The sequence below is a fragment of the Ciconia boyciana genome, chromosome 6, assembly GCF_034638445.1.
Source record: "Ciconia boyciana chromosome 6, ASM3463844v1, whole genome shotgun sequence".
Classification (NCBI taxonomy): domain Eukaryota; kingdom Metazoa; phylum Chordata; class Aves; order Ciconiiformes; family Ciconiidae; genus Ciconia; species Ciconia boyciana.
The window spans coordinates 3,985,764-4,274,121 of record NC_132939.1 but is presented as its reverse complement, the minus strand read 5'-3'; the positions used below and the strand labels follow the sequence as shown (position 1 = coordinate 4,274,121).

The 288,358-nt window shown below is 40.2% G+C and overlaps 3 long non-coding RNA genes across 11 annotated transcripts; 1 reads left to right on the top strand and 2 right to left on the bottom strand.

The window, feature by feature from the left end:
• Nucleotides 1–12,950: 12,950 nt before the first annotated feature.
• Nucleotides 12,951–20,067, bottom strand: LOC140652615 (uncharacterized). Its single transcript, XR_012042886.1, has 3 exons — nucleotides 19,694–20,067; nucleotides 17,159–18,028; nucleotides 12,951–13,289 (listed from the first exon to the last, which is right to left on the bottom strand). It is a non-coding gene; the product is annotated as an uncharacterized lncRNA (long non-coding RNA).
• Nucleotides 20,068–61,789: 41,722 nt separating this feature from the next.
• On the top strand, nucleotides 61,790–244,145 carry LOC140652614 (uncharacterized). Of its 4 annotated transcripts, none has more exons than XR_012042882.1 (8): nucleotides 61,790–61,847; nucleotides 148,248–148,303; nucleotides 223,736–223,951; nucleotides 230,714–230,773; nucleotides 235,413–235,595; nucleotides 236,646–236,690; nucleotides 242,343–242,471; nucleotides 243,104–244,145. It is a non-coding gene; the product is annotated as an uncharacterized lncRNA (long non-coding RNA). The 4 variants fall into 4 exon arrangements; XR_012042884.1 differs by lacking the exon at nucleotides 61,790–61,847 and adding an exon at nucleotides 125,674–125,762; XR_012042885.1 differs by lacking the exon at nucleotides 230,714–230,773.
• LOC140652613 (uncharacterized) lies at nucleotides 229,253–286,595 on the bottom strand. 6 transcript variants are annotated; one of them, XR_012042879.1, is made up of 6 exons: nucleotides 285,580–286,594; nucleotides 285,347–285,469; nucleotides 271,672–271,842; nucleotides 270,656–270,806; nucleotides 258,578–258,814; nucleotides 229,253–229,894 (listed from the first exon to the last, which is right to left on the bottom strand). It is a non-coding gene; the product is annotated as an uncharacterized lncRNA (long non-coding RNA). The 6 variants fall into 6 exon arrangements; XR_012042876.1 differs by lacking the exon at nucleotides 229,253–229,894 and adding an exon at nucleotides 248,790–253,961 and having other exon boundaries at nucleotides 285,580–286,591; XR_012042880.1 differs by lacking the exons at nucleotides 229,253–229,894; nucleotides 270,656–270,806 and adding an exon at nucleotides 248,790–253,961 and having other exon boundaries at nucleotides 258,578–258,891; nucleotides 285,580–286,595.
• Between the last annotated feature and the right edge of the window lie 1,763 nt (nucleotides 286,596–288,358).

Here is a 288,358-nt window from a genome sequence, read left to right as displayed (position 1 = left end):
TCCAATTGTGCGGCTGCATAGCCTCCACACATAATACTTGGTCTGTCAGCTGCTCGTGAGTGATATATTGCAACAACTCAGTGAGCAGTTTTGCCGGTTAGAGTCATGGCTCTCCTGGCATGGTTCTGGGCTGTCAGTAGAAAAGCAAAATATTAGTGTCTAGTATCCAGAAATATTCTTCAAGGAGAATAAGCACCATTATTAAAGCTCGCTTTCTATGAGAATAACCAAGCTATTGCATTCTGCTGGTTACATGGTCATGGAAATTTTCCTGGAAAACAAAGGCTAGAGGCACTATTCTAGCATAAGCAGAGCTTTTCTAAGAAGCGGACTCTGATAGTTTGTAGCCTTCTTTCAATCCTGGTACTATTGTGTGTGCTCTCTGCTTTTTCAAAGTATGTTGCTACTTCTTGCCTTATTCTTGTAACAGAGCGGTGTCAAGGTTTTCTGACATTAAATGGAAATATTTGTCTGAGAGAAGAACAGTAGAAAGTAAGGCCAGACTTTTCAAGAGTGGCCAACTTCATCAGACCACCAAAAAAATCTTGAAGTCTTGGGATTTTGGTAGTGGTGAAGAAAGTCCTCTTCCATGATTTCCATCAGCAGAAGCAGCAAGGTGTGAACTTCAGAAGGATGAAACAAAGGGCGAAAAAGGTCCACAGGGGTTTCTATATTTCACTTCTGGATACTTTATATTTCACAGTTACCAAATATAACGTGCAGAAGGGAAAACGAGCCCTACAACTCACATTTTAAGTAAGATTGCCTTCCTTAAAAATAGCTTGTCTTAATATTTGGTATAAGTCGATTACACAATGTCATGCTTCCTGATCATTAAACTTCCAAATAGCAGCATGTACAGCTTCAGGGATGCGGAAAAGTACTATAATACTAAGGCAGGCACTATTATTCCACAATTCTCTCGTAGCTTTTTCTTCTATTGTCCTTCCATAGACCAGACAAGTTCACCTATTATACAATCTTTCTGTGAAATAAATAGATAAAATGAGTAGAAACAGCGAAGGAAGAAAAGGAGAGGCATATAAACCAGATAATAGGAGAAGCTTTTGCTTTTTTATGTTTATATTTTCTGTTTATATTCAATTTGTGTTTGTCCACTTACTGTTTAGGCCTCTTTCTTGTCTCTTAGAAGGTAATTAACTTTTTTCACCTTGGTTTTCTGATTCTCCTTATGGAGACAGTTCCATGTGCTGGATATTTTTTACATTAACTAAGATGCCTGAATTCACTTTCTGCTCTCAACTTCCACCACTTAAAAATGACAAAAACTTAGCTGTTTCCTGTGTTTTCCTGAAGTAACAGCAGCTGGGACAAAGAATCCCTAACCCATCCCCAGTTTGATTCGTCACCTATTCCCCCTGCGTGTCACTCTCTGTTCTCTCACCCAACGTAAGTGTAGAGTACAGACTCCAATGAATTGCTTAAAATCATAAATTCTATGTGATTGCCCCTCTTAAAATATATACTCTTTTTGTTAAGAGGCTTTTAACAGCTGCTAATAATTTCTTATGGACACTTTTAAAGTAGAACATTAAATGGAAAATTTAAAGTGAAGATGTGCCCACTTTTAGCTTAATATTTTGCTTATAAAGTGCTCATAAAAATTAGGAAATTGTCTGAAAAATTATCAAATAGTAAAAAGTGATTCAATCATTTGCATATGGCAATAGAAAATTATTTGCATAAGCTGTTTTGAACAGAAAATGCTGTAATGCTGATAATTCTGGATACATTAGGAGAATTGGCTGGATCTGAGCTCGTTTTAAATTTGATATGTGCCTCGGATTAGGGTCAGAAGGAAGTTGGAGGAAATTGCTCCCTTTAAATGTCCTGTTCCTTAAGGAGTTGGGTGGGTCCAACATCTAACAGTCTAAGCTATAAAGTAAAACCATGTAATGGATTTGCAGCAAATCCTAAGCTTCATTGAAAAGCTGTGGCTCATCAAACTCATAAGTGCAATAATCAGGGAAATATGATGTCGCAAAGCCCATTACATCAGTACTGCAGATACAGTACACTTGGTACTGCTGCTGCTTGAAATTGCTGACTTGTAATTTTTCTTCTGGATCAACTGAGTCAGCAAGTTCAGTGTATTTGGAGTTGTTTTATTTCCACAGCAATTCTGCTTTCAAGTGGTTGCAATGAAAATACATCACAACATTTCCTGCATTCCTTAGCGAAAGTCATTGTTTTTAATTTTACTTTTTACTTTGTGTACAGCTGCGACCCCTGGAAAAGGAGGAATCCTCTTTATTCATATTTGACATGCACTAGAGCCTAAATGTTAACAAACTCCAGGGCAGTACTTGACTGGACTAAATATGATAAACTGAAGTAGTTGCAGGGACCTTCCTATCCATTCTTCTGGGATGTGGGATTTTGTATGGGATTGACATCCTGCAATTGAGCAACACCTGGTCTTGCTTCATCTCCTTTCAGACTTGAGCTGTGTTATCAACTGTTGTTACTTAAAGCCAGAGAGGAGGGCCTGCGTTTCACCCTACCCAGTCATTTGTAATGTAAAGGATGAGGAGTAATGAGGTGAGGGCATGGAAGAAGACCAAAAGAACGTTAGGGTTATGTACTGCTGACAGAGTTGCTATCTTTATTGAGGCACTCGCAGATTCAAGCTGGTTGCGTGCCCTGGCCCTGTCATCAGGTTATTGGGGGCTAATGCCACCTTTTCCCGTGGAGAGCAGGAGCTGCACCGCAGCACACGCTTGCCTTGTGCTCTAGGCATAGCCTGGAGTAGCATGGATTGAGGAGGTGTGGCTAGAGCACATGAACATTTGCGGTTTGGGTATAGAGCTAAAACTGGGAGGAACAACCACAGTTAGGAAAGTCTACTTCTGCAGGGGAGCGGTTGCAGAAGAAGAGAGGTCTTGCAAGACCTAGGAAAATGTGAAGGAATGATGTATGACATTAAAAGGATTACAGCAGAGAGAACAGGCCAGGCTTATGAAAGTCACTGCTATTGAAGACACAGACAAAACGCGGCAGCTATGTGGGAGGAGAAGGGGTCACACCAGACATGGTGTGGAGGCAGAGGAGAGCAGAGAAACAACTAATTGCAGAGACATGCAGTACAGCTGAATAGTGTGCCAGTCTGCAGAGCTAATACACCACTGATCACTGAAGCATTTTTAAGCAATTTTGTTGGTCTTTTTGTAAAGCATATGTGCAAAGTAAATATGCAAATAATACTTGTTTTGTTAGAATAAGAAAGTATTTAAGTTTGGTGTACGTCACAGAAATATTTGAGAATATTCAAGAGTAATTACAGCCTCAGAAGTCATGAAGTTAGTAAGAACAACTGTAGATACCAACGTGAGGGAAAAAGACTGTATATTCACTTGGCAAAAGATGGGAACATATTTGTAAAGATGGTTTAAAAGCTTCTGGCATACAGCAGAGCATAGACTCAGAGCAAATATATTCCATACATCACTGGAGCCTAACTTGCAGGTTGGCAAAAGTCCTGCAGGCTTGAGTTGGAGTTTTAAATTTGATCTTTTGCTTGCATATTACCTGTGATTATACAGTTGTCGTCTCACTGCTTTCAAGCATTTCCTGGCTTGTGTGAATTCAGCCTGCGTTCTCTCTGCTTTGGGGCTACAAGCAGATCCCCATGTCTTATAATTTTTAGTGAAAGCCATGGAGGTCTTCCTATTTAGCAAACAGGCTCAAAGGCTGAGAGCCTGGTGACTGAAGAATATTCAGACAGAAGAAATAGACAGCCTTCAGATATTGCTTCCTTATATGAAATGAGTCTGAATTCTCATATTTCTGAAATCTGCCAATCATTTGAAATATTTTAGATGGAAAATGCTTGGCTTGACCATGGTGGATATCACTAGAAAAAAATTAGATTACATATGCTACATGTGTTCTATGTAATTAGTGGAAATCAAATCTTTGTTGCAGTGATTTTTGTCTTTGCTTTCATAGTGTCAACTTTCTTGCACATTCCTCTGAAACAGCTGGTGCCGGCCATTGCCCTTCGCAAAACGGTGGCCCAGAGCTGCAACACAGGCTGCAGAGACAGAGGCTGAGAGGTACTTGAGGAAGAAAGGGTAGGGGGAGCTTACGTACCTAAAATGGTTTTCTGCCCACCTTTGGGTCAAGCCACCAGCCATTCCCGGGGAAAGAAAAGAAGATCCACCAAGAGGTACAGGAGGGACTGCAAGGTGATTTGCCACGCTTCAGTTCTCTTGGATCCCAGGAGGTCAAGGAGTGAGAAAAACAATAGTCATTTTTCCTCATTCTTATCATCTTCTGTGTTTCTGTGTGAAATATTAGATAAGGTTTGAGTCATAATAATGAGGGAAAAGAGCTATTGAAAATATTCCTTTTGTGGGAGCTAGATGGCGCCGTGGATTAATGCTCCGGCCTTTTATCTGGGGATGTTCTGGGGCAAACCCAGTTTGGTCAGGTAACAACTTGGCAATGAGTTTGCCCGTGGGAATTTAAGTCTAGATCAATGGAAGTATTCAGATTCTTAAATCGTCCTGGGTGCCCAGCCTTTCCTAGACATCAGCAAGGACTCGTAGCTGGAATCGTACCACTACAAATGGGGCCACGGTCTTCGGCGGACACCAGTACCTGCGGCAACAGGAGCCACTCGCTCGCCCAGACGGTGGCCTCTACAAAGAGAGGTGGCTCAGATAGCAGAAGTCCTGCACTTGCATTAATATACCCAGGTGGAGAAAAGTACAGCTGCTGGTGCCACACCTGAGTTTAATCTCTGTTTATCAGCCATAAAAGTCTTCTATATTTTTTTTGAGACCACTTACATTGAAAAAAAGCAAAAGTAAGAAACCAACAACCCATAATTCCTCTGGCAACACTGAGATGTATTTCCGGTTTTTCAGGCTATTTCTGTGGTGGTGTTAAAGGATACTCGCCTGGAATCATCCAAACTTTCCACTGAACTATTTAAAAAAAACAAAACAAGTAAAGCACAATAGAATAAACTGGAAAGCACATCTCTGTGCACAAATGTCAGCACACTGTTGGGCATGGGATTTGTATTCAGACAAAGTCTTGCTCTTTTTGTGGGAAAAAGAGTCTTACTTAAAAACTCTTTGTGGCTTATAAAATGGCTTATAAAACAATGCAAAGAGACCGGGGAAGACCATTTTATTGTGAAAAACTGAAAACTCAAAGAGCACCATGTGAGAACTTCACCAGCAGTCAGTGATGGGAGCAGCCACAGGACAATTTGGAGGAGGATCAGTGGGGACTGGAAACCATTTAATGGGGGTTAAATATCCAGCTCAAGCAGATACACTGAATTGTTCTGTGGCTGGTATGAAGTAAATTCAGCGATAACCAGCTTCAAACTCTCCACCCTCCAGCCCCTCATCATCATCACTGGCCCCAGCTGTTAGCAGAAAGACGGCAGAATAACTGGCCTAGGAAACGAGTTATCCTTTGGCCTCTAGAAGGTCGAAACACTGTGATGTTGTCACCAGTCTCCGCTGTGTGGGTATGCGAAAGGCCTCGATATTCGGTTGAAATGGCAGGCAGGGTTCAGAGCTGCACAGGGGTGTCCAGGCCGGAGGTTTTTTCAGCCTTCCTCTCTGGGCATCTGGTACCGTTTACAACTAGAAATGCCACCGGCGGCACAAGGGCGGTGAGGTGGGAGACCTGGGCCCCGCTGCTGCTGGGGCCGGGCTGCTCTGCCCCTGCGCCACCCTGGGTCCCTTCCCGCCCTTTCTCTTTTGCCGATTTCAAATGCAAGCTCCTTTGCTCAGCAGTCAGTAAACAAGGGCTCTCCTCCACCGTGTGCTGTCCTGACACAAATAACTGCTTTCAAGCTTCTAAAAAAAAAAAAACCAAAAAAACCAGACAGAAAAATAATATAGCTTAGACAACGTACCTTGGGAAGAAGCTCCCAAGATTTGTTCCAGCAAAGAAAGAAGGTGCATATGTCTATTTACTGACCATGTGAGGGGCGGTACTGAGGGGGCAGACGTTCATTATGGGGCACATTCTTAAAGCTTTACTTCTTCCTATTTTTTTCCTGACATTTGCTGTTTTATACTCTCTGGCAACCAGCAGAGCTCCACTGATGCTGACTTGCAGAGCCCATAGAGATACTAAGGAAATATTTTTCCTAGCAACAAGCGGCACACGAAAACACGAAGAAACGCTTCCCCTGCTCATATTTCCCTTCAGTTTTTTCGGTCATCTGGTGCTGAGATAAGAGCTGCGTGGTGAAACCTGCTGCTAGCTTGAGTTTCGTAAGGCAATCTGGAATAGAGGAACACGTAAAAACTTTGTGCCTGCCGTTAACGCAGCGCAGAGGCCTGTCAGAAATCACGCTGGCGTGGTGCCGAGCGGGCACGCTGCCCGCCATGCCACCTGGCCTCGATGCTGCTGGGTCACTCCCATGCTGCTCAACACCAGCTGGTGCTGAGGTACCCTCAAGTGGCTCTTCAGCCAGTGAAGACAAAGCAGTGTATGGCATTGCCTTAAGATGGCGGCCACGTCCAGGCCTGGTAGTACAGTGGATAAACAGAGTGATGCCATCTGAGGCAGGTCTCTCATGAGTGCTGCCTGAGGCACCTATTCCCACAGACCCCAGCTCAGGTGAGGCTCTTAAACGTTGGTCTAATGAAAAAGCAGCAATTAATGAGGCAGCAATTAATGAGGGCTAAAGGCAAGCAATGAGGGCTAAAAAGCAGCAATTAATGAGGGCTAAAGGCAAGCACTCCCAGGTGTCAGAGATGGGCAGCCCCCCTCAGGGAGACCACAGGTGGGAGCTGTCATTGCCATGAGGCTGCATAGGCGGGAACTCCGCCAGTGCCTTTCTGAGGTAAAGAGAAGAGGGGTGATGGTGGCCTGTGCCCGCAGAGCTCCCAAGGAGGCCCCTGCTGGTTCGTGTCCCCCCTGGCCAATGGGCAGGTGTCCACCAGGCACACAGCAGGTGCCCAGCACACGGGTATGTGCCATGGTGTGCTGCTCGATGGCGAGAGGTACTGCTGTGCGGCCGCACTCCTGAGGCATTTCTCCTGGCTGGGCCTGGGTAGGCAGAGGGATGGCCGCTGCTGAGAGGTGAGAAGAAGGGGCTGGCAGTGGACAAGTGGTGTCTGGTTGTGGCTCTCCTAACTGAATGTTGTCACTGGAAGCAGGTTTGAGTCCCAGAGCAAATGTGTGAAGCACGGACACCATTTCCTTTTCTTTTATGTCTTTGAAAACCTGAGAGGGAAACTGGGGAGGGTTCTCCATCCTGACATGGCGGTATTTTCTATTTTCTGCCTGCTAGTGGGACAGAGCTAAAATGTTAATGTTATTTTAACTAAAGTGTAGTTTTCTGGGATTGAATTATTAGCTATGTGGAAGCAAAGACTGGTACTTGTGTCTGCTTGTGAGTAACTCCCCCTTCTTTTCTGTCCTTGCTCAGCCATGCTGAAACAGCATTCACAGATGTAAGGGCAGCGGCCGCGGCAGAAAGGCTTTGTCAACACCAGCAAATCACTGTTTCTGCCTCTGCAAGGTCAGCTTCTGAAGGCAAAGTGTCTGAGACCACGGCTCCACAACCGGTGAGGAACATGAATTGTCAGGAAGCGTTTAGAAATTACACAGTATTAGTAGGTAGACATAAAGCATTCTCATGGTAGAGCCAACCTCTGAATTTAAGGCCAGCCTTGCACCCATAGGCTGAATATTTTGTGAGTAACTTCAGTGGGGTTAGGATGAAGCCCAGGAGGTTCTTACTCATCACTTGATGGGTTACTGACAAGAAGAACATCTGCAAAACATGTTCCTGTGTCATCAGTGTATTTCCTGAATTTGTCCTCTAGTATCTTAGAAGAATTTGTCATTTGGAAAAGCTCAATATAGCAAACTGAAAAGCTTTGTCTGCAGTGGAACACTTACTTCTGTAGTTGTTTAGAAATAGTTTGCATAAAGATAGGAGCAGATTTGTAAAACTGGTTTGAAAGCTGCATGTAGGCAACAGAATACACACTTGAGGCAGACATACATGTCCCAAGATAAGAAACTATCCTGTAGGCTTAAATTGGAGATCAAAATCTCGTATTTTACCTGAACATATATCTACGTTACAATGTGATTCCTACAAACTCTGCTTACTACTTCCATGGCTCCTGTGTGTCAAGCTGGAGCCTTTTTTTTGCAGTGAAACTGCAAGCAATCCCCAATTACAATGATTTAGCAAACCTTAAAAAAACCTGAACTGTGAAGGATAAAGTTTTAAAAATAATCCCTCAGGGTTTTTTTTAGCTGAACTTGAACTCTTAACAGGTTTCAAATTTGCCAGTCACTAGTTATAATTTATCCGGGAATTGTATTACAGTGAACATCCTAACATGTAGGGACCAGATAGAAGACCTAAAGACTCTATTGTGTAAGGAAGGCCATATTTTCTGCTTTATCCTTCACTTTGGAAAGGAAAACAATGTGAGGAAGTGGTGTGTTGATCAGTATGTTGTACACATCATGCTCTATAGAATGAGAGATATAGGGCAATTGCCTTCTATTGGTTCAAATAATGTACTATGGGTATGTTGATAAGGTACGTACCCTGCTCCATACAGTGCTGAAAGGCTTTTTTATTATCTATTTTCTGAGCTGTTGCTGAAAGATTCTAAATATAAGTCAGAGTAAATGCAAAAGCATGTATTTATTTCAAGATAGAAGTGGAAACTCCCCCTCCTTGCAGCTAATAATAGGGTCGACATTGTTAAACAATTAAATTGAAAAATATTAATAATAGGTGCTTCATGCATGTTAAACAAAACTTCAATAAGCACTCTGTTTTATTGTTTAGCTGTATGTGTGAGTCATAAGGAAAGTGTTAATGTTCAGGATCGGATATGAATCATGTATTTGTGAACAATCTTCCAAGGCCAGCACTGAAACCCCAAACACATTTATTCTTTGCAGTTAGTCAGCTCTGCACTTGGAAACTGAAAGTGTAATCAAAGTGAGAGTTTGTTTATTAACCAGCGGATGCTGTGCATCTTACTTACAGGGATTGATAACAGGGGGTGAAAAAGCTGGTAATGCATGGAGCTCTGTGTCCCTCGGGTACGAATCACAAAAGGAACCTGAGCAGCAGTAGCACTAGCTATTAAATGCTGAAAGCATTCTGTGACTTTAAAAGGAAATCCCATATTCATGAAGGGAATCCATATGGCACCCTATTTGTGAGGTGAGGCGCCCCATTCTCTTAAAAGCTGACTTGCAGCATTTATTGTTTTGACTGCTTTAGCATTAGGGTGAGAGAATTAACTTCAAGAGGAACAAACAAAACAAGTGAAATGCTCAGGAGTAACTTGGGTGTTATTATATATTGCACTGATTTCTATTACAGATAGAAAACTGGAATTACTGAACGACAAGCTCTTTGTGCTGGCCGTATTTGGACGTGCTAAGGAAATCAGGTTCTTAGTAGAAAGTAACCTTACCTGGTAATTATTTCCAATCATTGGTAATAAGTATGTTCCTAATTGCCTCCTCTCTGGAAAAGCACAGAGTGAAAGGAAGATTGAGTTGCCTGTTCTGGAGGAGGGACAGAGGTAACTGCCAGGACTCATGCCTAGTGTTATAGGCTAAGAAAAGTTTCTGAGTGCTGGCTGTGGGTTAGGGGAGACCTCTGGAAATCTAGTTCAGCCTCTGATACTGCCTGACCTTGAAAAAACTGTTTTTCTTGTCTGCTCCCAACTGTGAAATGGATCCTGAAAAGCATTCGGTCAAGCTGCCTATAGTCCTATGCACAATCCCTCCTTTACCCGGCGAATTGCTATTGAATTTTAGTTATGCTGGGAGTGTATGATTTATGCCATTATGGCATACAGCGGTGAACTGCTTTGGGATATGACTGAACCAGCGTGGCTTTTGCAGCGGTATGTTTGTGTTTATCTAGCTCCATGGTGGCATTCTCATAATTTTAAAATATACTTAACTTTTAGCAATAACAAAAGTTTTCATGTTTGTGTGTACCTGAGGCTAATGTAACATTACCAGTCTAATCTTGCAAGATCATAAAAATCTGAGTATTAATGATAATATTAAAAAGAAGCAAAAAGTAGTTTAAATAGCTTGGCAAGGCTTTGACTGAGCCTGCATTTGAGTGGAGAATTCCTGGCCCTATACTCCTACCGCTAAACCTCACTTACAGGTAAGAAATGACCATATATTCACAAAATGTGTTCAGACGCAAACTATTCTGCTTCAGAGCCTGAATAACTGGTTTTGCCACACACTGAAATGTGCTCTCAGGTGACAGGATGCTTTAAGTCACAGCTGGCACGCTCCCGGCCGTCTTTGGAGGCTACTGCAGCCACCTCCATGTTGCCCCATGGCTTGGGACATGCCTTCGAGATTTTGTGGAGAGAACCATGGGATTTTTTAACTTTTAACTTTAAAGGAGGGAATGGTTAGTGTGCTACTCAAAGGAGATTTAATTGAAGTGAGATTTGGTGGTGCCTGACCAGCCAGAAACACATCTAAAGTACAAATCAACAGTGATTTTATGTGTAAACTTCATTTCCCAGCAACTTCCCAGTCTGTCCAGTTCCCCAAATATAAAATTTGCTTTCTAATGTGTTAACATTCACATGTTTAAAGCTAGGCAGTTGCACAAGGTTTACAGTGACAGAACCATATAAAGAATTGAAAGCACTTCTTTTAGCTATTTGGGTCTGTATTAACTTTCTGATTAAACAGCTGTGTCTTTTTTGACTAGGGCCAGACCTAACTATCACTGCTACTTTCTTCTGTTGCAGAAACATAAATTGACATTTGATTAGGACCTATTCCGCCCTCAGCCTGTGTTGATTTCTTTGTATTTCTAAGTGGTATGCCCCATCTGCTCTGTTTAAGCAGAAGTAGGGAACTTCTACTTTTAAAATAAAAGCAAATCAAACCCTTTGCGCATTATCGAATTTAGCCTTTTTAATTTTGTGACACTGTATAGGTCTCATCTTCCTTGTGCAATTTCTGTTAGAGTACAAATACAACTGTACAAACCAGTGGCCTCTTGTTGCTTTATGACAAAGTACTTTCTGGAGCCTGAAATAAAAATTGTACATTCAAATGTATTAGAATTTAAACATCCTATTGCAGACACTTGGATCAGTCTGTCTTGCTGTTCTGGCAACATTTATTTTATTGTTCGGTGTCAAATAGTGCCTCTGACAATATCTGTGGATGTATCTATATCTCCAACTAAAAACTTGCAGTTATGTGCTGTAGCAGGGATCAGGAAGATGTGTTCAAAGAGCACTTCCATTGCAACCTGGTGTGAACTGATACCTCTCTCTCGCTCGCTTTTATGTGTGGTACCGTCTGGTGTGAGAACTGCCCAAAATAAAGGAACCTCCCTGCAGTGCAGAGCTGTTTGAGTTACTCTTCTCTTAACGCCCATCCTTGTCATTGATGGTGAAGCATGGCCAGAAAAAGGGATGGAGCTGATGCACTATTGCTCTGTTGGTGTTGTAGTTTATCTCTGTTAGCCTGGAGGAGTTTAAAGATGTCTTATAACCTTTCCTGCTATCTCTCTTCTGAGTAATGCTGTGCAGTCCATATCCATAATTTAGGATGCAGTCTAGTGGTTTTCCTTATTTGTGGCTTCACCAGTAGGTCAAATTTATGGAATTTTTTTCTCATTAGAAGATTAAGTTTGTCTGTCATTTTTTGTCTACAAAGAGCCTTTCTGATTTCTGTCTGCCTTCAGCAGGGTCAGCTAGCAAAGCTTGCCGCCTTCTCAAGGTTGAAAATTTAAACTTTGCTGCCATACGTTGTCTGCGGGTTAAATAATGACTGTGCTGAGCTGATTAATAGTGAACATTCAGTTTCCTTATTGCTGATGAAAGGGCTGGAATACGTGTCCAAATCCCATTAGTGGAAATCTAGTCACTACTGAACTATGCAAGATTTTCAGAACTTGTGTAGTAAAAATGTACAAATATGAGGTACGAAAGAGGAAAAAAGAACTAATTTTATAAGCTGTTTCTGCACTATTACAGTGTTTTAAACAAAACAAAAAAAGGCCATAATCTTTGCTGGTGCAAGGTTAGATAATTGTTACTTAACTTCTTGTAGTTTGAAGGCACACGTAGTATCTATATAACATAGTAGTTACACATCTCACCTTAACAGTATCAAGGCTCTTAGAACCAATATACCTGCAAAAAACCAGACCTGCCACCAAGCTCTCAGTGATGGGACTGTGAATGGAGGCAAAATAAAAATGGTCCCTTCTCAGCTGCACTTCTTAGATGCTTGTATTCAGTGGTGCTCAGCTTGCTTATAGGAGGTGTTGGGTGCTTGACTTTATCAGACCCTGTGCTGTTGAGACAACAGAATGAGCTGTTCTTTTTTTTCTCCTGTACCTATTGAAAGGTCCCATGTGAATAATTCATTCAGTCCTAAAGGAGTGCTGAACCCTTGTGCTTCACAGTGGTTACCCAGGAAGAGGAGGAAGGATTGTCCTGTTGTGAATGTTCTTAAGGATGCTCCAGCCAGTTCGTAACATCTTCATTGCTGTATCAAGAGCTCAGGGCTGGGGGCCTAGATTAGCAATGTGTGGGTTTTTTCCCCCAGAAATATAAACATTACTGTTAAATGCAATTATTAGGGGATATTTAATATACAATTACAAAGAAACTAGTTGAATTCCCTTAGTCTGAGGAAAAAAAATAGAGGACAGAATTAGATACAAATTAGCAGTAATGGAAAAGATACTTGGTTGAGTTTAAGCTTTTGTATGCTGTTCTCAGTATACAGTAAGGAAAAAGTGCACATCAGAGGCATTTATTGTTTAGTTAATTTAAAAGCTGGCCACAATGTGCTGATTACAAAGTCCGCTTTACTGAATAAGTATTGGCAATGGCTTGTAGGTATGAAAAAAAAGTATATTAATAACTCCATGTTCTACTTTTTAACACGACCTTTATTCTGATGGTAACATTTTACAGATCGCATTCATTTGCAAAAGAAACTTCTTCCTAGCAATAAGACTATGATAACTTTACTCTTATATGACTCAATTGCTACTGTGTTCTAATACGGCAGCTTGAAGAGTTGTGCATTGTAGATCAACGGCTCTTTCAGAAAACATCTTATTCTGCAGGAAGAGATGTACAATAGGAGAAAACAATGCATCCACCAAAAGTTACTGAACTCCGTATCGAATAGGGAGGGTGGGGCCAAAGACAGACCAGAAGGCAGATTTCGTACAGCTCCTTTGTTCCATGAGGAGTCTTCCTCAACAATGGGAGTGTTTCAGTCAGACTCTAAACAGTGACAACAGTGACAACATTGAGAAATATGAGTAGGATGGAAAGTTGGTCATATTTTTTTTTTTTTATTCCTCTCCCCCAGCAAAGCCCATTTTGCTAGCAACAAAAAAACCTAACTGGCATTCAGCCCAGGTATTTTAAATATTGGGATTAGCACACTGGGTTCACATTCCCATAGTTCCCTGCAGTTGATACCTTTCACTGGGCTATTGGTAATCACTGTTTTTTGTTTGCTTCTTCCACTTTAGCAGCTTTGTGGTTTGAGTGGCTGTTTTTATAGTATTAGTAACACATATGCCACTAGCCTGTCATTGTGGACGATTATTTCATGTTCCTGTATGCTTACTATCACCCCTTTACAGCCTGCTTGTCAATTTTTAGGCAGGTAAATGTACTGTGCTGAATTGCAGAGAAAGGTACTGATACTAGGAAACAGCTCATGGAGACTTAATAGCTTAGAATAGTTTATAGTGGCAGGTGTAAGAGATGAAAGAAGAGTGTCATATTTACTGGTATATGAAATTCTAGTGAGGGCCATAAAATCTGACCCAGGGCATCAGAACAGAAAGTAAGTTATTTTATCTTTTTTTTTTTTAAGCTTGGTATACCAAACATGGTAATATTTTGAAGTATGCTCATCTGCCTTCTGCTTTTATTGTCTTCAGATTCAGCCAGTCATAACATTCTTTCCATTAAAACTAGAAACACAAACTGCTGATTACTCTGAGTAGGAAGTAGGAAAAAAAAAAAAGCATACAAATATTGTGAGAACAGTTTAGAATACATTTGAATCCAGCTTGTTTTTTCTTAAACACTGAAACATCTCTGGATAAGGTTTATGATAAATTAAGGGATTCAAAACTATTCCAGGGTAGGGGGTTGAGTTCCAAATTGGAGAACTGGAAGCATCTGACAGTCCTTATTAGAGCTGGGGAAATCTGATGTGCTCGAAAAAACCTCAGGTAGTCAAATTCGGGACAACTGTATTGCCTTTGACTGAAATTAGGGCCTGCATTAGGTACTTATAATGATAGATTCAGTTCCTGAACGGCAATTCCATTTGTGCTTTCCCAAAATTGAAAGGGATTTTTAACAAATACTCTGGTTTTGGCTCATTTCTGTTGGAAAGGGCCCCTTACAAGATTTGTTGTCTTTGAGATCTCTCTGGTTGCGTTGGAAAACGTTTACAAACCATACTTCCTCACATTGGTACTTGAAAATGCAAAGGCAAGAGTTTTACTCTGCAAATAGGTATGTGTCCAACCCTCATTCCCCAGGTTAGGTAGGTGTTATTTGTCATGACTCTTTAGAAATTTTTAGGCAACCAGGCACCTGTACGTTTGGAAGGAGCAGAGCAGATGCCTCTACTTTTTGTGGCTGTTCCATTCAGGCTATTTCCTCGTTACGCCAAGACTGTGCTGGCTCAACCTACCATTGTGTTAAACAGAACCTGTAATAATCCATTTAAAATATTACACATTTATTGCTTGGCTCAGATCAAAGGTGCATGGCTTCAAAGGCTCTAATTAAATTGTGACAATGTGGAATGCTGGCTTTATCTATATAGGTTACAGGCTGATGGTTGTGTGTTTTGTTTTGTTTTTTAAAAACCTATTGAGTTCAAGATTGCAAAACTCTTGTAAGAAGTTTCCCATCATTGCTGTTGATCAAAGTGTTAAAATAAATCCAGCTTTTCCCATTAGATTCTTTCCTTTTTGCTAGCTAGAAACACTTAGTATATAAATTGTTCTGTTTAGCTATCTCATGGTATTGCTGTTCTTCCTTGCTGCCTCAGTCTTCCATCTCCCTCATTTGCTGTCTAAATTCCCATAGCTTCCTTTCTCCGACTTTACCAATGCTGCAGTTTGTAAACCCCTTACGGAGATGCCACAGATGGGAAGTATGTCTGTTTCTAGTTCAACTTTGGATGTGAACTTCAAGCCATACTTAAAAGTCTGGAAACCATTTAAGTCAAAATGTGATGGTGTGCTGGAGTCCATAGGATAACTTGAGCATTACCTTGAACCATGGCTTCTTCAAGGATCTGGACTGAAATTAAACCTGGTTTAATGGTTTGCAAGGCTTCAATTGGTGATTTTTTTTTTAGAGATGGTTAGGAACAGTGTGAGCTGGACCAACTTCCCTAACGCTTAAGGAATAACAAAACTCTGAGTAGAACCTATTGATTTTACACAGCTCTGTTTAAATGCAACCAAAACCACTTTGTTCAGGAAAGTAGAGTTAATTATCATGTATCATCATAAGCTGTCTCTATAGATTGTCTATGAATTATCTTCCTAAGTACTGTTAATTTAGAGGGATGAGTAGTAAGGTTGTTTCACTTGGGAAAAGGTAGATAGGCAGTGGAGTGGCACCCAATTAAGGCGGGTATAATTTTTATTTTGTAACAGGAATATCAGCAAAACAGAGGAATTAGTTGCAGCCAAATCCATGGCAAACTGCTTTGCTATAAATGACCCTACTTCATTGAAAGGAACATGCTGAAGAATGAGGTCATTTGTGGCATTTTGACTCAGTCAAGCATGTTCTGCAAGAGAGAACAGTTCTGGGACAGTAGAGGTGTTTCCAGAAAGTAAGGTACCCAAGACTTCAGCTCTATAGTCTAATAATAATTGATAATAAGCTCAGTATTGGGTGTTTTTTATGGTCAGCAATTTAGAAACAATGGTGAGGATAAGATGAGGATGGAAATACTGATTTCTGTAAACAAAATATCATTTTTCTACTTGATTTTATACTCTGCTATTTTCTCAGGGTCAGTGAAACTCTCCTGAATATAAAGGGACAAGAACTCTTTCCCCTATTCTTTTTTTCCTTATGAGTAGTGAGGACCATATGTTCCACTTGTCTATGATCAATGAATCACCATTTGCTTCAGATTCCCTTGTAAAATGACATATTCATTTAAATCTTGACTGTAAAAACTTAAAGTTCCAGTCTTGCAAGCTTGCATGAGCAAGTAGTCAAGTGAACGGTCTTGTTTAATTCAGTGGAAATGCTCACATGCATTTTTTTGCGAGATCAGGCACACCAGATTATAAACTGTTTTTTATTACAGTATACTCTATGCTTTGGCCTGTATAAATGTTTTGGTCGTATATATGTTTTGCAATTTTAAAATATACTCTTTTTTTTTCAAAAAAAAAAAAAATTATATATAAATATATATATTTTTTTTTTTCAAAAAGCTTCACTGATATTCAGAAATCTGGAAAGCAGATACTGCATAAATCACTGTTTTAGTATAAAGAGGGGGGAAGCAGATTTATTATAATTTTCCTCACAACGCGTTTAAATTTGGTATGTATGGTCTTAAAAAGAGGATAAGTGAGAGCCAACTGCCTACAGAGAGCTTTCTCTTTTTTTTTTTTTCCCCCCAGTCTTTTCTTTCAGTGCAGCCAAGTCATCTCTTGTAGTAAACTGCCGAGTCAATACATTTAAAAACTCACCAACTGTTTCTTATTTCTATATAGTTAACTGATAAAGACCTGTTTAAGGGTTACACCCTTTCATATTTACAGTGCAAAGGCAAACATGGTTATAGGAAGCAATTACATGTAAAATTTACAGTGCGTATTATACAGTATCACAATATTCTTTTGGCATATTTAATTTGTGTGTGCGTGCAAATGTAGTGCTAGAAGCTGGAGAGCTGAGTTCACAATGACGGATACAGCAGGCTGCTGCCAAGCAGCTTCCTCATAGAACCTTCTCTCGGGCTTTCAATTGACCTAATCCTCGGTGCTCTTAGAATTAGGCAAGTCCTTTGGTCCCCTCTACTATTTCTAATTCTGGCTGCAGCAAGAAGCTGCTGTTTATTAACATGAAGAGATAAATCATACCAGAAATGGCACTCCCAGCCATGGGAAATAGCTCCTTTTCCCCCTTTATATATTAGTGTCCCCTTTATCTCTCTGTGGGAATTCAGGAGATTCTTAGATGACTGCAGAGGAACACGGAGGGGTGCTGCAAGTTCCAGGTGCAGCGTGAGCTCTGAGCAGTCATGGGGGAGTTCTGCTGAAATAACAAGAACGAGCATCTGTAAAGTTTATAAAAAATACTCCATAAATGTATGTGATGGAATGGAAATGGTGTTTCTTCCAGCAGTTTTTAAAACATTCTGCAGAATTTAATAGATTTTAGATAGAACTGTCAGCGCAAATAAATTTAGAGTAAGGTGATTTTTCTTTTTAGATCAAAATTATATCCATAATTCAGTGGCATATAAAAAGGTCTTTGAAAGCTCTATTTTGGATTCCTAAAATCTGCATGTCAAAGATGAAATAATAAATATCTTGTGGTTTGGGTGTTTAATTGTAAACAGTCAAGAACCTTCACCCCATCGCGTCTCCTCGTTTCCTACTCTCTCATGGATGATGTTTGGCCAAAGCCAAAAGACAGTTCTAAATAGCGCTGTTTCCACGCTCCCTCTGTCTCCTCCTTTCACCTTTTGGATAACTTAAGAAAAAGCAGCTGTTGTAAAGGGTGACAAAACTCAAGAACTATCTCTGAGACAGGGCAGGATTAAACAATGTGGAAACATACAATTTCTGTTTAGGATGAATTGCTAAAGGGAGAACAGGGACCAGGATTACAGTTAAGGAAGAGATGTTTTGGGTTTTTTCCAATGGAAAAAATAGAAGATTGAATTTCAGGTCTTCTGCTGTCTTCTACCTTCTCATTTTTCTGTCTGGTTTCTTCTATCTTCTTACCTTTAAGATAAATATTACAGCAAATAAACTCATTTATAAAATATATCCAGGTCAATCGTTCTTTAGTTTCTCTTCCTATTGTTTTAAAACTAAATGGTAACCAATGCATATGAATTTTGAGACATGATCTTGCAGTGTATCTTAGGAACAATCTGAGGAAACCCACTAAATGGAAGTTTCTCAATCCAGATGGGCAAAAAAAGACATAATGTCTGGACTCAGGCTAGGCTTGGCCATGACACATGGGCTGAATTCTTCAGCCCTGTCAAGACTGAGGTCTTTGGTGAGTGTTGGTGCAGAACAGGATTTTGGATGATGGCATATGTCATATCCAAAGCTGAGGCATGAGTGACATTCAGGCACCAGCAGTAAGGTGACAGCTCAGGTAAGGGTTTCCAAGATTCCCACTCTGCTCTCATAAATTCACTCAAGGTCTGCTTGCAGTAATTACCTCTTTCCTGTGCTTGACTCCCTTCTTTCCACTGGATTTCATGGGGAGCTGGTTACTCTAATAACCTTTATGCCTTTGAAGATCTCCCCCAACAATATTTATCTGATGTACGATCCATTCCAAGGGCATTATAAAATTTAACTTGACTGTCTTTAGGGCTTTTGAAACCCCTGGATTACAGAAAAGCTGGTAATTATCAATTGTTTTATTGTTAGCCCATTTGCAATTTTTTGCCTGGGCAAAGAGCAATATGTTTTTGCATTGCCTGTGGTTTCTGTTTGGAATAACAACCTTAGGCTGATTTTTAGGGATGTTACAGTAAGGGTCCAGATGTTTCTTAGAATGAGAACAAAATTACATTTGGTCGCCCACGTCAAAAATACTCTGATCATCTTATTTTGGTTCATTAAGTGTGCTGTAGCTTGAAGCTTGGATTGAATTTAGTATCTAAAATTTGGCAGGATTGCGGACTTTCTGTGAAAGATTCCCTCCCTCCCCTCCCCCCATTCCTGTGAATGGAACATGTTTTTAAGTCTTGGGCAAAAAAAAATCCCAAGTCATAATTTGGATGTGCTTATTAAAGATTTGTGATACTGCCATTAGTTTATTCCTTGAAGTATGCAAAATGTATTTGGACTCTTCAAGTCCAGAGCTGAATGGGACCTTCCTAGATCTAATTGCAGTCCTAGATTGCTGTGTCCCATGTTAAACATAGACAACTGTACAGGGAGATGTTATTTTCTTTGCTCTTAAAGAGTTGTTCCTGCACATTATAAAGGAACAAACTGATTGGACTGCAAATGGGACATAGAGACTGGGAATACAGGTGAAAACCAGAATCTGGATGTTAGTTTAACGGATTAGAGTTGCTACTAAGGAAAAGGAGCAATGTTTAATGGTAGGGCGTTGAAGGCTAAAACAATGTAGGCAAGAACAATATGATGAGAAACCAATGGGTTAGCTGATAAGAAAGGTCTGAGGAAGGATGTGGGCTTGAAGAGAGAAGTAGGATTGCAATAGGGAGCCTGGTATCTGGGGACACTTGGATACAAAGGCTAAAGAGGAGCTAGGAGATGACACAAGGGGAAACGAGAAAGGGCATTGTGAGTGCGAAGAGAATTGAAATTTTGCCAGGGTGAGGCTTCTGCATGTCTAAGTAAAAAGACTGGGACATGGATAAGGAGGAGAGGCAGAATGGAACTGGGGTACGATACCATTAGATGAGCTGATAAGTTTTGCGTTGAGCAACGCTCGGCAGTTGTTCCCTTGATTGAGGAGCATCAAGATTTCGTTTTCATGTCTTCAGTTTGCACTGGGTGTAGTTCTGCAGAAGGATCAAGCCCAGCCTTCCAAAAGCAGGAGCAACAGCAGGTGTAGGTAGGGACAGCCCTATTGCCGCTGGAACTGTGCTCATCTCTTTGAAACCAAAAGTTTCCTATTCAGCTGCAAATTGCATCTCAGTTGCAGAAACTTGCTTTGGCGAGAGAAGGTGATGATTTGCGTAATGGCTCGAGCTTGAAATGGATGAAGGGGGATCTTTCCATTCGGTTAACAATTGTAGGGGATACTCCCAGCATCTCTGGCTACTGCTCGCAAATGCAGAATGAAACTCCAGTGAGCCTGGCTGTTTGTGTGCCACTTCTGAGCTGAATCATCAGCATTAAAAACCACATTCAATGCTTTACTCAGAGTGCGCGTGGTATTTCTATAAGGGAAGTTACAGTCACACTGGGTGGAGGAACCTCCCTGTCTAGCTATGGGGATAGTGAATACAAGGAAATGCTTGCGGTTCTGGACATGATGGCATCTTTTGGTATTTCTCTGCTATTCTTTGCACTGATGCATTTCATTTGGCAGTTGAGAATTTAATAGCAAACACTCTGTAAGATGCAAACACTCTGTTCCAATGTTTTATGTTTTGGAATGTTAATCAATATATACTTCCCCCCCTTCTCCCCCCCCGAATGTTTCTTTTTCTTGTGGAGGTAGAGCTGTATGTGAACTGCATACTGAGGGGGGCTGCTGCCCAACTGAGGCAGGCACACAGATGCTTTTAGTGTTCCTGAGCATCATGAGTGGGCTTTAGAAGTCACTCACAACCCCTCCTGTCCAAGATTAGAGTGCACTTTCCTTTCCCCTCTCTTTAAACGTTGTGCGACATGCATGTGATGCCCAAAGTGTTTCTTAAGATTCAGATGAGGAAAATCGTTATTTATTCTGATCAGCAGCCACATAGCTCTGGAGAACGGACAGTGCTCTACTTTACATTCTGCTACAATTGCCATCTCCTTTTTTCCCCATCCCAGCAGTTTCAGCTGAGGGTGAGAAATACTTGATGCCCACAGTCGCTCTTCATATTCTCTCTTTAATGAGACTTTTGGGATCTGCAAGGAATATTTTGTGGGACTCGGTAAGTGTAAGTTCCCATGTATTGTGATGAGAAGTGCATATTACTCAAATTTTTGTGGGCTTCATTGTATTGGCCTAAACTTTGACCCTGTACCACTGTGACCTAGCTTCCTGGCAACTTCTGAATCGAGGCCCTTTCATCCCAGCTGTGTGATAGATCCCAAGCAGGAGCGTGGAGTAAATGTGGTTTCTTATTCATGAATTAAGTCTTAAATGAATTGAGCAACACTGGTGTATTGTAAAGGGCAAGGAAAGATTGAAAAGGTCTCTTTAGAGGACCAGTGCTGAAGGTATTTGGATTGAGACAGAATAACTTGGAAGAGTTACAGCTGGGCGGGTCAGTTTATTATTTCTTCAGATTTTTAAGGCCTCCTTTCACTTATTAATAAATTCTAGTCCGCTATCTTTACCTATCTAATTTTGAAGAAAAATAAAAATGATCTGTGGCATAATTCTCCTTTCTTTAGTCTTTGTTGATGAAAGGAGTGCTTACATGCAAATTAAATAATGAAGGCTTCCAATGTGCACTATTTATATTCCCTCTTGTCTATACTTATGCTTTCATGAAAATGAAACTTGACCAAATATACTTTTCATTTCCTCTTCAGTATTTTGTTAATGGACAACCACAGTTTATTGAATTTTGCACAGAACAAAATGCAGCCCTATAATGAAATTAGTCTCTTTTGAATGTGGAATATTAAGATATAATCCCTTTTGCTTTCTGTGTCACTGAGTCTGAGAACAGGCAGTAAATTTGACGTCTAAGATATTTCTGTGAAGTCTGAGAAGTCCTCAATTTATCTTTCAGAAATAATGAAGAGCTGCCATTGTTCTTGCTTACTTCAGTTGAAATTTTGGAGTGTCTGTTGCTTAGGAAAACCAGGGCGCTCTCATGAGAAAGACATTTATCTAAGATAGAGTGGTATTCTGTAGCCCACGCATAAGCTGGAGAAGCCTTTGACAGTTAAGAGACAAGTGGAAATACAAGAGCAAATGAACATCCGTTGTCATTCAAGTGCCTGTTGATGGTTGTAAGCACCACACGTCACTGCGTAGCTGGAACGCCTTCAAACACGGCTTGTCTCCAGCGTTTTGGGTTGGTCTTGGTTACTGCTCTGCTGCTAAGAGCTCTTAAAATGCTAGCCAATATTTGAATTAAACCCAGCCTGTCTGTTCCAGGTAACTATTGTTCTCATCACATATTTACTGTCACATTTTCAGTTGATTTTAAGCTGCATCTGATATGTGCACTTGAATAAACAGGACTCCTTCCCACCTCCCAATGAACTTCTGTGCACTGGAATGGGTCCTTTTTAATTCATTTGTGGCTTTAAATGTGTTGGTTTAAATTTACGTAGATAAGACGTGTATTTACGTGTTTAAGAAGGCTCTGGATGTATTTCAGTTACTGTTTCAGCACTGGCAAATGGATACCTTTTTAAAAATATATTCCCCCCCCGCCCTTGTAGCTAGTAATTTTGTGCGGGTGATCAATGGGTCCTGTATGTGTGGGTCTGTGGTACTTTCACAGGGAAGTGAATGAAGTGAACGCAGGGGTAAGACTAGATGATCTCAAGAGGTCCCTTCCAACCTAAATGATCCTGTGATCCTGTGACAGCAGGAGTTGCTGGAGCGTATGCATAGCACTGCTGGGACACAAGCTGTTTCCGAAGCAGTACAGGAAACTCTGCCTCTTGCCTTTTTCAAAGCTAAGATGGGGAACAGCTGTTTGGAGAGTGAACGGCGCCCCAGCAGCCAACCACCCCCTCCTGTGCATGGCCTGCAGAGAGCGTGGAGCTGCCGTGGCTGTGTCTGGCTCCGCATGGGCAGGGAGCAGGGCTGGGGCACTCCCCCACGTGTGTGGGGCCCGGTGCTCACGGGGGGCTGGTGGGATAGTGCGGTTGTTTCTCTCCAACAGGACTGTCTGTGCAGGCCGAGCAGGGCCCCTGCACTTGAGCTGTTGTACCTGACTTCTCTCCCCTCTGAATGCATCGAACCCTACATATGCAAACGTGAGGGCCAGGGCTCATACAGGGAGCTTTGGCTTTAGGGTTTAACTGCTGAGGGGCTTTAATCAAAATGTCTTCTCTCTTTTCAACTATCTGCTATTTTATAACAAATAGTTAAATAATGTGAGAATTCTTCTCTTGGTTCAGTGTCTCACGCAATACCTTGGGGAACCCTGAGTTTAAAATATGCTATTACTGTCATTATAGCCTTATAGTCCATGTATTTTCACGCTATTCTCAATCCGTGCCTTTCCAGCCATTAATGCCACACAAAGCTTTCCCTTGGGAAAATGACCAGAAGCAGCCTGTAGTTGACCTTAGGGACCTCTGGGGAGAAAAACAGAGAAATGGAAACTGACTGTGCCATGAACAATGTCTTGATGAAACAGATATCTTGTGGAAAGGGGATTATTTTTTCTCCCAAGCAGACTTTCCCCTCTATTGCTACTGCTGTAGCAAATCTATTTTAGTGGTAGAAAGAAAAAAATTTGGTTTAATTCACACAGACTTGACTCTCAGAGCCTCATAGGCCTTACTGCGGCTTTTGTTTTTGCCGAGTAAAGACATAAACATCTAAAGATTTGACTCCGTGAAAACATATGATGGTAATAGACCAATCAAATTCATTATATTGACAGCAATAACTCTTCTAAGTGGACTTTGAAGGGACTATTATTTTACCAGACACTAATCCCACCTGCATCACCTTTACTTTTATTAAGCAAAGTATCTTTGCCTTTGCCTGCGTGTACACTGACCACTTCACTTGGTGGTAATCATACATACATACATACAGGGAAGGAATGTTTCCTGTGCAGTTTATTTCAATAAACTATTGTGTATCAGAATAGATGCCTGCATTCCATTGCAATTTAGTTTTCAGCAGTTTGTCCTAAGAAAAATAGAAGATGAAATAGCGGAAATATCTAACTTCCATGTATCAGGAAATCATATGTAAAAGTGTTGTTATTGCTGGCTTAGCCCAATCTGCTGTTAGCCCTGGATCCTTGTTAGTGACCTGATGAGACCGGATTTCATCCCGTCTACCTGCTGGGTGGAAATGCATGTCACAGCAGCAAAAGCATCTGCTTCCTCTAGTTCAAAGCTTTGGCAGTGGTGTGTTTGATTCTTAAATTGGTCTTAGAAGTTGTTTGGCAAGTGCGTGCTTAGTCATCTGTATTTTTATTTTTGGTTCATGTCACTCAGCAGCAGCTCCTGGTTACATTCTTCCATTAAAAATGCACAGGTTTGCTTTCTTTTATAGTTTTGAATATGTCTGAGTTTGAATGGTTAACACCCTGAACATTGGGGTGGCAATAAGAAGTGAAGAAGCTTTTAATTCATAAAACTATAATGATTGATATGTGCACCCATAACTCCCCTGCCTTCTCCAAGAAAAGAAAGTTTATGAATGGGTGAGTCATATTGGTGCAGGTGGTAATATCAAAAATAATATCTAACTGAGAACAAATATTTAAAGTGATTTTCACCTGTGTACAAATATACAAGGTGCCTTTCAGCAAAACGAACCTGGCGACAGGCAGAAAGATGTGCAACTTGCTGGTTATTTGATTGAGTGATATCTGGCACATAAAGTACTTTCTCAGTCTCTCCAAGTTTCAGAGCTGTGTACAAACAAGATACCTCACCATCCTTCTGCTTGTGTTGAGGATATAGTCTCTATGTCTTTAATATTTGGGCTGTACATTCTGGCTGATAGGTAAGCCTCCCTCTAGTAGTGTGTCTGTGACTCTAGAAGCAGCTCTTTCCATTACATCTAATTAAATTAGACTGTCTTGCATATAAGTCTTGCAAGAATGTTATTGGTAGAAGGCAAAGTTTTTCTACATTGCAAGAGAATGTGATAAGATTTTGAAATAGCACAGATGAGTCAAGTAATGTCGTTCCTGCTCAAGAAAGAAAAATGCAACTGAGGTTTTACCTGAACTTAAATCATTTTACGTGAACTTGACTTCAGTCAAAATTTAGTAGGGAAAGAAGGATGCTCATTGCTTTGCCCAGCCAAAACATACCAGTCCTCTTATAGAGTTTAAGAGTGGGGATTAGACCTAATGCCAAATCTATTCTAGACTTTTACAGTGCAGGCTGGCCACCAGACTGGCCACTGGGGAGTAAATTTCTGTCTTTCTATCCAAATGAAAGCTCATAACCTGGGCAATGTTGAGTGGAGGAGCCAAATTTCCCAGGTACTTCTGAGAGGAGGAAGGATTCTAGAATTGTGCCCAGCATAAACTCTGTTTTAGAACTACACGTGGTTATAGAAAAGTACATGAATGTAATAGTATATCTGCTAAACAAAAAATGCACTAAGGGGCTATGGTTTTGGTTGCAGATGGAAAACTCTTCAGGGTAAAGACCTTTTGTTTGTGCAGAGCAAAACAGAATGGGAACCTCGCTACCCTGAAGATGTTGAGTGCTATAGCAGCACTGGTAAATACACTAGTAAACTCTTTATTTTGCTTCTTTTATAGCTTTGTAATAAACATTCTTAATATTCACGCTTAAACAGATATGCATGCTGTCAGATAGGAACTAAAATACTTCAAAGGACCCTGCAAATGTAGTTTGTTTTGCCCGTCATGTAACTGGGGAAATAAAGACAGAAAGATTAAGTTATAAAATCTATGTCATTGCAAGCAAGCAATGCCTAGAATGAGTCTCTTTCTTCTGGTTTCTAGGCTTATGGCAGTTCTCTTGCCCCCAAGTGTACTTGCGTAGTACGCTAATAAGGATTTACAGGTAACTTTGTTTTATAAAATAATACGTGATCATTTTGAAGAAAGACATGAAAACTCACTAAGTCAGTAATGGAAAAGTGATTGGTCACCTAGCCCAAACCTACCACGTGTTAGTCACCTAATGTACTCTTTTGTGGGCACAGGTAAAATTAAGAATTCAATGGAAGAGCTGCTTCTGAAATTTGGTATTTTGTAGCTGGGAAGCATAGGACACTAATGTGGCTAGCTTGACACGTACACTGCAAAAATATTTGCAATAGTTTAGAAGGTCTAATACCTTTTGTGGCAAGATTATTTGTCCTCCCTTTTACCTCCATCATCACCCCATTCCCCTGACTTGCCCTCAAAAAAAAAAAAAAAAAAAAAGTGAGGGGGTGAACCTACTGGATGTAGATAACTGACCTCTTTTTGATCCTGCTGTCATATCATGCACATGGTTAATCATGAGAAGCTTCATCTTGCTTTGAGATATAATAGGGGCCATTGAACTCTAAAAATGTAATGTCACAAAAAGATAATGTGTTTGTACTAATTCCTGTTAGCTGTGATGCCGGCACTATAAAAGCTTCTGTACATGTTGCACTGTTTTATGTTTTAGTTGCGAACACGAGACACTGCTCATTAGAGAAATGGGAATATCAAAACAGCATTTTGAAATAATTTTGGTGAAAACATTCATGGAATGTATTATCCATACATAAATAACACTGGTATCATTATTCATTCTGGCCTTATTTCTTAGCAAGAAATTATCTCTTGAACTCTGTAACTAGGCAGGACTGAAATGCAAAAGGGTAGAAATGGCTGAACTGCAAAAGAAAAGAGAATTCTTTAAAAATAAACTTGCAGCAGTGGGCACTGTGAGAAATGGTAACACAGTTTACAGTGACCCTGAGTATAATACTTATGAATCAATAACTGGCATGTAAATCTTCTGAAGCATTTTATTATGGCAGCTACAGCTGTTTGGGCTTGGGTCCTCTTAGCTCTTGTATCAACCTGGCTCCATTCTAACACAAGAGATTGCTGAAGGACCTGCGATGCTGTGAACAGCCACACCAGTTCTTCGGTAAAATAGTACGAACTGAGGTTTCCTTACAGATTTTGGCTGTTGTGCTATTGGAATCCCTGGTTCTGAGCAAGATATAAAATGGATATCCTGAGCAGTTTTTGATCATACTGCAAGGCTGGGGAAGAAATCCTGCTGCCTTTCTCTGGGACAGCAAGTAAATTACCCTCTATGATTTTGATAATTTGGAGCTGTCTGGGAAGATCCAGCAGGTCAGGTGCTTTGGTATGTACCTCACAGAAGTAGGTACCCGATAGCTGGACCTAGTCACTAAATCAGTTTTCTAAGAACTCTTCAGTTCTTAGAAAAAAAAATTAGCAGGGTTACTGGGTGGGCAGGGGGAATGAAGAAAATGTAATCAGTATGACACTCACAAATACAAACTGTTAATCTGGATCTTGGAATCTGCATTAGTGGAACGCTGTGTGACTGCACAGCTATAGATGCTGATTCTGCATATGGATGCTTTCTTTGCGTGTTTTTGTACAATTATGTCGATACAATACACTTTATAAAATTAGGTCAATATATTAACCTCATTAACTTATCCACATGAGGCTTTGTTGTTTGTGCATTAGGGCTGTGATTTTATACTGTTTTCCATTACTGGAGTACCTTCCTTACGTGAACCCTAGTATTCCCTTAAAGTTCTGCCTATGACGACTCCAGCAACCTGCTTTCTTTCTGACTTGTGGCTAGCCTTCTTCAGTTTGTCACTTTTGATCCGACTAGCTGCTAATGGCAATTGTCAGGGAGCAGCTGACAGCTTAAACCGAGATCAGCTTGGAAGAAATGAATCGCCTTTTTCTTACTATTCAGGTAAGATTCTCCATTTTCATGAGTTGAAAAAAGAGGGAAATAAGCCAAATTGCAGCTCTTGTAATTCTCTCAGGTTTAGCTGAGCTCATTTTTAAGGAGTTACAGGTGCTGAAATAGCCAGACAGCAGGAAACAAAGTACCAAAAAGGGTGTTATTTAAGTTGTCCTGCGGTTACATAACTTACAAGTTAATCAATGTTTCCAAGTTCAAAAGAGAGGAAGGTCAACATGGATTCTGATAAAGTTTATCTCACATCAGTAAGTTCAGAGGCTGGAGAGGGAAGATGAATTGGACACTTTTAATTGTATAGTAATTCCCCAAAAAATCAGCTAAGGGGATGCAGATAATGTGGACCTGGGGCTAAGAACATGCAGCGGGTTACTTTGAGAAAAGACGAGGTATACAGGGCTGTAGTACAGAGAGTACATTTTTATAGCTCCTTGTTTTCATTTTCAGTACCTCTGCCTTATTCATTCTTGTGGAAGGCTCCAAAAGGTAAAACACGCGTGGCCACACACACGATACTGTTACAATTGTGAAAGCAAATCTTTTGAGTTAAAAATTCAAAACTCTTGATTACTTTTGAACTTAAGTGGGCTTGTTTAATTCAGATGAACTAAGCACCATGCTAGAAACAAAAACTGGTGAAATTCAAGGCCCATTAAAGCCAGAGGAATTTTCCCAGGCTTTTGCTAAAGGCCTTCGCCACTTGTAAGTAGTCCACCTTACTTGATTTATAGTGTTGAGATTCTGTGGCTGATTTGCTCTTGGTTCAGAGTGTGGTACTGAGCAGGGCAAAAAGGTTCTATCCTAGCAGAGAAGCAAAGTTTATTTCAGCATCAGAAGAGAACATGACTGAGAAGAGTTTTTTAGATGAAGTAGGAAATGTATAACTACATGCATGGCAGCATTTTGCAAAGAGATGCGTCTGGAGGTGTTGCAAGCAACCTCTTCCATTACTCAGAAAAGAGAACTTCAGAAAAATCTGATCTTTTGCAGTTTGGGCATTCAGTACTGAAAGTTGTCTTAACAACAAATGCATTTCCCAGATGATTTTTTTTTTTTTTTCTAGCAGGAAATATAGTTGATACAAAAGTCAGAATCATGTCAGAAAACATGGAATGTTTGCTAGTTAACCCAGAGTTCAGCGATTTACTTAGAGACCTGCTTGGGCTGGGGAGGGGGGGGGATGAGTCTAGGAGACTGATTTTTTGGGACATAAACTGGTTCCAATACATTTTTTTTTTGGCCACGTGTGGAAGCATATGGGGAAAATGCAGTTCATTAAGAATATTGATATTGGCACGTAATGTTGGAGGTACTGGCAAGTCTCTCTTCATGATTATACTGTACATCTCCAGGTTTCTCCTCGTATTTTTTCAGAGCTGTATATTTTCCAGCTGAATATGACATGATCGTCTAGTTGCTGAAATAAACTGAAGCAGATTTGGTAAGGCAAACACATTAGTTAGGATTTTAAATGCACTTACTCATTAGTAAATAACTGTCCCATACAAAAACATAGGCTTTAGTTTAATAACTAGAGATGGATTTATTTCACTTAAGGCTGGAATCTCTATTGTTCAGCTTGCTGTTCTGGAGACATAATGATAAAAAATAGGATATTTTTTAATGTTTAGTGGAAAAATTGTTGACTTTTCATTATAATAAAAAAATTTGTCTAACTCTAGTTGAACTCATTCTCTGTAGTTCCTTGGAAATTTGTCTAAATATGAAAAACAATTTTCTCAACTATTAATTTCAGCTTGCTGTCAGCATTATAGATAACATTTGCTTTGAGGCTTGTTTTAGCTGTTGTAATCTGAAATTGCTGGACTGCTTTTGTACAACTACCTTCAGAAGGTGCTATCTCCAAAGCTGCACGTCTTGTTCATTTGTGTAGTAGAGGGAGGTTGATCTGCTTATAAGTGAGTGGATCTAGTTTAATGCTGCTCTCCTTCCACACCACGCTGTGAAACAGATAGATCTTTGGACCAATTTATTGGGCATTTTTTCCTGCAGAATTCCTTAAATAACTATACTCCCTGCCCAGAAGCAACCATTGTGTGTTAAGCCAGAAGGAGTTAAGATCCTCCAGGTTTCTCACTGGCCTCCCCTTGCAGAGAGCTCTCCCTGTGTAGAGTATCACTGCTTCAGCCTGGGAGCGGGTGATGAAGCAGCGTGAGGAAGCTCCAGGGCCCCTCTGCCTGTTCTCCCCAGGTAGCAGCTGGGCTGGGCCAAGCCAGGGGCTGGGCTCCATCTTCTGCGGTCTTCTGCTCTCAGGGATGATCAGGCAGCGGCCGTGCTTCTAACACTGCTTGTGCCAGCACCTCTTCTGCAGCAGGATGAAGTTCCTTGAGCTGTGTCTTAGCTGAATTTGTCTGCGTTGGCAGTTGGGAAATAAACCTCGGATGGATGTCTGTGCTCAGGAGGATCTCAAAGGATTTAAAAGAGGATCCCGGTTCCAAAATAGTTTCCTGGCTTCTCTCCTGTATAGCTTCAGCCTGCCATAGCCTCCAGAGAAGGCTTTTCTACCAGTGAAGCATTTTCTGCCTGGCTTTCAAATTCCTTATAGCTTCTTCTTGACATTCCTAAAGCCATAAAGTCTATTTTCCCCTCTATTTCCTTCTGCACGCAGAAACCAAGAGGCCAGCCCTGCCAGTAGGGGTCAGGGAAGGCCTGAGCTAATCCTGCCTCCAGCACAGGAAGGGTTGGTGGTGTAACAGAACTGAGACACCTGAGCCTGGAACCTCTACCAGGTTTTGCACAGAAATGGACAGTTTTGTTAAACTGTCATATAAATGGACGCTTATACAGACTAAGCACAGAATATTTAAATTCCTTTCTGCCTGTAAGACAGGTGTTTAAAAAAGACACAGCTCCAGGGTTTATAAGGTGTAAACCTGTGCTTAGTTTTCTTTAAGAATGATTATGAAAGAAAGCCTGTATCTAGGTTAATTCCACATGTTGCATGGCTATGGAAGACATATACAAGATGTGAGTATATGTCACACCCCTGACCTGAAACGCCTTTCTCTAAATGTCGACTTCTTTCATGTCTCCCCAGTAAAGAAACAGATTTTCCTCTGCCCCTCTAATTTTTAAGAGAGAATTAAATTATGCAAACAAGTCCACCTTTCAAAATCAGTCTTGAAACTCAAACTATTTCACTGTTTGATGTTGAGCAGTACGCCTAGGACATGCAGTAATAGCATTCCATGGCTGCCACGTCATCAGCTCGTGTTCCCTTTTGGAATAGGAACTGTGTTGCATACAGATCTGTCTCTTTAACCTGCACTAGAGTCTCAGGTAGAATACAGATTTCCTGTGGGTTACGCAGTCCTGTGCAGAAGAACGATAAATCTTTAAACATCATTAAACTTGAATGTATGTGCACACACATACAAGTTTACACAGTATAACTGTTTATCAATCAGCATCTCTTTGCTAGGCTGCTTTTTTCTTTTTTCTGTCCTTTTTTCTTTTTTCCTTTTTTTTTTTTTTCCTAGTCTTCCCTTAGGAATTGCTTTTGAAGGTATTTTGATTAGTTATGTAATTAGCCACTTCTACAGTTAAAAGCAAACTTTCAGGTCACATACTGTATGTTTACTCTTTGGCTTTAGGAGAGCTTTATTCAGAAGAAATTGCTATTGTTTCTTTGCCTTCCCATGGGAAAGCTTTAGTTTTGGAAACCATTCAACAAATGTAAGGTATGCAAAGAATACTGTAAAGACAGTTCTTGAGTTTGCCAAACTTTTTTTATAGTCAGTAGTTACCAATTACTTTCTTCTGTATAAAGCAGAGATTTTTCTTGTGCATGTTGCCGTGGACTGAGCTTTGATTTCTTGATGACCCACGAAATTGATAAACTGTTGGTGTCCTCTGCTCCCTCTCCTTCCTACCCCAACTGCCCTGACTGCAGCAGCTTTTAAAAAGGATAAAATGGCTTACCTGAGCTGATTCTGAGTGATTACCTCAACTGTTCTTGAGAAAAAGTTAACATCCAGAAATACAGTGATATGATTATCTGAGCTGTTACATTTTTACACTCAAGTCTGTCATATTTAGTTTACTTCCAGAGAAATGGATGTATATTTCAACCTTAGAGAACTTTTTAAGATTGAGAATTCACTGGAGAGCTGAAGATGCTCACGAAGAGCTTAAAATTGTTTTTCATCAGGAAAATGCTCTTTTGATTTCTTGCCCACAGTGATCAATACATTCAGTACTTCAGGAATAATTTTCCTGTCATATCGTAATGATCCCATCCCTTTTTGATTATAGATTTAATACACAGATGCACCAAGTTCAAAATATGTTCAATATATCCCCATCCTAAAATAGACTCAAGATCTGGTGCTGAAATTAGTGGCTTCCACAAGAGGATTTGGAAGGGCTGAAGATCTGGTGATGGACCATTTTCACAGTCCCAGTTCTTACAGACCTGCCCTCACAGAATGAGCAAGATCATGTGCAACACAAAGCCAGCAATTATAATTTTAGGCAACCTGAGGATTATGCTGTATGTGGGCAACCTCTGGCCAGCTGCTTAGAGCCACTGTCCCGTTATTTTTGGTGCATCTGAAATGGCGATATCAGTTTTGGCAAATAGTTTCATGTGTTTGGTCTTTCTCAAGTGATGTCTTTAGTGGTATGGATGGAATATTCTCTGCAAAGACTATGAAATGTATAGTACAGTTTGCAGCTAGGATAGCAATGTTTGCACATACTAGGCATGACTGAGAGCCACCATGCTCTGGGTGGGTAGTAGACATAGGCGTGCATTCATGATTTTACTGGAGCAGCGGGTATGTGAACAGCTCTGAGAAAAGAGCTGTTGTACTGAACCCACTAGTCAGTGTAAGGCCTATCTGGTTATTCATTTGTACAGCAACAAAGTTTTTAACGGTGACTGAAGGGTTCATCTAGTTTGTGAAATGTATTCAGTTCAAGTGGATAAGTAAACTCTCTGGTTTGCCTTGGTTCTAGGGTGAATTTCTCAATTATTTAATCCTATGTTGTTATAGTGATAAGGTACTTCCTAATTTAAATTCTGAACATAGCTCCTGAAGATAATTTTTGAACACTTAAACAATGGGGATATGCACTTCTCATCTGAACATAGTAGGGTTTTTTTAGGCATCTGTTATGTTAGGTTTGTGAGGAGAGGAGCTTGATTTTTAACTGACAAAAAGCAGAATTCCCTGTAAAATACAATGAATTATTATACAGTTATATGAAATGAATGAATTAGTGCTATCACCTTATCTTTTTGGTAAATTTCAATCTTGTAAAATCCAGTAAAGCTGTCTTCTAAATGGCACAGTGGAAAATCAACAGAAACTTCAAATTGCTGTATTGGTTGGTAGAATGAAAATTTCTCAGTTATACTATTGCTATAGTATAAACCATAGCATGAAAATAAATTGGGTGATTACATCTCCTGTTATAAAACATAAAAATTCCATTAAAGGCTACACCTTATACCTTGCCTGTTGATATAATTGCAATGCAAATAAAAGAACCCCTTAAACGTTAACAGGTAACGCTTCCTAACTGCACCATGATGGTTTGGCTGTGAGAGACTGTCATGAGGAAGCACTTGGGCACCAGGGTTACATAAACTCTTTTCTATTTAAAGTCTTGAAGCTCTGCATAACTGTCATACATGTGATGACCTTTCCTTCTATTGCTCTGTCCCAGCAACTGAACTTTGACAGACTGCATGGGACACCTCTGCTTGCTTGTTAATACACCTTTTCTTCTTCTATGCACTAAAAAAAACCTCTCTGAGTAGAACTGCCCAGATTCTCAGGAAGAAAATTTGTTCCTGGGTGATCACAATTCATGTCTTCTGTATTTGAGTTGTTGGAGGTGACTGAAATACAGCATCTAGCTTGTGCTGCAATTCATGTTCTCTTTGGCATACTGTCACTGAACACATGATTTTCATGGACTATCTTGCCAGAGATCATTCTATTCTGTGTTTAAAACTAATAGCACTTTGAAGTTTGCAGGGAAAACTTTCAGCAGTATTGAAAGCAGTGTTCTGGACTTTGGCTAATCTGACCTGATTTAGCACAGAAGGAAGTCTAATAGTTGCTGATCTTCTCCTGGGAATGCATGGCCATTGCGTCCGTTGTTGTCTTGAAAGCTTTTGGCTATGTTGAGTAAAAGACTTAATAGCACTTTGGCTAACGGGCTCAGAAAGAGCAGGATAGGGTTAGCTGGGGGCAGCTAATCCCCTGAGTTGGGTAAGGACTTCTCCAGTCAGGCTATGGTATCTCTGTTTTATAAGGTGCATATGGCCCAAGGGAAGGTTCATGGGTAAGGATGCGTTACAGTGCTACTAGGGGGCTGGATGACTTAGTTATCCAACACCTCTGCTCACAACTGGATTTTGCATTGCTCCTGGTCTGAACTGACCAGGTCATACTGAAGCATCTTATGCCTTGTCCTTATCACTAGGACAGAATGAACTGCAAGCCTAGGAGGAAAATAAAGCAGAAGTATAATGAAGGTGTGGGTATTTGTATATATAAAGCAGGGACTCCATATCAAATGACCCTGAGGGAAAGCTAACCATTCCCAGGCAGAGGTGTGGTGGGAACTCAGATAAAGGTTTGTACATAGCCTGCAGGAAGAAAAGCTTAGAGTAAAATCTAGTCTATTTAAATTCATTGCAGTCTTGCAGCCTGTAGTGCAGTGGCAGACTCCCGGCTCCATAAGCCAGGACTGAGACCTGCTTCCAGGTAAACTCCAGTGGAGTTATCAGGGAAGGGGTGCTCCATGCAACAGAGGCTATAGCATCATGCGAGCATGTATGTGTCACCTTTTCAAGAATACGGTGGTTACGCTCATTTCCTTAACTATTTGTGTATGCTGGCCTTTCCCCAGCTTGTGTGTGCGTTTCAATGAGACCAGAGGAATCGCATCTCCTTACCTTTAAAGCCCATGCTTTGGGATTTGCTTGCAATATATTGATCTTCCCTATCAGAGTCTGTGCCCAAAAAGAGGGGAATAGAAAATGGAGCCTTGCAGTGAATTTCTGTGAATGTCCATTTTACGCATTGATTAAGGATATTCAGTTATTCTGAGGATATCCATACTCTGAGGAAAAGAGAACAGGCTGCCTCTTCTCACCCGCTGTTATAGTTTTACAGAATGCTTTGCTTTAATCATGACTTAAATAAATAATATATCTGTGAAACACTCCAGATACTGAGAACCACATTGTAATGCAGTAGTTTAGGAGGTGGAGCAATAGCAATTGTTTCTCCTGCTTCCTATTAAACTAATTGTTACCAGTCCTCACAGGATCTTATTATCTGTAGGTGGGGCAGGGACAGAAGTATCTGAAAAGACTTCTTTGGGTATTCCTTTTCCATTTTGTCAAGTATAGAAACTGCTCACGCAGATCTGACCAGAGTTCTTTTAATCAGTATCTTATCATGAGGCCCCAAGTTATTGACCAGTATGAAGTACAGCAGGGTTTTATGAATGGAGCCTCATAACGAATTTGGTTGTTTGAGTCTGAGAAATCACGTGAAGCTGCTGAACTGGAATTGCAATAATCCAGAACATGCATAGAGTTTCCTGGTCTCATTAACACTGAGGTTCATTGTATTAGGATGCACGAAGCGTAGGTCAACAATTTTTCTCTCTAACATAGTAGAAGAGACTCAGCAATCTGTTTGCCTAACAAAAAAGTCATTTATAAATGAAATCAAATACCAATGGTTAGTGTTTAGGAAATGTTTTTGGCAAATGGGAGGTCATGGTTCAATTCACTGGAATAAAGCAGGGAGGGGGAAAAGAATTTGATCTTCAGCATTGCAGGTGACCACCAAATAGGGGGTATTTGGGGTTGAGGCACACTTGATCCTTCCTTTTAAGTCTGTTTCATTGTAAATAATAAATTATCAAGGAAACAGTGCAGATTTTTAAGAAGGAATATGTGTCCTTTTACAATGATGCTCTTCAAGAAGTTGCAAATTCTTTTATCCCATAACCTAAATATTTAAAGTAGACTAGTATCAACATGGAAAAGTGGAATTTCTTTCCTTCTCACTGTCCGTCATCCTCGCTTCCAGAGTGCTATGGAGCAGCAGTTCCTAAACTGTTGTCCCAAGCAGAGTCGTCATTGTTCTGAAGGTTAAAAAGTACAACCTGTGAAAATTTAGTGGGGGTTGGGGTTTGCTGCGAGACAGACATAGAACACCTACCGCAGTTGCTGCTAGTAGAGTTGCAATGGGAAAACATAGGAAGTGAAGGCATTTGGCTGGGACACAGGTCCCATAAGTTTAGGATCTGATGGGTTAGAGGAGATACTTGAAAGTGGATTTCCTCAGACCTGAGTGAGCATTTTCATCACAGAATTGATGAATGCACTGAGCAGATCCATTGTTTAGTAGCTTTGCCACTCAAACCCTTAATTTTCTTTGGTTTCTTTACAATGGACTGAAAATAATATCTTTTGTGGAATGTGACATTTGAAGCACAAATATTTTGGTCTTTGTTTTACCAGAATAAAGTAATAAATGTAAAATTTTCTTTGAATGGAACTGATTTTATTTATTTATTTATTGGGTCATCAACCATACCAAAATACCAACATTTCATGAAGCCCCATTCATTATATCATTGCGCTGTATAAAAGAATCAACTTTTTTTTTTAAAATTAGACGCATTCCCATAATACCTCCTAGAAAGGCCTTGATGCATTAGTTGAAACTTATAGGAGTTAAAGAAGCTCCAAGCTTTGGTTTTAGTCTATTCAAATGCTCCAGCATGTGAAAAAAAAAAGTGTTGAAATTCAAATGTCTAAATTTCAGAGTTCTATGACATACAAGTGGATGTACAGAGTTGGAGCAGAGTTGCACCTAGTGAAGTACACCGAATCTGATAGTGAATGCTTAGGGAAGAGAAAAAGAACATCGTAAGTGTAACAGTGATACTCTCGGAACACTCTCCGGAGCCAGAGAAACAAGAAGTATTTGAATATTTCTTTTGCAAATGTTTCCACTCTTTTTTTTTTTTTTTTAACACATGCAAACCCTTAGCTTCAGTTCTGTCCTGTGGTAAGGAATTCCCCAGCTTAAACACACTGGATGAAGAAATATCTGCTTTTGTTCATCTTAAATTTGTCACCTGCAAGTTTCATTCGTTGTTCTTAGTTCTCGTATTGGTAGCTACAGGCAGTAATTTTTTGCTGTTCACCTTTTCCATGCTAGTCATGATTTTAGAGATCTGAACCACATGTCCCTCATAATTACACATTTTCCAGGCTGAGGACTCCTGGACTGTGATGTTATTCATTGTGTGGAAGCTGTTCCATACCCTTGATCATGATTGTTACTTTTCTTTTTACATTCTACATTTTATAAGATGAGGAAACCAAAATTGCAGTATTTGACCTGTGGGCACATCATGGACTGTTTAGTGGGGAATGTTGTTTGTTTCCTAGTATCTGCTGTCTATTTCTTTTCTGACTATATTGTTAGACTTCTAGTGCCTGCATTATGGCTGATGTGCTGGAATGAATTCATTACCATTTGGTGAGTTATTCAATAGGTTCTTCCTACTGTTTACCCTAAATAACCTTGTTCATCTCTGTTTCCTACTCCAGTTTCCTCTGCTAATAACGCACACACATGCACTTGGCCAGGCTACTTAGAAAAAGCACTAGTGCCATTGTGAACTTTGGTGTTTCCTGTACTGAGGTGTTTACCTACAGCTAAAACAAATGCCTAAACCCGTGGGACTAACCTGTCATGTATCAAACATTGCACTGCTTTTTTAGCTTTCCTTTCCTAGCTATATTATACATGCGAGTTCCCTAGAGCATGAGCCCTGCGGCCACAAAATAATCAAATAAAATGTAAAGTAAAAGGATAATTAAGATGGGCTAATGTAATTCTGACACAAGGTACTAAATAAATGTTTTTTAACTAAAAATTATTAAATGAACACTGTATATGTCCCATGCCCTTTGCTTGCCAGCATTGGTATTAGTTTTTGCACTTGCCAGTGTTGTTCAGCATATTGTGAGTAGAAGAATGGTCAATCATTATCACCTTGGTTTTTTTGCCAAGGTTGATACCAAAAGCCACTTGTGCTGTCAAGGTGGATGATTGCCAATGGGAATTGGCTTAAACCCGCAAACTTAAACCCTCATAACCCATTGAATATTTATGCCAACTACTAAGATCTCGACGTTAGCTTAGAGATTAAAGGATCTATTGTCCATGCAAATCTCATGGTGAAAAATTATTTCTTAATGATATAATATCTGGCAATTGCTCTTGCAAACTATACCAGATGTACTTATTTGTTGCTCTTTAAGAAATGTGTCTTGCAAGACACATTCTTATATATGAACTTACAAATGTGCCTTGCAGAAACAATTCTGCTATATAATTGCATTTTATTAGTAACTATTAGATTTACATCTCTTTGAGGGCAGACTTAGCCTAAAATGAAGAACTGCATGAGATTCAAATCTATGCATTCAGCCAGCAAGAATGTTTTGAGACCACAAGGAGGGGAGAGAGTGTTACCTTAGTGCACGATTGCTCACTTGCTCTCTCCTGATCGCCATCTCTCGCCGCCCCCCCCCCGCCATAAAACCAGATTGTTCTCCGAAATGTAGTTATGTGATTTTGCTGCAGGCAGCTGGTTGAGTTACAAGTAAATTGCTGCTTTCTTCCATACCTGTCTTTCAGATGAGTTCACGTATTAGAGTAGATTAAGATAAACAATGGAGGCTATTAATGAAAGACAGGAAGGATGGTGAGGGGAAATCACACACAAAAACTTTGCTGTTTTTTTTTCCCCCTTATCTCTGTTACATTTTGCTGTGGCACAAAGATATGCAAAGAGCATAGCACTAGTAAGTGGTGAGAATCTTTACTTGATATCAGGTGGACAGTAGTTAGTTTGTTATTAAAAGTACTCACCGCAATGAATAATATTCTTTCCACATAAAAGGGTAATCATTTGACCATCTTACTAGTAGAGATCTCCATGAACTTGCATGCTTTTCAACTTCCTTTCAGTCTTTTGGGAGTAGACTTGTTTGGAATAATTTTTAGGGGGGGGGGGGGGAGGGGGGAAGTAAAAAAATAGCCCACCTATTTCAGACACTAGCCTGGAGTATTCTTTAATGTTCTTCACCTTTTCTTTGGATAAACATCACATGTATATTGGTGAATTTAACTTTCTTACAATATTAACTTAAACCCCCAACTTATTCCTTTGTTTCATTCTTCTGTCTGTAGCTGAGTTAGTCTGTATTAAGAATTTAATGTAGGTAACAATTTTAATTGATGTAGGAATTGCCATTAAAATAGAATCTGAGACCTGGCAGTGCTCTCTTGCAATGTGAGAAAACAATGCATCTCAAGTACTGTAACATTTAAAAAAAAATTGACTTAAAAATGTCAACTGTTTTATAGCAGCTTCCTACTTAGGACAAAAGATTTTTTTCAAATGTTAGTGAATTCTCACAAGGGTTCTGTAGGAGGGAAGTTATATGAATTGTTGAAGATGACACAGGAAATCTCTGGCACAAACTGGGAACACTCTCTGACTCCCAGTTTTGTGTAGTAAGATCTTCTTTAACCCAGCAGTTCCTTTCCTAACATGGAGAATTTGAGATGATGAAAAAAGTTATCTAAATATTAAGTAGATAAGAAATAATAATAATAAGCTGCCAATTAAGGCTGATGGCAATTTTTCTGAATTCAGAGTGAACGATAGCTATGTGCTCTATTAAGAAAAGGCAACTGAAAACCTGTAATGATGTTGCAGAACATTTTACTGACACTATCTCGAGCAAACTTGCTTGCAGGATTGAATTGCAATGGACCAGCTGGTAGCTTTGCTTGCTAAGCAGAAATATTTGTACTGGTATCCCAGCCTCAGAGCACTACCTTTGAAAATGTCTTTGTCAGTGTGAAAACTGCATGGCATCAACCTGCTCAGACTAATTATGATCATGTGGAGCTGGAGAGAGTGACACAGTTTTCACTGACAAATAAGATATGTGCTCTTAGCTTGAGAGGATTATCACTGTTCACTTATGGAGTTCTTTGAATTTTAAAACGTTCTGTGAAGGAGGAAAGTAGATGAATCAAATACCATAGCCTAAACCCAACCAAATCTAACATTCATCCAAAAAATCCTACTGATCTAAAAGTACTAATTGGCAAAAGAATTGCTGTTTGATTTTAATAAGTATTGTGCCAATGAAATCTCCAGAAACAAGGCTTGATTGCAATTATAAACTGAGACGTCAGCTTTTGTCCTTATTTCCGTCTCACTACTACACCTCCGTGACTAAAACTGATGTGATTTGTAATTTCCCTGCTACCTGTCTGGCTAGCATTTGTATTGCAGGGGTGCAGCAGTAGGGTTCATGAATATAGACTTGCACATGGACTCTCCTATGCTGAAGCTCATAGTCCTATTTATTTTAGTTTATTATTTTTGAAGCAGCATGAAAACCTTGACAATGTGTCTGCTTACAAATGCCTGTTGGAGAGAGAAGGGGTGTCTAGCAAAATCAACTGCAACTTCATAAGCCCGACACAGGCCAATGGCAAACTGGCAAGTGTCCCTTCTCCCCAGTATCCAGGAGGAAGTACTTTGTCATATGTGGCAGGCTGCACTAAACGGTCAGTCCAGTTAGCCTTTGTCCAATGAAGTCCGTACATATGGAAACGGCCTTTTGCTTGCCTTTAGGGACCCATTTAAATGAAACCTAGAGGTAATAGTTTCCAGTCATAAAGGAGCCTTACATTCAAATTCATTTTTCTACTCTGTGTTACAGTAGCTGAAGTTTATTCCTGCTGTTCTTCGGGCACCCAGAGGAATGAGCTATACATAGCCAATATTTTACTGCAGTTAGATATCTGTTATTCACGTTTTTTGTTTTGATGAATTTTTCCATGAATATACTGAAAAAAATCCTGAAGCAATTTTTTTTCTACTGTGCAGCCTTCTTTTTCTGGCTAATTAAAAAAAAACAAACAAAAAAAAGAAAAACTTCAATACTTTGATGCTAACTTTCAAAAAATGTGACTAATTTTGACAACTGTTTTCAAAGAAACACTCCAAATACAAAAGACTGAAGAAGCTTCATTTTCATCTGTTTAAAAAAAAAAACGGGGGGGGGGGGTATGATGTGTAAATGAAAAATAAACCAAACATTTTACATCCAACAGGGGCAACAGTGATAATTGGCTAGTTGTGAGTAAATTTATGTGCATGTATGTTAATAAATGCAGAGAATAGGTAATATACACTATAGAAGAAGGGATACTCTGCAAGTATCCCTAAACTCACAATTGGTTTTTTTGAATAATCATTTGCTCTTTGAGTTTTTCAATTTTCAGTCTCAAAATGCTGATTCCAGATATCGTATTGTTGTTTGTGGGTAGATTCTGAATACTCTGAACTACATGCCTCTTACTTCAAGAGTTCACCATCTAGAACACCAAAAGTCAGTGACAGCTGAGAAGGGCATAGCAGAAAGGATTCACTCCAGTTTTGAACAGTAAAAATTTGTCTTGCAAGGTAATAAAGCATGAGTAGCACAGCAGTTACATTCCTTGCTCAGAAATGCCTTGCTCATACATAACACACAACTTATGTGACTGGCAGTTTATTTTAAAGGAAACGTAGATGCTTGTTCGGTTCTTCAGTGTAAATTTGGAGATATTCATACTGTTAATAAGAATTCAGTATTTTGAAAGTTTTTTTCCTAAGATGAGCCTTTTATATACATCCCTTTTCCCCTCAAATTAATGAGTTTCTTGTAAAGTTGTGTGATATGATGTACTAGGTCTTGACTTCACTATCGGCAGTCTAGTAACTCAAGCAGCCAGTGTAGGCAATTTTATTCTACATTCTCCTTCCAAAACTCGCTGCATCCAGGGCTAAGTGTCACGTAGGCTCTTGTAAGCAGTCATTTGGGTTATGAGTGGACATAACAGCAGGTCTCAGCCTGCGCTTTGTTTACTGAGAAGTATGGCCACAGCCACCTTTAGTTACACCAAAGGTTTTGAGAGGATGCACCAATGATGATTTGTGTCAGGGTTTAAGAGATTTTAGCTCCCTGAAATGTGGTATCCTGAACTGTATATGTATTTGGCACCCCATAGTTCTTTCTGAAAAATGCAGAAGCTTAGAACTAACATTTGGCCCTAATATATGGTGGTGAAAATGAAAACGATGATGAAATTCAAGACGACGGCTATTAGAGACTTACGTAGAATTTTTATTAACTGAATGCTAGTTAACTGAGGTTAGGCCTGTAAACCTATACAAAGATATGTTCTGGAGCATGAATTGAAGCACAGAGATGATTGGCTGGCTTTTCAGGCTGAATGTGAACCACTTCTCAGCATTTCAGGCCTGGGAAGCTTGGGGAAGAGAGTAGTGTAGACGTGCATCAAGATGCACAAGCATCTCTTGTGGCTGGTTGTCTGCAGTTGCATTTAACTGGAAGTGTTGCATAGCCATAGTGGGGCTTTAGTAATAGTAGCGAAGTGTCCTCGTTACTCAAGGAAAACAAATTAGAAAAAGCCTGTCACTGTTAACTTCATTCCCATTCACTGACTGTTTATTTTGTTATATACACAATGAATCCCATTTAGCTTTCTGGTTATTAGGGATATGGGAAAAAGTTTGAATCTGAGGTATATTTGTATTCCTTGGATCAAGTTCACACCTTCAGTAGATCTTAAAGAAGGCATAAAGCCTGTTCTGGGTTCTCAATCAGGATTTAAGTGGGACTTAAATGGACCGTAGGTTGGCATAGATATAGTAGTGAATTGCAGACACAGAAGTACCTTGTATGCAAGTACCGATAATTCTTTACACGCCAAGTACCATCTGAGATGCTAATGGCAGTGACAACTATGGTATGTTTACCTGAAAGTCATGGGGGCGTATGATACAAATAGCTGCCTGAAGGGTGGAAGGATGTGCATCCCATGGGGCTTTCTACGAAATCCTTAACACCAAAACTATTCTTAAGTGATTTTATTTCACTATGAAAAAAAGTAAAGCCCACAGATTCTATTTAGCCAACCATTTTTTTTAGACAACTGTACAACAGTGTGTGAAGCACAAAGACACAAGGCAGTAATTAAAGGAAAAGGTTACACCCTTTTAAGTTGTGTGTGTTTTGTTGGGTTTTTTTAACTACAAACTCTTTCCGTAGTAAATGTAAGCATTGTAAAGAATGATAATGGTTGTTCTCTTCCCTTTAAACTCCTTCCTACAAGGAGGAAAGCATGAGTGTCTTACAAAGGCCTCTTCCTTCCCTGCCTCTCTGGGTTACTGACAAAGACGAAATTCATCCTTGTTTGAGAGGATTTAGAAACATGGCAGGTCTTGTGCTATTAGCATGCATCAAGGTGAAATCACCTCGGATATCTCACCACTTCAGCACGTGGTATAGAGTTATGGACATTGTTGGCCCATATGACATAAGACCAATGCTATATAGAAATGGGAGACCACAGTCGTGAAGTTCTCTGAAACTACTTTTGAGTTCCACGCTTTCCAATGGATTAAGTGAGTAGTTACCATGAGGCTATTGCACAACCCTCTGAAATATTTTTGGTAGCTGAGTATCTGGCACCAGTATAGAATTCAGCTCATTTTTTCGACGTGCCGGCTCATGTGACAGTGAAACTGAGTATAAAATATTTATCTGTCCTTGCTTTTATTTTACAAACCCTAAACTATTTAGCTTGCCCATCCATTGTGGTCCAAATCATTGTGTGTTTTGGATTGTTTAAATTTATATTTTGTCTTTTTTAAAGGTACACTATTTATATGACTTAGGATGCTTAGTGACATGCATACTAATTGTAAAAAAAAAAAAAAAAAAAAAAATCCATCAGATATTACCCAGTAGACTAGACAGGCTCCTTCAGGGGTGTTATGGTCCATCAGGTAAATACATACTTTGGAATGCGTACTAATGTCAAAAAACATGAGTTATTTACCCAAGAGATGCTGTTCCAGTATACTAGGAAAATGTGTATCTAGGGTTTTTTTTAACAGCTGATTTTTCATTTTTTCAAACTGAGAAGGCTATATAAATTTTGAGAAAGCTGCCATGGCCGTTTATTGGAAAAATATACACATTTTCAAAGCTAACACGTGTGCCAAACTGCTAAACTATATGCTGTTATTAATATGCATTTATAGAGCACCGTAATGTTGCATATAACAACCTCTGGAACCAGGTTCCTAATAAGCCTATATATTACTGTAGTCTTATGTAATGCTGGCTTTGTTTTGCTGGTAATTGAACAGATGGATTGTTGTTGCTCACTCCCAAGCATTTTGGGTAGTCAGACTAGTGCCAGGTCCCCATGTTAATCCCTCAGTGTTGCTGAAGCCCTTATGAGAGATCAGAAACAATATAAATGCATAGCATACATAATATAAACAGTGTGTTTTCTGCACATTAACCGCTTCATCTCTGCATTCGAGGTAGCTGTATACTCTTAGCTTTGTTTTACAGCTGAGTAATCTGTGGTATCGAGACATTTAATGACTTGTCCAAGTTCGACCAGCCGGTCCTGATGTGGGGATGCAACATGTCGTTTTCTCAGAGTAAAACTTTCTGGGCTTTCTGTACATTTTGTCTCACCCCTTCCTTTTTTAAAAATAAACATGCATGCAAACAGACAACCTTCTGTTCATGTTACTGAGCAGGGTCTCAAAAAGCATTTTCTGAAAACATCTGAAACACAAGTGTATAGATTGATGCATTTGAATATGCCCTCTGAATTTGGCTGTCTTTTATTTGAATATTTTCAGCCTATCTTTTAAGACCAGATCTGTGGTGATGCACTCACTGACATGTATTCGAATGTGGGTGCCGTAAACTTTTTCCTCATTGATTTTACTCCCATCTCAACGGCCATCCCCCTACTCTGATTTCTCAACAAAACGCATCCTAACTTGGCACCTTATTTGCAAAGTTCTAGCATGCAGCTACATTTTAATGGCCAAGCTGCAATGCCAGCTATGGCAGTGCAGGGAGGGGAAGAGGGTCCATGGCAAGTGTGCTGATGCAGCTTTTTCCATAGGAGTGCCAGCATGGCTATATTAAATTATACAGCACTAAAGCCGGAAGGTCATTAAAATGGTTTGAAAATTCTTCTGTTATACGATTATCTTTATAACTTAGTCCTATCTATAGATGGCGGAACTATGACTTTCATTCATGTGCCAACCATACACTACAATAATTATAATACTACACTCATAAAACCCAATTGCTGTGAGTGTGTACGGCTCAACTAAAGCTCAGCAGATGGGATTGTGATTATAGCCCCAGCCGCAAATGGAAAAAAACTGTGATATTTGGCGTAAAAACTGACGCTGATGGTGTTGTTATGCTACATGTTCAAAGTGTCATTACAAGCTGGTAATTTATGTTTTGCATGCTAACTGAGCGGCCTTTCTTGTGTGTGTTAGTTTGAACGACAATGCATTTTTTCATATGGGAGGAAGCAACAAAATAATAGAGTGAAATTAACCAATCAAAATCATGGTAAATAAAAGTCTCTCTCTCTTTCTTTCTTTTTAAGGCTCAAGAGGCAGCTGGCACTCTCAGGCTTTGTTATATTGAGGAAAGAGAACAGCAAACTGCATGCAGTATAGAGTCAGTCTCATTGAAACTAATGGCATGAATGATCTCACACTATTGTAGTAAGACGGAGATTTACTGTGCTTAGTAGAGAACCCATATTATGGAGAAAAGCATCGATCTACTTCCACATTTTATTCACATGAACGACAAACAAGTTATTCACTACTATGCAGTCACATTCAATCCTTAGTGTCTAAGTCACAATGCCTTCCAAGTCCCTCACACTTTACAGCTGTGCAGAGCACCTAGCCAATAACTACTTGTCTCCACTTTACAACCAACAGAAAAGGTTTATTAGCCCCTCTTACTTGACCAGTTTACAGTTTAGACTTCTGTTTGCTGGACAATTTTAGACACAACGTTTGATTCCTACAATAACATATCCATTAATACAACGTCCTCTCTCTTCCCCCTATTTTTCATGTTAGGCATTAGGCAGGTGGAGAGAGAAGCTGTGACTACACTGCTGATTTCACTTTTTTGGTCAGATTATGAAATTTCTGTGGCCTAGACGTTCTTCTTTCAAAATCCCAGTGCCTGTTTTCTATGTAAACAGCGTGCATAGCAGGGACAGGCTAAAATAAATGAAGATAGGAAAGGTAAGGAGAGATATTCAGTGCAGTATGGATGCTTTGTTCTTGGCCTTTCTGTATTTATTGACTAATGCCACCTGATAGAGTTAAAAAGAAAGGAAAAATCTATAACTTTGCCATCGTAATGGAGGTATCCTAGTGGTAGCTGTTTCAAAAGAAGGAAAATGCTGGCAAGTTGTTTTACTTCTGTTTGTATTTCCTTGTTGTTGGAGAGGGACTAGATAATGATGAAGAAAAGTTGAAAAGTGCATGGAAAAACCACATGCAGAACATATTTGTGCTTCAATTCCTTGATTCTCTACTTTACATTGCAGCATCTGTGCAAGTCCTTCTTAACCATAAGAGGATGCTCTTGGTACATGAACTTTGGATGATTCAGAGTTCCTGCCACTGTCGTCCTCATCGCTTTCAGTGTAGCCTTTGGGGCAGCAGATTAAGATCTGACTGGGAAATCTGTGTACTGTACTACCATTCCGGACTATTTTAATGGTCTTTTGGGAAATGTGAAGTTGATCTATAGGGCACCTTTAAATAGGACATCTCAAAGTCACCCTTGAGCCCTTCTTCTCAGTCGTGCGTACCTGTATTTCAGTCGGTATCATTGTAGCTCCACTTGTATAAGACTCTGCATAGTTGCCTTGTCTTCATAAACTGTTGCACATTCCTTAATTGCACACATTTTCTATAATCTCTAAATACGACACACAAAAAGACTGCAGAACACCATTGTTTTCTAACAATTACATCACACCAAATCTATAGCTACTGGTTATCATATAATTTATGTTTATTCTTCACTCTTCACTTTCAGGTCAGCCATGCTTCTTAGGGAGTACAAGCACAACAGTTTTCAAAATGTTAATGTTTCATAACATTAAATGATTTGTCCCAAAGGAACTAGTGGCCGAGTCAGGAATGGAATCTGTCTTCTAAACTCCTGCTCTCATTCTCAAAGGGCATTCCCTCGAGCTTCTGCATCCCCTTGATACAAACTCTGAATAGAGTATGGAATAGATGGAAAAAATATCTTAGTATCCCCAGCGCTCTAAGTTAACAATATGTGCTGCATTTCTGAGTTTGCCTTTTTAATGTATATTTCTGCTTGGTTCTTACATCCCTCTTCTTAAAATGGCATCAAATAACTGCAAGATCTTGATTATAAGAATAAGAAACTTTTCGTTTTAAAACTGGCTCTCTGCTGGGAGCTGAGTGCAGTAATCTCAGCAAAAGCAAGACAGGCTGTTGAAATTCTTACTCTTAAAAAAACCCATGAGTTTGGCTGATTTGAATTACAAGCAGCACAATTTCATGATTTGGAAACCCTTGAGATACATTGGGACTGCAAATGGAGATAAAGTATTTCCAGTCCCAGGAAATAAAGGTTGATTGCACAATGATCTTATCAAATCATTTAATAAAGGAAAATAAACCAAAAAGAATTCCTGGGAAGTCAGCTTTAGACACACGAAGTGCTTCATGCTTGTCCTTCCTGAGGGAAAGGTGGCTTTGTCCTTTTTGCTCTGCAGGAAAGCAATAGAGTTGGTGCTGAATAGGTTTAAGAATCTAATTTTCAAAACGATGCCTTCATGCCTTTCCTCTATGATTAAGAAAATATGTGGGAGCATAGGCTACTGCAAAAGGAGCTGATTAGTGCATGGTATAGCCTCAGTTTTCAGACCTGGCTTTTATGCTCGGGCCTGTACTTGAATATAATCTATCATTTGTGCCTGGGATTATGCCCACTTTGAAGGTTTAGCTATAAAATTCATGACTTGTTTATTCTTTTCCTGAGGCTGGACACACTCAAGAAAATCCAAGCTGATTTTCAAAACAAAACAAAGCTAAGCTGTGCACAGGCTTCTGGGAGGTGATGTACAAGGCATGTATGGCAAACAAACATTTGCCTTCAGTTCCACAACAGGTTTCTGAATTCTGGTTACCCTTGCTTTTTTTGTCTTTCTCTTGTCTCTGTTATTCTGCACTATTATATGTTACTAATTCTAACCCAAACGTTACATGGATGTTGCAATCAGTTAAGAGTTTGGTCTCAATTACACAATTACTTTTCCTCCTGTTGTTCAGACATTTTCTGTGATTCTTTGTTTTCCCTTTTCCACACCTTGGAATTGGAGAAAAATAGGATTGGAAGAAACCTCAAAAGATCTTCTAATCCATCCCTCTGCCCCAAGGCAGGATCAATTATACGTCTGTCATTCCTGGCAGATGTTTGTCTCCTTTGCTTTTAAAATCTTCCAGTGATGGTTATTCCACCATTTTTCAAAGCATTACATTAACTCTTTAAGTTAAAATGAAAAGTTGGGTGTCTGGTTTAATTTTAAACCAGCATTGCAAAGGACTGGATATAAATGTGCTGTGGAATATGACTTAAATGGCATAAATTGCCTGTAACCTTTGGGCATATAAGTAAAATTAATCTTCGCAGGGGGCTCTACATAGGACTTAAATTCATTTTTAATGAACTCTGCTATCATGAATCTTTCACAGCTTTTGCTATCCTTTTAAACATGATGGTTCTTGCCATTTGATTACAAAAATTTGTTTAATTATAGATTGATGCCAAATGTATGATGAAACACAAATATACATTCAGAAAATTTAAATACAAATTCTTACCCACTCAACACAAACAGATTCCTATTAGATAAATGCTTGTTTATAGGAACTGCCAATTTTATAATTCTAGTCTTATTGAGAAAACTAGCATACCTGTATGCCAAGGGTGGAATACTCTTAGTTTCTGCGTACTTTGTATGTCTTCCATTTATAAGGAATTTGTTATTAGAAATATGCTGTTGCTATTGCACTTACAATATAGCTATGGTGACATAAAGAAAACAACAGTTTTCATATTTTAAGACCTGTGGGGTGGACTGTCAATCTTCTGCAGCTGGCATATGATACTTCTGATGTTGAGGGTCTTGGGTGTAAATAGTATAGTGTTAATCTCTGAACATGCTGAAATTTTATTAGTAGAAGTGTATTAAATTTGTAGCAGATCAGAAATCAGTCACCCTTTAAAGGGGAAGTTCCTGGGTTATTTTAATGCTGAAGAATTAAAGAAACCCTACATTCTGTGAAACCCTCAGACTTGGTAAGGAAGATAACCAGAATTCAGGGCTTTATTTACGGTTTAATGTTATCCAAGATACCTCTAAAGAGATGCCTAAATGCCTAAGATTTGTACATATTGTTAAAATTTTACAAAGATGTGACATTTATTGTCTATCAGTTGCAAAAACTGGAAAACTAACAACCACTTTATCCTGTGAATTTGCATGTTTGATTATTGGTTTTCTTTTGTAGGTTGCTACAGTTAGTTAGAGATGGTTCCAAGTTTTCCATACCCATTTCTCTTACCTTTGCTTTCTTTTACATGGTGTTTTCTGTTTTCCTAAAATTATATTCCTGCTCATTCTTTTATTTTCAGAAACTGTTTATTCTTATTCTGTGCTTGGAAATGAGTGTATGTGCTTGCCCCGGGACTGCCTTCCATTCACAATCTTGCTAATACTGGCGTTACCCAAGACAGGTGAAGAATGGGAAGTCTCCTCTGGAGAAATGGGTATGCGTAGGCTGGGTCAGCCAGTGGCTATGAAGCTGCTCTTGGCTAACAAGGTAGGTTTACTCTAGTGTCTCCTAATCATCAGCTGGGGGAGTCCAGGAGGTCACCTGAAATCCATATACTCCTTTGGTGTTGCTCTCCCTCTAAGAGCTCTGAGTGTGTTAATGGTTTCTCAGCAGTAGACGAAAGGAGGAGGAGAGATAAGAAGAGCACATGGGTTTTACTCAGTATGGCAGTACACGTGTGACTTGTTTTCTCAGGCTATCACTTAGCACTCATGCTATGATACTGTGCAGGAGGGTTCTTTGGATGGACAGTAACCAAGCAGCACTAGCTTGGAAAGCAGTGGATACCTCAATGCCTCTTGCATTTTTTTGGTTCATGAACCAGAACAGGCTCCTTTGGCTACGCAGTGAGAATGGACTCTCAAAGCATGGCTCTCCTGTCATTCTTCTCTCTCATGATACAGTCCTGTGTTTAATTCCACTTCCAGGTAACCTTCATAAAAATGTATCTGTGTTTGCAGAGGAGTAGGAGGAAGAGATTTTGCTAAGATATAAAATGCATTTGATGTGCTAAAAGAGTGAAAAACTCTACAAGCAAAGAGTGTTGACATATCTTATCTCAGTTGTCAGAAGTGGCTTGTGAAATACAGTGAGATGAAATCCATGCTGTACATATGGACAGTACAGGCATTTCTTGAGCTTATTCTAACTTCATTAGGCAGCCTTCAGACTCACAAAAGGTGCTTGCCGTGACAAATCTAAGTAGGTTCTTCCTTGTCTTTCAACTTTTTAACTGTTATTTCTTTCCTCTCAACCTCCCTATTCTCCTGTTCTACCCTGCTTTCTGACAGCCTGATTTTGTTGCCTTTCCGTACCTGTAATGGTTATAAGCTAACAGGGAAATGAAGTGGTATCTTACAACATCCATGTTTTGTTGTTATTTCTGACTTTTTCCCTTAGAGAGTTAGGGAGTATCTGAACACAGAACACAATACCCTTTCCAAGTACTATCTAAGGATGGAAAAGCAGTCAAAAGGACAGTGAATTGAAGGGAAGTGACACAGAAACTAACAAAGTGTTAGACAGGCATGCAAATGTAAAGCTGAAGTTACACCAGTGCCAGTTAATGAGTTTCTAATAAGGCATGCAGATGGTATCCAGGAGGGCCGTGCCTACAGGGAGTGTAGGTCCTAATATGCATCAGCAGCTTCATGAAAGAAGATGCAGAAATATTTGTGCAACAAATGGATTGTTGAACCTGGTGCCACTGGTGGAGAAAGAGTTCCTTTACCTTCATCATTTAATTAAAAATGTTCTGCTTGGGTAGTTTGTTCTACCTAGGAAGTTTGTTCTACATAGGTAGTTTTTGCTGTGGGCTTTGAGATGTAAGATATTGGCCCCACTGCATGTGACAACATTGCATCAACAATGAGCCTGTTCTCCAGTGTGCCCAGGCAGATCTTTCATTCAGGACAAAGGAAGTGTGGTTGGTGTTAAAGATATAGTTCAACTTTCATAATAAAGCAAGTTGTGAATGATGAATGAAAGCACTTATTGAGCTGAAAGTACACACACCAGATTGAGCAATGTTGATCTTTGTGCAACAATCAGCTGAGTAAGAGAAAGCAGGGACTGAATTTTCAACTGTCTGAGTTTGACCTTCATTTTGTACTGTTTTTAGCTGCAAATTAACGCATCCAATTGTTAGGCAAATGACTGCTGAAATTTTGCCTGTTACTTACTTGACAGTGCAAAAAAAAGTAGATACACAAATTGCTCTCATGAAAGGGAAGGCCAGTCTTCTGACGACATAAGCAATAAAGTCCAGTTGTATAAATGGTTATGCAGTCAACATATGCAATTATTCAAGTTGTTAATTTAGAGGGATAAGATTCCATACTCCCTGGCTGACTCTGAGCCATTTCTCCTCCCTCTTCCACCACCCCTCCCTTAATTTTTTTTTTTCCTACAAAATCAAACACTGTCTTTTTAGTAGATTATTTACCATGAAGAAATACCTTGACTGGAATTAAAGCTGAATCAGATTTTAATTTACAAAGAGTGTTTGAAACAGATTTTCAAATGGCATAGCAACACAAAGGTAATTCACAGAGGCGTGTGTTTAAAATAAGGGGCTAGTTTATAGGAAAATCCGGAATGTGGGCTGGAACGTGTTCCAGAATTCCACCCTCTTGTCCTGGCTACACAAACAATGTGACCAAGGCCTGCCAAGAGTTGTCATGTTTAAATAGAGAGAGAGAGAAGGAAAGTGGCAAGAATTCCCTCGGCACCATAATCCCCGCAGCCTTGCTACTTAACACTTTTAAGAGAAAGGCGGATACAGGAAGAAAGAATAAGACATAGCACACTCCATCTCTTCTCTCCAATAAACACTGCTTAGAATTCCATCTAATCTGGGAGAATAAACATTTTCAAGGCTTTTCTCTGCACATATGATCTCAGTGACTACAGCAGTTCATTTTAATTTTATTTTTTTTTTTTTAGCCCTCTCCACTTTTCCACTGAATGCTGCAGTGTCAGCTTTGCACATCTTGTACTCCAAGACATAACTTGAAAACTAAATCCTGGGGTCTTTAGTCAGGCTAAATTCTACAAACTTTAACAGGATATCGGCTTTAGAAAAACTACTAGGCTTGGCATTGTAACTGCTGCTGAGTTGACAATTATGGAACGAGTTAAAGAACCTATCACTAAGGCGATGACTGTTGCATAAGGGAATCTTAACCTATGTTGAGCTAAGTTCCTCACAAGGCAATTTGAATTGATGGGCTTTTATAACCACTCAGTCAGAAATGAATACATAATGCACTGGCACAAAAATGTTCATCCCACCCGGAGGCTAGCAGGTATCCCTGTGTTTTGAGGTAACCAATTTTTAATGAACTGTCTGCCTCATTTTTAATTGAAATGAAAGGAATGGTTTTATGGTCCCCTTTAAAAGTTTTTGTAGGTTGATTGGCTGCCCTTTAGCATTACGAAAACCATGTTTGGGGGATGTAGCAGCAATTCTTTTTATGGGCTGTGGCAGTGAATGGCTGAAGTTTTAGAAGGTTTGACGTTTTCCTTTTAATGCTCTCCAAAAAGATGCACACCACACCACAACTACCCCCTGTTTTCCCACCTATAAGGTAGGTTCACCCACCCACCATGTCCTTCACAAAATTTGCATCTGCTTTTTCCATTAATAATGTCAAGTTCCTCTTCAGACAGGGATGTACTGAAGGGTCAGAATACTTACATAGGCAGAAGGTATTAATACAGAGTCTCTCTTGAGATTGAGCACAGAGCTTCAAATTCACACAGGAAACAGCAGATCTTTCTCTCTTGTTTGTATGTGCCTCAATTATGTGTGTCTTCGGTCTTGCCCGGGGCCTTGAGGTTGTTGCTATCTTGTAAATACTTGCCTTTCTACTGCTGGTTTTTAATGGAAATAGAGCAGACTGGGGAAATCTGGGTCTGTGATAGCTTTATTCTAGACTTATTGTTAGAACAGGTATTTTTGCCTTTGTTTTTCCATCTATAAAGTGGGAAAACTAGTGGCCAGCTTCCCAAAAGCTATTGCTAGACTTAAGCAACTAATGCTGTAAATTACGAGAGATGCTGAGTATGCTAAGCGTTGCATAGCTATTAATCTCCAGGCCAGGTTTTTCAAGGAGCTGAGCACTCAGCAGTTGTTGTTGACTTCCAGTTCACCTCCTAAAGGAAATGCCAAAATAATCAAAACTTCTGCTGGAGGCCTAGTGCTTCAGGAAATCTAGTCATCTGATTTGGAGATGCACGTGGGCAATTGAGTTCTTCTGAATATCTGGCCCCTAATGTCTATGTTTAAGGTTGGCACATCCTTCTTATAAAACTGGCATATTAAATATTTTGAAAGGCTCTGCTTTCATTTAATTCTGAAAAACAGTGTTTAAAATACAAGCCTTGAAATATACTTACTTCTCATTTTGCTTTCTGGGAGACCAAAGTCTCCTATTTATGAACTGAACAGGCAATTACAGCCTGCAGTTTCCCCACCCAGTTCTACCAATATGCCTGCATCCTGACCTGGAGGGTAGGAAGTAGTTTGTTCTTTATGCCTGATCAGTCCTTGGCCTCTCTCCTCAGCTATCAAGAAGCAGTTTTTCTCATGCAATATTACCAACGAGTAACCAAATTGAAGCAATTAAACGGCTTTGCACATGTATCGTATGGTAATGACTTCAGATTGTCAAGTGAAAGTCTCCAGAACCCACTAACAACATTTTGAACTAGTCCACACCCCTCAAAATAACTTTACAGTCTTTTGTTGGGCAATTGATTGTGTCTTAGTCTTCCCCTTTTAAAACCAAAGCACAGAAGAGTGTTGCATGGCCACTGTCATAAACATTTGAAAATGAGTTGCCATGCATAACTCTCTCTACCTCTGGTATATTTATAAACAAACACGGTTTCAAAGGAGCAGATTTTTTTCTTCTCAGTGTTGCCGTTGTAAATTAAACAATTCAGATGAATATATAACATGGAACTGTAACCACTAGTAGACTGTTGCTTGTATTAGCTTTGAAGTAGTTTGCATTTGTTTTGTTTTGGAAAAATGTACATTCCAACTGATCAAACCCTCAAATATTTGTTAGGAAGAGCCTTTGTTACGCCTGTCCTCAGTTGTGAAAGCACTTCATGCTTTCACAAAAATGATCTACAAGAATGAACTATGAAAGCTATGACTGATGCTGAGAAAGGAGAACAAGTTAAACTTGTTCTTAAAAACTCCCCCACTCCTCTGGGAACTTAGGACCATTGCATAACATATAGTAAGATATATAGTAGTATATATACTGCTGTATTACCTAGATACAACGGAATGAAAGGATCTCCTATCCCTTTTTTCTTTTAATTTCTTGTATTCTAACACACATTTTTTTTGTAGGAGAGTTATATGGATTGTATTGACTTGCCATTTCGTTGGCAAGAGTGTTTCTTCCTATATTTAATCTTCCTTAAAACTGCTCAAATTGTTATATTAGGCATGCCTGTTACATTCGTTTTGAGTGCAGAGAAAAGGGCAGCTGCTTTAACAGTTGTCTTTTCTGTTACAGTCTTATCAGAGGAGCTATAAAAATATGGATGTCTTTTTCTGTATGCATGGTTTTATAATCATGAATAAGCTTTGTGCTGCACTGATTCCTGAGAAAATGAAAATTGCCACTATAGGGCTCAGTGTTGCCAAAAGCACATGTGTGTACACGCGCACACAGGCACATGGTAGACGGGAGAGGGTTGCTGCAAATGCATGGGATGTCTTCCTATATACATAATATGTCCTTTAGGTGGTGCCATTGTGTTTTTTTAAGATAAGATTGCACACTCAAGAAAGTGTGAGACAGTAACAGAAAGGATGAAGTGCACAATACATCCTTATACGCTAGGTGACTCGGAAACATCTGAGTGTACAGAGCCATCCTCACATACAGGATGTAATGTCGCTAGAGTAAATATAGAGCGGCTGGTGTCAACAATGAAGAAAGCGAAAGCTAAAAGAACGGTGGCAACTTGAATAGCCACGAATCTCTTTTTTTTTAAAAAAGCTTTCTGGGACATGGTTCAGCCTTTAAATGTTAATGTCAGTGAGGAAGGACGAGTGAAAAAGTGGAGAGAAACATATGTAGTTATTAGCAATGAGTGTGAGCTGTGGAGGCTGGATTTGAACTGCCAGGCAATGCTAAACCTATCCAAAAAGTAAAGTGTTTGGATATGTCAATTGGGTTCACATGGCTCTTGGTTGATGACGAGTCATGAGGAATCTTAGAAATATGCACAGAGAAATGACTAGGGTGGGTCTCAAAGCAAAAGTGAAATATATTTTGTCCATATTTTGTTGCTAAGCAGGCAAGCAGTGTTGCCTCGTAGCAGGGGAAGGAGCAGGGGAAAGTAGGTGACCAAATGCCTGGTTTCATGGCCCTGGCTGGCCAGTTGCTCTCTGTGCTTTTTTAATACATCTTCTAAATTCTCTGTGCTTCAGTCTGAAGCAGTGTAGTTGGGCTTAATGATTTAATGTGTTTTCGATGCTTTGAGAATGTTGGATTAATGGGATCACATACATACAAAGCATTGCTGTTGTTGTTTATGTATTGTTTAGATGATGTTTTCTTAAAAATCAAGGCACCCTCTGTCCCATGTTTTCTCACTACATACAGGTCAGAAAAGCACAAAAGTACTGTATGTCTGAAACATTTCCAGCAGCTTCCCTGGACCTGCTTCCAAAGCTCATTGAAATCTTGTTAAGAGAACACTCTACCTCCCTCTGATACCTCACACTGCAAAACAGCTTTGAAGGCCTAGACTGAATAATGAAGGAAACAAGGGCATCTGGGGTCCATTATTTACCCCATTTCATAAGGCGCTTCTACAAAGTCTGCTGCCTGCCTTTTCAGATCCATGACAGAAATAAATACAAAGCCTGGAAAGAGCGAGCAAGTCAGAGTTGTCTGCTGCCCTCTCCACTGCCCCCCTCCCCTTTTCTTCCTGTTTCACAGAACACATTTGTTTCACCTCGGCTAAATGTAGTTCACTTTCTGCCCAAGACACTTGTTCCTTCCCCTTCACAGATAGTTTATTCCAAGGAACTCCTTTTTGCTTGGGAAGACGTCTAAAACACCTTTGGGTGTTTCTAAAGGAGACGGGTGTGAAGCTACTCGGAGATTTTTTTTTTATTTTTTTTTTCTTGTCAAACTGACAAGGACTTGAAGACTTGAATTGCGACTATAGCTGTGTTAGGAAAACACATGTGAAATGTCAGTAAAGTGATTCCCATCTCAGTGGGCTAATTCACAGGAAGGTATTTTAAAGGAATGGGAGTAATCTGAAATGTTAATGCATCCAAAAGGCTGGAGCCATCGCAGAGGGAAAAAGTTGTGGAAATTTTTGTAAATTCTAGAGTGCCTGAGCATTTTTAAAAGGGCTGGCCCAAAATGCCTCTACATTTCTTGTGAAAATAAACCCCCTGCAAAGCTGGCTTTCCAGTGAAAACCTTTCAGAATGCTCAGTCAACACTAGAGCACTTTCTCTAGGCACTTAGCATGGCTAGTATAGGCAAAGTATCTGGGTGGCTACGCGGTCACAGAGGAACTGTACGTTGCAACCAATTAATTTCACATTTTTTTTCTATGATTTTTTTCTGACTAGATGATAATTTATATGAATTTGTTAGCTGCCACAGTTTGATGTAGTCGTCTGTATAAATATTTGCACCTGTGGCTTCTATCCACAAACTTTCAAGGGATTATTGAGGGGGGGCAATTATTTGCGAGGTAAACCCTACCCTTATTAAAATCCTTTGCAAGAACTATCACTAAAGCTCCATAGATTTTTTTTTTAATTTTTTTTTTTTTATTTACCTGGACAGGACATCTTTCTACATGGCTTCCACTTTGAATTAGTTGAACTGATAGTTCCAAATTAAGTTCATTTCTTAAGTAAATGAATGCCTGCAATCCATCTGAAATGGATTTTTCCTTTTGCAACAATTTGGAAATTGCAATAACGTTATTAATGTGTCAAAAGAGAATGAAAAAAATAAGAGAGCTTAGGATAAGTAGTTATTTAGTAAGCTCCTAAAACTAGTTTTAGTAATAATTTATTTGTTCTAAATGAGGGTTCAGGTCTAAAAAAGAAGCTGAGACAGTGCACATCCTGAATTTTAGGGCTGCTACAGCCTCCGCTGTTTAGTCCCAGCCATTCAAGCCCTTTTCAAAATGAGATAAGGTTTGTGTTTCAATCTCCCTGCCTATTGTTCAAGGAGTAAATGATCTTGTGTTCTTTAGGTTGGGATCAACTTTACTGGACCTTCTGTGCCTGAAACGTCATCCAGAATTGATCTCTGAGGTGCAGAGGCTGTTGCTGATTTCTTTTAAGTGCACAAAGCTGCTTCCTGGTTATATTTATAAAACTAATGGGTGACTTTTTTTCCTCTCAGAGAAAATGATAAATCTCAGAGTTCAGCAGCATGTGTTTCACGGGCAGTTACCAACCTGTGATCATGTGCGTATCATCTAAATAAGAGACAGAAAAAATCTCCCAGAAACAGCATGAGTACCATTTATCTTTCTACCATAATAATTTTAGGTTTAGCCAACAAAGTATCTCACAGGATATTTAGCTGACAGCCCACACCATCAGCCTCTGCTGAATCATCGTCATATTACATATTACATGTGCTATTCCTTTTTTTTTTTTTTTTAAGTATTAGAGAGCATGTTACTTTGCCACTAAAGCAACTGCCAGGCAAAATAATGAGTCATGCCTTTTAAAAAGCAAACTGAAAATTTATGTTTAATTCAACCGTAACATCTCTAGTTGGCTCTCAAACCTCTGAGGTGCTACATAAAGATTTACCTGTTTTCAGCAACATGCTACCCACCAGTCACTGTTTCTTTATAATAGCAAGCCCCAAAAAGAACCCAAAAAAGGTAACGCTTTCTGCCAAACAGTACTCCACATTCTGCTGCCTAGGTTTCTTGCACAGAAAAGAGAGAAGTGGAAGATTACCAAATACCTGGTCTTAATCAGAAGCTTTTTGTTGTACCTTTGCTGTACCTATTTTGGAGGTACGCGTGAAGGCTATTCATGTGAGCAATGTGAGGTGGATTTAAGGTGCTGTTAGTCCATTTCTCACCACAGAAGTTAGAAGAATGCCACAGGCAAAAAATGGGCACTTACAGGTTAGCAAGGTTGACTTGGACAGGGTACAGGGGACTATAATATTCTGTGTTCTGACTGCAACTTCCCTTCATATTTGCAGGGAAATTTGCCTGATTTTCACCACACATCTTACGGTGTAAGAAGGTTATATAAAACCAGTTAATGATTATATGCAAAGCTCTGTGGAAATACCAGGCATCATCCCCTTGATCAAAACCTGGTGGATAGCACAGACAGTTAAATCAAGAAGGTGGTTGCAGTCTAGCTGTAATTACATACTTCTTGCTGGTCTGATTTCTCTACGTACCTCCTCGGGTACAGCACTTGTTTGTTAGGCTGAAACTATGAGGTAGTGAGTACTGCATACTATTATGTGCGCTGCAGGCATTACTGTGTTATTGCCTGGTAACTGCAGTTGCTAGACTTGGAAACCAGTAGTTTAACTAACTCTCAAGGGATCTAAGGGTATGTGGTATCCTGCTGCCTCACAGCTTTGGAGCTGTTAAGCATACCTGTGCTACGTTGTCTATTATGCTTGGATTTCCCTGCAGCTCACAGCCTTAGTTTGCTCTTCATTGCGTGGTTCCTCTCACATTAGTTCCGTACAATTTTTCTCCATTTAATCTGTTTCCGAAATAACTTGGTCTTTCTTGCTGGATTTCAGTATGATCCTTGCTTGTTTCCTTATACTTGCTATTGTCCTTCTTGTCCACTGTCCATTTGTTTCTTTCTTTCTGCTCTATTCATTTTAAATGAACTTCATAGTTTTTGCAGTTTGCCTGCTTTTCAGAAAAGAGAGTAATGGGCTACTGACAAAGGCCCTGAGAGTTGTACAGTTTTCAGTTGTGTCAATAATTTGTTCCGATTAACCATGGGGTATAAAATTAATGACGAATAAGTACAGCCCTAAAATGTTATGATGGTTACCTATCTTTCTTTGAGGTACTTCGGTAGGAACAGCAATACTATCGATTTCTATGGTCAGAGAACACTGCTAAGAACTCATCTTGTCTAAATCCCTGCTTTGGGAATTAACTCTCCCTGTGGTGTAGTTAAATTGTTCAATCTATTAGTCTCAATTTTCTTCCATGTTAAATGGAGGTAATACTAATTGCTTGGTTATCTCATGGAGTGTTGCGGGGGCTAATTAGTGCTTGGAAATGAAAAGATGTTGTTTAACCACCACAGGGACCAAGAGAGGAAACAGTGAAATTGGCTGGATTAATCCCCAAAGTGATGTCTCCATCCCATTTACCTACATGTTTTTCTGTGTCCTTTCTTCTTGGGAGACACTTGACTTGTCAGCTTGCTTACAAATCTCGGTATGCACCAATACAGGTGGATGGATGGTAGGGGGGAGAACTGGGGAAGAATTTAGCGGAGCAGGCAGAAGAAGAAAGGAAGAGTTTAGTCATCTGACAAATTAGTAAAACCCAGTGTGGTCTGAACTGTTGTATGTTCTCCTTTCACAGCACACCTGATTTGGCCCTGCCATGGTGATATGTGGTTTTAAAAAAAAAATAAAAATTAGAAGCTGCAACAACGACACAAGCCGTTACTGGAGGTATTTTTAAACTTTCTCTTGTCCTTCTCCATCATGATCTGCCTGCCTCTCCCCTTTTATCTCAGCCTTCTGCATCTTTCCTAACCACATGTACATTACCCTGTCCTTACAGTTTCCCTACCCTCTTGTCCATGTCCTATTCTTCATCCTCCTTCTAGCATTTTCCACTTCCAACCTACAGGTTTATCTTATGACTCCAATCATCCTACATGTCCTTATGCCTCTGTCTCCTGTTTTCCTTGCAGAGTTATATAGTGTGATGTATTCATCATGCATCTGCTGATCTGCTGTTTGCCCAGTGGTTCAAGCTTGCCAAGATAGCATCTGATTATTGCAGACTTTGAAATATTGGACGCAGGATTAGCTAGATGGCTGAATGATTAATGATCCATGCTCACAAACACATCTTGTTAAGACTGAGTTTATCAAATCCATAAGGAAGTTGCTCAAATCCACTATTGTGGATAATTTTTCCTTCCTTAACCCCACCCCCCCCTTGTTGCAAAAATATTTATTACCTGGTCATATCCTACCTGGTTTCTTGTATCTTCTTCATCTGCTTTAATGGCCAATTTCGTCATCATGCCTGTGTGTCCCTCTTGAAATATTGTGAATTTTTTGCTCATTTTTACCACAGAAAGACCTACAATATCTTGGTCTAGTTATGGTCATTTCTAGTTACCCTTCAGATCTTCTCAGGCCTCTTTCTTTGCTTTCCCTTTTGCTGTCGTCTCCCTCTCTTCTTTCCATCCTCCTTCTAGTGCCTGTCATGGCTTGTAGCTGCCTTGTCCCTTCTCTGTAAAATTTATCTTTTTCTTAGTACTGCCTTGGAACCAATACCTTTTTCAATTTTTTCCTCCCATTTCATTACTCACCAGTAATCTCCACAGGCTTCTTTCTCTGAATTCCTGTGGCGTAATCTGTCTTTTATTCTGTAATAAACTCTTGCTCATGTAAGTGGTTCTAGTAAATGTCATCTCCACAGCCTGCAAAGTCCTGATGCAAAGAACTGATTTTGCAACATGTGTGCGCATATAAAGTGACTATGTACATCATTTGCAGGTCCTGACCTGTATAATATTGTTAAATACATGGGCCTAAGCATAGCCTTATGCCTGCCCATCAGCTATGATTCCTGTGGGCATTTAGTAATGGTTTGAATTCATCACATGTGAAAGTGCCCTTTAGTTCTAAGGTCTTCGTCCTGGTTGTCTATGCTTAAGGTCACATACTCTTAACTGTGTGAAAGGAACCATAAACTCAACTGTGTTACCATCATAAAACTTTTAAATTCCTCAGTATATTTGTATAAAGATGGTATGCATAATAAAGAGAGGCTATAGGATAATTATGGACCAGAAATAATGGTAGCACCAACGCGCACAGGTCAGGGTCCCTGTAAATCCATGGGGGTAATCGTGTAGATGCTCAGCAGTATGAGGAAGATTGTGCAAAGCAACCAAATATCATAACGTGAAACAATACCTGTATGTGCAAGCTGTGAAGTGTTGCAAATAATTGTATTATAGCTAACAGCAGTTACCTGCAGCAAGTAGGAATCTTGTGTCCATAATGAGTTTAAGCAGGTACGTGTAGTAAGCAGGTGTTTTCCTATAGGCACATCTCACATGCAAGCATGTGTTACTAGATGTACCACAGATCTGACATTCTTCTTAGTGAACTTGGGAGAAGAATGAGGTGGAAAAGGGAGGGGGAGCAGAAACCAATCAAAGAAAGCAATACTTTTTATCAATCATATTTGATGCTATTCTTTCTCTCTCTTTCATCACTTTGATCTCTCAAATAAAACTGATACTTTGGCCACTTTCCAAACTCTTAGCTTTGCAGTCTGAGAGGGCTCTGGGTTAGCTGCTGAGGGTATGTGTTTGCAATTATGCATTTGAAAGTATTTTCCCCTCCGCTGAGATAACATTCTTTTTGTGTTACCACACACTTCTGCTGTCTCGTTTTTCTTCTCCCATGGCACTGCAGGCTGAAAGGCCTCATTGCGTTCCCCCTCCTCCCCCGATCTTTGCAACTGATATCTGAATAAAATACTTTACTCTGCTGGTATTTAACCTGCTGAGCCTTTCACTTTCTAGCTGTGAAACAGACAAAAAGGGTATCGTGCAGAAACATCCTGGCAGTTTCATTTCTTAATATGCCTCCAAGGTAAGGCGAGATTGAACAGGGGTGGGAAAATTTATAGTGATGTTAAGGATCTTCAGCGTTTTATTTATAGATTAACATTCACTGAGAATAGCTTTACATTTAATTTTCCAACCAATATTTTTCCATACAAGAGAACAAATTTGAAAGCTCTTTTATTGTTTATCTGGCTGTAGTTCAGTGGATAAAGTTTGTAGGAATAACGATCTGTCTTTTATAAGGTAGATAGATTTACCTTTTTTTAGCTGATAAATTTTGGCGTCACCGTAATGAATCTATGGAATTATGTCAATTATTAGCATAAGAAGATAGGCTCTTTTGTATTCCCTGACAAATAGCCAAGTTTCTTGAGTTGAATAGCAAAATTCTATGTGACCCTATGAGCCCTTTACACTGCAACCTGTCCTACCACACTTGATTTGTCTGACCCTGGACTTGCTCATTGTGGTCCAAGAAGGAAATACTATTTCTTCAAAAAACATATTGCATTCAGTATCAACAAGACACATTCTACAAGTGGAATTTAAACCTCATATATGGAGTACAGCTTTCAATAGGCTAAAAGTGATTGGGGTCAATAAGAATTTGAACACTACTATCTTAGGCCTGATGTAGCATATTTCATTCTAAGTCTCTGTGAAAATTAAACATGTGGGGTCCAATCCTGTGGTAATCCTTCCCTCCCACTGACTTAGAAAGTTGGTTATATGCACTCTCTCCCTTTCATACATGTGTGTGTGCTTGCAGCCACATGCACCCACACACGGGATTTTAAGAGAGTAGCTGCCTCAGTGAGAGACGTGTCCTGTTTGTTTCTGTCTCGCAAAAAGGAATCCTGTAGGATGGCACTTGGAGAGCGGAATTGTTCCAGGTGCTTACCACTGAAACGCCTGAGCACTTCCTAGTTAGGCTAAAGCTGAAACCTTTTGGAAATCTTTCTAGTTTTTAACAAGAAGCAAGGAAGATTTTTGCAGGCCTGAAGATACCTGGGATGGGATATAGACTTCTCCTCCATTCTTTGATTTTGTGAAGAACTGGTGGGGGAGCTTAAAGTACTGGGTGACATAAAACTACTAGTCCAAATGAAGTACCGAGCTAAATATCCCTGATATTAGTGGCAATGTATATGCTAAGTGAGGGCAGGATTCTATAAAACTAAGACCTAATGTCAAAACCTTATGCTAATGATTCTCAAGTTTGTTTTTTATCATGATCAACTCCTAACGTTTTTCAGAGATCCACATATACCCTTACATCAAACTTTACGCTGAAATGTTATAAAGGAAACATAAATCTTGTTGGTTTAATGCAGGTCTGCAGACCAGCTTGGCACAAAGATTGTTCACGTAATAGTCTTCATGACTCGGACCCAAACTTAGTAATTTAGGGTAGAAAAAATATATTTTTTAAAAAAATCTAAATAAATGGCAAAGTTAAATCTGAAATATTTGTAGGACATGGAAATGGCAGTTAATTAAAGCGTAAACTTTTTCTTGGTCATCTTTCTTCTACTGTTTCACCCAACTTGTGACATGCTTCATTATTACTAACATCTTATAATTCTTGTCTAGCTGAGTAAGACGAATCTCTCTCTAGTCAAAAAGGTGGTTCAGAGAACTAAGGACAGGCTGACTGGGGCCTTAGTGCCTGATCTTTGTGAGGCGCAGAATGTGTTCAGCAGCCACTGACACTCACAGGAATGTATCCTGTTTCTACTGAAGTCCAGAGTTGGTCTTAATTGCCTTAAGGAAGGCACAAGTGGCTGAAAGGGAATCAACAGTGCTGAGTACTTGGCAGCACCTGATCTTAAAAGGTAAGCTTTTTGTGGACGAGTATCTCTTGTTTTCCACATCAGTCTTGAGTGAAAATGCAATACTGGACGAGTAAATAGCTCTACAAGTACCAGCCATTTTGAATTCATATTTCACAGGCCTGGTTAGTCACATCTGCTAAAAGGCTTAGACTTGCTTTGCTGTAAATTGGTGTAGTCAAAGGAGTTACGCTGACTTACATGAATGAAGGATCTGTCCTCTTGCATGAACCTGCAGCCTATTTCTGCTTGATCTCGGCACTGCTGCAGTCACATTTACGGTATGCCACATGATAAAGGACACGATGCTGGGTATCACTGAGCCTCCCCTCCCCCTGTTTCTGACTAATGTCTTTTCAGTGTGGGAGCAGAATCCTGATACGCGTGACACAAGCAGAGTACGTGGGAATTAGTTCCATTAAAGCCATGCCATATGGCTCGCAGGGTGCTCTGTGATATCACTATGCTGCTTGACAGTCTTTCCCTATGGATGGGATCAGCACATATTCCCTGATTTGCACTCTTTTTTAGCGTATCAAACAGGGACAGACTTTTAATTAAAAATGACATCATCACACTGCTGCTAGCTTGTTGCAGGCAGTCCACATATTAATGCTGCTTGTTTCAGTTTTCAATGATCCTATTATGAATTGTAACCTCATTACACAAACCTTGCTATACAGTGGAATTTCAAATGGGGTTTTGTGGTTTTTAGAACTTAAACAGCTAGAATAAGCACAAAGGCAGTTGCGGTCAGGCAGCTTCCTCTCTTACCGCAGCAGTTGTGGAGATGCCATTCCAGTGACCACTGTTTCTACAATGAGTCAGTTTCATTTTTAACAATCTGACTCAGTTCTCTTCAAAGGGGGCAGCATGTTATTTCTGCATGATTTTTGTGTGCATGACTCTGTGCAAAGGGGTCAGTGCCAACTTAACCCTTTGGGATCCAGCCTCCAGGAGCAGCCTGGATTCTCCTGGTTGCGGGGAGGTGTGCTCCTTACGCACCGCAGAATTTGGTCTGCTGGCCGTACATCTGTTTTGCTAAACGTGCCCTGTGTTTTCAGCCATCAGAAAACATGGTGTTAAGCACAGCTACTTCCACTGGTGAGCCAATGCTCTAGGTAAGCGCCACTGCACCCTGCAGCCTTTGCTAAAAGCTCTTGCAAGGAAACTGAGGTTAAACCGTTGCCTTTTTGAAACAAAAGCATGAAATACAAGTGCAGAGATCCCCAAAAAAAGAAAAAAAAAAGGAAAACAAAAAGAAAAAAGTTTAAATAGGCTAGCCAGTGGCAAGAAGGAGTCCAGTTGTTTCTGTGCACAGTGCGTTATGAATCTGCAAAGCCCTGCGAATAACTGCCAGTCACCTTCTAGAATCAATGATTAAGTAAATACAAGTTTATGGAAGCTCAAGCTTTACCCAGCATTCAGCTGCAAGCTCTTAAAGCTCATTCATGTAAATTTTACAAACAAGGAATGCAGCAGTTTTCAACCTTAATGAAATATAAGAATGTCTTTTTCGTTCCATATGACTCACAGTTTCGTTTTGAAGTTTTTGAGCTTCTCTTAAGGTTATGGAGTGGTCAAGCGAAGCGGAACAGGGTTTTTGAAATCAGGAAGCCTGGGCACTGTTTCATTCAGAAAAAAAAAGGAGAGAGCAAGAGAGGGAGGGAGGAAAAAAAGCCCTATTCCTGTGTTTGATTGAAAAATAAAACTGCTGCTCTCAGTGAACCTTTGAAGTCCCCCAGCCCAGTAATTGTTTCACGACATTTGCAGCTTGAGGCAGCAAGAATGTTTGTGGTTGTTTTAAAGGCATCTGAGTGTGGATTCCATATGGTTTATTTTTATTTTGGTTTTTTCTAATTTTTTTCTTCCCCACTTGGAGCCTCAAGTTCTTGCGCACTGCCCAATACCCGGTCCCAGCCTACTCTATTTCTGCATGAACTGTCTGTGAAAGAACTGAGTGGATGCATTGTAGCCCAAAGATTCAAGCGTGCTTAATTCGGACAAATCTGTGAATGCCTGTTGAGGCAATAGTTGATTTTAGTCGTGCTTTATCGATACTATATTTGGAGTGTGGCTTACTAAACAGCGTACAGTTTGCTTTCCTGAACAAAAGACCTCTTCATATGGCCTATACTTAGAGCATGATACTCCAAATGCTCACTATAGAGCATAGTGCTTGCTGTCATGCTTTCAATAGGTAGTTTGCACTAGGCCTGATAGTAAGCCATTGGAGTCAAATAAAGGGTCTGATTCACCACTGTGTTCCTCCAGTCTTAAAGCAGTGAAACTGTTTTGTTCAGTGGAACAAGCTGAGTCAGATCCAAAAATTCTGAAAATATGTTCTATAGAAACCAAAGAAATCTAAAGTCAATTTAAGACATACAAACTTGGAAGTGTCAAGCATACTTGCAACTCCCCCTTGCCTCCTCCCACAAAAGACTGCCCGTTATATGCAATATCATAAGTAACACTATATGCATTGATTATGTGTATTGGTAGGGTCCAGTCCTGAGCTTATTTATAAATGACTGTTTGCAAGTTGTCTTTTTTACTTTGCAAGACAAAATGCAGGGGTAAGTTATAATCAGCCAAATGCAGAGTTTGTAGCTTGGGTGGCAGTTGCCTCTGATAACACTGGAATTCACTCATTTACAATCAGGAGAAGTTATACCGAAGACCAGCATTAACCTTTTAGTCCAGCGTGGAACCAGTTGTAGCAACAGAGGAATTGAACCTAGTCTCTTCTCAAGAGGGAGTCAAACTAGAGGGCACTACAGGCTTTATCCAGAGTGGTCCTCCACTTCCCTGAAGTGACTAAATGACTTCCAGCTCTTAGAGTCTGATCCGCTTATCTGTGCAGTTAGTGTTCTCACTGTGGTGATACCAGTCCATGGGGCCTGAGAGCAGTTAGTACACAGGCTTTAATGCAAGAGACCTGCAAACGAAGGCTATGTCTATGTTAGCATGTAGTGCAACATGATAGGAGCAGATCTACAGAGCAAAACGCCCGGTGCTGAAGACCAAGCTGTCCATGTTGCATGCGTTTGACTTTGGACTGGCTATGGATGGGACCAGTTTCATGGCCTGAATGTCCACTATTGGTTGGAGAGCATTAGTGACCTTCCAGTTTTGTTTTGGCCAAAAGGAAGTGAGTCCCTGCTCTTAGTCTGACGTGTGATGGGAATTGAAATGTAGTAACTGGGGACATGTGAAGGAGAAGGTTCCTTCAAAAGCACACCTCTGACCTGAACTTGAACACTAATGCACATACACTTGAAAAGGCTGATACAAGTAATTTTTACTAACGACATTTTTCCTGTGTATTTTCTCTAATGGAACAATTTGAGTGAATAAAGAATATGCATTTGCTAAGGGGGGAGGGTGTCACAGAGCTTAAGTCTACTAGGAAGTAGCACAGCGCCAGTCAATATCCCTGTTCTCCTGTGGTGTTATATTGTTGGAATGGCCCCTGCCATGGTTTGGGCCAACTTATGCTCTAGGCAATTCCTGAGCAAGCCAGAGAGATATGAAGAGCCATGGGCTATCCCTAGTAGGCAACTGGAAGTGGCCAGCCTGTTTTGGAGAGTAAAAAGGTTTAATGGTATGGGAGTGGCCAATCTGTGCTAGTTGATGTAAAGGCCAGGGAAGGAGTCCTGGTACTGTTTAGTGTGCAACTGTAGATGTAGCCTGAGTGACCATAAATATAATAAGAATGATTGCCTACCATAATGGATATCAGATGAATAAAGTAGTTGGATATGTGTTAACTAAAGAGACATGAACATGAAAGTTCCTCAAACAAAAATGTTGTAAAAGCAAACTAATGTTTAATATGATTAATGTCCTTTATTCATGGCTGGCTGTTAGAGGGGACTCTGCTGTTGTTTTATGCTTTCACAATACATATGCTGTGTATTACCTTCATTCTAGTCATGTTGTACTATTTAGTGAGGCCTGGAAAATTTAATTAAGAAATAGTGGAGGAGCCTTTTAGAGGGAATCGGATGATCCTCAGAATCAATAGCAATGGCTGGTCTCAAACGACACGCGTCCGCTGCAGTTAATGGTGTTTGGATGACTTTGGTCAATGAGCTAATTTCTAAATGCAACCATGTCACCTGCAGGCCTAAGCTGAAAAGAAAGGAAACTTTTAAAGGACAGCTTTTTTCCCCCTCATTTTAGTTCCGCATTTGCCAAAATTAAAATCTACAATAGTTAAAGTATGACAGTGTTTCCCATACCAAGCATGATCCTTTCCATCAACAGATCTCAGAATACTCGATAAATATCAGTTAATTAAGCTTCACCTCACTGACTGGACAAGTTGGCTACAGTGTTAGCTTACCTGTACAACTGGGCAGAGAAAATGTCAAGATTACATAGGAGAACTCTGACAGAGTCTAGAAATACCGCTGGCTTGAAAGACAGTCACTAGAACCCGTAAACCTGAGCACAAGCAGCGTGGCTATGTTATGAGAAGAAATACACAGCTGACTAAAAGCATGATACCGGAACCAATGCCTATTTTGTCATTGCACCTCATTGGGACAAATCTGAGTAAGTGCTAAACAGCTCTAAGACCTTATATGCCGTTTGAGCAGGGCCCATTTTTTATCCAATGTCTTACATGTATGAAGCACATCATCCCTTCACAGAGAACTAATTGTTTGATCAGTTAATCAGGGAGTTATCAATGGAATACAAAACTAAAAATCCATTGCCACTTGGGCTGGAGATTCCATGTTTGGTAATCCATAATGTACGAGTGCTTAACAAGCATGAGGGCAGCTGTGCATCTCCACTGAGTACTGGAAAGGGGGATATAATGCCCTAATGTGGTATGGATTAAGATAGAGTAAGGCAGACACAACTTCTGTATAACGTATATGTGGTCCATGCACACTGCATTCATACTGATGGTGCACTAGTACCTTCCGTAACTAAAGGTGGCACTCTGAAGCCCAGTTGTGCTTCTGTATTTTATTTTAGGAAAATAAATTGTAGCTGTTTTGCTCAGATAATGATTTTGTAAGATTGAAAGATCTCTGGGTCAGATGTGAATACATATCTAACAAAAAATGAATGGTAGAGATACTGATCCTGATCTAGTTTGTATCTTTCTTACTCTTAACTCACAGAATTAGAGGGTGATTAGTTTCTGTAATCCTAGAACAGAATCCATACCTCTGGTGCATCTTTAAAGGTGCGTTGTAGAGATGGAACGGAACTCCAAATGGGAATTAAAGAAGAACCGTTAACATAAAAGTTCAGGGCTTTTGGGGCAGTCTGTTGTAAACAGTGACAATATTAGATATTTTTGGAATGGTGGAGAAATATTATGAATGTCAATTCAGTAACCTATTACGAGACTAACATACTAGGAAGTGACAACAATGTAAGCACTCATATACTAATAATTGCATTGAAATTCCAATATAATACAGAATTTGGAGGTGTTTATATCGGGGATTATGTTTGCAGATTTGAAAAAAAACCCCACCATGTTATTAAGATTTAAGAAACTTAGCTTTATAAGAAAGGTGGGGGGGAAGAGAGAAAAGGAACAAAATGTCCATCTTGTACATAATACTAAAAAGTGCCCAGGAAGGCCATCTGCATCAAAGAAGAACTTGGTCTTTGAGTAGTAGGAGTCAAAAATACTTGTCTGCCAGTTTTTATGTGCCAAACCCACAATTCACTGAAGCTCTCCAACGCTGCTTTCTGAAACTAAGACCAAACCTAGGCTAAACTGTGGAATTTCTGTGAGCTCAGGGCAAATGTTACACTGATGAGGGGTGCATAAGGTGATAAAGGAGGCGAGTCCAAGCTGCAGTCACTGGAGCATGTGGTACACAACAGCAGCTGAAAATCCTTCCTGAGAAGTAGGAATACATGGTGGGGTTAACCTGAGCGAAGTTTCATGCCACACTGCTAAACAGTGATTGAAGTAGCTCATTCAGACCTTGTCCTTTCAGCCGTTGTCATTGGAAGGTTGCAGTTACAGACAGACACACAGGGTAAGAAATAGATTAGCATAACAGCAAATTAGGATCCAAGGCATAATTAATGGGACTAAATCCTCATCAGAAGGCAAACACTGGGGTTGTAACTTAAATTACAAAACTGTTTGTCCCAATGGAAATAGAATATTTGTAATATTATTACTTGCTGAATGTGGAATGTGCTAGGAAAGAATGGGTCCTGTTTTAAGGGTTTTCATTCTACTAATGCCAACCATACACTTGCTACAAATTATAAATTGCAGTAGCATTTGCGAGATGGGTATCCTCAAGGGCTAAAGGGAAAAGTCTGGTGCAGCCACTGGGCAATCAAATGGCCAGTGTCAACCCATTGTGGCACTGCTGAAGAGGTACTAGTTCAGTGGGCTGATGTAGTTTTAAAGAGTAGGTTAGTTGGTGGAGACTTCTGCTAATTATAGGGCAACAGTCTCATAATTGTATGTCTGACCTTGCATCCAAAGGAAAAACACACATTTGTCCTATTCAGAAGGGTTTTGGCAGTGGAATGATCTTTAAGATACAATCTTATCCTGAAGTCCTCTGCCTCTTTTTTTTTCTTGAGATGTAATGTTACTTTTATGTTCTGCATGGCTTGGAGTGAGCCAGTTGATAGAGTGCAATGCTTTAGAAAAGAGCTCTTTAAGTCACATCCATTTTAATTGGTGTGGTTTAATTATTCTGCTGTACTCTAGGATAATCTAACTACCCTGGAGAGTAGATCTGAAAAAGCTGTGGGGGCTCCATTGTGGTTGGGCAAGCCAGGAAATGTCTTATAAAAGGCACACTGTATCTGACAAGACTAGACTACATTTGTTTGGTATTTTAAATTCCACTAATTTTTGCATGTCTTTGAATTAATTATTCTTCTTTCAACATCAAAGGAAAATAGAGGACATTTTTACTTTTAACAGTTTTGTGCTATAATAATTATCCTATTGCTCCAATGACAAGATTGCATGCTTCTTAGGGTTTTGAGATTACAAAAGGAAATGCAGTTAATTATAGTTTGATAGAAATTACAGATTTTGTTCTTTATTTTCTCAGTGGTGTTTGCTCAAGGTGGGTTAAATCCTGGAAGCTGCTAAGTTTCTAATACCCATTGATTGCATCTGAAATTGATGGGGAGTTGAAGACACCTTGCAGAACCTGTCTTTGGTAATGCTTGTTTTATTGATGTCGTTTTGTCATGTGAGCACAAACATGTATCTACAGAAATGAGTTTCAATGAAGGCCTTGGATTAGAGAACCCCTGACTCTGGTGCATTTTGGTTCTACATCCAAACGTCGTAGCAGACTTCTTTCTCTAAAACTGGCCAGGCAGGATGTAAGCATTTTCTTTAGCGTGGGAAAGTTCATTTCAGTTCCAGTTCACCTTTTCACAGTTCAAACCCAGTTCTACTGAACAGCAATTTTTCACCCTTCAGAAACCATGATGATTCACTTATGTAGACATTTTGATGAGCGCTTAGATTTAAGATGATTGTTTTGAATTTCATGCAGTTCTCCGTGCCTCGATCTCTCTGCAGTCGGCTTAGCTATGTTATCTTTTTTTCTCCAAATCCATTCATAAAATTTCCTTCTTTCAGTTAGCATTTCAGCATCAGTTTCTCCTAATCTTATTATGAGAGGGCTCCAAAAAATCAGCCTTTGGAAACTTGAGGAAAAACAACAACCACCATGAAATATTTTTTGTTCTTTTTTTTTTTTTTTTCCTGTGCATAACAAGTGGACAGAATGAGTGAGAACACACATAATTTCATCTTCTTTAAGTTTTCTATGGTACTTGTTATATTCATTCTCTAGTCCTCTATTCCAAGTTAAAGCAAAATTGATTAAGGAAAAAAAATTTCCAGTTTCTAATCTAAATATGTATCTGTAAGTCTATGGAAATTAGGAGTGCCAAACAGGTTGTAGATAAGTTACTTCTTATCTAATCTCATTTTTAATTAATTATTTGAAATAATATAGCAACTGCAATATTCAGGCATATCCATTTTATCCCTTGAAGCCTTCTTATATAAGACACCTCATCACCATGATTACCCACTGCAGTTTTTATGTGCTAGGGGTGGTCACCTGAGTTTCCCCTGCCCATTACTCAGCCTGCTGCCATCTCTGGGAGGGCCATAACCTGACATCCTTGCCAGAGATGGGTTTTACCTTACTACGCCAACTGCATCATTGGCTTCTGCGTTTGAAAGCTCACTGGGCTATCTGGGGACTCTTTTGTTTTGATGTGAAAGGTTTGAGAGGGTGGGAGGCAGGCTAGGAGGCAGCAGGTACTGGCTACCCTTTTCCTGACCTTGATCAATCTGTGTATGAGCAGGAGAGTCTGGGGCTTCCTGCCCCTGACAGCTGCACCCTGGACAGTAGCAAAAAGAATGATAGAGCTAGAGAAGTCCAGGGAAGGAAGTTTATGCAGCATGGAAGAGTCATATCCTGAGGAAATTGAGTGGAAGATGTGTGTATAACTATATAGATAAATATAAACTTTTATTTTTAAGGAATTAAGAGCATTAAGTAGAAACAAGAATAGGTCTGAAGAGGGGAAAGATGCAAGCAACAATGGCAGTAAGCCCAGGGTCACTTTTTCTGAAGACAAGGAGATGAGTGTTAAAGGAACACGGAATTGTGAATAAGCATGTTTTCTATGAACTATTTTTTTTTCTTTTGATCTTAAACCGGTTTGCAGCTATAAAGTTAAGCATACTACTGGCCTGTATGAACACTGTGTTTAATCAGTTTTGTTTCTTTTCTTCCATACCGCCTTTTGGTGTGTCTGTAATCTCTAATTAACCCCTGAACCCGCACCTCGGCTCCATGTAGAGCACTCTGAACTTCAGCTGGGGCTGAGGTGCCTCCACATGGAAACACAGTAGAAGCAAGAAGGCAGATTTCTTATTGTACAGGTCGTGACTCCCCGTGTGTTTGTACAGCAGTTGGCATATGAGCATTGAGGCTCTGAACGGCATATTTGAACACTATGAGATAATCTTAATGACAATAGTAAGGATAAATAAGGCCATATTATGAACTGATCCTAAAAGAAAGTTTTTTGCTCTGTGAAAGCTGACAGGCTGTGTGACCAAGGGACAAAGCCTAGCCTCTTGTGGAAGCAGTGAGGGGGAGCTGTCGCTGGAGCGTTTGCCCGCTGAGAGCTCTCTCCCATGTGTTCTTGTGTGCACTAACTGCTGTTAGAGGAATGTGGTTGCTGCAGCTTTATCAAATAGGTCATGTGAATTTCAGCAGCAACCTATAATCTTCCTTCCTTTCATGGAGCATGGCTTGTCCTTCCCTCTGTCAGCATTAGCTGCCTGAACTCTACATTCTCCTTCCAAAGTACGGCATGAAGTCATCTTCTGTGCTTCTTCCTAAACACACAATACACACCTGCATCTTGCATTCTGCAGCCGAGAAACATAGCTAATGGCATAAACGTTTGCTGGCATGGTGTATTATAGCGTGCGTGTTGAGTTGATGTAGGAGGTCACTAGGCCAAATGTGAATCTAGGGCAATCACAGGAGACATCAGACAGAAAATTACTGCACGTTTTGTGGCATATGAATTTAAGTCATACGCATATATGAAAAAGAGTGGGATGGAGACTGTCAAATGGAAAACGTGGGTCTAGACTGTGAAATGAGGGAAGACATTGCCAGAAAATCTGTTTTGGCCATAATTATTGCAACTGTAACTTGCTGTTTCTTCTGTAGCGTGAGAATCTTTGAGTGCCTTGCTTAGGCCCAGGAGCTCTTGGAGGCTTCTGCATGAAAAGTCCCCAAGAAACTCAAGTTTGTGTTAGTCAGGAGTCAGCATTAGGTGGGTTTGTACATTTAGACTCTGGCTTTTACTTTTAGCAGTTCTGACAGATAAAGAATAAAGCTAAAATCACTGTAATCAGGAGTCATATCCAGCTAGCAGTAGGAGTTTCATTCTTAATTTGAAGGAAACTTTTTACTATTACTCTTACTAGTTTAGAGAGATTTTTTTCATAACGCTCGACCTGGGCTGGTATCATGCGTGCTGTTGTTTCAGGATTGTATCACCGTCACTGATTAGATTTTTATTATTCTTTCTGAATAACTGGGAGTAACAGGTTGTTTTCAGAATTTTGTTGTGGTGAAGCCAAAAAAAATTCCCCAGTGAAAATAGAGGGGGAATAATCTTTTGATAATAAGCTTAAGCCTGGTCTCAGCTGAACCGATGTAAATCATGAGTAAATGTATTGAAGCCATTAGAGTTTATTCAATGTAAAGCCCTAAGGTAGGGTCATCGTCTCTGAGTGGCTGTGTACGTGCCAAAAGACAATATGATCCGAGCGTCTCTTGCATTTTTTCAAAAACATTTGAAACTGTAAAAGTTCTCAGAGAAAACTGCTGAATGAAAATAATTTGAGGAAGGAAATCTGCAGTTATAAATTACAGAGCAATTTACTCCTCATGGTTCCTTTTCAATTATAAACACTTTTGACTATCTGGCGTATTCATTTCCAAGGATGCATTTTTCTCTGTCTGATAGATGGTTCTGAAATCTTATAAGTGGAATATTACAAGTGGGTAGGCGTGGGAAGACAGTGAAATGGTTTTTAAGTGTGGAGGAACTGAAAAGGTTTTCAATAATTTTATATCATTTCAGCAACATTCTCTCTCTCAGGGTGCCTAGGAATTAAAGAAAGGAAATATTTACATTATAATTATATTTCTGTTTATTTAATTAAGTTATTAAGCAGATCTGGCATACAGAAGCAGCTCCCTTTAGTCCTAATTGTTTCTCCTAATGTTGCAATTACAGCATTATTGAAAGAATTCAGCGAAGAAAGGCCTGCAATCTCTGTCAGGATGCAGCAGGAGGGCTGGGGGGGATTTGTTCCATGGGAAAGAGAGGCAGTGAAACGGATTGCTCAGCTGCCCCCTCTGAAACAACACAGCAAATCAGGTTTACAAAACGAGACAGAAGTCTGCAAGGGGGCGGGGGGGGGGGGGAAGAAAGCTTCTATCCGAAAACTCTCTCCCTAGTTATTAAACAGTTTACATAGGTCTGCATACGAGCAGCTTTTTTCCAATCCTTCCACAAAACCTTCTAGAATAGTAATTTTTATGTCAGGGATATTTATATTAAGAAGCCTGCAAAGCCACAGTCTACTTTCCATACACGTAACTTGCATGGGTCCATATATAAAGTTTCTGCTAAAAAAAGCACTGAGTGTTGTATTTACTCTTTGGGCTTTAATTTCTATTTATTTATCTATTTGTTTATTTTTCTGTTAGTTTTTTTCTGAAGATCCTTTTCCCATTCAGGAAATCATAGTAAAGAAGAGTGCGAGGATAAAGAGTAAAAAGAATATACAATTATGGGTGCCAAAGTATCTTCACACTGTGTTTGCAGTATTTAACTTTTTTTTTTTTTTAACAAAATTTCTTTGCTTAAATGGAGAGCTATTTATATATATATATATATATATGGATTTTTTAGTGTTTTTTTGAATTCTGGACTTTAGAATCAGATGTATGGGCTGCCTGCTCTTCTTAGTGGCTTAGGATCTCTGAAACTGAAAGATACTTACCTATCTGTCTGTCTGTCTATCTATCGTATTAGATCAAATCACTTAGTTATTTTCATGCTGATACCAGAGCTTCCCATGGATAATTCAAAGTTATTAAAGGCTACTGGTTTAATGTTCTTCCCAACTTATCCTAAGGCACTGAAGAATTTCTGTTCATTTTTGTGAACAGTATTCAACTGATGCCATTTACCAAGTAGAGAAGATGCTTTTGAAAAGGTCCTTTTTTAGGAGAAAGGTTAAAAAGATTAAAAATCTCAAGAAAGTCTGTATGCAAAGGGTAAGATTTACAAACCCTTTTAAAAATTCTCTCTCAGTGGTTGACATGGGGATGAGGGAGGAGAGAGATTGGCACTGAGATATCTCCAGAAAAGTAGACGAAGGATTCAGAAATAGGAAAACCGCAAAACTGAATGGATGGGCTTATAAACATTTTTCCAAGAGGCAGCTATGCTACTTTAGAGAAGAAATAAAAAGTTGTTTGTAACTTTTAAAGGTTGACTGAAGAGGTACAGTCTTGTAAAACATTTGTGACTATTTCTTGTGTGTTTTGAATTAAATGAGATTCAGTAACCTCACAAATAAATAAATAAATAGATATCTCCAATGTAAGGAGGGAGTTCCACAGAATTTACCTTCTGGAGTTTTTTTCAGTATCTCTGTGGAGAGCTCATTTAAAGAGCTGGAGAGCCTCTTTCACTGTCATGTTTATCCTATTTGCCAAAGGGGAGTAGGGGGAAAAAGCAGAGCAGCACTGACTGTCCAGGGAAATAGGATCACTGTGCTTCACCTCTCTGTGGTGCCTCAAACCAGCCAAGTCCTGCTTCCTTCCTGCAGCGAGGAGCAGTAAGCCATGTTGTGCCATTGGTTTCAAAACAGGAATCCAGTAGGAAGCCACTGATGGAATCTGTTGAGTATCATCAATGACATGGGTTTTTTCATACTGATTATGCTTATTCACATACTGGACCAAGGGTAGGTGAAGTAGGCATCCACAAAGGATTGTTAAATTGTTTTCCTGATACTCTGCTAGGTGTCCAAAGGACATAGCCTGCGGAAAGACTTGGTGGCACATAGCAGAGCCACATCATGGAGTAAACATGGAGCCCAGAGGATTGGGCCCACCTCTGCTGAAAGTGAATGCTTGTTTCACTTCTCTCAAATCCGCTTTCCAGGTATAGCATGCAGTGCTATTAGTATCATGTGCAAATGCATATCCAATTATATTCTGACGTTATATACAGCCTCAAGGTGGGGGTGATGCTTCAGCAGCCCTGGCTCAGGAGACCCCTCAGGAAGGCAAAGTCAGCCTATGGCTCGGCTTTCCTTCACTGTCTCCTGGCATGGGGAGGCTGGGCTGGAGCAGGCTATTGTCTGCCGACTCCACACAGTGGGAGATGATCCACGTTCGCCCTTTGACTCAGCCGGGTTGAGGGTGGTGGAGCCAACCACTCCCATTCCCTCCCCTCCCAGTTTAGTGTCTAGCATCTGTTTATTACAACATCTTGGGATCTGTAGTCATATGCAGATTAAAACTCATACAAGATTTAAAACCAGCAGTGAAAATCATCATAAAACCATGTGTTAACTTTGTGAGGTGCCAAATGCTGCTCAGACTTGAAGAGGCCTTTAGCTTCTCTTTCAGTGAAGCTGAGACCATGGTCCTTCTCAGATCAAAAGAGGGGCCAGCATAGCTTTTTGGCCCAAGTACTGCGCCTTCCTCGGGCTTCAGCTCCTACGGTCTGTAAAGGGCGCAATGGTCTGGAGAGGGAATTGGAAACTCAGAGACAAGTGCAATTGCATTCTTCTGGGACTGGGCTTTGCTCGCTTTTCCTGTTGTGGGACTTTTCAATCACTTTAGGGTGAGCATAAGGGACTGGATCTAAGGGTTTCCCATTTATGCAGCTTTGCCGCCACCCAAGGTGACAGCTGCCCGCTTGGCTAAGAGTGTGGCATCTAGTAGTAGGAGAAACTTCTTGTTCCAGCTGGCACTTTCTTATCTAACAGTCAGAGCTTTGTAAGTGTGGACAGCTGCAGTTTCAGAAATTGGCTCTATCTGTATCAATTGGATTTGTGAAGTCAGTGAAAGGGCATGAGGCAGATTCATGGGATTTCCTGTTAGTATTAGTAAATGGAATCTACTGCAGAATTTTAAAAGAATAGGAGACTCAGTCGATGATGCTTCAATGAGGCCTGTGGTTAGGGAAGGCTACCAAAAAGAAAAATCACTGGTCAGTGAATATGCTGGGCATGATGGGCATGATTTCCAGAAATCTTAAATCATCTTGAAGCAAAGGCAAGAAATAGCTACAGTGTCTGTTTGTGCACCCTGGACGGTGAAGCAATCATTAGGAAGCAGGTGGTGTATTGAGTTGGATGGTCAGCCTGTGATGCAGCAACATTTCGGGTTTTAAAAAGTATGTGCAAAGAATGGCAGGAATGCGGAGCCTTGTAGGAGTTCAGCAGCGGCTCTGTCAGGACCTGTAAGTTCTCCTCCCACCTCCGCCATTGGTTTGCTGCGTAGCCGTGAGCAAGTCACATACCTTTTCCCTGTCTCAGTTTCCCAGCCTACAAATGGGTTTGATCATGCTGAAATGGGAGGAACTCTGCAAAGGCACGATGCAATTATGTAACAGCACAGAAATAAAAGTGTCCGCTGAACTTCCACTCCCTTTTCTGCTCCTGTAGGATGGGGGGAGGGAAGAAAGCACTCAAACATTTCTGTTTACTCCTTAAGTATTTCTATGGGTACTACGTAGGATTTCCCCAGGCTGTACCAGATGGGCTATGAGGGAAATCATTGACAATGCATTTAACTTAGCTGGGGGTTTCCTAAGTTTCAAACTTAGCATAATGTGAGCAGTTTGCAATGATTTCTATTCATATTTGCTTAGCTGGGCCTAAACTACCGTAAACCCAATAGTGCAACACCAGGCATCTTGCATACCAGCCCAGATATTTTCCTGGTAATGAATGGGGGGGGGATGACCAACTTTTGCATTTATTATTTGAATGTCTGGCTGTGAGTAAGAAAGTCTTTTCACCTCCCATGAGATATGTGAAAATTTGCACAAAAGAGAGATTGCCTGTACCAAGAAAGTCCTATGTTAATTCTACTGGGATGCTTAAGATGTCAGTTTTTCCTACTTTCCACTACACCTAAACCATGGCAGAGGTTCATCCTCCCTGTCCAGGACAGCAGACCAGATGTGCATCTGCACCTGCCCCCTTTACCAACCATTTGGGCAAAGGTGCAAAGCTATGAACAGCAGTGGCTGAAATGCCAGCGGAGGTTCAGTTCTCCTGGCATTGCCCGGAGGGTGGGAACATGGCACAGGTGGAGAGCCAACAGCTGAGGGGAGTAGCGTCTTCAAACTCTGGAGCTAGGCTTGTTTTTATAGCTGACATCTGTCAGAGCCCTTGCTTCATAAATTATTGAGGACAATCATTTGAGGGAGGGAAGATACCAGGTTTGGCCCCAGGGCTGCTTCTAAGTTTTGTCCCCTGGTTCCGATGTAATGATAGGATCCCTTTTTTGTAAGATTTGAAACCCCTGAATGTCAGTAAGGGCAAAAGTCTCTTGTATCTGCAAGCCTCCTGCCAACAGTAATCACAGAGGGATTTGAAATTTGACTGCTATCATTCTACTTCTTTCTGTCTATTGTTTGATTAATATTACAATACTGGCACTTCTGAAGCCACGTTATATAGCATGTGATTTTGCATGACTTGTTACTTCCTAACAAAATGACACAAATGCTTCTATAGGAAGTCACAACCCATGGTGGTTGCCCAGCAGGCAGGCGGTGTGCCCCCTGTGGACTGTATCACCTGAACAATGTTGCTGATTTTTTTCTAAATGCAATGTTGTGATTTCTTATGCACTGATATTATAAAAGCCATCGCCTCCCATCAATGCCACAGAGCTGTAAGACAAGTTTGCCTTTTGGTCTTCACACAGCAACAGAAATGGTACTTTTTATCACATGATTAAACAGTTCTGAGAATTTTAAAGAATATTAATCAGCAAAGAGGAAGTTACTATCAGCATATGTTTTGTTTTTTAAGAACCGGTTAGTTTCATAGGACCATATGTTCCTCTTGCACCAGGCTGGTGTGTGCAAGTTTAGGATCTGCAAAATGCAAGCTTAGAAAATTGCTGCACAATATTCCTGGGGCCAGTGAGAGATCATATAGAAAGAGTAGTTTTTTTTAAACTGTGGGGTGTAGAACCCTGAGCTTTCTGCTGTCTGCATGATTAAGATGATTTTTATGGAGGATATGAGCCTTTCCTTACAAAAAATACAATGAAGGTGTCAGCACATACCTTTAAGCTGGACTGAAACCTTTCAATCAACAACTGAAGCACAAAATCTTATCAATATCAGCTGGACTTTCTCCATATGGGAGGCCTCTGACACATTTATATTTAGCACCGCTGACATACATGTGATTACCATTTGCATTGCATTTCTTGTGATAATCTAATCATATATAGTATTCTTTTGACCAACGCCATCTGTACTATTGTCTGTATGCTGCCATTTTTCTCTTCAAGCTTTCTTTGGCGTGATACCAAGTAGGAGGTTTCCCACTGTTTGGGCTTTCTAGGTTGCATTTGGAAGAAGTGAATATACTTTTCTTACAGCACAGTAGTATCGCGGCCGCAGTACAGTGGGAAGGCTCACTAAAATGAGCAGCCACTTGCTGTCAGACAGAGAGATCTTTATTTTAGAATCATTAAGGCCAGAAGGCAGAAAGAGCAAAAGTCTATGTGTGGGGGGGGAAGAGGTAATGCACAGTCTTTGTGTCTCTACCTCTGTGCCTTGAAAAAAATGACAGCTGCTTATGTGGATATTAGACAGAAATTTAAAGATGCAGCATGCGGAAAAGAAAATAAGTGTTTTATAGCTACATCCATGATGGGCAGGTGGATAGGAAGGATCGCTTTATATGCCACGTGTGCTACATATGACCCAGCGCTGCAAAACCTATTTCTGATCATACTTGAGTTTTGGGCAGGTTCTTTACATCCTTATCTTTCTTTCTTTGAAGATGTGTTAAACTATATTTAAAAGTATCCTAACCATATAGCTTCCAATCACCAGGGGCCTCAGCATTCTTGGTTCCAGTTAGACTCAAGAGTTCAAGACATGATTAAATTTTAGACTGAGTTGCTCATAAACTTAAAGTTCAGAGCATGTGTAATTGTTCTGTCAGCTCCAGGGCAGGATGCCGAGCACCCATTACAATCAAGTTCCTAAAAACTTAAGATATCATTGCTTTCCGTGGGAAAGCACTAGCTTTCTAGAAGATGTTACAGGACTAGCCCAAACTGTTCCTTCTATCCCAGGAGACAGCTCCAAGGATTGCATGGGATCCACCCTTGCATACAACTGTATACTGAGCCTCGCTACTGTGATCTCAGCTTGTATAATTCTTGTGCTCAAAGTTTTCCATTTAATAGATAGGTTTTCTTTTCTATCTTGCTTGAAGTTTAAAAAAAGAAAGGAAATTGGCCTGTATTCATTTGGAGGTAAGTACGTAAATCAACCTCAGTGGTCAAGTTTACAGCTCTGTCTTTTGAGAAAAATGCGGCTGAATGTTCTTTGTAACAAAATTCAGAGCATAATGCTTTTCATATTTTGGGGAGATCTGGAGTGAATATCTTGCGTAGATCTAACATCAAATCTAGCCGCTGCTTAGACAGAGTTTGTGCTATCTATTCCTACACATTGTATAATATTGACACCGCTGCTGTGAGCCTGAGCTGACCTGGCAGCCAGCCAAGTGACAGTTAAGCATCTGATGTTCTTTTATCCAGTAAAGCGCCTTTTTTTTTTTTTTTTTTTTTTTTAATATGATTAGGGAAGCTCCTTTTTGCTACTTATTTCCTCTGACTTAGTGCAGCCCTTGGCTGTCTCCTGAGCTAAAAGCTGCAGCTAAACAGACTTTTTTTCATGCTGAATAGCATGTCTCAACGTTTTCCTCTCAACCATCATGTAGGTCTAGTTGCATTGTTGATTCCCATTACATGTCTGCTGGGATGTAAATTATTTCAATTCCCCCACACCCCGCCCTTCTGTTCTTGTACTTTCAAGGGGTTTAATCCGTGAAGGGGACTACTTCAAAGCTCTCACAAGAAACTCATTTCTTGATGGATAGAAGGGCCAATAAAATGAAATTAGAGTTTTATCTCATTGTCTCTATAGGAATGAAGTATAATAATTATTTCAGGCAAATACATGTTGGAGACAATAATTAAGATCACTATCATGTCTTTAAGGACAAGCAGATTCTAAAATAAGCATTAGTAATGGTATTAAACATTATTGCGGTGCCCCGGATCTCAGCATTGCCAAAGTGCCTAGTGCGTCTGAGCATATGAAGCTTGCTCTCTGGAGAAAAAGGAGTAAAAAAAAAAATTCTGCATTTTACAGAACCTTTTTGGCTTGTGGCCCATTAAATAGCTGAGGCCCCAATCTGCAAAAAAGTCTCGAGTGCCTGAAGGAAGTGGAAATAAAGTGGAATTCAGTATCTGTGTCATCAGCGCAGTCCAGAAAGTCTGCTGCCTAATGGGTTAGGTGTCAGCGTTTTTACCAGCGCAGTTCCCAGAGAATATTGCTCATGAGCAAAATTGTCAGCTTCTTAGCAGGGCAGAGTAGTTTGCTATTTAAGCTTGTTTGGGATCCACAAATTAGGTGTCCCTGTCTCTAAGTCTCTGAAGGACTGCCATAACAGGAGACTCAGTTAAATATAAGCATCATGTAAAGTATGCCACCCGTAAAATATCTATTCCAACCATCTGGACTAAGTTTGTAACAAGCTGACCCTTGGTGCAGCAGTTTCCCAAGTAAACTTTGAAGATGGACAGTTTCTCATCTCCAAAGACTTGGTCTTTTCTTCTTTCTTTCTCTTAATCTGCCCGTGTCAGTTGTCTGTGCAGGCTCTTATTCCTACCGTTCCCTCATACAATTTCCTCCTACCTGTTTTCAGTGCCATCACTGCTCTAAATCAGATAGGGATTTTGGCCTGTTTCTGCACACATTCATTTTTGCGTGGAAAAATGTTCAGTTTGGTCCTCGTTAATTTTAGACTAATTAGCCGCTGAAAACAGAGAACCCTCCTGTGGAAAGACAGCAGATTGTTGTGCTCTGTTACTGCCTAACACTTAGTACACAAATTTGAACCATCTAGCTAGTGGTATTAGCTTTGATTTATGGCAATATATCTTCACCATACCCAACACCTCGGCATTTGACATGAAATGGAGGATTCCACAGTCTTGTTTTTCAGCTCTTACTGTTATTTTCTTTCTTTCTAATGGAAGTCAGTTGCAGCTATGATAGCAGGTATCATCGATCATCTTAAAATCTGGCTTTTTACTTTAGCTTAGTGTTGTTTTATTTTTATTTTTGTTTGAAATAAGAAATTTCCATTATTATCAACAAACAGTCAACAACCTTCCTGGCATGCTGTAAAATATCAAACTGCAGAGGTTGAACTTTTTTCTAAGTAGTTTGGGATAAACTAAGTGGAAGCAGCAAATGCAATTCGGTTGCCCATACCAGCCAAACCATGCCTACTGTGAGTTTCTTATTCAGCCAGACCTTCCCGCAGGACAGAAATAAATAAATGCTGCTAACCGGCCCGATCTGCTATCCAAACGTATTTAGTGATTTTTTTCCAAATACTGTAAAACAAACATAAGCAGTAGCAGTAAGCAAAGCTCTAATTTCAACACTCGCATCAGTCAACAGAGCCTGCTACCATGTCTAATATCTGGCTTGTTTAGAAGACAGGTAGGGCCTAGGGGAAGGGGAAGAGCACAGACTGGACTGACTTGTTACAAAACGTAACATTCATTCAGTGGCTGTTCTGCGTAGCTCTTTGGAATTAAACATCAAAAAGGAGGGAAATTAATTTGGCAGGTAGGCAAAGTCAGTACATGGCAGCAGCTGGACCAGCCCTGCAACACCACAAAGCCAGACCTCCCCAGCTTCACTTAGTTGAATCTCCCACTCCATTCTTAGATTCTGTTCTCTCTCCAAGGTGGTATGTGTTTTGGTTTCTCCTTTTAATGCTCCTTCCATAGCAGCCTGAGGACAACCAGGGGTTAAAGTCTCAATAGCCAAATTAATTGCCAAACAGGGCTCCTTGGGAATTTGGCCCAAGAGCAATAATAACAGAAATACTTAGCACTTGCAGTATGTAGCTCTGTGCTTCTTCAAAACATGGTGCAAAAGGTGAGTGTGCCAAATGTTGAGTGGCTTCATCATGATAACCATCTTCTTTCTGGAGGGGATTCTTCTGTTTCTGTACCTAGGGGATAGAGACGAAGTGTAATGAAAAGGAGTAAAGTTCTAGGACTATGGGATCAGTCATGTACACTGTGGGAAGTGTCAAGGGACAGGGTATTGTTTTGATTCATTAATAGGTGAGAGAATGATATTTTGGCTTTCAACTCCATTCACAGTGAAAGCCGTAGTTACTGATGCTCTGGCAGGAGTCCTTAGAGCAAGATCAATCCTTATCTTGCTGGGTCTGTTCACCTGTCCTACTGGTATCAGTTTTTCTCCATTGTGTATAGAAATCATGGCTAATAGCCGCAAGACTAGGCTCAGTGACTGATGGTACAAGACTTTAACCATTAACAGCAGATCTCAGCGGGACCGTGCCATCAGGCTGTGCATGGTGCAGTAGCTGACTTGGTTTAACAAGCTGACCTGGCACATGTAGAACAAAGATTGTCAGTGCCACAAAGCAGATTTCTTATGGTATGTGTTGCACTTGCTAACAATGAAGTATTGTTTTCTTCCAATCTCTCTACTTAGCTTGGAGACAAAACTTGAGTGAAACTATATGAGCGAGTTACAGGTCAAAGATTTCTGGGACAATTTGTGATGATGTCAAATTGCATCACTCTAAGATAAGTAGACAATACAAGAACTACATAAAGAAGTCCCCTTTTACATCCTATAAAAAGGCTCGGCAGCTTAAAATTCTTTTTGGATAATCTGAAAAGCTGTTCTTCAAGAGAAGCCCAGAAATAGCTTTTTGTTCATTAGATGGTGATTATTTATAAAAGTATCATAACTTCTCCTTTGGCATCTGGTTTTAAACTAGCCTGAAGGATGTATCAGCAAAAGGACTGGTATATTCAACTCTTTGAGTGGATAAACTGCAAGCAGAGACCGAGATGTGACATTTGAGAGCCACAGTTCAGAAGGTGGCCTGCTTCAGAGCCAGAACTGTGCAGGATTTTATCTGCTGTAATTTACAGATTGCTAATCCTGACTCCTGCTCAATTTGAATAAATGAATGGAGGAGGACTGGCAGAGCACAGGGGGCTTTATGTGCTTATGAATAGTGGCAGGAAAAGATCCCTTCCCATAGGAACAGGAGGAACATTCTGTTTCTCTTTGCCATCAGTGCAAGATAAGAGTTTGGGCTTATACCTACCTATGGCTGAGTTGTTACCACTGAAAAACTGTGTCCATCTGCTGTGTGCAAGCCTACATGAAATGAGATAGATGGTTTCAGTCCAGTTCCTGACAAACACGTTTGCACTGGCCGAAACCCACAACCACTGATTTGTGCTTGTTACCTGTCATGTTAGGAGGGCCAGTGGTTGAATCAGAAGAGGAGAATGAATCCTCTCTTTCCTTGAATAGTAAGTGCTGCTTCTCGGCTTGGTGAAAATCTGTTCCATTTTAGAAATTACCATTCCCTCTGCTGTTCAGTATTTGTTCACATTTACAAGCCTCTGCCAGAAAATACAATCAAGCAAGCAGTAGTTGGAAGTTTCAGATAGGGGTATGATAAAAAACCTCAATCAACTCATCTTACTGTACACGATGTGGTGATTTTGAAAACATATCTAAAAATGAATAAAATAATTGTAAGATAGGTAATTAAACTAAATCACCTAGTTTGAGCTCATATAACAAATACCATAACATTTCAGTCAGTCCTTGAGGATAACTGAATCACATCTGGACACATATCTTATCTTCAGCTGATGCCAACATACAGGGACTTCTGTGTTTCCTTTGGAAGCTTGTTTCATTAGCTGATTGCCATTGTTAAAAAAGGAAAAACATATATTTCTGCCTTTGCTTTATTTGGATTTAATTTTCAGTCATTCTGAAGAGCCTCCTTAGTATCCAATTTCTTTTCCCTGTAAATGTAATTATACTCCATAATCAAAGCCTCTCTGATACTTTTTTCTGTGACAGTGCTATGCAGATCGAAATCCTTAACACCTCTCTCACCAAAGGACTTTTTCTAAAGCTTACTGGAGTTTTGGGGACTTCCCACTGGTATCAGTGGTTTTTGAATAAGGCCTAGAAAATGGCACAAACAGGGCCATATATGAATAAAGTCTTTAGAGTCAGGTCCCTAATAAAAGCAGCTGGCATCCTAATCTTTTGGTTTGGTATCAGATCTAAGGGAGCTGTTTCATCAATATATGCTGAAGAGAACTGAAAAGATTTGGTTGTGCCTTTGAACATACTAAGGATTTTGAGGAGGCGAAGTGGGGGGAAAAATAGGGACAGCTGGAATTTGTTTTGTTGTTTTTTTAATACAATTTAAGGTTTTTGTTTATTTTTTTAATAGTGTGAATGTAACGCTCATGAAAACGCTCGCTATACACTGAAATCTTCTATGAATCAACAAAACATGTACCAGCAGTATAAACTTCACCTTGCCTAAACAATGTACGTCTCAATTCCGACTTGAAAAGACCACCTGTAGGGGAAAAATGTTAGTTCGGTATCCAGGGGCCATTCATTCCTTTGCCACTTTGCTGAGACTGCCAATTAGTGCCAACTTGTGGTGGCAGATTTTGTGATGTAGACACATGTTCTCTGGAAAGTGGGCTGAGATATTCGACTCATTTCACATGGGACACAAAGAATTATTTGCTCTGTGCTATACAAATGAGAATTGTCCAAAGCTTTCCTCTGTGTTAGCCTCTGTACGCTTACTGAGTGTAAATACAGGGGAAATTGGTGTTATTGCAAGGACAAATTAGCACCAGAACTGAGCTGTATTTTTTAAAATGTGCTGCTAATTGTGCCCAATTTGTGCTGGAGTACTCACTCAAATGCAAAAGCACAAAACCAACTGAACACATTTCAGGGTGCCAAAGAGAGCTTGCACTTTTCTCTTAGCAAATTATCCTTCTAGTTTCACACTGCAGCAAGTGCCAATTGGTCCCACTAAGACCTTTATCTAGAGTAATCAAATTAGCACTGCATGTTAGCAAATTAGGTTTCATTTACAATGGTTTATATTTGCTGCAGGTTCGAGCATTAAAAGAAAGCATTTTCTAAGTTTTACTTTAAAATTTCTTATATGAGTGACATTGATTCTGTCTGTGACATTTAAAAAGAGTGAGCTGCTGAAATAGAAGAAATGAGGCAAAATTGTTGTTTGTATTTCACTTCCAGAGAAATGTGGATTAGGAATTGCAGAAGTTTCTAAACTTTAAGGTAGAACTGAGCAAGCTGGAAGAGGTTTATTCTTGCCTTCCCAGTAGGTTCATTCTTCCCTTTGGTTCACAATACGGGCCAAATATGTGCCACCGGTTATACCCAGGAAATCACTGGGGCTACGTGGCTCTTACAGGGGGCAGGATTTGGCTCAGTACAGCCATTGGGTACATCATGAAATTTGCTTCTGCCGAAAGGTATGCCACTGACAGAGTGGGAAATAGAAACTGTTCCAAGCGTAGGAGTGAGCAGGATTGCCAAAAGGAGAGAGGGAAAAAATCATAGGCTAAATTTCTCTCTGGCAAATATCCACAAAAGTCATCAGAGTTTTATCGGGGCTGAATTTCACCCACTGAGATTAATTAATTAATGTTTGTATCATCTGAAGACTAATAATTTAAATGTTAACTGTTATTGATACTTCTGCTTCCAAGATTGTCTTTTGTTTGAAGTTTGCAAAACTAGCCCAAAGCTGGATTATTCTTTATTTTGTGAGACTGGTTGTGAGAAGGCAAAGTGTAAAACACAGAAGTGCGTCTGACAGTAGGCACTGCCACCTTCCTGCTTTTAGTTGGTGGTCTTACAGAAGCACAAGAGCTGATCATAGGGGATACTTTAGCAAATCCTGTTGTAAAAGAAGGCAGAGGAGTTCCCTAACCAGTTGCAAATGAGGCTACGTCTGCTGGTGCTGGCTGTGCTGGGAGTATGAGACATAGACGGTTGCCTTATTCAGGGACTTCAGGGCACAGTAGCCTGAGTCATTATATTCCATTGCCATCAGGTGCAAGAATTTATTTGGGCACAAAATTCTGTAGGAGCTGTAAAGTGCACATGCAGAGACTGAAGAGCCTGGGTTTTGTTCCTAATTTTGAGGTCTTGGCCCAGATCACTCGTTTCCTGATTCAGCACCTTAAGAAGTGTATGCATATGTACTTTCTAGCCAGTGCTATAAAAGAATAAATCACTTATAGTGGGTTTCTGCAAATAACTTTATAACAATTGTGCTGTTGATCTGCTCTTCAAAGATCGATATCTCTGAAGTATGCTTTTTTTTATTGCATCAGATGCCAATACATGATTCAAGAACCAAGCTAGAGAGGTGGTAAGGAGGGCAGGACTGAAGAGGCCACACAGAACACCAAGTAAGCAGCAATCACAGCCTTGCTTATCAGCCATACAATGGCATAAGATAGCTATTGAGCACAGTAATCCAGAGTAGCATCTGATTCAGGAAGTCCCTGCTTCATTAATTTCCAGAAATTGAGAGGAAACCAGGGAGGGGGAAAAATCACTTTCTACATGCCCTGGTTTTTATACTCTTTGGCTAAGCATCTTCCAGTGACAACTGCTGGGGACAGGATATGGGGCTACTTATAGCTTTGGTCTGACCCAGAGTGGTCATTATGTTCTTAGAAGATACTATCGTTGTCCTTCTCTGATTACATCCACAGGAACCGAATCATATATATAAAAACATATTGTACAATTAAATAAGACCACAAGCTCTGTGGAACAGAATAAACATTTTAAGTTTGCTGAGCTGGATTTGGAATGAAAAAACATTTTTTCAGAACAGTCTCTGAAGTTAAGCCCCCTCCCTGAAGTTTATTGCATGAGCCAAGAGAGAGAGCCCATTCTTTCTAACAATGCCCTTTCAGCTACTTTGATGCTAAAAATAAAAAATGTTTGATAGCTATCCAAGCAAAGAAGGTGAAAACAGTAATTTCCAGCTTTTCTAAAGCTCTTTGGCTATATACATTTGACAAAAATCCAGTCACCAGCAGATGAAGTCATATTGTTTTTTCCTGCTTTGTATGCTTATAAACGCCCTTTCACTTCTCCTAAGCCTGGACAGGCAGAAATAGTAAGTCTACTGAAAAATTAACTGAAAATGCCTGCTCATTAATAAACTTGCAGAGCAACACTATGTTTTCAGTAGAGACAATGCCTATTGCTTATAGTTACTGAAGTTTATGGTTTGGCTAAATTTATTTTGTAGCTGCCAGATGAGTGCCTAGCCTGAGGACAATAACAAGAATTCTTTTCTTAGCGTTGCCAGTCACACATTAGCCTTTTAAGATAAGGCTGGGGAAAAATCTCATGAAAGCATTTAGTCATTGATTTATAAAAGTATTTCTCCTTGTGATCTGATTTTGCAGCACCAGTGACAGGGTTGAAATAGAACTGACAAGGAGAGTTGCCTGTGTTTTTCACTTCTGTGAGATAATGTGGGAAGTGTAAGCAATTAAACCAAACTGAAATTTGTTGTTGTTGGAATTATTTCTTTTGTCAGGCTTTGGAAAAAGGAATTCTTTCAAACGGAAATGCACTTATAATTTTGTTGAAAAACAGAATTCTAAAAATGGAAGTATTGGACACCCTGCATTCAACCACTGTAGTGCTGTAAAAGAGTTAAAAGTTCTGCTGTGTCTCATCTCATTACTCCCTTATGGGTGAGACTCCCCACGAGGTGTCATTTCTAAAGACACAGAGTGATCCTTGGATCCCTGCACCATCTCCCCTGGTCAGGCATGGAGATGGAAATGTGTGAAGGAGGATGAAGTCCTGTCCGAAGGAGATTGCTGGCATAATGTACAGCAGGAATATCTCCACAGTGTCTGAAATGTCAACTTTTCTTTCTGAGGAAAAATACGTTATCGTTTTCTGTAGTGGAAAAAAAAAATCTTCCTATTTTCCAGGCAGCTCTATTTTAATAATTTTGACTTTTAACAATTTCTTTTTTTCAATTTTCTTTAACTTAGCTTTGTTAATATCATCAATGATATTGATGCTCTGAAAAATAAACCATACTAGCATAACAGACAGGCGGTGTATGTGCTTCTCTTGCTGACAGGCAAGTCTCCAGTTACTCTAGACTAAGGCTTTTCCTGCCAGATGAGAGCTGGCTGCTGCACTAAATTTTTGATGGGTCAGTGATGATAAATAACTTGTGCTGACTAGGATGGAGGCTATCGCATTTATTTTTCCTTGTTATTGAGTAAGAATTTAAACCCAAGTCTCTGGGAGTAAGCTGCTGTGTATTTACTCTGCTACTAAGATCCCTTTTTCCAAATCTGGTGTCAGTAGCAGGAAGTGTAGCCAACATACTGATTTGTAAACATGTTTCTCATCTCAAAAAGATTATATAGGGTCTCATCCTCTCTATAGAAAATACGGCACCTTGGAATGAACACTAAAATGGAAAAATATGACTGCATTCCAGAAACATCTAATTGCTGCTGATAAATGGTATTTGCCTCTTGTATGCATTATTATGACAGATTCATCCTTAAAGTTGAGGAAAGTCTAACTCTTTACATAGACCAAATACAAAGCCTTGAATGTTTTGCTTCACACATTTGTAACAGGATGTTAAAGTCTTAAAGAGGATGCTCGAATGTTAAAGAGGATAAGCAAAGTGTAAATAAAAAGGGGTATTTTGCTCATGCATGAGGAAGGTTGGGATGATTTAGTGAGCGTTTTCTAAGATATTTAGGTGTTAAAATAAAAAAGAAGTAGTTTTCAAAAATATGGATGAGAAGTGGTCATTCAGCCACCTCACCAAGGTGGTCTGAGCTGATCTTGGGAAAAGGCTGCCTCTCTCCATTGACTCTAAAGGAAATACGGGAAGACCAGCATCGACATAAGGTAGCATTAGGTACATTGTGTGCTCCTCCCTGTTGGCAACACCAGTTGCTTTGTCAGACTGAAAAGTTCCTTTTTCAGACTGTTCACTTCAGTCACAGTCTAACTGGCTTTTGTAAATGAAATTTAGATGCCCAAGTTGCTTGGATGTCTAAGTCATTATTTGTCCTTTTCACTTCGACCTAGCCTGTTTTGTTCTGAGGACTCTTTGAAAGGTTGGAGGACTAGCGGGATTAAAACAAGTCATTGCATTAGGGAAATGAAATCTCATTAAGAAGGCGGTTGTGATTCTCTAATCCCTCCCTGTGAGTCTTGCCTCTGAGCCAGCACTTGGGCTGACTGAAGCAATGAGGAGGCCAAACGGGCACTACTCCCCGGCACCGCAGTGATATGGAAGGACATCCACAACCGTGACCCTGTGGGTGCAGACACACCATTAACTTGCTGCTGAGAAGCCAACACGTAAATAAGTTCACACCCTCAGGATAATTTACTCATACGCCCATATTCTGAATCATAATTTGATTCCTGCTCTGATCCTCTGGTAACATGTTGGACTGGCTCGCCTGGTGCGAGTTACTGGAGCACTCAACTCCAGCACACATTCGTTACTGGAGCACTCAGCAGGAAACGCATAGAAGAAAGAGTTAATTCAGATGCCTGCCTCTTTGATTGCTTCTGGTTAGGAAAGTTACTCACCTCTTGTTCCCAGATGGACAGGCTGCAGAAGTGCTGAGAGAGGGAACGGTTAGTGAGAGGATGGTGTAATTTACCAAATTCAGATCAGGAGTTTGAACCTCTCAGCGGTATTGTGGTTTATTCTGTCCTAAATATGTGAAAGTAGCTCACGTAACTCAGGGCGTTCAGGTGGGAAGTGTGGGTTCAAACCCTCACACAGAGGAGGGAGCTGAATCTGTGTCTCCTACCCGCTGAACAAATAACAGTTCATCTGAGGAGCTTCTTGATCATCTCTCATCTCCAAAAGCTTACCACATCTTTTATCATACACAGGCACTTGAGGGAAGAGTAAAAAAGTGTTATTTTTGTTTTCAAACAGTTTTAAGTTTGTATGTGGGTCGGGTGGGAAGATCCTTTTCCATTTCAATAGCAGGAATGGGAAGAAAATGTGATTTGGATCAAGCTGGTCTTGGACTGACCTTTTTTTTTCCCCTTCATATTTCACTGCCAAAACAAAACAAATCTTATATGGAAAAGTTTTTCCCAGTCTTACATGGGAAAGCTAGTAGGGTTCCCTTCGTTACAATAGGCGTCAGAACAGCCTCTTGCCATAGCGTTATCTCTGAGGTTAGTTTAAACAAATGTACACCAAAACAAAAACAAAGGAAAGTTTAAAAAAATTGCACCACTATCTGATGATAAATGCAAAACCTTGTAGTTTTGGGGGTGAGCAGAGATAGTGAGACTTTTGAGAATGTTCAGGAAAAGAATATCATACCATAATCCAGTTTACATCAAATGTGGAAACAAAAAGCAAGAACTTGACTGTTTCCATGATCAGCTCCAAGCACTGTCACAGGTCACGACAGGACTGATCAGTTGATCTATACGTCTATCATGACAACATCCCAAGTTCATATTAAATAACAAATTTCATAAATCTGTGCATATTTTTCAATTGCTTTCTGAAATCCTGATAGCAAATCTGTTTTAAGTCTTCCCTCCTGCCCCCCGACCTAGTTTACTCCGCTTATTCAGGAAACGATCTCTAAAGCTTGAACGCTATTTACATTATCAAGATTTACTTATCTTTTCTTTTTTCCATTGAAACACTAAGCAGCTCTTACATCAATGTAGGTGTGTTTGAGAATTATGAGAGCCTTCAATTCTCATACCAAACTACACCCACACAAGTCAATTCCAGTTCCAATGACTAAAGGTCATGTGAATGGCAAAAAGTAACAGGTAAGAACCTAATTTTGCTATTAAGAGTAACTGAATTTGCAGTTATGGTTTATTAGTGAAAGAATGCCACGAGCAGTAAATCCTTTCCCTAGCTTACATTTGTTGGTGTTTGTTCCCACTATTCCTGTTATTATTTTTAAAGACAATTCTAATGGAAAAATAAAAGCGTGATGCATGAGAAGAAAGATTTGGTGGGAGAGTATGCCCATTTGCCTTTAAACACCCCAGTGATACTCAGAGACAGTGGTGGGCTAGCTCCTCACCAAGGGATAGGTAGCATTCACTATCCAACTACTTCCATAGGCTTTGCTAATAGCAAATGTTCGAGTGGTGGGAATTGTCAGGTTCCCTGAGGCTGATGGCCTCCTGTTAGTGCATTATATCTTTCCCATATTCATATTTCTTAAGTTCAACTGAATTCTCACATTAATTTAGTGGTTCCAGTTCTTAGCACCGCTCTTCGTCTTCTTTCAACCAGAGATTCCCCTGGGTAGTGGTCTCTCTTATTCATTCTTCTCCCATCCCGTACCTGTTTTTAACAGTGTTTGATTTGTGCTGCCCACCTGAGTGATTTGTTAATCTACAGACTCCGAAGACCAAAGTAATGAAGAGTCTATAGAGACTACATGCTGTAAGGGTGGTCTCACAAAGATGTTGCCACCCTTAGCGATTTTCACAGAAGATACAACCTCTGAAGTGATATATGATTTCCCTGATTTCAGTCAGGTGTGGGCCATTACCCTTCAGTATTCCCCTCAACATCACCTTTTGCCAGTGTATAAAAGGTTGCACTAGGTGGGACGTCTAGTTATAGTCACTGGGGGCAACATGAAAATATCTTCCAGGATTTTAAGAGCAAGGCCAGTGGTTATGGGAGATCACTTTATTTTTTGTTTAGGAAAATACTGTGTGTTAAGGGACTTGGCTAGTCTTCCAAATTACTTTTAGAAGAGTGAGTTTAAAGAACAGGAAGAAAATTCCATGTGTGGGCATACTTCTTCTATCATAAAAGCCTCTCTTTTCTTTGGAATCACATCTTGACACGACAAGACCTTAGATTCAGATAATGAAAAACTTATAAACACTTGAGAAATTATCTTCAGGATATTAACAGCATTGCTTTCTTTGGTCTCTCTCTTTCTTCTGCTTTGAGCTGTATACCAAAGGGAAGAGCCAGTGGCATTCAGGATGGTGTGATTGATACTGTTTCCATGTTTCCAGAAAAGTGATGTCTGACACTCCTAGTGAGTGGTGTTCAGTTTTCTTTTAAATTACAGCTACTGGACTTCAATTTTCCTTTCTAGAATAAGGTAGGGCTTGCTGTGAAGAGGACCGTATGTAATTATCTGGACAAAATGAAGTTATTCTGTAGCTCATCCTTAGTATTTGTGACTGCTACAAAGCTCAAAGGTCAGGCTTTTTTTTTCTGTCACAAGACTTGCAGTAGATTAAGCTGTGTATTTAGGGTAATTCTGAGCAGGCTAGTGTCATTCTACCAGACAGACTGAGCTTGTTTGACAAGGCATGCGGTTTTCTCAGTTGCTTGCCTGCACTGTCTGTCCATCCTTTTCAATTTGTGCTGTTGAGACTTGGAGTATATTTAATGCCCTTACAAATATCGGTGGGATTTTTGTCTAAATCCATTTTTTATTCTATTAAATACAAAAGGTTATCATAACACTCTCCATAACAGGGAGGCTAACCATTCAGACTGGAGACTTCAGGAAGAAACACAAAGGACATCAGTGTAAACACAGGGATGTCAGAGAGAAACTTTGAAAGAAGAACAGGAAATGGGAAAGAACTCTTCTCTTACCCAAAATTTGGCCTGAACACATTTTCTAGTGCATGGTGCAGACAACGATGGTTTTAACAAAAGAGCAAACCAAAAAGTAAGGAACTGAAAATGCAAGGTTACGTAAAGCCATATACCTCACAGTGAGATATGAAGTTAGCATTACGTCTAAATTTGTACCATGGTTTATTTGTTACAATCTGTGGGATATCTCTTTGCATTTAATGAACTTTGGTATATTCTAGCAGAAGAAAGAGTTCAGATCCTGTCTGCAACCATTGCAATGTGTATTTTCTGTGTGTGACTGTGTCTTGTTATACCTAAACAACATCTTATTTGGAAGAGTTAGATGTAAAGCTCAGTCCTAGTTTCCAGCACAGTTCTGAGCCTCCTACCATGTTTATCTACGCTTCCTTGGTGGTCTTGTCTGTGCTGGTGGCATGGAAACCGATAGCTCCCCAATGGCTGCCAAATCCACTGCCCTGATCTCAATTGGTGTGATGCTACCAGTAATTACATACCTGTCCTAAGGCCCCAGTACTCCAATGACATGAGGGTTAAGTTGTTGTTTTGAAAGAAAATAAAATTTACTGAATTTTTGATTGGTACAGACATACAAAGCTGCCTTCAATTTGAAAATCAGTAGCATTAATAAATAATAATATGATTGTTGTTATTATTAACACAAGGCCTGATAATATTTTCCCAGGTAGCAGGGAAAAACAATTCTTTCCACTTCAAAAATTAGTGGGTTAAGCTCTATAGCTTTCCTTATGTAGGACATCAGGATGAAGGATCACAGTGGTCCCTTCTGATCTGTGAGTGTCTTTCAGTACTTTACCCTTTGCAGACCTAGTTAGGTAGTTCGTGCTTTCAGAATACAGGTGAGTCAGGATTTGTGTAGCAAAAGGAGCAGCAGTAATGCCATAGTTGACAATTTTTTTCCAATGCCTTGGAAAAAATTCACTGCCAGACAATCTGACACCAATTGCAGTTGAGGATCTAATTGATCACTGGGCTAGGAATTTTCCTTCAATGCTTATGAAGTTTCAGTTTCAAGATGTTAATGCCTCTGGCAAAATAACCTGATGCTTTCCACTTTTACTCAGGAAAGTCCAGAAATGAGAAGGTAGTCTTTCTTGAGACTCTTCAGATATCTCAATGAATGCAGTAATGCAGAAACTCTGCTTAGTAATTTATAAGACTTCTTACTTTTTCTGACAGTCTTTAAGTAGCAGGAAGAACCACGGCAAAATAATTAAGATAGAAGGCATGGTTTCCTTTTCAGATGAAAGCAGTGTTCACTTTGAAATACTTGGTGGTGATTTTGTTTCATGCCTTAGGTGGACCTTTGTCTGCCAGAAGCTGCTACCTTTGCACAGCTAGAGAGAAATTGCTGTGCAGAGCTGGAATCTGCTATGGGGGTGGGAAGAGAGGGGAGTTCAAACATGGACCAAAGGAAAGTGGTAAATCTAAAATAAAGTCACTGATGCAGGCAGAATTCCATGTTGTGTAAGACAGAAGATTTAAATGCTATTTACTGGCATCATTTTTCAGAGCCATTTCTGCTTGAAGCTTCAGTTAAATGCAAAACAAATCACAGATATGTTAGAATTTTACTATGTGGGTTGGACTGTTGTTTTCAATGAGCAGTGGTAAAACCCCCGCTGTGGTTTAAGTATGGTTTAAAGTCCTGTTTTTGCTGTTCGCAGTGATTAAAAAAATAGCATGTTTGATATGCTTTTGAATTATGTGAATGCTTCTGTTTTAAATAATGAAGGAGAAAATTGTAAACAATAGGTTAATTTTTTTTTGTTGCTCAGATGGGATGTTTTAGTCCCTAAAATTGAATGTTAGTATAAATCACTGTCTCCACACCATTGATAAGTTTGCTTTCAGATGGATTTATGTTAAGGTTTGGTTTTCTTTTTCTTTAATCTTATATTGGTTTATAATGGAGCCCACACCAGAGTCCTCTAGTGAACCAGGCAAGTATAGCTGTCTTCTAGCTCATGCCTCAGCAGCTGCAATGTACTGGCTCACAGCAGAGTAGCTTTGTGTCTTAGGTTTTTGGATTTAATTCAACTGGTCCCACTTTGCATATTTATTCATAGTAAAGCACCATTAGCTCAAGACCAATAAATGGAATAGTGTGAAGAAAACTGTATAAAGAAATGCAGTCCACTTGGCTGTCCTTAGACCTAACTTGGTGAAGATCTGCCCGATTTTTTTGGTTCAGGAACTCTGTGAAGCCTCTGAATAACATATATTATGCTTTGCTCATCCTCTCAGTTAACATAATGAATTGAGAAACATTCCAGTGAGGTCAGTAGAGTGGCTCTTGAATTATACTCATGTAACTTAATATCTAGTCCACAAACTAGGTAGGAACCTTGTTACCTTTTAAGAAAATAAGTAGATGAAACTAATGTTTAGAAATGCTAGTAAAGAGCAAACTGAATGTCTTCATCAATGCCACAAAATTTAAGCTGGCAGTTTTATACCTGCTGTATTTTTTTTTGCAAATGAAAATTGAATATACAGAAATCACAGTATAAATCACGGAACCATAGAACAGTTTGGGTTGGAAGGGACCTTTAGAGGTCATCTAGTCCAACCCCCCTGCAATGAGCAGGGACATCTTCAACTAGCTCAGGTTGCTCAGAGCCCCATCCAGCCTGACCTTGAATGTTTCCAGGGATGGGGCATCTACCACCTCTCCGGGCAACCTGTGCCAGTGTCTCACCACCCTTATTCTTTCTTAGATCTAGTCTAAATCTACCTTTTTTTAGTTTAAAAACATTTTTACCCTTTGTCATATTGCAACAGGCCCTGCTAAACATTTTGTCCCCATCTTTCTTATCTGTTTCTGTTTGCAAAAATCTTCACTCAAAAATGTTGGTGTTCATCTGAACACTCATCTTAAGAAGTTTGATCCCAATTATCCAGGTGCAGGTGACCAATACTGAGAATTTCATTACAACTAGTCCTAACGTGCCCCCACAGTGTTCTGCAGCGATGCTGTTTTGTGCTGCTAGGAGCCTTTTGTCATCTTCATAGATGAATCACTGCAAGAGCTGATCCTTCAAAGTTCCTTATTGAAACAGTCTTATCTGTCTATCTTTCTACCTAGCCTTTTGAGCTCTTTGGATGGAAAGCACACTGCAACACTAATCTTACAGAGAAAGGAAAAGATTATCTTTCAGGTTTTTTGTTTGTTAGTGTTTCTGGCACCTTGCAAGTACTGAACTACTAGAAGCTGATGAAATCTTCGGGTTAAGGGAGTCACGACTGAAATGTCCCAGCAAGGGCCAACACCATGATAATATAAACTAATTATCCCTAGTCCTGGAGGGAGCTTAAGATATGGATTCCTTTGCACCAGTATTTGCACCTAGCTGTCCAACAAACAGACCTTGCTTCATTGACACTCTCCCTGGATGAACAACATGAACAATAGCAAAAGAAGCCATCACAGGAGCCAACTTTATTCCAGGGGGCTTCAGTAAGGGGTACAAAGTATCTAGGAGTCTATTTGCTCTGCCTGCTGAAGCTCAAAAGCCTGGTGGTTTTATCATATGCTGTGATGGCAGAGGCCCAGCTGTGGAACAACATTAAAACCGTTGCAGGTCAGAAGATGAAAGAAATGTTGTGAGAGTCACTGACCAATTAAGCAGTCTGTCATCAATAATTGATTTTGATGAAGTGGGACAGTAAATATGTGTGGGAGAAGGAAAAATTAAGTCAAAACTGAACCGATACCTTGGACTGAGGTACAGTTATAAATAGAGAAATACTGTGCTGTACTTCTGGTGGTTTAATTTATGTGTGTAGATAGGAAGAAGTTGCTCTATTTCCATTTGGAAAATGGACATTGGACTCAATGCACTTTCTGAGTCGAAGTTAAATAAGTGGAGAGGGCCAAGCCAGTAATAGTATAAGCAAATAGACCTCTATAACGTCAATCAAGTTGTGGCTATTTATTTTAGAGCTGATTTTGGCTAGTGTATTGTGCTCAATATATTGCATTATGGAACAGTTTGACGGTGCTTCAGATTACTCTTCTGGAGTATGTGGTGAAACTATTCATGCAAAATATAAACCCAAGGGTGGTTCAGTTGTAACACAGGAAGGTTCCACACTGCAGTACTGCACAGAGTGCTAAATGGGTTTGCGTGCAGCACAGCCAAAGCTTTCTGTCACATACTAAGCTCTTACAATGAAAGTGCAGTTTATACTATTGAAAAACACTTTTAAACAGCATGGCTTGCATCAGGTCCATCAGTGAAATAAGCTATTTCAGCGAAAATAGTTCTGTGTGAGTATAACTGCATTTAGGGCTTTCGTCAGTATGGAAAAACTAAATTAAAAAATGACACCACTAAATGATTAGTACTGTACCAGCAAAGGTTTCTGCAGTTAACCTGGTCTCAAACAATTCTGTGAGGTTATAACCATAGGGGAATGAACCTGTGAGTACCTTCCAGCAATTTGTTGGGTTGAGAGATGAGTGAAGCAGAGGTTTTCCCACCCAGACTCATTTAAAGCATATGGGATATCAGTATCCATATGGGATGCTTCATGATTAATCATTGTGGAGATTTGTCTCTGTGGAAGATGTTTCATTTAGACCAGGACTGAAAAACAAAGGATATGTTGCTGCCACAGTAATCAAAAACACAGACAATCTGCTGTTCATATGTGCCAATTGTTGCTGCAGTGTAATGTAAATGCACTTAAAGATGAGAAGAATAATTATAGGCAACCATTCTGCAGAAAGCTTATAGGAATATGGGCTCTTTAGGAGGACACTTTCAAGTGCATAAAAAGCCTTTCACAAACTTAACTCTGGTTACTGAGTTCTTCTTTGTGCTTACTGTTGTAAGTTCATCAGACCATAACACCTGAATTGAAAAACTGCCAAGCAAAAAGCAAAATTGTAGTCAAAGGGTGAGGAAGGTCAGTACAAATTTCAAACTTTAGGTGTTTTTGTCTGTTGTGGTGGTATCACTAGGCACAAACACAAAAACTGACTTGAATCCCAGAGAACCATATTTATTTATAAGGGGGAACATGATAGGTACAGCTGTGCAGATATTGCCACTCCAGTTAGTTTCTGGAAGTTTCTAAGTAACAGAAAAGTGTGAGCACTGCCACTGCAAAATATATGTAGAGAAATGCCCACTTCTGTAGGTTGAATAATGTGTCAGCTGTGGGTATTTTATACCTTGGAACAGATTAGCAATGGCAAGAATCTGACTGGTTTTTTTCACCAAAGTTTCAAAATGTATTTTGTAATATTACCAGTTAATATTCAGGCTATTGCTCAACTGAGGCTCAAATCATTACAGTATGAATAGATACTTCTATAGCCACTATTACAGTGAGAATTGTACCCTTCCCTTTCTCCTGCAGTTTCAATAGATTGTTTTCACTTCTTGTCCCAAACAGCATGGGCTGTTGCCCTGGAGTGTTGAAGAGTTGCCACTATGTCATTCTGCAAACCCATACTTCACCCAGAGCTTGAATACCATGTGCAGTGCTGGTACCTCTACTGCAAAAGTAAGAAACAAAACCAAAAACCACAAAAGACCCAGAAAAGGGCAGCAAGTGTGATGAAAGATCTGAGCAAGGAGTGACTGGAACTGCCTGAGATTCTTCAGTTCAGAAAATAAATGAGCAAGGTGGGATCTGATAGAAGTCTACAAATCATGAGTGGCGTGGGCGGGTGGATACTGGTTGCCATCTCTTGCAGTACAAGAACTAGGGGCTGTCAAATGAAGTTAGCAGGGATCATGTTCAAAACAAAGAAAAGCAGACTTCTGGAAGTAGACTTCCTGCCAACAGATGCTTTGGATGCAAAACACATCTGCATGGCTTTAAGGGGAGACAGGGCAAATACCTGGAAGGGACAGCTCTATTGAAGGTTACTAAATGGCCACACCAAGCTCAGGAAATATTTGAGCTTAAAATAATTACAAACTGGGAAAGTACTCAAAGAAAGTATCATATATGTTTGCCCCCGTTCTTAACTTACACATGAGGTCTGCTTATGGCCATTGTTGAAGACAGGATGCTGAACCAGATGGCCATTCTGTGCTCTTATGTACCTATCTGCTACAGTTAAAGTTTTGCCAAGATATTTTAACCCTCGGTATCTGAGACCTTGATGTCTTTTTCTTACTTGGTCAGTCTTCCAGGTCCCAGATTTAGTGCTGGTATTTCCAGACTTCTTCCAGATCATCTTGCTAGCGGTATCTGGAGAATTAATAGAGTGGGTTTTGGTGTGATTGGAACAGGACTTTTGAAACAAAAATTCAGAGGGCATTGGTCTTTTTTCCACCCCTCAAAGTATTATCATGAAAATGACTGCATCTTCCTTTATTTCCACCTGTTATTTCTGTGGCAATAAGTTCCCAAATATGCTGAAAAGAACTGTGGACTTTCTGTATTGGCTATTATTCATACATTGCTTTGCTACTCATCTCTAAACATCTCTCTTAAACTATCTTTCTCGGGACGTATAAACCTCAGTTTCCAAGCTAAATTTCACTTAGTTATTTTTATCACAAATACTAACTGCTAGTTTTGGTCATTAGTTCTTCTGGAGCTTTTTAGCCTTTCACAAAGGCCAGAGAACACCATTTGGGAATCTTATCGGCAAACTTTTGATCCGTGGTATGTGTGATACAAGAACAGTACAAGTCTCACACCTCTGTTGTTGGTAGAATGCAAGGCAAGTACATAAAATACTTCCTTATTATAATGCCTAGTAGTTAAGTGTTGCTATTAAGTCATCAGCTAATTTCTGATTCTGTGAAAGAACCATGTTTTGGGCAGAAATTTTCCAGGCCTAGGTTTGTTACAAAGTAAATTGTTTGCTGAATAAAAAGCTTTTAAGCAGATAGACAGCTGAAAGGCCTGAAATTCAACAGTTGCAGTTTGCATGGAAATTGTCTTTATTGTGGAGTTGTCTATAGGTTTTTTGTTTTGGCCTTTGGTTTCAGTTGTCTCCTTTGCACTGCTGCAGCCATCTTGTTTAGTCTTTGCCATTAGAAAACAATCAGAAAACCAGTGTTGCCAAGTACAAATGCATCTCATTTTTAAAGTTCAGCTGTTTCTTCCTTGTATGATGAATTTTATAGAGAGGCTACTGCATGATACTTTTCAAATATGGCCAGCTCTGCCAAACCTAATGAAAGGAGCATTTTGGCCAGACATTATTGTTACTGCCATTAGGAGTTCCACCATTGCCAGACCTTCTGGGCTAAAACAGCACAATTTTCTGCCTTCATATTTAAGGGGCTAACTGGCATAAAGGAGAAACCTTGCATTTGTCTAGGTGCACAGCAGAAAGAAGCAGGTGCATATACAACAATGCAGAGATTCAGTAGGAGAGAGCCACTATCCCTAGGATTTCCAATATTGCCTAAAAAGCCCTCCAAGTAGAGCTGAGAAATTGCAAAGTAGACCCTGTCAAAGAACAGAAGAGATTTAGTAGATTACATGAGACTAAGAAGCAGAAGCCAACTCCGTGTGAAAAACTAAGCACAGCTGAGAGGCTAAAGGAAGGCGGAGGTGAGTACGGCGGTACACAGCCCCGATCAAGAAGGTATCAGTGTAAAGTTGAAGGCTGAACATTTGGCAGGTGGAAATTAGTAAAATTTTTAGTTATTCTAATTCCCTATCAAGCCATGATACTGGGGCTCAGTTGAACATGCTTAGTTGAAATAACACCTGTCCTAAGCCATCCTATAAAACAGGCTTCTGGAAGGGCTTCTGAACTTGATTAATTTTGTTCCCTCACCTGGTTTGCTTTTCATGCATGTTCTGGTTTCACTCAGTGCTGGAAATGAGAGTTGTCGGGAAGGCTAGTTTTGTGGTGCACAAGGAAATGCAAGAGCTTGCCAATGGAAACCTTTGTCTGGCTAGTTTTTGTTAGAAATGTATTCACATAAATTCAAATTATGAGTCAAATGAGTCGAATTCCTCATTCATTTTGTGATGCACCGGTGAAGCTTTCATGACACGACAACCTGGGGATGACACAGAGTAAGACTGCAATCAAACTCAATTGTCACAAGCTGGCTGTAAGACAAGCATCACTTCCAGCATTTGTGTCTGTGGTCTCAGACAGTAAACTGTAGCTTTTAGTTGGCAAGGTAGACCAAAAGATGTCAGAGTATGTTTTTAACCATGTGTCATTTTTGGGGGGAGTTTCATTCTCTTTTCCTACCTCTACTCTGCAGCTGGTTTCAGGGAGTCAATATTTTTTAAGCTGGCAAGACATGCTTTTTCTTTGTTGCCAAACTGGTGAAATGGCTTCCAAGAGAAAAAGAGATGGGGGTTATTTTGGTTTTCAAAGCTTCCGCTACTATTTTTTTTCCTCTCTACACACCCTTTGCACTTGACAAACAAAATGGTTGGATTCAAAAGAAAATGTGCTCAGAAGTCAGAGTCTTTTTTGCAGCATTTATAAGTGAAAGTGCAATCCAGCTGTTGGCAAATCATAACCTCATTGTTTTGGCAACGCTGTTTCATTTACTTTTTTTTCTTTTATACTAACTTGTTTGCTCAGGTATTGGAATTCAGAGTTTTTCCTTCTTTTTAGAAATTCACACCCTTTCTGGCAAGGTTTGAACTGTTTTTATTGCTTACAATTATACCTACAGGTAAAATAAATACTTTCCCACGGATGCACTGGAATCCGGTATGGTTATAAGCTGATGTAGCTGTAAGAGCTGAGTTGTACAACTAGTATTTCTGCTGTTCTGTCTTTTCCTTCTGATAGTTCTTAAAGATGCAGGGCTTGAATAATCTGCTCTTGCTCTTGAGTAATCAAAGCAATTCTTTTTAAAGGTTGCAGGGCCTCATCCATGCAAAGCTGGTGTGGATAAGAAAAGAATCAAATGACTTGTAGAGAAAAGACCTCTAAGGGAAACCTAATGTGGAGGTGACTTTGCAACACAAATATTGCTGTGGTCTTTAGCGCCTAGCTGTCTGAGCAGAGCTCTATACTGTGCACACAGAAATGACATTTAAATAACTTTTTGATGTCTCAAAGAAAGGCATGGAAAAGTTAGGAAATGCCCTAATTAAGGTTGCCTGTGTAATTCATTATGATTCATTTTTTAATTATCTGATCACATACTATTTTTTCCGCAGAGCTCTCTACCTCTGTGCACAGGATGTTCAGAGCACTCTTAATGAGCAGCTATTCAGTAGTTTGTTTTATCTTCATTGTTCCATGTGTGGCCCAAGGCCTTATTTACTGTGTGCTATTAAATCCTGTTTTGAGGGCTAAATCCATAAAAAGACTTTGGCCTGGTGACCTTGTGTGCTGAAGTATCTAACTTTTCAGCCCCCTGCTGTCTAGTGTTGAGAGGTAGAGTTTATGACCCAGGTGTGCTGTTGCAGCTGTATTGCCGTCAGAGCAGGGCTAGTTCTCCGGCCTGGTACTGTGGTGTGTTGTGTGGACATGCCAGTCCCAGCCACCCCTAGCTCAGGTAACTTTAGTACGTACATGCCATTCTGTGGCATCAACCTACTGTTATACAAAATTCAAATAAGCATCTCCTTTCATTACACAGTTAAACAGGAATCTAGCATTTGTGACTCATGCATCCTGTTTTCAGCAATGCCACTTACATGCTGAAAAGCCTTGGAAAAGTATTTCACCAGTTGTGACCCAATTTTCCTCTCTGTAGAATGGGAATAATGACATGGGCTAAACCATGTCACAGAGGTGTTCTCTGGCTCCAGTGTTTAAAAATCCTTTGGAGTCTTGGATATAAAGTGTTAAGGAAAGACAATGTATTGCTTCTGCATTCAAAACTGAAGGTCAAAGTTCTGGAAATATCCCCTTGTCTCACTGCCCGGACTAGATTTATATTAGAACTCTTGGTGATTCATTTTTTCCATAAGAAAATGGGCTACTCTTTAAACTGGGACCTTCCAGAGTCATCCCAGGAGTCCCACCAACACGTTTGGGAGAAGACACAAGAGAATCACAGAGAGATAGTGAAGCATGCAGTTTTCTTTCAATACAAATTGTCAAGATTATGTTAGCAGCCTAATAGAATGACTCATGGGCGATTCTTTAGCCTGGAGATCAAAGAACATGCATGACTCATCTGTATGGCTAAACTCACCCTTCTCCTCTCCCCAAAAGCCAAGATACCTTGGCCATGGTGCCTGGTGGAAACAGTTGGTGACCTTTGCTATCTCTCAGATCATGCTTAAGCAAATCTGGGGGAATAGTAGTTGGCAAGAGCCAAAACCATGTTTGCGAGTAGGCTAACAACCGTGTGGACAACCGTAGACCAGGCTTGTACCTGTGCTCTGGTCCTATTTAGTTTGTCAATATAGACATAGCCTGGGAGGTGTGTAGAGTGCTAAGCTTTCTACAAATGCATTTGGCACAGTGAAGGTAGGGAAATCTTTATGGACTGGGATGTTTCATTGTTTTATCTCTGGGTAGTTTAGAAGGGTCTAGATTATATGAATCAAAATTTCTTGTGATTAGAGCTGACTAGAAATCCTGTGATGTAATGACACTAAACCCAGTACTCTTTGGTAGAGTTGTGGGAATGTACCAATTCCGATGTTTTATTCAGGAGAAGTTTTGCAACGTAAGAATGTAATTTCTGATAAGTGAATAAAGAAAGGTTTTTCTCTTTCCAGAATATCGCTGGGTTTTATATTTCAGAGAGGGAGGGAGGGTCAAGAAGAAAATGGTAGAGTAGCTACTTGAACCTGAATCTCTTACAGATTAGGATGACGTCCAACCATGGGGTCACTTGCTCTATGATTATTTTTCTGGTTTTGTGTTGTTGTTTGGAGGTAGAGGTGGCAGGGATGGTCGCTTTCTGTTTCTGGGGGGGGAAAAAAATTGTTGAGAGATTAATGGAGTTTTTCCTTAATGGGTTTTTGATGATGTTTTCAAGGGCAGAGAAACAATTTGCTGCTTATTTCTACCCTGAGGCCCTGCCAGTGTGACCGCATGTTCATTTTCAGCCAAAAGCTGCATTGATTTTCTTCATTGATTTTCTTTCATTTATATTTAATCTGAATTCAAAAGTGTGTAAATGATACTGGAATGGTTCTTCCCATGTTAACATACTGGAAATTTTCATCGCATTGACTGAGAATATGCTTCCAAGCATATGCATTCACATAGCAAGTCAAATAGACCTCAGTTAATATGTGTAATAAGAATAGATCCGTGAGAAGCAGGCTTGATTGTCCAAAATGAGCATACATTTCTGGAAACAAAACTTTCTTCCACCACTAAGGGTCTGGTTGCTCTTTAATTTCATCCTTGGTGGGCCAACACATGAGCAACAAGCTACATAGTGGGGAGCAACCTATATAGCTGTCCAAGGTTCAAACCTTGGATTAATGCAGATTAGCAGTCTTGCATATTGTATAATTGATCTCTACAGCAGAATAGATTTTTTTTAAATCTAGCAAAGAAACAAAAGCTATCCAAAATTCTATCGTAAATATATTTTCCACTAAACAGGACTCCAACCTGAGAAGTTGTACTCAACTTCTGTCATTTCTCTCTGAAGTCCCTAGTGCTTTGCCTCTGACTCCTTCCTTCAGACTGATCAGGAACTGGATTTCAGTGTCGCTAGTACTGACCATGTCCCTGGTTTGCTCGCTGCTTGGTGAATCTGATTTGGGGACCTATGATCAGTGCTCAGATAGTTTCCTGATCTTTCTTCAAACCGTTCTGAAACTCTTTGATTTCTATAAATGCGATGATTCAGCCTGACTGGATCCTTGTTGAAGGCTATGACACAACTTGGGTTAACTTCAGAATCAGCCCTGCTGGCAGAACAGACTTTCTTGCGAGATTTATAGTACTTCCTGCTTCTAGCTGGGCTGCAAATAGAACAAGAACAGCCTTTCTCATAGTATCTTGGCACTGCTCCTTCTAGAGGGAACCCAGAACAAACAGGATACAATGAAAAATACCAAACTTTCATGAACTTCTTTTAAAAAAAAAAAGAAAAAGCCTTTGCTTGTGGTTGGATTTGGTGGACTTTTCTTGGGTTGTTACATACTTTATTCATGCCAGTTCACTCACCATTAACTTTTATGAAAGTATATATAGTGAATACATAAAGTTATAACTCTATGGACTAGATATAATTCAAGTTGCCTTGAAAAGGTGATGTTTTGGCACATCAAACTCTTTATGTTAGCAACTCTTTTGCTTTTCTTAGTGTTTCATTTGCACTGTCACTTTTTGCACTTGAATTCATCGAGTACCTTTTTACCAGTGAGATAAAACCTTTAAAACAGGCAGTCCCTGTACATCTGCCTGAGACAGATTAATGGCAAAGAATATTAAAGTGACCTGCTGAAGACTGCAAAAGGGGGAGATAAAAGAGCAGAAAATCAAGGACTCCCAAAATGTTCTGTCAGGTTTAAAAAACAGGATGCAAAATCCATTGAAAGGAATAGATTATTTTTTTTAACGACTTCATTAGCTTTCACATAAAACTCAGAATACCATGCACGACTTTTCTTCTGTGAAACATAACTTCATACTTTTGAAATATGGGCAAACAAAGAATTTAAAACTTGAGCTGAAAACTGGGATGATGTGCATCATAAATAGTTGCAAAATAATAAGACATTAAAAATATGATTACCTTAGCTAGTCTGAATTTGCTTAAAAATTGTGTGCGCCACCCTCATATGCACATTAGCAAAAAACAGTAGCTAAACAGGTTAATCAAAATCACCTAAGTCCCAAAGTACTCAAGTTTAAAACCTGCTAACGCTAAAAATACACTCGTCAGTTCTCCACCTGATACAGAAGCCCATGTAAACAAGCAGACTTTGTCTAATAATAAATGCAGATGTTCAAAAATAGTGTTTGTATTTACAGTCATGAGCCCTGCATTTCTATTCACAAGCCATGTGGTTTCTTTCCTGACGCTTTGGTAAATATATAGATTTTTTAAAAAAAAAACCTTTCTAAAGCTTCTGTGACTTAGGCTGATCTCCAGCTCATTTTAATATAACCTAAGTGATATCCCTTCTCATCCTGCTGAGATCCTTATAGCTGTAGGCCTATAATTAATGAACTGTAAGGCATCTTCCTTTGCTTCTGATAGACAGCTACATCTATGTATGTAGGTATGTTTTTCCTTACCACCAAGGTGAATGGTAGTAAAAGACGGGGTCTTTTTTGTCTAATTGACAAGAATTCTTTTCTCCTCCTTTTCTTCTCACCTTTGCATGTGATTCTTTAATACCAGTGAATAAGAAAGAGGATGATCAGATATGTGAAGCTGAAGACGGTGGTGGAAAGTCACAATGAGGGATCAGGAGTTTAATTGCCTCATTCCCCGAGCTGTTTAGCAGGGACAGCGCACATGAGCAAGGTCTGAAAGATCCATCCATTTCCTATATAGCAAAGTACATATTGGTTACTTTTTTATAAAAAACTAATCCTGCACATTATTCAAACCTAAGTTTGTTAGTCGCCTTTATTTTATTTTAGAATTTTGCATACCTTGGGAGGCCCCAATGCTCTCCCTTAATCCGTCCCTTTTTTACCCTCCTCTAAAATAAGTAGAAATACTTACATGTGAAATAAACCCCATTAAAATAATTTAATAAGGGCAAATAAATCCTAAATCCCAAATGAGAGGAAATATTCAATAAAAATTGAATGCAAGAATAAGGACTTGTTGTTTTTATTGTATTTTTCCTTCCAAAAACCCACTTGCAAACAAATATTTGTCAAAAGGACCACTCCAGGCCAAGCACTATTAACTCCATAATGACAGCCTTTGGGTGGCTGAGGACACTCCGCCTCCAGCCCGGTGTTTCACACTGCACCCAAGGCACGCAGTCTGACAGCAATGCGTACCCTGCTGTGCCTCGTGGCTCACTTGACATACAGTTTCCTGTAGCTCTCCTTTCAGTTTAAATCCTGGTCCTCAAGTACCTCTTACCCATCCTAGTTACTCAAAAGGTAATATCAAAAGGAATTAATTTGCTATAAATTATAGGCCTAACATTTGCTTTATGTAATATTCATAAGTGGGCAACAAATGGACACACTACGGAGAAACTGATATAAATGGACTGCTTTGAGATTGTTATTAAAAAAATTAAATGCATTTGTTTTATTAGTTTTAAGTTTTACACAATATAATTGTGGTAAGAAGGTAACAATTAAGGGACACCCTAGTAACACACTCATAAAAAAACATGTTTTTGTCTTAAAGTAATAGGAGTAGAATTAAAGACTGTTATAGCTATTTGAATGTAACAATAACATTCATCTCTCCTTTGTATTTGCTAATGGATTTCTTCTCCAGCATGCCTTGGAGAAAATAATTTTCCTTGCTTTTGTGAGATGAGAAGAGACTCAGAAAGGCTGGGAATCTGTTTGTCTTTTCTCTTACTCAGATATAAATCAGCTAGATAAGCCTTCAAGCCAACGGAGTTTAAGACAGGTTTAAATTGTTATTCATGAGATATGAGGTTTCGCAGACAGTTATACAGCTGCTCTGAGGGGTCTTCATCATTTCTTGGTACAAAGCAGGGTGAAGAGCCTTTACAGCAGCTGTATGGCAGCCGGAGAAACCCTTAGTAAGACTCTTGGTATAAAGCAGGGGTTCCCAAACTGTGATATGCATACCATTGGTGGTACGCAAACCATTTCCAGATGGTAGATGAAGGCAGCTTCTCCATTCCTATGTGAAGTTGCTTATAAAGCTACGGGGTAAGTATTTCCACACAGTTACTGGAAGTCATTCTGTGCCTTTGTGCAGACACCCTGTGGCACAAATCAGTTCCTGCCTGTAGCAGTCAACTCTGGTAACTGGCAGTGTGGAGGGGCTGACCCGAGCTGTGAGTAGGTGTCTCTGCACAAGCTGTGACCACCTGGTAGCTGGTGAGGACGGGCCAGCTAGGTGAGTGAATGCTGTAGGTGGGGCAGGCTGGAGATGAAGGTGCCATATGTGTGAGCATGACATGGTCATGAAACTGGGAGCTGTGGTGTCGTTACCTCTGCTGATACCCATGCCTACCAACGCCAGTGCCATTCATTCAAACTGAGTTAGTAAATCCTCAGCACACTAAGTTAGTAAGTCCTTAGCACAGAGGATTAATCTAACTAGAAAATAATGCGCTAGAGCACTCATGCATCAGATCCGTAGGCTACTGAGTATGCTGACCTGAGTATGCTGCTCTGACCTGAGTATGTTCTCAAGTGCAGGTAAAGTGCATGTCTGAAAAAACTATAAAACCACTTTGGCCTCTCATAATGTTTTTGCTTAATGCACCAGAATAAAGTAACTGAGACAGACAGTAAGAGAGACTTGAGGCTTTAACCTAGATGTCTGGCTGTGCACTTCTGTGTCAGTAAGAACACCATACTGACTAGCGTGAAGTGGCGTTCAGCGATGCCTGAGCTAGCACGGAGAGGAGCTAGACAGACACAGTGTGACCATGTCGGTATAGGGCAAAGACTGAGCTGATTAACCTGGCTGAGAGGCCTTTGCCAGTGAGGCCTTTGCTTTGTGGTCTGCAGGGTCAGGATGGGTTTTTTCAGTCGTCATTGGTGCAACCAGTAGCTGGTTATCACTACACACCAGCTCATGTCAGCCAGGGCTCTTCCTGGGATTTCCTGCTGATCCCTGAGCTACCTCTCTGTTAATGTGTGTCATTGTCCTTTCCTTCACGTGAGGAAAGTTTTCTTTTATTTGTCAGCTCATTTTTAAGTACTTTTCAATGGCAGCACAATGTACTTAATTTGAGAAGACAATACTTAAGACAGCTTTCTAGGTATACCTTTGTAGATTTTTAAGTAGCGTTGCACAATTTACTTTTCCCCCCGTTGTTTTCACTGTCTGTGATACTGTATCAGTTTTCTGATCTTGTACTAACTTAATGATAATTGATTATTGCAGTGGTGCTATTCTTTCAGCAGTGAAACAGGCAACACAGTTTTAATCTTTGGGAAACGCGGACGTTCAGATATTTCAAAGATAATATTTTTCAGCGCTGACTGACAAAGAAGTGTAGTGAACTATTACTATTACTATTACTGCATTTGTCTCTGTAGTAATGCAGTGGCCTTAGTTGGCATGTGGATGCGTGTGGCCTTAGTTGGATGTTTAAGGTATGCACAACAAACTGCAGAATGTAATTAGGTGAATTATATTTTGATCTTAACAAGTCTTTCTTTACCAAAAATATCTCTGGACCTTTAGTGATCAGCAGGATCTTTGTTTTGCATCTCATTGGTACATCGCACCTGAATGGCATAGATATCCCACACCACTGGCTTTTGACCAAGCCTGGGGAAAGCTTACTGCTGCTAACAATAGTAAATAGTCTTTCTTTATTAGAAAACCTCCAATGCAGTTTTTAGACTGAGCCAGTTTACATATTTTCACACTGGTTGATTCTTCAGTTGCAAAAGAATCAGCATCTCATTTTTCACAAAAGCTCACCACTTTTTTTTTTTTGTCTACTCTCCCTTTAGTCTCCCATCAAAGCTTTGGGCCTAAATTGAGAACCTTTTCTAATGTACTTCTTCCTAGTCCAGATCACTTCTCATGCCCTCTTTCTGCTGTAGTATCGGAGTGCTTCCCAGTAGTGAGTTAAGCAACATGACTAACATCTGTCACGTGTGGTTTGTTCTCTCTCTCATTCTCCCTCCAGGGAGTCTTTCCATTGACTTCAATGGGCTTTAGATCAGGCTCTAAATTAGTCTGAAGACTTGGGATGAGTGTGTTTTTGGTTTTTGTTGTGTTTTTTTTTTTCTTTTTTGTAAATGTCTACTAACTTTGCCAGCAACCAGCAAGTGGTAAAGACAACTAGAAAAGAAAAAAAAAAAAAGGACGAAATTCTTGCTAGGATTGTGACTATTAGATGGGGAGATTTTTTTATAACTTCTTGCAGCTGCAGCAGTTATTGCTGATGCTCTAGTACTGCCCTTTCCCTGCTTTTCTGTCTGTCTCAGATGGCAGGGAAAACAGACTTGTACTTCTGTCTGCTGGAACCTCTTCCCCACAGGAAAAACAGTAATCATATATTTTTCATAATGGAAGATGGTTTGTGGTTATTAATTTCTATATGTTCATCTGTGTCTTTCCATTAGCACACTGGTTGGGCTCATCTTCCTTAAATTACTTCTTTACATATCTAATTTCTTTCTTTTACATCCATTTTAGCTTCCTTTACGGATGTAACCTCTGCACGTGTTTTTTCAACAACATTCAGTGGAGCAGAAGGAATGGTTTATAGGTGATCCTTTGAAATGTTCATTCGGGTGAACGCAGGGACAATGCTAATGTTTGTCTCTCACTTGCATATATTGCAGCAGCGCAACTTGACCTTTTTAAAACTGAAGAGTCACCTGAACTTTTCTGGGGGAAAAAAATTGATCCCCATATACAGCATTACTGTAATAGTTTTCTTCTGTAACCAAATAAAAAAATGCTTTGGATATCCCTTTATAACTTCTCATATTAGCCATCTAGTGGGATTGTGTATATATGTGTGTATGTATCTCCCTCTCTATAGCTATATATGTATACAGATATTAATAATTTTGTAGGCTGGCTTTCAATGTCTTCTAGAGCACCCATGCTCCTAGATCACAGCTAGAGGAATGCTTATTAGAAGGAATGTAGATATCTAGAACTCTTCCAGAGGCATTACATGGCAGCCTGCATTATCTTGAGATGTGACCAAAAAACCCACAGAAATCTGTGGTGTCCTTTCCAGTGATTTTAATACCATTTGGAGAGAGTTCTTACTTTCATACCGAAGTGCTCTTCCTAACCTCTGTATGTTTGGTAACGGAGTTAGAGCTGCTTTGCTCCCTTCCGCACGCCTTGGGATCACTGAAAAACTAATCTTTTCTGAGTATTGACTTTACAAACTGTACGGGGTGTTGTGAGCTCTAAGCTTCTTCTCACTGAGAACTCTTGCAAGGTTTGGAGCACCAGTTACTGATCAACTTGAGCTGGCTGTCAGTTTAAAAACAATTGACATTTTTGTTGAAGAATGAAAGCAATTCTTGCCACCGTTTCTGACTTGTTCACAGCTTTTGCAAAGTAGCCCTAGCGACAGCTGTAAACTCCCAGGCTGTCAAGGAATCCTTAAAACATAGAAAAACATACATATTTTTTCCATGCTCTAGTGAACACTGTGAGAATCATGGAATCAGGTCTTCATTGTTCATCTTTGCAACACAGCCCATTAAATTTTACAGTTTATAATTTCACATAACGGCATGTTTCATCCCAGCAAGCAACCCACAGATAACAACTTGCATACACTGAGGCTACAGGAACTCCAGGTTCTGTCCCAACCTACGCATTTATAGATGTCTGAAGCATAGCTTAACAAAACTAGCAATTGCACAATGTGTGGTTTTTGGCCCTGTTGAAAGAGTGATAAATTTTCCCAGTCAGTAGTGGTTATGAATGTAAATGTACAAGGATGAACTATTTGCGCCTCATAGAACAGTAAATTTGTCCAGAAGAGATCTTCATTTCATTGTTGTAAAGAACTGTAAGTCAGCAGGTACACATGAGAAGGAAAATATGCGGCTGAAAGTCTGGCTAGCTGTAGGAGTAAGGTTGAAGTATTTCAGACTCAGACAGGAACTAACATAGCAGAAGTTGTATATAACCTCTCTCTCCATAGAGACACACTCAGTACTCTGGCCCATTCTTCAGGCAATCACCTCTTAGTTGTGGGTTATGAATGATGCTTGCAAAGATAAAAGCCTGATCCTGCACTCAGTTGGGTGAATGCGAATCAGGAGCAACTCCGCCAAAGCCAAAAGGACTATTCTAGCTGAAGGGAGACAGAGGCCCCTAGAGAGGTCACTCGACGGCTGGATTAGTAACGGCTGAAAGTCCTCCAAGCTGCAGTCAGTGTGGCTAGTTTGAACACCTCCATCTGACTCATCTCCTTTACCTGTGTTTACTGCGGTTGCCAGCGTGGTAGTTGATTACCTGCATCGTTTGCTGATCTGTGTGAACCTGTAGCATGTTTCTGTTTTGAAATGATTCTTGCATTAGTGACATCATGTTCGCAGGGAAGAACGCTAGCTCCAGTGCAACATCTAGACAGCTTTTGGTATCTGAGCTGACTGTACAGAGAATTTCACTGTCGTTTGCTGGTACGTTATTAACAGAGTTCCTTGGGGCACTTTGGCCTGTGGAAACAATCTTCCTACCCTGTATCTCCCAAAGTTTTTTTTTAATTTATTTGGAATAATTCTCTCTGGCTTTACCTTAACACATGCACTGAGTAAATAATATTGATAAATAAAATATGCATCAACAAAACTTGTAAGCAACGCCTAATTTCTAGAAGTAGTCTGGGTCAAAGACTCGAGTTTTTAGAGAAGTGCCTCTGTAAATAGTTGATATGCCAAATTTGTTCCAGTTTTAACTCTCAAGGAGACTTACCTGGAGTCTTCTGGAAGGGTTTTATTTTGCATAGTTACTTGGTTTTGGTTTTGCATTAGTTTCTTTTTGCAGAGGTAGCCTAGTGCAGCAGCCAGAGACCAGGATGCAAAGCCAGGAGTCCCAGGCTTCTCCCTAGTGCTGCTGAGCTGCTTTGCAACCTCAGAGTATTGCTTCATGTCTCTGCTTCTCAGCATTGCTATTTTTGAAGTGGGGAGTGGTAGTCCTTACATTTAAGACTGGCCACTCAGGGTCGGTGTCAGTATTCAGCAGTTAATGTTTGTTGAGTGTTTGGCAGATGTGAAATCCCATATTCTCAGATGTATAGATTATAAAGCCAAGAGGGACCATTGTTCATCAAGGCTGACCTATTTATTGGAGGCAGGCCCAAATCTAGACATTGGATCAAACATACCCAAACTCTGGGGAAGCTCAGTTCTGAATTCAGATCTGGATGTGAGCCTCATGGCTCAGTCCCATCTCTGTAAACACCAGACAGGAATACAAACAAACAATTTTGAATACAGGGAAAGCTTGGATCCAGAACTGAGCCTTGTTCCAAGCTGTCCCAACCACTATAAATAGGTTTCCCATATCTCCAGTTATAAAACTCCAGAAGTTAAATTATTTTAGTGAAGCTTACACGTCTGCAAAGAATATTGCCCTCAGCAGGGTTACAGTAGCAAATTGACAAGAATTTGATCCTCAGGATGCTGGTAAAAATCTGGAAAAGCTCCATTACCTTTTGTGCTAGAGATAAGGATCTGGTTCACTGTGTCTCTCTCCTGCTGTCTTTTTGTATCTCCTGATTTTAGTAAACAAGAAGGGAAGGAGAGAAAAGGAAGGAACTCATCATAGTCTTTGAATGATGCAAACAGTTTAATTAGGAAATAATGCTAGATACTGTTTCCCTTCCTTTGCTGTTTTTCAAGCAGGATGCATCCTTAGGAAACAATAATAGAACTGAGGATTACAAAGCCTTTGTACGCATTGCAGCCAAGTGGCCACACAGGAAAGTGATATATGGACAAGCGCTTGTGTAACGTGAGCGGAAGTTATTCAACATTCCTTGAGGAAGCATAGGACTAACTCTTAGTATCAAGACAAATATTCCTGTCAAGCTGAAAGGGAAGATAATGCTGGACACCATTTTACATTGTCTCTCTTTGTGAAGTTTGCTGATTTTGTTCACTTGTGCCTGGCTTCAAAATAATAGCATGAACTAAAAATAACTACGCATTTGGGCCTTAAAATGTCTCTGTGACACAAGGTCAAACAATAATGGGCATTTCCTACTCTTTAACCTTTCTAGCAGGCAGAAGGAAAAGTGTTCAAAAGGGGCACTGCTATAGAGGTCAACCTGAAACATTTGACCCTGAACTGTTTTGGTTCTTAAATTCTATATCCAGGACAAGGTATGTGGAAGCCTGTGAGACACCAGTTTTCAACTTCTGTATCTTGAATTTCTCTCTGTACTATTTATAACTGTCATGATGTTTCACTGCGTAATAGCAGTGTTTGCAAATGCTTATGCAATTAAACCCTCACTAGCTGGGCTCTGTGGGCCAGATCCTAAAAACCAGAGCCCATGGTACAGAAAGCCCTCATCAATCTGAATAGGTTTGATCTGTAAATTGCTGATAACTAGTGATCACAGCTGGGAGTCAGAATGCCTGTGGTCTAGTCCGTCTCTGCTAGTGTGCTGTGTGAAGGTTAGAAAGGTGCACCGCGCTTCTGAACCTCAGTTTACCTCAGTTACTACTAAGCTACTGAAATTATGGGAAGTTTCTTTTAAAATGCACAGTAGAAAGTCCTCATAGTTTTACACCGGGTTTCTATAGAAATGAAGAGCCTTGAGGAATCATGCTGTTGTTCTCCATTGGGGCTACATAGCAGATATATTTTTCATACACTGGTCTTTCATCAGAAATTAATTGCAAAAGAATGCTCTGATTATCATCTCATCAGTACATTCAATGTTCAATACCTCTTGTATTTTCAAATGTGATTCCCATTCTTCCTCAATAAAATACTTCTGTTTTCCTGCTTTTGATTGTGGAAAAAGTGAATTTAAGGATGGTATTAAACAATATGCCTAAAATACCGCTTTTTTCCTCTCTGTTCAGAGCTTTTTTGAAAGGAAAACTATTATCTGCTCATGTTCTGACTACTGCAGCCTCTCTTTTTAGTCTTTGAGTACTGAATTTCTTAGTTCCCTCAATAGTATGCATAATTCTTACTTTAATATCGTATGCTTAACTCACCAGTCTGCCCACATCTACTGTCTTTGAGCCCTTCAGAGGCTCTACCTTCAACCTAGTCTTTTACTTTTGAGACCCTGCATGACTTAGAGGTACTCTTCCCTCTTGGCTTATCATAAAAGTGATTCTTCCCACTCATTATCTTTTGTATTTTCATACTGTTTCATCTGGAATGCAAATATCCACCAGGAGCCCAAATCTTCCTTTGAATTTCCTAGTATCACACAAAGGGTGGTCAGAATTGATTTTGAGCAGAGAACAGGGTTTTTAACTAACTGACATTTTTCATAGAAAATGCTGTGAAATCTACACAGCTTCATCTTTTACTTGAAAATTTAGAAACCAAAGAATGAATTTTTCTAGGCCAAAATGAGAAACAAACAAACCAACCAACAAACAAATCCTTGAGGCTTGAGGGGTTTGTTTCTTGTCCAAACCAACATTTCTTCTCTTTGCTTTCACAGACATGTTTTTTCTGTCCGTATTTCTACTTAGACTTTTACCTCTTCAGGACATCTTTTGCTAAGACTTCAACAGGTAGGCAGTGCACGTCAAAAGAAAGTCCTTGACCACTGCTGCATTTCTGCTGATCATTTTGCTTACCTTCTCAGCCACGGCACGTGCCAGGATATGAATCATTGCATGCTAAAGCACTTTGGGGTTCCTTAAGTATAGAACGATCCATAGAAAACCAAACTCTTTTATTCCCTGTGATCACCAATGAAAAATGCTTTTGCAACAGTCTGGTGGGATTTAAGTGATTTATTACATACAAACCCTGATACCAAGTGGTGTAGATGCAACAGATTCTCTCAGTCTTGGGAACATGAAGGAAGAATGCAGCTCTGAAGCTGTCAGCAGTACAAGGCGAGAGAGACCAAGCTGTTCCTTGGCTCACCTCCCAAAGAGAGAATTGCCACCTCAGAGCCAGTGTTGTTGGGAGGAAACACTGAAACAAGCAGCCCCATCAAACAACAATGTGAAGAAGGGGCTCTTGCAGGTGCAGGCTCTTCTGTTTCTGACTCTGTATGGGGCACTATGATCTTGTTTTGCTTGAGACTCCAAAGACTCAAAAGTTAGCTCTGTACAGGGCTCCCAGAGAGTAAATAAATTAAAAATGACATGCCCTGCATCCTTAGGGGTCATACCATTATGCATACCATTTTGTGCAGAACATTTGTTTATTATGAGATCTTTTATTGATGGCATCATTAGTATCTAAAGAGAGAGGGAAGATTGATTGGCTTTGACAGAGCATCAAATATTTTTGTTAGGGTGTACGCACAAATTGTCATCCATGCAGAGAACTGTAGAAAAATTAAAAATTAAATTTTGGAAAAAATATTAAAAAAAACAACTGGAAAAAAATTGCTTGGAACCAGATCTACTCAAGTTTGAGGTAAGTTTGTAGTTTGAAGCACAAATAATGAATGAAGTCACTACCTTGGTTTCTTACTCATCTGGGAAAAAAATCATTCTGATACAATTCTAAAAACAAAATCTGAGTTTATTTCAAACTGTTGCCATCTCATTGCGACAAATAGAGGCTCATTGGGGAAGCTACTCATAGGACTTCAGGTGCTTCTAACTTTATCTTTGTATGGATGACAGGATGAGTTTTGTAATATTTACATTGTGATGGCAGGTTTTTTTACCCTACTGTCAGTGGTTTGAGTAATTTGCTTCTTACCCCAAGCTGTACATCAGAGAGTCAGTTTTCCTACTTCAGAGTCTTTATTCTATCATTTCCAAGCAGTATGGGAGCTAGATGAGATGGAGAGAGGAGGGTGTACATCTTTAACGCTGAGATAATATTATCAGGCAAAAATGATATACATTTCCTCTCCAAAACCAGAGTTTGTCAGCAATTATATTTTTATATTTGCTGTAAAAGCTGTAGAAAAAGTGAGTCCACAATTTTGTTAAATATGAATTTGAAATCTGAATTTCTACGTTTGAAACTGGGTTTCATCCAAAGATATAAAGCTTTAACCAGGCCTATTAATTTTATTTCACAGATTTGCGTTAGGCAATATGACTCAAAAACTTGGACGTAACTCAGGGAGACCTTGGGCCTAACACTGTCTCTGCCCTGACTGACTTTTTCTGCCTTGCAGAACCAGGCTGGATTCTCAAAGCTCAGTTGCTCTGCACAAGTCTATAAATGCACCATAAATTTCATGAGTCAAATTTACCTTGTTGGAGCAGAGCAACTCTACAGATTACTGTGATTAGTTTTCTTCCTATGTTTTACAGGAATTACCTGGGCTACTTACGGTATTTCTGTGTCACTCTGTACTGTGCAGGATAGTTTTCCTTTCAGTCAAACTGTATATGAGAAGTACCCAAGACATTCAGATATGCAAGCCCCAGTTACTTTCTGTTAGGACTTGTTGCACTACTGGCTTGAAGGAGTACCCTTTAACATCAGCTCCTGTTTCTCCCATCTGTGAAATGAGGAGAGCTCATACTCTTTTGTAGTTCTGGATTTGGGGGATTTATATGTGATAAATTCCATGTAAATAACTAACTTAGTGTGAAAGAACAATTTAACCTACTGTGGAATATTATATTTTTATTTTTTTAAAAATAAAACCACTTCTTATTTAGACATGTTGAGGCAGTTGTTTGGGTTGTGAAAGAAAGCGCTGTCTTCAAAGCTGGATTAACGACCCTTGGGGCTACACAGAGAAGATGGTGGAGAGGCGACAGGGGGTATATGCCAAGACTGAGAAAAATATACATTAAAACTGTGCTGAAAATGCCTGAATTGGTGTTTTTGTTTATTCTGCTAATATTCTTTCCTGATTTAATAAGCATATCTGAAGTGTACTGACTTGAATTGCCCATGAGCAGAAGCCATCACATTATTTTCAAGACATCTAAGTCTCATATCTTTCGTACAGGAGAGTAAGAGTTGCTTGTTGTTTTGGGACGGTGCTCTTTGGGAAAGTGAGCGCATTTAGCAGGTTTTGCTCATGATGAAGCTTTCTGGTTGTTACCTTTCCTTTGGGAATGAGGGCAGGTCTTCTATTCACAGGGAGATAGTCCAACCAAGTCCATCTGTTGACCTGGCCCTAGTATTACCTGTTCTCTCTGTAAGTCAAATCCTATGATTACTGACACCTCTCGGGCCAGTGGGAGGTGAGGATACATAGTGCCAGTCAAAAGATCCTCAGCACATTGCAGTATCAGCGCCTCTGGGCATATTGGATCAGAGATTTCATTTCTTTGTGAGCTGCCAGTTAAACCTTGTCACAGCAACTTTTCCTCAAATTTTGTATTAAATAGCAAGTATCTTATCTTCTGAGCTCCCTGTGAAACAGTAACATGGAAGAGTGTTCAGGATCAATCTTGTACTTAATGAAAATGACCTGGCAATATTAATTAGCCAGATCATTCTCATATATTTCAAAGAATACCAAACAAAAACTCCCACCAGTGAAACACTTAGACTGAGTTTATCCCTGGGGAGGTGATGAGAAACAAACAACATGTGACAGTTGTTAATCACATTGTGTAATATATTACTGGAAGGCTCTCAGACACTGCAGCGAAGAGCATAGTGTTCAGAACAGAATAGAGTGGCTTTGATCTGAGGTTCATTTTGGGTTATGCTGTGGAAAAAAAAAATCAACAAACCCCAAACAAACCTTGTTCTGTTACAAAGATAAAAATGACTAAAACCTTCATAGTGAACTTCATGAATAGGTATCTCGGTAGATGCTAGGAACATGCAAAACCTGAGTAGCAGGGGTTATAAGCACATCAGTAATATGATTATGTGCAAGAGTTAAAAGCAAACTAATAATCTGGAAATTCCACAATATTTTATTACACATTCATTATTATTTATTGTATATAATAAACTAGATTTATTATTAATTCACTAACTTTTCTTCACCATTTGCAATTAGAACAGAATTTCGCATGCAGTCAATCTACCAGTGCCCGATGTAAGCCTTCAGGAACTGAATCTGGGAGGGCCAGAGGATGCCAGCCGGACGGCACCTCTGGTCATCTAATCCCACCTCCTGCTCAGAGCAGGTCCAGTTAGTGCAAGATGCTCAGAGGCCTGTTGAGTTTTTAATCTCTCCAAGGGTGGAGAGATGCCAGCCTCTCTGGGCTCCTGCTCCAGTGTCTGACCACCTTTCTGGTAAAAGTTGTTTTCTTTTATCTTGTCTGAATTTCCCAGCTTGTGCCCACTGCCTCTCATCCAAACCATGGGCACCTCTGAGGAGACCCTGGCGCTCTCTCCCCTACACCCTCCCATTAGGTTCAGTACAGATCACTGATCTTTTACTGAATTTTTTTTTGAGCCAAATCACCTGTTGATTTGTCCCTTTGTTTAGAAGACATGGACTTTTCCAGTTTCTGCCCATATAACACAACTTTCTGCATTCTCTTATTTATATCTCTACTATGAAGCACTTTTGGTGAGGGAATTATGAAGCCTATAGAAAAACTAGGCCTGAGAAATGGGTGATATACGCCATCTTCCAAAGCTGTCTGCATGACACTGGAGCACATTGATTAGGATTCTGCTTCTAAGTCACTTTTATTTTAATTGTTCTACTGTAAGTGCAATTGTCATGTGAGCAATACACTCCCATTAAGTGGTGGATGCTTCACAAAACAATGTTATTCTAACAAACTACTGACTGGGCTAGCATTTTCCAAAAACCATTATTGTTTTAGATGTTACATATCCTTAAGATACCAGGCACTTTCTCTGGGAATTTTATATAGATTGATTGTGAATATTACTCTTTTTCTCCCCTCTGTGATTGTGGCTACCAAAGCACTCTTGAACTTGAGATTCATTTGTGACCAGAGTTTTGGAAGATTTAAGTCCAGCAATGCCTTTTGAAAATGCACTGTGCACTGAAGGAGGTAGGGCACAATCCTGCCCTTGGCAGGGGGTATTCACAAGATTATGTAAGAACCAGGACTCTCATCTTTCATTTCTCTAATTCTTGGATGCTCAAAGGTGGAACAATATGCAGAGATACAAGCCTGTGGCAGATCACCATCGGTTATAAGCCAGGAAGCCCTCGCCTTGTTCTTTGCCGGTGCTGCGGTGGGAGATAGATGGCAGTGCAAAGCGAAATGAAGAAACATAATTTCTCACTGCTTTCATTTGATCTGCTTCCTTTCTCACATCTCTGTGTGTGGGTCGAGGGGGAGGGGAAGGAGGGTGAGGAGGGGAGGACGAGGGTGGGAGTTTCCTTCATGCTTCAGCAGTGGTGCTGAATGTGAAGGAAACAATAGTTGGTCTGATTCCAGGCATTCACTTGGGCAAGGGCTGTTTGAGGAGAGCGCAGGCGTGCGATTCTCACAGGTACTACTGCCAGTGGCTGGGTTACCTGTGGGATATACAGGAACAGATAGAAAAGTAGTATGCAGTTCGGGCTCTGCCCTAAATTTCATCCTCTGAGTTTTCCAGGAAATAGATTTTTTTTACCTCTGGACCGGACCAAGTGCTCATTTTCAAAAGAAGGCTTAACACTCAACCATCGAGATGGCACTTTCTCTTCTTAAATGATAGCCTTCATTTGATCCAGGGGTACTGAAAACGCATGTTGCTTTCATGTGCTCAAGGGCAATATGGAAAAAAAAGACTGAGTATGTCACAGGAAGAGATGTGTACCACTGAAAAGGAAATAAATGTAATCAGCTTGCTGGTAGTTGCACCACAAACCGACTGAGCACTGTGCTGCTTTCTCTCTTGCTGGCTATGATTAAGAGGCCTGAATTAAAGATAACTGTTTCGGAAAAATGCTAGGGCAAGCATCCACTGAGCACTGTAGCCAAAGCAACCAATGGTTCTTCACCAAAAATAATTACTGCCTACCTCTGCCTGACAGAAGGCACATTTTTGATTAGCTGTTCTCTTCTATTTTCCCACTGGTTTTTTTCTCAGAAAGATGAGCGTGATTCCTAGGCATGAGTTGTGATTTGCGTGGGACAAAATAATGCAAAACCATGTTATGTTTTGTAACATCTCAAAATAGTTTGAAGTTATTGCAATTTACTTATGTCTTATCTACTGAGGGAAAACTTCTATGGTGAAAGGGGTTTTAAAAGTGCCATGACTAGACTACATGATTTACTATGGCTTAGACATGAACACAACAGTCTAGATATTGTCAAATCTTATTTGGACTACCCGGGCAGTCTCTCACCTGCAGAATGGGCTCAGGTAGCTAATAATGAGCTTCTTGTTGAGATTCCAAGAGTATCTTCCTTCTGATAACAGCAATATAAAACTAGTCTTCTCCTCATGTATTTTGCTACCTTTAGCTCCAGCTGGCATTGTGATTGACTGAAAATGAAAGCAAAATTCTACCTGAACTTTATTTGAACTCTTACAGGTTTCATTTGGGCTAAGTTCAAAGGCAAGTCAGACAAAAGTTATTTAAGGCTTGATTGTTTGTTCTAGACCCAGACCAGAAATAAGGGATGGAAAAGAGCTGCACCGTATCAGCAGGTAGCTGATGAGGGGAGACACTGCTGCTTACAGGTCCTGCATTTGTAGAGACTGCTTTTCAGTGCTTCCATCCCTTTGTGGTCTCCTCATGTCTGGGTTCAACTCTGCTGACCAGCTTGGTCCTTCTGAGGAAGCAGCATTCAGGAGGTTTGGTGGAACAGTTCCTCTGTCATCTGAGCTGTAAAGACTACAATTTTGTGCTAGTCTAATGCAGGAAGCCCAAACGTGTCAGGGTGGAAAAGAAAGCGATTTCTCTTCTTCCCTCCTAGCTTCTTCTACTTATAGTGTGACCCTGAATTGAGGATGAGTAATCCTGCCCTTTATTTTCAGTGTTTTTTTAAAAGAGGGCCTTTCTTTTTCTTTCCCCCTCTTCTCCCTACTTTTTTTCATTAATAGATTATGTGTGTTTGAGGAGGAAAAGGAGGCCGGAGAAGGGATGTGGGCAGGAGTGTGTGTGATGCAAAAAGCTAGCTCTAAGATAGCTATCTCTTTGGGAGGGGCTTGTGAAGAAAAAAAACCCATGCAAAATGATGCCTTTGTTTTACTTGGGGATTTTTGTATTAGTTGAGATGAATGTTTTGGCTCCGTTTGGGCAGGATAGTTTGTGTCTGTGTACATATACAGAGAGAGATCGGGAGAGCACGTTACGTAGCAGTGCAGGGACAGTGCCCAGCCACGCTGCCTGCTTGCACGAGGCGGCAGATTCTTCAGCTCCTACATCACTCCCAGCTTAGTCAGACATACCCTGCAGACAGCAGACTACATAATGTGTTGCTGTTGTTTTGATTTTGAGGCTCTGGGCCCTAGCTGTCAGCTGGCTTGTACTATAATGGGACAAACAGCAAACGCAGCTAACTCAAAGAGGATGCAGGAAATAAAGGAAATATATGTATTTTTAAGGATATGGATGATGGGGGAGGAATTGCTGATATGACTGTGAACTCTTGTGATATATTTAGAATCCTGGAGTAAAACTCCAGTTCCACTGAAGTCAATAAAAATATTGCCATTGAATTCACTGGAAACATTTTTTTTGTCCTCTGTCAGAGGAAAGTAATAGTTGAAAATATACATCGACAACACTTTCACATCTGTGTCTCCAGGGAAGAAATGACACTGTACTTCCATAATGCCTACGCACAGACATACATCTTTCTAAAGATGCTGTCATGAACCCTGAAAACCCTGTCTTTTTTCTTCTTTTCTCAGCTTCCAGGTCAAGTCTTGGGTCAGGTCATAGGTGTTACCACTGGGGAGGAGGAAGGAAACATGTCCTACTCACTCCAATCCAAGCAAGTTTTTCTGTTTTTTTTCTGTAGGGGTGGTGTGTTTTTGGGTTGGGTTTTGTTTTGGTTTTGGTATGAGTTATGTTCTCCCTTCTATTTTAAAAACAAAACAAAGTGCGTCTAAGTCACATACACAGCCACCTTCAGGTTTACTTGTGCGAGATTCCCCAAACCTCTCTGCAGCAAAGGGAAGGCAATAGTATTACAAGTGAGCAGAAGGCATTTTTGTTTTTTCTAAAGCACCTGAGTTCTCTGGATCTGTCTGAAGCAGGCACTAGGGACTGATGTGTTTCATACCAATATAAAATTGTTTTTAGTATCAGTCACTTGGATGTGGCGCTCCACTCTAGCTTTGTCTCCTGGGGTGTCTTCTTGGGAAATATTAACTGAACTGACTTTGTCATTTTTCCATGGCTGCTCTCTCTGCAGGATGTGCCCTGTGCCAGATGGTTGACTTGAATGAATTCTCTTTACATAGTTAAGAATCACTTTCTTTTATTATTCATGACTTGTTTCTTCCATCTCTCATGTTTCTCAATATTCTTTCTGCTTCATAGACGGATAGTCATGCCAGATTGAGATGAGGCTGTTATTTCATCTTATATTAGGAAGCCATGTTGGGGCAAAAAGCGTGTCAGAAGGACAGAGGGCATTTTCTCAGATTCCAGCTATTTTAACTTTCAATGTCCATGTTGCAAGACCTAGAGAGCTGGTTTTTAGGCCGTTTTTAGGCTGTGTCTGAGTTTTTTGTCTGCAATAAGTGAATAAATAAATAAATAGGAAATTTAAAATAAGCTACATGGGAAGTTAAAGTATCTGTAATTTTTCAGTTAAACAATTGAGTTGTATAGAAGTACTCTCATTATATATGAAAATCATATCACTCAGTGTCCTTCAAGATACAGCACCTACATGGCTTAGAAAGATCAATAACTGCGTGTAAAGCTGGCCTGATGAAAAGATTATGCACTCAGTTGCACATGCAGTGCAACTAGGTATTAAAAATCAGGCTCTGAAGTATTTGTTAAAAGCAGATCTAACTCCATTGATGTCAAGTGTGCTGATTTTCTTTGGATAGGGATCTATTGCTTTAAGTTTATATTCAATATAAACACCATATGCAATAATAAATCTTAGAAGCACATGCTCAGATTGTTTATTTGATTTATTATTTCATTTAGTGTAATGCTATTCCATTTCATTCCATTCTTGTATTTCTAGTTCCTCTGTAACAACCTTGTAAAAGTGACAGGGAGGCTCAGATCTTTCCCTAGCAAACAATATATATTATTTGCTACATGAAAGTGGTGCACAACTCTCTTAAATGTTCCCTAGCAGACTCCTATTGCATTCCACAATGTGCCTGCACTTGAACCACCTCCATTCATATCAGAGCCTTTTTATCCCAGCACACATTGAGCAAGCTGCTCTGAAGCTTAATTCTCCTGACCCTTCAGTGCAGTCGGATATTGTCACGTAATCCCCTTTTTTTCCTTCTGTCCCATGTGTGGTTTTGACTTCTTTCTCTTCTCAATTCCTTTTTCCTCTTCCCTTTTTCTTTCTTTCTTATTCTATAAGCCTCTCTCCAGGCTCCACATTCCAGAATTCATCCTTGCATTAGGGCTGCAATACAATGCTCTCCCAGTGTTAAAGGATTAGACATTAAGGAGACTGTGGCAACTCCAGCCTTACTATATGCACAGGGGGAACATAAGGGGATGGAGGAGTGCTTGCTAAAGAGTAAGGAGACAGGGAAACAAGGGGGAAAATGGCATTTTAGCAAAACCAGAGTGGACGACAAAAAGATTTGTGTGAGGAATAGTAGTTCTTTCTGCTCAGTTTAATACTCTAAGTTGTCACTGGAAGACAGTAAGCCAGTTGGAAAGCAAAGCAGCGTTACACATTACACAGTGACTGGTACATTAAATGCAATTTTTATTTTAACTGCCAACTCTGAGAAATGGCCAGTTTGAAGCACTCATGTGGTGCCATGCCATTCCAATATATGTGATGAGAGTGTTATCTGAAGTGCCAATGTTAATCAATATTGCATAGATTTTTTTTTCATAGGTAATTGTACCTCTGACTCGCAGATTCCCAAAGTTCATACTACTCCCAGAGAAGGAGTCTGGTGTCTTAGCTTCCAAATATTTCCTGCAGGTTGGTTTTCATTTGTTTTCATATTCCTGAAGGGAGTGGTCTTTGTTAAATGTCTCCTCCACTTTCATTATTGGATTGGAAACAAGTTTACTTTTCAGTATATACAGGTTCATAACAGTGTAGAAAAACATATTTTGAAGAAATTTAAGTTTATTCCTTTCTTTGCCACCACTTTGCCCCTGCAAATGTAATTCTGTAAATGTAAATTTAAGAATATAATCATGCTCCATTTAAATTAATTAAAAATCTCCAGAAGCTATTTAGAATTAAATCCTTGAAACAGGGTTTTTTTGAAGCATGCTAAACAGATCCTGTAGTGGAGCAGTAATTGTTAGAATCTGTAGCATGACTCACAAAACCTTATAGAAGGGTTCTTGTTTTCCATCAAGGTTGTTTTGCTTATTTGTTGATAGGGTGGGAAAACTAGATTGAAGAAGTAAGTTTTGCATTTTGCATTGGCGGCGGTGAAGTTCGTGGTCATCCTAATCTATTACGGAAGTGAGTTCTACAGTCGTGGGCCAGCTGCCGAAAAAGTTTTGTCACCCAGACTCATGAGTCTCACCCTTGTGGCTGACAGTTTCATTGTTCCTGAGGAACGTAAGTGTCATGGAAGGTCATGGTTGCATTATTATTATTCAGCTACATTTGAATAAATGTACTTGGCTCTATAAAGAATGCTACAGGCCTACTTACCCTGCTGTACCCCACAGGCATGTGGTGAGGCTTAAAGATTGTAAAGTGCTTTGAGTTCCTTGGAAAAAAGGCACTATACGAATGCAACAGATTCCCATTTGTTCATATAGCATCTGGTCCCACATCACTGATGTTACGATATACAGGATCAGACCCAGAGTGCTGTACATGTGTTTGATTATTCACAAACATAAACGGAGGTATGGCCCCAACCCCAAGGTCTTTACAGGGTAAAGAACTGACCTGGCAGCCTACCAAACACACCTTCTGTAAGGCACCGAGTGGGGTTTTTTTGCTCATCAGCTTGCAAGTTTTGAGTTAGAAATACACCGAGCAATTAAGGATGAGGATTGAGGTTCAGACCAGACAGGAAAAAGAGTACAGAGTATCGGGAAGATGAGCAATATCAGTGCTATAGGAAGAAAGATTCAAATCTTGAAATTAAGGTTGTTTTGAGTGCAGAAGTGATGTTTTACACTTGGGCGCATCTGCGCACTTGCATGCTTTGTGTTTTCTCATGGAAATACATAATGAGGTTTTGATGAGAATAGAATGAACAAAAACCAGAGTAGTAGCAGTAAGACAGAGAGCATAATTTTAATAACGAACAAGTACTAGATGAAGTGAATAGTTCTGTTGTCTAGATTCTCACCCTGTATCAACTGGCCCGTATCAAGGAAGATGAGTGATTTCTGGTATTCTATTCTAGCTGTAGATTTTAAAATATTTTTTCTTTTACAAAAAGAAAACAAAACTCAGACACAAGAAAGACATTCATGCCATTTACATGTGGAGATTCTTGTGTCAGCAGGGTGCAGTTTGCTGCCTACTTGCATTAAGAGCAGGCCATTACATTCTCCAATGTATAGACTCTTCAGTGGCTTTCAGGCTTTCATCTCCAAAGTTCCCCAGGACCAACGTAAATGGAAAGTGGGTAAAATGTGGAATTAATATGAAAATAGCACACTCCTCCATGCAATGAGATTCAAGGCTTCTGTTTTGCACATAAAGCTTCTGTTCTTCATGGTTAATAAAAGAAAGTAAAGTGTTAGGTCTGTTGATAGTGTTCACAAAAACTGTAAAAGCACAGACACTATGTAATAATTGGCCCGAAAGAAAACGCTCAGAATGACACTATAATTTTCCCCACCTGTTCCCCAAACTGTCAAAAGGAAACACGTCTCTTATTTCACTCTGAATAAGATGTAGTAAGTTTGTGGTTTGGGAGATGATGGCTTGATTCTCTGTCAGTTGAAACAGCTGGCTGCTGTGATGCGAACAGAAGCCAGGACTGAGAGATCCATGTACCTGCCCTGTTTTTAAGTGTTTGGTCTTAGACAGAGAAATCTTTGCTTGCTACAGTTGAATATTCACCAGTTGAATAGGCCAGGACATTAGTTTGAATGTATTCTAATATAACTTGGAAATGGCAAATGTGAAAGAAAGGATGCAGATAATGAAAACTTCAACGAGATAAGGAATAGAGGAATGAACAGGTTGAAGGTTTTTAAGAAAAGCTTATGTGGTTATTCAGATGTTCCTCACACGTATTGTTCCAAACTATTACTGAAAAATGTAATAAACTTGTTTTATGTAGATGTTTTCCTTGGTGCAAAAATCCATTGCCCAGTCTCATCTCTCATTTCTCTCTCACTGCTGGGAACCCCGTAACCCTGTATCAAACATGTGAAATTCTTCCACATCCTCCTATCTGCCTTCCCTACCTAACTCTCTCATCCCTTCATTCTCCTTTACCTACTTTCTGTCCTAAATCCACTCCTGTAAAAACTTTGCAGACTGGTAACATTGGGTTAAACTGTTGGTGCAGTGTCTCAGGAAGAAGTAACCTGCTGATGGTGGCGGGAAGGATGCCCAGGCCAACATAGCACGTGGGAGAGGCCGTCAGGGGTGGAGAAACTGGAATTTCCTTAGGCCTCACCTTGTCCGAGGCTGTAGTGAAGCCCTGCTTGGGATCAGTCGTGCCACAAAAAGAGCTGTTTGCACTTTGATATTCTCACTTCTTGTACTTTCTGGAAAACCAAAATTGAATGGTCTTGTGAAAACAAAAGTGAAAGGTGAATGACAGGGCAATAAAGGCTAGATTCTGACTCAGTTTAAATCTTCTACACACCACTTTCATATTTTCCCAGTTTTTCCAGGCTGTTAAAATTTTAGGGGAAAAAAAAAAAAAGCTAGAAAAAGAAGAAAGTGTCTGTAGTCTTTGCTTTGTGCAAATCCTAACCATTCTTCAAAGATCTGCTCCTACATTAAAAAAATCCAACAAACCTTTAGTCCCCGTTCCAGGTCATGACTTATTCTTTTTATGCTATCTTCCCAAAACAGAAGGAAAAAAAAAAAGAAAAAAATGAAAAACTAGACTGAGAACTACTCCCAGATGATAATAAACTGACTCAAAAAACCTGAGAACAAGCTGGATCAGCCCTCTAACAGATGGGAGTCTTTACTGCTTTACTCTTAAGAGACGCTGGTAAATCATTTGGCATTATTAAAGATGCCAACCACAAAAAGGATCTATAAAAATATATATTTCCAACTTTTCATCGTCTGGGATTCTGTAGTTGTTAGTGGTCCATGAGTCACTGCTAATATTTAAATGTAATATATTCATTTGGATAGGTGCATAACAGAGTAATCTTCAAGAATGAAATAATTGCCACCCATAAGAAAAAAATGGTGGTTTCATATGCTGACATATGTAACCGAATCATCTCTTTTACTTGAAGCAGATCTTTTAAGCTGTAATCATAGATACAAAGTACGGTAGATATATCAGGTCTGTCTCACCACTATATTAGTCTGGCTTTATTCAAGTGCAACTCAGCTGAAAAAGCTGGAGTTAGACCAGCATAAAGTTGAGCATTTTGCCCACCAACACAGCTCTGTATTGCCTCGCGTCCTGCTTAGTCATTTGCACCACACAAGGAAGATGCATAGAATTATGTATCTGATTTTGATTGTGGGATTTCAGTAGATGTTTGTGGTACATTAAAAGACTACACAGTGTGGTAGGCAACAGAGAAGCTGTCCCACCATCTTTGTCAAATGCTTTAGCTGATGGAGTGTAATTTGTTGTCTAAGAACGGTAAGTATTTACTAATGGTGATGGACTCAGATTTCTTAGTGCAGTCAAGGTACTTTCCAGTATGTGACCCTTCTGGGTCAGCATCTGGAATTCAAGATTAAGACAGGTTTTAGGACAGCTGTGGAAATAAACTTTACCAAGACATTTGAAAACACAATATTATCTTATCATGCTTTGAGATTTTTGAAGTAGAAGTTAACAGGCAGGAGACACCATTTTATATAATACTTCCGGTACAAGTTCTGATGAGTAACATTTTACATGCTTTCGGCAAGCAGAGGAGTAGGTTCCCACAAAATTTTGCATCTCCTAGTTTCTTTACATATGCATGCCATGTGTACCTTCTATCAACAGTGCTCCCAAGTAAATGGGCAGAATGGCATTTCAGTGGCTTTCTTCCTGCAAATGTTCAAAGTTCCTAAGTAAATTATCAAACCTCAAAAAAAAAAGCAGCTGAAAAACAAATGAGATGTCTAGAAAGTCAGAAGTTGATTCAACATTTCCTAGTTATGCACACAAAAATGACAGCTTAATACACTTTTTCCCAAAAGAGGCAAGAGTTTAGTGTGCAGTATCCCCCTAACCACTCAGCACTCTCCAAGCATAAACTCAGTAAAGCTTATATAAACTAACTGCAGAACCTCACAGCTGCTGCAAAATTTTGTGGGCCAAACTCCTGTGGTTTAAGTGGAACAAAAACCATGAAGGTCAAAATAGGCTCTCAGTTTGACCCTTCCTTTTTCCAGATAATGTATGAGGCCTTTCTATTTGCCTGATGCACTTTAAGTCTATATAATGAAAATGCGGTCCACATCCCTACGAAGTTAAGTAGTATATAAACAGAGAAACATGCCGTTTTATCACTGAAGTGAAAATGTATGGGTGAATAGCTGTTTTGAGTTACTTCTAAGCTGTGAGATTCCTGGCTGTTTCTTTTAGTCTGAGCTGGAGTTGTCAGCAGGTTGTCTTATTGTTCCTTTTACTATTTAGCTTGAGAGACTTCATCTAAAATGCAGTGCTGGTGTGTGTGCATAAGCTAGACAAATAAATATCAATCATCTCCCAGATGGTGATAATATGCCCCATGGGAATGGAGCATAGACTTGCTTTGACACTTCTGCCTGTGTGTACGCACATACATGCATTGCATTTCTGAGCTCTCCAGCAATCCAGCATTCTTTGCTCATCTCAAGTTGTGCATTCAGTTACACTCGTGCTGGTGTTACTTGTGTATTTCTTGTGGACAATGTGCCACTGAATATAGTCCATTGTTTGGTGCTTTTGTATCTGGATGTCTTCCTCCTCAGAGCCAGGTCTTTCAGGTTTTGGCGCTTGCTTGTTTATTTTATTCTACTGCAGCTTTTACGCATCTGGTTTCGAGTGTGTAATCCAGAACCCTGAATTAGGCATCTCTGCTCCTCATAAAATGAATGAGGAAAGTGAACTGCCTCAGACTGGGCCTCATGGTAGTGAGTGCCCTGAGCAGAGAGACTCCTTTGCTGGTCAGTAGGAAATGACTTCAATTCTACAGCTCCTTCTCCTGGGCTTAAGTGCCTAACTGTGAGCTGCAGCGAGGTATTTCCCTGAAACCTTTCCTGGAATAAGGTACTTATGTCATTTTCTTGGAAACCATCATGGAGATCATTCCTTTCTTTTAAAGTATAGCCAGGAAAGTACTGCCAAACCCTTTTATGCAGTATTCACAACCCCAGAATATGAATAGCCCATTCCCTGTTCTCTTGGCTGTGTTTCAGGCCCATATGGCCCAAGTGCCCTGAGGATCCCCTAGCCACTAAACCATACTTGGAGCAGGGAGCACTTTTTATCCCTCCTGTTGAAGCTATTCTACTTTGTAGAAAAGCCCTATGAATTTGTTGGACTAGAGAGGCTAGGAGAAGGTGTACTAATGATGAATTGGAGTCCTCGGTTGGCAACTGTGGCGGGGACCTGGGTTCTAGTTCCTGCATTCCTGCACTGGTGACTGTTCCCACAGTTTATAATGAGCAGTTGTTGGATGAGAAGTCACTGAACACAAGTAGATGATAGGCCTCTTTTCTATTGGACAATGTCCTAGTCCTGGACAGGAGAGTCTGTCTCCATTTGTTGGCCTCATGAAATGATCCCAATAGGAAAGTCAAGAGTTTATGCCTTTCTTCCTGACACACAAAGCTTGGTAGGTAGCCCCCATGGTAAGAAAGGTTGTGAAAGAGCTCATCTTTTTCCTGCTTTTGTGAATTTCTGTCCTTGTGCTTGGTAAGTTTGAGCCCTGAGATCTGTTTCTATAAAAAGAGGCAACTTTGGATGGGGGGCAGAGAACATGTTTTCCTCTGGCTTTCTGTATCACCATTCACTGGGATGCAAGGCCAAAGCGCTTCTGACAGCACGCAGCCACCCTTCATTTCCACACCCAGCGGACGTTGGAGCATAGAGATTGCTTAGAGGCTCTGCTTAATGGACTTTCCTGGGAATGGTGCCTAGGCTCATCTTATGGTGGTTTAGTTGTCACTGGTGTGGCAAGTTTGGGAATTGTTTGTATCACTGTACCACATAACTCCTCCAGTTATTCTCCTCTAACTTTCTGATGAAACTCCAAGCATTTCCATAAAAGGATTATTTATAATTATAGTTCATAAATATGAACCAAAGATCAACCACAAAAGGTTGTGAGGCAAGTGAGCATAGATAAGCCACAAGATTTTTTCTTTCGTTTTATTTTCTGAGAATATAAGGCTGGGAGCAATATATGCCTCAGTAGTCAGGGCAGGGTATCAGTTGATTATTGTCATACTTCAATACATAGGCAGGAACACACCTAGAAAATTCACTGATGCATCCAATGCATGGTATCTATTACTTAAAGATTAGTGTCTAAGATAGTCTTTTGCCATAAGGAGGGTAGTAATTCTTTTTCTCTGTTTTCAATAAAATTCAGGCTTTCCAGTTACACAAAAAGAAATGTATTTTTCCCAGTTGTTATGAGTGATTATGCAATGTATTTCCCATTATGTAGATCATTCAACCATCCTGCATTTATGTGGGGAAAGGAAAGGGGAAGATTAGTCAGTGAATGTGAAGATACTCAGTCAACAGAACTTCAGTTTTATATCTATGTTAGTAGGTCTGCTAGTAGCTACCAGATTTCTTTTTCTATTGTATTTTCTCAATTAGAGGAAACAAAATAGTATGTTAATGATATGCTAATGATTATTTTAAGAGAAAACCAAAGCTGGTTGATTATTAATATTAAAACAAGCAGCACTGCCTTTTAATTTCCATTGATGGGTTCATCCTTCAATGCATATAATTGGCATAGCTCAACAGTGGAGCTGTCCTAATTTCCATCAGCTGAGGATGTGGTTTATCATACGATATCAAGTAATGTATGACTTGCATTATAATTACAACTTTAAATCAAAAGAGACAACAGCAATTTTTTTCAGTGTGCCATGCAACTTGAGTACAAACTATGAACCGAGCTCATGGTACTTGCAAAGAAAATAAAAGGGGTGGCAGGGAACTGCACTCAGAAAGAGACTGCAAGTAATAAAACTGGTGTGGTAAAGTAAAGCACAAGTAGAAAATAAATTTGCTTTGAAGTTTCTACTCAAACATCTTCTCCTGGAATAAGGAAAACGATATCTAGCTAACATAGAAAAGAATAGAAAAGCATTAAAAAGTTGTTGGGGTGGGTTTTTTATTATTATTTTGGGGAGCCTTGACGGTTTTTAGTTACTTTGGCTTTGCATTTCTTTTGCTCTAGTAGGTGAAAGGTAGAATAGATCCCTTAGGATAGATTGCATTTACTCTGCTATTTTAGAGCAACTAAGTTATTCTGAATCTAGTGGAAACTGGCAAAGTGAGCATGGCAGGAAACTCCTGAAAGCATAATAAGCTCTGGTAGATGAAGCTGGTAATTGAGTTTCATGTAAAAGGACTGATGTTTTTACTGGCGCGATGTACGTGTATCCATCAGGCAAGGGCTACTGAGCAAGGTAGCATGTAAGACCTATCTAGATGTTATACAAATGGCTCTGATTCATAAGGAGGGCTGGCTCAGAAAGGGACTTGAGTAGGGGATCAGGTCCCCAGCCACTTATTCTCTTTCCCTTCCCAGGTTTCTCACCCTGCTTTGGGAGGCAGCGGTTGAACAACAGCAGGTAGCAGCCCATTGTATGCTGTGGATACTCATGCCAGGTGTAACTAGGAAGAGTTCAGGGACCCTCTGTGGACAGTTGAGTTGTTCCCTCAGCAAGTTAATGATGCTGTCTTGGCAGTGTTTCCTATCACCTACCAAGGAGTACAGCCATTCTGCTTTTCCTCCTTACACTTCTCCCATTTGTCTCTCCAAAAGTACATTAATCCTTTCTGCCTCAGCATTTCAGTCTTGCCTGTGGATTGACCTGCACCTTGAAGTTCTAACTCCTCAGCAGCACTGCTTTCCACATCATAGGTCACCAGTTTTTACCTCTATTACTTTTTCATATAGTTGTAACATTTTATTTGGTCGAATGGGCCTGCTCCAGATTTTTCAGTCCAAATGTTCTGTTCTTACCTTCACTTATTCTGCTAGTCTTTGTTGGAGATACAAGGTGGCTGGGTTTGGTTTGTTTTGTTTTGTTTCTAACAAATGTTTAAAATTATTTCAAAACATTGATAAAAACACTGAAAAAGTTTAGCTATGGGGGAATCCCCTAAAATGCCATCAGGTCAACTGTGATTCTCCATTGATGGATTAAAAAAAAGAAGTACTCAGCCCACTCTTAATGCTTTTAACATGTGCTTTATTGTCACTGTGTAACACTGCTTTTAACCACAGTGTTGTACTGTATATCACAGCTACAGAATTACTACTAGTCTCCATTGAGAATGAAATCAGGTTTGTCTGACATGACCTATTTCCTGTTAAATACATTGAATGACATGAATTCTTTTTCCTTTCTTTATTTCCTTCTTAGCTGACTCCTGCATCAACTGATTCATTATTTTACCCAAGACCTGAGGTCAACCTTACTGACCTGGTGCTGCCTGTGTCATCCTGCCTGCCCTTCTTGAATATAGCAGTCTTGTATTTCATGAGAATCCTCCTGGTCTTCCAAGATACATTAAAAACATGCCAGAGATTTTCTTCAGACAGGTCTTTAGGATTGTTTGGGGCCAAATCTATGGGCTGCCAGGTTTAAAGTACTTATCAGTACTTGATGCTCTTTACTATCCTCTACAGTTACTGACAGACTGGGAAGTACTTTATCATCCTCGAGTGAAAAAAGTCTTTATCCTTTTTTATTCCAGTATGGGAAAGGGATAGTTACTGAATGTTTATGTCATCTGCAAAAAGCTTTAACCATTAGAAGAATACTTCAGAAATTATCATCATATTAGTTACATATCTCTCAGGTATAGAAATGTCTCTGATGTATTTAGCTTCCCTTTTTCTCTGCTCTTCGTTGCTTTTTATATATATGTTGATTGCTGTCTAGTCTCCGTTGTCTCTATTTCATTCCCTGTAAAGCAACATTATACATGCATAAAAAGAAAACTGTATATATATACATTTAAGTAAGGTCTCCTTGGTCCATTTTAAGGCTGCCTTGAAATACCCAAAATCTTTAAATTTTGCTGAAGGAACGCAAAAATTTGAAAGCTTTTGGTCCACAGCAGTTACTGTGGATCATCGAAGAGTGAAGAATAAGTCTACCACACTGAATGCGAGTGGAAGGCATGAAGGATATGAGAAGGGAAGGTAAGACTGTAGCTTGCCTATAAGAGAACCACGGTTGCTCCAGCTTGGTGATTTTGGAGTAAGTTGCTTACATTTTGCTTGGAGAGTGAGGCAGCTACTGTTTCATTTATCTGCTTCATTAAGTTTAGACTATATTTGTCTCTGTTTGCTTTTCTACTTGTGCTTGGAGTGTGTCTATCTGTGCTCTGTTTCACAGAGCCTGGAGTTTATTTGCCCGAGTTTGCTTTCCACTGCCTTTGGACTATGTTTGCACTGAGCTCTGTTTCATTCAGTCTGGACTTTATGGGCCCAGGTTTGTTCCACAGCATTTGGACTATGTTTGTTTTGCTTTCCAGAGCCTGAGAATGTGGCTGTATATGGCTTGCCACTGCCTAGCAGAGTGTCTCTGTCTATATTGTGGTTAGCCTGAGTGTACTCTTGTGCTAGCTTGGCCTTCGCTCACCTGTCTGTTAGCATCTGCCTTGCCCTGTGCCTTGCTTCTGGATTCAGCTAGTTTATAGTAAGGGGGAATCTGAGATAAACTGAGAGTGGTTTAAACTCTGGGTAGATTGTCAAGATCAGGGTAACCTATTTGCTGTTTCCCAAATACCAGCATGGAAATCCTCCCATTGTACCCTTGCAGGCACGTAGAAATGCATTTCAACACATTGTTATTTTTTCCAACAGAAATCAATGATTAAAGAATATGATAAAGAATGTTCTCTGTAAGCCCACTAATATAAATGAAGTTGCTTGACATGAAGTATTATGTCAGCACAAAATTTGTCCCAGCTCTGGTACAGACAAATCAAATTTATGTGAGGTCAGAGGGGGAGTGCCTACCTAATTCGTGGCCAAACACGGACATCCTCAGCTTGCCCTATCTTTAATTAAAATACAAAAGGAAAAAAATTAACCATGTCTTGTAATTCTTACTTCCTAAGAATGATGTTAACTGGAAATGCAGATGCTTTCTTACCTCTCCAAGATTATTAGCCTCATTTTAAATTCTCTTATTTCTACTTTGTCTTTTTTCTTTTAACCTAAATCTGGTTTTCTGCATCTTAACTAGTGTGTTGCCTCAGTGATCACCTTTCCAAGTCTTCTGGAGATAAGTGTTTTGATACAAACGCTAATGTCCTTTGATGATGCTGTCTAGAAAAAGTTGCTTCAGGTAACTAGAGACAATTTCTTACCTACTCAAACAGCTGCTGTTTGCTTTTCACCCAAATTGAGCTGATCCATTGCAGCATACAGTGCTCTGCTACATTAATCTTAAGCATTTTGTTGGTTTGTAAGTTATAACCTTACATGATTTTGCTAATGTATGCATTCATGTAAGGCAATTATTTCTAGTGTGTTATCTGCTTTCTACAAAAATTAAACACAACACCATTTTAAAGAGTAAAGGTTGGGTACTAAGTTGGCTGCATATACCTGTGGGACAAGTAGCAGCATCACCCTCCAACCTCCCACCTTCCTCATTTGGGTTTTCCATGACAAGACAATGAATATCTCAAATAAAGCCAATTCCATTTTTAAATACATGGCATATTGAAAAGGAATTGCCTCCTGGGTTGTGGAGAACATCAGTCTCTGCCTGTATATTTCACAGAATCACAGAATCCTATAGGTTGGAAAAGACCTATTTAATGTCTTGCAGTGGGCATCACTGTTGAACTTGCGCTAAACACTTAAGCTATTCCTCCTACTCCCTAATAAATGGAGTATGTACCCAAATTTGAAGCAATTGCATAAAAGTATACATGCAAAACCCATTTTCTTTCTCACTTGCAGCTATTTATCCAGTAAAAACAGAACCAGAATAAGCCCAAAGAATAACATAAAACAGGGGGAGGGTTGGGTTGGATAAGGTGAATTATGGGTGTAGTCAAGAGGGACTGACCCAGCACTAGCGCAGAAGGCAAACAGCCAGGCTTCAGAGTTAGCCAGCCTTGTGGCAATATTTTTGGAATCACTGAGACTAAAGACAGACAAGCCTCCAGACACAGAGAATGTGCCATCTCTGTGGACGTTTAGAAACAATTGGTCCTATCTAGTGGCCAGTGGATGGACTAGTCAAAGCCCCTCAGCACAACTTTTTTTGGTCTATAATCACAGAAAGGGATGTGTGATCAGTTTTATTTTAAGCAGATAACTGCATTGGGAAGGCAAACTATTGTGTTGTGACCTTAGCATTTGGATTTTGTTGACCTTGCACAGTTAATGTTTTCACTCTTCAGGGATAAAAGAAAAAATGGCCATAAATGAAAGGGGTTGTGAGTAATAGATGGGTTATATAAAATTTGAAAGATTTTAATATATTAAAATGCTAAAAATACAAGTAGCAGTTGATAGATCTGAAACATTCACTGGACTGATCTCTAGCAAAGTTTGGTGATCAGCTTTAGATGGATTGGGTCTGGAAAAAGATGGAAAATAAAGAGGACTGTATTGCACCCAGAGGAAAAAAAAAGTCTGATTTTAGATTTTGAAGGTGTTACCTTGGGGTAACAGTTTTTCCTGCTATGGGAAACTGATCAGTTCAGGGTAGGTCTTAAGTAGATTTATTAGAAAACACAATAGAAGTCCTATAAAAGTACATGAATGAGAGTTTCCTCTTTAGAGCAAGGGTATGTGAATTCTTCCTGACTTCAAATTTCAGCTCAGCTAATAAAAACCTGCTATTACTGTGATATCACAGCTACTTTCTGCAAGTAGAAAAGCAGTAGTTTTATCAGCCCTTAAGATTACACAAGGGGAAGTGGAAAAAAATGAACAGCAGCAAATGAGACAAGCAGTAAGAAGATTTTTTTCGAAAGGTTCCTTCTGTCATGGAATCCCCTGTGTGCTTTTCCACTGCCATCATGAGCAGTTATCTGAAATCAAACTGGGAAAACGTTGGAGCAGAGCTGGATGGATCTGGCACACAGGTGTTCGTGCCTCTTCTTGCCAGCCTAGTGACTGGCATTTATCCAGGGGAAGGATGGGCAGGGAATCCCCTGTTGTATGCTGAGAGGAAAAGAGAAAGGACTAACCACATCTTTGGGCTTAGGACCTACTTCTCCTGTCCAAGACTCAGGATTCAGGATGTTATTTAAGAATATTTTCTTCAAGCTTGTGAACAGTCCAATTGATGTTGTTGCTTCACTTACATGCCTAAATTTAGGCACGTGCTTAGTTATCTTCAGACTTCAGTAAAAAGAATCAGCCCTGGACAAGAGAACAGTTAAGAATGTCTAGTTTGGGACACACTGATACTGGTGCTTAGCAGTAATTAGCAATGCTGTAACTCAAGTCTTGTTTTAACCACCATCAAAGTGTGCTGCCACTGTATTCAAAACCTATGTGGCCATTTATCAAATTTGTTTTCAAAATATGTCCCAAAATCTTGTTTTGTGTACACTTTTATCCCTATTTTTTACCCAGGCAATAACATTTCTTCCACTAATTTGGATTCTCAGTCCTCATAGCACTGATTTTATTCAGCCAAGAGTAAGATTTTAAGCACTTATTGACTAGGTGAGGCCAGTCCTACCTTCATTGCTGAGATAACGCTTCCACTGGCTTCAATTCAGCACATTTAATTTAGTAAAGGACCACTGGAATAGATTCAGCAGGCAGACAACTCTTAGCTTATTTTTTGTAATATTTTGTCTTGGCATGAAGTTTAGCTTGATTTTTTTTCCAAGCCTGTAGCCAGCTGTAAAAAAAAAATGATAGCAGTGAGACTCTCCAAGAAATGACCAAACAACATAGGAAATGTGGTGAGTACTATGGTTACACTCAGAGAAACATGCTATGGTGTTTGAATCCAAAGGGGAGTAGAAAATAGCTAGAGGTTGGCATTTCATGTATCCATCTTCTAAATAAAGCTACTGTGCAGCTGTGGTTATAAAATAAAGATGCAGGCAATTTAGATATGTTCTTAATGACGTTAGGTGAAATACAGTCCGTTGCTAGCATCACTAGAGCGAACACTACAGCTAGGTATTTCTACAGCATCTTTTCTGTGGTTGTACTGGTGGCCTACACAGGTCTACGTCTGTTGTGCAACCTGTGTGGAGCTACTGCAGTGGACACTACTAGCATAAATGCATTTGCTCACACTAACTACCAGAGAGATTAGCCCCTTATCTGGTAATTGGCAAAGTACCAACAGACTATTAAAAATGAGGAACTGACAGTGGGGTTGAAAGGGAGGGGAACATTTGTGAGAATATGCAATACTTATGCTTTGCATTTTAGTAGTTTCTGGAAGTCTTTTTGTGCAAAGTGCTTTACAAGCACATATTAAGACATACTCCCTCGCTGAGTGCTTAAAAGGCAAACAAAGAGAGACAAGAATATTATTATATCCATCCTGCACAGAAGAACCAGGGGGATTAGCAGAGAGATTAAGTGAACTACCCAAGAGCATGAAGAGGGTCTGAAAAACATAGGCAGAATCTCCAGTCCAATGCCTCAGCCATGGATATGGCTATTTCTTCCTTAGTAGCTATGCTTTCTAATCAGACTTGGGAGTCTTTCCCTAGCCTCAAAACCCCAGTAAAGATTTCACTGTGGATGTTTGCTATGTGACTGAAAAAACACCTTATTTCTGGTTTTCAAATAGAGAGCAAGTGCTGTCTAATGGTTTATGTATTAGGAGGATATTCTCATTTTCCACATGCTGTCTGGCTCTGGTTGCTGTTATGAGATGTTTAGAGAATGCTCTTTGGAATAAAAAAAAAGAAAAAAAATCAGAGGGGGCCAAACCTGATGATAAGTTAGACCCAGTGCGATGTATTGCTTTTCCTCAATGTTTTCAATGGCAAGGAAACAGCAAGTTACATGAGACTCTGCCTTACGGACCCTTGGCCAAAAGTCTGAGAGCTACAATTTGTTCTGCGGGAAGTTGAAGCTGGGAGACGCGTACAAGAGCAGCCCCTGTAGACCAGCCAGGGGATCCATGTGTGGCTTCTGCTCTCTCTCAACAGTCTTGGTATTTGCAGTTAAATGATTATTAGTTAGGAATTGCGGCTTCAGTATGCAAAATCCCTTGACCTAAGCAGAAAACAGTGGCTAAACATCAAACAAACGAGCAGCTGGGTTAAGAGTGTACGCACAGCACATACTTTAAATGTCAGTAACATACCATATTCCTGCAGTTGAGTACCCATTCGGTACCCATGGTAGTTTAATCCTACTTTTTCTTGGCAAGATCAAGTAGGTATCTTGGCTGAATAGATAGAATGGAATAGCCTATACACTTTTTGGATTTCACAGGAGGAGAGAAACCTTGAACTGCTTACTTCTATTCCTTTTGTTTAATAATTTATTTTTATTACCACCTTTCTTTGTACTCTTAGACTTGAATAGCTATTGGTTGGGTTAGGTGAACTAATGGTCTAATAGGTCAGAGGATCAGAGACCTTCTGAAGGGCTAAGACCACCCACCCCTCTCCTTTCAGATCTCACAAATTTAAAAAAGATATATTTCTTCAGGTTTTGGAAGGCTGTTTTCACAGCTCCCAAAGTCAGGAAGATCCTCCTTCGATTGACACAGATTATATTAAAAATCCATTGAAAAATCCTGAAAAACCTGAAACATCCAAATATTTTTTCTGTTGTTAAATCTGATGTGTGCTGAATATATTACTTTGAGTGTGTTAACATAAACAGATAAGAGAAACTGTGGAAATGCCCCTTGCAACACACACACTGGTAAGGATTTTCAGTGCTATGCAAGCTAAACTCAAATCCTAGACAGTAAAATTCCTGCTGCTTGGAGTGGAAGGGATTCAGTCTAACATTGTAGTCTAGATTCATCTCAAATAATATCAGGTACCTACCTGTAGTACCTAATATGAGTTTAGTCCCTGGAGAGAGAAAGACATATCTAGAGAGCTAATCTGTCCTGTCATATGATGGTGCATATGTTGACTTCACAGAAAACCTCTTTAAGTGCCCATCATAAGACATGAACAATGTGATTTCTAAAATTCCAGCCTTAGAGATTTAGAAAATACACTGTTCATCCATGGAGGCAGGGCTGAATCTCATAGTCTTTTGACTCTTCTTTTACTTCACATGATACTTCACATTCAAAAGAAAACTTAAATCTCTCAAATATAATTCCATGCTTCACAAATGTTCTAGCTGCTGCAAGGATGTATCATTTTGATAGAGGGGAAATTATTTGGTCAGCTGTGAAGAAGAGAGGAAGAGAAGCAGTGGCTTTGAGATAGGATGTGGGAAACCTATGACAGAATTTTCAAATTCTTGATTTAGAGGGTCAGACATGCCCACATATCATAAAAACCTCTACTTGATTCCTCCCTCTGAATGAATTAAATATCAAGTCCCAAATATTCAACACTGAGAGGCTACAGGAGTCACAACCACACAAGACATACAGTTTCTTCAGCAGAGCAGTAGTCTAGCTGCATTTAGCCTTACCCGTGTCCACTTGTTTAATTTAAAAAACAAAAAATGTTTCACTGTTCTTGAGCCTTTGCCTAGCTGCTTTAATCTTTGCAATTGTTATTCATCAATAAACTCGGAGCTACAGAACAAGTACAGATTTTCTGCTACAACTAGTCATTTACAGGAGCAATTTTAGATACAAGAGAAACACATGCAAGTGTTAAGATCACACATGGGGGTAAGCTTTACTCCATCATATATTTAGAAATTTTTAATGGAAATGGACAGGCAAAGGTAGCATTGACTTGTTACTTTAAAGTCTTCCCTGAGGTATCAGTAGATCATAGCAGCTTTGTTTCTGCAGCATTTACAGTTCCTTTCCCGACTCCCACTGGAGGACAGCAGATTACTTCATTGTCTTCAGTGGAGCACCAGATTTGCCACTTGCTCACCCAGTTACATACCCTAACCAGCAACTGAATGAGAGGGACATCTGAGGGTACCTCCCACTGCTCTCCACTCTCTGGCCAGGGACATCTGAGGGTACCTCCCACTGCTCTCCACTCTCTGGCCACTTTTGGCACGTACCTACTACTCTCTTCCTACACCTTGTGTAGAGCTGAGTACAGCAGTAAGGAGGATCTTCCCTTCCTTTCAGCAGAGGTACTGAGTTAGCTCTGAGTGCGGAAAGGAAAAAGGTTGTTATCAAACTCGGAAATTATTGGAAATTCAGACTTGGGGAATAGATAACTGAAAATGCAAGAAGGGGAGGTTTCTTGAACTTCCACACTGAATAATAAACATCACCGCTTGAGATAAATCACTTGATTATAGTATCATATTGTATTTTATACCTTTTTTAGTCAGACATTATTACTCATAAACTAAATAATATGATCATTTTTTAAGAGCTGAGATCATGCCTAGAAATAAGTCCAAACATGACTAGACATTGTAATTCATTTTTTTCAAGGTTTTTGCTAGCCAAGAGCCAACATCTGTACTGAAGTGGAAAGGATTTTAGAGAAGATGGGTTGTTTCTGAAGAAACCGGTGTGTCATTTTCAGAATGCTGCTGAAATTAAGTATGAGGGTCAAATTTAGTATGACAGTCTCCTTTCTTTCAAAAGAGCCCATCAGTCCATGCTAGGGCTTTCCAGTGTGAAATATTAGTAGGAGAATATGATTTTTTTTAGCTGTATTTTATAAAATAAAAAAAACAGGACTATCTGGTGACTTTAAAGTGAGGTAAATTCCTCACAGTTAACTTTTTGGACCCAGAGGCCTTTTGCCGCACTGCAGACAGAACCCCTCAGGCTTACTAACCCTAAGCACAGTTGAGGTTTGGGTCATTTGTATGCCATTGAAATGTTTTTGTGGTGCACTACAGTGGTTTCCTTTAAAAAACACATAGACCTCCTGTTTCCCTCTGACCAGTGCTGCTGGGTTTGAAAGCAAACTGGACTTGTGTGTGCATATCCAGGGGACTGGAGCTGATCCAGCACCAGGTCTAGAGCAATTCTAACTCAGGCTTGGCTTTTCCAATATGTTTTTATAATCACGCTTAATTATGTGCATGAGAAATAACTAATTATCAAAGCGCATAGCTTTCCTCCCCCAAGAAAATGTACCATAATTATTTTGCTTATTAGATTTTGTAACCGATGCAACTATTGTTAACAGAAAAGGTACTAAACATAGAAAATATTATTTCCTTCTGAGTGTTTAGTATAACAATATAAGCATTGACCGTTGTGTACTTTGGTATTATTTTCCTTTCCTGCTTATAGTCCCTTCTCATGTTTCTCCATCATTTTAGGCCCCTAATAGGGATAGGATGAACCCATTGATGTCGGCACATGGAGGCCTGCTAGTAGCATGCCTTTGGTTTTAGTCTCCTAGCAGCAGCCATTCATGTTATGTGGGCTTTCTTTTTTGGGCATTGCCCACCCCTGAAACTGACTTCAGGCATTTTTCACTGCCTGTTCTGCATGAATAGCCACAGGCCTCTTGCCAATTGTCCCCCCTTCTTGAAAGCCAGCCTCAGCCAAAGGCCTTTTCAAGTGTGATCCCAGAGTGCCACACAGGCTTTCAGGGTATTGTTGTCGAGATGAGGGCCCTGCACTGGAAAGTGGGGTCAGAAGAGAAAGCACAATAAGGGGTGATGGAGGCTTCATGCAGTCCTCAGATGCTGGCCTGTTTATTAATTTACAAAACTAATGTCACTGTCTTTAGAGAAGAGATTGAGTGAAAAAGATGCCCTTTGAAGAGAAGAACTGCTTTTGATGCATTACCAAAACATTGCTCCCCTTATTAAATTGATTTTATGGAAGCAAGTACAGCTAATAAAAGTTCAGAAACACCAATAAAATATTGAAGGTCTGGATTCAGTGTTTTCTTTTTTTCCTCATCAGCTCAGACACAAATCATGTCAATGGGTTTTACAAGTTGTCCTTGGGCAAAAAAATCCTTAAATATAATGGGCGCAAATATCTGGTCTTCCTTATGCGTGTCACACAAACTATTAGTCAAGACAGTACAATAGTGCAAGCCCTTTAACAGAGCTCTTCCTCATACATAACGTAATGAAATATTCAAGTAGAGTTTTTTTATCTTTCAGTGTTCGGGGAGGGGAACTAAAAGGGTAGGGGTCCATGAATCTTGAATATAATATACACAAGTGGCTTGACTTGTGAAAGGATTCAAAGCTGGGCTTGAATGTTGCTCCTGCAGTCACTGTTGGTGCAGATTAGTGGATCTAGGCAAGCAGTTCTCTGATTTCCTAGTTCCTGTGACATTAGATGGAGTCCTGTTGTCTAGTAGTATATAAGGTTTGTGTTGCAGGTTTTAATCTAAGAGCAACCTTGGGAATAACTGTGGCTCCTTGACTTCCTTATTCTTCTTCTTTCCTATAGCTGGTCAAAAGAGAGGCTTACTGTATCCCTTCACAGTCACGTGCATGGTGGGTTTGATTTTGCTGACCACTTGCCACTTCAAACTGCCAACTCCTTTCCATTGCTCTCCTACCTTCTAACAAAAAGCCAGAGATGCTGCTCTACATCTCAGATCAGGTCACAAAGCAGTGTGTCATACTGAGTCGGGTCATGTCCTCTTACTGCCCTAAGAAACCAAACGGGACAAGTGTCTTTACCCACAGATGGCTTATTGCTTCCACAAGTGGTGGTTGTCATGAACTGATGGAGATATGTGATGATTATCATTGTGGATACTACTTAGGATTGAATTTAGGGACTTCTGATGCCACAGGTATGAATCTCTACAGCTGGAACTAAAGATGACTGTCATTAGACTTGTATCCTTTGTAAGCTGGATGCAGAAGGAAGGCATTCCAGTCTGACCAGTGGGTTACAGATGCAAGATTAGGAGTCAGTTTTAAACATGTGGCCATAAACGTGTGATTGAATTTTAAGTGCTTTCAATTAATGTAGATCAAAAGAGACTTTTGTAGTTGGACAGACTTTCAAAAGTACCAGACTTCAAGCATAAATCTGTCCAGTCTTCCTTTGTTTTTCATAACTTGTCTTGCCATGTTTGTTAATTATGGAAGGCATTTAGGACTTGCTCTGTCTCATCCAGTTTCTTCTCTTCTTTAGTGCTCCAGCAGTGAAGTCAGCAGTTTTACAATCCACTGCCTTGAACCTTGAAAGACATTTATGGCCAGCAAGTGGGTGTAAATTGTTAGTGGTAACATTTTAAGTCTACTCTGTACGCAAAGGAATGGAGATTGATCCATGGAACAAAAATAGTTCTAACCTACTCACCTTCCTAGTAGCAGAAAATAATTCAAAGGATTGTTATCCCTTCTTTAAATGACAATGCAGGAGAAATACGTTCATGATGAGGAAAGCCCTTACCTGAAAGCAAATACCAGAACATCACCCAGTATGATAAACATTGGTAACTTTTAATGATATGTTAGTTTTGGTTTTCAACTGTTCTGCAGACAGTATAGTTCACAGATTCATACAGCTTCAACGTTAGTCTCCGTGATTCTATCAAATACATGTTCTCAGTCTAATATGTTTGGTTATTAATATATACATCTGAATCATAAAAGTGGGTTTTTTTCCTGAGCAGAACAGTGTATTGCCAATTTTGGTATATATAGATAGCTGATTCTCTACAAATTATTTTTGTTCGAGAACGACTTAGTATATTGTCAACCATAGAATTCAGTGAAGAATAAGGGGACTGCTTAGTAAATTATTCCATGATTTTTTTTTAAGAATCTCACATAATTTTGTACTTGCAAATATCTGGTGTGAAGATATTGCACAGCTTACTAAAAAGGTGTGAAGGGCTTTTGCATACATCATCCTCTAACTAAAATCAGCTAATTTGAAAATGGCTCCTTGAATTATGTTTAAGAAGTCAGATTATCCAGCCTCTTACAGTGCCTTCATGATTAGCATTCTCAAAGTTAAGGTAGATAAACAGGCCAAATATCTTCTTATCACATTAAGTCATGTCTTTCTCCTCCTATTAATAAAGAATGCAAAAGTAAAATGTTGCTAAGCTTCCATCAGGGCTGAAAGCTACTAACTGTGTCTGAAGATTTTATATGAAACATAGCATCTTTGCAAAAAATCATACCTCAAGTGCAGTAATAGGCATGGAATGGCTCTGCAGCCTGTGGCGAGAAATCCATCACTCTCAACCAAATTGGGACTTGCCTGTACAAGACCTGTTTATTTTGGCTTTGGGTGGAGGAGAGGATTTGTCCTCCATATATAAACAACCACAGATAATAGGATGTCAATAGACATATTTCAATATTTCCCTTTTAAAAATTAATCAAAGTAACCACAGTAAAACTACTGAGATAGAAATATGGCAACTACTAGTAAGCTTCTCATGAATTGTTTTCCTTTTCCTTCCTTATGAACAGCAATAAGTGGTTAGAGTATCCAGGAAAGCTACTCTGGCAAATTTGGCATTCTCATGGCAGGAATAAGCATAGTCATGACCAGGTCAAGAAAATCCCCAGTGTGGGGAAAGGTTTTATGATGGCCTAGAGGCAGTAATGGATAAAAAAAGGTGTCTGGTAAAGATAGGGGTACAAGTAATTCTCAAAAGAAGTTCAGCATTTTAGTTCAAATAACAAGCTAAACAGATTATCTGAAGTTCTCTGAATCTCACTGAGGTAAAACTCAAGCAGCAAACTTATGAGAACAACACTTCACATGACATGTCAAACTTCTGCTTCTGGTCCATTTAAAAATTAAAACAGAAGTGTAAGAATGAAATACTTCCTTTAAAAAGGAAGTTAATGCAACATGCTTTATAGTTAACTGAGTTTTAAATTGGTTGACTTTGGGTTTAGGTGTGATTTTGGACCATCTTATGCTTATTTTAAACCATTATATGTTCTCTAAATAGTTGGGGGTTTTTTGAGCTACCTGGGCAATATCTATATCGGATTCCAAAGCAATACAGCATGGGGCTAGCATTAAATGGGGTTAGCAATGCGAATTTCCACATCCTTTTATTTTCTCTCTGTTTGGAGCTCTCTTCCTTCCTTCACAGCTATTTATCATCTGAAGGAAAAAGGAAAGGAGAGAATGGGCAAGTCAAAATAAATTTTTAGAAGAAAATAAACAATTCTGTCTTCCTTAATCAGATACTGTTTTCTTTTTGCTGCACAAAATAGATAAACTGCCTGAGAAAATTAGGTTAAATGAAGAGTAGTGACATTGTGATAACTGTAGACAGAGACTTCAAACAAAATGGTCAAGCTATGAGGAAAAGACACTGGTGGCATTTTGCAATGGAAAGAATATAACGTTGCTGAGTTAGGTTTTGGAGACCACATGAAATCCTCCTGCAACATTCTCCAAGGATGCTGCTTTTGATAGTTTAAAGCTATGCTATTTTATCCTTGATGTAATGAATGTGAAATCTCCTGTGAATGGGGAATGTCCCGATCATATCACAATACATAGTCTTGTTGCCGGTATGAAGTAGTTCCTTCTCCGCTTGTAGATAATCTGTCACAGGATTGTGATGTCTTAAACTGCTGGTAGCATTTGTCTGTCTTTTTTCAACATTTTTAGAAAGGCTTATTATTTTAGCACATGACTTTTGGAAAGGCTTAGCTTCCCAATAAAAGCTAAGGAGGTAGATGGATTTTCAGAGGGAAATCTGGCTCTGTATCTTGCAAAGGGAGGTCATGGATATAGACTGGTCTGTAAAATCTGGCTCTCATTTAGTTGCCCAAATGGCAGCTGTGCTGTTTTAAAATCTTTACCTCAACTGTAATGGCTGGGAACCTGATAAAAATCTTAATTCTGCTTTTGAGCGCCTTTAATGTGCATCCCTACTTCTGTTTATGGCAGTCATCTACCAAGTCCTACCTGCTTCCTTCTGTCTGTCTTATTCACACTGAGGTTGTTCCTGAGCATGGATCTGCGGATAGACTTGCCAGAGTTTTGTTACCTCAGAATCCCTTATGCATGAATTGATTTCTCCTGACATTGCTTGAAATTACAACAGCAAGCTTCTTCATCTCAAAGATACTTTGTTTTCTGTTTTTTCTTTTGCAGAGTAGTCTGAAATGACCAGAAGATCCATGGGGATGGAAGTGTTCTGAAGGAGGAAGGTATGGTTTCAATTAATATTCAGCTTTAGCAGAGTCAAAATGTTTCACAAAAATACACTAATTTTTACAGGTACTTCAAAGTTTGGTTCTGACCAGGGAGAAATAGCGTCAACTGACATGAAAACCTGTGGGATTTTTTAAGAGAATACAAATTAATTGTGAAAATGTTTGAAAAATTTTGGTTTTATTTTATTGCAAAACAAAAATAATGTCAGGGATTCAGAACTCGTGTAGAAGAAATTTGTCATTTACTGGCTACTTCTTTGAAAATTATAAAAACGGAAACCAAAAAATCCATCTGATTACCTTGGTATTATTGCTGTCTTCCTAGTTCTTCCACTCTGGAAGCATGACTGATCTGTAAAGCTTTAAATGGTAATAAAGTGTTAGGAATAGGATTTCTGTGTGGTCCCTGTGCCAGCATCAGAGAAAAGATCCAATACAGCTAATCTGTTCAAATTTAATGAATGTCCTGCTGACTTTTAAGGGAGCTGGCTGCCTGACTACCCTCTGAGACTTTAAAAATCTCCTCCTATTTTTGTAGAATTTTTTCAGGAAACCAGATTGAGCAAGCCCATATAGAAAATGCCATTGCCGTTCCTACAGGTTTCCACAAGACATTTGACCCCTCCCCTCCCTTTCTTTCTTCTTTTTATACCTCTCTGGAATGCAGATATTTTGGTTAATTTTCTCCAGCTGTCACAGAGTCTCACAGGAAAATGACCTCGCAGAGTGACCACTTCCCCTACTCCTTGACTTAAGTAGATTTTTTTTCTCTTGGAGCTTTCACCACATCATCCACATCACTGTCTGGTGTCTTTCATGAGTCAGGAAAAAAGCAGAAAAAAATCTCCATCCTTTAGAAAAAAAAAAAGGGAACCAAATCACATCAGTTGGGATTGGTTTTATCAATTTACATTGCTATTTCAGATCAGTTAGTGTAGCGGGAAGTTAACATTACTCATTCCCACTAAAGAGTAGGGAGATATTCGCATTTGGATACCTTCCTTATAAGAATGTTTTTCAGCATGCAATTAGTTGATTCACTTAGTAATGTCAGCAGTCTCAGCAAATTTGAGAATCAGACTTCTTTATTCTTTTGTTCTTTTAAATATACTATCCAGAGGGGGAAATTTTATTGCAGAAACTATGTTTCAAGTTTAGTTTTCCGAAACAGCACTATGAAAAAATCAACAAAACACCTTATGATAAATATCTGTGGTTTATGAAATATGGAAATGAGATGCATATACCTCAAAAGCTAATGGTTTATTAAATACCATGATAAAAATAAGGACATACTGAAGCAGAAAATTGCAATGCATTTTTTGTTGGCTTCGCTCACTCCTGAGAGAAATGATGTTTTATCCTCTGTTTTATTCCTGCAAGGATTTTTAAATCAATGGGCTATTCAAGGGTGTAATGTTAAGCATGTGCATCAGTCTTTGCAGAATCAGGGCCTCCCAATTCTTCATGAAGGTACTTAGGGCAGCCCCTGCATTTTCGTTCTCAAAGTCAAGTTCTGCAGTTCTCAAAAACAGGACCAAAATTTTAGTCTGCTGTGCATCTCTTACCTTAGCCTTTTTCTAATACCTTTTGGTAAGCATGACTTTCCTCTTCCTGTGAGTGCCTCCTTAATTATCACGGATAGCTGGTTAGTAAGGCTTGCAGAATCTCAAGGATTTCCAACCATAATTTTTCCCCATTGGCATTCTTTACTGCCTTACACTTTGATACATTTCTATACTTGGAGTTTATCTTGTCTTCTACCCTGAGTTTTAAGTATCTGAATGAGAAGAAGAGAAAGATGGGGACTGCAAGGGGACTGCAATCTTTACCACACCAGCAAATGAAATTTCTGTGATCTCTCTAAAGGCTGTGTTTACATCTGTGGTGCCTGAGAGAAAGTACTGCATTCCCCTGCTGTTTGAAAGTGATGTAGAGCAATTCCACACTGTAATAACTCTTCATATTCTCTATCTTATGTTTTGAATGAGTATCCCAAAATCTTGGCATTTTCTGTAGCAGTTTGGGAAGTTTCCTGCAGGGAATTTTAATGAACATGTTCTTTTTGAGTGCCTTTGTGTTACGTGAGTACTATATGGAACCTGTTCAGGGTGAGCAGGTTGTAGCTGTGGTTCATTTCTCTAATCTTCCAAAGCTAGTATCACCAAAGGTTCTTGTAACACAGACTTTTGAATTGTTTCATTTTAGAATTTGCGGATTGATTACTTGGTACAATCCCCAGCAATTTAGGCATTTTAGAAAGAAATTCAAGAAAGATTTTCATGGTCAGTGGTGTCAAGTAGGTTATCTGGTATAAATATACGCCTAATAAAGTCAAGTTCTAAAAGCAGATTACTCCTGTGCAGTGAAAAGGTTTGGGGCTTTTCTGTCCCATGTGCAGCATATACACCTGGCAGAGTAATGAGGTCACATATTTGAAAGAGCGGGCCTGAGGTGCAAAGGGCGAGGTGTGGGTTATGGAGGTCATTATGGCACGAGCCTGGTACGTAACCTCATGGAGATGAGGCGAATGGGACTGGGGCTAGAAAATAGTGAGATTTGATAATGTCTCAAAGGCTATCACAAAGGGACTGAATTAGAGTTCACAGGTGAGCAAAATCATGGTGTAATTGTTGAATACTTCATTTTATAGCCCCATTGATGGTGCTAGGGTTTGCATACAAACTATAAATCATTACTCTCTCTACATATCTGTGACTAGACATTGCAGGGATGCCTCAGCCTTAAATGGGATCATCCTAGTTTGTGATGGGACTGTATATTCCACCTCCTCATAAACACCGACCACAGTAATGGATGGGAAAAGCAGCTTTGTTTGATAATGCATTCAGCTGGATCACAAACAGCTAGTTATACAAGCTTACCAGCTGATGTGCAACTTCAGCACTGCTGCTCAGGTTCAGCATGTGGTCAGATGTGCTGCCTCAGCTGCTGCAGATTCAGGTCACTGTTCCTGTCTATCCCAACTGCTTCTCTTCGTTCATTCCCTTAACCCCACAGCCGGAACCAGATTCTGCCAAAAGATGTGGCGAATCTGAGGAACTCAAAGGGAAGAGGGATGGTGACACAATCACTGCAAGAATGTGAAGGGTCACAAACTCTTAACTGGAATTAGCCATGGCCTGAACAGTGTGTCCCACTGTGCTCTTAGAGGTGCTCAGTCATATGCTGATCTCACTTGCTAGAGGTCCCATCTTAGCTGGAGTTGTAAAGGCATGTGCTTTTGGAGCAGCACTGCAAGTTGTGATCCTGCCACTGCTTGAAAATTGAAGTGTCCATATTGTAACTTGGGAATAAGCGAGTAGGAAAATGCTTCAAAATTGCATGCAACATTCTTTCACTTGCATGCATACTGAGTAGACTTGACTTCATGAACAATCCCATTTATTTCAGTGGAAATTCTTTCAGAATAAGCTTTGGCTTCGATGAATAAAAATGATGGCATCTTTTCCTAAATGATTCCTTTTTGCAAGAGCTGAAGTTTTACAGCTAAAGCCTTTGGAATTTAAGAAATCTGATAAACAGGTTTCCTGAGTCTTTATAGCCTTAATCACAGAAGTAAAGGAAAATGGTCCTAATGGTATAATGGTCTTGTGTCCATGCCCTGTTCCAAATGCTTGCTTTACACAGGATGGAAAACACTGCTATTAATAATAATGTTAATATGGATGATAGATGTAATAACTATTTCCTTGGAATATTATAAAATCTGTGAGATATTATGGCTCAATTACTTTGCTTTACCTCTCAAAGAGGCACACAATTTCCAACTTGCAGATTTTTTAAAGATCAGTCAATATAAAAACAAGTGGTCTTAGTAAATTGTTTAACCTAGAAGGTGAACATTGTACCTCTTGTGTTTATGAAATGAAAATGGGTTCTTTGTAGCTGCTATATACATATAATTACATAAACATCTCCCTATTAACTTAGATGGATTCTTTGCATTTCAAACCCTAGAAATTCTAGGAGGGAAAGAGGGGATGAACCAGAGAATGAATACCATATTCCAACTGATAAGTGTTTCCTCACATGTATCTGTTTCAGGAAAAGACTTCAGCATATGTTTAACTTTAAGCATGTGCTCAGGTCTCTCTGGATTTAAACATGCACTGATCGAGGATGCTTTCTTAAATAGAAGCAATATGTTGTCCTAGTGAAGTCAACTTGATTTGCCAACTACTCCCCTCCTGTACATATAGTTGATTTCAACAGGCATCTGTAAAGAAAGGGGAAGCTGAGGTCTTTAGAGCAGCTCCTGCCTCCAAAATGGATTTTGTTCTTTGTGGTATGAAGTGCGGTCTTTCCAGTGCCAAAGCTTTTTCCTATCAAAATAAACACTATGTAGAATAATGGGACTGCAGTCTTCTTTTGTAGTCTATGGGAAAATAATAAATCTCTTCCTATGGTGTTTCTTGTACTATCCCCTTTTTCCTGTCTTTACCGTCTGACCACTGTCTCTAAAGACCAAGTAGTTCTGGCAGCACAAATACAAGAGAAGTTGCTTTATTATGAAGGGGGAGGATAAAAGGTGTTGAGAGTGACTAGGTCATATTCTTGTCAGTCTCCTGTATTTAGACTCCTTTCAGCTTAGTTTCTGGTGACAAACTGCACAGCTGTAATGCCTTACATTTACCAGCCTGCATATATGAAAGATGTGTAATGTTAACTAAGCCTTTCCCGTCCCTCATGGAAGACCACCCTGCCTGCAAAATCTCCAGAGGAAAACACGGCATGTCCTGATCAGAAACTGCCTTTGTTGGCAGAAATACAGTATGTTGCATTAACCAAAACAGCATTTTTTAAAACATTTTTGATGGTGGCTGCTTTTTATTTAAATATTCATTTTGCTTGTGTAAACGGATCTCATTTGGTCTTTACATCCCGACATCGCAGGACTATCTGAAAGCCTTGTTTACATTTAGCTGTGGAAATTGTTTCAAGCCTTGCACAAAACCTTCAAAACCTGATACGCTGAGGACAAAAAAAAGGACTGGGCTCTCCTCAGCAGTCCCCTAGACAGCAATTTTCTCTGGGATGACCTTTCTGGTGATGAAAGTTACCTAATCTTCCCTCCCCACTGACAGTGCAGTTTTTCTACTGGGTAGGAGCTGTTATTAAGCAAAAGTCACTTTCAAAACTTGTTCCGCTTCTCTAATATTGGCTTCTCCGTGCCTTCACTTGCTGCTGTGTATTCCCCAGCTGTGAGTTTATCAATACACGTCGCTTGTTTTCGGAACAGTAAGTAAGGCAGCCCCCAACAGCTGCAATGACCATAGAAATAGTAATAATCGTATTGTGCTGAACACAGCCATTTACTTACTAGGTGTGAACACAACTGTGGCAATGTTTCGGCTCTAACTTTCCCATGTAAAGCGAAAGCCTGGGATAATTGTCTCCAGGGGAGTCACTTTAAATTCACAAGGGCACAACTGCGTTTAGAACCTGGCCCTGGGAAACTCATACTGGCACCACCAGTACAGTCTGAGGACATAACAAACATACCTAAACACTATCCTTCTTGTTCCTCCTCGAATCATGGGTATGAAGCTTCTTGCTTCAACTGTTACTCTATATACATGTCAGCACAGCATAAAATACACCGTCTAGACTGTCTACTTGAGCTTGAGAGGTGCAAGATTTGTAGAACTAAATCCTTCTCTCTTTAACACCATTTCAGCAGTGTAATTTCACTCAAACAAATATGGCAATTCCTGATTTACCTCAGAATAACCTCAGGGACACTTGGCTAATCTCAGGGTGCAGGGTTGAATCCTACACTAGGAAACCATAGCTTGAGTTAGTGTTTTCTGAAGAGTGATTCACCAGTCAGACAGGGCTGAACTGTAAGGCTACTGTGACAAGGAGCCGCTTCTTTGCTGTGTCACAGTTTTACCAAGTGTGAGATGGTTGTAATTATGTTAATTTACCTGTCTTCGATACTGTGACGAGTAAATTGCAGGAGAGTTTATAAAGGGGTATCAAATGTGTGGTTCTAGATTTGAAACCTCTAGGTTTAGACAGGTACTTCTAGTAGGTCCCAGGAGAAGTCTCTGTCTTTTCCTGTCTACCAGCCAGTCGTTCATTCCAGAGTGCATGAAGTAGTGACCATCCTACGTCAAAATCTTGACTTTGTTTTAGGCATCTGTCTAGTATTTTTCCCACTCTGACCGCAGTGAAAGGCAGCACTCTCATCTCTCTAATCCCAAAACTTTTCTGCAAGAAAGGTAAATATTACTCTCTGCATTTTGCAGATGGAAAAACTGAGCAAAGAGGTTAAATGGCGTAGTCTAATAATAGACAGAGATAACAAGCATGGGAACAATACGTATGGGCAGAAATTTCAGGCCTCTGGAAGCGTTCAGGATCACAGTGCAAATTCAGCTAAAGGCTAAACTCTGCATTCATGTGCATCTAGAAGTGTCTGCTTTCCTGTGTATCTCCTTATAAAGCGTTGTATGTACTTGCAAAGCCAGGTGCAGATGTCATTATGTTATGGAGCTTTATTAGAGCATATCTTCCACTCTGGTACTGATCCACTCAAATGTCCATGGAATAATAGCCCAACTTTTCTTTCTTATTGTATGTCATCTTCCACTCTTCCTGTGAGATTTAGGACCAGTTTCTGGACATATAGAGGAGACAGCTGCCATCCTCACCTATCTCTTCCATCCACTTATGTCTTCAGTAGGAATGGAAGGACCAAATTCTGCCAAGTTTCTTAGTACTCTTCTGGACCGCGAGGGTTTGGGTTTTTTTTTTAGTGGTGGTGGTGATTTTTAGAAAGGCTTATGGGCCATCTTTGTGCCTTTCTATGTGCAAAGTACAAGGGATTTTTTTCATTTTGAAAAAAATCATGTGTATTTATTTAACTTACTTCCTGTGGTAGCATCATGTACCAGTGCAGCTACAGAGAGAGAGTCAGTGCTGGGATGACTTTCATTCATTTACTGTATTTGAAAAATAAGAGGAATAAAACTTCATTAGCATAACACAGTCTGTTAGGTCCCATACTTTTACCCCCCAAAGGTCTTGCTGTTTCCTTGTGTTTTGATAAAATGGCTGATACACTGCTAAATTGCTGGGAAAGTTAGGAATAACATTAATTTAACGAGAGAGTTAGATTGAAAATATGTTGTAGAGCTGGACTGCTGCTTTTGCTTCTTTTTTAACTGCTTGGCATTCCTGATGCTGGGTCTTGGTTTCTGTAGCCATGCAGCATATGAATCAGAGAGAACCCACCCTGTGCTTTGGCATAACTCTTAAAGCACTGACAGTTCCTCTTTCTTCAGCAGTAATTAAACAAGTAAAAACTGGTTACTTTGGTTAGCAGATATAAATGTGGAAAATATTCACAAATACATATCACTGGGCGTGTGTGTCTAAGGAATCTGGATGAGCTGTGGTTGGACTCTCCTTTCCCACATACTTACAACAAAGGTGCTTTATCCAACAAAGCCATCTGGCCAAGGTCTTTTATTTCAGCTAATTCATGTTCTCTTTTTCTTTGTAAGGCTTGAAGGTTTGCTGATAATGCAGTTCAGTGCAACCCTTAACGACAGGAGGCACTGTTGGGGATAGGAGTCAGCACGAGGAAAAATCCATTAAACCCTGGATGAGACAGTCTCATAGAACTAAGGCCCAGCCTGTCTTTAATTTTTTGCACTGATTTGACTCTTACAGTTAGCTTTGCAATTCAGAGCGGGCTAGCATGGCTCTTAGTTTGGAAGCGATTGTAACACTGAAAAGGTACCTCTTATTAAAATAAGTTCTCCAGTAAATAACCACTATACTGGCGTAAAGGTGTTCATCATGGCACTGGAGCGGTTGTATGCTCTGACTGCAGAGGCGGACAGATTTAAAAGCAGAGCTAAAATGAATGCAGACAAACCCTAACTGACTGTTTAAATAACCACATCTTTTGGGAGGAAGTATGATCTGATGATAAAGCATTAGTGGTGTTTCAAGAGCAGTGTGCTTGATTATGACTTCCTTGGAGGCTCCATTTATGGCCACAGACGGAACAAAAGCACCCCTGCCTCAGTGACCCCTCTGTAAAACGGGAGTAAACAAACCAGAATTTATAAATTCAGAAATCCTTCATGTGATGATCCTTCATGATCACCTTCGTTACCCAGGCTATAGTGTGGGCTACAGAACTTCCTTGGATTAACTCCTGTCAGAGATAATGCAGATATTTAGGAAAAATATACTATTTTGATTTTAACATTTCTGCTAAAACCCTTGATAAGTTGACCCATATCTAAAATACTAACATGAGCATAACCCTGATCTAAAGGAGGCAGGCTGAAACCCCTTATGATATTGCAGCAGTCAATACTGAGGTGAGGAGGAGACAGGGACTAATACTTAATAATTGAAATACAGGCTCGCCTTTTTAGTCTAGAGCTGTTTCACTTCAAATTCCAGGTATACCTATGACTGCTACGTTGATGATCTGCCTACTGCATTTTCTGTTTCTCATATTTTTCCCCTAACCTTCTTTTTGTTAAGTTGATATTGCTGGTTTTGTATTTTTCAGTTCGTCTTGTGGCTCTTTTCCTAATGTCTACTTTTCAAAACTGTTGGTGCAACTGGCACCTTATCCACGCACAGATTCTGGGGATCCTGCCCACCACTGGGCAGGAGAAAGGCAATGACAGAGGAGGATGGGGTTGCTCAGCACATTAGCAGGAAAGGCTCTTTAGGCTTCTTACCCCGTGATTCAAAAGTCCGTTGAAAGTGGTAGGAGTTTCTTTGTTGAATTCAGCTGGCTTTAGACCTGATAGTACTAGACCAAGTAAGGACAGTTTTGATCTTATTTATTTTTAACAAAATAGCTTCAGTTTATTCCTGTAGGCTATTTTATTTTTCTCAAATTACCCAATTCATATTCACCTCCTGCAGGGTTCTCTTTTCTCACTGCTGTTTATTACACACAGAAGAGTTGCCTCTCCTCTAATTTACCCCTGTGGTACAACTCCACTGACTAGAGAGGAGAAATTCCTACTTTATACCAAAATAAGCAAAAGGAGAATTGGTGCCAGATTTTAACTTTGGTGAGCAGCTTGCTTCTCTTTGCCTGGAATCATCCAGCGATACCACAACTGGGAGCTATAGTCAGACATCCAAGTATAACAAATATTTCTGGGTTTGCATATTACGCTTTCCTGCTCCTCAGATTCAGGCCGGGAGGAAGAGGAAGATTATGAAAGAAAATGTATGCGTGAATATTTTAGTAATCTGCTGTGTTAGGAAGGAAAAAATGTAAAGAGCAGATGACTGATTCATGGTGTTTTGGTTGAAAATATTGTAGCCTTTAAACATTGCCTCAGTGTGGTTGGGGTGCTTACAGTAAATATATTTCACACCAGATGTGGTCTCAAACGTACATGACTTAGAATTTTCCTGCACACAGTAACTGTTGGTTCTGGGAGCCCGAGGATCCCCAGGTTTCAAAAAGACCATTCCTGTTGTAGCTGTCCTGCCCAAGGGGTGCCGGCAAAATGAACACAAGGGTTGGGGAGGTTGCTGACCCCTAAAAATCTCAAGCTTCAAATAGTCTATGAAACATAGATGCTAGTGTTCTGCTTCCAGGCGATGAAAAATGCCTTTTGTTCTGAAACCACGTGTCTTTGCATTAGGAGGAGCGGGCACCATTAGAAGAGGTGATCTTCCATCGACCCCGTAACGTGCAAGCTCAGCAGATGCAGAAGGGCCCATAGGACATTTTCTTTCTCGAATGGATAATACATACATTGGCTATGTTGTTATAGAGTGCAGAAATAGAATGGGGCTTCTGATTCCAGCTGAAAAGCTAGCGACTGCCTACCATGGTTGCCTCTGTTAAATCCCTGCAAGTGATTTGGGCCAGATAGATACATGTCTTATGATTTCTGTCATTCATCCGGTGCCATACATAAGCATGATTTCTAGAAAGAATTAAAAGAAGTAAAAAAAAAAAAAAAAAAAAAAAAGGTTACCATTGATGAGTTGGATGTGGATATTCAGTTGATTCAGAAAGATGCTGAGTATACAGAAAGGTTTTGAGTATCAGCAGAGTGTTTAGCCAAGAGTATATTACTTTTGGAACTGAAGCTGGAATTGTACTGGGGAAAATACGAAGCCGAGCTCGTGCACATGAATGGGCAGCTCCAATGAGACCTGTTGAGGAGTGTGTGTGGAACTACTGCTGCAAATATAGGGCTCATTCTGTGCGTCTGTGCAGACCTTATTTAAATGTTTGTAATGCAAGAATTTAAGGAATAAAGGAGCATTATTTCATACTACTTAGAATATAAATATCACTTTTTCTCCCAGCAGGACTGAGACAGTTCACGGCAGTGCCTCAATTAGCACCTTCTTTCCCAGGCTGTACCTAAGCTGCAGTCAGATGTGTCATTGCAAAGTGCACTGCTTTAGCTAATATGGCTTTTGGTAGCAGGAAACCTGCAACACCTTGGCCTTTGGGTAAGCTACAACTGATATTACCTACCTGAAACCATGAGCAAATATTTGCCTATTTGACAGCTGAAGCCTGTGGTACTCTGACCTCATCGCTTTCAGCACTCAAACCTAGTTTACAGCTAGTCTGAGATACCTACACGTGTAACATTCATGCCTTGCTGTCGCCATGGGAGTAGATAGTCGGGAGACTTTGCATCGTTCTGTGACAAGAATCAAGCTCAAATCTAGATATGAGCCTTTGCTGCCTAGGTCTCAAAGAGGCAAATTTTTGTTGCTGGGTCTCTACAAAGTTATACAAATGGCAGGATTTAATCATGTCTGAATGCAATTTTGGGTAACTAAGTAATTGACGTAATACTGGTCACAATATGTTGGCTGGTGAAGACCACAATAAACTGTGCATGTCAGCTAATCATGATTAAACACTGATGAGGCCAGGCTAAAACTGCACTTAGCTGACATGTGCTGAATGCTATTTGTTCTTGTCTACACCGATTCACATTGCATTCAATGCGGCACAATATAGATAAGCCCTTTGGGGAGAGCGTAGCTCTGGTCAGGCCTCAGTGTTCCCTGACTGGCCAACAGCTGCTCAGAGCAGTTTTATAAAGGGACCACTTACCCATCCTTTGATGGAGAGATAAGCCACTGTAATGTAATTACAACCAAGGAGATGGGAGAGGGGAAAGAAAAAAATATGCCAATCATGAAGGGGGTACACGGAGAGCCTCAGATTCCTTCTAACCTAAACATTGTGGCAAGGAAAGAAGTCTTAATTAGGAAACGTGTAGGCATAGAACAGGAGCCCATCCTAAATGAATTGGGGTGTGATGAGCATAAAGAAAATGCTTTTTAAAAAGATCTTTGACTCCCACTGAGTGCTTGTTTCTTAGACTTCCTTGCCTAATAATGTCAGCATTTAAATGGCCCCAACTCCCAAATAACAAGCCTTTGAAGTTAACACCTCATTGAGGTATAGAGTTCATACGTTTGCTATTCCTATTATTTGGCTAGAAACCGTTTTCTGCATGGCTAGCTTAATAGGGCAACAGAATATTAAGTTGTATAGGGATTGAGAAAGCTATTCACACAAAGGAAAGAGCTACAGACTTCATGTATTTGAACAGAACCTGACAATTAAGAGAAAAGAGCAAAAGTCTGGGAAGTGCCCTGAATCGCATAATTGCATGAAATTTTTTCATACCTGTGATATTTCCAGTGGCCAGGCACAAACACCAGGGATTTTAGACTTGGGCTGCGTTAGGGAGTTGTAGCTGTAATTAAGAGATGAGAGGAGGTGCTTTTTCCATCCTGCCAAAGTTTTAAAGCTTCAAAAAGTATTTTGTTCTTCAGCAGGACAAAATCAAGATGGTTTGGATTTTTTCATTGAAAAAGACAACAAAATGCTGAAAAATGATCTGGTGCTGGTTGGACCAGATACTTAGGGGATGGGTGATCCAGACTCAAGACTTCCTCTCTTGTTTTCCAGCATTACAGATGAATGCCTCAGCCACCAGGCTATCTGCTGTTTTAGAGTCTCTTTCTTTTGGTTTTGGCCCCAGCATACAGCAGAACTCTGAGAAAGACACCTTCAAACAATATCTTGTTGAATATATACACCAATAAAATGGCTTTTCATTCATTTGCATTTTTTGACACAGTAATTACCAGTTGTCTCTATTTCTGATAATATGCTGCAGCAGAATAATAAGCACTGCCCCAAAACAATTCTTCTAAGTCATAGTTATCTGTATCATAGAAAAGCCTAGAGCCTGCAGTTGAAGAGAGGGCTCTTTGGTGCTTACTGCCATGTGGTAGATATTTTCTTACCCTGAAAAATACATTAATAATCTAAACGGTGCAACAGAGAGATGCAACATGGTGGTGTTAGGCTCATTTTCACAGGTAGGGGACTGAGTGATAACATGACTTGACTAAGGCCATACAGGAAACTTTGCAGAGCCAGGATTAAACAAACTTGGCAGGTTGTCCCAGACTTTGACCACAAGTAAAGCCACCTGTCTCCTCTAAGTATGCCTTACAGAGCATAAATTAGACATTAGAATGATTACAGAAGTTGAAATGGTTTAGAAAAGATCTGCTTGTTCCAGTCCCCATCTGAATACCAGCTTCTACTTTTTTTTTCCTATGGTATTTACAGTTTAGAAATTGCTGGCTGTAAAATTGTCTGCTGTTTGGGATTCAAGGGATTTCTTGTCATTTATGTCACTCACTAGCTTAGGCTAAGCTTATGCTTCAGTTTATTTCTCTGAATATAGGTATAAAAATACCTGCCTCCTCCAGGCTTCAGTTAATGAAGGATTCCATCTTCACTCCTACCCAGTGTAATTACTTCACATCTATACCACTGTAAATATCATCATGACTCAGTCCAATGTTTATAGCCCCTTATCCCATAGCAAAAGGCACATTAGGTATTCAGTTACAAGCAACTGGCATCCATGTATAAGTTAGACAATTATTATGGGTATTCAACCAGAAGAATCTTCTGCAAAAATATCTTTTTTACTCTGTGAGCCCTCTTAGGGCTTGGAAAGCAGATTGAAGGCAATTTCACGTGTTTATATTAACTTGCTGCTAAGAATGAATCACCATTTCCGCACAAATCCACTGAAGTGTTAATAGCATCTGTTCATTTTATAGTAAGTGATGGATTTAAAAATGGATGAATGGAGAAGAAAAACAGCCCCATCACCCTGGTGGTCCTGTGTCCAAATGACATGTTGTGCTGAACAGCGATAAATTTTTATGCAGCTTCTTTAAAGAAAAACCACCCTTTTGCAAGTGTAGACCCTCATTCCTTAGGCACTGTGTCCTTCTACAGTGTAAAATCACAATGACAATAATTACTTTGAGAAACAAAAGGAGTCAGATTTCTCTTACCACAAAGCGGTAGTTTGACAGGACGGGCAGCCCAGGTGTCTAAATGCTCTGTTCCCTCCAAAAGTTGAAAATGTAGTTTCTCAAAATCCCTATTCAGCTGCAGCCAGACTTAAACTCCCTAGAGGCCTACATTTCTATGCATAAACCCCTCCCTTCGGCCCATAGCCCAGTCAGTTGATTTTTAACCTGGGAAGCAGGAGATTGATTTCAAATAACAGTTGTATGTAGCCTTGTGGAGATGGCATTTATTTAGAGGGGGGAGAAGACTGGAGTTCCAGTCCCTACACCAAGGACTGGAAAGGAAACAATTATTGCATAAAATGCAGAAGTTTTTCTCCACTCCAGAGCAGATTGAGAGAGATTCAAGATGTGATTTTGAACATCAGCTTGGACATATCTGTGATGGGAATTACGACCTCTTCAGCTCCTGTTCATCAGGTCCTGTGAGAAATACATACCATCACATTGTGTCATGAGATGGGAATGGGCTCAGAGCTCACAGCGTCAGTGAACATTACCCCTGCCGCTGGTGCCCATTTTTTACTATCTGCTGCAGTTGTAATCACTAATGTTCCCATGTGCAATGTGGCAGCTTCTGCCTTAGTTGGAATGGGGAAGTTGGAGAGTGACAGTGATGTGTTGGCACTGGAGATAGAGCAAAATGCAGTAAAAATAGAAGCTTAGGACCCTTGCTCCAATATAGCTATGCCTGGATTTGAACAAACTTGAGTTAAAGGTAGGAATAAAATCTGTGTTGCACATCCTGTATCAGAGGCACAGATTACCTTCTCCAACAGCCAAGTGCTTGCTCCTTTTCCAGCCCTGATCCTAGCCCCTGTCTTGTGCAGGTTCTGCTTTCATCTGACTACATGCTGAGCCAATTTAACTCACTAATCTTGCGGAAAACTATATTTTGATGGATCAGTTTTTCACTGGGTTAGTGAATTGAGCGTCTCACTGTCCGGTCAGATAAGCTCTAGAGCTGACACAAGCAGCAAAGGGGAGGGACTGGAGCAAGAAGGAAGTAAGGAGGAAGGAGAAAAGGGAGAAGAATTGTCCCCTTTTGGCAGCAGGGGTGCTTTAGATTAGCTCAGCCATATCATCTAACTGGACTGTGAGAGTAAACTCTGCTCTGTTTTCTGTTATTGCTTGCTTTATGCTTTGTTTGTTTTGGTTTTTGATAGGAAGAAATGTAGCTGTACATATTTGGGAGAGGGGTTTGGGCAAACATCCTGATCTGACATCTGTTCAATGCAGCTTGGATTGGGATTTCTAGACCCCTCCCTACCAAAAAGTTGGGTTTAAAATGCTTCCCTGTCCAGCACATCACATTAGCCAGTGGCCTCCCGGCTATTTCAAGAACACTGAGATGCTTAATTCAGCCCAGGTGCTGTGCAGGTCATCCTGCTTGTGGCTTCTTCCCACAGTGCCAGCTACTGCTCCTGGTCCCTTTGAGGAGTAGCTCTAGATCACACAGAAAACTAGGGCAAAGCCAGGAATTACATTCTCCTTTCCCATATTACAATCTGGTATCTTAATTATTATTTCAGTTCTTTCTGTGCAGTGTGAGGGTCCCTCCCCCCACTCCCAGGTTTGTGTGTATCTTCTAAGCATCAGCAACAGAGGAGAATCATCTGCAGAAATTCAACTCGGGGGCGGGGGGGAAGTCTTGTAAGCATTCATTCATATTTAAGAATGAATTTTCTTCAGTTGTGCTGTGACCTCACTTATGTTGTCAGGAGAACTGCTAGATGCGTTTAAAATTACACGACAGCACCCTTCTTAAGTTCCCTTGTAAAGTTTTGGGGTGTTGTTTGGAACATTATTTTGTTCAGCAAAAGAACGGAAGTGATTCCAGATATTACTGTCTGTGTGAATATAGTATTTCCCTCATTTTAGTTCATTTACCTAATGCCCGCCTTGTTTTAGGGAACCTAAGCTGAATTATAAATAGACAGATTCTGATTTGTATTATTTGTGCCAGAGGATCAGGCCCTGAAATACTTTGCTTCTGAACTGTTAAGCTATACATGTGGAAAGGTACCACCTAAATGGGTAACCCAAATATATGCTTTTAGCAGAGGAATCCTGGCAGTCTTCCTATCACGAAAGTTTGTTCTTTTGTCTTTATTTGAAACATTTAGAAATAAAATTCTCATCTGTTCTTATTTCTTAAAAGCTTCTCTTATAACAGCATGTGGCTTGCTCTCCACCTTAAACACATCAAAAGCAGCAAACCAATCATCATATTTAATGTGCTTCAAGAATTTCTTGATTAGTGCTTCATCTGCTATAAGATAACAGCAACAACCACCACCACCACCAACAGATAATGAGAACCAAATAAGCCAAAGGACTGCAGGGACCTTACATGCGGTGGGTTTTGTGAAGAGAATGAACATGAAAGAGGGTTCAGTTTGGGGGTAGAGGTCAGGGCAGATAAACTCCTGTGTTCTGATACATTTCCTTAAAGCGGGAAGCGCTTTAGAGAGCGAGGCTGTGGGAAGAAGCTGTCAGCAACGGGGTGGTCAGCGGTGTCAAGGGTGGTGGCCTATGTTTTTCTTCTGTTGCAGCCTTTCATCCTCCATCTGTCAAGCTCCATAATTTTCAAGGCAGACAGTAGATTTTTAATACAAACCTTTAACTTCCCAGGTCTGAAGTGCCCCTTTTATCTCGGAATAATGCAAAAATGGCAATAACTGTTCGGGAGTTTGTTTAAAGACAGTGTCCCCACTCAGGTCTCCTTGGGATGGCACCAGATTGCCATCTGGGCAGAGGTACGTGCCATAGGCTCCTGCTGCTGTTGAAACGGTGGGCTGCGTTGCCCTCCACAGCCGTTTGTGAGTGCAGAGGCTGACACGCTGCCGGCCGGCTTGTGGATCCCACACATAGCTGTGATGCAGCATCAAAAGAAAAGGTAGTTGGTTAGGGAAAGGCCTGGAGATGGGCACCCTGGTGGAGCAGGGCTGGATGCAGGCTCCTTACTCAAGCACCCTGGCAGCGGGATCAGCATGGCCTTATGCGTCCTACTGACCCTGCCCCATGTGGCATCACGGCCCCATTGCTGACTCGTTTGCCCAGTGCTGACCACAGGATACTGCCACGAGGATTGATGTCCCCAAGCGGGCGTGTGACTGAGCTTGGGCTAAGGACTAGTACAAGTCGGGGCTTTCTTCACGCTACGCTGCATTCTAGCGCTTAGCTGGAGCTGACATCTTAGCATGGCTTGTGTCATATAATTTCGTCATGAACAAGACTTGGCCCACACTCAAAATACACAGTGTTTAAGTGTTTAAATTAAGGCTTAACTGACTCAGACACTGAATCTAGTTTCAGCCACTGTGTTGCTGTATTATTAAATGCTACAAACTGAAGTTCCTCCATTCATCTGCAAGGATTATCACAGCAGAACTGGCACTAACTGAAGCACCCAGATGAGTGAATGAGGTGAAATAATCCTAGTCCCAGTGAAATCAGTAGGAATTTTTCAAGGGGCTGTTTTGAGGTCTAGATTTCATCCAACCATCTCAGCTGAAGTTGTCCCAAGGAGAAAGCTGTATATATTCCTTCATTCATTCCCCAACACCAATGCATGCCTTAAACTTCCACAGCATAGTACTGAAATAAGTGCAATAAATGGACTTAAATTAAGTAAGCATGATTTCTTAGCCTGGAAATCTCATCTGGAAAAAAATCTTCTTATATATAAGTAACTTTGAGTATAATGGGGGATCATCTTATTTCTTTGTATCTCTTGATGTTGCTGCTAGTTGGACTGGTGAGTTCTGCTCTTCTGTAGTTTAACAGAAAAATGACCTGTTGTATCCTATACCAACTTGTGAATGAACTTGTGAATAACAACTGAAAATCCCGGTTGCTTTTGTGCATGTGTTTGCATAATTCAGTGCAAGAAATGCCAAAGACTGAAATGAAAATGAGGCAGGGTTAGCAAGTTCGGGTCCAGATCTGAATGCCAATGTTTGCAAATGTGGAACAGAGAAGGGGGTTCCGATGCAGACATTTAGCTTAGCTTGTTATTGAAATTCAAATTCAGATCAGTTGCAACATTTGGAGATAGATCAGAATTCTCTTGGCAACAGGAAGTGTTTGGATGTGCGGGTATTGTTTCAGGCCATCAGTCTAGAAAGACATCGATGAGCACACATGCATCAGCTTGCCCACACACAGACGTGCACACACCTTCCTCTACAAGAGTAGGAAGCGGAAGCTCCCTGCAAAGAAGTGACATTGCACTACTAATGACTTGGGTTGTAAACGTTATCACATGCAACCTACTGCTGTCTTCTGCATTGATGTTGGGGAGCAGAATCTTAGAAACATGGACAAAAATCCTAACAGTGTACTTTAGTGCTGTATGCAAACTTTTAGGTACTAAGCTTCCTAATCACTACCGTATGGCTCATAAAAGAAGCAATCCGATACCAAGTACCGAGAGAGGTTGTTATTCCTCTGCTCTATCCTATACCACTCCAAATGTTAGAACAATAAATACATTTACCTCTTGTTTAAGATCACTTAAAATAAGTTGTTTTAATTAAACCTCCTAGCAATCTATCTGCACTAAGTGATTAAGTGCCTCTTCTTTCAGTGAAAGGAGAAGGGATTATCACAAGACAAGACTGATTGAATTATGGGCAGAACTAGGACGGGGTAAAACTGCTGAATATTTTCCATCTAAATTCATGTGAAAATACTGAAGTTTGAGTTTGTGTGATGTTATTCCTCTCAAATATTCCCCCTCCTTTCAGTCCTTCCATCCCTCCCCACTGCCCCAGAGTCAATGAAATAGTTATTTCCCTCAGGTTAAAGTTCAGCTTTGAATATCAACTTTAAAAGCTGCCCAAGAAGAGAGCTTTCTTTACCCAATGGGAATAATTTTCAGCAACTTAAACTTAAAATTAAAAAATGAAAATGTAGCAATTGTGTTGATGAACTATAGCTATTTAAAATTGTATCAAATTTGTAAAAATTTTGAGTTGCTTAGCAATCGGTTCTGTGCAGCTGTATCATAAGAAGCGTTTGTGGGGTTGTTATGCTATTTGTACCTAATAACCTGACATATCTTGTGTGAATTAAAATTCAGTAATTATTCTTTTAAACCAAGCTTCTTAAATTGCTCTCAGCTTAGGAATCACACTGGTGGGTTTGTTGTTTTATTGCTAGCTGTATTGCTTTCAGGATGGAAAATAGTCACGATAAATGGCTCTTTTATGTCTTGTAGTATGTCCTGCAATGGTTATGGCAGTATCTATCTTTTAGCTTTCCTACACTCAGTTTCCTTTTCAAGTTCCCATCTTTTCCCCCTTTACCCCTACCCCGCTACCTGACGTGATGGATGGGATGGAAAACTAAACCAAAGTCTAGATCCTGGCACAGCGCGGGCAGGCAAGCACTCAAGACATACTGCTCCGCTAATTTATTTGGATTCTTTACCTGCAACCTCCCTGCTGTTTTAGTACTGGGGCCTCTCTTGGGCAGAGACAGGCAAGCATGCTGTGTGGTGGTTTTATTGTGATGTGGACAAATGATCATGAGGGACTAGATGGAAACTATTGAATATACTAGCTTGCAGTGGTGGTATTTAAAGGTAAATGCATTAACAGTGTGCTGCCACCTCCTTTTATCTCACCCACCAGCATGCTGCAGGCAAGTCAGGCAGGATGCCACCTTGGGAACCGATTGCTGCCATTGGCATTTTATAACCAAACTCCAAATAGGAGTGAGAGGGAAAATGCAGACACAATGTGGGAGTTGAGCTAAAGGTGCAGTGTTGTGTCTCCTTTCTAAATTATCCTATTAGCTGAGGGGGGCCTGCGTTGCGGTTAGGCTGAGGGTCTGACTGGCTTAGGCTCCAGCTTTCACTGAAGGGCAAATGAAAATGACGTGTTAAAATGTCGTTCCTAGTGTCCTTCCACTGGGTGTGAATTGGGTAGTTCTGGCTCCCAATTTTAAAGGTTTCTGAAGTGAGCAAGACACAGTACCAATCCCAAATATGATTTTTGGTTGGTCGTTTTTTTGTCCTAACACATGGCGTTGCCAGTGCTAGTGTGATTTCTTTCCAGGTCTTTCCAAGACTACAAATATAAAGAAAGAATAACAAATGAACCTGGGGGACTTCTTATTGTGTGGCACCGCAGAATATACGTGAGTATGAGAGAAGGAGTGAGATGTCAGTGCTCTGCTTTAGCATGTTTCGGCAGGGACTTCAGCAACCGAGAGAACCTGCTCTCTGGCCTCCCGACCAGCTAAAATGGATCTTGGTTTCAGCACAGGATCGCAGCCATTCTGCCTTTTAAAGCACAGTGGGAAGTTTGTTTCCTGCATAATTACAGCAAGAATTCAGTCTTTTCAGGTTAGGTACAGAGCTATATGTTACTAGAATGTACTGCAGCATAAGAAAACCACTCATGAGAGCCTGTCTTGCAAATAACATTTACATTTTTGCTAATTGGAAAGAATCAAGCTTTTGTTTAGCTGTACAGATATGGTTTGATGTTTTTAAAGGAAAGGAATTCCAGAAGGGCTGTTTCATCAGCAGGGTGAATTAACAAAGAAAAAGAAAAAAAAAGAAAGAAAATTGAGTGTTCCCTCACACACATATTTTCCAGTTCAGAAGTCTAAAAACCATGTGATCTTCCAGCTACATTTTCCTCTTGCAAATCCTAGTGTTTTTTATTAAGACAAGTTTCATTTTATTGCCTTGTTTTCCTGTAAAGCCAACAAGTTAAAACAACAGGATTTAATTTTGGATTGGCAGGCCAGCTAAGAGATAATACATCGTGTGCCCCCCTTTTATCTTTTTCTTTTCCTTCCTCCTCCTGCTTCCCAGTCTCCTTGAGGTGCTCCACTCTGCCACTGTGCTGCTCAACTTATTGGCCTAAAAATCTTTCCAGGTGATTTATAGAACCCTATGGTTATTGTATGGCTAATGATTCATGGAACTTCATTAAATAGCAAGTATGTGCCTGCTTACTGTCTGTGCACACTGCATATTAGAACCTTTGCACTCCCCCTTGCAAATTGCCCCCATTAAAGTCGCAGACAAAAGGTCCTCTCAGTAGCTTACATATTTTCCCACATGTGAGAGAGCAATTGGAAACTTCCTCTTGATAACTAAAAACTTTTGAATTAGAATTTATGAGAAGGGTCTTTTGGTCTCATTGCCTAAGGGCTGAAACAGATCCCAGTGTGTACAAGCGTTCCTTTGATGCATGGAGCTGCACAGGGTAACATTTTTTAACAGGATCAAAAAGCGTAATGCAGGGACAATGTGCGGAGGCCCTTACTCTGACACAAGGAGTCAGAGTCTGTGTTTTTCCAAGGCTAAAAATGTAAAAGTATGTGTCCAGGGTAGCAACAACATTTTATATTCTTTTTAATTGCAGTAAAGTCCAAGATAAAATAATGGCAGTCAGTGTTACAACTTCCTTTTCTTTAATGTTCCTCTAAAAATGCTTTGAAGCCGCTTTTACCTTTGGGAAAGTATTGTATATGTGTTAGGGGAAAATATATCAAAAAGAAAATAAAGGGCCAGATCTTTAATTGCTAGAAATCAGCATGGCTCTATTACAGGGATTGGAATTTCTCAAGCTGTGGATATGGCTAAAAACTTTCTGTCATTTCTCACCGTGTGCTAATATATTCCTGCCTACTTACTTACTTAGTAGGACTATCCTGTTCTGAGTTTTACGACTGACAAAACATTTTTCAATAGCACTTCTTTGCAAAGGCAGCAGAAGTCTTAAACGCTCATCTAACTTCCAAATCATAAATACTTCCTTTGGTTTCAGCTGCGCTATTCAAGAGCTTAAAAAGAGGCACAGGCATATGTACTGGCTGATCTGAAGTCTCTGCAAAAAGGTCTTGATAACTAGAATTTTTCTCACCTAATAGTAAAAAGAAATGACTTGGTACTCACTCAGGTGCCCTACATATGGTCTTTCATTATATCTCACTTCACGCTCTGTATGTCTATACGCAAACAAGAGTGAAAAAAAGGAACAGCTTCATGTTATGGGGCCAAAACACCACAGACATTATTATAAAATGGTCACATTACATCAGACTTATTGATTGCATTATTGCAATAGAGATGCTTTTGAGACAGGTATTTTCTGTATCCACACTGGCAATATTTGTAAAATCTGTCTTGATAATCAAGTCATACATATTAGATAAAAGGGATGTTTTCACCAAGCAAAAGAATCAGGTTTGAAATACTTAATCTGTCTTTAATGCAGCATGCTAACTTACTACTTGTTCTGCGGCTGAGGAATTAAATTTCTCTCCCTTTACACCATTTGTAGGTCTCCTGAATGAGACAGGAGATTTAACCCTTGGTTACTTCTGTGGTCAGTTAAGAGCCAAGTGAATTTTTCAAAATTAGTGTAAGTTTGGCTTGGTCTTACTGTTGCACTTTTTCTTCTTCTCCAATAACATACTGCCAGAGTGTTTGAACCTCCGTGGTGATCTTTAGAGAGCACACTATATGGAATATAAAGAGCCCAGAAAAAGTGCTATCTAAAGGACCAGAATAACCTCACACATAAGTCAGAAAATGTAATGGAAATGGTGGGGGACAGTGAGAAACTTCCTGGGCATGGAGGTTCTCCTATTCTTTGCTTGTATGGTGCCAGCGTGATAGGGTCTTTGTCTAATTTAGGTTTGACTGTTTTCTTATGTTTGTTTATTATTAATAACTCTGACTAGATATCAATAGTTATATTTTAGATCATATCATGTATAGACATATGTTATATGCAATATCTGTACAATGCCATAAGATATCATCAGCTTACTCAGAGGGCCATATTTCATTAATTTCGCCCTAACTTTGTCTCATTTTGGATGTATTAAATTGCAACTCCAGTAGATTTGGGCTGCTAAACTGAGAAAAAAGATCCCCAAACTCCTTTCTTTTTCCATGGCAGAATGGAAACAAACACAATAAGGTGGCTAACAGTAAGGAAGTGGGTGAGATGGCAAATTACCTTGCCCCAAGTTGCACTCTGTAATCTCAATGGGAATTTGGAACATTCCGTCAACAAAGGCTTGGGAGGACATTTGAAATGTGTTTCTTGCAAAGCATTCTTTTCCTTCCAGTTGAGCAGCATATAAAGCATTAGCTTGATTGGAGTCATCGCTTTCTAAAAGTAGAGTGCCCCAGACTAAAAATTCCAGGGCAGTAAATGAGGGAGAGATTTTTCTTTGTGAAACAGTTTGAAAGTTTCAAATTCAGTCATCAAATTTCATGAGCTTCACCCATCCTCGATAACGGTCCTCTTTAAGTACTTCATCAAGATAGATGTAGAAATGTCTGGCTGGTAGATCAATAAAAAGTAAGAAAAGTTTAAAGCAAAATTAGGCAAAAGAAGAGGAGCACTATTAAGTGTGGGTAAACATAAAGAAATTGTTAATATACTTAAGAGTAGGTAAACATTGCTACTGTGGGGATAATCGCAATAAATTGTCGTTCGAGTAAGCAAGAGGTTTCTCTGATTCACAGAAGCATTAGCAGGTGGGAGTTGGCAGTGTGCTGAGATTTCTTTTGCTGCTGCTCTTGTTTCAGCTGCAAGGTTTCGTAACGCTCACGGGGAAATCTGGGAAAGCAACATTGGGAAATGCTAGTGATTTTGAAAGTTCAGTCAATTTGGGTGACATTTGGCATCATCATTTTTTCCTTCTGGTGAGATTCCATTAACTTTGCTTACTTTGTTGGCAATAACTAAGAACACTATATAGTTTTTAATTGCAATATGGGAACTTCTACCAGGATGACTTAAGGGCAAAACAGCTGCACCCAGTCTGTTCTTCCTCCTCTTCCTGAGTTTAAATAAAACCTGGTCTTATCTGAATATGCACCCAGAAGACTGGATGGTTATTTAAGCCCCAGTTAGGGAACATATTTAAGAATATGCCTAATTTTAAGCATGTGCTTAAATCAATGCGACTTAAGCAAATGCTTGAAGTCAGGCATGTGGTTGAGGTGTTATCCTGAATGTGGGTCCTAATCCTTAAACAATAGCAAAGCACAGAGGAAAGGGCGAGCTATCTGGGTTCCATTCTTGGCTCTTTTGTTGGTTGTGTTATAGTCTATAAAATAAGGATCATTATTCTTATCCCTCTTTGTGAGGCACATTGAAAATTATCGGGGAAAAGCACTCTGAATACTGTTATTATTGGCTATACTTCTTGAGACAGAAAAAATTTAGAGACAGACATTCTCAGTGGATTTCTGGTTCTTCCTCCTTTCACTCAGGCAGGAAATACCATGAGAATGGAAAGAAGGATGCGTACCCATGATCACAAATAATCTTAAGCTCCTTCTTTGCGCTGCTGCTGTAAATAATTACATATTGTTACACTATTGTTTCTGGAAGTTCCCGCAGCGTATGAGATGTACTGTGTGCAGACATACCTGCTTCAGATATCACAAGCGAGCTGAAAACTGTGTTGGAAGATAATAGCACAATGGAGAGTGTGTGTGTGTGTGAGCGAGTGAGTGTTTGGGGGAGGAGGGGAGGCTGCGTGTTCCTGAGCCCACGTTATTAGTAGAGCTGCACTGAAGATAGTAAAGGGGCACAAGTTTGTATAAGTTTGTACAAGCTTGCTTGAAAAGAGCGCTCTGATCAGAGTCGCTAAAGGGCAGCACATTAAGGCAAACAATCCTTAGTCCCATGTAGCCTTATTAAACGCTGTTCCTATCAGTGAGGTGTTGCAGGACCAGGCTCCATGGTGCTAGGCTCCCATGTGCAGTGCTGTGTTACTGTTTGGCTGAAAAAGCTTGAGGCAGCACAGAATCTATTATTGATGATCATTCAGAGTTCCCCACATTCTCACTACCTTAAGTCAGAGCTCATTCTCCAGCTTCCATGTGAAGGGCCTGGAGCCAAGGCCATGAGGCTGTGTATATGTGTTCAGGACAGTTAATATTTATGATGCATCTTACTGGGAAAATTAGTATAAAGCTGTGTTCCAACAGTACATTTATCCCATGACCTAGTTTTATGAATAACATGCTGAAACACGGCCTGCTTGATTTAAACCTTTGTCACCCATTCTGATGGATACAGTGCCTAGCTTAGGCTTATGCAATACAAGCTAGGATTTGTGCAAAAATATGATGTGTATTAGTGCAAGGTAAACAGATGGTAATGCTTTTGTTAATACCAAGCACATACAAAGATATTTATCAAAGGACCACATGTAAGGTCCATAGCTCTTGGCAGAGATCCCTACGCTGTTACATCAGCTAATAAGAATAACCATTTTATTGCATTACATACAGTTTTTGCAGAGTTGCTTTAGACTGCGCAGGCGGCTGCAAAACTTGCCACAATTCATAGGCTAAGTATCTGATTCTGAATAGTGTTGAACATCTATAATACCCTGTTGGTTTTTGTTGTTATTTTTATTTTATTGGTATGGCTCTCGGCATTTCTCCAGATCAATCCCCTCCAAGGGAATTCCACTGCTGCTTACCAGCTCTGAAATATGTATAACAAAGCCAGGCGGTGAATACACTGAAATGTTGGAGTGGAGGTACAAGAAATGGTTAGTGAGAGATTTCAAAGGGAAAGAGAATGAGCTGTAAAGATTGGAAGGGAACTTTGACACTACACCAGCAACAGAGAAATGCAGGCAACTCTGGAGAAGGCAGCAGTTGTTTTTAAAGAAGAGAAGTGTGGCTAAACACAATTTATGCCAAAGAATGTTGCATCTGAAAACTACAAAGATGGTTTAGGTTGGCAGGGTTTCCTCATCTGATTTATACGCTCTTCTTCCATCATCAGCAGCAGCGGAGATTACTTGTATCGTGTACTGGGGAATCTCGGTCCTTGGAACATAGGCAATGCCCTGGGGATATAGCTAGTAACTCTGCAGAAGGAGAAAATAAAGTTTTCATTACTACAACCAACCAACAATAAGAATTTTGATTTTCATCTAATCAAAAAGATGTTACTTCTCTGGAGATAGCCAGTACCCGTTTTGAAAGCCGTTTCACAAGGCTTACTCTTGACTGTGGAGCCATCTAAAGAAGCCCCTAGCCCTGACTCCAAAGCCCTCTCGCTCCCCCTCAGCTGTGCTAGCGCAACTGTTTGTGGGGACACGTTGTAGGCTGGATCACAGAGGCTGCAGTTCAGCGAACACAAGAACAAGCCAGGGCAGCTGCTGCTGAAGGAGCCGTCCTTTCCTGTCCCATGGGCCAGGTCCACTGTTCCCACTCTGCAGCACTTTGTCTCTTATGCTGGCTGAGCATGACCAGTTCATTAGCTACACAACGCACCAGTGTGAGAATGAATTTGGCTGAAAATGGACAAATTTTGACTTTTTTTTCCTGCCAGGTTTGTTTTCAGCCAGATCAGTTTCCTAATCTGTCTTACAGCGAGGCTGTGCACTTGCTTGTGCCAGGATGAAGAAATGCTGAAGAAGGAGTAGGAACGAGCAGGTCAGGAAGAACAGAAAGGCTTCTTTCAGGTGGCAATGGTGAGCCACATTGACCTGAAGTGTTTCATCATAGGACAATATGACTCGATCAACAGTAAAAAGAACCTGGAAGAAAAGAGGAAAGGAACATGCTTAACCTGGACCATTTCAGTGATGCTGTTTACAGCATGGTCTTCAGTAAGGACATAACTTCAGTGAGGTACTGACATACCTGAGGGCCACCGAAGCATCATGGGTGCAGGGACCTACTTTGCTGTGGCAGCATGTTTATGTGGGATCATACCCTAAGCATCAAGTTTCCCATAGCAGGGAGGCCTGCAGTTTCCAAAGCAGTGTACTTTTGAAACCATGTAGGGCAGCGAAGGCAGTGTGGGTAGCATGGAGCTACTTCTGCAGCACTCCACAACCTAAAATTCTGCACTGAGAAACAGAAATGTATGCAGGGTCCTGATGGAGGAGAGCACAGGTGCCAACTCCCATTGACCTCAATTCTTAAACACATAATATAATCTTTCCTGGATATGCTTTCCTGAACCACAGCATGCAATTAGTTAAAAAATGAGAGGAAAGTGTGTGAGTAGTAGTGACATTTCTGTCAAAAAAGGCACTTTTTCACAGAATTCTCGGCACTGGACGAGATTCAGATCCCCTTATATTCACTCAGTAGTACTTTATTCCATAGCATTGAAGTTATTAGGATCCTCACAGGTTAAAGCATTACCAAAAGATAAGCGAGGGTATGACAGTGTGGCCTATGTTTATATAACACTACTTCTGTCACTAGGATAGTTTCAGGCCAGACTGCCAATTCCTTTTTCCTTGGAGAGTGGCTATGAGCAGCTGTAGTTGCGTTGACTTTATACATCTGATTATGAATTTTCATCGGAAAGGTAAGATCCTCATGATCTGGACCTTATTTGTTTATTATTATTTATACACTGCCTTCCTGGCATTGTAAAGATAATTTAGTTTACTCTTTCAAGGACTAATTTGTACCATTACTTTAATTCTGTGTATAATTAGATAAGAAGTGGAGCTGAAGAAAGCAGTTTTGCCGTGATTTAAGTTAGCCTACTTCAAGACACTGCCCATGCACATGCTTCATTTTAAGACCTAAATGTCTTTGATTTTGGAACAGTGGTGTGACTCAGAAGCAAATATTGTTAAATTAACTCTGTTACTTTCAACTCCATCACAGCCATCACTCTGTGAATTTTATGGCACGGATTTTCTAAAGTTAAAATCCTAAAATCCAGCCCATGATCACTGGGACAGCTCCCAGTAATTGTAAGCAGGAGAAACACAGCAGCAGAGCATATATGCTCTTGAAGTCATTTGCCTGCATATCTGCAGCGAAGCTATTAAACCAGTCGTCTTCTTGGTCTGAGGTTTCTTTTAAACGTTTTCTCTATTGTAAACATTCCACTCCATTTTCTTCTGTATTGTGGCAAATGTCAGAACTCAAAGGACTGTCATCGGCTGACATAACGACAACTGCCCCTTCCCAGAAACAAACCATGCCACCGTATCTTTCCTAAGACTGTTGCTATACTGCATTCATGTGGGCAAGCTTCCACCCCTAGCGTTTCAATAGCTCAGTATTCTTCCTTCTGCTGGATTTTATCCCCCAAAGTTCTTCAGTTCAAAACCAGCTTGAAGAGACTCTTCTTGGGCTTCTACTAGATGGGAACGAAGAGGGCACGCAGTGGGTCAACAGAAAGCTCCAGGCTTAGTTGTGGCCATTGCCCTAGGGTAACGATCAGTTTGGGGTCAAATGCGAACTAGGAGGTTGGATCCCAAACTGGTCACAACTCATACGACTGGAGCTGTTACAGTTTCTATTAGCTGAGGTTCTGCTTCGGGCGGTTTTGATTTCTAACATTTCAGTTATTATTTTACAAGTATTTCAACTACTTGCCAGTAGGTGTGTCAATTGCCTTGTCTAATCTTCCCTTTTGCTGATTCTCGTTTGCCTAGGCACCTCAATAAATTACCAGAACTAGGAAAGGGTCCAAACTAGTAATAGTCTGTAATCATGGTGTTTGGGAAAGTTTGGATTTAAAATTAGAAATGCATGTTTCTGCTAAAATTGCACCCAAATCAGATGTTCAGATCTTTTTTCTTCCATCTGAAGACTATGAATAGATTCTCTGAAGCCTGAGTTACACTGTACTGCAATGAGATGTAAATTCATATCCATCCTAACCAATTCCCTCTTGAATACCTCATCTTTCCTATGCAATTGGGTAGAGTAGACCTTCAGAGACTGGGAAGAACCTTGAGGGTTTAGGTGCTAGATAAGACTTACCAAGACTTCTGTGAGACCTGGATGCTTTTGAAACTGTTACATTTCTGTGCTCAAGTCTGATATCTTTTATAAGAGCGAATCCAGATTTTCAAAACTGAAAGCAAAACTCTTCTTTGCCACCTTCAGACAGTTTAAATGGCTTTGATTATTTTGTGTAGCTGCTCAGCTGAATGTTATACAAATATAGTTATGGGTATATCATGTGGCTACACTGAAGCAAGCAGCAGGTTATGCCAGTGGAAAGTCAGTCTCTCCATCTCTGCCATGTTTTGCCTCCTGTCATGTCTTCTATTAACAACAGGAAATTTTCAAAATGCCTAAATAATTTGGAAACAAAAGTTTAACTGCAAATAGCAGCCTTCCAGTACCTGAAGGGAGCCTACAAGAAAGCTGGAGAAGGACTTTTTACAAGGGTATGTAGTGATAGGACAAGGGGTAATGGCTTTAAACTGAAAGAGCGTAGATTTAGATTAAATATAAGGAAGAAATTCTTCACTATGAGGGTGGTGAGGTACTGGAACACGTTGCCCAGAGAAGCTGTGGATGCTCCATCCCTGGAAGTGCTCAAGGTCAGGTTTGATGGGGCTTTGAGCAACGTGGTCTAGTGGAAGGTGTCCCTGCCCATGGCACAGGGGGGTTGGAACTAGATGATCTTTAAGGTCCCTTCCAAACAAACCATTCTATGAAATCAGGGAGTTTCAGGCTTCTAAATCACGTAGGCACTTTAAAAAGCACATCTGTATTTGATATAATAAGTAGTACTCAGAATTGGGAACTGCCTGGTCCGTAATGACTTCTAATCGACTTTGTGATCTGTGTAATCATTGCGTAAGGAAAACGTTACAGAACTTACTTCCATATCTAAGGGCAGAGTTATTACACTGCCCTATAGCTTAGCAGTCTAAGTGCTACAACAGTAAATTAAAATAAATCTATCTGAAATAACTGTTTATACAACTGACATTGCCAGGAGCAGGAGTGGACATGAAATATCAGCACTTTTATTTCAGGACTACACGCAGTATCTGACTGACTGTAGACCTGATACTACACCCAGGATGCCCAAGATTTCATTGTGGTTTTTCCAGTTTCTTTGACAAGTTCAAATATGTATTATGATACCACATGGAAAATGAAGGCCTTGATCATGGAATCCATTTTCAGATGAATGATCCCATTTGGTCAAAATGGATCATTTGTGTTTGTAGGAGTTGTAGGACTGGCCTTTCATTTTTACAGTAATTAATTTTCACATTAATAGATAAAACTCTACTTCTAGAGATGAATTAATATTTTTAAGGCAATTGATAATTATTGCAACTTCATAGCGTGGCATGAAGTTTTATTTGGATTTATTTCATTGAGGGTGCCACGTGCTAGAAGTACTAGGAGATGGAAGGAATAGGATGCTCTTTCTTTGACCCATTCATTTTAGAAACGTTTCTTTTGTTAAAAATTAGTCCAGTGGCCTTGGGACAAGGCAAGGGCAGGGAGGGGATTTTATTTTGCCAGGGGCAGAATGTCAAGACTTATGGGCTCTTCTGCTTGAATGAAGTTGAGAAAATGGATTGTATCAGCGCGGCTGCTCCCTTCACAGTCAGCTTCGTAGAGCACAGAGACCCTCCACCATGAAAACAAACCTCTGTTTTACAAATCGGCGCCCATCTGCTTTCTGTGGCAGACAGTGCAAAGAGCTGCACTTGAGGTGCAAGGTGTTTACTTCTCCCAAGTGGACGCTTAGTTAGTGTCACATTCCACATGGCTCTCATGTAAAAAAAATCCTGTAGTCAGAAGGCCAAAATTAGCCTCTCCTTAAAAGCCTGAAAAGGCAAAGAGGAGATTAAAAACTATGTGGGTCACAGTAACCCTCTCAAAATGAAGTGACTGATACTGAATGCTGAGAATGAACTTTCTTTTCCCATTTCCAGACAAAAAAAAGATAAAAGGTCCCTCTAGGCTCTGGTTTTAAATGGACTATTTGCCATGGCTCTGATTCCAAGTCCAAGGCCATCTATTTTGAACTGTCTCGATCATGTTATGTCAAAAGGAAAACCTTTATCAGATTTCAGCACAAAATGAAATGAATGATGAAAACCAACTGAGCCAGGTAAAACCTGGGGGGGGGGAATAGCGTGATGACAAAAAGAGAGAGCAAGTAATAAGCAAAAGACATTCAGAATATTTTTGGAAAGCACATAGGAGCCTTTAGGCATAGAAAGATATAGTCCAGTGCACCATCAAACAGCCCACTCCATAAGCTGCTGTGGGGATAGGGTTGCTAGAGGGTGATAAACTATGTACCCAAGTAGATAAAACTGTTCAGGAACTTAGGAAGAGAGGACATTGACATTTATTACACAGGGACCTGGTACGATTTCTGCCCTTTGCTGGTGGTTAAATACCTGTTTAGAATAACCTAATAACTAAAAAGTTACTTCTAATAGAATTTTTGTGCCAGGATAATGCTAGTAAAATCTAAATATATATGCTTTATGAGTACAGCTGTGCAAATACATTTGCTGTAAGAACCAAAAGTGACGAAAGAGGGAGAGGAAGGAATTGGGGGGGGGGGGAGTGAAACCAGCTGACAAGCAAGAAACAGGAGGGGAAATGCATTTCAGACTGAATGAGACATCTCATTTGGGAGATTTCATTTGCCTTTTTTAAAATTAAATATAACTGAAGATCCAAGTGAAACATTCATAAAAATGAAAATCTGAAGTGTTTTGTCTTTAAAAACTGTGAGATAAATAATTTAAATTTTCAAAATAAAACCAATGTTTGAAAGAGTATTCAACACAAAAACTTAATGCTTTTAGCTATGAAGATTCATATATGATTTTAAAAGTATTTGACTGAAAAATTCATTAATTTCTTTTTACACAGCTACTTTTCTCATGCCAGCATTTAATTGATTGAGCAGCATTCTGGAATGCAGATGTCAGAATTTAGAGACCGGGGTTTAGGTCAATAGCTATACATACATTATTATATTTTCTCTTCAGTCTGGTCTTCATATAGTTTATACCTTGGTGTAATAATTTTGGATGCCAGTAGGATCTTTTTTTTTCTTTTCTTCTTTAACCAGGGTAATGATCTTGATATTTGCGTGATTGCTATTAAATTACAGTCTTATAGGAATACAGTTTATCTATTCCCTTTCTGTACGGGATAAATCAACTATACCAATATAGCTAATGGTGCAAATTAGGTGGGTAGAGAGTCCTAATTACTGAAGTCATGCAAAACGTCATGTAGTCTACTGGGTGTATGAGTTATTGCCTTCTCAGCCAGTACCTCTGCAAAGAATATGTGTAGGTGATTACGAACAGTCCCTTGATATTTTTATTGAATTGTCCACACTCTGCTTCTTCTCCAACAGCAACAGGCACCTAAAAATAGTCATACCCTGAATAAATCTCAGGAATGAACACAATAATCCCATACTGGAATCCATTAATACCTCAAAAAATAACCAGGGTGAAAAATGTTTCCCAAATTCTCCCTGACAGACACAGGGGAGCATAGTGGGCAAACGTGAAAACCGTTTTTGGTGAAAACCGAAGGTATTTTTTCATTTGAAAAAAAAAATTGGCTTGCGTGACTTTAATGTTTGTTTTTCCTCCTTCTCTTTTTTAAAATTAGAAGGTTAATTTTCAATGGAAAAATGTGTCAATTTGCCCTAATAAAGAGGCTTTTGAGCTTTGCCTAATGCTTGGGCAGCAGGCCTCTGAGGAATGTCAGGAGATGGAGCAGCAGCATTCTTCTGGCTGCCGGTCAGTGCGAAATCAGCAGCGCAGTACGACGGTTGACTTACTACGCTCCTGGAATTGCTGTCAGTCAGATTAGATGCGAAACTCAGGGCTGAATCACAGAACATGTGTTGCCTTTTTCCCTAGACTTTGATAATTTGATCTTTGGAGTCGTGTGTTCTCCTACCCAAACTCCTCTTACAATTTCTGTTTGAAATGTCAGTGTTTACTCAGCCCCAGTTTCTGTCCATGCTTTTCTGTCCTGTTTGCCAGCTTCTGCCCTTTTTACCCAAGGTGATTTAAGCAAACTGGAAGATAAAATTATTTCATCTGAAAGATTCTGCGCAGACTGAAAAATGCTATTATTTAAATAAAGAGTGTCTGAAGCCACCTTTTATAATTAAGCCGGTTTACCCATGTGGAACACGCTGGCTGCATTAGGGAGAAATTATAATTTTAAATTTAAAACATGCTCTCCCTCATTACAGAAATGTATTCTGCCTTTTTTTTTTCTTTTTTTTTCTTTTTTTTTTCCCTCCCCCTGGTTCGTTTAAACAGAGATGCCATTCCTTTCTCCATCTGAGTTAAATACCACAGTATCCTTTTCGGCAGGCTTCTAAGCTAAATCTAATCAAGCTGTGTCACAGCTCTGTCAGGCAGGTTGCTCTTTCTTTGGCCTTGAATAATTGGAAGAATGTTGGCACTTGTGCCTGGGCCATGAGAACGTGACCCGAGTTGATATTTAATCTACTTCAGTGCTAGGCTGCACTAGGACTGGGGCCTAAGCCAGGCCTTGGGAGCAGTGTGTTAGCCATCAGCAGCACTCATTTTACCTTGAAATGGATTCCATTTGATGTATCATTACACCGCTCCAGGAGAATGCTTTAATGAGACAGATACATGCGCTGGAAAAGATTAAATTGTTGTCCTTTAAACTCTTTTTTGCTTTGCTAGCCTAATAGCTACAAGGTGCTGGGAAGTACCTGGGAAAGGCAAAAAGGTTACAGAGCCGGCCAAAAATAGCTAAAACTGAAGGTCTGTCATCTTTGGATCTGCAAGCACATTGCAAGAACTGCAAATATCTGGTCCGTTCTCCTCTTACGTAAACTAGAAGCAAGCACTGAAATTGTAGTTCCATTTTCACCTCCTTTCAGAGAAAGCTGGTACTATAAGGGAATTTCAGAATTGCTTCGTGTGTCTGCTACTTCGAAGCAGCCCTGTGTGCACAACTAAAACATTCATCATCACTTGGGATGTGGGAGAGAAAAGTTTTCATTCCTCTTCTCACAGGCGTATATAAGCTCCAGGAGCCCTCAGGAAAGAGGAAATTCCTTTCAGATCTATGGGTTGTTCCTGCTGAGCAACCTGAAGTCACAATGTATTTCAATAGTTTTGTTAACACTTTCATGCAGATCTCGGTGAGAGCTTGTGAGGTAGGGGGTGGGAGAGAAAAAACGGCGTGTGGGGGGAAATAGCAATTAGAACCTTTTCCAGAGAGAAGCGTTAATTGCCCTTTTCTTGACTGACAAGAAAGTCTTCTGACTTGAATGACTTGCTGAGGCTGAGGTGTCTGAAAGTGCCCTAGACTCAGGTCACACACACGAGGAACTATTTGAACTTTGCCAAACGGGGGAAATGTACTCACAATTTGCAAAGGAGCCGGAGGCAACATTTAATTTGCATTAAAAGAAGGTGATTTCAATGACCCTTAATCTCTGATAATGAGATGTATCCATGTGGACACAACAAGCTGCCGCACCGCGATCAGCGATTTCCAAATTAAATCTCCGTCCCAGAACTTCATGTTTTGCCGTCCGCTTTTTTCCACCGGTTGCCCCCTGAGCTTAGGGCCAACAGGCAGCACCTCTCCATCTGACCGCATGGGCTAAGGGATGTGAACAGTGGGAGAAAGGAGCTTTGTTGTGGAGTGAAGTTGTGAGACACTAATCAGGTGTGTTACTGATTAACTCGGCCTCCTCTGGAATGTCAATGACTTCTTTTCTTCCAGGCTACAGTATTAAGGGATGGAGTGTTTGTCCCTTTCACATGTACTCCCCCAGTCTAATTTCCACTTACATTGTTAGCAGAGGCCAGCACCTGCTTTTAAGTCATTCTAGCCCCTGAGATGCCGGGTGCCTTTTACATTTTACAGTATGTGAGTCTTGATAAAAGCAAAGTACTGTTTCAAAATATGATGTTAACTAAAATCTTTTCCCTCTTACTGCGATAAATCATTCTGTGCTCTTGAGAACAATCTCCTCAAACCTTTCACATCAGGCTGAGGATAAATGCTAACTAACCTTTGAAGACAGCTAATAAAACTGCCTTCTAAATGTGTGTTTGTACTCCGTGAAAGATCCTGGATGCATTAGCAAAGGTAATGCCAAGAGTCTTTTTATACATCTTTTTGTGTACTAAACGATTGGACAAAAATGAAAAACTTTCTGTAGAACAGACAAGAGTACTCACGGTTGTCCATTATCCACAGTTTCTTCTCTCTATTTATTTTGACTATGAACTCTCATATGACTAGAAAGTCTATTCCTCGCTGGGAATGTTTTCTCACAAGAAGGACAACAATGTCAGACTGACCTGAAGGAGGTTGTTCTCCCTTACATTTCCTTTGAGGTTTTTTTTTCCTTGAATGTGACTTGTTTCAAATGAAGCGAGGCCATCAGAGATGATCTTCTGTCACTGTCAAGTGACAGCTACCACATTGTTCTATTAGTGGACATTCTGATTTTGTTTAAGTTCAGCTTCAAGCAGTCCCTTTACTTCATCTGCTGACCATCAGGAAAGTGTTTACTGAGCTTATTTGCAGCATGAATTGTTTCCTGGAGTACTTTGATATCCCAGATTTTTGAATAGGTGACCAAACCACCTCTGCCACACCGCTGCCAATATTGCCGCCTTGCCTGACATAACCGTGACTCATTTTTCCTAAATCTTGCATTACCAAACCCCTGCAAACCTGGTATTGCTCATTGAACAAATGTTTGGGGCCAAATTTTCAAGGACATAAACAAGCCAGGAACCAGAATATTTGCAAGAGAAGACATTCCTGAGGCCAGTTATGGTTACAAAAGCAAACAAACAAACTCTCCCCCAAATGCTAGACAAATGATCACCTTTCTGACCTTTGTCAGATTGCCAGGTATTTCCAATGGATTTCAGTGAGAATAACAGATAGACAAGGAGTGCAGGACCAGTGGCTGCTGCTGCCTCATTTTTTTTCTTACACCTTGTGCATAATCTTAGGCAAGACACCTCTTTGCTGCAAAAATACTTTCAGATAAATGGCTAGGGGAAAGTCTCTTCTCTACTTGTGTGGCATCCATGACCAAATCAAAATCACATATGTTTATTATTTAAATTTATTGCATGCACTGGTTACAAACAGAAGACTAGGATTTGTCCTGTAAGCTGCTAATATGAGGCTTTATTTAATAATTTTCTAACTGCTGCGTTATATAGAAATGTTGTGGTATCTTGTTAGAATATGACAACGCAGTTTATCTGGTGGCTACTTAAGCTGGCAAACATGGTGGCTGAACAATTTCCACTTAAGAAATGTTTGCTGGATTCCCCGTATTTGCCCTTTGTAGAAAACTGGATCAGGGAAAAGTGAGATATCACACAAACTGCCAAAATAACGGCTTCTGCTTGGCAGCAGCTGAGCAGTCTTCAGGTAGATCTAAAAGCATTGCTGAATCGTCTACACAACTAGAGAAGTATAAAGAGAGCAATAATAAGAAAAAGAAAGCTAGGGGAAGCCAGGAGAAATGGAAAGCTGTGAGTGCAGAGGAAGGAAAGGCTGGGATATGGGTGATTATTCTTCTACAGTGGTTAGCAATGGTCTTCTACAGTGGTCAGCAAACTGAAAAGAAACAAGGAATATTATGGAAGTGTATGACTAAGCAGTGTTCGTCCTTACTGACTGTATCTTCACTCAGGACAGTAATAAACTCTGACCTAGGCACTGTTGAGGCTTTTCCTCACTATGTGGCAATTATATATTTGGAGCTAAAGAAATCCTGAACTTAGGAATTTGTCTGTCTTTATGATATATGGCTGGAAAACCATTTCATCTAACAAAGAAGGCTGAAAGAAAATGTGCTTTTTCAAAATTTTGTTTTCTCCCAAGTCACAAAATGCTAATACTTTCAGCAGAACTGGAATACAAGCAGTAGCCTTCTACTTAATTTGGGGGATTTTGATTTCATTATGCTGTGAAATAGTCCTACAACATAAACGTTCATAGCCTTATGCTTAACTTTAAGCAGCTGCATAAGCTGCTTGAGCTCATAGACCTGGTCTTCATATGTCAAAGAAATGACCAGACACATGCACAGAGCAAAAGCAGAGTTTTCAGAAAGATTCGGAAAGAAAAGAACGCCTTTCTGTGGCGTTTTTAAAAAGTCAAAAGCGTATCGCCACAGCTTTTGGAATTAGATGCTAAAAGCAACAGTTAGATTTAGGCAAAACAGAAGGGTCTTTGGGACTTTGCTTTACACGGTACTGTCTCTTGAACTGCATTTGATTTTGCAGTTACAATTGCACAGTGAATGGTAATGAACTGAAGAACTCCTGAAGCCACATGAAGAAAATCTGCATGGGAACTTGCTCTGTAACACTCACTAGATGTGGAAATGCAGATCAATGGGCTGAATACAGTAGACTATGGAATTACTCTGCATTTCCTGCAGTGCTGGGAGCTGTTGTCCGAGCTGCCTAGCATACAACTTGCTGACACTTAGATTCATAATTTTTTATTTTATGTAAATAGAGTAAAACTTTTTTCTGGAAAAAAATTAAGTGCTTTCACTCTACAGCAGAGCTGCTCATTACTACTAACTTTTTTTTCCTGCTAGAAATGGAAACACCTGACTGGTGTTTAGAACTTGGGCCCAAGGTTCTAAACAGTTCTGGTAAATAGAACTCTTTTGGAGAAATGTAAATAGAATGTAAATGTAAATAGAACTGTATCGGAGATTCTCTGAACTAATAGCCACTGGATTTAAAAGGCAATTAAAATAATTTCAAGCATTTTCTCTCATTCTGATGACTAGGCATGAATTTCAGTACCAAGTTTGCAAAACAGTTCATTAATGCCTGGTAATGTTAATAGACATGATGATTCTATCCCCGTCTTTTCATACTAGCAAGTTTACACACAGTGGAAAATTTTGTCTTTGAAACCTTACTTACACTTCTCTTTCCCTCTCTTTTTTGTTACTATCTTCTTTGCTCTTTCTCACTGTGGTGCAGTTTTAAATATTCACTGTGGTTGGATAACCAAGCTGTTTCTTAATGTGGAAATACTCTTTTTAGTTGCAAATGCTCCTTTTATCATGCACAACATTGTTGTCTTTTTTATTGTTACAGAGTCATTGCAATTAAAGAAGCAAAAGGCTTCTGAGGTCATCTAGGCATATTCATGCCAGTGCAGGATTGTTCTCTGCAGAATGCTTGATCACTATCTCGTTGTGAAAGGTCCATGGGATGGAATGTCTTTGGGTGGTTATTATTCCCAAATTCTTCCCAATTACATATCTAGATTCTTAGGAAATTCTTTCCAACTGCATCTGGCTTAAAAAGCCCTTTCTGCTTTTTCTTGCTATCACTTGCTTTGTCACAGCAATACCTTTCCTGTAGCAACTACAAACTCTGCCTCCTGAACAAACTCATCTCAGCCCACAAGAAGTCTTTGCTGAAATCGCCTGAGTCTGGAAGAGTCATACTCAGAGTATGGAGCCTTTCCTGCGAAAGGCAGAGCTCACATCCCCTGAAGTCTTTCAGGCGCAGCCTGACCCTGGACATACAGACTTCCACTGGGCACTTCAAGGTCAGTCCAGGTGCCCTCTGTACAACTGAGCTTCACATTTAAGCTTAATAGAGGGGAAGGTGGTGTGAATGAAAGCAGATCTGATCCCAAGATGTGCACAGCATCCACAGCTTCCATTCACTTTAGTGTGGTTGTTCAGCTTTGTATTTTTCTTGGCAACATGTCCTGATGGACGGGAGGCCAAAAGGAGGCAGTGGTGCTATGAATAGCCACGCTTGTAATTCTACAAGGTGCTGAGTGCCCTCTCTCAGATTTCTGCAATGATGGATCTGAGCAAGGCACAAAATGGCTCCACCCATAAATAAAATGGGGAAGAACCCATTTTCTCAGTTCAGGTGGTATGTTCAGGGTATGACCACATGCCCATAAGGCTAACCGTTCTCCTTCTCTCCAAAGAGGGTGGTTTTATTCATACTACCTAATGGAAGCCATGATGGTCTCATTCCGTTCCTCAAACTGCTCTGGAGGGTTGTCCAGGAGAGCATTAGCTGGCCTAGGCCAAAACCATATCGAGGAGTGTACTGACGGTTTAACAGGAGGGATAGCTGCGTTCCAGTGCTTTCGTTGGTGTCCTGGCCCTGTTTCCTTTCCATATTTATATATAGCCAGAGAACCCTTAAATATTCCTGCTGTCATTCTTCTCCTTCACATGCATACACTGATCATGAAATGGTTCTATCAGATTAATTACTTTATGAATGACTCACAATTTAGAAAACCCAAGGAGACAAAAATATCTCTATGGTTTGCAGACCTATACACTCTATACATTAATACTATCCTGAGTTAATGTCTGCCCCAAAGATCCTGCAATCTAAATAAATCAGACAGGCGAGAAATGAAGAAAAGGAGGCATTATTTTCTGTGTTGGGAGATGTAGGAGATTGTGGGTGAGATCCAGAAAAGGATTTAGGAGCCCCAAAGTGAAATTTGGGCACTTACATGTAAATTGTGATCATAAGGATCCCAGCTTAGCCCACCCTAACCTCAAAAGAGCCTATATGCTATGGGCACTACCAGTTTTTATTTAAAAATCCCCAGTGACCTAAAATTCTTCTTCTCACAGTACAACTACATCACTCCTGGCAGTCCTGAGCAGCTCAAAGCCTGTTTCTAGCTCAGGTGTCACAAAAACTCAGAAAAGAGGAGTTTGCCTGCCTTTGCTCCCTAGCAGCAGTGATCTCACATGCATTATAACACCTAACACATCGAAGTCCCTAAAGAAGGAGTGGTGGCCACTGCTACCTTTAAAAATTCAGTCACAGAGGAGCCTCCCTGCTACATCACAGGCAGTGGTTAAGAGGATTTCTTAACCACTTATAAGCAACAGAGTGGGAGCCCCAAACTCCACTTATAAGCAACAGAGAGACTAAACTATGAACTGGGAAACCATTTTAAGTTAATGATGGATGATGACCCAGGCACTCGTTAAATTAAACAGTGAACAATGTTATCAGGGTAGGATGCCAGCTTCTGGTGGTTTTCCATTTTGGTGTACCACTGCTCACATGAGAAACGCTCAGTGAAGGTGATCCTCTCTTGAGGAATTTCTCTCTTTAACATGAAAATGGCATTTCCAATGGCAAAGATGACCAAGAGGGGAAGGAGGTGATTTGGGCTCTGGAAGGACAAAGAGGTCTGCATTTAAAGCAAGGCAATTTTAAGGGGAATGCCTGTTTCTCTCCCTCCTTTTCCCGCCAGTAGGAGTACACAAGCAGGATGCCAAGGAGGCTCGTTACTGTATTTTATTCTCTAGTATGCAGAGAAACTCAGAAGGGACACCAGGAATGTCAGCTTTCAGTGGCCAGAAAGGAGCTGGGAGTGTGAGACTGAGTGCGAAGGCAAAGGGACTGTTTGGGAGGACTGGGTTAGCAGGAGGCTGGACAACCAAAGCTACAACAGCCCTGGGAAATCCATGACATGGGACATGCAGGGGGCCCATGACCATTGATCTCTGTATAGAGGAGGTCAGGGTTCAGTTTCTTCCTCTGCCTCAGGGGACTCAAGGCTCATGTCCTACCTCCCAGGAGAGCTCTCCGGCCAATGAGCAATAAGCTGTTTTGGGTGAGGATGCTCTCTGTCCATCCTGTCCAAGCTGTGCCACTAAGCAGAAAGGAATTCATGAAACCAGAGGAAGAACACAAGTGTGTTGGGGTATGCTGCGGGAGTATGGGAGAAACATGCTGGAGTGAGAGTAGGGTGACGGGAGTGCTTGTCAGTGTTGCTGTTATATTTCTGTGAAATAAAATCCTCCATGCCCTCTGCAGAGCCATTCTTCTTCTCCCCAGTTGTCTGAAGCTCTATCAGTTCGGCATGGAAAAGGTATGACTATTAATCACTGTCCCATCTCCAGAGATGTTACCACCAGGAGCTTTCATTCTCTAACAAAGTGGAAATCTTCAAAGCAACATTTAAGGAAAACATTTAAGCATACAAAAAAAAAAAAGGGGGGGACTTAACTGCATGAATGTGGTGCTTCTATAAGCAGTTTATTAGCAATTAGTACAGATTAATGTATCTCTGCTTTCCTGTAATAAATTCAGAATGAAAAAGGTTAAATTTCACCTTCAATCAATCGATGTTAAGAACTCTAAATTATCTCTACAAGAAGATAGTATCTGCTGAATTGGGGATTGTCTTATGATGAGCTTCTTCATATAGAAATGGCATATGAAGTTTAACATAATTTCAAAAACTGTTCTTTCCCACAAATAAAGAATTTAGATCACAGGACTTAAATTTCACTCCTTAATTTGGGAAAACTCTCACTGGCTTCACTGAATTGCCTCGTTGGATTTTGGTATCAGTGGGCTACCCATAAAATAGTGTTAGTAAATAATATTTCATAGAATCTAAATGTTGGTAGTCTAAGACCGTAGCTTTAGAATAGTTGCAACATTTCAGCCGCAGTTGATTGAGTGAATAGTTAGTTGTGAATTCAGGTAGACATTGTAAGATACAATCTTACCCACCCATACCCTTGCAATCTATACCCTTGCTGACCTACCCAACACTAGATTCGATATATCTGTAAGAGCCAAAGTTCCTGTTGAGAGCAGCGTAGGCAAGCCCTTGCTGTAACTGGGAAATTGCAGCAAAGTATTGCATTTATATTGAAGTTCATCCTGGAATGTGCAAAGAATGATCCCAGCTCTAAGTTTCATCTTTATGTGTATGCATATGTATACATTTACATGAGTGTATGAAAATGAGTGTAAGCCTGCACTGTCATTTTAACTAAACCATGCAGGCTGTAACATAAATGCCCATGAACATATAGCGAACACAAAAACACCATAGAAGAACTTGCCTGTTGCAGACTAATGCACAAACGTCGCAAAATCTCAGAACCAAGGAAATGTTGCAGCCTCAGTTCAGCCCGTTACATCTATTGTATCACTTAGGCATAGTATTTCTCCAAAGGTCTGTGTGTCTCCAGGCCTTTATAATGTAAACCATCACACCGTGCAGTACTAGTTTCATATAGTGGTCTTGTCTTCCCAGAGGTGGAAATTAGTACACTTAGGATGGCACTTCTACTTGGGGTGCTGCTTCACCAGGAGACTTAATTACTTCCAAAATTGCCCGCTAACTGTGTGCCTCACTTGAGAGGTTCTACTCTTCCTAACTGCTTGGCTTTGTAATACAGCTTTATATGTAAAATCATCCAGTATCACTCTACACGTTGAGGACCGAGCTCCAAGGGGCTTTGCCGAGGAGAGCTCACCTGTCCGCCTGGCCGGCCTCCGCCCGGGGGGCTGCCGGAGCAAACGCGGACCTTGTCATTTCTCTGCTCCTGTTCCCAACGCCCAACACCACAGCAGCCCCCAGCTGCCATGAGCAACAACTGCATGGAAGCTCCTGAGCAACCCCTGGATCAGGCCAAATGCTTCTTAGTCCCTATGGCTGTGTCAGGTTGGAGGCTCTTGAGCCCCTACAACCCGTGTCAGGACAATGCACATGACATGCTCAGTATCTGCTGAATATCTGAAGCCTTCATCCATGTATTTCTTGTTGCGTTGTCAGAGCACAGGGCAGACTCTAACCTCTCAAGAGTTTGTAAGTTAGCCAATTCTGGGCAAACTCTCAACAGTAAGGCAAAAGGCAGCCCTTGATCTGTAATAATTTAAATCCCTTCTCTCAAGTATGGGTTTCTTGAAAGTGCTTCTCTGCAAAACATCTAAATGGTTTTTTTTCCTCTTATCTTGTTTTGGAAAATGGGAAAGTTTCAACAAAAAAACACATAAAACAGCCTGAGGTGAATACATGGAAAATATTGGGCCAAACAATTACAGTTTAATGAAGTAAAAAGTCCAAAAGTCTTGGAGAGCAAATTTTAAGTAAACATGATTGCAATTACTAGTTCCACCTTTGAAGTATTTCCTGACAGTTTTTTTCTCTCACGCATTAAAATAAAGGAATTAAGCGAAAGATTTAAATGAACTAAAACCAGGGCTTTTATTCCAAACTCGGTCTCAGATTTAGTTGTGTGAAATATTTGTCACCAAACATTAGGATTTTACCGTATCTTCTTGCTTTAGGGCATTATTCAGAAGGCTTTTAGGTTTTATCTTTCTTATTGACAGTAAAGTTTACTATACTGTGGGGTGGCAAACAGATTAGGAAAAGCCCAAGCTCTTCCACCAAAGCTGGATGAGGAAGCAGGGCCTGCGCACTCTGTTCTCAAGACTTCAAACACACCAGATTCTCCCCCCATCATTTTTGCATAATCCAGTGGAATCTGACAAACAAAAGACTCTCAGAAGTCAGATGGCATTTAATTTGAGTAGTAGGTAATCAGTGAAAGAGAGTATCCTGGAGAGAAGGTAATTTGTCTTGAGCTGACAATTTGAGATGGATGTGCTGGGGTTATCTGCAGTGTCAGTTCAGTCAGAGATGAACTGAACTCCATTTCTCTTGCTAGAAGTCTAAATCAACAGAGACCTCAGAGATAATGAGGTATTTAACGTGTTCTCTCTTCTCCTTGCTAGGAGATCTCACATCTTTTCTCACAGAAAGAGAGCTTGAAAGGAAAAGGAAAGGAAAAAAAGGAAGTGACAAAAGGGAAAAGAAAGCAGACATAAAGGGAAATTTGCTTAGTAAATTAACTATAAGAGCTGCATTAATCTAATCTAACTAATGGTACATTTCCCCCCTCAATTGGAGTAGATCAACGGAGTCAGATAAACCATACCACTCTCCCGTCTCTTGGCTCTGTTTTCCATGCTGTGGTTCATGGACCACTGGAAGACTATAGAGTGCTTGCCAGAGTCCTTGGAGAGATGCCGGGCCTTTTCTTCATAAACTATGATGTTTTGGGCATTGCCTAAAATAATATATGGTAGAATTGGCCAAATCTGAGTTTCTCTTTTGGGGTAGAAGTCTTTTTATTTTAACACTGAGTACAGTCCAGATGAATTGTGGTCACTTTAAATGGGATCCAATGCCATCCAGTCTGAGTGTAAATATATTTTTACATGTTAATGGGGAGAAATGAAATAAACCCCTCATTTTAAGAAACGGAATGCCCAGCGAAACAGAAAAGCTGTGAGAACAAATTGCTAATGATGTTACTTTAGAAAATATGTGAAATTCATTTAGAAAAATTGACTTGTTTTTCCATTGACTTGTACTGAGGATTGGCACATACTGGAGGGGACAACATTTGAATAATGTGAACCTATTATTTGTTTTATAGAGTATAGGTCTAAATCAAGATCAGAGCTATCATAACATAAAGTCTGAAAAAGCTTCTAGCTAAAGGTCATGGCTCAAGAAAAAAAAATATTTAAATCCTGTTCAGGAAACCACTAAAATATGCTCTTAACTTTAGAACTTTAAACTTTAAAGCCAATGGCACTGAAACATTTGCTTAGTATTATGCACACACTTAAATATCTCTCCTGAATACAAACACTGAGTAACAAAAGAACTAAAAGAACATAGGGTGGCAGAAAGAAAGAATATTATTAAACAGTGTTCTTTAAACAGCATGGCTTTAATTTCTTCTGTAAAATATGCACGTCTTTCCAAGAATCTGGCATTCATTTTTGCCTGCCTCTTTGCCCCAGCAACTAGATGAGTATGAATATTCCTATCGATAATTTGAGACCGTGTCCTGCAGCAGTCTGTTTTGCTTCAGAAAAGCAGTATTCAGGTTTCAAAGTGAATGAAATATCTGCTACTAACAACCCAAACATTTGTTTAGCTCCTTGTTCATACACAGGTCTTTGCATTTATACTCTAAAATAAAAAGAAGTAACTCATGTTTTCCTTATGAGTCACAAATCATTCCATTTCCCTATGACTCTCAGGACGTTTTTGTACATTACAGGCAAACAATTCAAAACAAGACTTCTCATTGTCGGTGGGGTTTTAAATATGGCTGACCAATTTTTGCTATAAATCTTTTAAAGATAATATTTTTGAGCTTTTGTTGTCAACACATGTTGTGGGGGAAGACGATTTTCTAACCAGAGCCCATATTTGACCTCTTACATTTTTCCCCATCAGAATTCTCAGGATTTCTCACCATGCTGGGTGGAAAGAGGCATGTTCCCCAGCAGATAGCTTTTGTGTGCCAACAGTTAGGGAAATTTCTGTTCCTTGGAAAATTGCTCGCAGTGCATTAAGACTGAATGGCCAGCCTAGGGCAGAGTTTCCCTAACTGTGGGCTATAATCCCCCCAGGGCCACAAAAGAGTTCAAAGGGGGCTCTGAAGTGTTAGAAAAAACAGTGCTGGTCAGCAGCTGCTGACTTTTTCCTGGCTGGAAGAGTGAGGCTGTGGTTTCACGAGATTAAGTCTTCAGCACCAATTCTGGCTTCTGGTATTCCCTTTCCAGCCTTTCCCTACTGCTTGTTTCATCTTCCCTCCTGCAGTGCACGGGCCCCTCAGTTCTCCTGGAGTATTGGTTTGTGGCTCTGCTGTGAAACGGATCAGGAATTTGATCCAATTTGGAGGAAGACACACAAAAAACTAAGTGTTTCTCTGCCAGGCTATTTTTAAGCTGGACTTATTCCCTGCTCCAGTTCGTTGCACAGATGCATCCATAGCTGTACTGGTGTAGCAGAGGGAGCGATCTGTTGCAACACCGACGCAAGGGATGAGGAGCAGGAACACGCCATTCTGGCAGTGCCGCTGGAGGGCTGTGCCGGCAAAACCGCAGCCACAAGAGAAGCTTTAATTATTGGTGGCAAGAGGTTATGCTCTCTAGGGAACGACGAATTGCTTTTCAGTGCCTTAATTGCTGGCAGCAGCTCAGTTCCTCCAGAGAAGGAGCGAGCATTTATCCCTAAAGCCAAAATTACAGCTGAGTCTCGCTCTCCTCCTCCCCTGTGGGGCACGAATGGCTGCTGACTCAGGGGGCTGCATGAAAACAGATGTTTCAAAAAGGGGCCACCTTTTCCAAATGTTTGGAAACACTGGCCTTGGAATCCCAATGGTATTTTTATCGCTGGGTGCTTATGACAAATCCAGCCCAGTCTGATGGTGAACAGTATGTGAAGCAGAAGTTTACTGATCTCGGGAGGAGATTGTTTGTCCTATGTAGGACTGTCATGCTCTTGTGTCACTTACCACTGACTTTAATAACTTCATGTTCGTGCACATGAAGTGAAACTTTGATTCAGGGAAGCCACTTCACATTCAGAACCAGTTGATGCTGGTCTTAACAGTTTCAGCAAAAAAGGGTTGGTCTGAATTGCCAAGAAGTGGTATAAAGAGCTTCAAAACATTGTTACAGCACACTGGCTGAGCTTCATGGAGGGACTCAATGAAAACAGCACAGAGTTGGAGGACCTAGAGTATGGTCTTCTCTTGCAGCGCTTTAGGTGTCAGTGTCAGAGAAGAAGCGACACATAAAAGCAAATGTTACATCGTCCCAGCTCAATTTCACCGTACCTGCCTCATAGAAAACTTTAGCAGAGAAATTCATTCTCTAGGTGAACTCAGCTTCTTTTGTACTTATGGAAAAAAATACAGAAATACCATTTCAGTGGGGGTGAAAAAGCAAGTTAGACGTCAGTTGTGACTGTCACCGTTCTATTTTTGCTGATTGAATTCTAGCACATGTTTTAGATCATGGCAGATAGTCAAGATTCATTTCATTGTAATAGTGAGGGAAATGAGAAAAAGTCCAGCCCATAAGACAAAGGGCTGCATTTTCAAAATATCAAAGCTACCTAGGAACTTTCCTGAAATCAATTGGATTTATTGCCTAAGTGCGCTAAGTTCATACATTCCTAATATATGTATAAATCCCTTTGAAAAATGGAATTTAGGTTCCTACATCATTTATATGCCTTTGAAAATTTACCAGGAGCCTGTTTATAGGCCAGAGTTGAGAAGTCCATGACTCTGAACATCACACCAGTTTTAAATTGAGAAGATGTTATAGGAAATCTAAACACCAACTTTATCATCCACATGTAGCCAGAATAAAGACAGACAGCTGTCTCCAAGGAGTGGTAACTTTGCCCTGCTACCTTGTTCAGAGACTGTGCAAGATCACACTTTCCATTTCACGTGGAACCTTTTGTCTGTTGAAGAACTCTCTTTCTGCCATGTACATAGGTCAGAAACCCCTCACACTGGTTTTATGCCGCATGCTACAAAGTCAAGTTTTCCTCTGTGATCTCCACAAGTGTTCAAGGCTCAGATTTTAATGTTGGCCATAAAAAAAAGATAGGAAATTTGCAAAGTTTGAATCCTGATCTGGATTCCAGTTTCCAAAAAACAACTCACAAATTTACTATGCTTAAATCCCAGGTTCGAGTTTAAAATCTAGGTTCACAAAAACCACTGTTATGTATGATGCTTCCGACCCTGCCAACACGGACACACACACACACAGTTCAGTGGACAGCCTTTAGCCATCACCATTAATCACTCCGACTTTACAAAAACTATTGCTGTTACCAAAACATGTCAACAATATGAGCCACATCATTTAAGTGATCCTGATGTTGTTTTCCTCCTCTTTTAACAAAATAATAAACACTTATTTGCCATAGGAATTGGAAACAAAGTATGAATGGCGTGAACTTTTTAAGACCTTGTTCCATAGAGGGCATGTGCTCTATTTTCATTTGAATTTATACAGTACAGACAACCCCAAACATTCAAAACTCATGAATCAGACTGTCTAGAATAAGGGGGATGGCTTACAAAATTAATATTTTAAAAACGGAATGGATGTTGGGTTTCCTTTCATTTTAGAGCCTTTCAGTGAATGTGGACCAGCATGGCATGTTTTTTTACGGCAACACTGAGGGTCAATAGTTCACTTTAAACTGTGAATGAAAGCTGAGATTCTTATAAAATCTTGTGGTTTTTATATATTTGCTGGTTTTTTATATTGACAAGTTTCCATCTACATATAGAACAGGAATTATCTGTGTTAGCAGCTGTACGTATAGATGGTCCCTGTCCTAAAGAGGTTACAAGCTAAGCTCAAACTGAGAAGTGTTTATGTATAAACAAAAAAGCTGTTTCAAGCAATCAGTATGAGGTAAAGTTACAGTGTCTTCTTTACGAGGTCATTTGTGAGCATTATTTCTGAGGAAGGGTGGAAGAAAGATAACTGAGTGGCTTTACAAGATATTTATGGCGAAAACATAAAGACAAAAGTGCTTGTTTGGACGTTTGCCTTATTGGTGAGGGATGCTGGCATTCCCAAACAGTTAGTGGAAGAAGGTGACATCTTGACAGAGCTCATAGGGACAGAGGGTGAAGGAATAAGGTATCATAAGATTTGAGAGGTGGTTGAAGATGCTGCTGAATTTGCAGACCTGTGTGACGGATGGCATACTGGTGAGAAAAAGGAAGGGGATTTCAAGAGAAAGCACACAACACTGCTTAAGCCTGTTTGGTTTACGTTTATAGCTAGATTATGAGTACATTTATAGCTAGATTACTCACGAGGCAAGCCACAGAAGTGTGCTATAATTTTTGTCTGGGAGATGCATTTCACAGAATCTCTGTATTTGGATATGAGTCCTTAAGATAAGCAATTTTAAGGAGAGAAAAGAGGGTACAGAAACCAGAAGGGACATGGAGGTGTGAATTCCAGTACTGGAAGAGAAAATGTCACCAAGTTAAAAAATCAGATAGCAGTGAGGTGAACCAAAAGGACAAACAGGAGGCTAGGACCAGAGTGATAAAAGATGAAAGTAGGAGAGTCCTTTTGCAGGCCAGCAACACAGCTCGTATATGGGGCATGTGAATCGTGCTCTCTGGGGAGGGTGTGAAGGATGCAAAAATGTCATCTGCTACAAGCAGCCCAGGCAGCGGAGTTGTTCAGAAACAGGATCCGAATTGGTGTTTCTTGTATAGTGATGCAGAGAGCTCTGCTCTTGCCTACCCGGTCCAGCTGCCTCTTTAAAAAAAAAAAAAAAGAGACATAGTACAAGAAAAAGAAACCAAAACTATGTGACAGCCAGTGCCTTGCTGACAGGTATTAGGGCAATGTGGGATGCATTGTTTTCCAAAATTCTTCGCATCACCTCAGAGAATTATATTTATTTTATGGGTCAGAAACGAGGAATTTCTTTTGACTGTCAACCTTGGGCACATTCTTCATTGCTGCCTTCACACAGCCTGACCAGGAGGCTAGCCGTTAATGATCTGAGCTATTCCAATTTGCACATACCAGTGACTTAAAATTCCTGTGAGTACAACTCTTACTGTACTGTATTTCAGTACACTGCAGGCAAACAATCCCATTGTCTCCCATATGTTTCGAACAACAAACATAAAACAGGTGATTAAACTCCATAAACAAACAGGGTTTTCCCAGCAACAAATCAACACCTCTCCACGTCTGGTATTTGTGGAATTTGATAAGCCACCCACTTTGCTCCCTCCCCATTCTTGTTATGTCTGTCCTCAGCCTTCTTCATCTTTTATCCCCACCCTGCTTCACCCAGTCTCCAAAGGCAGGCATTCATTGTTAATTAACTGCTGAAACAGGGCAAGCAGCTTGGTTCATGGGATTGAGATGGGAATGGAGCTTTAATTCTGAGTTTAAACTGTTTTGAAAGGCCTAAAAGGCCTATTTTCTCACTCAGAAGGAGTGAGGGAGGCAGGAAGGAGTAATATGTAAGAGAGAGAGAGTTAAGGAACGTAACTGGAAAACCTCAAACCAGTAAATTAAGACACATGTCTTAATCAGTTTGAATGATCTTTTTTAAAAAAAAATCAAAGGTTCTGGTGTTTCTGGTACTTATGTGCTCCCAGATGTAAATACTTGCCTTGTATAATGTTTCTGGGCCAGATACTGGCCTCAATAACAGTGGTGTAAATCTGGAATTATTCAGGATTAGTAAATACTGCGTTCATACAGGAGTTATGCTGGCATAACAAATTAGCTGCCTCTTATTGTGCTGGCTTTTCAAGAGTACTTAAAATTGCAAGAATGGCCAAAATAGCCAGAGAAAGTGTTAAAAATTACTCCCCATTCACTTTCAGTCAATGTTTGCTAAATATCTTGCACTGGTACCTTTACCAGTAGTTTAATAAATTACTGTATTGCTTCTACATACAGAAGTTTCCATCTTGCTGTGCTGTCTTATCCTATAGACTGCATTTTCTATTATTGACAAAATGAAGCCATTAATACATGTTCAGGTTCTATCCCTACCAGTAACAAGCTGAGTTTTGGATAATTGAAATGCTACCGCTATCTGATTATTCCTGTTTAAAATGCCCAATCCACTGGGATGGCTCAGAGTCTGACTTGATGTTGTCCTCTCTAATTTTAGATGCAGATTCTGGTAAGAACCATTCTTGAGACTTGAGCGGTTGATATTTCTATTTTGATTGTTGAGGTTATAGCAGCATCCACAGTAACAATGCTTGTTCAATATTCCCATTGTATTCTGCCTAATTAGAACATGATCTGTAGTCTTCCCCAGAAATCCATATTGTATTCAGCTTATTTAGATCTAATGTAATATTAATAACTCTTCCATGGAGTATCCTGCAGTGTTGCAAATACATTTAGTCTGTGTTGATCAGAAGTGAAAGTGTTTCATCCCATAAAGAAATTAGGAGCTCTACTGCTGTCAAATTCAGTGGTTAAATGAAGCAGAAACTTAGTTCAAAGGCCAACTCCTGGAAGCATTTTCCTTTGCAACATGTCAAGAAGCAATACTTCCCTTTTGGGACCGTCCAGGAGAACATGCTTATAAACTAAATGCCATGCCTTTTTAACAATGACAAATATTTCATGTCTAGTAAAAAAAACAGAGTGTGTGAATCGAGCAAAACAAAAGGGAGAAATTTATTCAAAGGATTTTTGCTGCACTGTCTGTCCTGGGAGAGGGCTGGGACTTGGGAAGTCCATTCTTCTCCTACAAGCAACATCCACATGAGGAAATGCAGGGATTCCCTTCCTATTCTATCATGCAGCTTGCCCTGAGGCCAGGTATGTTAGTCCTACAAGCTCGTGGATACACCTAAGAAGTAAGACGCGGAGCGAGAGCAGCTTGTAGAGACGCCTCATGTCTCTCTGCAGATCGCTCTTGTGGGGCATGAGCTACTCCCAGAGCAGCATGGCTTCCCCCAAACTGTATTCCCCTCCTGCCTGCTTTTCCTTTTCCTCTTCAGCTTCCTTCTTCTCTGATGTAGGTAGTATGATGTATAATACCTGCGAGGACCTGGGCGCTACCGTAATTGTAAATAATTATCACCAGCACAGTAATGAAAGGGCAAAGGATCGGGATTTCTGGCTTCTGTTCCCTTGGAGTCTTGGGTGTTCTGCAAGTCTTCTTTAGATGTGCTAATAAGGAGCGAGATGCTGAACTTGAAGAACCCAGATTTAAATATTTTGACCCACAAGCGCAGATACAGCAGATAGTTTAAGGGATTTATCTGGGAGTCTTTTCTCAGGTGAGGAGCAGGCACTGCAGTGCTGTACCCTGAAGGTGTCGTGCGGTTAATCTGCCCACAGCTGCCTCTCAGATCCCGAGCTGCTGTAACTGAGGCTCTTTTCCTGTCTGCAAGGGAGCAGGGCTTATCAGCAACATCTGAAATGTCGTATGTTTTACCCAGATCTTTTCACCAATCACGGGGGTGTTTTTAATCACTCTGAACAGGAAATAGCATGCTGCATTTAAATACTGTATATAATTATCATGGGAAATATAATTAGCAAGCATAATTAAATGGGCTTGACTGCATATCAGACTGTTTCTCGATTTTTCACTCAATCCAGCTGTTTCTCACAAGCTCTTTTCTTTGAATACTGGTGGTCTGTGATGGAACCTCTGCACAGAATGAAGAAAGAATTACTTCTTTAAAAGCTATTCATTTAATCTAACTAGGCCAATTTATTTAAATGCAATCATGACATTTTCCAATACAACCTCCTTTACTTTTTACTTTAGATGCTTCATTTTGGAATGCCTAGTTTCATCAAAAATATTCCAATTTGAAGGTTTTATAAACCCCCAATTATATAAAGTCACTGATGGCACAGACTGGCTGTTTATTATGTGTTTGTTTAATGTGTTGCACAATGGAGGCCTGATCCTTGATTGGATTCTCTTAAGTGCTACCAGTATATACAAATAAATAATGATGATAAAAAAAGTGTGGTTAATTACTGAGTACAATGCTGGTTTATGATGATACTTTTTCTTCCTGCTCAGAAAGGAAGCATTCTGAATTACTGGAGAAAATATTCTGTCTTCCCTCCAATAAAGACCATAGGCTCCATAATACTGCAATAGTGTTACAAATGTTGGGAAGGATAGGCTGAGAAAACGAGTGTAACTGTATTTTTATTCGAAAAATGGCCCTTTTTTTTGTCCCGGTGCCTGATCTTTGGATTGAGTCACGTAAAATAGCTGAAACGATTGAACAGTTTGCTGCCAGCGAAAGAGGCAAAGCTGTACTCTCCCCTTCCTGCGAGCAGGACGCTGCCCTCACGCTGGGGCTGGTGCTCATATGACCCCTTAGCAAGCTGATTTTGCTGATATGCCAGCAAAAACTTAAAGTTCTTTTTTTTTGGGGTTGCCTGAGTGAGCTGAATTAGCTCACAGAGGAATCAGATGAGCACTAATGACAGCGACGGGGGCATGCAGATCCATCCATGCCATTGCTGGGGTGGGGGGGACAACCCATTCCCTTTCAGCAGGAGCAGGCGCCTAGATCGGCCCAGCAGTCTCATCTGACTCTACTTATCACTGGAGTCATGTGGTGAAGGGAAAGGGTATCTGAAGATCGTGGTACGGCATCTCCGCAGTCAGGAATGTTTGAGACGTTCCCATAAGCCAGCGTGCTTCGCTGAATGACACTAATTCTTAAAGCGAAAGAAAACCCAGGACTATTTGGTCAGTTTTTTCATGGACCATGCTCATAGCACTTTTTTGACATACACGTATATGATTTCATTACGTGGGCGTAAGTGGTGGCAGAAAATGCATTTTAAAGTTCTCCATTCAAACAGCCACACTGCAAGTGCTTGCAGCACACAAAAAGTACCTCACGACTTACCTGCCGATTCACATCTCTGCCAACAAGTAGAGAATTCTGTCTGGTCCACAGAAAAAAAGTAATGGTTAAATATTTTGTTCTACAATTTTGCCCAACAAGTAAATTCAAGGAAGACCCTCTATTCTCAAGGACATTCAGTGACCAGGAAAAGAAAATAGTGTAATAAATTATTAGTTCAGGATGTGTAACTACAGATAAAATGTTGCACTAACTATAATTGTAAGACATGATCACATTATCATAGATAGTGGATGCGTGATCTATTGAATCACCTGGCTGTATAAATTTGATTTGTATCAGGCCTGAGCACCAAATCACATTTCTACTAACTTTGCTAGACACCACGATATGCAGTTTATGCTAACATTATGCCAGTTGTGAAAGGACAGGCAATACTTGATCGAGGACTAAGTTAAACGGTGCGGACAGACAGTACCTGATCCAGTGAGAATCCTGCCAGTGAAAAATTAACCTCTCAACAGACTGTTGAACAACCGAGACCATGAGAATGATCTGCATTTTGTGTCACACAGCTGTGACATTTTTGATCTGGTGGTAGAGCTCTAACCCCAGATTTACTGTAATGTCAAGCCACAGCCTGGGTACATTGTGCAGGTCTTCAAGCCCTGCATAGCAGGAGCTGCCTGTGTCCTTTTTAGAGGGAAAGAGTGGTTAAAGTAGGAAACGGCTTCCTTGTGCTCACTGGAGGATCCAGGACTCCATACCTGTAAACCATCATCATCAAACCAACAGGCTATGCTGTATTCTTTGAACTTTAACAAATATTAAATACTTTATGTCTTACTGAATATAATAGAAAGAAACTGCAGAATGTATGGCTGACATAATTACTTAATACCAAAATGCTTAAAGAAGCTAATTTCCAAGGTGACGAAAAAGCAGAAGTTTAATTTAAAGGCATAGTGAAAGGATTTAGCTATCTTACTTCTTCATGACAAAAGCTGCGAATCTTTTCTCATGCCAAGTATGGGGGAAAGATTTAATTTAAACAGAAGCAGTAAATTCAGTACAAAGTTTCTTCTAAGTCAGAGGTGCCAGATAGCTTTTCCAATGTGTGACTTAAGTCAGTATTTCCTGCAGTCAAGGGAGAGAAGCTGGGCACAGCACTTTACAGGTAATTAGCCGAAGAGGACATGACCGATGCTGAGAATCGTATGCCACTTCCAACCAAAGATGCCTGACTGACCTGATAACCACAGAGTAGCAAATGGGAGTCAATATAATTAGGGCCCCTCTAATTTGCCTGGTGTCAAAAATGCCAAACCCCAAATTCCACGGTTTCTTCTCTAAGCATACAGTAGAACTAGTCAAAACAGCTATAAATACATTTCCCCTGTATCTGCACATTCCATAAATAGTACAAATATAATTTTATAGCAATAACTGAGACTTGAAGAGCAGGATTATCTGCTTGGATTCAGAGAGTTGTATAGTTTAACTTCTACCATTGGAAAAGATTATGGAGTGTAAATCAGTTCTTGCTTTTACAACAAAACCATGTGCCTCAGGGTGCTTGCTTATTCATGACCAGGCTGACATACGCTAGCAGGAAACAAAACCTTTCAAGAGCAGAGATCATCCTGCTTCCACTGAAATCAGTGAGAATGTTGTCACTGCCTTTGAGGAAAGGGTGACAGTATCCTCTTTTATATACTTTTAAAGGGACTTTCTTTTTTTCTCCTTTTGTTGTACTTTTCTTTATTTCTTGAGAAATTATTTCATAATACTGTTTGTGTTTACTCCTTTGTAAGTAGTTGTACCAGGTTAGGTCTTTTCAGGTACTGAGAAACCAGAGAAATTAATTTTACATCAGACTGTGTCCTGTGTGGTTGCATAAGCATATGCTGATCAGAAGGGGACAGCAAATACTGGGTGCCCAAAGAGCGAGCAGATGCCACAGAGCTGCCAGACCTTCCTGAAGGGATAAAGAAGAGACAATCACAGCAGAGGGAGCAGCAGATCTTTCATTCCCTTTGGGGAATCCTGGAAATCCCAGTGACTTCTGAGGCTGCGGAGCACTGGCACGTTTCAGTGACCAAAGGGAATCAGAGCAATGGTCTGGCTGTTCACTGACCAGGCGTTGACTCCAGGATGGTAGTTTGTAGAGAAGAAGGACAGTGGCCAGATGTGGAATAGCTTGTCCATTGTGGACATACTTATTTTATGTTAGGATGAGGTATGCGTAGCTTACTTGGCCAGCTTCCATACTTACGACTTGCTGATGATCCTCTGAAGTCATCAATCACTTCGATAGGAGTTGGATAGCATTTTTTCTGGCAGTTTATAACATCTATTTTATCTATCTTCTGTCGACGCTTAGTTAGTGCTAAATTGAAGTTAAATAGACGAGGACAAAATTTGCTGTGTAAGAGAAACTGTTTTTTCAGCAACTTAGTGATTAGACCACCAGTCCAGATGCTGGGAGACTGGAGTTGGTTTTGTGTACAAGGTCTGGAATTGATGTAATCCATTTCTAAGCTGGTTCAAGATTCCTCAGTATCAAAGGCAAATTAAATTTTAGTGGAGACACTGGACCACAGGTAAAGCTAGCTGAAACAGAGAGCCGGTGTGAGAAACCAGGGGAGTTGCATTTTGGTCCTGCAGAGCAAATGGTGGGGAAAGAGCTGTTGGCACTGCCCCAAGCAGCTTATCCTGCCCAAGGCACTCACTGCAAGTTTGTTTTTTACTGAATATCTGAGCATAAAATGTTAAGAACTGTAGATGTGCATGTTATACAACTTCAGTCCTCTCTGTGGAAAAGGTCTTTGTACCCTACCTGAGATGCATTCATGTTGAAACAGTTGAAGTATTTTCATACCCTATTTTCAGTCTTTCAGCTGGATAACTTTGTCTTCGACCACTTACCACCAGCAAGAAGCCAGTGGTGCTTTATTGACCTCAGTGGTTTTGCCTGGGCTACCCCTTGGTCAGCTCTATTTGGTTATCAGTGTGGTGTTGGCAAGGTCCAGGGAGTACTACATGACGCATAGGGATCAGTACGGCCAGCAATGCTTGTCATAAAGCTTACTATACTCAGTGCAGAGAAAGTTTCTCCATTGCTTATAGTGCGCTGTCAGATGTAAGAGAGCCCACAAAGACAGCACATAAAGAAATCATGCTAGTGTAGAGTCTAAAAACACTGCTCTTTTTTTTCTTGTGGAAAAAATGCAAAAATACAGAAAATACTTTGTGGCATAACAAAAGTGTGCCCTAATATTATCTATCAGATAGAGTACTTGTGACATAAAATTCTTTTCTGAGATATCGCCAGAGCTAAAATGATTTTTCATAAAACAAAGGTTTTATGAATTGCCAGCAATATATTAGCTCCTCTTGCCATTGAGGAAACACTTAAGGACTAAGCTGAAATAGCAAATTGCTCTCTTGTTAATTATACCTTAAATTCTGGAACTAGTGAACTATTTCTAAGAGTTTGTTATACACAATTGAAAATTGTTCTGTGTACCACTGTTTGGTTATTTTTACTCAGTATAACTGCACCGGGAGTTTCTTAGTCTGGATCACCCACTTTTTCTAGGGTAGAAAAAATGTTTGCATTTCAGGAAACTGTAATCAGCATTGAAAAGGTGAACCTAATAAAAAGTTGGGTATGGATTATTTGTATGAGAAATACTGTATCCACAGGCAAGGAGGTGTATGTGTATGTGAGTACACACTTCAGCAGCCTCATATTAGGAAATGTTCCAATGTTTTATATCAAGTTCAACTCCTTTTTGGGGGTTAAACTTGTGGGGAATGCTATGTCCATTGAAGTAACAAGTAAAGCAGACAAATAATAATTTTCTTCTATAAACAGACTTGGATAGGTTGCAGAAACCTGCTAAATATTGATCCTGTTCAGTTTGAGTTTCAAAATCTGAGAATTTCAGTAGAACCTGGGGAAAGCTTCAGGAATTGATTTAGAAAACAAAAATGTATTTCAGTTATTTCAAATTATAGTAATTATCACTTTAAATAGTTCAGTTCATTTTCATTTCATTGTGTGTTTGAGGGAAGTAACAACGTATATTTGTGAGAAAAACACATGATAAGGGAACAGGTGTTTCCCTGGAATCCCTTAAAGTGCTGTTCCCTGTTTTTCATGTGGTCGTCCCTTATTTCTATTCATAAAAGTGGTCATCTTCGGAGAAAGATCAAAAACGATTTTGTGTTCCAAGTCCTTACAGTCCAAATCCTGCAGCGATGGAACCAATGGGTTTTTGGCTTAACCCATGCATGGGTTTTTTTGCCACCAGTGTCTCTGCATGGTTTCTATGGTAAGACCATACTTTCCACGCAGGCAGGACAAATCTCTCCCTGCCTGCGGAAGGAGGGTGTATTCCCGAGGAAGCCCCTCTCTCCCCGGCGTACCACACGGCCACTCTGACTCTTGGTGTTCAAACTGGGGAAACATTAATAACTGATGGGGAAGTGCTAGGGACCTAATGCAGTTTAAGTTGAGAAAAAAATCTGAGAAACGTAAAAGTCTGTTTTCTTCTTGTTTGAATGTGGCTGTTGTGTGGGGTTATAAACCCATATTAAATATCTTACCATTAAAAATGTGTATTTCTTGGTGACTTTTATTCTGCCACTTTTTTTGGGTGACCACGTGGCAATAATAAACACAATTAATTTGGGTTTTTAAATAATTTTGAAATTAAGGATTCGGATAAAATAGGAAAGCAACCATCACAGTAATAAATGGTTATTCCTTACATAGGATCTTCTCTTTTTTTTTTTTAAATACAGCTCCACAATAAAAAGTAAGGGTGAGTTTTAAGAATTACTTTCGCCACAGTTGCAATGCAGCGCGCTCAGAAATGGATGAGCTTGCTAAACATCGGCACGCTGCAAATCACACGACAACGCAAAGCAAATGGAAAAGCAGAAGGATACCCAGCTGCAAATGCAGGGGAGTTTAGGCACGAAAATGAGATTAGTTGAGTTTGAATTTGTCTAGAATAATAAGAAACTGCATCCCACCTAACAGCAAAACATCCGTAAGGTCTCTGAAGACCATGGGCAAGGATTTGGTTTATTTCTTACCCAAAGGACAGACACAAATAAACTGGGAGGGTTTGACCCGGCGTTTCCAATCACGCAACGTGTATTTCAGTATCGTGGCCGGAGCCTCCCAGCGAACAAGATGGAGGGAGGGATAGCTGCAGCTTCCCGGGCAGCAGCGACTGCGGGCAGGGCGCCCATGGGGTTATTCGTGGTTATGGGGTGCATAAGACAAGGGTTTAGCGACACCCATGGTCCTCAGTTCCCTCCAACCGCACTGTCCCCCGGCACGTCCCTCCGCACGGCGCCCCGTCCCCGCCGTGCCTCCTCCAGCAGCCAAGCGGCAGCCAGGGCAGCCCCGCCTCGCATCACGGAGCCGCACTCGCACCGCTGGGGCTCGGCCGCCCAGCAGCGCTCGCCTGGGGCGCGGGAAGCCGCAATGGACGAGCTGCAGGGAAGGCCGGGCGGGACACCGGCGGGAGAGCGGCGGGAAAGCGGCGGGACACCGGCCACACACCGGCCGGACAGCGGCGGGAGAACCCCCGCACCGCGCCGCGCCGGCAGGCAGGGCGGCACCGCCCCGCGAGCGCCCGCGCCGCTGATTGGCGAGTCCCGCGGGAGGCGCAGCCAATGGGGCGGCGCGGCAGCCCGGCCATTCATGAGAGCCAGCATGGCAGCGCGCGCGGGGCGTGCTGCCGGCCGGGAACGGGGCCGGGGCCGGGGCCGGGGCCGGGGCCGGGAACGGGAACGGGAACGGGAACGGGAACGGGAACGGGGCCGGGCTCCCTGCGCCCATCGCTGCGGCGGCCGGTTGGCTGCTGGCCGGCACCGGAGGGCCTCGGTCCGCGCAACGCTGCGGAACCTGTGCTACAGAGCAGCGTAATCCTGCGGGGCTGCTTGTTTGTGTGCTGGAAATCTAACTGTGCCTTCCCCAGCTCGCGCCTGCCATGAAGTCATTTTTTGGTGCTGATTGAAATCATCTGTTTTCGGTTCTCTGACAAATTAATTGAACTTTCCTCTGACTCAGGGGCCTTCTGACTTTTGAAGCAGATTTTGTCTACATGCCGTCTCCCAGACGAACACAATTTAATTTTCTAGGCTTTGAATGAACTTTACATTTCCAGGAAGCCAATGAAAGAAGCATTTGTTCTGGTGATAGCATTTCAGCTTTTACAAATATGGCACAAGAATAGAAGCTTATAAAATGTTGATTTTACTGCAACTGATAACCAACTCCAAAATGTGTTAGATCCTGAGATGCACAGTACCGATAATGTTGCAGGCTACGAGTTGCTTTCTTTCAAGTATGTTAAAAGAATGCTCCTTAAATAACTGCGAGAGCTCTTGCAGAACAGAGCTGAGACAGTGTCGAGCCTGTGCCCATTGGATGTGCTGATAAAATAACTACTGATTAAGGACATGTTCCAGTTCAATTTCATTTCATATGGCTAAGCAGGAGTTGCAAAGTTCAGCTAGAGTCCAAATCCCCCCACCCCCAAGTCCTGCATCCAGGCCTATGATTCGGGCTCCCTAATGATATGGCTTGTTCCACCATCCTCTTGATGTCCCCTTGAGGACTTTTAAAACTCACCTTTCAAACATAATGAGACAAATTCTGCTTTCAGTTACCTGAATGTTGCTGCCTGCGATCGTTCTCTGTGTATATCCGGTATTTGAAAAGTGACTCAATGCAGTAAAGACAAGGCTATGCCAGGCTTGGAGACTGATGAAGGAGCACTGAAGGTGCAGACTGTTTGCCATGCTCAGCTAAGTCTGTATGTATACTCTGCATTTTTTCAGTTATACCTGTTAATCTTCCCTATTTAGAAAAGCACCGAAGCACGTAATTAACTCTGTGGGCTTCTGCTCTCGTTTACTGGGGTAGATTTAAGCACATTCTCAAAGTTAAGCACATGCTTACGTGGTTTGGTGAACACGGAATGAAGAGAATCAGCTGTTTTTCTTGGCCCGTCTGAGTGTTTCTTCCATTTTCTCCCCTCCCATCCAGTCTAAAATCCAAATGATTTGTAAACATTAATTAATTTGTCTTTCAAACTCTCCTGAGAAATACGGGTGTTATTTTTGGACCTTCATTTACATAACATGCCAGTGATATCGAAAGAATTTTATGAGGCTGTCGGGAATCAAACCCAAATTCTGTCCCGTGCTTTAGCTGTGGTGACCACAGCTCAGAGGGCCAGGACCTCAACCAGCTCTAATTGACTGCTGAACTTTTATCATGGGCTGACCCTCCCACCGTTTCTAGTTCTTTATCCTCTAATTTACAGTTGCTACTTTGAAAAGTCAAGTAGAGAGCACTGAGTTAATTGAAAGCCTGTGTTCCACGAAGTGTTAGAAAAGAATTAAAACAAAGATACTAAAATCATAATAATGGGTAGCTGAAATTTCAACACAAAACCTCAGACCCAAACATTCCCAAATGCCAGGGAAACATGTAAGTGAAACCAGACTCACACATTATGATTTACCTCTTTCCATGAATTGGCCAAACCAGCCCCCCTGGTTCTGGCTGCATCTGAACCTTTCAGTCCATGTCTTCAATTTCACTAAAGTTTTCGATCTGTTGGCAAATCTGAGCTTTGCAGCTTGCACCTATTTTAAATTTTTAATTCAATTACATTACCATTTCTAGGACTATCACTTGGAAGAAATCATCCTTTGATTTCTAAATGGAGCAAAGTCAGCAAAAGACTCTCAGCAAAGCTTTATTTAAGTACTGGTAGTGGGTGAGTTTAGAGCTGTTCCGTGTCACTTTTGCACAATCCGAGATCCAAGTACAACCACAGCTTTCAGGCCTGTACATACCCTCAGGATTGCTGGTGCTCTCTAGAGAACAGAAAAAAAATGGCAGGAAAATGTCTTAGTTGAATGACACTTTTTAGGATGCTGAGTGGTTTGCAATCTGCTCGCATAATAATGTTGATAATGATATTCAGTGTCTTTGCTTAAGCTTTTCTGTATTTATTATGCAAGTCTGAGAGGTCTGTCAAAAACGTAGCTAGAGATTGGACATGGAATCTGCAGCTGTTCAAACTTTTTACTATCCGGCCACAATAGTTACTAAGGCACATTGAAAACTTTCTGTTGTGAGTGTACTATTAATGCTTCAGGGTTGTGAAGCAACATGAAAAACAGTCGCTGTTCCAGGCTTTTTCAGGAATATCGTGGAAAGGGATGGCTATATTCATCTGGACCACCCATTCCTATCCATTATTTCCATTTTATGTAGTGTTGTGAAATAGAAGTGCACTGGATGCATGTAATCCAGCCATGAATTTTCAGACACTCTGTTGTGGCAAATGCCAGGTAAAGGGGATTTTGTGTCTTTTCCAGTTAAAACTCCCATTGACTTTAAAATTCTCCTTGCAGAACCTCACAGTTTTACTTGAATAAGAAAGAAGCACCAAGTGTAAAGGCAAGGCCATCAAGTTGCTTTGCAGTTCTGGGATAATGATGAGGAGTCATTCTTGTACCCTAGATGAAGGTTGCTGCTGCATGATCTTGAAGGTTTAAAGGTGCATCTTTATAATGTTTTATGTCAGTATCAAGTTATAATGTGTGTGAAAGTACATTGACAAAGAGAAGACTTGTTTGTGTTGGTCTATAATAAACCTTTAGTCTTTCATCAGATTCCATTTGCTGATGTTTAAGAATGTTTTTCCGCTTACTTCCAAAAGATCCCTGATTTTTATTATATGTTCATAGAAATTATGTATGTATTATGCAACTCTACAACAACAGAGCATACCATGAAATTCTCTTTTACCACAGAATTACAGTTTAGTGTCCCAGCTCTTAATACGGTGAGAAGTATAGGTATGCAATAAATGCCCAGGTAGCCACTAGATATGACCCAAATATCACCCAATAGTGTCAACTCAGAACAGTACAGAATGTGAAACAGAAGGGATTTGACCTCTCCTGTTTATATGAGTGAGTGATGAAGGATGCTTTTTTCTTTTTCTTTTCTTTTTTTTTCCTTTTCTTTTTTGTAAGAAGACAGAGAACATAAAGTTTTTTTCAGAAATTTTACTCCTACCTGACTTCTAACAGTTCCTTTTGCTCATCTTTCTGCAACACTAGGATCTACCTGAATTTGCCTCTCATTTTCCCCCTTTCCCTGTAGCAGGAGGTTATTAGGTTTGACGTGTCTCCCTGGCTGAGATCGATAGCAAAACTGTGGGATACTGTGCCAGGGTCAACTTGCAGGTAGGGAGAAGCAAGAGAGGAGTAGGCTGGCGACCTGACTGCCCGTGCAGTACCACGTGGCCTGGGGAGGTAGGAAGGATAACCAGGGAAGCTGGCTTCAAACTGTCTCCTTCGTGGCACAAAGCGGGGAGAGAAGCCTGTGCTGGGCAACTCTGGTGAAGGCACAAGAGCAGACATCTGGGAGTGGAGCCACGGCATACAAAGGGTGCAACAACAAAGTCCTTGATGATAACCAAGGTATTTTACAACAATAATGACTTTGAACTCTGAACCATGCTTCAGAATATCTGTGCATTTGTGAGGGAGTGAGGAATGAAATATTTCGTAACTATAAAAGAAATTTCTTCTGTCGTGCTTGTACAGGTTGTCGATGCAGAATTTGGTCCCATTTTATTACAGAGTGTATGGGACTGAGTATTACAGGTTTTTTCTTCTATCAGTATGTGCCTTTAGCTCTCCAAAACAGCAGCAGAAGAAAAACAGCTTTCTTGGGCCAAATTTCTCTTATCTTTATCATTATGGAATAGTCCCCTCAGCTTCAATGCAATTATTCATGAATGAGGCAAGTATCCTATGTCCCTTGCAAATAAGGGATTGAAAGTACCCATGATTATTCCTTATGACACTGGCATATTTGTAGCAAAACTTCACATTTCTAATCTAAACTGAGCACAGTGCTCTTAGGATGACAGTCAGATAACAAGGGAAATGAACTTGGGGAATCTCGTCCTGGCTTTTAAGTTGAATTCTCTTCATCTGTGTTCATTCCCCTTTTAATTCAGTTTGTTTGCAAATGGAGCTTGTTCAGGAAGGCAAAGTGTTGATTAGCAGCCAACACTCATTTAATAATGGAACAAAATTAGTTTTGCAGTGAAGAATTCACTTCAGGAAGAAAGAGGAGTAACTTGTAAAGATTACATCAACCAAACAGGAAATGGAAACAGTCCCATGTGGTTTAGGTAGTTTTGATTGCAATGCCAAGGGTGTAAATTGCCGAACAGCTTTTGCTGGCTTAAGCTGTTGTTGGCTTTCCCCTTCCTCCTAACTGCTCTTAGGTGTCCACTCCTGCCTGAGCCATTCCCCTTCCATCTGGATCAAGCCCCTGAGCTGCCTTACTGTGCCTTTAGGGCAAACATGGCTGGGGGAGAATTGCTAGCAGCTGCTTAGGCTGCTTAGTCATTACTGCCACCAGGAACCACTGTCTGAGATAGCTGAAGAAATATTTGCAATCTGTATTTACAAACAATTGCTAGACAGCATTTGTCTGCACAAAGCATTTGTCAAACAATTCTGAGCAGGAAATAAATTCAGAGAAATAGATGCTCTTTGTGGTGTGTATGGGTTTTGACAAAGGAAAGTATATGTGCAGATTTGTATATTGTCTAATATGGCTAATCATGCTGCTGTAATATTAAATAAAGGCAGTGCAACTATGAGTTGTAGCAGGGTGGGGTTTTTTTGCTTGGGCCTATTCTGATGATGGATTATGTCAGTTAAACATTTTAGGAAACAGAAGTCACTTCTCTATAGGAACTTACCAGCAGTACTCACAGCTAAACCACAGACACTCGATGTTTGAATGTGTGCTGATGCCAGCCTTGAGTGAATGAATTCTAAAAGCAGCATCACGTAAATGTGTCTGAATAAAATAAGAGCAGATCGGAAGCAGTTCCTGAGACTTAAGTGAATGACCTTTCTTGCTGTTGTCGTTTCCAAATGTTTGGCAGACTCTCCTCTGACCACTATATTTCATTTCCATGCACCCCTGTACTTCCCAGTTCCGGCCAGGAGCAGAAGCAGAAGTAATAAAATACCACAAGAAAAGCTATTCTTGTGATATTTCCGGTGCTACTGGATGCAGCACCAACAGGAAATCTCATGAGAAAGACTGTTCCTTCACAGTTTCCAGGCCCACTTTGGAAATCCAAGTGACTTGGTTGAAATAAACAGCAAATAAGCATCAGCCAGCTTTGGTGAATAAAACTCTGTCTCCCAGCATTTCTGGTCCAGTCCTCCCTACTCCCAAGGTGCACAAGCCTCGTGGCAGATGGTGGTCACAAAGGCAGTGCTTCACGGTTGGTTCAAAATAGTCTGAACCTGCATTTCCATCCAGTTATCTAACATGAAATTAAGAGATCTGCCAGCACATAGCCCTCTCTCTTCTAAAATGCACCAGTCTCACTTGAGAGCCCACTGTGCTTCAGGATTGCAGCCTCGCTACCTCCACGTGTAAAAGTCTGCTGCTGATGATTTGCAGCAAGGAGACTGTCCCCTTCTCACTTCAGCCTGCAAGCATGTGCTCCAGGAGGACTCCCAGTCTCCCAAGGGGCTAAGACGGTGGAGAGGGAAAAGAGCGCAAAAAAAAGGGGAAAAACTGGCAGTCGCACAGCCAGCTGATGCAGGAGCAGCCCACAGAAACCATCGCAACGTACACAATAAAAAACCACTAGTCTCAGGAGCATTCATATGATTCTCATCTTTCCTTTCCTGCTATTCCCCCCACCCCTTGTTGCTTTTGTGTATTATGTACTGTAAGCAGGATGGGGAAGGAGCTGTGCCTATTCATTCAGTTTGCCTAAAATGTTAGGTTTCGGGTGATAGTTCAGTCAGTTTGGCCATGTGCTTGGAATTTTTAATACTGTTTTGATGTCCAGGATTTACCATCTAGGGATCAGTCCTCAGCTCACAGAAAGGGGACCTTTCCTTTGACTTCATAAGGTAGCAAATCAGGTCCACAGTGATCCGCAGATCTTAAAACCTCCCTGAAAAGTTTTGCAGAAGCTCTGCCATTCAGCTTGCTGATGGACACACATGCTGTCAAAGATGATGACTCAGATGTAAACCCTTCCTGAAGTGTTGCTCTCAAGAACAAATGCCTTCCCCCTCAGTAACTGATACAGTATTTCTGGCTCTCCAGCTGCAATACCAGATTGCATTTGCAGTGTCACTTTGGCAGTTAAAAGACCTTGTCATAGTCATCTGCTTCAACACCAAGCGTCTAGTCCAACTGACTGTGGGCCTCTGTTTTCCTCACATGCAGCCAGGATGCAGGTTTCTAGTGATGTTTGATACTTGGGACATTTGGAGATGGAATGTAACCACTTAAAACTGTTTGGTTTGTCACTTTTGGATTTCCTACATAAGGCTCTGTTAATACAAACGGGCCTGTTTATAATATTCATCAGACAGTGGAAGAAATTCCTCTGATGTCTGTATAATGCAGCGAGCAGACTCCTTGATTATTAACATACTGATTGTGTACTCTTATTTCAGATGTTAGCTCAGCACTGGGGAAAGAGAGCTGGGGGAATAAAAAATGTAAGACGCATGACATGCTTGGGATTTGGTCTGTGAAACTGGAAAAAATATTTACATGGTTAGATCGTGTTTTCATGTCATTCTTTCCTTTTATGTAATATTTGGAGAAGCCGCTGAATTTTCAGTTCTTACCCAAATCAAGCCACACCTCTTAGCACTGGAGCAATCATTGTAGGAGAGGGAATGGGAGCAACATGTCCCCATCCTTCTTTAATCCTTTCATTGATGTACTCATTAGTGTTGGCACAGCCATCGTCTGATGCATCTCATCCCTCCCCCGGCACTTCCTTAAGCTCAGCATTTACATACGTGCTTAACTTCCAGCACAGGGGCTGGGACCCTCAAACGTTACGCCTGTGTGCTTCCCCGGACCCTGCTCCTCTTTGTGGTTGCTAGATGCAGCGACCTCTCCCACCGTGTGTAGCTAACCAGATCTTCCTTGCCAGCCCTCAATAAAAGCTGCAGAGTAAGGAATCCTGCATTGCTTGATTGTGCATGAAAATAGTCCCTCGAATATGTCACCGTAATCGACGTGCTTAATATTCTCTGGCCAGCAATAACTTTGGTGGGTATCAGTTGCTGCATCCTGTCACCAGTTACTTACCCATTTACAATACTTTCATTTATTAATAAGGCCTTTTTGATGCCTTAGTCATAGAAAATACAGCAGATACTTTTTGCATTACTCAGTGTTTTCATCCCTTGGGTATTATATCTTCTTTTAATTTACTGGTTGTTGTTTTTGTGAAGGAACTTTCACTTTTGCTTAGTTTCAGAGCCCACCCTGGATATCCCCTGGATGGGCTGAAGTACATTAGAGATGACATTAACTAGCATTAATGTGGAAATTTAGAATCCAAATAGAACTTGTCCTGTTGCCCAACAATGAGTCATTGTCCTTTTTCTCTTTTTAGCCAACAGCAGATTCAGAAGCTGTGAGACAGTTTCCTGCAGATAAGAGATAAATCGAAGGGAAACCTGGCAAAAAGATGATGGTCAAGCTGCAAGATATCATTTCTTCCAAAGCCCCTACATACTAATTAACCATTCCAAGCATATTTTCAACAGCATTTAGGGATTTCCTCATCAAAATAAACTTCCTCCTGTGTTATCTTCATTTTTGACATCCGGTGGTATAGTCTGATATAAGAATCAGGGTTAAAAATGCCTAATATTGGGTCGTGTGTGTGTGTGTATATATGCATAAGCGCGCGCACACACACACTCACATGACTGAAGCTTTGCCAGTATTACTTTGGAATTTTAATGCCTGATCCAAAGTGCTCTGTAGTCAGCAAGAGATTTTCTGTTAACTTCAATAGTAGCAGGATCGAGCCTCTATCCTTCCGCATCCAGATTTTTTCATTTATGCCTTATGACTTGTTTATAACAAACTACAGATGGGCTTGAGTCATAAAGTTCCGAGTATTCGGTTTAGAGGTTTTGCTTTGGGCCCATCCCTTTAATGTACTGCTTATTCCAGACCTGCCTTTTAAAAGGAAAATATTGTCAGAATGAAAGTGTATGTGCAATAAACAAACTTCTCATTTCCTTCCCCTTAAGTTTTTTCCTCTTTTGAAGCTGATTTCTTAACTGGACAATTAGTTTTAGGACTGCCATCGAATGCAAACTTGTCATACCTGATTTGCAATCTTTTCTGTTTCAAGTGCTATCAATTATTTTCTAACTAGATGCTCCTATGGGATCAGCTGTCACTAAGAGCAAATTTGAACACAATGGGTTGCTTCCTATTTCCAAAAGAATCTGAAGATTGTCAAAGCTTGACAGGCAGCTCCAGTTTTAAGATGAAACAGATAAGTTAGGTTTCCCTGTTAGGCGCTTTTGAACACAAGTAGATAAAGGAAGTATTGTTTCTAAGGAGGGATGCCATTTATAGCACAAATTCACTCTTATTAAGAACAAACTGCAGTTGCTTTAAACACACAGTCAAATACATTTGCACTGCAGAGGTAATAAAACACTTACGAGGCTTTGCAAATATTTCTGCAGACCCTGCACTTACAAATTTGGCTTTCATATTTTTTTTAAATGAGAGACTGAGTAAACTACTAAAAAAATCAGTAGACAGTATAATGTAACTGTTGTGTAGATCAAATACATGAGGTGTTGATTTTATAACCAAATTCACCAACAGTCAGCTAGAAGTTAAATTTATGTAGCTTTGTTTTTGAAGATGCTTCATATATTGTATGCCTTGGTAATTACTTCTGTATGTTGCACATGAAGATCAAGTGCATGTTATTTTAGGCATATCATAAGTGAGAAGTGTTACAACTTTTAGGCCTAAGGTAGCAGTAACTTCATTTTGTGCCATGCCACTTTTGTTTCGGGGTGGAAAGGTGAATCATTGAATCATTCCTCTGTGCAAAGAATTGTGAGAGTGTCATTGAATGTGCAATTAAAAAATAAATTTTGAGAGATGACACTAGATTAATGGTCCCAAGGTCTGAAGTGTTCCAGTTGTCCACAAAAGAGACTCACTGTTTGTACTGGAAGCACTCATTACTTACTTCAGGAAAGAGAGTAGTCCTTTCAGTTCTTTTCTGTTTGCAAAGTCAGCCTTGGCCATTTGGTTGGCTATTGGGTGTGTCAACAAAGATATCATCTAGTGTCAGTTTTTGGCTGGGTTTCTTGTGTGTCCTCACCCACTATGAAGAGGGTAAAGAACTTCTCCTTTGCAACACAAGGCAAAACCCTTAATTATTCAGGTGACTGATCAAACGCCCAATGACTTCAAGAATTAGTCGCATGCTAATACGTCTGCTTTTGTTATAAGTGTCTTGCTGAATGAGAGACTTGATACGGTACACAGGAGGTCCTGAGCTTTCAGGTGCATGTGTAAAAACTGGCTGAAAGAATATTCTTCCTTCCTCCCTCTAAAATCTGAAACAATCATAACAGGAAATACAAAAGGAGAATGTGACCACTTGGGTTTGCCATTTGTAGTCAGTGAGATATTTTAAACTTTAATATTTTGAAAATTTTCAATTAAGACCAACATCGAGGAAGAGAAAATTTCATTCAGAATCATTACAGTTGGGAAAACACCAAGGAATGGTAAATATCCTTAGACAGAGAAGTATTGTACGACCTGAGTATAGCTGCCACCATGTTGATGGATTGTCCCCAGAGTGGATCAAAAGGAGGAATTTTGGCCAGGAGGGCAATTCATGCCATCTACCAATGGAGAGAAGTAATGTTATTTCCACTTGCAAAATCATAGGGCTCCATTGCCACACTTTCACAATCACCAAATTAGAATCAGGTGTTAATTAGCACTTGTGTTTGGCAAGCTCAGTTTATTGAGAACATTTGCCTTGGTCAGACTTTTGATTATTTTGGCTCTGAAACCTGGTTTACATTGATTTAATCATTAGAATACCCTCTTCTAAGGCTTTCAAATGATGCAATTAAATGCAAACACCACATCTCCTGCACAGCAACAGGGATCTGAACAGTTATGACAAACCCAGTAGACAGCAATAAGTGCAATTTTTTACCGTTTAACAGGGTCTAATTCTGTAGGAAAGTGCGTATCAAATATTAAAATAATATATCTTTTGCTTGCCCATTACCATACTTGTACATTGTAATCATTGCATATCTTTGTATCATACTAGGCATCTTTACTGAGTTTCTAAATGAAAAGTACAGTGTTTATCGTATGGGGACATGACAGTCCATATCCAATTTATAACTCCAGCCATTTACAAAAAAATATCAGTCTTATGATCGCATCCAGAGAGCAGATAGAGGCTGTGGCACAAATGTAATACGAACATGTCAGCATCTACAAGAATTACTCACTCATTCTTAAAGCATCTATATGTAAATAAGATATTTAGGTAATTTCCTTTTAGAAGCTGTTCATGTACTTAACCATGTATATTCTTCTACTTTGCAACAGCTTTGTGGCAGCTCAAGTGCTTCAGAGAACTCATTTACGCATTTTTGTCACATGCATTATTGTGCCATTTGGAACAATTTGCTAACAAATTAAAACGACATATTTTAATTAACTTTTTCCATTTCTAATGATCAGTATGAGGGTACAAAAGTAAATCAACAATGATGCTTTATCTGCAATTAAAAAAGCTTCCTCCTGCTGGATGTGGTAGTGGGTAATAATTTAGTGTAGTCAAGTTTTTGCTATGAGTTGGATCAAACAGCAAACACGGTAGTAAAATTAATAACGTTTTTACTTCTAAAACTAGGCTGGATCATATATTGTTCATTTTTACACTTCACTGATGCTTTTGACTTGGACAGGAAGGGCTTTTGTAACCTTCCTCACCTTGAGTAGTATCTTACTCTACAAGCATCACCAGAGCTTCTAATAGACCTACTGGCAGTACTGTCCCACTGGAGTTGAGGTGTCAGGATCCAGTACTCTGTATTTGTTTATAATTTCATTCCCATATGACTGAAGAAAAACACCCTGACAAAAGGAAGTAATCTCTCTAAGGAAGGCTAAATCTTTTTTTTCCCCTACTCCTTGAATAGCTTTACAATGGTGATTTTTATCAGATGAGTCATCTGCCAGGTTTTATGAATCGGTGCTCATGTTGTGGATCCATTAGGGGTTTGTACTTCTCTCCATGACAATGAAGTTGGAGGGTGTGATGAGGAGGCAGCTGCTTAGATCAAGTGGCAGTGTCTGTCCACTCCTAAGCCTGTAGCCAAAATCAACAGTGTGTCTTTACAGTTGATCTAGAGAATGATGTTACAAAAATGGGATGTTTGCACTAATGACTTAGTCAAATACATCTGGAGCCTTTTTCCCTGAAGAAATGGAACTGATGTAATAACACAACACAGTCTCCTTATTATGTAAATCATGAGGCAGAAAGCTGAGGACGTTATTTAAAAAAAACTGAGGAAAGCTGAAGATTTGCTCAAGTAATTTCCCGTTTTTACCCCTTATGAGATCTTGCAGATGGCAGGAAGGAATAGAAAAAGCAACAAGGCTCCTAGCTTCCAAATATGAGACAATTCTCTTCTCACAGTAAGATTTTAAGCCACTGAAAACCTGGAGTTTTCTACAACAGAAGCATGTGGACACGTTGTGAGTAAGAAAATCAAGCCAGACTTTATCTACACATCCGCTATGTTGAAAATAAAGGGATAATGTAGGTTGCCACTTGTGATTGGATTTTGGAGGCATGAATTTGATAAAGTGCTTAAAGACACACTCTGGTTTTGAGCCCAGGAAATCTCTCTAGCTTGCAAATAGAAATTTCCTTCTTTTCACACTAACTGAAACTTGGATGCAGTGGAAAAGAGGGAAAGAACGAACTAGAATGTTTTCTGTAATTTTTGGCTGAACATGCAGGATTCATCTTTACTTCATCTAAAGTTTGTGGTCAAAATTTTGGCTTATTTTATTCAAGTTATTTGGGATCATGATGTATTTTTGGAAAATTTTTCTCCCACAATTTGATTTTTCTATGCTATTCAAAATGTGCCATCTACTTATGAATGTAAAGCTTTATGGGTTGCTGCCTGTGGATGAAGAAAAATGAACCTTTAGCATTCAGCAAAGCCAGGCCAATGCTCTGTCACAAAAAAACCTCAGTAGCTTTACTCTTCTGGCACAACAGGGTTTTCCTAAATAGATAAAGCAGATCTATACAAGAGACAACATTTCTGAGGGCATGACTCAGACATGAAGTTCTCAGGGGAGTGCCGACTATCACAGAGCTCACCATCCTCTGCTTGACTGTCAAGGCCCATCCTTTTACATTTCATGTTCTGCAGAGAAAGAGATGTAGCGGGTCTTAGTGCCTCACTGCTTGGTGCATTACTGAAAGAGCTCAAATACTTCAGAGATGAGTGCATATAAGGATTTACATAAATGAGAACAGAAAAGAGTTACTTTAAGACTTCGAGGTTTACTATGTGCTCAGATGGTGCAGACAACCCACGATACTGCTCTGCAATGCTTATTGCCCCACTGAATTTGCAGGGGATGTTCTGTGGCTCATTGTTTGTGGCTTAAGTATCAGTCAAGGCATTGACAACTTTCACCAATTTCAGTCCAGTGTGACTTTTCTCATGGGAGAACATAATTTTCCACCTTAAAATTCTGCCTTTTTCTATATTTCTGATTTATTTTCATTCATTCTTTCTCCTAGTTAGCACTGTGAACCTCTTCTTTGGGGACCAGGAACTTCTAATGCATATAAGAAAACCGTTAATATAACAGAAAGCTATGGGTAGAAATCAAGAACCATGACTACAACTAATTAAATGTTCCTGTATAGTAGAAAAGCAGGAATTTTCATTCTGCTCTTAAAAATCTAAAGACTTCACTTACCTTATCAGAGACAGTAAATCATCACGTATTCTCACTTTCACTGCCCTTGCCCTAGCGATACACCCAGGGCTCCAGCTGACAACCTCTGCTGAATCTCACCAGGGCAGCAGAAGGGCTTACCCTTGCCTCTAGAAAAGCACAAGGATCAAATCTGTCTCAGATCCTCTGGTACTGTTGTTTATAGCACAGTGTTTTCAGACAAAATTGATGAAAGCTAAAGAGACAGGACAAGGAGATCATGGTGATACCCTCTAGCACAGAGATGGAGCAGATAGCTGGCAGTGATAATGCCTTAAACCCTAGCTGTTAGCTCCAGCAGGATTCATCTGCCAGAGCCTTCAGTTTCTATAGTTTTGCACCTTTTTCAGTATTTGCCTGCTCTTATTTCTGGTTAAGTGGCATCTGCGTTCCTAATAGCTGTAGGCTGCAGTGTGCGCAATATTGCAGTGGTTTAAACACAGTTCGATGTAAAACGCACAAACACACATTTTCACAGGTTTACAGACACCCGTATAAATACACAGTAGAGAGGCTCCAGCATTACTGTAGTTGAAGGCTATGAGACGTATGTATGTTGTGCACCTTCTAATCCTACAACCTTCATGTAAAGCAAGACATTAATTGTAAGACTACATGAAAAATTTCTTCCTGGCTACGTGAAGATTCACTTGCATAAACAGAATGTTTGTGTACTGAAAGGCACCATCACCTGCAAATATATGGTACTTCCTTCATAAACCTTATTGCTAGACTTTGCCGTTAGGGTATTTTAATCTTTTCACCTCTGATGAGCTTGATCAACAGGGTCAGTGTTTCCACTTACGTAGATCTTTAGTCTTGAATGTTTGTGTGGATTGCAATTAAAGTGTAAGGCAAGGAGGGCAGTGGGGCTTTCTGGTATAGCGCAGGGGCTTTTCAGATATTAAAGCCTTGTTATTGGCTATAACATAGACCAGGTTAGCAGCCTTAATGAAATAATGTTCTGCTGAAGACAGCAAAGTCCTTCTTCCCATGGATGCAAAATCCTTTCTCTGCATTGATGGGCTCTGGGTTCAAGCAAGAACTTATTATTTCTGAAATATGGAATGCATTTGCTCTTGGAACACATGTCCTTTTTATGCCCCCTGGTTCATGAGCTGGTTGCAAAGCTACAAATTTGCTATAAAATTCCTTTCAAGGTGCAGTGCTGCTAGAAATTTGTAGAATAATAGAGATCCTTTCATCCTTTGTATTTAAACATGCAATTTGCTTTAACAGGATCTGATCAACCATTAAAACCCACTCTGTGTTTTATGTGTTTAACAAAAAACATACTTGCACAAGTAAGATAGACTGCATGCAAGGCTACAATATACCTATTTATGTTTAACATATAACAAGGTCTTGCAGAACTCCTTTTGTCCTGAGGGGTTTAACAGCTCTGTCCCAACACCACTAGTGGAAGGTCAAGCCCTCTGGAAGGAAAGCTGCAGCACAACACACTGCTAGCGTAATGCGTTTGTTTGGTATGGCATCGGGTGAGCAGTGCCAAAGTGGGGGTTCAGCTCCTGCAAGAGAGCTGCTCCGTCACAGTACTTAAGTCAAAATATATCTGCGATCCACTCCAGTCATCATCTATCCAAGAATGCCAGCATTTTGCAACAGGAACTGTTTTGCCAGATAATGGCTAGTCAAGTGGTCAGTTCAAGGGGTCTCACTCTTAGCTGAAATGCTTAGGTACTACTGGAGTATGAAGCTTAACCGTGAGGGAAGTTTCAAAGTCCAGAAAGTTTTAAAGTCCAGGAGAGGATGCTAGCTTTTCAGACACATTTGCGTGGAGTCTGTAATGTTGAATGTCTCTAACGTTGCTAATGTGACAATGAGAAGAAAGAAGTTCTCAGTGTTCAAGGTTTATCTGAAAGACATGCAATAAAATTGAAGATTGACCAGGTCTTTCCTTTTTAAAATTGATTGATTAGCCATAGAATGACAGGTTTTGCCATTTTTTTTCAATGAAGAGGAAAATGCTATTTTTCATATAGTCCTGTTCGTTTACTTAGATATGCAAAGTTTTGTTTTCTTGAAGGCATCAAGCAGGCATCAAGCAACAAGGGAGAATATTTTGGCTTGTAGTTCAAAGGCCTTTTCACAGGTAGCACTTCGCTCAAAAGCTCATTCACTTAGCTCTTCTCAGGATCATTTTTTTCCAGTGTTTCTTCTGGCTTTGTGTTCAGCTTTTTTTTGTCCTTAATTCTCAATTGTTTTCTCTTGCCCTTTTTTTTTTTCTTCTTTTTTTCCAAAACCACAAAAACCCAATAACAACTAAATCTACTCAACTAACCAGTCTATATGTATGGATTGGGGGCCCCATGGTTTCAGCTGTCAGATCCTGTGAAGTTATTTACACAGTACCAGGAGGACATCATAAACATAAGCATTAGTGGAAAACCAAGAAATGAATTGCAAGAGATACTTCAAAGACATTTTCAGACTTTGGAACTAAGAACTGATAACTTATTTGATATCTTCTCCTCTGTATTTCTCTAGGAATTTTCACTTCCTTGCTGTCATTAACATTCTAGAATGAAAGCATTAAAATGGATTTTGATTTTGGAAATACAAAGATCAAAAAAACAATTTTTATTTTGAAGAATCTTCTATGCAATGCATTTGTCATAACAGAGCTGAAGGTGAAAAATAAAAAGACTTATCAAAACTAAGAGCTACATTTTGATAACATTTCCATCCTTTTAAGTAATGGATGTTGTTTACTGAAAGTTTCATGCATTCTTTCAAGGAAAAGCAGAGTTTAATTATTTTTTGTCTTTGAAATATTTTGTGACCATGAACACCCTAACCTTTCCTATCAGTGCAATGGATATAGCCAGGACTGCAACTCATTGAGTCACTGCAATTTTTAAGATAATAGTAAAAAACCCAAACTCTTGTTTTTTACAGGTATATATATTTAATGCTAAGGATTACATCTGTGTAACTAGTTTTAAGAGAATATTTTACCGTGGTTGTCATGAAAAATAGCACATACCATATTTCTCTTCTTGTTCTTTTTCAAAGCCCAAATCTTTTGGCTGACCAAATGATCCCAAGACCTCTAAAATATTCTGTGATCTTTCTAATTGGATACACTGATGTCTGCTGGAAAACAGATGTGATCAACTGCAGTCATCTGTGAAGCTGAAACAAAATGCAGCATGTTTTTTTCAGGAAAACTTTATCAGTAACTCTACCTCCTTCCAAGGCATAGATGTAATCCATAAATAAAAGACTTGCCATTTGATGAGAAGGAGGAAATTCTACCTTAGTCAATGACAGGGAAAGTGAAATGTGGTCACCCAGAGTTCCTGCAATTCAAAGCCAACTCATGCCCACTTTAATTATGATGATGTATGTTCCCATTCAACTTTAATAGGACTGCTTGTACGACTAAAGGATCTCAATTGCAAGGGTCACATTTGCTTCACTTTTTTCTTCTCTAGTTTAGAGTTAGGAAACCTGCAGAAAGGACAAGGATCCTTTGAGAGAGCCATCTGTTCATCTGACTCTGCCTCCCCCAGGAAAGATTAGCACAAACCCAGGGTGGTCAGTCTGGGTATACCCCTGGATAGCGACTGAGTGGAAGGGGGAATAGACTGGCCTCATACTGTCTTAAGAAGCTGTGGGACTCAAAGCCAAAGCCCAAGGTGTTTTTGGAGAGGACTGGATTAATGTGAGACTGGATGGCAGAAACTACCACATACCCACAGGAAACCAGTGATGCCAGATAGATGAGTCAAGGAGGTGACTGCAACAATTGTTACATTTTCATGCATTTTATTACTTGTAATTTTAGCTTTAATTTCACCACAGGTTTTTCAATCTCAGTGGAATATTAGAAAGCAAAAATTTCACATAGCAAGGGAAGGTGGAGTCAGGAACACAGATCTACAAAGGCCTGGGAAGTAGATTCATGGTTGAGAAACTTGTTTGTGAGGACTGCAGGATTGGTGAGGATAGAGATTGCAGATGCTAATTATTTTGATTAGTGCAGGATTTGATACTTTCAAGAAGTTTAAAGAGTTTTGGTTTAGTTCCAAGCTCTTTAGACTTTAGATGGGCTGAGATAGTCTGAGGCTTTGGCAATCGTGATGGAGTTGGGCCTCACCTCTGCTTTATATGTAAATGGTGACGTTATCCACATGTAAGCTATCTTCTGTGTTACAATGACTTCTCTTTGGAAAATATTGTTTCAATCAATCGGTCTTTATCTTTGGGCAGGGTGAGGTCTGTCTCAGAGAGCTCAGCCCTACAGCAGCGAGAGGGAGGCCATGCTGGTGGCTCCTGCAGGGACTCCTCCCGGGGACGCTAACATTGGGAACCACTGTGCTGCCTCTGTTCCCAGGCAGGATTTCAGCACAGTAAGAGGACTGGCCCAGCTCCCACCTCTGTTGTTTCAATCTGCTTGAAAACTCAGACATCGATAAAACCGTTAAGGTAGGTGACATCTTCAGGCATTATTTACCTGTGAAGGTTAAGGCATGTCTTGCTTTTATGTGAACATCAGAATCCTGATGCCAGCATGTGGCTTTGGGCACTGTGATTATAGCGAGGGACCTATAATACATGTGCTTTTATCTTGTTACTTTTTAGTACAAAGCTCTTGCAGATATCTAGCATACATAGATACAGTGTTTCGGTATGAATTTATAATTAATTTTATTCACAGTAGTAATGTGAATGATCAAACTGAAATGAAAGAATTTGACTTCAGACTGTCATTCTTAGCCATCTCAAAGCTCATTCAGAATAAATTAAAAATTAGAACAATAAATTAATGAAATAATATTGTATCTTTTCAGAGGACACAGGCTCCCAGTTTCTATGAAAACTGCTCTGCAGCCAGCTGCTTCTGCAGCTGACATTTGCTTATTGAGCCAAATCCATATCTCAGGGCAGACCAGAGGGAATGTGTCTATTCTGGTTCCTGAGAAACAAAGCAGACGAGGGCTATTTCTAGTGGCCTTTCAGGTCCAGTGTGGGTGGCTGAGAACCTTGAATCAAAGTCCTCCCTTTCAAAATTGAACCCAGTAATATGAATTTTGAACAGGGCTCACAGACTTAAACCCAGTAAAGGAGGAGACTGAGACAGCTTGTGATGAAACGAGCAACTTCTCTGCCTCTTGGAATGAGAGTATTATCTTCAAGAAATGTGAAAAGCAATAAATAAGAAACAAACTCAGAAGAATGAATTTAAATATTAGAGGGCACTAAAATCTAGGAAAAATGTCCTGGCTTGTTTTCTTCAAAACATTTTGATAGACTTCTGATAAACTAGGAAACACAAAAAAAGCTGTCAGCTTGGGCCAACAAACAAAAAAATGCTGGCAGATGTGTGGAACGCTCGCTGTTTTTTTTTTCTTTACAAAGTTATACAATAAAATCCAGCCAGTGTATGTGACTATGATATGGGGGAGGAGGGAAGGAGGGAAGGCGGGGAAGAAGGTTAAAGACTTTCAAACCTGGATGCTTAATTCTAGGTATTTAAATCTGTATTTCTTATTATTTTGAGAGGTGCTTATACATCTCAGAACTTCCCCCCAAGTCATTTAAGGTTGAATTTGTCTTCTTACAATGATGTGATCCAATGTTCTTTATTCAGTGACGGGAAGCATCTATAAATCATTTCTTTTTTGAATGGCTTTATTTCTGAATCTTTGCTTACACTAAACAAGATCTGAAATGGTTTCTCCTGAACATTAGAGGATGAAGAAGTAGAGGGTACATTGTGTTTCTGAAAGGAAGTCTAATGATAAACATCGATACATATTTTTAATGCTAAAAGTGATATTGTGTTCCAGTTTTAAAGCATTTAAAAAATATATACAGTCTGCAAAAGAAGAGAGGGAAACTGGTAGGTATTTAATTTTTTATCAAAGACTAGCCATTCATAAATTGCTGAACAATGGCAGCTGCATGCAGGGGTAGCGCCTGGACTTAGAGTGAACCATAGCATTTCATAAACTTGTAGAGCTAGGCATAAAGTGCTACCGTTGGGAGTCTGCATCACCAAGTATTTGCTCACTTAAACCCCAGGGTAGGGGAGAAATTTTCATGGAGCTTATAGTGATTTATAATGGGAAGCATAGGCTTTTTCATAGACATTGTTCTCAGTGACAGTGTAAAGAAAGAGAGCACTAAATCTCTTCTCATCATAACTAATGATTAAGTCAGCAGCTTTTTTGGCGAATACAGAATGCCCTTCTACAAAAACAAAGTATTCTATTGTGATGTATTACATTTAAAAAACCCATAAGTATCCCATAAGGCTATTGCAATATTTTTAACTAGATCTTCCCTCTTTGTCACCATATTGAAATAAATGGAATGTGTCAGACTGAGTAATGCTCTTTCAATAAGTTTTTAGGAGCTCACTTAGAAGTTTGGCAAAATATAAAGAAACGACGAAAACTTTCTCAGGATCCTCTATGGCCTGAATGAAAGATCGGTCCATTAAGGAGAAAAGCTTATGCTGATGCTGACACTAATAGATGGGACAGGGAAGGGTATTTCTGCTTAGTTTGGGCTACCTTGCTCCAAGTTTGCTGCCTCAAGTTGCCCTGTGAAATAAATCAGCCAGCTGAAGATGATTCATTGCATTACAAAGTTCCCATCAATATAACGGGGAAATCAGTTTTGTGTGAGTGTTCAAATGTGAACCACCCTCAACTATTAGGAGTCAAAGGGCCAGCAGTTGCTGAAAAATTAACTCCCCTGCATCCGCCGTTCAGACCTGGATTTGAACTATGGCATTAGGAATGCCTCTTCCTTCTGAGGGTATTTCTGTTACTCAGTCTGGATACAGAACTTGCTTTAGCATCATACGTTATTTGGAAGAAAATAGCATTATTTTGTTAGGCTGTTCCTTCTCCAGTGCATTCATTTCAGATGTGATCTCGGCCCTGTTGAAGGAAGCGATAACACTCCTACAGCCATTGCCAGGGCCAGGCTTTTACTCTCTGTTTTGACTCTTGAGGCAAATTTTTAGAAGGTAGGCCTTCAGAGTTCGATCTAGCTTGGATTTTAAGTCCCTCTTGTAGGGAATATAAATACATTCTCTTTTATAAATATGTTCCCTAAAATATTTTATACATCAAAACACTTACAAAAATACCTCCTCAGTGCTCCTCAGATGGGAAAAATTGCAGTAGAAATTATGGGCAAAGTGAAAGAATTGTGTTTAACCATGATGCTGTCCCTCAGTAATGGCCAGACTTTGGGACTCCATTGATCTCCATGTTGCAAGTGCTGTATTTTAATACCATCAGTCTTTCATTCTTTAGGTAAAAACCATCTATTTAAACCATCTATATAGAAAAACCTATTTTCAAGAGATTCTTCTTTTGTGACACTGATCCTACAGTATGTTCTTATATTAGATAGTTTAAACATTTCTGAAATGTTTGGAAACCTTGCCTAGCAAGTCCTTTTTTACATCTCTGTAATACAGGCTTTCCTGAGTATCACATCTGGAATCCTAGCCACAATTCACAAAAGTTACAGTTGGGTAAAGTGGGCCCTCCTCAGACTTAAGAATCCTTCAGTTTTCCTCCCCCCCCCTCCCCTTGCCTCACAAAGGTCCTAGTCAAGAGTGGGATAGAAGGAAATCCCATTAGAGCCTAATAATGCTGCTTCTTTCCAGAGGGAGTCACTAGAAAGTAATTTATTTCTTCAGCGCGCAACTGGAGGTACTCATTTGTCAAAGGCTTGTGCATGCTGCTGCTATGGCCTTCGTTATCCCAGGAACAAGGGACTGAGGTTGTGACCCAAAAAGCCTGTTCCTACTGCCAGGCGAGCCTTGTTTGTTCCTTACTTGCTCAAACATCACATACAAGCCTCCTGGACATATAAGGCTGTGCTCATAGCTGGAATTTGTACAGTATGAATAAGTATATATGAAAAGCCACAATTCTGCTGCCTTCCCATATTAGCACCAATAAGACACTACAGGCGAGAGTACTGCTATCAGCTGCATTCCTTCGTCTCCAGAGCCATGGGCAGCTCTAATTTTCAGACATGTTTTCCTCCCCCCCCCCCGCTATTCTCTATTGTTATGTCTTTCCCATCAAGAGAATTCGCCCTCAAGTTCAGATCACACACACTTAGGAGATGCGGTGGGGAATCGGCCCTTTGTGAGCGTGTGAAGGATGCTTTCCTTGACCTGTCAGAGAACATATTTTACTTGATGAGAAAGAATGCTGGGCCAAATTCCTCCCTACTGTAAGCAGGCTGCTAGAAGTGGACTTACATGAGGGCTGAGCATGGCCTACTTTGGTTGGATGAAGGTCTTCTAAGCAGATGACACCTACTGTTTACAATGTATTGGCTGCTTTTACTGCTTTCAAGTGATGGTGGGTGTTTATGCCAAGCAATGCAAATAGGAAGTCATTTGTTTGTGAGGGCCTAATCCTGAAGCCCTTATTTGGTGTTTACTGAAGTTAAATTCAGCCTTTACTCAGATAAACTCCAGTTGAATTCACAAGGAGTTTGCCACAGTGAGGACAAGAAGAGGACTGTGGGAGTGTGCTGCTTGTTTTTGGCCAAAGCACAAAGATACTGTACATTAAAAACACATACTGAAGAAAATAGAGGCACACACAATTACTGCCTATATGCATGCGGCACTGTACGTGTGCACACGAACACAATTGCACACTAATCTAATCAATACATTCATTTCTTATTAGAACATAATTACACATCCCAGGAGGCTGGAACAGAAAAGTCCCATTAACCCCTCATGCCCTTTTCAGCTTTTCTCTGCCTTTCCATCTAACAGACCTCTGTGTCACTCCACTCATTAGCAGTTACTGTCTATGACATTGTTACATAAATAAGGATGTCGACCTGTCAGAATGGGTCACCCAATTCAAGGGTGATGATAAATATCTGTCCCTCTGAATTAGGCCAAAGACACCAGAGTACAGGACAGCTACTGTTGATTATTGGATAGTTAATGTATAGAGGACAAAAGGTGCTGAGGCCTGGTCACTTTTTGGATCATTAATATGGATTTAGGCCTATTGTTAAAAAAAAAAGCACACGCACACAAAAAACTAGGTTAGCAAGAACATGCATAACTTTCCATTTGGGATAGAATGTATAGATGGCGGGTAGCTTCACGGTGTTGAAGGTGTGGCTTTTACATGAAGTTGATGGTGCTTTTAGATATGCAAACAAAATATTTTGGGGTCAGGCTGAAGACAGTTTGTTCTCCCCCATGCTTACAAATGCAGTGTAAGTAAAAGGCACTGTGGATGCCTTTACGCAGAAATGACTCCAGGAAGGGGAATATGCAGTAAAGCAGCATTCAGTTCAGAAGCAGCTAGAGAGCTGCTGCTGAGGCATATCACATGGCTTGCACTGAAAACCATCCATTATTGCCAAGACTCTTTTCTGAAACTCCGCTTTATTTTCAAAACACCTTTTTCTACTTAAATAAGGAAAGGACTGGAGAGTGTCTGTAACCCCAATTCATTAATTTAGTGATTACTATCTTCTTGCATTAGTGACAGATTATTCCTTGCAGGTAGCACTTAAGTGTGATGCAACACACTGCTTTGATTTTCATAGCAGATAATGTGAAAATATCAAGGCAGTTTTGTAGACAGAGGCTCTTGCCATTCCAAATAAGAACGAATTAGGACCCTTTTCCAAAAGACTCAGTGCTGTCACTCACTGGAAATGTTAAATGCTTGGCAGGAACATCCCTTAGGATTTGTTTATCTAAAAGTCTAATTGCAGCACCCACAACTTTCCCTGAATTCAATGTCCCACAGGATCAGACTGTCATATCAGTGTCTATAATTTATTCCAGCAGTTTGCTCTGCATGGAAGATCCAGTCTGGTAGGGAACTAAGCGTCCTGTAAAGAAGTCAGTGTTAAGTACAGCATATCTTTGCAGAGTCAGGCCCCTCAGTTAGTTTTACTCCACTCATCCCTACCTCTGTGCATTGTCACACCCTTTACATCCTGCCACTGAGCTATGAGAGATGTGGCTATGGCATTCTTCTAGAGCAAGGCTCTGCCAGATGATGACACCAACACATGTGCCAATTCCGTAGTGCAAGGTAGCTGTAATTCGCTCCGTGTTTCCCTCTTCCTAATTTCCTCCACCCTCAGGGAAGCAACTGTTGCAAGGAGTGTCCCTGTTTTCCTGGCACGCTGGCATGTGGAAAAGTTCTGCTAGCTATTGTAGTCAGAAATCTCAGTCTCACTGGTGGTGCCAGACAGCAATCTTTTGAGTACAGGAGGATCAACAAGTCAACTCTAGTTTGCTGAGACACCTCACCCGTCCTGAAGTGCTGATTTGAGTAGGGACTGTGAGTGCTGGCTTAGCGGAATACATTCACATCTTTATCCAGGTTCAGCTATGCAGATCTGGAAAAAGAAAATGCAGGCTGATCAGAAATAGGGATACCTACAGCTCCTGAATTTCCCTTGCTGGGGTAAGACTCAAGGGACTTACAGGACAAACTCTGGAGCTGGTCTACGGTGGCAGATTTATATCCTCAGTGGATGAGACCCAGAAAGGAATGTCTAATGTATCCTGTACACGAATTGTATATCAGCAAAAGATATCGAAAAGATTTAGAAACACACTGTTCCCAAATCTCTTTTTTCCCATTCAAACTGAAGTCACACATACCATTTTATTTAACTGCACTAGATTCTACTATTTTGTGATTATTATTGGTAAGATTCATACTCCTCCATGAAATCAATTTTTAGAATTAATTTTCCAGAACATATTTTCTGTGCATGAATCTGCACGTGTGTTTCTGCTAGAATATACATTTTCTCTGCAGACTGAAGCCTTTGGGGTCTGAAAGTTGTACAAAAAAAAAGAAGTCAACCTTTTGTATCATTATAACAACTAAAATTTGAAGATGTTTTGATCTGGGATTTCCTCAATGTATTTTCTAATATGCGTTGAAGATGATATTATACAAACGACAAGGTTATTGCATGGCTTGGAAGCGCACAGTGTAGTAAGGTTGCTTGCTAATGCCTGTTTCTTAAAGGCATAGACCTGTCAGTGTTCTGACTGGTATCATCAGACATCCTCAGATATCAACACCTATTCCATTATAATGACAGATTTGATAGTCTGTGGGAAATACATAAAAACCATAATTCAGAAAAATACACTAAATTACTTTTTTTTTTGTATTTGGTTATTTCCTAAATATTTCACAGGACCAGTATGGCTGTATTAGCTTGATGCCTATCAGAAGCCAGGGGGAACCATGTCAAAATGTAAGTTAAAAAATGAAAATATATTTCTTTCCTTTTTAAAGTTGATTGTAAAAAACCTTGTGCATACACACATGCTACATTTATAAAAATAATTCCTAACACCCTCTAAAAAGTCTAATCATAATATCTCAAATATGTGGCCAATATATATGGGATTATTTTGCAGCAGTGGGTTAAGCATATTGCTGGCAAAGAACTCCAGGACACGATGATATAAATTCACAGAAATAGTGCTTGCTAATGCAGTAAATGACGACAGCTGCTCTAACTGCTGAACTAAAAGGGAGCTCTATCCAAGAATAATGAATATTTCCCATTGCATTTCAGAAGTGCATGCTTTGCACATGTGAGTTTGGGTCATAACTCAGTCAGCCCTATGTATCCCTCCGTTTACTGCATGCTAACATTTAGGTGAATTAATTAAAGGTCCGAAGTTAATTGTGCACGTACTCAGCGTGAGAATTCCAGCAAGGCAGCCCCTGGTAGCCAAGTCCGAGGCGCAGTCATGGGCCAGGTACTGCCTGGTCAGCGCAGAGCCCCTTGCAATGCCTGGCTCACCCCAGCCTGCTGAAGGCAATGGCACTCCTGCCGTAAACTGCCAGGGCGAGAAAGCCATTCGGCTTCCTATTGCAGCCCGGTAACAATCTGCCCGTTTGTGCCGGTGGTTTTTGTGCTGTGACTACCTTTCCAACAGGAACTGGACTGAGATCACTGGCTTATTCCAGTCTAGCCACTGAAAGGCTGCCTGTTTATTAAAACCATACTCTCTGTGAAATGCATCTTTGTCTATGAAATGGCATGGCCATTACATAATAAGTTTGTGATTTATGGTCGTCAGATAGCGTGTTTGCAGTAGGCAAAGCAGTAGGCCTTGAGGGATCAGGATTTGTTAGCCAAGGCTGTCCATCTCCAGGTGCTTTCATGCTTGCTTGCTTCATTGAAACATAGTAATCGATGGGACGTAGCTTCTTGAAGAGTGAACAGCACTATTTCTACCATTGGATGAGGCAAACGCAAACCAGCAGCTATAGTGTAAAACATATCAGAAGCATCTGAAGCACCTGGACACCTGTCAGGGTGACATGGAAAGTTACCTGGGTTATCTCTAGAGCTCGGGTATTGGTAGCAGTCTAGCTGTGGTAGGATGGAGCACCGTGAACATTAATTTACCCAACTGAGAAGTGCTTGAGGCTGTGGTTCCACAAACATTTTTCTCTGTGGCAATTTTGGCTCCAGCAGGTCATGCTGCCACCACCCAGGGCTGTTTGCGGCAGTCCCTACACTGCCCTCTTTGTTCTGCTCGGAGGGGTGGCAGGAGCATGGGAGCAGGCAGCAGCAAGCCAGAATGGGCATCGCCTGCTGATGCTGACTCTGTGTCCTGGAGAAACGTGTGTGTAACCACAACCCGAGGGGCAGGATGAATAAGCTTATGTGGAAGCCTATTACCAAATCATTCTGGAAAATGGGCTCTAGGCTCTTTTGAAAATGTTGCCTATTGCTAGTAGGGACTAGATATGTTAAAGTAAAGGCAAAAGGCCGTTTAGTCTATTCCTTTAAGTGCATGGCGTCATGTATAAAAGAAATCACCAGCACAGCTGCCGTTAGTGAAAGATGTGAACTTTCTCAGCAAGTAATTGATGGCCATAAAGATTACACTGCCCTCTCTAAAGTGGTTCCTGGTGTTAAACTAATCAGTGCCGAGTACAGTAGCTGTTGATCTGTGCCAAGAACCTCTCTTTTCTGTTACCTGGGTTAAGTCTATTCCCTGGATGCAAAAGTAACATTTCATAAGTATTGAAGCCAAAGCAAAATATGAAAAAGTGGGTATCTGTTACAGGGAGTTAGGAAAGATGTCTGTTATGTTAGTTTATCTGAAAATTCTGTCAGTGAAATGTTCCTTGCTCGTTTGATTGTGTGTTATCAAAGGGTGTGTGCAATGTCTGAGAGCAGCAAACAAAGCTAGATTCCTGTGAGTAAATTATCCACCATGAATTACTCAACAGCTCCATACCAGTCAAGTTACAAATATTAGTATACATTGGCATGCATGTTACCAGTGTGGTATCAGCTGATGTTGTTAAGGTGTGATGCAATAAATTGCCTAAATGATTCTGTGTACCATTATACGGTAAGCGTGCAAGACCCCTTCTGCCTCCTACAGGTGCCCACACAGCTCCATGCATTACGCCTTGAAAACATTCATTTGCAAGTATGGCCCTAAGTGGTACAAAGCAAAAACTTCCACTCTTGCACTAAATCCTGGAAATTAGGTATGGAAGAAGGCAAAGACCTCCTGCCTCCTACAATCGGTTTGGCAAAGGCAGGTGACAAGAGGCTGATACTTACTAGCCTTTTTACAACACTAAATTTGCCGTTCATCACGGTCCCTATGACAAGAACGTTATTTGTCCGCTTGGCTGACCTAACTCCAGGACCGTGCCAGCAAGTCCAGGTACGGCTGTGCACTGTGGTGGTTATCCTGGCTGGCCTTGAACAGGCCAGCAACATCAGTCAGGAGTTACTTGCCAAGCTGTCCTTTACCAAAAAAAGCAAGCCAAACTGTTGACAGAGAGATGCCGAAGCCTTTGTAATGCCTACAGCCAAGCGTGCCCCATGCTGTGATCTCATCAGATGTCATGTGCTAACTCGGTACTTCATGGAGGGCTTTTATAGTGTGTATGGGAGGCACTGTTGGTGAATAAGTGGCATGCTTTCTTCTGAATCTGGCTTAAACTTGATATTAGTGGACACTGTAGGTGCCTACTCCAGTAACGGTCTTGCTAGCAACCTCTTCTGTTGCTGTGGCCATTTTTCCATCATTTTTGCAAAAGTGCATGTGATAATGTAATTAATGACTACGCTTCTTATGGTAACGGAAGCAGACAAGTGCTGCAGGGTGGATGTCACATCTAACCGTACAGGGCAGGTGTGCAGTCAGGAAACAGAGGGACATGGTGTTCCCCAGCATGAGGCAGTCCCCATTTTTGGCTGGGAGTATGGGAAGTGTGACATAAAAGGGGCAAAGACCATGAGAGAAGAAAGTAGGAGCAACAGGCATGTCCTGAAGCTGCGGCGAAGATGGGGGAAGACAAAATGACTGATTCTCCCTGTAGAAAATGTGTGTGACAACCAAAGCGGATCAGTGATTAGAGAATAAGCAAAAACAGATCTGAGAAGTTACCCTTTTCCAGGCTATAGAGCCAAGTTCAGATTCTTTCAGGAACTGATTCCATTTACATGGATGAGAGGAGAAAATACCTGCTCACACTGCAGTATGTGATTTCCATTGCTGAATTACAGGTTTATGCACTCAAACATATGGCCCATGTCCCCCTGACCCCACCAGGAACACAATTGCACAGCTTCTGTCATAGCTGGCTTGCCATGCGGCGTTGGCGGGATTTCCAGATTTGGGATAGAAAGTTTCTGCTCCATGACCCCACCTTTTTGCAGCCCCTCTGGTACGTACAGAAGGGCATCCTTTCCCAGCACTCATGGCACACCAGTGAAATTCTCGCTAACGTAACAAAGAGCAGATCAGCCCTTTAGACTTCGGTTGTCTGCTTTAGTTTTCATGGATACAGCATACACCTTTTGCCAGCAGGTAGGATGCACAGACTTGTGGAGTGTGCGCATTCATTGCTTGCATGGGCTTGTATCCTATTGTATGAACTTGGCTAAACAGCAGCATTTTAGATTTAGCTTAACTGTCAGTAACACCTTTAACTCAACTCTTCCATAATAGAGTGGTGTACAGCTCCATCCATTAGCATCCTTCTGAATTACTGTAGAAATTTTTGACACAAAAGACATTTTTAAAATAAGCGAAGAATCATACCCAGTTATTCAAAAAATAGCATCATTAATTCAAACTTTATTAATATTTTGCTCTACTTTAATTTTGGTGTACTTCCTGTGTAGACCCAGATATGTACACATGCACGGCGCACACACACATGCACAGATTTATATATGTGTGTGTGTGTAAATATATATACACATGTGTGTGTGTTTCATATCTATATATATGTATGTTTGCCTGGAATGTATGTGAATTGTCAGCGTGTTTGTAGAATGTTCTCTAAGAAGTTTTGGAGTTCACCAGTGATATGTCATTATTGATGATTTGTTCGTATGACAGAAGTGCCTACAGAACCTAGCCAAAACAGGGATCAGATTGTGTTAAACAGTCTTCAAATGGTTCCTGCTTTGATGCAAACGTTTTAGAGAGGAGGTGAAGAGAAAGAAAGCTGTAAGAACTACAAAGCAGACTAGTGGTTTAGCTGGAAATAAATTTTGGTGTCCTGACTAATACCTTTTGATTCTCGCTGGCTTCACATATTGCAGTGTGGTGAATCATGTATCAGCAGCAGAATTTGTCTGAATGAATATTATCACAGATCGCTCTGATGCTCAGTCCTGCAGGGCTCCAAGCACTTGATGGCAGCCTTCAGAAACTCCTCCTGCTCTACTGTTCAGAGTCCTGACACTGAATTTACTCCCCTCGTGTTGTGATCAGATCTGGCTAGGATCGTGCTTTGCCCTCAGCACTCAGTCCAAGGTCACTCTGAAGTTCCAAAGATGTGAGTTGCATTTTATTCCCATTATTCCTCATTTTCACATGCTTGTTCACATCCAGGTTCCGGAAGAAGCTTCAAGAGGAAGTGCCAGAATCTTATTAAGGAAAGATTGTTGTGCTTTTACTCCCTGAGGAGGCCTGGTGAGATTATAAAGACAGCAGCATGCTCCTGCAGAAGGCTGAGAGGTGAAGGAAGCAGACAAGATGCAAAAGTTAATAGGAAGAAGGAAAAGTGTAAAAGAGGTACAGTGCATGGGAATGTAAAGAGAAAGGAAATGACTGATGAGGGAGAATGTGAGTCTTCTCTGGTTCACCATGTTACGATATCACTGTCTGCATTTGTCACATCATTTAACAGTGACCTGCAAATGATTATTTCTATTGCATTTATGCTTTTCATCGCTTCTTGATGATTTACAATGAAAGCTTGAAAGAGTTCACAGCTTGATTTTTTTAATATACTCGTTGTTGTTCTGTATCTCAAGCTTTTTGTATACACAAAATTCTTGCCAGCACAACTAAATTAGTTTAGATTGATTTTGATACATTAATGTACAATCCTTCTCCTACAGACACCCAAATCCTCACCAGCACCTGGGGGGGACACTTGGGTTGGTGCAGTCATTTTCGATAGCTCTAGTTTCTGTCCATAAGAGATGCTCAAACTGGCAAAGCTTTTGCTGGCAGACAGGCTTTCAAAATGTCAGGAAGATAGAGATGAGGGAAGGGAGAGAGAGTGGAATTTTACAGGCAATACTTGCATGTGCTAAATAAAAAATGAGGGGAGGATTTATTTCCCGGCCTCAATTCCTTTTGCAGTTCACCTTTAAAGGAAAATATTTTTTTAATGCACATGTGTTAAATGTGCTCATGTTCCGTTATGATTGTTGTTTAATGAATAGGATATTCATTACATGTAAGCATATTGAGCTCACAGAAACAGCTGGAAAAATATTATAAGCATTCAGTACACACAAGTGAAGAAACAAGCATGTATGTGTATGTGTTTATGTTTATGCGCACGTGTATGAAACACCACACAGCACATTATCTGGGAGAGGGCCCTCACAAGGACATGGATGATATACATGCATGATGTATTTAAAATAACAGAGTAAGAGGTGAAAACAAATCCAAAGATCAAACAGAACAGAGTATAGAAGAGAAAATAGGGAACACACCGAGAGGAAGTTGTGCTAAAAACTGGCTGTATTCCATATTAGTTAATTCAGATTCCCAGATTAAGACAAACTAATTTTGTAATTTCTTTTTTTGCTCTTTCATTGAAAACAGATACACCCCAATTCAAGGAGATGTCTAAATGCTAACTTTAAGCATGTAAGTAATCCCAGTGAAGTTGTTTTACTGCGTATTCAGAAAAGCCACGATTTCACTGTAGTTAAAAAGATCAACAGGTTCTAGGTTAGTGGAGAGGGGAAAATAACTATTACATTTATATATATTTAATTATATATGTGAAGAAGAGAAAGCTTGTAGTATGAGGGAGAAGCTTAAAATTGAAGAAGAATAATAAGGGAAACATAAGGAGAGCAGGCAGATCTGTATCCACCAAGCTCATTTTTTTAATATATTAAGAAGAAAACCTGAACAATACTAACTTTTTTTACTATCTTAAGATAGTAGAACAATAAGGTAAAAGGGATAGAACTGGCTTTATTTCAGAAAAAATCCATATCATGTAATGAGTATAGGGATCATTAAATGTTTTCCTTTCCAACAGTAACTTTAATAAGTTCCAACAGGAGCTTATTAAACACAAACTACTGAAATCAGAGTTAAGATCAAAATATCCATATATCCGTACCCAGGAATTTTAAAGGAGCTCAGTGGTTTTCTGGAGTGCCAGTGCACGCAATAGATAGCAGGTGCGTATAAGCTTCCAGAAACACTAAGCAGCAAATACCATCTATGAAAAAGAAGCTGTCAAACAGGGATGTAAAAGGTGTATTGCTTCTGCATTTCTCTAGAATAACATAGTGAAGATTAAGGTGGGTTCTATATTGCTGTAAATTTTGGAATCAGAGTATAGATGTTGTGAAATATACGCTCTAGTATGAGTAAGAGTCCATTTAGGAAACCCTGTAGAGTACATTATATTGGGAGTAGAACTACGGGTAAATGTACACGCACTTATGTCTAACTTTCTGTTCTCAAAACCTGACTATGTGAAATGGCTTCATACTCAATATGCTGAACTTCATACGTCCTAACATGTATTTTTAAACATGTCTTTCCTTATGCCTTGCGTTGCAAAGCCAAGATGCTAACTGGGGGCTTTTGCTGCACCTCCAGCAGCACACCTCAGAGTGACAGGCTGCAACTTGACCTGAAGTCTCCTTTGTAAATTTTGTCTTGGATGAGCCAAATGCAGTCTCCTGTATGAATCTATAGACTTAAACATATCGTCTTTGATCTAAACCAATACAAGCTCAGTTATGAGAAACAATGTGGCAATCTGTATCATGGTCAAAAGATGCTGGATGCTCATTTCTTTTGTTCCCTGTTTTGATGCAACACTAGTGCATCTATTATTTTATTACACAATCATGTACCACAAAAACTAGTTGTCTGTGAAGCACTTCGTGATGTTCCCTGGAGAACTGATTAGGAAACAGTATTTTTTACATATATACACCATACTACTTTATTACCTCAATACCTTCTAATTTTTGAGTAACCTCTTATTCTGGCAACAGCACGGTGAAAGGAGGTTTTGTTACAGTACTCTTAGATCCTGGTAGCAGGATTCTTACTGGAGATAATTAGCAAAACCTCCTTGAGCCCCAGAGATCACCATTTGTAATGAATAATCAAAAGGCTGTTGCATCCAGGGGACGCCATGCTTGAGCTTATGTGGAATATCAAAGCTGAGACTGATATTGGACTGGTCTTTATGTACCAGTGCGGGCACCTACCAAGAGAAAAGCATTTATTTGCTCTTTTGTTTTTCCTCAGCTGCACCATCACTTATTCATGCTAACAATCATGATATGTAGAACATCACTGATATTCCTTCACTTGCAAGCTTCAGTGAAGCTGAAGGTATTAACACTTGGTCAGACCTTCAGGAGCTAAAATATTTTTCTCCTTTGTGTTAAAAAGGAGACGAGTGAGCCAAAAGCTAACGGTATCTTTATTTGTTGGTCCTTCCCAAAATCTGATAATCTAAACAGGGAATAATTAATGTTTCTCAACTCCTTGCTCACTTCCTTGAATGAAACAGTATTGATTTATAAGCTGCTGAAATATAAAAGTATTATATGGAGACATCAGAAAAATGGGGATCAGACTGTGTAGGTAGAGAGCTATATAACATGGATATTATTGGTTTAATTGCATGAATTAAGGTTTCTAAGTAGGCTTCTGTTATCTTCTGGAGAAAGGAGAAAGAAAAACAAAGGTACTGTTACAAGGACATCAATTTAAAGGAGCAACAGCAAAGAAAATAAATATTGTAATTTTTAGTGGCATCTTCACTGATTATATGAATTTGGGTTCAACAGAGAATGTTTATAAAATTAGAGCTTTTCCTTTTTATCTGCACTGCCAGATTGTCTCTAGGTTGCCAGATAAATTAAATGGCTGCCAAAAAAGCTTTCTGTGGATGTAGGCAGCTCACAGCAAGTCGATCCTTAACTTTTTTCAGAACCTACTGTCTGTCAAAAACTCATAGGAGTTACAAAAACCCACAACAAACCCAAAGATTCAGTGTAAGAATTACAGTTGGCTGTTTGGGCCTCTAATTGCCTAGTGTCCTTGGCAAGAACAAACACAGAGCCATATCATTTGATATCTTGAACCATAACCTGCAATAATCCATACTCTTTAATCCTTCATATAGCTGTCGCTATGTCATCACAATTTATTTTAAAATGGTATTCTTTAGTACTAATCTCATTCCTAATCATTCATATTAATGTTAGCATTAGGGTGAATTAGGGCATTATTTGCCTAATATGTGCCATATGTGACACTTAAGTACTTGTAAGTAATTGCATATCAGGAAGACAGCATTAAATGTGAATGGCACATACAGTATGAAAAATGGAAGAGACCAATATTAAACTTTTAATAGAAATAACTTCAGCAAAACTTTCCCACAGGCAACAGAACTCTGATATTTTTAGCTGGTTGAGGCCAATGTATGTTAAGAATAGCATTCACTGCAGTGGGAAAATACACAATTTCTATTATGGGGCAGTCAGAATAACAACATACTGATGATACACTGGTATAAAATATGTAATTATCTAGCATGCAAAAGAATAAATCACATAAACTGTTTACAGTAGGAATTGTGAAAGGACAATGACACATTGTTGTCTTCTTTGTGTAGCAAGGATAAAGTTTGGCTTCTAAAATTGCAAAATCTAATTCATGGTGTTTATGTGATGCTTCCTGCAAGAAGACTCTGATAAGATTTTTTATTTCCAATAAATTAGGTTAGATATTAGCTTGGTTAAAATGGCAGATAGAACTGGATAAAATTAGAAAGAAGTTAGCTTGCATAACATCTTGTGTTTCTTCACCTTGTACCATTAGACTAAAATTATACAGAATAGTCCTCCTTTCCCATGCAACTGCAGCTAACTGCAATTTTGCTTCTAGAACCATTACTGTATTGTAATTCATAGGGTGCAAAATTTGTCATCATACCAGAAGTGAAGTCACACTTTTTGAATGCTCTGCATGGAATTCTTATTCTTATTACAGAACTACTAGTCCATCATATTAATAATTATTAATAATGCAGAGGACAAAGGCATTGTGTGCCCTCATCTATCATCATATATAAAAATAGTTTTAATTGATAAGCCCCGTCTGTTCTGTGTGCTATTATTGTATCACTGTAAGTTGTAAAAATAGGGTGAAATCAATATTTTTTATCTGTCCTCCTTGGTAGCAAAGAAAGACCTAAGCTTCAGGATTAGTGGGCAGATATGAGGAGGATTTCTTTCTTTGTGATACAAATCTGTATTAATTGATTTTTCTTGATGTGGATTAATTGCAGCTCTTTATTAGGAATAATATCACAAATAAACTATAGACAAGTATAGATTGCTAAGCCTAGATTTCAACTGAATGAGGCTAATCAATATCTAAGTCTGCAATTTAAAGCAATTCATTAAGGCCTCAGGAAAAGCTAAATAATATATGTGAGAAATGTCTCATCTGGAGCCTTCAAGGAGTTTCTCCCTAAACAGAATAAATACATTTGTAATATATAATTATTGCAGATTAAGCTTGCTCAAATGCTTTTCATTTGCCAGCTATTACGCTAAGGGTGCGGAGGAACATCTCTGCAGCTCAGGCTGTGGTAGCAACATCCTGATGGGCCAGAGCCCCTCTCCGTGTTTATCATCAGGCTTTCAGTTCAGGAGAGAACAGCTGCCATGCATTGCAATACCTCAAATTTCTGTTTACCTTTTTGGTAACGAAAGTGTTCATATTCTCATTTCGAGGAAGTGTAACGCATTGTATACTCACTATGGTTTCTGCTGGCCTACACTAGACAAGAGAAGTATACTTCAATTTTGGCCAAGGCATTTAAGCACAAATGAGAGCCACCAAGCACAGCCCACAAACTACTGCTGTGCCAACAGGTAGGGAGGAGTGTTTCCAATGGGGACGCCGGTCTCTGGTCCCAGCCTGAAGGATTTCCCAGCCAGGGCCAGCTGGCCATGCCTTCTGCTGGGGGCTCGCTCACTGCCTTCGGGTGCCAGTTCTTCGCCATCCCCCACCCCTGTACCTGTGTGCTGTGCTTCGGAGGTGCCCAGCACACAGCTGGGACTCTCGGGATCACTTGTGTCTAAAAAGTAGACCCACATAGGGTTAGTTTTCATCAGTATTGTATAGTAGATATATTTTGTGTCTTATAGGTCATTAAGAACTTTCCTTGGCTATTTTATATGTTGTGTGATTTCAGATAGACAGTAACTAGACAGTAGATCATATACGATTTGAGGTTGAAGTTAGCCAACAGTTACAAAAAGCCCAGGAGAGCTTAGTGCTTCTGTTAATTTACATTCTTCATGTACAGCCACACATGTATAGCAATGTCTGTATTACCATTGCTTTAGACAACATTTTGGGTATCTATCTGTAACAACTTTGATGCTGTTCAGTCTCTGATTGGACTGGTGCATCGTTCTTGCTCTCAGTTCAGTCAAAAGTACAGTTCAGGTTCTGATCTTAAGCATCCATTTGAAGTTAAATACATGAGCAAACATTATTAAAGTTGCTACTAATAACTACCCTTCAGGAAATCATTTTAGTGACTTGTAGTGAGTGTGTATTATGCAAGGTGAATTTCAGGGTTCTGTGACTTAAGAGCTTTCAGAATATAAATCGTATCATAAAAGAAGGGAAGTGGCTGTAGCACTCGATTAATATGATTGCTATAATACTTGAGGCAGATCCTAGGTTTAGAAGCGCTACATGTAAAACCTAGGATAAAACGCCTAAGTCAGAGCAACAACAACAAACAAAAAAGATACATTTCAAAATAATGTTGTAATAAGTATATTTTGAAAATACTTTTACATATTGGCATATTATCTTCTTGGGCATGTGTGTGGATAAGATAGAAACAGACTTCAAGCATATACTAGTTTCTGACCAGTTCAAATTTTAGCACTTACCAAATTCATGGACTTCTTTGAAGTTGCAAAGGAAACGCATTTGCCTTAGTAGTTCCACCAGTGCTGCACTTAACAAAAAATTTCCTTTGTGTTGCTTAAGAAACTTGGTTTTAGAGCTAGAAATACCAAATTCTTAGTGCAAGTCCCAGGTTTCAGCAGGGCTACAGCAGGGATAAATGCAAACAATTTCTGCCTGGAAAACCATGAACACAACTTTGTCTACGGTAGAAGAAGCCAGGCAAAACATTCTGTCAACTCTCCAATGTGCATATACTGTTAACCAATGCTGTTATTACTCTAAACCTTGTCCTCTTTTTTCTTTGCCTAGGCTAACATGTGTCTTCTTGATACTACCTTGACTTCCAGTGCTGGAGCCTTAACTTTCCTCCAGTGGAGAAAATAGAGTTTGATTCTCACTGTGAAGATACCATCGGCTATTAATTCTCATGCAGTGAAGGTAAGCTAACCAGGTATTTAATTTGGTTAAATGACTTGACTTTGACTTCTGGTTCCCATATACACTAGTTTGTTCTTGTCCTTGTATTAAGTATTGTTTTGATAGCTGAATTATCTAATTCAAAGTAGCTAGTACCTGAACTAGCTAACCACTTCTTGCAGGAAAGACTTAGCATGATTTGTGACTGATTTTCTGCATACTATGGTTCCTTTATACTACTGTACAGGAAATATTTATACTAAGTATATTTCATTGCTATAGAAATAATGCCCTACACAATTACATCATGAAAGATGTCAGAGGATAGAAATTTCTTGCTTTTTCTCATCTGTGTATACTTCTTAGACCCTTTCTCAATTCCATATTGCTTTCATGGCAGCCCCATAAATCAAAGCGTAAATCTGAAGATGTGTGGAAATGGTAGGGCATAAAGGCATCCAGGATAGACTTCTCTTGTATTTTACAGCTAACAAAGCCTAGAGAATAAACATCATAATAAGTCAGTGTGCCCTCTATCTGGCTTAGATTATCTGGAGGCCATCTGAATAAACTCTCAGCTGAAACAGGAAGCCCTGGGACTAGATCTTTCACCTTCCTTTGATTGTCATTTTCCAATTGTTTTCATTTTTCAGTGACGCCAGCACACTTGTTCATTGATGTTCCATTTTGGCCTGGACTGTGCCAGATCCACCCAGAGAAGTCAGAAGCCAAGAACAAACTGGGCCTAAATTAAGAGTGGACTTTCCTTGAGGCATCCTTGTACGTAAGGTCCTGAAGTAAGATGCAGACAAGGCTGAAGTTTTGTATAAGTGGTGTTAAGACAGGGTGCTTCAAGTTCATAGGCTTCTTCAATAGGTGGAAATAGCATGTGTGCACACGCACACATACTCAAAATCAAGGATACCAACAACAGAAATATTACTGTGAAAATATGCTAAAATGTGTCCATATTAGTTTTTCCAAACTAGAAAACCATCACAGCTGACTAGATAGAGAGATATTTTTCTAATTTTCTAGTCTCTGATGTTAGCCTGGTAGTGCAAAGGAAACAGTACCACAAAAAAGTGGCATGGTGTAGCAATACAGCAAGTTCAGACCTCCTCTCCTCTCCTCTCCTCTCCTCTCCTCTCCTCTCCTCTCCTCTCCTCTCCTCTCCTCTCCTCTCCTCTCCTCTCCTCTCCTCTCCTCTCCTCTCCTCTCCTCTCCTCTCCTCTCCTCTCCTCTCCTCTCCTCTCCTCTCCTCTCCTCTCCTCTCCCCTCCTCTCCTCTCCTCTCCTCTCCTCTCCTCTCCTCTCCTCTTATGGTTTATAAGCACTTATGGTTTCTGGAATATATTGCCCAGGTATAGATGTCTATCATCCACCAAATAAAGGCATAACATGCCAGCAAGTTCATCACAGTGATTTCCCATCTCTTCGGTTTTGTTTTGGTTCACAAGACTAAGCACTATGCTGTCTTGGTGAGAGTGGTTTGCTCATGTGTGACAAAGGAGAGAGAGATCTGGGTCCTCCTGTGAGCACATTGCTCATATTTATGAAGTCCTTGTCATCAGACCAAAACTCATTATTCCTTGGGAACAAGAGAGGGAGTTGGGACGAGTCTTAAGAAGGCTGGACTTTCTTTACCTTACATGTGGCCTGTCCATTTTATGCTTGGGACTGGTTGGCAAGGAAAGCAAACCAATGTCCATGCATCTATTTTTCTTGTGCAAAAGATTTCAGTTGCACAGGGGGTGTCAGTTTGGCACTCATCATTAACATTAAAGTTTAGAAGGGAAAGGCTGTTCTGGAATGGTCGAACAGAGAAAGTCATCTGTATATTTGCATTTTAGTGCTATTAGTGGTGCCGAATTCAGAGCAGCTCTCTGGTCTGAGGACGGATTTGCAGGGTAACTGCATTTTTGTAGGTTTCCTTTGAAACAGAAACAAAACAGAAAAAGAAGCACCAAACCACAATTTTAAAAATAGGATGCTTTAAGATGCCTCCTGAAAGTCACAGGCTGTCCTTATATCGTTCAATTTTTTGAATTCTTCAGGAGTGAGAACAGACTCGGTTGTCAACAGAGTGCTGTTCACAGAAACTAGGCAGGAAAATGAAAGAAGGCTCGCTATTGTTCAGTGATGTGGTGTAGGCTGCAAGAATGCGTTGGGAATGCAGCGCCTTCATGTCAGGCAGAGAGAGAGGTCTTTGTGTGAAAACACTGAAGCAGAATGTCAATCATATAAATAACGATTATCTCATTTTTTTATCTTGATCACTGATATCACACTTCTTCAATTGGAGTCCATAAGGATAGTTATCGATTTCCTGGAACACACTGGTATCTAATCGAAGCTGTCCAGATACCACATGCAGGGGAGCTGACCTACCATGAAGTGAGGAACAGTGTTGGAAGCGTCATACCTCTCATGTGCCCTCTGCTTTATACCACTTTCTGACATAGTCTTGATCATAATTTATCAATAGGTAACATACAACCACCCTGCTCTGGTGTCACTTAGAAGCAGCATTGTTTTTCCTGAAATACAGATGTCTTTATCATTGCTCAGAAGAATGTGCATGATTTGAAATATTCATAATTGAAAAAGGAAAACATTGGCTAATAGAAAGGAAAGCTACAAACTTATGCAAATGTAAAAAACATGCTTTATCTCACAATGGTTAACATTGTGTCCGGGTGCAATGATGTAAGAGCACTGTTATGAGATTCCTCAAAATCCTGAACAAAATAGAGGCAACATGCCTGAAAAGGGTGCATTTGTGATTAAAAGAATTTTACTCTTTAAGCAAATTAACACTTGAAACAGAAGCTTGCAGAGCTGGGAATAACATACCTGTTATGACCTGAATTAAACTGACCTCTGAAGTCTCGCTTCTCGGGGGTTGGTGTTACTTTGTGATGCTTAAGGCAGATCCTCCTTTGAGGTAACACATCACTGTTTTGCTTGCCAGTAATGGGAGGAGATCACATGCTGAAAAAATCCACCTCACTGGGAGAATCTGAGCCAGTATTTTGTTAGCCTACACCATGTGCTGTGTAGCAATCATAAGGGATCTGTTTCAGCGCAGTCATTTAGGGCCAGGACGAGCAAATCCTGGAAGGTGCTTTGAACACCCATGCAGATTTGATGTGGCACTCAGAAGTGAGAGCTGCCAGGTGACTAAGCAGGAGGTAAGTGGTCCTGAGCAGTACAGGAGACCCAGTCCTGCACCACCAAAATCAGGGAGAATTTTGCCAAAAAGTTACCTTTAATCACAGTGTTGCTGGGCACTGGCCACATTATTATTCCCATGTACCAAGGCCCAGATGGGATGGCCTTATCTCACGAACACTTCTTCCTGACTTGGTAAGTGACTAATCTAGGGAGCAAGGAGTAGAGCAGGAAGGCTAATAATAAATACCTCTTAAGTCATGCTTCCTTAGGCTCCTAGCATATTCCATTCCACTTTATCCTGAGTATTGACAAGCAAGAGAATTTGACGAGAGAACATGGGATTTCCTCTTCCTCAGGTATAATTCTTGGAAACTCTTTAAGTCAGTATTAGTGGTGATCCCACCAAGAGAAGCTGTCCTAGGTGCCACCACACCACCCCTAACCATTTGCCAGCAGAGGTCAGGAAGCTGACCCGTGTTAAAACCACCTGATCTTCTACCAACCTAGTTTCAACCCTATGCAGATTTTTGGGGGCCAGATGACCATCTAGCTGTACAAACATATTAACAAGAGAGAAGGCAGCATGGACAGGAGGAGGCAATGAGCAGCAAGGACCTAGGAGAGAGCAGGGCAGCTTGTGCTTCAGCTCCTTTTCAAGTCAGCACTCACTTGGGAGCATCGGTACCTGCTCCGGCACACGGTGGCTTAGACTTCTACTGATTCACACCTGTCTCCTCTGTTGCACCCTTTACCCACCATACCTTCTACACTGTTTTCCACACTGTACCTCATGCTTGAGAAGGCCTTCTTGAAGAGAGCCTTAAGAGCACGGATTTCAAGGCAAATCATGTTACTTCACCACCCTATGCCACAGTTTATTCAGTATAGTGAATAAACTATAGGCCATATCAAAATCGCCGTTTGTTTAAATCAATGTAGCTCTCTTCAGTTCAATAGGGCTGTGCTGATGTGTACCAGCTGAAGATTTATTTTGCTATGTCAGATTTCTTCTTCGTTTTTATAGCAACTGTAGCTGTATAGCACTTAATAACAGCGGTTATTATGTTAGAGTTTTCCATGATTCATTTCAGGAATTCAAAGTACACATAACCATTTGTAGTTACAGCTTAAATGCTTTGCAGAAAATAATCTTGATTGTAGAAGCACATCTTATCTGTGTGCAAAAATACTCTCTATTTGGCCAAAAATGGCAATTGCCAAAGTGACCAGGACACAGAAACATACAGGATGGAGATACCGTTGTGACTGGCCAATAACTGAAGAAAGCCATGTATTGATTCACAAAATTTTAAAATATGTTTTTCAGACTAACCCATGAAAAATATTAAGTTTCATTCTAGAGGGTAAAAACCTTCTGAGAAAGATTTTACATCTGTTCTATTTTGGTTACAAAAATAATAATTTATTTTTTTCCCCATTAAAACACAATTCAGAATATATTTTAATATGAAATCCTGCAAAATCTTACTGCAAAAATGTTGTTACAGTTCCTTGGGGAAGAGGGAAGGGTTGTTTCTTTTTCATTTGTCTTGTGTTGTGAGGGCATAAAAAGGAAAATTTCTTCTAATAGCAATAGTTTAGTCAAAAGCTGTTTTAAAAAGAAATATGATTTGACCGAGATAGTGGCCAATTCTTGATTTAGATTTTTTAGCTTTTATTAGCACTGTACAAAGCAAACACTCCAGTTGGGGTTCCAAACTACAACTACCAAAAATCTCTGATGACTAATACTTCCTGGCTGTACTTCATGCTGGCTTGAAAAGAACAAGACTACTTTTTGTCTAAGCCTGTACTAATGTTATATAAAAGGTTGTGAAAAAGGTTGTGTAGGTCCATCCACAAACATCCATCTTTTGCATATGCTTCTGGTGGTTTTGCTAGTGGTTTTGGGGAGAGTTAATCTCATGTTTAATTAAATCATTTAGCTTTATTCGAAGCATACTTTTTTTTCTAGCTGACAGTATTTTTCGTGCAGGGTTTTGCTGCAGTCCCAAAAGAAGAATGAATGTTTCCTATTTTGACCACAGAGTGATCTGATCATGCATGCTGTCAGTGAACATTGCTACTGACTGGCTTCCAGGGAGAAAAAACATCCGTCGTCCACTCTGTCCCAGCCGCCAGGTCATGCGGCAGCAGGGTGTCCTGCTGGTGGGGAGAGCATGTGATGGCGAGCTGGGATTCCTGGACTCTTTCCTTGCCCTGACACTGAGTCAGGCTGTGACTCTGGACAAGTTAGGTAGCCATTAATTAAAATGAAGGTGATAACACCCACATCTCCAAAATGTTATGAAGGACATTTCTGTGTATTTAGGAGGCTCTTTGACCCTCACATGAAACTGTCAAATGACACAAATCAAAATAACAGCTCAAAGTAGATGCAGGACTGAGCACACATGTGATTTTCTGTAGGAATCTGGGCACACCACGCCATAGATTCAGAAGCATCGTATAAACTCCTTAAGAAATAAAGACCGAGGAAGATCTACATGAAAATCCTCTTTTCGCTCAGAACGAGATACTCTGTCTTCCCATTCCTGCTTCCTCCTTTCCATCAAATAAGGACCTTTCATCTAGCTGCTTAATCCCTGCTAGCACCCACCCTCATGCCTTGTTCCTCCCTCGCTCTTCATTAAGCCCTACAAAATATATTTCCAGTCAACAGCAACTGGAAATTTAATACTCCCAAGTACGCTTCCAGCAATACTCCCAGTCCTTTCCTCTGCTGGCCTCAGCTGCTGTTACGGTCCAGCTCTCCCAGTTACTTTTCCACACTGGGGAAAGGCTAGAACTGGCGGGAGGCTCCAGCAAGACCAGGAACGCCCAGGGTTCAGGAGAAGGCTGGAAGCAGAGGCTGGAGGGAGCGGGCTGGGTCAGAGTTTCCCCCACCTCTAAACTGGTCTCAATGTTGTGTGATTAAACTCTCTCCCTCCTCCCTGCCACAGCACTCTCCCGTGGATGCTCTCAAATACAGAATTATTACCCACTGTCCTATGGGGAATTGCAGTTTGTAAGAAACTCACTGGCCAGAACAGCTCAACTTCCAGTTGGGCACCTTATAATAACCAGATTTTTAGATGTGTTCAGCATTTTACATTTATTTGCCAGATACTATCTTGAAAAGTTTGGTTATAGGAGCCAGAAAGATAAAACTTCATGAAAGGAATAAATAACTGTAGAAAGAACTTGTTCAAAAAATCAAGATCACGTCCAAAGGTCCAATTCCTATGTGCACTTCAAGATCGTGTGAAGAAGTCACTGATGCTTAATGAAACTTTTTTTTAACATTCATATCCATTTTACATAGCTATTTTTCTTTATTGTAGTCTGTCCCTTGTTTGCTATTTGTACATCAGAACATGATATCTACATTTGAAGAGGTCATCTTTGATCTGTTTTCATCTAGCAGTTTTGTGGTTATCTTCATTCTTATACTTCAGATAAATGACAGTTTCTGCAGGGTCACTTCTTGATTATCCCTCAATTTTCATTCTCTTCTCAGGTTGGACTTTTGTTTAGACAGGTTATTCTCAAAGCAGAAACTTAACCGAGTCGTATTAGCCTAACACACGTTACATTTCTCCTTCCTTGGCCTGTATCGCTTGGGCAGGGCTGCACGGAGGCTCACCGGGAGGAACACTCCTATGGACAGTTGTGGCCGCTGGGGATCGAGACAGCAATTCAGCCTCACAGGACCTGACAGCACTGCCTCTAAACCACAGGTCCCCTCGGTCAGGAAAACCTTCAGGCATACGTCCCGGGACTATCTTAATCCTTTGGCACCCCAGAATACGATAAGGATGCTGTAGTGGGAGGTTATGCTACATCTTCGATACAGCTGTGTAGTGTGTACACATTTCTCAACACAAAGAGCTTGCTATAAAATGACTGCTCTGTTCTAAAATGTTGCTGGCAAATTGTCGTGAACATGGGAAAGAAACAAGAGTGTTGAGAGCTCTGGGTATCATTGAAATATTTAAATATTATGTACGGTGATGCCTGTAATTCAACATTTGCTGTGGTAAACACAGCAGAAATGACTGTAGCATAATGTTGTTCCATATTCTAAGCCAGATTCTTGAGGTTTGTTTTATTTATATCACATGTGGCTGGGAGAAATAATTCTAGGAAGGCTCATACCATATATTTTCTTTTCAAGTTGCCAAAATATCTTAGAGAAATCAATGGCTGGGGACTCTTCTGTGTGGCTAAAGATTTATTTTTAACCTCTCCATGTGCCAAAATCAGGAACAATTATTAATCTGTCCTGAAACTGCCGATACAACCTGCTAGCAACAGATGGTGTGAATGAAAAGCCAGAAGTGGCCATTTTTAATATTCAATAGATTAAAAAAACTTAGTTCTTTAATCTTATCTAACCTCTTGTGACCGAGGGTCTAAGGTATTGACTTAAAGACAATATCAATAGCCTTGATTTGAACCTGGATCAACCAGGGAACTGGATCTTCTGAGATACTTTGTACCTCTAATGATGGTACCGTCTAAATGATGCTGCGTGTTCCTAGTCTCTGTTGACCTTGGTGGGAGATGAGCACTAAGGGTTGCTCTTCAGCAACTTAAAAGATCAGGCCCCATCAGAGCACCTAGTGCTGCAGGTACCGTGTGGCTGCTCTCCAGGGGTTCTTGTTTAGGTCTGAACTTGTACGGTAGTTAAGAACCAACTCCTGTCAATGCCGAGGGATGGAAAAGTATTACATTACTAGATGTTATCTCAGGCTTGCTGTATTTATACATCTCAATTACAAAATCAGGAAGTATTGCCAGCCATCGTTTGGATACAGCTGGCATAAACACACAAACAGATGCGCACACACAGGGAACAAAACAAAAAGATGCCAAACTGCAAGCCTGCTTTATTATTCAATTAGTTAAGGATCATGGGAATCTGAGTCTTGCAGCCTTGCGTGGTGCCTGGTGTCTTGCTCAGGTACCATACGGATGGCTGGCTGCAAGTTTAACTGGCTAGCCTTCCCAAAAAAAATGAATCCCAGTTACCAAGTGGGGTGATGCTGTGTTTCTGGTGAGACTGGTTTTGGCCCTGTGTGCCACTGCTGGGGGGGCAGACTGTCAGCAGCAGGGACACAGAATTTCACAACTTCCCATGAGAGGTGGATCCCAACCATAGTTTCAAACTCACCTCACCCATGGGAAAGGCTGTATCTGAATTTCAGGTTTGGGATTGCTCGTTATTTTCTGTAATATCTTTGCAGCCCAGATTTATTTGTGAGAAACGAGGCAGAGGGGACTCAAACCCACAACAGCAGCTCGTATGTAAAGGCAGTGCTATTAGCATGGTGCAGGTGAGAAATAGCCTGAAGCTTTTACACCAATAATTTCCCAGGTCAGGTATCCTGTCACTATGTTCTTGCCAAGCAACTGCAGCAGATGTAGGCAGATGACAAACTTTGCATGCGTGACTCCGGGACAGACAAAACCTCTTTCTGCAAACCACGGGCTGCAATTTGAGAAGCCGTTACTTTCTCTATTTTTAATGCCTTTATTGATACTTGTCTGCATAGACCCCATATCCTGGCAGGCCAGCAGCTCCTCACCCACAAATCCCAGTTCTGGTCCAGGCCTCCCTCCTGCAGTTGTTCTGCTCTACTCAAGTGTGGACCCTCTGCCCCTTTCCGCCTACGTGTCCGCACACAGAAACCACCGACCACGGTCAGGCAGTCCCCTGACAATACAGCATGTGGGAAAACTCTTCCAGGGTGAACGGCAGCCTTTCAAGAGCTCAGGCCAGAGAGTAAAGGCCAATGCACCATGGGAGAGCACTGAAAGGACATTAAGTTTTCTGATGAAGGGAAAATGAGCTCTCCCCTGTGGGTTTTTCTCTGGAGGCTAGAAGAGTGAGATTTCTGAATTGGAGGAGTGGAAGAAAAAGAAAAAAACATTAAAAAATAGTCAGCTAGAAAGATGGAACTTTAATTTAGCTCATTATCATAGCGATGCTAGGTACTGCTATGAAACGGAAGATGCTGGGAGACGCTGGGAAAGATTCACTTAAATATCAAATGATCTCGGACAGCAAAATTTAGTGTGCCCAACACAGTGAGACAAACACCTAAGGAATGAGGGCACAATTAAACACTCACTTAAGTGCTATGTCAGCCTAAGCTGTTGCTGAAAGCGGCGGCCCCAGCGTACCCTGCCCCAGGGAGTCCGTTCCCCCTGCTCTCTTGGACAGTCCTGCAGGGAGCCTGATGGGGCACTGGTCCAGCGATGAACACGGATCGCTCTGCTGCCGGTATCATTTTCAGGGACAGCAGTGGTCTGCTCTCGCCACATGGTAATTAACACGAGAATGAGCAAGGAGACATGTGGAGGGAGTTTGTGGGGAAGCAGGGAGGGGTGACAGGGCTATGCGTTTTGTTCACATTGTGGGTTTCTGCTGGAATGAAGCATCTGTGTAACCATGGCCTGGGAGGTCTCATCTAATGCTCTGAGTAGAAATCTGCAAAGTATTCTTAATTTCTACTTATGGATGAGGTACAGATTGCCTTCTTAAGTTTGGATAGGTGTTGCACCTAGAACGTATTCACTGGTCTGAAAATGGGGTTGTGAAGTGATTATTTGGGTTTGTAATGTTGTTTTTGCCTTTCTGGTAGCTCCATTTATGACAGAAAAATATTAAAATGTCTGCCCGTGAAAGCAACTTTCTGCCAGGCTCTGAGATGTGTTCCTAAATGTTCTGCACTGTAGACTACCTTAGTAATTCTAGATGCCCAGTGTATATCTTTCCATGTAGGACATACAGAGTTGAAGGACATTGAACACTGAGAATTATTCCACTGTGTGACGATTACAAAAACATCTGTCCTCAGTAACCCGCTGCTGATCATCTGTAAAAATTAAATATTTAATAGTCCCCAATATTTCCCATTTTTAACAGACAGTTGATGAACTTCAGATGAGTTTCCCTTACAAACTGCTTTCCCTACATAGACCTGAAATATATGTACAGCCCCTGCCTTTGTATTCAATGCTTTACAAATTCTCACGGTGTTTTGCAGCATTCAACTCGGCATGGTCAGACTCCTTATCTGAACTTGGAGTTTTGGAGTGTTTCATATTTCATGGTCTGAATTTTATCATTTGAGTTTATCTCGGATTTCTAACCTGTAGTGAGAAGACCAGACTACCGCATGAAAGTGGTGCTGAATGCAAAACACATTGCACTGTCAAAGTCTCTTTCATGAAGATGTTTCGTTTTAAAGTTGCATAACAAAGTCAGAAAAAGCACGCCTCATGAGCACATGCAATGATGTCTACAGAATTTCTTACTATCAGGACATACTTTTTCTCATGATTGTGTTGCAAGTTTCTTTGTCTCCCTGGCTTCTAGTAGAATTTCTGCACTATCACCAATGAATGAAGTCTAAATATCATCATATGTGTCTCTGAATGTGCCCACAAAAACATAGGTTCCCTTAATATGAAGATATTCTGTATCCATGCAGAAAATAGCTTCAGTGCTTCTGTGAGTGATATAGTCTCCAAAGTACAACCAGCTCTTGTAATCACAACAAGGCAATTCAGAAAAATCAATGAGGAGTCAAAGACTTGATATGAGTGTGCTCAGATCTTTGTAGAAGTGGAACTAGCATTATCTTTCTTTTTTTACTCTGTGTGTGTGTGTGTATTATAGTTCTCATTCATCTTTCTCTTATGTGTGGTGGAAAACTGTTAACTATTAAGCTTCATAATATCATATTTTGCTTAGGGACACGGTATAGTGGTGGTCTTGGTAGTGTTAGGTTTATGGTTGGACTTGATGATCTTAAAGGTCTTTTCCAACATAAATGATTCTGTGATTCTGTGATCACTGCAGATATCCCAGATCTCTGCTCTGTCTGCTAGACCTCGTTGCCTCACTTAAAAAAATTTTTTGTTTGTTTGTTCTCAGAGAAGAGAGCTTTCCATTTGATATTAGCATTCTAAAAGAGAAAAGTCCCGAACTGAATAAGCCCTTAGAGCTCAAGGGGAACATCTCCAGGAATATCTGCAGAGGAAACAGGAATTTCACATGGTTGCAGGAGCTGTCCCACCTTTCCCATGCCTAGTTCTGCTGCAAACACGAGCAGTCAGTGCCAGTAAATATCTCTCACCGCAACGCAGCATGGGACCCACACTGGAAATGAGCTTGCGCCATCCTTGGCGCAAGTAATTCTGATATGAACTTAGCAGAGATGAAAGGCACTTGAACCAATGGGTGATGACTTATGAGCACCATGGGAGGAAGTCAGCCCACCACAAGCAAATTTTTCTGCTGTCTAGATGTACTCAGGAAACACTGCAAAAACAGAGAAAAAGCCAGAGAATTGGAAATTATATCTTGGGAGGTTTTTTTAAATCACTTTTCAGTCCACTATTTTTTGGTTTTATGATTAAAAAAAAACAAAAGCAAAACATTTTCCTTTTTCTTTTAGTCTATATATTGAATCATGCAAGGTATGCATTATACAGAATAGCTCAGCCCCAGGTTGGAGTAAAAGGAGAGAAAGGTCAGCATTTTACAGGACTGAATCCTAAGTACTGCCAGACTGCCTGACATCACGTAAACTGAAGAAAAGTCTGCAATAACTTAACTTCTTTTTTTTGAATGAGTGCCTGGTGCTGGAAGGTATCTAGAGCCATTGACAAGAAAGGCATCTGAGGACACTTAGCATTATCCAGGCAATATTTAACGTCTTCCAAGATTGAGTGCCTCGGCAGGCAGGAGCAGAGATGTAGGTCTTTTAGCATCCAAAAAAAGAAAGGTGAAGGGTTCATCCCAGTTCTAGGTGGTATTTTAAAGCTAGCATGGTTAAGGCATGCCCAGTGCTGTTGCCAGCAGCTTGCAAACTCTTTACTTTTGACTTTTCCTGTCTGAAGGACCAGATCAGAGTTGGAGTTGGCATTTAGCATGAGTGTAGAGCAAGCTTCAAGCTTACTCCTCATTTGTTTCATCATCAGACCATTCGTATTTTGTACATATCTTGAAAACAAACTTGTCCATACTTCAGCTCATGTAATTTGCTCTGTAGTCCTCTTGATATAGGTGAGTGATGACTGACATCAGTTGATTATCTGCTCTTCCTTTTGTAATTCTGACATTTAACTTTTTTGTAACAAAATCACAGAGAATTAAGCCATTTATGGCAATGACTGTAGTCAAAGACTATGAAATAGAAGTAGGAGCATATATAAAATAAAAGTATCCATGATATGATCATGTCTATATGTAAATATTTATAAAAATTTCAGCAGCCCACTCACCAGAAATCTAAAACTGGTGATGAGATGACAGACAGGTGAGAAATATGAAACTTTATGTCAGAGATATTTTTCTGTTTATGGTTCATGTGATTTTATTTGAAAAAAGATTTATATGAAAATGGAGAAAGTTGAGTCACTCTTGATTCACCGCCCCCAAAAAGACATATGTATATAATCATATACATATATAGGAGTGGTGTATATGTATATATATTAAATATACAAAGAAAGAACATTATGGAAGAAAAATGGTATGTATGACTGATTAGTCTAATGACCATTAGCACTAAACCCCATGATGTCTTGGAGAATTCAGACAGAGCTAGTCCTAAATAACAATAAATCTACTTTTTGTTGGAACTTGAAAACAACTTTGTTATTTTCTCTACTGTGTTGCTTTGAAAATTGCAGTATGTTTGCAGTGGTCTGCCTTCAACAGGGTTTAGCTGCCATTTAAGTGACTACTTAATGGAGTGATTTACTCTCCATTTCCATTAATTTGAACTTTTCTGATAGAATAACACCCAGAAAAATAGCGTGTGATATTCTGGCATTATTTTATTCTATCTGTATTGAAGCAGAGGAATAATTTCAATTCCAAGCACTGAGGTGGTAGAAATTATTTTAGCTGCAGGAGATAAAACTAAAGGTAGCGTTAAACCTGCATTTATAAAACAGAAGTCTTCTGCACACACAAACCCACATTTGCATGTGTAATATAAGTTGATTCTTGCTCGGGTAGTATTTTGCCAGTGTAAGCATGCAAGAATACTGAGTCAGTTGTTAAAATGGTGCATACACATAACTGGCAAACTTTATTGGATCTATTGTGTACACATGTGTGAATCTGAACACACGGCAGCCAACGACTGCAAATCATGAGATGGAGGTAAAGAAGCAAACCACAATAATAAAATATCTCTTTCTTTCTCCATCATTCTTAAATTCTCAAAGGTCTGAGGCAGTTTCGGACCTATTGCACACCTTTCTATAGAAACAAAGCACTGTAATGGGAATTCATATATGTGGAACGACACTCCCGTTTCCCTTATCAGGAAGATGTTTACCCATTCTTTTTTATACATTGTCATTCTTTTTTATACACAGTTAATACACTAAAATTGTATAGACTTACAGAATATTTATCGTAGAATCTAGACTAAGCATGCCCTAACAGTAGAATACAAACCGGTTTGTTTATATTTTGCAGTTTATGAGAAAATGTTCATGTGCAATGCCTAGCCCATTGCAGATCCAAGTGCAGCCACAATACTGCTATGGATACTGCTGATGCTATGGTCAGTGAATGTACTCTGTTGCCAAGAAAAGAGACAATTGTTTCTTGCTGCTGTATAATATTCAGGAAATACACTTGGCAACTGAGAGAATTCAGTTGGTTCTGCTGTAGTAGAAGACTGGTGTAGGCTCAGACTTTCCATTAGATAGAAAAGTATTGTACTGTAGTTGAAACACTTAATTTTTAATGACTAGTGAAGTAGTACAGTGGCTGGGTAGTAAGCCCTATCACACAGGCACGCATCTGGAAAAATCCACTATATTCTTACTAGGACACCCTCCGCCATTAAGCTGCTATCTGACCTAAGGCACGTTCCTGAGTTTTCCCTGTGTGTAAAGTGAGAATAATGATATTTACTGTTCTTTGCAGAATGGTTGTTTATTTATTACAGCAATATGTATTACTGTAAGTATTAATAAGCCTATTTCCAACTGACAAAAAAATTACTTTATTTTGTATCAGTGAAATATGGTCAGTCATCCAACAATTTGCTTCTTTGCGGCATACCCTCCGCTTGCTATAATGAGGAATAAACCAAGAGTATATCTCAAGAAATACATGGTTAGAAACAATGCTTTTATGTTTTCCATATTTTGTTATTTTTGCCTCAAATCACAGTTCAGTTCAGCATGATCTGACATGGCTGAAATACTGAAACCCCCACTCCTCCAAAGCAGTGTTTATTATAGAAACCCACAAACTTAACCTAACCTAAAGCAGCTTTTCCAGCAGTGATATAATTACAGTAGTTATTGTTGCAATAAACCAGATGTTCCTGAACTGGAATGAAAGCACTTCCCCCCGCATGACATTTGTTACGTTGCCTCTTTTCAAGTTTCACATCAGCTGTTCAGAAAGCTCTTTCTTGGTTGAGTGTCACTTACGGATTCTTGCTGCATGAGTCTTTTAGCGTAAAAGAATGAAATACTGGCAGGCTTCAAATTTCCATTGCTTTCCTTAAAACCTCAGACATGACAGTTATCAATGTCACTAATTCTTGCCCTGGTTTGAAGCCATTTTTTGTCCTTTAAGACACTTTTACTTGGCTAAAAAAACACTTTGAAAAACCTACTTATCTTTCAGATTGAATGAGTTCCTTGTTCTGTACAAAAATAAATGTTCCATTCCTACAAAATCGATGAAGTTTGCTGCAGACTTCAGTGAAGCCATCGTTTTACCCCACCATTTTGAGCAACTTAGTTGTTAGGCAATATCAGTAACTTTGGAGACAGCATCTTTTTAACTGCTGTATCAGCTGTGGTTGCAACTGTGAACCATGAACAACCAGTCAACCTGGACCACGAATATCTACCATTATTTAAACATTACGCGTCCTATATTTTTAACAGTGTGTTAGTCAACATATCTCTAATATTTCTCAGCCCAATCAAGTTCTAACTGTAAGAATACGTTGCCAATAAAGAAATGGCAACAGTTTAAACTACTAGGACCTTAGACATGAAAGTTGTTGTATATATTTTACGTGTGCAAGAAAACCTGTCTAGGAACAACGAATATGAAAAGTCAAGGAGAATTCAACAGATTGCTTTATTACACTTACTGTGCCATATAATAATACAACAAAGAAACCTAAACTAGACTTCGGGTTTTGTTTACTTATAGGTAAGTTCTCATGAAAATATGGGAACAGTAAGAATGAATTATCTTATCAACTATCTGAACACGTCATGGCAATCCTGGAAGAAACCTTTGTAATGTTCAGTTATACGTGCTGCTCATTTTTCTGTTCGCTGATGGTAAATTATTAGTCAACCCATCCCCTGGTAACTGTAATGTAACGAGGGAGATGAACTAGGGACAAATTCACCCCGTGAAGTGGTCTGCTAGATTTACACTTTGTAAAATGTAAATGTTTCTTAGGGAAGGAATTTACATGACTCTCAAACACGGTCCAATTTTTCACTGATGTGGTAGGGGATGCAGACATTGTTGGCCTGATTTTACAGAAATCTTTGAAAATGGGCCATAAAATAGCTGAGGAAACCCAAGAGGCACCCACACGTTTGGAAGCAGATTATAAGACAGCTCTGTTGCTCAGCCACAATCAGCTCCCTGCTTTCAAAAGGAATGGTATCGATTTCACATTTTTTGCTTTCCTAATGAGAATGTGTCAGAGCTGAAATAAATAAATAACTAGGACCCATGTCCAGGGACCCTTGACGTCTTTCCCGTCACGGAGGCTGGGAGGCCCCTGTGCTTCCTCCCCTGGCCGTGACATGCCCGGTGAATATTTCCGCCACCCACACTTTATTCATTCTTAACTCTCCTCACCCACCCATCATTACAGCTGTGCACAGCATCCATTACAGACCCTGAAGCCATCTGAAACCTACCTTTAGAACTTTGTTATGTGCTTCACGCACAGCTGGGATTGGTTGGACTTTTGGTGACTTAGCTTTTGAGACGATCGACCCCCAGTTCCATGCAAATTTGGGCCCAGGTTAAGGTGAATGATTTATGGGTTGCGTAGTTTGAAAATCGCTGAGAGAGTTTCGTATCACTGCATCATGCTTCACTGCGTAGATCTCTGTCATATTCATGGAAATCAAAAAAGATATGTATGCAATACACTGCAAAAGGAAATAATAATAGCAGTCAGATCCCAAATGTGCTCCGTGCATTGCAAACAGTTCCTAGCCTGAAGGACCTGGGGAAAAAAAAAAAGAGCTCTTTTTAACTCTTTAACACTTTATGCTTCAAAGTGTAACTAAGTCATAAATTTTTTATTACATTCCTTCGTTTAGCACATATGCATGCCACTAGCGTTTCAATTAGACAGGAACTCGTGCAAGTAGTTGCTGTAACGATGATCTCAGACAGGAAGTAGAGGGAAACCCAGACTACAAAATTCAGATTCAAAGCTAGATTTTCTGTAGTCAAAATGAGAGATTTATTTGGTTGGTCATAAAAGTTTGAATTTGCAGAATTTAGACTTGGGTTCTCACCGAGATCTTGACCAGCCCGGTTAGCAAACTTAAGCAGCGTATTGCTAAATGGAGACTAGATTACACCAGCCCTACAGAGTGCCGTCTTGCTCAGTCAGTTCTCAGAACTGTGAGGCAATTTGCTCTAAAAACACTGACCGAAATTATAGATAACCAAGTTTTTAAAAAGAGCGATTCAAAGGACAGGATTCAACGTAAGAGGCTCTGTGGCCTCTTAGTCAGACAGCATCGAAAAAACTGATTTTGCATTTTAATTTTTAAAGGAAGCGCAGATTATTTAAGAATAAAGGAAGTCCAGACTATTTGTTGAAGTACCAAACATGTCACTTAACCTCTTAACTCGTAACAAAAGAACTTTCTTGGTTTCAGTTTGTAGCATGACAACTTTTTATCTGCAAAACAATCTTTTTCTTTTTTATCATGAATGAGTCCAAGCAGAAGATTGTAAACACCTCACCAGATCCCCATTGTGGAACGCCGCTTCCTGCTGATACCAAAATATTAATGTAAGTGAAAGCCAGAGGAATGGCTTTTAGTGTGTGGTGAATGTTGCTTTGTCAGGTGACTTCAGTTATTTTTTTAAATCCTGTAATGCACCCGTTTATCAAAGTGCCTTCAAGACAAATGGAAAGGCTTGAAAAGTTTGTATAAATCCCATAAATGGCTTGAGGTGGAGTTGTCTTGACTTAAGGTCACATTAAGAAAAGTATCAAGGCAATGGATTCAGCTGAGCAAAGGTAGATACGCACAAGGTAAGCAATGGTATCTGAACTAGCCACCGCAGCATGAGGCACTGTTGGGTCTCAGTTCACATTCTCCTAAATATCTAAGATAGGTAAGATGAATCACAGCCTACAGGTGTCTGTTTCTTCCCGTCAGCTACGAGGGGAACGTGAGTGACCAGCTGATGTGTAGCTAAATGTCTGTCTACCTCCACGTTAGGTGAGGTGAGCTCCACTCCCGGTATCTGCTGAGTGCCCTCTGCAATGCAAAATTTGGTGGAGGAGGAAGGGAGTCAGGACAAACACTCACTGCTGTAGAGGTCAGTGCTTTATCCTGTGCCACTGGAAGCAGAGTTCTTCCCTGGGACAAGAATCATTACATAAAAATAGTATGTAAAGAATCGGCGTGGAAACATTAACAGTAAATGACAGGAGTATCAGCGGTACTCTGTGAAAAAACAAGTCACAAAAATAACGTAGAAGCAGCCTAGGATTGCAACGTCAGAACCCCAAAGAGTATTTATAACACTTTAATCACCACCTTCACCGTAGCCATTTGTTACTTGCACTTGTCAAAACATTACATTTGCCTTTTGCTTGGGGCCTGGTTTTGTGAAGTGCTGAGCATCCTCATCTCACATCAACATCAACACGTTGTAGACTTATACCCAGGGAGAGATAAAATATGGCACGTAATGTTTTGTATCGCATATGTGTGGATGGCTGTGAATCAAGGAAACAATTGCTTTTAAATAAATGATGTGAGACTAGAAAAGTGATAACATAATGCATGATTTGAGAGCAAAAACCCAGCCCCTTTGAATTCGTTTCAATAACAGTAAAAAGCGGTGCCACTAACAGTACTGTTCTGAGGAGTCAATTGGCATTTCCACTGTATAATCCTGATTCTTGGGGTTGGTATCTCTGTCATTTCAAGTCATGCTGAGCTGTAACTCAGTGTGAAACAAAAAAATTGCTGAAATGATGGGATTTCTCTCTCCCCCTCTCTCTGCATCACAAAAAAATAAAACAGAATTTACATTTTATGAACTATTTGCCAAACCTCACATCATAAACACCTTCCTTTTAAATGGATGGATAATAAAAAGGAAGACAAAGGAGATAAACAAGTTCAATATTTAAAAGATTTGCTCAACATAGACAGTCCTTCCTTTCCACAAGTTTTTCTGTTAAAAAATGAGAAATACATTATGAGTCTCATTTAATAATAATATGAACAAAAAAATAAGGCAATTAGTAACGAATGCTCAAGTAAATGTATCTGTTCCAAAAAGAGGTGTCATAAAAAATGTTAGAACTGAAATTTACTACCACTGAAGTCAGCAATAGCATTTCCATTGCCTCCAGCTGGAGGAGGACTTGGTTCCTAGGAAGTTCACTTCAAAGATGATTATCTTTATATCAGCAAGTCTAGGAGCGAGGGCTCCATGGCTTTCTACATGAATGCTAAAGGGAATAAAGTGCTATAAATCCCTGGTTCTGCAATGATAAGGACTCTGGCCCCAGTTGAAATATACAGAAATGAAGTACAGTTATATGAGTTTTAAAATCCTACCAAAATCTTTGAGTAACCACATCTGCAGTCCTACCACAGGTAAATCTTCCAAGGCTCTTGTTACAACTGTGGCTTAAATAAGCAGTCCAGGGCCTGTTTCAGTGTTTGTTATCGGATTGTTCAAATATTTGTTACCTTTAGTAACTAAGATCTCTGACTCCTTGTTTCAGCTGTATACAGAATTTACTAAATTCACTGTTCATAATCTACAAGTAGAGACTGAATTATCTGGGAATTTTCAAATAATTTTGTTCAGACTGTGACTTTCAATTAATATAAAAATAGACCTGTAAGGACTTCCTTAAGTTGGCTCTGTTTTGCCCTAATAAATAACCGGTCTTTCAAAATTCTCTCATGGTTAAAGGTAGTGGCAAGGGATTTTGGTCATGCATTTCAATAATATAGGTAAGCAATTTTCTGGATTCTTCCTCTCTTGTGTGTTTTATTCACAATTTTTTGTTACTTGGGATGATTACAATTGTGTACAGCTTTGAATGGGACTGAATATACGGTTGCCCACTTTTGAACCACTACTAAATCACGCATCCTGACTCACGTAATGAGAGAAGGATTCCTTGTTGACGTTCCCAAGGTCTTTCCAGCAACCCTTGGGACTGAAATCCCTCTCTCCAGGCTCCTCCCAAGGCTGTGCGCCACGGCTCCTGCAGACTGCCCACCTCTCCTCCCAGTCTGCTTTGGAGCTCCGTCTCTGCTGCTCAATCTGCTCTGTCTCTTTTCCACGTGCATCCCTGCCCAAGACAAACTCAGCAAGGCTCCCCACCCAGATCTTTTAAATTCCTGGGCAACCTTACATTTGCCTTTGTTTTGGGCAGAAACATGTGCTGAACTGTCTCCTGTAGCTCAGAAGAGAAGGGCGGTGGTTAAACCTACCATTTTCAACAAGGCTTAACCCAACCTATAACAAAGCTCTCGGTAAAGATGTAACCACTTCACAACCCCGTGTGTGTGCATGTGCGTGTGCGGTATGTGGAAAGGAATTTGCAGAAGAAATGGCTATCTTTCCCTGAATTTCCAGCTGGACAGGAGCCACAATCAGGACCAGGACTCAGGCAGTTCAGGTCATTTGAGAGCTGCGCGTAGGAAAAATGTTTAATTCTGAGCATTTTGTTTCTGTTGGGACTGGAGATGCTGGCACCCTTACAGTTTCTACTTCAGACATCAGGGGACTAGCCAGATGTACAGGCAGCCCCACCTTTTTTGTTCTGAGCTGACTTGATCTCGGCACCAGTTTGGGAGCCAGGGAGGCCACACCTGGTGTGAAGTTTGGTCACTCAAGAGGTCTTCTGGGCTGGGACCAGCCTCCGCCAGACCAGCTCGGAGCGTGCAGAAGAGCCTCGCGCGGTCCACCCTTGTCCAAGCTCACAAGCCAATCTGTGTTAGCAAGCCTTTGCCTTCCTGAGACCGCGGGATTCAGAATGGTTGAATCACCTATGGGGGGGTCTCTACCGATGCTTTGCCATAAAAAGCTCAGTAATGCATAAAGCGTTGCTTATCGAACTTGTGCATGTGGCATCTGTCAATCCCAAATAATGCTAATGTTGATGGTAAGACAGTGTTTTATACGCTGAGCGGGCTCATTCGTAGGATGTTTGGTTGTCACTTGGTGGCAGGAGGAGTTCTCCGAAGCAGCGTCGTGGCCATTGGCAACGAAAGGGAATGGGTAGGAGGCATTCCCTAACTTGGCATCTTCTTACAGACAGAGTTTATGTTAAGGTGGGTTATCACACACATAACCAACCTTAATCCCTTTTAAATGAAGGTTCTGTTTATAGCATATCAAGGTCAGCATTATAAATCCCGGAACAAATCACCAGGTATAATTAAAAGGAATAATGCCAATTATATTTTCCAGTCATTTTCAGTACTTGAAATGTGTTCTCTGTACTCCTTGGATTTCTCACAGGTAAGTACAGATGGTATCTTTGCGAGCTAATAGTGACCTGTTTATTGTAGTTCCTTTGTTTTTACCACTAGCTTGAAATACATACCAGTATTAAACATTGTATATGGCATAACAAACTAGTTAATTCTTTCAGTTTTTCAGCGTTCAACAGAGCTTTAGAAGTATTTCCAAAGAAATTTCCAACCTCTATGTACACTTTGTAGATAAATTCACTTTGCTTTTTTCATGCTCTCTTTGTGGTCAGTTTCTAGCAGTCATCCCCAGTTCACCGATGAGAATTTCAAAGGAATAGAGGGTTTTCTCGACATGTCACAGAATATTTCAAAAACCAGAATGTCTTTAATCTTTATCATATAACTTTGCAACATAAAAGCCGATTCTGAGAGATAAAGTACTTCCATCAAGTAAAGACAACAAAACAAAATGTGATACAAAAGTAGCACATGACCTAATCTTCCTCTTAAAGAGGTAACGTCTTCATATTAAATTGAATACTTGAATTAAATTCATAAATATATTTTTAAAAATAACTAAGTTAAATTAAAAAATCCAAAAGTTTAATGACAAGAAGAAGAGAAAAAAAGTTGTGGTTTTAGTATGGTTAACTAGAATGTATGTATTCTATCAGTACAGCCAACTATTGTAGTTAGTACAGCCAGCGGTGCTTAACTAGCAGAAATTCTGCATAGTTAAACCATGGCTTTGTGACAGAACATGCATAAAGCACAGTAAATAGTAACACCGTGTACAGAAATGTTTAATTCTTTCAATTACAGAGGTTTACCAAGCCCAGTATATAACCTTGGGCTGGAAGAATGATAAAGATACTTTGCAGGTAGAGAACATTTTCCTGACAGGATCCCAAGTCATATTAATAAACTGGGATACTTTTTTTTTTTTTCTGTTTTCCACTGAAGGTGTAGGGGAAAAAATAAGAGAGAGTTGGTTTTTTCCTCTTTATTTGGTGGTCCTTCCTTGAAACTTTCCAAACCAAAGCCATTTCTCACATCTGGTTGGAACACAGATCTTTAAGACATTCAAGTAATTCAAATCAGATGTAAAAATCTAAGCTACACTATATGAAATTCAAGAACAATATAGTTACAGGGCTAGAAAAGTCTGCAATATGGCACCTCTTTTAATCAATAACAGCCTCCGTTTCAGTTTGACTGTAAATACAAGACTATAATTAAGAATTATCTACTGCATTAATTATTTCAATAGCCAGTGTAGCAAGTTACCAGATTAGTGACACTTTACATCTATAATATTATTAACAATTTCTTATCCCTGTTCTCTAGATGAAGTCCACAGCAATAGGGTCTGTATTAGATTATGGTTCCAATGGAAAATATTGAAGATCACTAATATCAATAAGTACTTCCTTATCTCAACCATTTGTAACTGCTTGTATTGACTTTCGTTACATTCCAGCAGTTCTGCTTAAACCCAAACGGTAGTCATTAATTTCCATTAACTAAGTCACAACTATACATAATTTAAATTATTTCCAATAAATGTTCAGTTAATGCCTGTTATCTGCATTTAATTTCCATTGATTCCAAAAAGCTACTGTTGAGCTTAATCACAGCCATAAGAAAAACAGTTTACCATAGGCATCATTAGGTCTCCATTAATACCACTGGACAGCTACAGGGACCGATTCCTCTCTTACTGTCAAGCAGTAGGGAGCAGTACTACACAGAGATTGCGATGCAAATCAATGGCTAAAAATGCAAACAGCTGCAGCTGGAGTTGACCAGAGAACAGTATTTACCTCATCAACAAATGCGTGCTCTTCTAGGATACCATTTCAGCTGGCCAGAAAATATTTTAGAGGTTTCCTTAGACTTAGCATGTGAAAATCAAAGTGAGCTACAACAGACTGTTGAAAGTAACACGGTATTCTGGCTTGTTTCATTTGAGTTAAAAAGTGTCGTCTGATAAAGAGAAGTTCTAGACCAAGAGAAAAATCAGTGCAACTTGGCTGATTCTTTTCCTTATTTTGTCCATACAAATACTCTGGCTGACCAAGGGAAAAAAAACCCAAACCCTTATCTGTAGGACTGTTTCAGATATTTTTGGATACTACAGGTTCTTAGCAACACTTTAAATTAATTGAGATTAGACCACCATTTTAACATATTCTTAGGTATTTTACATACAAGTCAGTTACATCTAGACTCTCAGAAACTGCCAACCCATGAAAACAAAACATCTGCATAAGAGTGATGATCTTGACTAATGTTCCTTTTGAAGAGAAAAGCAAAAGAATCAGCTTGTTGAAAATTAAATGTTACTATATTTTCAAAATAACATTTTCAATTTTGCATTGCAAATTTTTTTCCCATTTTCCATACTATTTCAAGTTGAGATCTAAATGAAATATTTTGCTTTCATTCAGACAAATCACTTGATTGACCAACAATTATTTTATTCATAATCATGCTTTGTAATAGCTTTCTGGATTGTTTTATTGCTTTCATTAGGAGGGGAAATAAAACTCAACCATAAGACATTCCCTGAGAAGGAAAAATCTAGATCTCACTGGGTTTTGGTTAGAGCATTTTTTCATTAGCTTCACTTTCTGAGTATGTTGAATGTCTTAGCCAAAAATGCCCTCCAAGCTAGTCCTGTACAAAAGTTGCCACACATCCCACGTTGTAGTATGGTCAAACCTCATGTCCATTATGAAATGACAGCGGGATATGGCTATTCCTAGAGTTTTATTACAGCCTGCTGTTTTTTAACAGTTCTGCATTCACACAGCAAAGACAAGACATGTTGATTATCTACATTTGGGGCTAGAGAGGCATAAATTACCATTGGACCTAGGAGTCCCCAAATTTGTAGACAGCTGGGTAGCTATTACTCCATCTGCATTGGCCAATGCATTCTACAGGAGGTTCAGCTCTGCCCTGGCTTAGAGCGCATGACTGCAGCCAAATCTCAAGGTGACAAAGTCTTGGGTAATAGTTACAAACTTTGCATCTGAAAGAAAAGTGACACCTCTAAGAACCAAAGCCAGATGTTGAGGGTTACGGGCTACAGGTGAAGAGACAGAGCTTAGCGTCTCAGGCAACCCAGGCAACCCTGACCTGCAAACCTGCATAACAAGGAGCTGATGCACACACCCTGTAGAGGACTGATGCTGTCAAGAGCTGCTGTAAGGAACTCAACAAAGGAAACCATTTGCAGGGCACAAAAAGAAGGAATTTTATTGGTCTTAGAGAACTTATCTCCTGAAACCTTATCTATTGACTTTACACAGACACAGACATCAGTGGTGATAGATATTATCTGCACTTCCTTTTGATTGCTTCCCTTTCATGCCAACATTACCTCTGCCTGGTCAGGTCTGAGCCTCTCCAGCTAGCCCCTCACTCAAGATCCAGTCTCAGCAAGGCTCCTGTAAAGCACCCTCCTGCAATTTAGCACAGAAGACAAGGGCAAGGTGGTTCCTGGGACATCAGCGTTTACACCTACTCTCTAATCACCCAGGTATTCCTGAGCACATTTAGCAGGAGGTCTCACAGCTGGCAGTGCCATAAAGGACTCAGTCCTCAGAGAAGGTGTTCACCATTTCACCCTAGGATCTCTCAGAAAGAAAGGAACAGAGGCACTTCTTAGCAGTGGCATTTATCCCAAGTACAGGTTGAAAATGTGCCATCAATATTTCATGCAAATCCTATGTAATAATCAGAGAATATAGAGAGCACGTAAAGCTTAATTTATTTCTAGTTCTTCTAGGGCCTTCTTATTTCCTCTTTTTTTTTTTTCATGTGTGTGTGTGGAACAGAGGTAGTCTCACCCCGTAGCCATGTTTCAACCCAAGCTTCTCAATGGAAACCTCTCATCATATTCTTGAATCCCAACCTGCTTCTCTTGTAGGAGTAAGATTCACAGAGTCCCACATCCTTCACATGCAACAGAGATGAGACTTCAGTCTTTTTGTTTTCCCTGACAGTACAGCTGAGTCTGACCTTATACACAAAAGCATGGGGAAGAGCCTATTACAGACAAGCAGAACAAAATGAAAGCAAAACATGACAGATATTAAAGGAAAGCCAGCTTGATGTCGCAGGTACCACTTGCTCCAGTTGGCAAAACTCATCCCGTGCTCTGACACGGCATGAAAGCACTTGTCGTAAGAGCCACTCCTTTATGCAAGGTCCCAAGGTCAGAAAACTGCACACCATTCAGTACGCCGCTTACCAACTGTGGTAGCAACACAGAGAGCTGTTGCTGTGAAGAGGCAGAATTGTATTCACCGTCAGATTTTTTTTTGCCTAATTCAAACAAAAGCAAAGTTCTACCAGGCTGGAAGTAGGTCATATAAGGAATGAACTGGTAGTCTCCAAAGACAGCTGCACAGCAGTTCACCCATCCTCAGAATAATGCTGGTGAATAGCTACGTGTAGACATCCACAATGAGTGCGAATAGCTGTTCCTGACTCCAGGTTTATGATGATATAACATGCATAGCATCTCCTACTAGTACTTGCATGTCTCAAGCCCATTTTCCCAAATAATTTGACTTTGAAATCACAGACTATGACCAATGTTTTGTTACACAGCACCAGATAAGGACATAAATGTTTTTCTCTTAATTCCCTTTTTGGAGTTTCTCAGCTCCACTGGATATTCAGATTGCCCCTATAAAAAAATAATTTTGCTCTGTGACTTCCAGAGGTCTTAACCTCAACAATTTGACCCTCAGTTATAAAATCTGCAAGTCTTCCAGGCTCTGCAACCTGGAAGCAAAGAATGAGGATTAGTTAAGTACTGTGACTGACTCATGAACAGTTGCTAGTTCTTGCAATGCCACAGCTTATGCTGTTCTCCTTTCACACTCAAATTACCCTGGAAGCCCTGCCCAGTGGGGCAGGTGCTCTCAGGAGATAAGCAACGGTGTGAAAAGTTTGGGAACTTATCCCATTGTACAATAAACTTGACATCTAATCTACTACTTAGATTTGTAGCACACCCAGTAGTGTTAAACTAATCAACCACTGTGGTCCGTGCATCCCTCCCAACACTTTTCAGTGGTATTCTAGACAGCACCAGTTTACTGTAACTAAAGATGCTCCATCTACATGTTTTTCCGTTTTGCACATGCAGACATTCCCTCAGCCCTGGACAACAAACTCAGATGACAGTGGCGTGGAGGATTCTTTTCCCAGCTGGATTCCCCCAGCGAGGGAACTCCTGGTGTACAGCTCTTGCAGGGCTTGCGGGTCATACACGTGGTATCTGGCCACTGAGCTTTGCCAAGCCTCAGGTGCCTTTGAGCATGTGCAGGACTTCAAAATTTGGATACTTTAAAGCTGGAAAAAAAAAGGTCGTATGATGTTTAAGTACCTTTGGAGCTAGGCATTAGTTGAGCAAGGGTTTTTGGGATTTAGTTTTAGTTTGAAGAAATAGTACTTGAATTTGACTTCTGTACCAATTTAGATTCCTAAATCTATTTTCTAACCTAGCCCTTACTGACTAAGGCATCTGAATGAGTAGCAGGGATTAAAATAACCACCTCTGATAATTCTCTAAATTCCTAAATTAAAAGCACTCCTCTGAGATACATAAATGGTTTGCCTGTTTCACATAGACCAGAAAATCAGGACCAAAGTCCAAGAAAAAATGACATATCAAAACATCAGCTGAAACAGAAGGTTCCAGCTGTTTCAAATGCCACTAAACCACAATGATTATTGCTAACATAAATAAAGCAAAATCTTAATCCAGCTTTATCAAGGAGTTACTAACCATATTTCTCTGTTCTTCCAGTAGTTTTATGACAGAGCGCATTTACATAAGCAAGGAGAAGGATGGTATATTAGCGACCACTTTCTCTTGTACTGTGAAAAACCCCAAACACCTAACAAATGCATCGAACAAACCACTGAACTTGGTCAATTCATACAGAGTAGAAAAAAAGCTGTCAACCCAACGTCTAAATTATGTCCTTGCTAAGTGGCTTGACTTGTTTTTGTTTTTTTTTTTATTGGACAATGTCACTTCCTTGTGACCACTACAAATGATAACAGTTGCAAGAGCTTTAGGGTTGCTAAACCAAAGGAATGGCTGGAATTTTTTGAAAATCTTTACAGCTTCAATACTCAGTTCAGGCTGACATTTTGTACTTTAAAAGCTATCTTTAAGGAACTAAATAGGTGACAAAGCACTCCAGAATCTGGCAACACAAAGAAAAAGAAAAAAATCAAAGCCTGGAAAAGCCAACCCATTGCACTTTTGCTACACTCCACGATTGTGGTGAAGGGTTTGGGTTGTTTCATTTGCAGACTCGTGGCTCCCTTCATTCCAGTAACAAAAATGCCAATAGCATTTCTAAATTAAACCCAGCATCTTGTCCCTTCTATTTAGGGCAGCTTTTTCTCTGCCCCACCACATCTCCAAGCACAATGCCTGTTCTCTCATACCATCTGTGTAAACTTCCCTCCACTGTTTCCAAAAGTGCCTTTTTCCCACTACTGGGATCCTCCACTCAAGGAGAACATTTTCAAGATGTGTTCAGTGAGTAATTTTTTTGCTAGTCAAGCTAAACTGATCACACAAAGTTTCCCTTTCTTTTTTTCTCTTTTCCCCACCATTATGCTAATGTCCAAAATGTTCTCTGAGAACCCTAATTCTCGCTCTTTAGAATACAAGGCGGGGGGGCAGGCAGGGAGAGCACTGAAGTTTGGTGCTGATTGAAACGTTACTGCAATTCCTTAGCATTCCAACAGACTCATTACTAATAAAGTAAAATATTTTTAAGGACACCAAAGAAATGCCTGCAGCAGGACATGGCAGAGGGAATCCTGAGCTATCTGGAAATGAGTTCACTCTCACTGGAGCCGCGGAGCCACAGAGCAGGACTGTTCAGGCCCAGCAGTGTTCTGCCTGGGTAAAGATGCTCTGCTTTCGGGATCCAGTGTAGTATCTCTCCGTGGCAGTTAATGAATGGTGTTTTGAATCACAGTAATTTTCACCAGGACTTGTGCTTCTATGCCTTTTAGGAGATTTTAATCTCTTGCCTCTAGTTGTTTATCCTGGCATTTCTCCATTAATTTTTTATCGCTCCAGCAGCTACCAGGAACTCCTTGGAACTGTCATGGGGGTAAGTTAACAGGGTGCAAAGACTGGAAAAATCAAAAATTTTTTTTTTTGCTGGACCTGCAGAGGGATTTAGGATTACATGTTTTCCTCTTGAGAAGTGAGAATGCCAGAGCACTGGCAGAGATTACCCAGAGAGGTTGTGGAGTCTCCATCCTTGGAGATACTCGCAAGTGGTCGGGACATATCCTGGGCAACCTGCTCTAGGTGACCCTGCTTGAGCAAGGACGTTGGACAAAATGACCTCCAGAGGTCCCTTGAAGCCTCATCCTTTCTGTGAATCTGTAAGAAATACCAAAGTTGGATTTATTAAAAAAGGCCAAATAGATTCATGGGATGGGATAAGAGACATCGACTGGGTTCTCTGGAATAAGAGGACATGCCACTGGTAGTGCCAGATCTAAAAATCAAGTCCCTATATGCTCGAGTAATGACAGACGAGGTACTTGGGTACCAGAGCAATGAGCATGACAGTACTGAAGTGAAGCAAAAAGGAGAGGTTCCAGTAGCTCTGTCACCACTTGTCCAATATAAAATTGTTCCTTTGGGCTCCCATGCTAATTCGTCTTTCCCCTAATATAAACTACCTGGTAGATTCACTATTAAAGTGCATGAAAGGCCGGGTGAACAGTTGGAACACACTATCTCTATTTCCGCTCGGTAAAATACAATCTCTTGACCTCAGTTAATAAGTGTATTTCACTGTTTTCCTATTGCGACCAGGCTACATGTTTATGTTTGAATGATAAGGTAGCTTATAGAGAAAAATGTCTCCTATAATTGTTCTGCAAACTGTATTGTTCTTTAATATGAACACAACAATGAAGTTGTGTTCATAAGCTTACTGTTACCGATATAAATAATTACAAAACCATAAAAAAAATAAATGCACGCAATAACCAAAAGTATAAACCCACCACTACTAAATAGCACTTCATAATTGTGGCTCTGAATTATTACTGCCTCACCAACAGAGCCACAATATCCGACTTCATAAAATCCTCCGCTCTACAAATTAAATGAATTGGATAATTAAGAAAGCCAATGTTTAGTCCACAAAGTGAAACCACCATCACTATAGCATGAGAATGAACCCACATTTTAAAAAATGGTAGCATTTCCATTCCCTGGCGCGCATGATCCATACCTCCTTGCTCTCTGTCCATCGGAAGCTGTGTGCGTTGAGAATGAAGGAGCCGGGCAGCTGCTTTGCTCTCCGTAACAGCCTCAGATGCTCTGCCAACAACTTCAGGTCTCGATTAGAAAATCTTCAGGGCTGGGACTTTGGCTTCCTACCTATCTGCAAGACACCTCATTGCTAACAATAAATAGAAAACTAGAGATTAACTGTAGAAGTCTTGGTGGGAAAAAAAACACCAACTATGGCACATAGGCGTGCAGGTCTTGCCCTAGGACCTGTCTGGAGGGGCTTGTTACAGAGAGGGGCTAAGATGGCAGCGGCCGCTCACGACGGTTCTTTACTACAGCATCTCCTGCCGCCGCAGGGAGAGGAGCGGGCCTGGATGGAGCGGCAGCTATACTTGTCCCTGCAGGTCTGGCAGAGGGGGATATAACCAGAATTACAGGCCCGACCCCACAAAGAACACCCGTATCCCACACCCCTCTCTGCTAGCCTAGAGAAAGGAGGCAAAGAGCAGGAATACAATTAAAATACAGGGTGTGTGATATAGTTCATAGCACATGCTGCGCCTGCTCCCCGTTTTTGCAGGGGGTTGCATGTGAGCATTCGTACGTCTGCGAGGTTTAAGCAGCACTCGCGGATCCCTGCGGCTGGGCAGACACAGCCCACGTGTCTGCGTTAAATAGTCTCCTAGAAGAAAACAGGGGGGAGAGGACATTCCTTTTCCTTCTCACTCTTCCAAGCCTTCCATCATCTTTCTGTTGCCAGCCTCCCTTCTTTCCTGCCCAGATTGTCCCAGATTTTAGTCCATGAACGTGCCCTGCCAGTCAGCGGTGGTCTGGGTGGCTGAGGATTCCCAGCAGCTGCCCTTTCCTCTGAGCAGCAGCATCGCTCCCACCGCTGTAGCTGAAGACAGAGCCTTGCCTCTGTGTTTTCTTACCTTGTGCCAAGAGATATCTATTATAACTCCTAAAATATGTTGGCTGTACAGCAGTGCCTGATTACCTTCACATTGCACTAGCTCTACAAAGAGGACAAAAATACACCTATATAGATGATGTAAGAGAATACGCATGCATGCTTTATTCTGAAGAGCATCTCCAGAACAGCTGCTGATACTTTGCCGGTTGCATTTTACTTGTAACATTTCAGCATTTGCCAACAAGATTTTTTGCACTGCATGCAGACGGCCAGGTGTTATTATCACTCCACCCACATGCCGGAGGTCCAGTAACAGTCCTGCTCCTGGCAAAATTCAATCTTTTCTCATCTCTCGACCCATGTTCATCTTTGTATTGTTTTTTAATTAATCTACGGTTAGCTGAAGCTCCTGCCATAAATCAATGATTCCCTTTCAATTCTTGTTAAAGATTTTTCATTTTCCTAAATTTGTGGCGCATTGCTCAGAAGCCGCTAACAGCACACTTTTCTCTCATTATCAAATCAGTGAGGAATGGAGTCAATGAAGCAAAAAACATGAACCCGGCACTGAGGACCTTCAGGCTTAAGGGCCTCTCTATCTGCTCCAGACACGCTGCAAATGAAAACATAGTCTTTTGCCACCTTGAAAGCTACAGGGCAGATCCTCTCTTGGTGTAAAGCACCATAGCTCTGTTTTGGGACGCAAGCAGGATGTCCTCATTTACACCAGCTAAATATTTGACGCCGTACACTGCCTACTCTCTAGCTGAGGGAACAGCTGGCTGGCTGTGAAACTGCCCCTCAAAGAGGAATTGCTGGAGTTTTCTGTGACTATGTATTTCTAAATGCAAGTTTTCCATATCTTTTTATTTTGCCAAGCAGTATATTGAGGTCTGTACCAAGTTCTTCAGGGGACACTCACATTGAGGATGTCTCTTTGTGCCTCCCTGCGCAAATGTGCTCAGTGTTTCTTAGCACTGTCATTTAATGAAGTTCTAATCATCATGGGGTTCCATTTACAAGAAAGCAGTCTTAAAAATCCCAAGCCTTTCCAACCGTGTTTGTTTTAAAAAGAGAAGATAAACAAATTACACAAAAGAGAGTGATGAACATACCTTCTTGTTCTCTTAAGTGGCGTGAGAGGAAAATCACTGTTTAGTCAATGAAGGAAAATGCAAGCTATAACACATTTTAAGGTAGTTTGTCAGGGTGACTGTGTGCACAGCAAGATCTGTGAACTGCACACACTAGAACTAGGCCCAGTTACAGCATCCTTTATGGCTTAAGCCCATGCTCACTATGCATGTGTATTACATTAAACTTTTTCCTTCTCCCTTTCTCCAGTTACCCTTCTGTGCATTTTGGTCTAAATTTTCAGAAAATTGCATGCACAGTTCCTACGATTATGCATGTAATCAATTAGTTATTTATGTATACAACTACTGTGACCAGGTATGCAAATCTCCAAGCAGCTTTTGCCATTTTTCAATGATCTAGCCCTTTGTCATTTATACGTCCACTTTTGTTCCAAACAGCAAGTTCATGGAAATTTAACTCATTTGAAACATATGCGTAGATCCATATGAACTGCCCAAAAGCATCACAAAGAGAAAGGATAACCTTGTTGTTAAGGCAGGAGAGCGCGAAATCTGGTTTCCATTCTGAGTTCTGCCACATATTTCCTGTGTAACCTTGGGCAAGTCATGAACTGTAACCTATCTCAGTGTAGCTGACCTACATGTAAAGCAGACAGAGCCATCCTTACTTCACGGGGTTATTGAGACGTTTCATTTGTTAGTGCACATGAAAAACATTGAAACAATTAAGTGGAAGGTGCTAGAGAAGGATAAGCTATCAGTAATGGTATTATATATAGTCACAGTAACAAACATGATGGATGATCCGTAGTCAATCGTGAAACAGTAAGTAAAGGGGCAAACATGGCCATTGAGAACTGAGCAAAGAAAATGGCATACAAATTCAAGCAGAGAGATGAATGAGAACCAAACAGTAATGGTGAGCATGAGCAGGCATGTGAGTAATTAACCTTTATACTGCAGTTTCTACTATCCTACTTGGTCTTGTCCTTTTACAAAGGGCCACAGTGTCAGAAGACAGTTGAGAAGAACTGAGCTGGTTAATATGGCACTGACCACCTCACGGTCTGTCTGATGGGCATGAATTATTCTTCATTAATCAGGATAATCCTGATGATAGTGATATTCATGCCAGGTATTGGCCAAAAGCTGGTGGAGAACATTGTTCTCTGTTTGGTTTCCTGTAACTGTGTTCAGTTATCGGAAAACACGCCCTCTTTGTTTCCTTACACACCAGAACAGAACTGTAAAGTCAATTCTGTTGCTGTGGTTGCTTTCTTCTTTTTGGATAAAATGCAGTTAGACTTGCACATCAGTTCACTAAATGTTTGGGGTATGGCCTTGTGGGAGCCATATAAATCATGACATGTTCTGAGAGAATACATCTCCTTTTAAAAATTACCTAATTTTGTAGCTGACCTATATATGGCACTCACACTGACATCATTAGGAGTCTAGAGTAGACTGATTGCGGTATCTGGCCCAAATTTATGACTTAATACAGCAAAATGTTCAGTATCCTCAGATCCAACTGGGATAAAATGTTACATCTTTGGCCCCATATAGCAAATTTCTATTTTGATTAACAAAATCTTTCCTCGTGAGAAATGAAGCAAAGCTTTTGAAAATCTATTAAAGACTGTATCTCTTTACCTCTGCAAAACAATTTGATGAGTCTTCATTTCACGCCTGATATTCCTTGGGAGGATTTGGAAATCAGAATTAAAAACTAACATAGAACTAACGAAAAAATTCTGGTACGTTTAAGTTTGAGGTTTTCTGAGCTACAGGCAAATGTTTGAAAATACGCCTTGATACCTACCTCGAAAGGTGGTTGTCATCCTGTGAGTCCGTATTCAGCCTGCAGCTGAGGAAGCAAGCCTACCGACAGTACATTTGAATTTGCTACAGAGAGCTTTGTACTTCCAATGTTAAACGTTCAGGTGTCCAGGGACTGAAAAAGCTGTGAGCTGCTGCAGCGCGTCGGCCTCCTGAGATCCCTGGAATTCACCCCTGTTTGAACTGGAGCATATCGTTTGGAAAAAGATATCATCTTGATTTAAAATGTTCCAGTGAGGGAAAATACACTATAAACTTTGGGAAATTATTTCAATGGCTAATTAAACTCAATTAAAAATCTATGATGATCAGAAGGGATCTTTGCAGGGGTCCTTATCGGCTACAGAGAAGGAGCCCAGATTTACTATTTTTATATGTGAATTGCACCTGTGTGACGTCGTATTTTTTTTTTAATCACCGACTGTAATACAAAAACACACTGACTGTAAAAATCTGGCTGCAGAATGATTAGAAGAGTTACTATTCCCTTCCAGGTCTTGTGAAGTGTTCATTAAATCTATTAGACATAACCTGAAAAATGGAGATAATAAGCATGTGCCGTGGGAGTAGTTCCACCACACTTTAGCTGGTCTTCATTATCATCGGAGCTAGAGTCAATGGAAAAACACAGACACTTCTACAACATGATTCATTTGATCTTAGGCATACACCCACCTTACATTTAGATGGATGAATCACATTCGTAGTATGTGTGGCAGTTAAGAAAATCTGGGCTGTGGCCCTAATTCTGAGCAACCAAGAAAAGGCCAGATGAAACAGTTCTACCTGATGGAAAATGATCTGCAAGACAACAGGGTGGAAGGAGTCAATCTTCAGCTCAGACCCATGGTGTTCCCCTGCAATCGCTGGTCGCTGCAGTGCTGTAGAGAAATGCTCTAAAGCCATGTCACCACATTAAGCGCTGACTCCTGAAAGGAGCAGATTGGTCCAGCAAAACTGTTGGAACCCAAGTCCCAACGTCCATCCATGCTTCCAGCGCTTTAGGGATTTTATTCTGGGCCAGATGTAGTCAAGTCCCACTGGCTGCATGTAAGTTAGGTTCACTCCTGGAGCTGGAACAGACCTCATGCTTTGGATGAATCTAAAAGGAATCGAGTCCAGGTGCTCTGCGATGTGAACCAGAGCACAGCAAGGGGAACAACAGGGAGATTCACTTCGGAAACAAACTCCAGGTCTGTGCTGCACTGTTAGTGTAGAGACATCCCAAGTGTTTTTTCTTCATGACAATAAGGTACGTGGATCTGTGCTCAAGGCTAGATCTCTGTTAGTGGTCATTATGTTCTCCATCCTAGTCCATAAGCTGCTAGAGACATTCAGTTATACGTTCCCAGAGCCAAAGCAAGTAGTCTGCTGCTTTTTCTTTCTTGGGATGTGTGGTTGCTGACTCCTGTCAAATGTAGCTAGTAAGTTCAGAACTACAATGCTCACTGGCTTTGAGTAAAAGTGCCCAGGGACCTAGTCTAACAGCCGGTGCCTGTGAGTGAGGTATCTGCCTGGGTTTCAAACTATGGTTAGATACTGCATTCTGAGCAATTGCCTATGTTTCACTCTAACCTGAATCCCTGATGAAGCTTACAGATCAGATTGGCTTGGTCGAAACCAGACATTCAGCAAATCTAGGCACTGCAGTCCTTTCTCGTTTTTCATACAAATTCTCTGCTTCAGCACAGCAGAAATACCTACTTCCATCTCTGCTTGGGCTTTTGTAACTCTACAGGCTTTAAAAGCATCTGTCGCTTTACAGTTTGATCTTGAGTAGAATTTCTTCCAGTACTAATGGAGATAACTCTAGGAATAAGGTTCCTTAAACTGCAAGTTCCTTAAAGGAGAGGTCCATCTTTCATTTTTTCTGTAAGTGTTGTGCTCATCTACAGGCTTTATAGAGTTAATAATAATAATAATAATGCAGAGTTACACAGGTGGAAACTTAAAACAAGAGGTCAGATGAGAAACATGGCTTTCATCAATGTCTGGGGTCATCACTGGAATGCAAAGAGATCATTTCATTTGTAGAAGACTCAGTAATTGTAGGAGGAATATTGTCTACCCCCTTCTCCACTCTCCAAAGAAATTACCTAATAGTTTCCAATTGAGATGGCTTTTAAAAGAATTTGGTTTTGATTCAGTCATCATCTCAGAATAAGGAAAAGTATTTTACTTTTAAATTGTAATTTTCATAGTGGTCTAATGCCAGCTGAAATTTGCACCATTCCTCAACTAACATATGCTTCTTAAATTTTCTCTGCCTTTGATATACATCTAATAAAATAAATAGGTGAAAATAATAATCTGCTGTACTTCTAACCCAACATCCAAAAAGTTCCTTGAGAAGCTGGATTTAATTTCCAGACAGGGAAGCTGAGGCAGAGGGAGCTCTAGGGCTTTGCCTGGGATCCCACAGCAAGGCAGCAATTGACCTGGGAATAAAATCCAGGTGTGCTGTTTAATTTCCACATGCGGTCCTCTAACCGATACAATATCTAACCGATATTGGTCCTCTAACCAATTCCTTCTCTCTACAGCTACACCTGATTTCTAACAGTGTTGGGAAAGTGTTATTTTTGTGTAAGGTTCCAAAGCTAGTTGTCTTACCTGAACCTATTGAATTTTAAAATGCTGTATTATTTTGCTTTTACGGATGAGAAAATGTGTATTCCACCTGTCAGAAATGATACACTGATAAATCTCAGTGCTCATGATCGCTGCTGCCAAAAGATCGGGTTGCTGTAAAGATGAAAAACGTCATTTAAAAAGGCGACAACATTCAGCTACTTATATGACAAATACAATGGAGGGAGATTTTCTCCCTGAGTCCTCTGATGAGGCTTTTTAAATGTTAGCTGTTAACTAAGGAGTGGCCTGTTGGTGTACACATGCAAAAGCAGTATTCAGAGTACTTGTCTGGCCTAAGTAGGAAGGTGCTGTTCCGTTTAACGGGGGCAAGGCCCAGCTACAAAGAAGGGATAATGGAGATGCCATTGACGACAGGGATGCATGCAGAAGCCACAGAGATTCCTCCTTTTGTCTCCAGCCCGAACACAAGGGCCAGGATTCTTTCATGCACAGAAAGAAACAATTGCTGGGCCCTTGAAGGAAATTCAGTTGAGTCCCAGGTAGTGTCAGCTAAGAATCTTTTTGTTCATAGAGAAGAAAAATATGCCCATTGCAAGACTTCACATACATCAAGTTGTTGGGGTCTTTTTAAACAGAACTAGGCGAAAGCTTTCTCTGCTTCCTCCCACAAAATGCCTTGGGAACTTGCTGCAGATCCCAGCTGTCAAATTGTTGCCTTTTTCGTTCGGTCAAAAATACATCTATATTTTTCTCTTCCCCAATTAGATAATCTTTATTTTTCATTCACCTCAGGTCTAGCTGCATCACTTTGACCTCTCTGTGAGGCCTGGGTAAAGCCTGAAGATGCTGGGCCACAATTCTTAAGAAGGAAACTTCAAGTTCTTTCCGCTTCACTTCCCCTTCACATGTCTGAGGCAGTTAACGTTGCTGCCCCATAGTCTGCGTGGCAGGAGCTGTGTGCTAGCTGTGGCACCTATTGTCTGCGTTTTTCCTCTCGTTAGTCTCCTTGACCTTTTATTGTCTTACTCCTGCAGTGTCAGGTCAGACTTAGTGTAGGTCTCCCTTCACTAAGGACCCCTTTCCTTTCGTGGATCACTAAGCAGGACAATTGCTCTATCCATCTTTTCAGGGTCTATTGTCGAGCCCCCCCTGAGCTGAGAAAGGTTTGATTCACTGGGAAACCATTTTGGTCAAAGGGAAGCCTGACTATGTGTCCTTTTAGGAACTCTGTCTTAATCACTGACTTTTTTATCTGGGATATGAAGAGGATTCAGGAGATCAAAAGGTTTGGGAGTACATGGGTTTGACCACATTTTTCCTGGAAATAATGGGAAACCTCCACTGAAAAATGAGCTCCGTTACAATGGGCAAACAAGAAGGAAAGCCACATAGTGTTCCCAGAGCATTCTGAATCATCAGACCTTCAATAGCTTCCATAGAGAAGGGAAAAAGTAAACAGAAAATGTAAATGGAATGTAATAATTAATGGACCTAAAGAAACAGACTCATTCGATTTGCGCATAATTGGTGCCTTTAAAAAAAAGATAAGTCAAAAGAAATCGACAGAGCAGATGGAGAAGGCTGAAGACTGGAAGTTCAGTTTGGCTGAGTATGCAATGGACATGTGTGTGATTACTCAGAATTAGTAGCTCGCCTCACCTTTACAAGTGCTTATACATTCAACAGCCCCATGTATTTCCCAGGACCATGGGGTGTTACAGAGATCTTGCTGGAGCACCACAGCAGAACTATGTTGGTGTTGAAGGCCCTGACTTTGTCACTAGGAGTCAGCCACATTCTTGCTAATGCCTTGAAGATTTCTTCCTGCATGGAAGAATTATAAGGCCTTATATAGGACAGTCATGAAACTTCAGTGACTATATTTCCAAGGAAGTTAACCAGCAGCAACCATTCCCATTCAGGCAATTTCTTGAAACAGAGATGTAGGCACCTCTTTTGGTGCACAAATTTCAAAGCGTTTGGTTCAGGGACTTAACAAAAACCAGGAAGAATGAAAATGCCTTTTTTCCTGCCATCTAGCTAGAACCCTTTTACCTGCTGGTGTGCCAAACGCTTTTTAAAATGAACATTTCAGTCTTCCTTCAATTAGCCATTACCTCTGCACAGAGTCAGCTCAAGCCTTTTCAAAATGCAAAGCTGAATATTGCTGTGTAAGGATAAAAGAGAGGAAAGGGACTGGTCTTGGGAAGGGAGGAAAGCAAAGGGAGGAACTTGGACAGAAAGTCTTGGAGAGCTGGACTCCTGTTCCTGCTCTCAATAAGATGAAAGAAAAAAATGAAAGCAGAAGCCAGTGCCTCAACTTTTCCCTTTGACCTAGGCAAAGTCAAGAGGGAGCCAGGCTGTTTTGTCTATCTCCAGCAATTTACTTTTCCTAGGTATTATCTGTGCATTTCCTTACGTCTTTTTATACTTTTAACATGAATAATTAAGGATTCTGCTTTGGAAAGCACCCCAATTTAGGCAAAAGTTTGTATTTAAACTTCAGTACATGCTGAGATCTTTACCGGAGTCAAAGAAAAAGAGTCAACTGAATGTAGTGAGTAGCTATGCACTGGGTTTTGGATGAGGAGCTACAGCTGGCTTCAAACAAGGTCAAACTTTCAGATTAAACATTTATTCTCCAATAAGAAAGTGAGAAAAAAAGCCTTTTACAAAAACTAGAAAACTCAGATTAAAAGAAAAAGTCTTTCCAGCCATGAAGAGTAAGAAGTGACACTATCCACATCCCTGATGATTCAGGTAGAGCTAAGTGTAGAACTGAATGAAATGTGAACCATTCCCGTTTTCTACAGTGAAATTTCTGAGCCTGACATTTCTTGGTTGGAAAAAAGACATAATCCTTGTGATATTTACATTGAGTACGACCAGGAGAATTTTTTTGTTTGTTTACCAGCATATATTGTCACTGAAGGCACAGAATTATCCACAGTAACCTTTGTGCCACCTTAATTTGCTCCTGCCGTGTGACTTCCCAGTGTCAACCCATCACTTAATGTCAGCAGTGTCACTTTCTGTCAACATTACCAAGTAGAAGTGTCCAGGATATTAAATATGCTTGCTTTTACGTATAAGAGGAAGGGAAAAAGTGATCCAAGCGTTTCCTGTACTGTAGAAACACCTGAATATTGTTTCAGTTGCATTGTTACTGACTCATTGACAAAGTTCTGCTCCAGAAGAGTCTTTAGTCCTGATCCCTAATGACACTAAATATCGATTTTCTATTAATGAGTCCCAAACATATGAGGGGAAAAAAAGTGATCAGTGAATGAAAACACAAGTATATCTGCAGACCTGGTGGAATCAGTAGAGCTGCAGTTTCAAATTCCCAAAGGCAGAGAACAAGTACTGTGGGATGTATCTCAGCCATATTGGGAAAGCCCTTTGCGTAATGGAAGTGCAGTCTCACGTGGTTAAGCTTCTTTGGAAAACCGTTGAGTTTTACATACCCTTTAAGCTTGATAAAGAGAGCTTTGCTGTATACCTCTAAGGATCTAACCACCCCGGATTCTGAGTATGTGGCAATGCCACCAGCTTTCACTTGGTATTCACCTGGTACTATGGAAGTTACTTTCTCTCTGCCCCTTTTTGATGGTTATATGGGAGGAACCTGATCCAGAGTTTGTAACCGTGGTGCGTATTGCGTGGTTACAAAAGTTAGGTCAAAAAACATCCCAGAGGAAATACCTTTAAGAGAGAATGAGGAATTGTTTTCCATTTCTCTGGTGACTTAACATCAAGGCTATTGATAGAGGTTTCCTTCTGGACCCCTCTAGGTTGCTTGACACCCAGTAAGCATAGCTCAGGTGAGCTGCCACACTTCTTACCTGTGAAAGCAGCAAGTTGTCCTAGGTATCCTCACAGTTCAGTCTTTCTTGATGAGCTAACTTTGGTAAAATTTATTATGGGCCTCAGGAGAAATTAATTCCCCTGACAGAGAAGTAGATTGAGAATTTAACTTAGCATAGCTAATTTGTCCCCCGTAACTTGGAAGGTCTCATACGGCCTGCTCTGTCAGCAGACTGGTGGAGGCAGGACCTCCAACAAAGTAATGGTAAAAGGAGGAGGGTCACCTCTTCCATTAGCACATCTGGATCAGGAATAGGATGATTTACTATCCCCGCCCCAAACTCCTATTGAAATGAACAATCCCGTTCCTCACAAAGGACTAGTGGCTCTGCTGCATATTTAACTGGAATGGTAATATGGTCAGTTGCATAGCTAAAGATGTAAGAATTATAATATGATTGAGCTAATTGCTTCCAGAGGGAAAGAAACAGAAAGAAGCTATAAAAAGGTATGCAATATTTGAAAATCAGATTTTTTTCCCCAAATAATACTGTTTGCAGAGCTTTACATGTCAGGTGGAACATAAATTATTAACTGTTCTTTCTTGTAAGCATGTACATTTTCTGTGTTTTGTTAAATCTTTTCTCCATCTACTGGTTCATGCTAATAGCTTCCATAGTAAAACGCAGTACATACAGGTGGGCAAAATGACTGCGTATTCCAAGTACTTAGTTGCATTTAGTAACTAACCCTTGCTGTTGTATTCAACCTTGTAATTTTCTAATCTTGAGACACTGAGTAAGCGCAAAGCTGTATTAACTCTTCTTTTGTAATAGCTGGACCAGTAGCTGGTTAAAGTCAAAGGAAAGATTCCCATTAACTTTAGTGGTGTGTGAATCAAGCTCTTGATATATATAGAAGGCCCCTGAAAACAAAGTTGTTGTTTTTTTTAATGTATTGTCTCATTTGTTGAATAGCATGGCTTACTGCCCAGCGTTATGGCAGTTCACAATGACTATTCTTCCCACCCATTCTCCTTCTCCTCCTTCCATTAATCAGTGATGGGTCGAATTCAAATGTTTTGGAAGTTCTGTCTGGTTTTGATGTGATGGTACATAAAAATATCTACAAAGTAGTTATTAGGGTGCTTGGTGTGGCTGCATTTGTCCTGGGGAAACCTTCCCCTCCTCTCTGAGAGCAGCAGCACATTTTGTGGGAAGGTTGGCAGCTCTACAAGGTCTTCTTTGAGGCAGGCTCCACTCCCTCTGCCCCAGTGGTACATCCATCATTTTTGGTTTTCCTTTCCAAAATGCTTTTCACAAAAGTCACTTCCTTGTTTCACATTACTCCATGCTTTGTGAATTCAGACTGAAACATGCTGTGAACCAGATCCGTATCTGGTGTAAATCAGCATCATCCTGCTGCTCTCAGTGGAGCTACAAAATTTTGTATCCATGGAGGATCTTGCCCATGAACTTTCTACACAAAGAGGCAGTTTTGGTGGAGTGAAAAAGGGTTCATGTGTTTTGGGAAGAGATATTAGCAGGAACAGCACATGGAAAATCCCACCTAAACAATGAGGTGTTTAACTTCACAGACACTAACATCTCAGTTCTGCCTACTGAGATAATTCTTGATTATTTTTTTGCTCTGACAACCCTCATACGGTCCATTTCTGGGTACTAGAAATTGGTGCAGAGCAAAAAAGGACTGGGCTGCTGACTGTGTAAGAGAGCTCAGTGAGCATCACAAACTAGCCCTATATAAATATATCCTTTACACTCCCATTTCCTTATATAACTGACCACCCCAAGCACCTTTTTAAAAAGTTGCTCAAAGTTTATTCAAGGATGCATTTGGTTAGATTTACAGTACTCGTCACTTGTTGGCCAAAAGTGACATAAGGGATTTCAATGTGCTGCTTTTAACGTGGTGACACTGCCTTTAATTTAGCGTAAGTGATTATATATGTTTGACTGTCAAATCACTGTATGTAGCTTTTGTGGTTGGGGGCTTGTTTTATCAAAGAATTCTGCTGAACCTCTTCCAAACCAGAACTCCCATGTGTATAATTATATTGTATTTTCATTATATAAACTTTATTTTTAAGACTGAAAACATATGAAATGATTATGGGAATGTGCATTCTATACAACACCACCACGTATTTGTGGGAAGAGAAGTTTATAACATAAACCAAATGGTGTCATTAATATACAGGTACAAGATGCATCCATGTGACCCATAAAACTAACGATGGAATAGAGGGATCTGAAAATACATGCAATTGCACTTCAGATTGAAAGAAATTTATAGCAACCTTTATTTTGCATTAAATAGCACCTATGTGATACTCTGTGGAAGTGGATGTCAAAGATTCATAGCCTGCGGTTGAACAGTACCTGTATAGCCAAGTTAGGTGCTTCCAAAATACCTTTCAAAGTGATTGACAAAAAATATTATTACTTCATTAATAGATTTGATTGGTGCAAATACAGCTCTTTGAGAGACCTGTTTGAGAGACCTATTTTGTCCCAATTCAAGGTGACACTGGGACAATGATTTTGGTGTTTTGCCCTAAAATTGTACACTGGGATTATGTCCTTAGTTTAATTTCATTGTCTTCTGTCACAACCCAATGAGGACCTGATTCCAGTTTGAATAGGTGCCACAGAGACCAACATTTTAAGAGATGTCCAACAGAATATTGTTTAAGGCAGGATCCAAAATTATACCCAACAGCCAGGTCTGGCCAGGAGGGATAAACTGTGTAAGTTCTGAGTAAGCTGTCATCACCATCATGTCCACAGTCCATATTCATTCATAGATTTTTTTTATTAACAAGGCTGTCAAGCATTGTCCCTATGTTATAAACCGGGAACTGAATCACCATGTAGATTAAGCATCTTACCAAGAACACACTAAGTATGTCCGTATAATTCAGCACTTGAATTCAGTTCTCCTTCTGCACCCTTACTCCATTGCCCGAAATAATAAGCTGTCCTTTATTTCAAATATCTTTGGTAGCTCCCTATGTAATCCAAATTTTTTTTTCTCTCTGCCTCAGTAATTTTTGCTTGACTAATAGCAATTCTTTAAAAAACAATCGTCAAAAAAAAAAAAGACTCTAAAGGGTGCATCATGAAAGCAAACCATTATATATATATGTACATATATATATATGCACATACAAACATACGCACATAGAGAGCGAGAGAGATACACACATTCACACACAGAGCAAACTAGAGGACACATCCATCATCAGAACAATCTATGAGTCATCCAAGATAAATGCTAACTCTTTCAAGGCAGTCCTATACAATAGATCAATAAACAATATCTTCAGTCTGTGGCTGGGAATTTAGACCCAGTCATTTACAAGCTAAAAAACAGGTCAAGGAATAATGATGATAACTTGCCTTATCGTCAAGCAGTGTGTGTGACTGTTGTCATCTGTAAACTACTGACGTGGGCTCACATGGGCTCTGAGTCTTCTGTCGGGGTGACAGCACAGAAGTCATTGATGTTACAGTGCTGTAAACCTGAGTGGAAAATCAGGGCCAGGGTCTAAAAAAAACCTCTTATAATTATGCATAACTTATAAGTTAAGATAGAATAAACTTTTAAAAGGACAACAAATGCAGAAAAATACCTGAGTCAAATGAACACAGGGCTTCCTAATCACCAGAGAAGTCATCTGAAGACAGTTTTGCAGGCTCAATGTAGCAAATTCCGGCACAGCATTCTCAAAGTCCCCAGCCAGAGTCACTTTGAGCTCAACCGCTCTTGAGCAGAGAGAGCTTGGAAGCTGATGAATCACTATTGAGCAGTATGTATGTTTTCATAAGCTCCACTTTAAGGAATGTCCATTCAGCATCTAAGCTAATGACCATTGGATAAGGGTGCAGATGGAATGCGGTTTCCACATTTGGAAACACACTGTGATGAATCTGTTCTTTAAGTGTGTTTATGTTTGAGGGACTTTGCATGCAGGCTATCTCCTCAATGGCATGTTAAACTCTGCTCGCCAAAGAGAAGAGTGCAAGAGGTGAGGTAGTGGAGGGGGAGGAGAAGAGTCCAAAAGGATGGAAAAGCTTCAAAATACATTTCTTTAGAAGCACTGAAATTGAATTTGCAAGGTTTGAAGAGCCTTTCTCATTTAAAGGAAGAATAATAAACTCCAATAATTCATCCAAACTCACCACAAATTATTAAATGTCGAGGGGTCTGGAGCTGCAAAACAAGACACTGTGTTTTCCAGTATCTTCACAATGAATTTAATTTGCCAGTACATCGTGTGATCCAACACTGAAATCTCTCAAAATGTTTGCAGACGACTTTTGTAGATTTTTTGAAGCTCTACTGATTCCCCCTTTCCATATCTCCATGTGCATGCTGATGTATGCTGTCACTGTTGTCAGTTAAGATTTGTCTTTCACAGTCTCAGCGATGATTTTTGGTATAAGGGATGAGTTTGCGAGGGTCCTGTATTTCAGCACGGCATTTAGGCCTAGCTCCCATCATGCGTGTATTTACATTGGAGACAATTGGTTCACATGAGGTATTCTCCAGACTCAGTACTGCAGTTTCTTATAGTTTCTATAGAGCAGAGAGACTAGAGCTAGAAACTTAACAACTGGTTTGTAGACAACACAGAATTATCCTCAGCTTTTCTCCCAAACTCATGTAAACAACTTCCCCACTCCCAAAATAACTCGCAAACTACCTTTCCCCCTCCTCATACTTATGTATTCCTCTGCACTTCCTGATCTTGGCAGGGATATTTCAGAAATAGCTATTACAATGGTGTTTCCACTCCGAAAGAGGAAACACTGGGTGGGAGGAGTTATGAAAGGAACAGAGGAAGCAAAGCTGTTTTCATACCATCTCAAGCTGCACTTTTACAGCAAATAGGTGGAAATGCATCTGGGTGAAGTATGCCGTTGAGCCGTCAGAGCCCCACCGTTGTACAGCACAAGGCCAAAAGTGAATATGCATAAACCGGAGCGTGTGTGGCTCCTTGCATCATTCAGCACAGCTGACGCTGACAGGCAGCTCTAAACTGTTGAACAAACTGAATGAATCAAGGTCAGGCCAGAGTCAGCAGCAAGCTTCCCTCCCTCCACAATTCACTGATACATGAAAGGTACTGACTGGATGGCTCTTTCGTGTGGCTTTGTGCAGTCGTACAGTGGAAGTTGCTCCATCACATGTTTGTCAGCAATCCAAGATTTTAATTCTGAACTTTTCCATGAAACCAATAGCTATATTTTCTGGCTCTGGCCCGCTCGAGTGCTTGGCCAGGGCTATGGGAATGAAATGTCAAAGCAGCCTGTCTATGAATTGAGATTGCTTTCATGCGTCTCCACCTGCTGGCTGGCATTTCACTAATTGCAATAGTCCGTAGAGATGACAGCGTATTTTTTGAAGTAACGAGCTTATGTGGAAAATGTAACTCAGTTTCACAAGAAGATGAGCAAAAAAGCATGACGGGAGAGATTATTTTCTAACTTGACAAAGAGCAACATCCTACATCGCAGGTGACAGGTAGAAGGGCACTGAGATTTTTCAAGTCAAGCTTTTGAACTTCTGAAGCCTGAGTTGAGAAGATAAGCAATAAGAAAGATTTTTGGAAGGAATTCATGAAGTGTGGAAACATTAGCGTTTTATTTCACTACCAAAACCAGATGCAAAGAATGTTAACGTGCTCTCATTGACACAGTGAAAGAGGGAAATTGTTTATTAATATCTGGAATCATGAGCATTCTGGGGCCCACAGCTTAGTTTCTGTGTGGTTAGGAAAGCAGTCACTTAGCAAATGCAGGCAGGCAGCTGTTTCAAATGGAAAGGAATAGAAATGATTAATGACTTCTATGCTTTAAAGAAATGAACCCACAGGATTTCTTTCTTCTACTGTGCTGTCTCACTTGGCCATTTCTGTCATGTGCCCTGGGACTTTCTTTGGAAGTTTTCAATGGTCTGTCGTGAGCTACTCTTTAGAAACTTACTGGACCAGATCTGGAGCCAGACAGATGCCAGCTGTGGATCTGATCCATTTGTACATACATTTACAGACTTGGAGCACAGATTATCAACACTTGATATTCCATGAACTTTGTACTGCAACAGCAATAGTATATCTTGCTCTCAGACACTGCAGTGATGAGCACAGTATTAAATCCTATTTAGAGTAGGATCAGTGTTACCTTTTTCCTTTTGTAGGCACATTTTATTCAGGCTGTATTACACAATGTAGAAGGCAAGGGGTACTCTCGGGAACTGAAACAATACAAGGAACGAACCCTTCCTCTGTTAGTCATGTCAGATATCAGTACGGATTATTGGTATTTTACCATCTTCTGCACTTCCAGCAATGGCTTGTTTTTATCCCGCCCAAACTGCTAACTCTATCATCTGTTTCTCATGTATGC